The following is a 261,458-nucleotide window of genomic DNA, read 5'->3' as shown; positions in this document are numbered from 1 at the left end:
ACCCAGGAAAAGGCCTGATTCAGTGTGTCCTTCTACTTCAGTTTTGTCTACAGAACTGAACTTGCTTGATGCGTACTTCTAGACTATGATTTTGCAAACTGAATTTCCAAAACTGTAGAAGGAAAAACAATGACCCGATCTGTCACAGCCACTTGTCCCTTACTTTTTTTGAAAACTAAGAAGGCTTCAACCTGGTTCCCGCTCAAACCAGCACAGAAGCCCCTCCAGGGGGTTGGCTAATGAAGTTGTCTCTGGCAAAGCTCTGCATTCAGCTCTGCAAGCGGTCCAGTGGCGTGACTGTGTTTAATAGGAGGAGGCTGGAAGTTGGGTGCAATATCACTGCTATGTTCATCCTGCACAATGGGGGAGCCTGAGCTGGGCAGACACCTGCCAGGCCCTGTCTACCATTCCTCTGGCTGCAGCTCAGACACAGCGCCTGCTCCCATCTCTGAGAAAGGCCTAAAACTAGAACACCCACTGGTGGGCAGTTATATTATGTGGAGGCCAGCGCTGTGCCTGGTCTGTCCAGGTTGCATGACAGAGAGCTGGGATGCACCAAGTACACTGAATGTCTCAGTTTAAAGAACGTGCTGGAGTTTGGCCTATTTTTGCTTGTGCATAAATGAGTCAGGACTTATGAATGGATTCAGATCGCTGTCAGTCCATCCTGGCAGATGACTCCATGTGATGCATCTCTTGAGCTCTGGCAACAGAAACTGTATGAAACTTTTAAGGTAGAATCAGATACAGTTGAAAGTTACTTACCTTTGACTTAGCTAAACTTGTGTGAATAAGGAATGATCTGGACAAAACAGACCAAGAAACAATTCTGTTGAAATTGGGCACGGAATTTCTTTGCAGTACTTTAGCATCCATGAAAACTCAGAAAGATTTTCATGTCCACTTCTGTTGTTGAGGTCCAAGATGATTTACAGGAACAAGTTATCTGAAACCAATTTATCTATCTCATTTTCTCTATGGGTTTTGCTGCATTTTGGATGTTCTCTGGCTGAGCTGGGAGAGAAAGAAGGAAATAACATTTTTTGGTTTTATTGCTATCTTAGAATGAATTTTCCAAATGTGACAGATTTGCAGTGGATTCTCAGCACTTGTGTAGCTGCTGAGTTCCCCATCAGCCAATGGAGCCAACAAAAACCTCTGCAGAAAGGAATCACTACCTGTACTCTGGAGATCGTTCTTGATTAGTAATGGTAATGCTTTGTGTTCATCAGAGGGCAGAACACATCTATCACATAAATAAACAATCTGTTCTTCTCTAAAACACCACTTGTAGGTGTGAAAGAGATTGTTGAAGATTCTGTGGTTTTGAAAGCTTGGGCAAGCATCTCTAGCTGAAGCATAAGTCTTTGTCCCTCAAATATAAGTTGCTGGTGCCTAACAATGTTTACTGCATAGATATGCAAAAATATATAACACTACCCCCTTGATTGTAATATACAGTGGCAATGTAACTTTTGATAATTCTTTCTAAGCTTTGTAAATTCTTAGATAAACAAAACCGTAAGCTGACTCTTAAACAACTACCATTTATTAGCAAGCAATACTTTGCACAATCATTCCCAAGAGAAATAGTGTTACACTGGTAACAGGAAATCACAAGTCATTTATGTAAAGGTTTGGTCCTTGACTGTAAATTTGCTTTGAGCAAAGATAGTATTCTTTCATCACTCTGTAACAGCACCGTGGGTTTGAATTTGAGACTTTGGGTGTTACAGTAATGTATACCTGTAATAATGCATTGTATGCACATTTATTGGGCAAATTTGTATCTGGGATTTGCATGTTTTTCTGTTTAGTTTACACCCCAGAAGAAGAGAGGAAGCAAATATTATTTGAAGAAGAAATATTTTGTTATCATGCCTGACCAGCCTGCCTGCTCTCTATGATGAGATCACTGGCTGCGCGACGAAATGGAGAACAGTGGGTGTTGTATACTTCGACTTTAGTGAGGCCTTTGACGCCATGTCCTGCAGTATTCTTGCTGCCAAATTGGTGAAATCTGGATTGGATAAGTGGACAATAAGGTGGGTGGAAATTTGGCAGGACTGCTGGGCTCAAAGGATGGTGCAAAGTCCAGCTGGCAGCTGATTACTAGCGGCATGCCTCTGGGATCAATACCACGGCCAAGATTGTTAGTGCCTTTATTTACAATGTGGACTATTCAACTGAGTGCGTGCTCAGCGTGTCCCTTCCAGTGTAAATTATTCTATGGTTATTTTCATTTGGGGATTCACTAAATAGGTAGAGGTTGGGCACAAGCAGATGTAAGGCGCAGCAAATGTGTTAGCTCTCCTTGCTTGTAAGGAGCACTTACTTCAGAATAGTGCTTGACAGAGTGTAAATATGGATTCAAAAACATGCTGACTTCACCCGTACCACAGCACGAAGGAAGTGGTGTAGGATCAGGCTGGAAAATTCCGTCCTAAGTTGGTATTACTCCTGTTAGCTGAGTTACTACTCCTGGGACTGCCTCCTAGGTGTAAAAAGAATCAGGAAATAATGGTATTTTCTCTTTAATCTGAAGTGGTAAGAGCAGACAAGGTGGATAGTCTTGGTGTCTCTTTGGACACTATTTTCCTGTGGTTCAGCATTGCCCCCAGAGCTCTGCCTACTCTTTCACTGGCCAGTGCATGTTTCTGTAGGACCTGCCCCAAAACCTAGATCTGCCATTCTTTCTCAGGACAAAAGTGGTATAAATACCACTGTTGTAGGCATCTGTATGAGAAAAAAAATACTGCCTTGTGGTAGACATGCAGTTTAGTACTTGCCTGGAGAAAACTTTCTATGTCCAGGAGAAAGGTGGCAGCCAGTTTATGTTTTTAATGGTTTGAGGTTTGAAAGTTTTTATTGGTGGTTTTTGTGGACCTCTGTACCAAAATAGCTGTATTTTATTCTTGAAGCAATATATGATTTTTGGTGGGAAAAAAAAAATCCCTTGGCATTTTATCCATTGGCTGGTTATTTCTAGATACCTATTCCCACCTGCTGTTTTATAAACTACAGATTTAAAGCACTTCAAATAGACCACAAGACACTCATCCTCCTATTTTGCTGTTCCTATCTTCTGTTTTCGGTGTGCTGATGTAGGTGATGTGAGTCATCCCTGTCACTTTTACACTTCCTGACTACCAGCAGTTTGGGATGACACTTTTTTTTCCTCTCAGCTGACATTTTCTTTGGGAGTAAGGGGCAGGGAAATACTTTAAAGTAGATTTAGTGTTTAAAAAGGTTGCCAAAATAGTGTGGGAACTTCTCTCCTCAGTGAAATCTGAAGAGGCACAAATTTCATCCATTTCCTGCTGGGGTTTTTCTATCGTGACCTGAAAAGAAAGCCTTAAGGAGTAAGAGGGCTTTTCATTTTCTATACCATCTGGGTTTCTCCACGCTACCTTTTCCTTGTCTTTGCCCTTCCAGGTTTTATCCCTGCTGTTTCTATTATTTTATTTCTTACTAATTTCCTCCAACCTATTCTGCCTCCCTCACGTACCTTTTCCCCATCTGCATTCCGTGCTCCATCTCAAATTCTCAACTTCCTTCTGATTTCAACCTTCTACCCACTCCTAATTCTTTTCTATCTTTCTTGGGTACCAAGGATCTAAATGATATGCCAAGAGAAAGCAAACATCTCATCGTATTGTAGAACCATTTTGTCCTTGATAGCTACTGGCAAAACCCCGCAATACTCAAGTGTTCTTCTCTTCCAGTTGGAATATTTTTTTCCCCCTAGATGTCTTCTACATTTTTAGTTACATTTTTGGATGGAGGTAAGAAAAAGCAAACAAATATAATCTACAATATAAAAAAAAATGTTACCACTAATGTAAAAATGCTACTACCCCAAACATACAAATCAACAGGGTCAAAATCTTGACTTCTTGTTCAGTTTTTTATGCTCATTTTCAAGCACAGCTGCTACTGAGATGAGACAGGAACACAAAACCCACAGCAAAGAACAGACACAACTCATCTTAAACCACAGCAAGGCTGCTGTATTTGTAAATACTCATGACAGACAGTAAAATACAAATTTTATCACCCCATACTTAGTCAGCCATTTTGTTTCATTTCCAAAGACACAGTCCACAGCAAAGATGATTATCACTTGTGCGATGTCAGAGACAGAGAGAGTGCATTAAGCACAAACACATAGCATCCATCTAAAGAAAATGATATCATAAGAAGCTTTGGTTTGCCACATCTCATAACATCCAAGTCTTCTACAAGCCGGTTAAGGAATGAATGGTGTTATTTCAGAGCAACACTTCTTTCTGTAAAAAAGTACTTGCATTATTATTTCCTTCCCTCTTCCTGTTTTAACATATATACATTTTTAAAAAGAGCAAGATTGGGGTTTTCTTTTTTTCCTTAAGCCATGTTTTATATTCTCACGTTGGGGGTGTGTGTGTGTGTGTGTGTGTGTGAGTCTTTTCCTCTTGTAGAGGCAGAAAATCAACAATCACCTTCAAAAAGAATGCATGTCAGAACCTGACAGAGTAAAATGTATCTCTACCATGCATACACCTCTGATAGACTCCACAACTCTACTACTGTCCCTTGTAATCTTAAAAAAAAAAAAAAAAAGGAGAAAGATTGAATTCCAGAGATTCTCACTCTGAATATTGGACTTCTGATGTACTTTGAAGTCAGCAATTCATTAAGTGTGCCGCTCCGGTACTGGAACAACCTATGAAACATTTACATTCTCTAGAAGCATTTATCACGTACTGACAGGAACAATGAAATGTGCCCATTTTTAGAATGCTCTAAAAGATCAGTTTCCACTTCAACACTCAACCACAGCAAAGTTCTATGGTACAGATGGTGCTGCCTCAAATAAGGACTTGCCAAATCAACAAAGATCTATGACCGGACTGGATAAAGAACCTTCCACTCACAACTTCCATTTGCCAGGATAGGAACTTCAGGTTTTCAGCTGGACTTTGCAACTGATGCTAAACACTCTGCAGGGTGATTTCAGTCATGCCACTGATCTAAATAAATTCAATAACTAGATCAGCTATGCAACTTAATTGTATTTTTTATCAGGAGAGAGTTCTTTATAAAAATTTCCAAAATGTTACATCTATTTTATTAACTGCAGAAGCTTAGGGGGACTTTTACAAAAACCGTTGTACTTTTACAAGCTTGAGGAGGGGAAGGGGGATTTAACTGCCTCTCCTCCAACATGGAGTCTTAGTGAGCCCAGCAAAGCGCCTTGTTTCATTGTTCAGATATAGGTAATTACTTGTGAGCTGATGCTGTTCTTTTCAGTGGGTTTATTCAAATGGTTGGAGTTGTTCATTTCCTTAAATGCTTTCCCAAATCAAAACTCTGAGATGATATTCTTTTGGTTGACTCAGTCATTTCCTATTTGGCTGCACTCCTCACAAAAATGATTTGGTTTGCTCTCCAATGTCTCAGCAAGCAGTCAGAAAGGGCCTCACAAATCTTTGGATGACAATACAAATGCCAAAAGTGGCAAAACAAACCCACTCCATAGCACTTTAGATTAGTATTTTCACTTCTATTGACAAAACCTCATTCTTTTCATCAATTGCATTTCTCCATTTTGATTAATTTTTATACGCACAACTTTTAGCGCCACAGCAAAAAATGATTTTCAAAGTTAGATCCAACTAACTCTAGATGGGGATATCTAAAAAGCAGGAGCACTCTTCAAAGCACTGATTTTAAAAGATTAATTAGTTGTGAAATACATTAATTCTTCATGGCTTGTTTCTGTTCTTACCATTCATTCTGTTATTTAGCTCAACACAGCACATGCTTCAGTGTGAACTCAGTCTGCCCTAAAGTAAAAAAAATCTGATCGCTCTAAATTATAATATCTCAGTAAGAGATAATATCTTCAGTTTGTTATGTCTGCAAAAATATCTGGGCCAACAGGACTGCCAAGGCTTATAAAACTCTTGCGTCACTACCAATTTATTGGCATGAATCTATTGTATCTTCCTTTGATGTTCACTGGCTCATGCCAACATTAACTTCCTTTGATTTTAACTCTCTGTGTGTGCTTGGGCATCTTTTTGTAAGGGATGGTTTGTTACATTTATGTCTTCTTTTTTTCAAGGAAATTGATGTACAAGATTGTCTTCAAATTTGGTGTTCTGAGACAGGGAGGGTCTGCTCAGGTTGATAATCTCTTTTCTTTTTTGAATATTGAGATTAATGTGGACTCGAGCCTAAAAAGATATGCTCCAATATTTTCTTACTTGACAAATAATGTTTAAATGTCATTACTTCAGACAATCTTTTTTTTTTTTTTCTTAAAAGGCAATGAATCTCCTTCTATGATGAGACCCAGCTCTTTGTAGTACAAAATGTAATCAGCCGCTTTCCATTATTATGTTGTATGATAGCATGACTTCATTCCTAACACAATTTACTTAAATTGAACATTTTAGCAGACGTGTTCATGAGACTAGAGAAGCAGAACTTCTATTAAATCACATCCTGAAACAATAACAGATTGTGTTGTAGATCTAACTATGGAGAAGTTTCCAGCTCTGCTCATAACTTACTGCACATTACAGGAGACATTAGGAAAGAAACCTCAGCAAGATACTGAAAAACACTCCACGATATGGCCAGAAATGACATGCATAGGTACACAATTTGATTTGTGATGAAGAGGTTTACATAGCACTGCTACCTAGTCAACAGAGGTCAGTAAACACGTCCACTTGTAGTGATTCCAGTGACACCAATGAGAGAAAATGAACAATTCTTTCATGAAAGACGCCTTTTTCTTCTGCTCATATACTGTTTTACTTAGAATCAGTGACAAATACAAAATATGATTCTTTCTGCAGGCTGCAAACTGTGCAGGCACTGTGGGGGTTTTAGGAATGATTTGTGTGTGTGAATGTATTACTGGTTGCTATATAGTAATGAAGACAGGTAATAGAAATTCTCCTAGCACTTGGAATAAAGTCTTATGAGCATCTGAGGAATCTCCGTTAACAAATTCAGAGCAGCGTCTGAGATCTGTGTCTCCTGCCTAAACACAAGGGTATTTACACGGCAGAACGCTGCTGAGGATGAAGCAAGATTGTCAACCACAGACTTCAACTCCAGTCCCAAGGAGCACTGGGCTAACTTTTAAGACATGCTGGATTGAGGGACAAGTTCTAGACCTTGAGAAAAACATTCTGTGGAAAGCCAGAGTGACTAAAATCTGCATCAATATTCATATTTCCCCCATGTACTTTCTTTTGCACCTTCTCATTGGGGTTGTCTTTTCTAGATCTAGAAGCTTTGACTAGGACAGTTTCAACTTGAATTAAGTCAACTTTAGACTGATCACAGGGCAGAAATATTCCAAGTGAAGCATTAGATGTGAGGCTTCCTGCATTTTGATGGTAGAGATCAATTATTAGCACTAATGTAAAAGCGTTATTGGTTCTCTACATCATCTAAAAAACAAAGCAAAAAATCCCTATGACAAAACCAATTCCCTTCTGCAGACCTTGATTTTAGAATGAGCTTCACAATTTCTGAGATCACAAATACAATCCAATATGCTTAAAACAGGGAAACATCAATCTCTGAGTGCTATGGGAAGATGAGTTTATCTCATTTTCAGTACTACTTCCTCTTTTCTTGAGTTCCTGATTTCTTTTAAAAGACCTATTCAAAGAAAAGAAGAAAAAAAACCCTAAAATGTAACACTGGAGGTGCCACCTGGGTCAGCAAATCAGTAAAGGACATACCTAAATCTGAATTAGGTAGTATAACAAAGTACGCCAAAGATTTCAAACCTCTGACCAGAAAAAAAAACAACCTCTTAAAACATGACAGACATTAATAAATTTTAATAGCTTTGTGTTTAAATGCATGTTTGAATACTCAGGAAGTCAGAGATTGCACAGGGCAAAAAACAACCCCAAGTAAAATCAGGAAATGTCTTACCAAAATTGGAATAGTAATTTGCATTCCAAATATAAACAGAAAATATGACTTTTCTAAGTAGGTAATTGTTGACCTGCAACAAGTAACAAAATAGCTGCAAAAGCAATGGGCAATAACAATTACCATGCTGCTTTGGGCAGAACACAGACCCAGTTTGACCTCCCATGTGTTGAATATCTCCAAGTAGCTTTGACTTTTTATCTTCCACTATTGAGATCCAATGAAAACTTGAGGATAGACTATGTCTCTGGGCTTCTCTCATTTGCAAAAGACAAACTTCAACAGGCACTTCTTATTGCAAAAACACCATCCAAAAACCACAGCAATACTTAAAATGTATAGTTATGACGTAAAAAAGTAAAGGATAAAGAAAATAAATAGAAAAGGTGTTATTTCCTCTATTGCCCGGTATATTTTAAGCTTAAGAATCAGAAATCAGAGTCTGTGACTGTACTTGGCTTTTGTTATTTAGGTATTACTGAGAAGATTTCCTGGGGCCATCTTGCACTGACTTTTCAGTCTTTGTTTTGGAGTTTATTGTTTCACCTACTCAGAATTTGAAAGCAAGAGAAACCAGCTTTTGTTGCAGAGCTGCAGAAACCAGTCTCACTCCCTAGACAAGAGGGAGATAAAGAACCATCTTCCTTAGACACAGCTGCTTCTTACTCCTTCCCGAGAGCAGTGTCGCGTAGATACTCCCTCCTGCACCACTATTCAGAACTGAGCCTTTAAGATTTCAAGAGCTAAATTTGCAGCTGATAAAGCTCCTGTCAATATACATCAGCTGGGTCTCTAGCCCACTAGATCTCTTGTCCATAGTGGTACCCATTGGACCAAGAACCCAAGTTGACCTCTCAATAAGTAAAGCCCTCTGAAAGCGCGGGGAGGTCAGAAAGACCTAAGGGGACCAAAGTTTAGAGGACCTAAAACACCAAAAAAGCGGTATTACTACATCTTACCATGACCTTTGCTAGCTTCTGCAGTAGTCAGGCCTTGAGCCAACAAAGTGTTCATATAGCTGTTTAACTTCAAGCACACAAGCAGCCATGCCACAGTCAGTAGGATTATTCATACGTTAAATATTGACTACAGTAAATGTTGTGCTGGCTCAAAGCCAACAGACATTTGTTAGTCATGAAGGGCTATTCCTTAAAGAAAGCAACCAGCAAAAGTAAAGAAAAGGGGAAGTAGCAGTCTACCTGAATGTAGAAAAGGGTGGGTTCAACTACCTTGGCTGATACAATAATTTCTTTTAGGGGGGTTGACTACCCAGGAGTAACTTAAGGACAATTCTGTTTGAGTCCTCATCTGTCCACTGGAAGCATGAAATGTGATTACTAAAGAGTCAATGGCATCTAATGACCTCAGAAATCCTGAGGCTGTGTCACCTAGAGCAATGGAGCTGTTTTCCATCCGTTCCTGCCGTAAATGAGAGAAAAAAGTGATAAAGTTCATCTGGGTATTTCTTGTGTTTTAGTTTTCTTGTGTAGTAGCCTATATTTAACTTTAACTTTTAAAATTAAAGCCTGATCTTTTCAGTTCCTATTTCTACTAACAGTCCCTATTCATTTAAATAAATATACAGATGGAAAGCTATTTTCAGAAGTGCTCAGCATTGGCTTATATTCTGTGGCAGTCAGCAGTAAAACTCCTACTGATTTTTACTTGGGTGTAGAACTGTGTCAACTCTGAACGGTTTTGAAAAGTACAACTTAAGCGTTATTTTGACTAAATGCTGCCCAGGTATAATCCTGAAGAAATGAAGTCAAAACATTTAATTAACTATGTCACCATATTTTCAGTCCACTTTTTCTCCTCAACTTCGGTGCCTTGTCTGCACAGGCAGGGACATACCAGAGAATAAGTCAAATACTTCCTACAGATACCACTGCTTAATTCAAGCTGCTGTTACAACATGTAGCTCACAAAGTTTACCTGAAATGTGCTGGAAGTATACTAGCCATTTGCATCCTTGCTGCTACATGTAACTCCTTCCCTTTTTTCTTTTTTGAATGCTGATATCCGAAAGAATTTAGATAATTTATATTTGAGCTTGAGCAGTATACCATTAACATTCAACTAAAGACGGTAGATGATGCAGTTCTGCAAGAACAGAAAAAAAAACATCCTTAATGACGGTAATTCCCATTTATACCTATATATCTCAATTCATAGATGCGTATATGGACACATGTGTTTTGGTAATTTCAGCACACAGACTTTTAATGCCTCTTTTCCACTAGATTCAGGATGTTTCCTGAAGAATGAGGCTGTGGTTCCATGATAATTAAAGCCTACATAGGTTGGGATAACTGCACAAACAAATCTTACCAAAAAAACATGTGCTGTAGCCAAATCAGTTCTGAGTGGACTCATTACCTACGTACTGGTGCCGGAGCAAGATAGAAGGTGGAAAAGCCTGGCTGAAGGCAGAGGCACGGGCCACCCTCACACAGGTTGGTTTAAATGGCTGTGGAATAGCACCAGAATATTTTCAGTATTCCTTGGCATGGACTGGAGACTGTAGGATTGCTTCCTTCAGATTCTGTCTGGTATCTGCTAGTTAATAGAAAGGCTTTTCTTGATCACAATGAGATCTGGATCAGCCCGCGAGCATGTAATAAAAACAGTAAATGTGCTGCTTTCTTTATAATTTTTCATAAGATTAAGTGATCAGTGATGGTTCAGTCAGTTTTGAATATTGCCAATGCTGCTGCAATGCTAATATGTTGCTTCCACCAGCCTACATGATTAATGGGGTCAGGGCTGTTTTTCTCATCTAGATATAAGTTGTATCAATAAATACCTTAACAGAGATATACCTATAAAATACACCATAATGAGTGTATCATATTTTTATATGTATATATTTATATAAGCGGATATGATATATATTTAATACAGTTATATAGTATACAAATAATTTCTAGGTACAGATATGATGTTTAAGTACCAAGAAGGAACAGATACTTTCACAGTGTGACAGTAAGAGGTGTACTACATTTGGTGTAAAAGGCATAAGAAACCAAATGAAACGACTTAGAAATTAGACCCACTAATGTTGGATTTATCTCCTTAATTTTCTGCATTTTTTTTTTATTTGAAACGTTAGAGGCTGAACATCACTATTTATATCTGGTTATTATTTTCGATATATTCAGGTAATAGCCACTGTTTAGTAGATATACTGTACAGCTATTCTGATAGAAATATTTGCCCATTATGTTTTGAGACACTGCTAATTCCTGTAGAACTTTTCATTAATTTTCTCCGCCACAAGAATTTCTCCTTCTGTCTCTGAAAACTGAATTTGTATGAGGTTCCCTGAATGTATTATGTTCCAAACTCAGATCAAATGACAGATATATTTGCCACCTCATCTGTGCTGTACAACCCCCTGCCACCTTTTCAAAAATATGGTTTTGTTTTTTTAATTTGAAAAACAAGTGAGTCTCCATTTGGGGCAATGAATATGTAAGTAGAATATGCCAGGTGATGTATTTGAAATAACCTCAGTGATTTCAGAGTCATTTCTCACATTTTCAAAAGGGACTTTAAATGAAATTAAGTCAACTTCAAACGAATCATTTATGAAAATAGAACTTAGTGAACTTTAACTGGATATTAGCTTTTACAGTTACGATCTGATTCCCTCTATGATTATGTAGCGCAGTAGCTCACAATAAACTGAACTGAGAGTTCGTTCCCGGGGAGGTCTTTCTTTTGTGTACAAAGATAGGCTTTCATAAGCAGGTGTCAGAATCTGTTCTCTCTACTGCGCTGTGTTGATGTTTTGAAAAAAAATAGATGGTTCTTCAAATGTCTAACATGACACTGATCCTCTTTAACTCTGCGTATTTCCATGCTGTTATAAAAGCAGCCACATCACTTTCAACGCTTTGCTAGTAGCTCATTAAAAAAAATGCAAAGAATAATGTCAGCATCTCTGTTACGAGGAATATTTTGACGTTCACACCTCTGCCAACGGGTGCCCGAACGAACACGCTGCGTGAGCCACACGGGTGCTGGGTGCCTGGGACCCATCCCCAGCCCGAAGGCAGGGAAGGGGCAGCCTGGCAGCCCTCCAGCCCTGTTGGGTGTTGAGGTGGAAGGCACAGCGTGTACGTGCCCTCCGCACCCGCTGTGAGAGGGTTATGACGCTGGAACTGTGTGGTAAGCGCTGATGAGAGGAGCCTTGCTTTAACTTGCCAGTGTGCAAAGTCTCGTTTTATAGCCTGTTCCAATGGAACCTGCGTTGTCTGTACCAGTGGGCGCCTTTCACAAATCCTGTGATGGGGGAAGGAAATTTCACCCACTCGCAATATGTTTTTGTGTCTCTGCTATAAGACAGGGAAAGATATGTCCATTTTTTGTGTGTGTGTATGTAAAGGAGTAAGGCAGCTGTATGCCAAATCAACTTGAACAAATATTTTAAAATCCTTCTGCTGAGAGAAATTGCAGGGTGATTACAAAACACGGAGGATCTAAGGATGGCATTTTTCTTGTATACAGAACAGTCTGCAGTTCTTCATTGCAATCCCCCACCCCCACCCCCTTCTTCAGCACAAACCCATCCGTTACAGAGCTCCTGCAGTCACTGATTTATGTGCTTGTGATCAAACTTTCCTGCTTCTAATACTGTGAGCGTTTTATAAAAGATGGTTGCAATTCCTGGATGGACTGAGCGTGTCTGTTCCTGTGCTGTTGTGCAGCTGCTTTACTATGTTCCTGGCCTCTCATCAGTGATTTGAGTCTTACTGTGAGACTCTACAGAAATTAATCTCTTGGAAGAGTTCATTTATATTTTCATGATCACCTAATCTGCATAGCTGCACTGTGTACTATGCTTTGTGATAACAGTTTGTGATACCAAAATCCTGATAGCTACCCTGCCACCAATTTCTGAGGCCACATGAGATGATACTGTTCCTTGTCCCGGAACAATATCAACTGTCTCACCAAGCAGTCTGATCAGTACTTTCTCATGCGTGCATATTAGCCTAGACACATTATTTTGAGCACCAGCTAATATATGAGAAAATGCCTCACGTTCCACAGCTGCGTGCAAATTTCTGAGGAGGATACCGAGTCAGCTCGCCAGGCGAATGTGAATTAGAGCTGCGTGGAGATTTCATAATGGGACTCAGCAAAGGATGTAATATTTTGATGCTTCCCCCTCTTCCACTTTTTTACATTTTATTCTGTAAAATGAATTTACATCTGGATGATAACCATAGGAGACATTAGCAATCTCTGCAGCATGTAAAAATATAGGAAGCCAACAAGAAGCAGTACTTTTAACTTAAAACAAATATGTTTCCTTTATTTTCAGGTCTACCACTCGGCTTGAACTGCAGATCTTGAGGGGAAAAGTACCAGATTTTGGTAATAGGAATGAAGGGAGATAGATTGCTTTTTTTCTTTCCACTTTGTTTCCACTTTAATAACAACCTCGCACACATGGACACTGCACAGGCTACTCCATGACACTCTTTCACAGTCTCCTAATATGAATTTACAAACGGCAAGCTAAGAGAGGCACACTTTAGCCTCTGCCTCCCACTCCTCCAACCACAAACATTGCTGCAGCGTGGCACTGGGAATGCAAACGTACTGGCGTTGTGGAGGGTGACGGCAATTGTCAGAGCGAAAGTCCCAGTCACTTACAGAGAGAGCGTCCGGGGCTACAGCAGCGTCACCATTGTTTATAGCTCCCATTTCTGCCTCTGCAGCTGAAGCCACAGTTTTTCAGGTAATGCTTTTGGTCATTCAAATGGCTGTATAGGGAGTGAAGAAACAGAAACCTGTGGCACCTACACAGCCAGCTGCTGCTGAAATCACTACACATGTGTAACAGTTTCTTGGATTGGGTGCTTTTTGTCCCCATTTGAAGTGCAGGCTTATGGCTCGAGAGACTTCCTTGTCACCTGCTGAATATTGGTGGAGTTGGGTTCCAGCTGAATTTGTCATTTTATAACATGAAGTCCCCAGACTTCACTTCCTCTGAACAGTCCCTGTTGACTGTTTCAGATTTTCACAGCCTTCAGAAAAGCTGCTATATTTTTTCTCCAGGGACAGTTGAGGAAAGGCTAAATTATGTGGTGAGTTAAGCCCCTTATAAGCAAGTTGAGGAATGGGGATGCTTTTGTTAAAAGTTTCTTGACAAACTGTTCCGTAACAAGTTGGGACTGCTACTGTTCTTAAATATATTGGTTCTAATTTCAGTATTGCAAACTAGCTGGGACTTTCAAAATCTAGCCGAGCATTTTATTTCTAGCAACAGGTGGTAGGATCGGTCTTTGAGCATCCAACCTGCTGTGTTAGCAATTAAGCAGATATTTTAAGATCTGAGACACTATGCTGAAAAAATCAAAATAACAATATATTTTCTCATTCTGTACAAAAGGCTTCAGTTAACTGAACTCAGAATCTAAGATATATTTTATGTGTGTATATATATATACACCCCATCTGCTAAATTTCCTTTTTCTATTTTTTATTTCAGTTCCAAGACAGTGTTAAAACAAAGCACCATGCATAACTTTGTACAGAAAGCTCCTCTTGTCCAGCTAGCAACCTCTTCTTTATCTTGGGTTCTATTCAGACACTCATGGAAGGCTCATATGGCCTGGAAAAAGTGGAAGCTGATTCAAAAATACCAAGATTTTTGTTTAACAACTTCACTACCTCCAAGTACAGTTGATTTATCAGCAGCACCCTTCTCTCAGGGAAGGGAAATGAGGCATGTACTAATATGTTCCATCTCATACTATGGAAGAGGAGGTAACAAGACCCCAAAACCTGAGAGGACTGTTGGGTGATTCCTGGTGTTTGGGGTGGGCTGGACAGATGACAGACAGCAGGACAGCTCTCGGCAAAGCTACAGAAGAGCTACATCCTATTGAGGGGAACCTGATGTGGACAAAGCTCCAGAGCTGCGTCTGTGGAGAGATGAGCAAAGCACCAGGGAAACACAGGAGGGGATAAAAAAAGGAGTAAATCTTTGACAGCAAAAAAAATTACTTAATGTCTTTTGAATAGTGCCAGAAAGCTTACTAGTGCACTCGGAGACTGAGAGAAATCAAAGACATCCTCTTAGTTGCCTCTACTTTTGTTAAATATTAATGATCTGGGATACTCACACCACAAACTGCAATGTTGTTTTATCTGGGAGGACAAATCATAGTAGAACAAGCTGCTGAAAAGAGACCAAGAGGACCATAACCATCTCATCCGGTGGCCTTCAGAACATGCAAAAAGCACATCATAACTTTCAGTTACAGGGGTGCAAATAGCTAAGTGTCATTTGCATAGTTGCTTTGGAGTTCCTGTGGAGTTAGACGCTCACAAGGGTTTGCTTTAATCATTTGGAAATGCTGATTGTTCTCTGACTAATGCCAAACATGACTTGCCTGAAAAGAAATGTGCCTGTTGTACCTTGGGTGACATTTTTATTTGTTGCGAGAAGCATGTTGGTATTGAGATGTTTGCATATAGGAGAGTGAGGAAAAACACCACCAAAAAGCCTGCACCTGCAATACTTTACTAGTAAATTGACCTCACGAGGCATGAGGCCAAAAATATCTTGGAAGATTCAATGCATGCAGTGGAAGAAAAAAAGAATAAATGTTAAACCCTGATTCTGCTAGGAATATTTGCATTATGTAGTAGTTGGGTAAACAAAATTAGGGCTGCAAAATCAAATGAAGAAGGAGCCATCCTGAAGATCTCCTCTCTACTGACATCATCAGCAAGCAACGACAGCTTCTGTCAACAAAGGGAGAAGCCATAATAACACTGTATTTTTTTGGTACTGAGTGATGTCCATGTATATTCACATCCTAATCACTGGAGCAATTACTGGTGTTTGCATCTCCATTTCATTTCCTTGGCTGAGCACTCCTGGGATTTTGGACTGTGATTTCATTATTCATTTGGCTCTGCCATTTGTATTGTGTACCTGTTCCAGTAGATATCATCAACTCTTAATACTCCTGTGCTATGCAGAAGAAATCATTTGCATTTGAGTAGGTCGCTATGGCTACTGGCTACCTAACTGTGTACTGCATCTGTAAAAGCCAAAAACTGAAGGTGCTTTCCAGAATTCAGACAAGGATCAACTGTTCACTATTTGAAATCATATCCGCACCCATTGTTGTTGCTAAAAGCACGTACTTGTGTAGGGTTGATTAGGTACAATCTCTCTCTTCCTATTTTGGATTAATATTTAGAGATCCTCTTTCTCAGGGCTGCAGACTGACTCCAAAGGAAAAAACGGTCTCTAGAGGACACTTGTATGACAGTGAGCAGATTAATTATACCTGCAGTGGTTCAAGGTGTAGCATAAAACCTAAAGGTTTTCCATTAAAATTAATTCTGTGCTATTCAAAAATACAAATTCCTGCTGGAGCTGTCTGAAAAAAATCTGGTAATTTACGCTGCAGTAGTTTTCAGAGTACAGAAAAAACCCTTAACTGGGACTAACACAGAAGGTACCAGCTCAGTAGGCTCCAAGTCTTTAACTTGCAGAGGGTCACTCAGAAATACTAACCCTTGTGCTTTGTTCTGTTCCCTACATGAATCACAAAGGCAGGGAAACAGTATTATCCCCAGTAAAGAAAATTATGAACACTGGAAGTGAAGCGACACCAGAAGGAGACAGTGAGTCAGCATCAAAGTCTGGACCAAAACTCAAGTTTGCCAACTTGGAGCCTTCTCCTCAGAGTTGAGAACAAATGGAGAAATCATCTCCATGAAATCATGGGCTGTAGCATTGCACTGAAAGAATCTGCCTGAGGAATCATCCCTGATATGAATAAAATACAGTCGAGAATTGCACTAAGAACACTAATTTTGTTGGTGTGAATGAAATAAGCCTCCACGATCAGAAATTCAGTGAACATCAGTAAATTGCACATATTCGGGAAAACCACTTGTGCATATCTGGAGATATTTGGCAATGCCATCATTGTGTCCATGCCACAGGCTGTCTGTCCCCACCTTGCTATCCCACATAAGAGTCCTCCCGTTACAACTCTCTGCTGAGAGATCCATGGGAGCATCAAAGGGAATTTTATTGCTTAAAAGTAACGGAACAATGTCTCAATGGTTGCATTACTGCTTTTGTTTCCCCCACCAAATACCTTCCATTAGCTATCATTTTGGGAGGGAGGCTGGAGAATGTAAAAATTTCTCTCTCTCCTCTTCACCAAAAGAACAGGCTCGTTTCCAGGACAAAATATACATCTGACCTGACAACATGCTGCTTTGGTAAGTGTGGCAACAGAACACAGGTGGAGTGAAATATCCATTCGCTTATTTACGACTAAAATTCATTAGGTTATGAGGCAGGCTAAGGTGTTCTATTGCCTAGCGTGGAGTAATATCAGCATTTGTGGATAAGGTCCACTTGTTTCATGAGCATTCAATAAGAAACTGAATGACTGAACGATGTTTCTATATACATAATATATTAAAATGAAAAGGATGTAAAATAATATTAGACATCATTTGCACACAAAGATACACAGGCAGAGCACAGAAGTGACCAAAAAAATGAAACTTGACATGCATGCTTGGTCATCACTTTGAAAGTTATCACATTAAGACTGAATAACAAAGCTCAGCAATTAAAGGGAAAATCACATCTGAACATAGTTTGGGATTATTTCCTTAAAGCATTTTATTAGATTCTAATGTAAGTTGCGATCCAACCTTCTTCCTTGGGAAGACAATTTCCATTGTTTGCCCTGTTGTGAGGTGGTAGTGGGCTTTTGTTGTATTCCAGCTCTGGTAAGACTGAATTTCTATACTAAGACAACAGGTAGAGAAAGCAAGGAAAAAAATACATCTGACCTTCTATACTGAACCTGAAAGAAGACAGAGAGTGGAAAATAGGACACAATCTCTCTCTTTTTTTTTTCCTATCAGCAGGTCATCTCCAAATTTTGTAGACCTTACAAGCAGCTTTCAAAAAGAGTTTTTAGTTATGACCATTCAAGCGTGGCTAACTTCATGAGTTCTTAGCAAATATTGTCACTGTTTTTTGGATATTGTCGCTGGTTTTTACTAGCTGTAAATGGAAACACTTATTTCATAGAGGTCTTCCAGTACCTTTGACTTTTCCCTACCTTTTCACTTGAGCCTTCCCTGCTCTTCCCCAAGGTGTACAATCCCACAGATCTGCCCCACTCCTAGCCACAGGCAAAAGAGGCCTCCAGCCTGCCTGCCCGCCCGCCTGCCCACCCACCGAGGAAGGAAGCCAGCTTGGCTCATCCAGAGAAGCAGCAGTTGAAACACTGTTTGATTTTAGCACTAGGAAGAAGTGATTACAAAGAACTACCAAGCCAACTTATAATAAAAGGGCTGCATGAGTCTATTTTGGTCTTCCATCCATCCCATCTGGAAGCCTAATTTTTTTTTTTTTTTTTCAGAACTTGCAAAGAGCTTCCTTCTGATTGCCTCCATTGTTTCTGCAAAGAATTGTTTTTGAATGACCTCCATCAACTTTAGCAGGATGTTGCTTATTTGCAGCCATGGCGCTGCCTTTCCAATGGCTGAGTTTAGAAGCCAACCAGTTAGAAACACGTTTGCACAGCAAATCCTTCCCTAACCCCGCAAAGCCATGTGATTGTTATCCCAACAAGCAGATGACAGTATTAAATTATTATATCTAAGCCTGCCATTCTTACTGTTTAACTCGTTTTAATTTACAGGTTGTGTTGTGTCATGGGTGCGGGTTTCTTCAAAGCACCTACTAATTACCCTTGTTGGATATACCTCACATCTGTATGTTCCGGGGGGGAGGGAGGAGCCTCATCTGTTCATCTCATCATGAGAGCGGCAGTGAGGACAACGCAGCCCTGGCTTCTGTACCGAGCCATGCACCAGGGAGATGTCCACCACCTCGCCCTTACGTGGCCTTGCTGTGGGTCCCTGTTACAGGGTGGGTCTATTAGCTGCTGGCCTGGGAGCCGTGGTGGGAGCAGAGATGCTGCCATGGAGTCCACAGGTCAGAGGCAAAATGGGTCAGGCTGTGTCATGCTGAATTTTGGCTACAATAGCAGCTTTTTCAACATGAAACTCTCCTAATACTCATTTTCAGCTCACCTTACAGGTTTACTATACCAATTATTACAATGCTGTTGAGAAGGTGAGAAAGTCACTTCGTTTTGGCCTTACAAGCTACTTGAGAAACGCCTACATTTTAATTTCTTCCTCGTTCAACTGCCGTAAGCCTCAGCTCTGCTGATGTTCCCGTGCGCCTTTGTTATCGATAGCGCTCCCACAAATTCCGCCATGATCTCGCAATTAGCAGCAGGCAAAGGAATACTGTGGGGACCATGGCTGTCTCCCCAGTCTGATCCATGGGAGGATTAGGCTTCGCCTGTGCGCACCGGTGGGTCAAGTACAGCCCTTGGGTGAAATGGCTGTCCTTACTCATCACCTCCATCCAGACAGTAACAGAAGATGCCAGGCTGGTGTGCAGCCTTGCCAGAAAAGGCAGAATTTTTAAAATAGCCTCTAAATCGCATATATGTTTGGGGTTTGGATTTTTTTTTGTGAACGCCTAGCAGCGATGGGGGTGGCAGTGGTGCACACAACGCTTCAGAATGGTGATGGCGTGACGAGGCCTCAGGGCTCCCGTGGGCGCGGGGGCCTCCTGAAGCGGCGGGCAGCGCCGGGCAGGGCAGGGCAGGGCGGTGTGGTGGCTTCAGAAACGGTTATCGGTGGTGCTCGAGCGGCCGAGGCGGCAGCAGGTGCAACCCCCTCACCGGTATAAGGCTGGCCTGGGAGCCGGCCCGAGGCTGCACCGAGCCGCCGGACCCCGGGCCTGATCGAGCCGTCTCACTGCTCGGGCCTAACCCCGCGGTGGCCGGGCCTGGGGGAGAGGGGGGGAGGAGGTGCTGCGGTGCGATGGGGACAGAGGAGCACAGGTGGTGCAGGCCGCCGCCACCACCCCCCCCGTGGCAAGCGGAGAGCCGCGCCCGGGCCGCCGGTGCCGAGGGCCGCCCGCCGGCGCTGCACCGCCCGGGCGCGGCCGCTAGGGGTCTCCGCCGGGCGGGGAGGGCCGGGCCGGGCCGGGCCGGGCCGCGCTGCACCGCCCGCTCGGGGGCGGGCCGGGGCCATCAGCTGACCGGCCCCGCCGCGGCGCTCGGCTGGTGCCGCCGCAGCTCAGTTGCTCTTCCCGGCAGCGGCGCAGCCCCGCGGATTTACAGCCGGACCCCGCCGCCTCTCGCCGGCTTCCCTCCTTCCCTTCCTCCCTCCCCCCCCCGTCCCGGCCGCCGCGATGCTGCCCCATTTAGCCCTCCTGCTGCTGGCCTCCGGCGTCGCTCGGGCTCTCGAGGTAAGCGGGGCAGGGGGCGGCCGGGCGGGGGCTTCCCCGCCGTCCTCCTCCGCTTCCCCGAGGCTTTGTCTGCCCGCAGCCGCCCCCGCGACGTGGGCTCGGCTGCGGCGGAGCGGACGGGGGTCGCCGGCGCCCGTCACGCAGCAGGGCGGCTGGAGGGGGATGGGGTGGGGGGGCTCCTTCCCCGGTTGCCGGCGCTCTCCCGCCGCCGAACAATAGGGCCGCTCCCGCCGAACGGGGCGGTGAGCCGGGGGGTGGCGGAGGCAGCGAGGAGGAAGCGGCCTGGGAGCTGCTGGGGCGGGCATCCCCTCCTCCGCCCCCGCCACGCGTGTCCGCGGCGGGCGGGCGGCTGGGGCCGTCGCCACCGGGGTCGGTTCCCTTCTCTGATCCGACTGCCGCACGCCGGGGCGCTTCCCCCGTTAACTTCGTCCGCCGCCGGCGGAGCCGCCTGGCACGGCGGGGGTCCGCGGGGAGGGGCGGCGGCCGGCGGGCAGGGCGGGGGAGGGCCGAGCGCGTCCCGCGGGGGGCGCGCCGGCTCCGCCGCCGCCGCGGGGGGGTTCTCCGCTGGGGTCTGGGGGAAGGGAAACTTTCCCGGTGGGGGAGCGGAGTGGGTCCGGCGGCATCCCCCTGCGAGGCGGGGGCTAGGGGCGCGGAGCCGGGCTCCGGGGGAAGAGCAGGGCAGCGCCTCCCCCACGGCGCACATACACACACAGAGGCAGGTGTGTGGGGCGGCGGCGGGGCGCTCCCCACGGGCTGGCGCAGCAGCCCGGCGGGGGCGAGTAGGCGGCGCCCGCGGCGTTGCGGGGGGAGGGGGGCGGCGGCCGGGGCCATGGCGAGCAGTGTCCCGTCGCCCCCCGCACCCCCAACCTCCCCCCGCCCTCCCCCCGGCGGGCGGGCCGGTACCGAGCGGCGCGGAGGCGCGAGAAGATGGCGCCTCTGCAGTGCAGCAGAGAGGCGCCGCCGTGCGCGCTGCGGCCGCCGGCAGCCCGCGCCCCTCCGCGGCCGCCCCTGCCCTCCCCTCCCCTGCCCTCCCTCCCCCGACCCGGGGGCGGCTCCGACCCGGCTTGGCGGCACCCTCCGCGGGCCGTTCACCCACCCCCCGGGGGTGGGCTGGGAGGGGTCCGGTGTACCCCTCCGACCCGGGGGTGTGAGCGCACCGCGGCTGCTGGCGGGGTCGGGGGGAGCCGGGGGAAGCCCGGCGGCGCTGCGCAAGCCCGGACCTCAGAGGAGAGCCGATAAGGCTGGGTGTCGGTGCTCCCCCTCGAAAAAGAATAAAAAGCTGTGGGAGGGGGGAGAGTTAGCTCCTGGTCTCCTTCGGTCCTGGGCTGGCAGACCTCCGCCTGGACACATCAGCTTCTGTCCTCCCCCTCGTTCACCCCCGAGGGGCTCGGGGGTGGGCGGGGGTGAGGTGAACGCCAACGCGGAGCCTGTGGCTTGGCGCTGCCCCTGGGGCGGGGGGGATGCAGGCCCGCGGCTCAGGTGCCCCTCCCGGTGAGGGGCCCCGGTTGCCGGGGTGGGGGCGAGGGGAGGCAGCTGTGCGTGCCGGCTCTCCGGCACCGCCGCCGGGGCTGCCGGCCACGGGCGCTGCCGGCCAGGCGTGATCCTGCCGGCTTTGAGCAGGGTGGATTTGTCAAGCCCAGCGTTTGTGGAGATGCTGAGAGGTTTAAGGCTTCCAGTTACAAAACTCGGTTGGGTTTTGATCGGCTTGATGCAACCGTTTGTTGTCTGAATGCAACGGAAGGAAATCTCTGCCTTGGGTGCATAGCTGAAGTGAAAAAATGAGGTTTTACGATTGAGACCTGGGCTTTGGGGTAGAACACGGAGGGATGGGCGTTTCTGTAGGTCCCTGTAGCCCTGGCCTTACAGATGGGGACGTAGGCAGTGCCGCTGTAAAGGTGCTTGCAAGAAACGGCTTCATTTTGCACCAAAACCGTTCGAGGCAGAGTCTGTGTTCAGAGACCTCTGCAATGGTGTCTGCCTTAGTGATATCCAGAATTTTCAGAGGCATCCTTTGCCTTGAAACACTTGCTGAAATGGGCACTGATGTTTCTGCAGAAGCTTTTGATCTTGTTCTGTCATTTCATATGAACGTTTGAGGTGTTGCATTTATCCTTTTTTTTTTTTTTTAATGTTTCATAGTGGGGTAGGTTTTTAACATCTGGTCCTCTTGTGATCAGGCATTTTTCAGTCTTGATACTCTCAGCTTAATGTTTTGAACAAGCGACTGCTTTTATAATACTAAAATATTTCATAATAGGAATTGCATGCGTGCATTTGCCACACTTGAACTGTCTTCATATGCTAAAGTGTGAGATTTTGATGTTTGAATTAGATTCTCTTCAGACCTCTTTTCTGAAATGAAACATTTTTCCTGCCGTTTTAACAAATTATTTCTGGAAAGCAGCAAAGAACCTGTACTTTGCTTTCATAGGGAATGGTATAAGGAAGAGGGAAAGCAGGAACAAAACAAATTCTTTCTATATTACACATGAAGAATTCCTTTCTAAAATTACACATAGATTAATATTTATTTATGCAGCTTTAAAGGAAATATTCCTTAGTGATGCTCCAGTGATTTTGTGGTTGCTTAGCATGTTGCTTCTGCCACTCATGTGAATCATACTGGGGTTAGGAAATCGGTTGGCCAAGGGCTCTTGTAATTTGCGAAACTGTCATATTCTTCAGTGGCTATTTTTACATTTAATCTCTTTCCATTAATTGTCTTATTTCAGTAGGTAAAAGCAACAGACAGTAACTATCCTCGTGAGTTTGAGTGAGTGATCCCGGTTTGTAAATCAAGATTTTTTTTCTACTTGGCACACTGATGATATCAGGATTTCTGTCATGCCTGTTCGGCTTGCTGCTCTAGCTCCCTGTTTATAAGCAAGAGGCTTGTAGCAGCCAACTGAAATCAAGTTGTTACAACATCGATATCATACAAGCTGACCCTCAGAAAGTTAGATGACATAAAAGTGTATTGCCTGACAGCTTTCTGTGAAGCTGTGTAATGTAGTGCTTGGTTATTGTGTTTGTGTTTGGTTTTTTTTTTTAAATGGAAGACATGAAGTATTTGTTTCTTCACTGTTTAGTTTTCAAACAGACCTTTAGAAATGACTTTGCAATGTGGGGAGGGGAAGGAAGCCTCTCCTTTGCTTTCATTACAGACTTTCGGTTCCTTTTCCTTTTGGTTCTGTTCCTGAATTCCCTTGGCAAAGGTTTTGCATTTGTTGAACGATCCCTTTTGCACTTCCTATGTAAAATGCTGCCGTGTTGGGGTGGGCGGCTGTGTGGGTAAGTGGGGCAGGGCAGGTGCTGTGGGTTCTGGTGTGCCGTCAGCATCTTTGGCAGTCAGGTAGACAAGTTACAGGAGTAAAAAAGGAGCTGCTCCCTCCCTCCCCTGTTTCTTTTGTTTGATTAATGAGCAACAGACAATTTTGAGACTTGCTTTCTCTTCAAATGCCTTTTTGGGGGGGGAGTGATCAGCTGCTGTGCTTCTTCACAAAACAAGTACGAAAACATGAGGGAATTGACAAGATTTTGATATTTAATATTTTTTTTATGAGCTGTTTGTGTGACAGGTGCAAGTCGTCTTTCTTAATCAGTTTTAATTGATCAGTGTTGAATTGTATGGCAAACCTACAAGAAATATAGATCGTCTCTGATGGCTTTTCATGACTTTCTCTTTGCAGGTGTTTAATAAACTGTAAAGGATAATAAACAGTTTGGTTTGTAAGTTGTATGAAGAAAAGGTATGATTATTTCTTTTAATTGGCAGTCCTTTTCCAATACAAAGCTTAGCAAAATAGCTTAAGAGCATGGTAGCTTCATTTAACAGCCTGATGAATTGGCAGGTGTTTTTCTGGGCAGAATCTTTTTTTTTTTTTTTTTTTTTTTTTTTTTTTTTTTTGTGACTCAGTAAAATAATTAACGCAAGGTGCTGGGTGTGGAGACTTCATCAAGGATCCCTCAGAAGGTCTCTGGTCTACCCCCCTGCCCAAAGTAGGGCCAGCTTTGGGATCAGACGAGGCTGCTCAGGGTTTTCTGCAGTTGAGTTGAAAATGGAGCTCCAAGGACAGAGCCTGTGCAACCTCTCTGGGCAACCTACTCCATCCCCGGTTTGGTTGGTTCACCTCTGGCTTGGAGCATGTCTCCAAGCTGTTGCTTGATATTTTTAAGTTAGTATCTCTAGGCTTAATTTACATCCTTAATTCTGAATACTCTGAATAAGTGGCTCTTTGACATCTGTCACCTCTTCAAAAAAATGTATGTAATAGGAGTTGAAAAAATTGTATTTGGGTTTAATAAAAAAATAATATTAATGTCTGTCAAATGTCCATGTATATGTATACACAGGTATGCATACACACAATGTATTAAAATAACCTAATGTGTCAATATAATGTATGCAAATATATTTTGAAATCCCCAATATACTTGTGTATTTAATGTATGACATTGAAAACACAGTGTGTGTACATCTTTGTATATATATTAGTATATAGGCTTTATAAAACCAGTAGTCAACTACATACCTCCTTGTATTGGGGCAATGAAGAGACAGAGTTCTAGACTACTACTGATAAAAATATAATTGGTTTTATATATGGTAATAGGTTCATTGAAGTTGTTAGGTGAGCTGTCTGTGTGGTTTTAACATGTAAGTCTAGGGCTGTGTGTTATTGGATTTAAATTCGGAGGATTTTGAAAAAATCCCGTGGTGTAAGAAGATTAAAAGTAAAGCAAATTGAAAAAATACCGAATTACTTTCTGTAAGCTTGGTTAACTGTTAGAGCATGCTCTTGTGATCAGAGTTTACAACAGTTGCTGCCAGGCTGAGGATTGCCAAGAGCGATGTTGATAACGAGCTAGAGCCTGGAATAATTTGGAGACAAAGAACTCACTCTTAACAGAAGTCAAAACTTTCACTCTGACCTGCTTTTTTTTTTGTTTTGTTTAAAACTGAATGCAGTTGGTCTGATGGGCCCTTGTTCACACAACTTGGTCTGCAATCTGCCCTCTTTCCCTGACTCTACTTCATAAGTACCTACAGCTGAGGTATTGAAAACACATTTTCCGTCCCTTTTTGTGATACCAAACCAGCTGAGAATGTCAGCCAGTAATGGCTGGTATGTGGGTTTGAGTCTTCAGCCCTAAATAAGTCATTTTTCTGTCCTTGACTGTAATGGGACATTGGTTGTGAAACCTGAGTGTTTGTTGTCTTTTTTTTTTTTAATTTTGATGAAAAAAAAAACCTTTAGAGAGCTACCTGATTATTAAGTCTTCTTGTGCTCTGCTGTAGATTCCAAAAGCTCTGGAGATGCCTCCAGTTACTAAAAATACCTACTTTTGCTTGTGAGAATTGAGTCATGTAACAAAAGAGAAACAAAATAAATGGGGATAATGGCTCTGTTCAAGAGGATCAATTTGAATGACAGCCAGTTAGTATGTTTGTATGTATAGGAGCATTAAAAAAAACCTACTACACCTCAAGCTCCGTGCTATTTGGAGGATATAGGATTGTTTTGGTACTGTACTTCATGGCAGAATAAATACTTGACAATGATTCACGTAATTACAAAACAAAATTACACGTGATGGAAATGTGGGTAAGGGGCAATACACTCTACAGTGTGTAACTAATGCCAGTATCTTGCAGTGGCTCACAAAACATGCTTTCCAGATGACAAGCACATCTTAGTGTGTGAGCGTAAAGATATTAAAATAAGTGATGCTTTTTAGCAGGCTGGAAAACTTTAAACCAGCTGCTGATGGTAAGGACGCTGCTGTTCCACAGTTGTGTGTCGCAGGTTTCTTGCCCTGCATCGGTTAATAGAAACATGAGAAAGGATATAGATATGGATATACCTGGTTTACTTTACTTTCCGGTGGAGCAACTTTGTAAGTGCTGTGACTTCTTCAGCTGGGAAGCCGGACTTCTGGTTTGCTGTGTTTTCTTGATGGTCCTCCCAGCAAGTTCAGGAGAACTTGAATTTTCTCTTGAGGACTTAATGTTAAAGGTTAAGTGTAGACTGCAGTGATTTCCAAGGCTTTCCAAAAGAAGCAAACCTTCTGGTCAACTGGTGCCATTTCATGGATTGTGGGACAGCTGAGCATTAAGCAGAGGAGTGCATGAGCCACTGTCCTTTGTAATCCGGCTGCTCTTTTTGGGCTGTAGTTCAACATTGCTGTTTGGTTGGCAACCTCCCTAGCTCAGGAGCTGCCTGCTGAAAGCTGCTCTTCCTCCTTCCGCCAGTGGCCACCACTCTGTCAGCTCAGCCTTTCCAGCTCTCTTTGCCCCTTCTCTAGGCTAGTTTTATGATCCTGTGCCATGTTGAAAGAAATGAGCTGTGCCTTCTTTGGTAGGTGTCAGCTTCTGGTGGATGCTTCAGAGACCTGAGTCAGAAAATGGCCACAAGCAGTCGAACTGGACCAGCTAAAAGAGCAGGCAGCTTCTTTGGGGAAAGAGCCCCAACCTCTAAAACTGCATTTGCTACAAGTTGATGCAATAGTATTTAATTAAGGTGTTAGTCCCTTTACTTCCCTCTGGTGACCTGCAGCAGGGCATGGACAGTCTTTTCACACCTGCCCCCCCCCCCCCCCCTTTGGTTCCTGGTTGTTAAAAGTCACTGCGAAAGGCAAAAATCCCCAAGGAGCTGTGTTCAGGGGTGGATAACTCCATTCAGTTCCCACTGACCCATTTTGAGCTAATCCAGATAGCAATTCCCTGTTCGTCCCTGTCTTCCCCTAGAGTAGAGCTTATCTATTCAACCGCAGTAGATAACATATGACAGGAATGGGGCAAAACTGGTTGTACCTGTTCGTAAAAGCATTTTAAAATTGCTTCTTTTCAGAGCAGGCTACCAATGGGATCCAGTATGGCAGTTTGTATGATTTACGTAATTTCTGTTTGGAATGGCAATGAGTAAAACAAAGTACATGTCTAATAGGAGTTCAAGATAGGGGCAGGAGGGAGGGTGAGCAAAACCGTATATTGTTTGGGAACTGTATAAATACTGGACTTCAAGTTTTTTGTAACTATGAAACAGGAGTTTACGCAAACACAACTCAAATTTAGGTAATACAGTTATTTGGTGCTATTAGATTAGAAGTGATACCATTATTTTTTTTTTTATGGTGAAGGTGAAAATTGCCTCCTTATCCACCTCCAAAATTTAGAAATAGTATCCAATGGACACACAGAGGAAAAATTAGAGATGGAGAAGGATTTTGGAGTTAGTTCCCATTTCTCTGTCATGGTATCGCGTCGTCTTTGTGCCTGCAGCAAATGTTCTCTTACTTTTATCAGCACATTTTTAAAGTAGAGATTGCTCATTCTGAAGTTCTGACCCTGTAAAATTGATTTTTCTCTAAATTATGGGCTCTGCAAAGGGCTGATTTTCTCCCCCCCCCCCCCCGCCCCCCCCCATACTATGATAAGGTTTTGAGACAAACAGCTAACTTGAGTTCTTCTTTGCTTAGTTATGTAAATCTACTTGTAACTGAAGTTTTGGATGTGGAATATGGAGTACTGAGCTGATACAGTAGTTTTATTGCATTCTGCTTTCTCATCATTTGAAAAGTAACTCGAAAAACTGCATTTGTTCCCTATGTATCACCTGAAAACATGGGGAGGTATATTGTTGTTGTATTAGTTTTACAGATTTGATTCTGTTGTAGTTAATCTTTGAATCTCTTCATCAACTAGTCATGGCTTCTAGGCTTTTTTTTCCTTGAAGAAAAGATCATTTTAATACACATCACGTATAATGCCTGTATATTTGTTTATGTAAACAGTGAAGAATACATTATTGTCTAGGGGAACGTAAACTGAGGAAAAGAAGAAAACTGTTAGTGTAAGAAAAAGGCAGTGGCCTTAAAAAGGGCATCTGTTAATTTGGGTATTTTCCTTTTTTGCTTTATAGGTGCTGTAAATTTAAATGTACAAAATGTTGATTGATTGTAGTTTAATTGTTGAGTACTTACAGTATGTAAATTAAGAGGTTTTGTACATGCATAGCATTAGTAAGCATCTGGACCTGTAGCAGGTGTTAAGCTGTTGGGTTGTTTTGGAGCTTGTTTCATAGTCTTCTGCAGCTCTCTTACATGTGCCTTGTCTGTCCTCTGCCCAGTTCTCTTAACTATGAAGTGGCATAAAATTGCTTTTAATGACATGTCTTTCAGCATCCTAATTTCATCGCTGTTTCCTTTTGCTAGTTCTATCTTCAGTTCTATTAAGTCTTAGAAAGATAATATTGGTCTGAAGTTGCTTAATAGCAAACTTTTTAAACTGAGAATTTTTGAACTCCACCTTGTCCTTCTTTCAGTCTTGCTTAGTTCCCAGAACTTAATTGCAAGCAATTTGCAGATGAGAACTTGTCCCAGAGTCCAGAAGAATATGACTTATCATGAGAATGTCAGCTTTACATCATTAAAAAAAAAAAAAAAAAAAAAGGCAAAACACCACCATCCCCCTTAGAATTTATACGTGAAGGGGAGTTGGAAAGCCTAAAAAGTCAAAGAGCAAATAAAGGACCCAGAGTACATATGAATGGTTAAGGGAGTTCTGAGGACTTCTGAAGGTCCCCAAGGGGACCTGGACCCTGGCGGTCTTTCTCTTCTGTTTAGATTACTTTCTACTTTGGTGTTGTCTTCTTTCATTTCTCATAGTGGTAATATAAGTTGTGGGGACTTTTTTTCTTTTTCCTACCAGCCTTAAGGCCTGAAAATCCAGTTTCTTCTTTTTACATGTGTAGAATGTTCTTCAAAATTGTGATGCAATCTCTGAGCTGTTGAGGTGAAGTCTTTCACCTTTCACTGCTAGCCTGTTGTGCCTGTCCATATCCAGGCTGAGGCGACATCTCTGGTAAAAATCAGCACTTTCCTGGTTGTGCCACAAACTCTGTTATTTTGGGGAATGGCCAAGATGAGATGGGTCAACAGGAGAGGGGGTGGATGCCTGCGATGGGCAGTTTGCACTGTGCAGTCAGGGAGGGAGGGTTATGGCAATGATCTATGTTGATAGTGAGCATTGGCACCACGCACTGAGCTGCTGGCTTGCCATGGCCGACAGGCTTCGTTAAGTCCCTGCTTTGATTACAGGGAGGCTTTCCTTTGTGCAGAGGATCTTATGCCTTTCTGAAGGTGTTTGCAATAAAATCCCATGAACAGCTCAGCTTGGAGTGAAAACGTAATCTCTGATAAACAGCAGGGTAAAATTAAATCAAAACATTCTACTTTGAAATCGCAGTCTGAACTATTTCTGACAACATATTCAAATGATACTTAGGATTTGTCAAATGGTTTTAGATTAATTTATAGCTACAATACAAAGTCTAAACTACTAAGTTCCTGTTTGAATCTAACAAAGCTTCTGTGGGCAATGAGCAAAACTACTGAAGGTCAATACCCAGGCTCTGAAAATTGAGGCTGACATAAGTTTTTTGGCTTATCTGAAGCATCCCCTTTCATTTGAGTGGGGCTGCGCATGCTTGAATATAAATGCGTGCATAGATGTTTGTAATGTGTTTTAAGGAAATTGTATCTCTTAACTGATAAGAGGAAGAAAGCTTTAATTAATCTGTCAATTAAAAGAAAACTTCTGGGTAACAAAAGGCTCCTTTCTCAGCAGAAAGACAAAATGTGATCTATGTGGTGCTGTTGACTTGTGAGACTCAACAGCAGCAGGCAGGAGGCTGAGTTTTCTGGTGTTGCTGTAAAACTGGTGTTTGACACTGAGGCTAGTAATGAAGTGGCCTCCTTCTTTTAAAGAGGGATGTTGAGGCCTGGAGCCCGTATGGAAAGTGGGCCGTGGGAAAGGTTAGCATTGGGTGAAGCCACCTTGTGTTCCCCAGGGTTTTCCTCCTGCCCCATGGTCCTCCTCTGCCTGGACCTCCTGCCCCCACATCACTGTGCCTCTGAGCAGCCTGGCTTTGCTGTGCAGTGCGTTTAGGTGAATTTTGCATGGATTTGAGGTTACCTTGTTGTGTGTCTGCTGTGGTTTTGGGGAGCTGAGTCCATCCTGTCGGAGAAGGGCTCAGGGAAGAGAGGGCCAGGACAGGAATTAGTGGCTCTGATGGATAGAGGTAATTAAAAAGAGAGAAGTTTTTTAATTCCAGTTCAGGAGGTAAAACCAGATGAGAAGACAATCTGTAATTTATCAAAAGGGTGACTGAACAACACCTTAGTTGCCTCCAGAAAGAGGAAATACTGGGCAAGGAAAGGAATGCCAAGTACCGCTGTCTGGAAGGTGTTCAGATAGGAAACTGGGGACATGTTTTTGTGACAGTACAGGCTTGGGGAAAGCTGTGAAGGGAAGTATATTTTTTGCCTCTTGATGTGAGGACTGCGTAACTAATTTTCCAAAGAGGTAAATAAAAGATGTTGGGCTTCATCATGGTAAACAGGAGAAATGTAATAGCCTGTGATGTGCAGGAGGTCGGATCAGATGTTCTCTGTTCAAATTGTGGGGTTTAAATTCTGTACCCGTGGGGAACCGCCAGTGCCTTTAAACACACACCCCAAGGGGAATACAGTGCTGTGTAGTCACACAAGGTTTTATAGACAATAACACTGTTTGCAAATACAGCATAAGTTAGTTGTTTGTTGATTTTAGGATATGAGTTTGGGTGTTACCAAAACATAATTATGCCTTAAACTTGTTTGACTTATTTTTTTTAAACCTGTTGTGAGTTAGCGTTTTCTCTGACAAACTGCTTAGTATGGTTTGGGATTTCACAGATAAAATTGTATTATTTTGTAGAACTACTCAAGGAAACAGTTGGAAAGTGTCTGTTCTTAGTGTTAAATTGCAATAAAAAGTGAGTGATAAGTTTTCTGAACCCACTAAAAGGTTGTGTGTGGTTTTGTGTTTGTGTTGTGTTTTTTTTTTTTTTTTTTTTTTTTTTTAATCAGTCCTGCTAAAACAAAAGACCCTGGAGCTAGAGCTAAACACCCTCAGGCTGAGCTGGGTGGGATTGTTTCCCATGCTGGGTAGTGCCAAGCAAGTTTTGATTCTGTCTGCTCGTGATCATCTTTGCTCTATGCATTCAACCCTGCTCTGGCTTTCCACAACAGAAATTTTAAAGAAAGGAAGCAAGAGTATTTAAGGAATTGGCTGGAGTTGTAAATGGCCTTAACAGATAAGGAGTACTTATGAATTTTCAAGTCTTCTCATTTTTCAAATGGCTGAGCCTGCAAAAGAAAAAAATTCTTGAGAGGATGATCACTAAATAATGTATCTTAGGAGCGATAGCTCCCCAGCGTTTCTGTAACAGCTGAGGTGGGTGTAAAAGGCCGTGTGAGCCTTTGGGGAATGCTGTGTTTGTTTAAGCTTGAGCACAGGCTTTGTTTATGTCCATTACTTACTGCTTTTTAATTGCAGAGAATAATTCGGGTAAGGAAAATATTTAACATTAGAGGAATTGGGCACATCAGAAATCTGCAAGTTAAATTTCAGTCGGCACCCTTGCCTTGGCTGCCAGCAGCTCTCCTTCTGGCAAGGTATGAGCTTTTCCAGGGAGATGAAAGAAAACTGAAGTAATTGTGGGTCCCTTTGCTTATCTCACCACTCACTCCATTGGAGTATCATTTGTTTCGTCTGTACTGTGCTTGTCTGAAGTCTTAAGATTCGCTTTGAATTCTTGCCTTTACTTTGCCCTCTGCAAAAGACTGGGTGGGGAAACCTCTTGGGTTCTCCTTCCCCTTGCCCAGCACTGCCGTGCTGCTGCTGTTCCTCTGCAGCTTTCCTGCCTGTCTTGGCCGATGGGTGTTGTCAGGAGCCGTCCCTCCAGGGCTTGAGGGGCTTTTGGGTGTCTTCCACACAAATGAAAGTTCCCGTTCTTATTTACTGTGCGGTCAATAAACTCCTTTGTAATTTGTTAGATTCTGTGCTGTCTCTGTCAGGTCTTTTGTGGTATTCAGCTGCTTTTGTCTTGCTCTACCAGTTTTAGTTCTTGTTTCAGGAGAAACAATGCAGTCTAAGGTTCACCTAGGAAAAAATAATCAACAAACCCCAGCGAAAACCACCCCAAAGAAACACCACCCCCAATTCTCACTCTGGCTATCTTACTTTGAGAAACATATGGTGTCACTGTCTTCCTAATTCAAAGGCTGCTTTTAATCAGCAGCCAAATTGTTGGTCTGCCTGAAGGTGATCTGCAAGGGAAGAGAAAAACGGTAAGACCTTATATGCTGCTTTGTGGTGTATGTTGTAAAAACTAGACTGAATGGTTCTCCCGAGTTGACAGGAAGAGGCAATAAACAACTTCCCAAATGTTTTTTGCAAAACTGGTGAGTCTCTTGCAAGAATCAAGTGGAAAAGTAGGGAGGAACCCTTACAATTACTAATTAATCTTTAGGTGGCTTAACACTTCGTAATTAAAATGCCTATAGATTTTGGTAATGCATACCTTGCAGATTCAACCTTCTACTGGTTTGTTGGATTAACAGTATATGTTGCAGGATACCAAGTTTTCTTGCTAAACCAGGTGGTACAAAAATCGAGAACTGATGGGGTTTTGAGTCAAAATGTTCAGAAAAGAAAGGGGAATATTTTTAGCCAACTGTTCCCATGACTTCAATTACATGTCATAAAAAAGCACATAAAAATTCCTTTGTGAAGTGTCTCCACGATTTCAGTCCTATGTAGTCAAATCATTTGTGGCATCTAAATTGGTAAAATGTCAAGAACATCTCAGGTTTCGAATTGTGTGTGCCACATCCCCCTTGTTGTTCTGCTTGTGCTTTGAAAGGAGAAAATGCATCTGGGGCAAGAAGGGCATGAAGGCTGTGGGTAGCCTGCCTGCCCTGTTGGGATGTGGCTCAAGTCTGTAAGGGACGCTTTGCTATGTATGATTTTTACCTTTTCCTTTAGGCAAGCAGGGAGTGCAGAGCTTTCTGAACTTCCTTTAAAATAATGTTTATTGTTTCTCAAAATGTTACTTTGGAGACTTTGTTTAAATTGGAGATGGGGAGGGGGTGGGTGTCACTAATTGCATGTTTGGTATTCTGGACACTCCCTTATGTCTTTCAGAGAGGGTTTATCTCTGTAGTCAGTAATGCTGAGTATCAAGAACAGAAGATACAAAGAGTGTAGAAGTAAAATAGGGGTTGAGCACCTCCAGAGTTAAACTGAAACTCTGTATGTCTTTTTAAATATATTTGTACAAATCTGTGCTAGTAGTTTCTTTTAGTCTGCTTAGAAACTTCACTCCCACCTTTTCCTCTCAGACCTGAAATGATACTTAAAGTTTCTTAATTAAAACAAACAAACCAACCAAACCATGAATTTTTGGTTTTGTGGGGTTCCTTTTGGATGTTTTTTCTTTGTTTGGTTTGTTTGTTTGTTTTGTTTTTTTTTTAACCCAACCCTTGGTAGCTCCCTCTCTGATATACTTTAAAAATATTCTTGGAATTTCCCAGACTGATTCTCCCATCTTTGTCAGATCATGTATATTATATTAAAAAGTGTTTCTGGTGCTCAGAATAGTAACTGTTGTTAGTCTTTTGTTTTTGGTCTCAGCCAGTACATGTACAGTATGTGGTAGTAGTTATGTGCAATGTCTGGATTTGGTTTAAGCATGCAAGCTAGATTCCCTTATAAGTAACAATAATGGCCAAGTGGCTTGTAAACCAGCAGCTGACAAGTTAATTGCATATGTTTCAATATGCCTTTAAAAAAAAAAAAAAAACAAAAAACCCAAAACCCAAAAAACAAACCAAACCAAACAAAAACAACCCACCCAAGAAATGGAAAGGATATAATGGCTTTGTTTTCAAAAGCAGCATACTGGTTATGAATTTGTGTTTGCAGAACAGAGTAAATAATGCAGTTCTACAGCTTGCATTGTTTTGATTAGGTGTTCAGAAATGCTTATCATAATTGCTGGATTGTTGGCATTTTCAACAGGCAGCTGGGTTTTTTGAGAAATTGCTCACTTACAGCATACCACAGGAGCATTAGAAAAATGAAATTTTGTTTAGACATAGATAAAAATGCAATATTAATAAAGGACAGCTTGTCATTTGGAATAAGAGTGCTTCATCTCAGTAAGGCTCTACTGTCCCCTCAATCTTCAGTAAATTTTTAATTTTGTAGTTGTGCTAATGCAAGGGATGTTATGACTTGTGTGTAGAAATAGGCTGGCTTAATTTTGTAGACATGGGTATAGATATTGCATTTGTTATACACACAGGCTTATTTCTTTTTAATAAAAATGAACGCTTTTATCTAATGGTGGTTGTTCTTGCTTTGGGCTTTTTGTTGTTGCTGTTTCTCCCCTCCCCCCCTCCCCCCCCCGCGGTGGGATGTTAAGTCCACCTAAATAAATCCTTAACACCTTCCCCCCTCTGACATATTTAGTAGCTGGAGTTATCTGCAGAACTAATTCTGAATTAGAGAATGGATTTAGTTGCCTGAAACTGTTTGAAATATGTAGCCTAGTTGTACTTGAAGGTACACATACAGCAAATATTTTGTTAATGTTGGGTTAGTGGACACACCCATGTCTCAGGGTGGATTTATCTCTCTTCCCTGTTCTTAATGATGGGAGGATGTGGGAAAGATGCATTAAAATTACATACTTTGCTTGCAATAATTATTGCTAGGAAAGGTGCCTGTGTTGGCTTTGGTGCTGGAAAGTCTTACTAACTTGTGTTTGGTCTGCTTGGTGTGTCCTCTGCTCTGTCACTGCTATGCCTGCCACCTCCGCTTCTTGGTCTCTCTCTTCCTTCTTCAGTCCTTGTCCTCAAAGCTGCAGTGCAAGCCACGGGCTTCTGCTACATGCCATGACTGTCTTCCAGAAGCGGCTCTCTTGAGCCCTCTGCAGGGATGGCATTTCTGCCATCCTGCTTTAATTTTTGGTTTGTGATAGTGTGTGGGTGCACTTGACTCGGATTGTTGTTTTCCCTTCCCCGTATGTGAGCACATACAGTTCCCACACAGATAACTTTTCTGAGGTGTCAGAAGGAAACAATTTTCTCTCAATGAACCTAAGTTCTAAAGGTGATGTTCTTCTGAAGTGGGGGTGAGCAAGTGTCTACTGATTCCCTTCTCCTGGGGAAGTGGTGCTGGACCAAAGAGTAGGCTCTGACAAGGTACTATGGTTCTGTCACTAACCCCATTCTTTTGTCATCTTTGCGCATGCCATTAGGTGACAAGACACAGTTTGTTTGGAACAGATTTTATGGCTTTGAGGGAGACATTTTTCATAACAGATACCAGTTCTGTATGAGTTTATACTACAAGGCAGTGGTTGTAGGTTTGCCAGCAGGTCAGATAGGTCTGTGGACTATTTCTAATAACTTCACAAAAGTAATCAAAGAAGAAAGACCAGCTTCCATAAACCTAGCTCTTTTGGACTAGGTTGTGTATTTCATGCATATTGTGGAAGCAATCGTGCTGAGCCTTGTCTGGTTATGTGACATGTGCTGCTATCAGGTGATAAACCCCATTGAAAAGGTGTGTTAAGCCTTGAAGAGGAAAATGTTATAACAGTGAGTGTAGAGGATGAAGTAGGTCTGTGTTGTGGTACGGGGTGGGTTTGTGCAGTGCTTTGGTTTCAAGAAACTCAGTGAGTCTGATGATTTTGGTGTTCCCATTTGATTAAAGTTAGTGGCTTTATACTATACCTATATTAGCGTTTATGGTCAAATCACCAGCGTGGGCGAGGAGAAGGTGCTGATGGGCTGACTTGCTGGGCTCAGTGCTGTACTGCAGAGTGTCCTTGAAGGGCATGGACTGGCTTCTTCCACAGTGGAACCCAACCAGAAGATGTTCTCCAGGAACACACCTGAAACGTGCTTGCCCTTCATGGTTACCCACGCTGCATAACTGGTCTAGGTGTGATTGGAAGTGAAATGCACTGAGGACTGGTAGAAACAGCTGTTCTCTTCAGGTCCTCTCCATGTCTAATGTAGTTGTAGCTGCAGAAGTGGTGGGAGGGACAACGTCTTCCAGCTGTGACAGCTTGTAGGGACACTTAGTTTGTCTAAGGCAGGGTAGTCACTGAACTGTAGTCAGAAATGTAACAGTGCATGCTAAAAAGAAAAATGTGAGTATCAAACTACTTTGGAAATGACCTCATGATTCGTTGGTGTAATGTAAAGAGTTGCTGCCTCTCTTGTCTCCCAGTGTCACCTGTCTAATAAAGGCACTGGGGCTGCCGTGTCGGTGACCAGAAACTCTGGTTATGCACCACTGTCCTGGTGAGCCTTCAGATGAGGGGAATGGGGAATATGGTCTTAAATAGTGCTTGCAAAAAGAAAAGTTCAGCTTGAAGATAATGGTTTTTTGCACCTCTGCCTTTTTTATAGGGGCAAAAAATGGTATGGGGCCGTTTGGGAAAGACGGATAAAAGCAATCCATATCTCTTCCAAAGCACTTAGTGACTCCTTGGTGTAATGTACAAGCGCATTCCTTCGAGGGCACGGTCACATCCGCTGCTGCGAATGGGTCAGCACTGAGGCAATGTGCTGAGCGGGCAGGTGGCTGGGACCCAGGCTCCCCAGGCATCCCTGCCTCACCTCAAGGGGTTTGCTGTTGTGTTCATCGTTTAAAGGAGCAGTGCAAGATCGAGAAACGGTTTTCTGCCTCTTTTTGGGGTAGCTGCTGCTTTCTCTTTTGGCTGTGAAGGGGACGCCTTAAGAATATTTTGATGTGGTTTGTATGTTGTGTTTGGATGTAGGCTAAAGCTGGCAAAGCTGGATGCCGAAGCTGTACACGTGCCTGTGTGGTTGTTTGTGTTTTCCTATGTGCTGACTATTTGAAGTCTCTAATGAAATTGAGAGAAATTATAACTCACTTAAAAGATAGAGGTTCTCTTGCCTTTTTTTTTTTTTTTTTTTTAATCCTTGCCAGGTTATCCCTTGTGTTGTTATCTATTTGGTGAAGATGTTAACAGCTTCATAGCTGTGAAAATAAGATGACCCTTGCTAAAAGAGGTAATGATCATAGGGTGGAAATATAAAAATGTAGGTGAAATCCAGTCTGAAATGGCACTGCAGGCTGTTGGGCTTGCAAACAGTATTTGTGCTTGTATGTTGATGTGTATGCATACTAAAGATAACTAATGCTAATTATGGCTAGCTGTAGAGCGCCTGTCTGAGGAGAGGGTCAGATGGACAGGGCTCATTAGTATCTCTGAATTTGTATTTGCTTGCTTGAGTGGAAGATATAAGGTTGGGGTTATCTTGCACACACTTCCTCCCCCCCCCCCCCCGCCCCAAATAAATAGTACATTAAATTAATCCTGCTAATATTATCCTAAAGTTTGCCTCTGGAATAATAAAGTCAAAGGTGGAGTGTAGCAGCTCAGATATACATTTTTGCTTTGATAGTTTGTGTCTGCACAAGCAAATGTGATGTCAGCTCCATGGCATCGAGCAAAATCTTAAGAAGAGTGGCTACGCATGTGTAGGGTTGAATGCTCCATCTCTCAATGGGAAACTCAACAAACAAAAATGTCTCTGGAAAATGAAAGTGTTACCCAATTGGAAAACTGGAAAAATAAATAAAACCCACCCTGACTTTTTTTTTTTTGTAATAGGTCTGTAAGGGTTTCCAAGAGTATGTCTGTATTTCGTGCTCTTTTGCTGAAAGTTGTGAAGCTGGTAAATACTTTACTATCCAGTACCATGCTGTTATATCTTCTTTACTGAGCACCTGATTTTTTTTCAGCTTTTATCTTTTACTTCTTCCGAAGAACAGCATGTTAGGTTCAGCAGCACAGCTCAGATGTTATATTTGAGTTGAGGTAGTTCTTAATCATCTCTTAATAAAATTGCCCATTTATAATTTAATTTATGGTCACATACTCAAATGGCTTGCAGAGAAGTTGATGATAATGCTCTAGCATCGTGTATTTTACAGAATTTATAGCAAACTAGTTAAAATGGTACTTTTCCATTCTTGTGTTTTTCTTAAACTAACAAATCTGTTAAGAGTTTCCAGCCGTCATCTAAATTTTGTTTAGATTTGCTTAATACATTAAATTAAGAAGGACTATAGCTATCATAGTTTTTGTAATTTCAAAAACTTATCATGAACAACTTGCTCGTGCTCCTTTATGGGAGTGTTCTGTAGTATTGCATAAAAATTTTACAATCAAAGGCCTTGAAAGAAGTTTGGACAGAACTGCAGTGTTCTCCTTCAGCAGCTGCTGTAAGTGTTTCTCAACATGACTCATGGAAGTGCGAAAATGATTGAGGTATGCAATGCAAGATGACTGAACCATGGTCAGTTATTGTCATCTAGGTGATAATCCCAGTGTGATGTTTTACTGGTAGATATGCTATTTTTTTCTTAATCACCTAGAGAGCTTCACTTTTTCATCTGCTAGGAATAAGGTATAAATGTGCATTGTGTGGGATCTGTTCTCTTGATTCAGAATATTTCTCTGCTAATCATGTATCAGGTGTGCAAATGGTAGATACTTAAAACAGTGAAGTTAAATGGTTGCCAGTTGCAAATCTGGTCTTGCAGATTGTATAATATATACTTGCAGAAGTATAATTGAGGAATATGCTGTGCTGACTATGCATTGCATATCTTGAAGCTGAACATACTGTAAATGCGTACAGGCTGCACGTGTGTCTAGCCACTGTAGCACTGATTTCCAGTGTGTCTTCCTCGGTCATTGTTATTGCTGGAAGAGATGTTCTGTCTTACCTGTAATTGCAAGTAAATCAGGCTGGCAGAGATGCTGCTCGGCTGTGCTCTGCTGCATGTCGTGGCCTTAGGAATGAGAAAAGATTGGAGCTGTAAGAGTATGAAGAGGAACAGCTGGATATGGCAGCTCACATCTGAGTGGCGGGCTTTTCTCTTGCAGAAAGCAAGCAGTGTTTTCAGAAGTGTAATAAACCTTAACGGATGCAGTTAATGTTCTCATCAAAGCATTACTTGTACTCATGGTTTTCGGATGTTTGATGGAGTCATGGTTGCAGTGTGTTAGGTTGGCAGTGGAAGGGAAATGCATGGAGGGGGCTGACAAAAAGCAAATGTTTAGTTGCCATTCTTGAATGAGGATGAGATGAAAAGTCAAATGTTCTGCCTGTCTTAGAGGGAGATTTCTTCATGCTTTAACTCTGAAAGCAAGGCTACTGGCTTTGGTCAGAAGTTGGTTCTTTAGAGGGTGATCTTTGGTCTCTGAACTCGTGGGAGCAGAAATTTTGCAAACCAAGTTCATGTAGTTGCTGCTACATGAATAGCATGAAGTTATTAAGGTTTGATACCAACAGGCAGTGATGCACTATTGCAGGGATGAAAAGACCGAGGTGAAGGCTTTATGATCAGTTTACACATAAGTTTGTGCCACTGTCCATCTTCCCCAATTAGATTTGAATAGCCTAGTAAAACCTCAACTGAGGTTGTTTGTGATTCAGGATACAGAAAAAACAGATGTGAAATTTGATGACATAGGGGAAATGTTTGACTTGATGGCTGGACTCCTAAAGCTAAATATACTGGAATCTCAGCACTCTGTCAGAAATGAAAACACTTCCTATTTATATTTCATTTTAGGCTTTAGTGCATCACATGAGACTATTTGCTTGCAACTTCAGCACTTATGATTTATTGAGGGTATTGCTCCATCTTTTATGATGATGTCAGGTGAGGCAAATAGCATCAATCACGTGCTCTGAAGGAGACAGGCCTGGTGGCAGAGCAGGGTGTGCGGGTCTGAGGCGGTCCTGGCCTGTCTGGTGTGGATGTGCTCCTTTGGAGCGCTCTGCTGCTCAAGGAGTGGAGAGCACCATACACAAGCCATCTGGGAGAGTAGTGATCACAGGTGTCTAGTTTTGGGAGTGTGGGATAAATAAGCATGTCAGTTTTGAAGGCAAGGGCACGTCCTGCCAGCCTGGGAGTCATCCTTCTTTTCTGCACTTCTATTGTTCCAAGTTCATCCTGAACTGGGAGGAAAGAAAGAAACACACAGCATCGTTGCGTGTAAGGTTATATGCTGTGCTTAAGCTTGGGAGTTTTGGAGTCCTGTGGGATGCAGTAATTGTGCAAGAAGTACTCAAGGTGGTTTAAGTCTTGAGGTTTTAACTAGCCAACACTTGTAGAGTAGGCATTAATAGTTTTTATTCCTCTGCCATAGCTTAAGCTAAAATGAGTGTAAACGAGAAGTACTAGGAGCCTCTTGCAGCTTTCTATCTGCTGGGTGCTTAAAATGATTCTGTTCCTAGAGGTGTATGGTATTCTGTACTGCCTGGCACTTAGGATTGTCCTTCTCAGAAGAACATTTCTTATTGCTGCTGTACCCTTACATTTTCCGTTGAGTTGGGATAAAAATAAAAAGTTGGAATCGTGTTTATAGTCAGAAGTAGTAATGAAAAGAGCATCCAAAATCAGGCTTTTTTCTGTTGCTGACTTCACTTTCAATTCTGTAGCTATAAAAAAACTCTTGAAATAATTGTTTCCTGTTGTCATTTTTAGGGCAGTCAACAGTGTTGCATCTGGACAAGAGGGCGAAAAGGTTTCTTGTTTACTGTACTGTGAATTGCCATGTGTGCCTGCTAATAGTTCCCACAGAAATGCCTATTAGTGTCACCATTGTACGTTCCCTTGTATTCAGGGAAGAAAGATTGGAAAAATGTCTGGGTTAGAAGTGAGCCCTAAGTAAATGTGAGAGACTGGGTTGCTTTAGTCACTGTTTCCTTGCTGTAAGAGGATCGTATTTTACAGGCACTTATAGTTCTTACCAGCGTGTTAAGGGATGATGCCACAGCCAGTTAGTTGTATCACTGTCCTGAAACCTGTCCTTAGATTAATGTGGTGGATTTAATTGATTTCTCATATATTCCCTCTTCCATAACATTATAAACTTAGAGCCTGCATACTAATCAACACTGTAAAACATTCCATTTTTTTAAACGCCTTGTGTGTTTGCTGAAACATGTGGAAACCTCAGGTGGTAACACACGGGATTACTGCCAAAAGAATTTCTGGTGCAAATGGAAATTTCAGGATGGGAAACTTCATTCCGGTGGCTGCTTGGAAATGGGCCCAGGCTCCTTTTCATGCTGTTGTGGGGTGGCCAGGCAAGCCGGAGTTTGATGCCGGGGTGCCGTCTGTGCAGTTAGCGGCTGATGCAGCCTGCAGCTTGCCCAGTGGCACACTCGCAGTGTGGCAACCCTCGGGCGAGCTGCTGGCTGGACCCCGGGGGGCCAGGAAGGGTGGTACAGTATTAGAAAGGGGCACAGAGGTTTGCTTGCTTCATTGCTTTGTGTTTTGCTTCAGTTTTCAGACTCCTAATTATTTCAAGGTTGAATTTTCACTGTGTGAGACATACTTTTTTTTTTTCTTCTGCGTATTGTCCTTGCTGCAAGTTGATGTTAATTAGGCCACCACTATGTGTAATTTTTGCTGACAGGCAGGTTTTGCACACTCTTCCAGTGTGTTGCTGTGCTTTGGCTGCTCCGTCTCATGTGCTGCCAGCTCGAGCTTGAGTGCTTGTGGATGCCTCTTAATCAATTTGGCCTCGGTGCGACCAGATCAAATGTTGCTCTGCGTGATCTTGTTACATTCACATCCTGTAGCTTACTCCCGGTGTTTTGATGCCTGCCTGACCGCAGACAAGTTTATTTTCTGCTTTTTGTAGTTTGTTTGTGATAAACTGAATGGAGAATTAGAAAACAGGATAACATTTCTGAAAAAAAAAAAAAAAAATCTGTGTGATCTGTATGTATGTGTACTTCAGTTAGATTTGTGCGGTAATTCAAAATCAGTTGTCTCAGCCCTGCTGGTGGAAGAAGAGCAGGCTTCTTGGCTGGATTGGTGGCCAAGTTCATCACTGTCCTGACTTAAAGAAGCTAGCAGTCCCTGGGATTGTCTAATGGTCAAGGTTGTTCTTCAAAACAAGAAGTCAACAGAAAATCTGCTTGGAGTTGGTCTGCCTTGAGATGAGTGTTTTGGTTCATAAGTGGTTTCTGTAGCTTCAGTGGCAGCTGGTTTTGTAGGGAAGCATCGTTCCACTCTGGGGAAGCGGGGGATGCTCCTCACTGGTGTGTTGATACGATCAGGCATTCACCTGTGGGTTTGTGTGGGACAGTGTCCTGAGGTTACAGTTTTAAAATGATTTTATCTTTTACCCTTTGTGTCCTTGGCAAAATGGCTAGAGGTGTGTATTCCCCAGTGGATTTAGCCTGGTGTGTGAGATGGAGTTGTCATTGCTGTACCAGTGTGTATGTTATAGCAGTCTTGTTTGTGCAGGAAAAACAAAAGGTGGTATTTTCAGTTCTTTTTCGTCTACACCATCTCTCCTCCTCCTCTCTTCTTTGACAGCTGAGAGATGGGTATTCTAGACAGCATATGCAGTGATTTTTATAAGGAGTGATATTGCCTTTGATTATTCAAGTTTGTTATTATTAAAAATAACTGACTTTCTTAGATGAGCTAAGGGGGATGTGGAAGGAGACTACAGATCCAAGAAAGCAAATGAATATTTTGAATAAAATCTTTTCTGTGGGTATTTTGTAGAGCTGTTATATGTGTGATGTACTTTTCTTCAAAATCTAAAGCAAGGATTTAATTGCTGGTAATTTCAAACTAGGTCTGGTTTCATGTCCTCAATGAGTTTATGATAATGAGATGCTCTATTTGGGAAGGAAATTATTTTGGGTAATTGTATTAAGGTCAGGTTTGATAGTTGAATTAATGCAGAAACATGTCAATATTGACGAAAATGTGATGTTACTTTCTGATCTCTTGACTGTGAAGGTTGATTTTTTTTTGGGGGGGGGGGGGGGGGGGGGGGGGGGAAGAATGAAACATAAAGGAACCATTTTTTGCAATGGAGTCCAGTTACAGTTCCTGCAACTGGTTCTTGACAGCACACTTCATGCTTGGTCTTGCATTTATTTTTTTATTCTGTGAAGCTTGGTAGACATTTAAAGTGGTACCGTCTTTGTGTTTGCTATTCCTCAATATGTTTGTCCGTAACAAGTGGTTTCCAAAACCGAATTCAGTATGTCAGATTGACTAGTAGCAAATGCTTTCTGTGATGCTTTAGTCTTGACTTCTGAAAGGTGGAAATCTAACAGAACTGCCTGGGTAAGGCTTGAAGGTGGAGTGGGCTAAAAGGCGGGAAAAAATGGGAGTCTTGTCCCTTCCATTTCCCTTCCTCTCCTCTGGTGTACCCTCAGTCTTGTCCCCCTCTTCCTTATTGTGTTTGTTCTCCAAGAAGAGCCTGAATTGGTTTCTTTTGAAGAGAACTATTGTAGGGAGCATTTTTATTTCAGCTGGTTTGATATTACTAATGGCAAGAAAAGAAATCTCCTGTTGTGGTAGAAGGCTCTGCTTTCCATCCATTGTAAACTGTCCTTTGCAAAGAGAGGAAGAACTTCTTACCTTTCCTTCAAACACATGCATTTTTTATATGATGATATGGTAAACAAGTGATCCCTTCCAAGAGTAAAAGCTGGGTTTTATTTGTATTGTGCTGGGATTCATGAAAGACTGAATGGCAGCTGGGACAATGCAAGCTTCGTAACCATGTACTGTTTTCAATAGAATAAAGAATGGGTAAGAAGTGCTCGAATGGTGGTCTGAAGAAGCGATTTTGTAAACAAAATTGATTTGGGGTGTTTACTCTTACAAGGGTTTGCTGTTAACTGTCAAGTGCACTTCACATCAAATTTTAGCAATAGTAAATTGCATCACTACTTTAATTTTTTTTTTTTTCCTGGCAGACTTCACAAACTGTTTAATATAATATACAGATAGTACAGTATAAATAGCTCCATATCCCCAAATCTATATTTACAGAAATAGTTTTGTAAGATTTTTCAAACCCTCTGGTTAAAAGTTTCTTCCTTCCCAAGTGGTGCGTTTTGAGTGAAATCATACCAACATTGGGCAAATCGCGATGGGGTGAAGGCACTGATTGTTTGTAACAAGCTTGCTGCAATAATGTAGGAAGCAGAGTAATGTACTTACTGTACTGCAAAATAGTGTTTGAGAATTAATGCAGTCTGTCTGCATAGCTGCATCCCCGAGGGATGCCCCTCCTGGGGTGGGAGGGCGGGGTGAGCCCTGCATGGCTGTGCTCCCTGCACACTGCAGGCACCGTGTCCTGCCAGCCTCTGTGATGACCTGACACTCTGTGCTATTTGGACTTTTTAAAATGACTACTTAATTTTTCTAGTAAAATATAATGCTGTTCTAGGGGAGCAGGGAAGACATCCTTTTGGGGAATCTTACTGTAGGAACATTTCTAGGTCCGTCCACCTTACCGCTCTAACCCATTTTTTCAGCATATTTTGGTAATACTCAAGCACAGAAAGTATGATCTAAACTCTTGGAGGTCTTGAATTCAGTCTCCTCTTCAGTTGCAGTGGTGACTTTTCAATGGTTCAGAATGTTGTTTGGACATCTCTTATTAAAACAACTTCTGTTTCCCTTGATGCAGAAGTACTTTGCGAGTGATCTGAATGGTCCTGAACCTAGAATAGAAACAGAGTGGTGGTTTTGTCCGTCCCTTGTAGCGCTCTCTGAAAACAACTTCATACTGCTCTTCCTGTACCTTACTTCACGCAAACCCTAGTGCAGGAGATCAGTTATTTAGTGCTTCAGGTGTTACTGTACGTATAATCATACCCATACACTGTATGATCATTGAAATGTCCTTATGGTGTCTGCTTATTCAGACTAATTGTTTTTGACAGATTGTAATAAAAAGTTTTGACTCAAGAGTGGGTAGATGCATGTTTGAACAGCTTGTATCTTAGAAATGAGAAAGTTGCCTGAGTGAGGCAGAATGCAGTATCTGTCTGAAGAAGAGAGTTTTTCAAGTCCTGTGAAAACAGGCCAAAAAGGTCTGGTGATAGGATCACCCTGAAACCTTGTAAACTTCAGAAAAAATGGTATAAAATCCCCCAGTTGTTTGAAAAGGCTACAAACTGATGGCTTGACGTTTAAAACAAACCTGCATTTCATTTATTCTGCTGTACAGTGTGGGAAGAAATGTGTGTTGTAGACTCTAAACTTGTCAGGCAAATATGTTCTGAAGATTTACTGAGATGCTAAAAGGCATGGATATGTAATCCAATTCACTATGAATGTGTAAGGACACACCTGGTGAAAACAATAACTCTGTTTTTCCTATTAAAATCTGAGAAATTATTGTAGAAGAACTACAATTGTCACAGTAGTTCACATTTGGAAACCAGTAAGGTGAATGGGTGTTTGCCGAGGTCAAGAGATGGTGAGGGCAGGAAAAATCCCTATGTGATAATTTACCAATACTTAATGCTCTTTGGAGCCTGGGATGAGCTCACTGCTGTACTTTACTTCTGAAATGCAATAGATGTTTTCTATTGTGATTTGACACAACTGAGTTCACTTCTTGAAAACTTTTTATTATGTTGATCTGAATTAAAACGCTTGAGTAATGTCTATATCATGTGATGAATTACTTTGTATGCTTTTCACGTTTGAGAATAATAGGATGTTTTATATAAAAGTATATATATATATATTTTTTTAAGGGAAGTAAGCAAGACTTTGCAGGTGCCCACGGTAGGTGCTGAGCTTTCCCTCGGGAAGTCTGTCTATTCAGAGGTCGGTACGTGAGACCAAATGACTGCCCGCTTGAGCTCTGTGCTAAAGGCTCTGTGATCTGCAGTGAGCGCATCTAGAGCAAAGAAAGAACATCAGGTGATCATTCTTACAGCTTGTCTGAAATATTAGTAGTCCTTGACTGTTATTATACTGTCTCTTAACCTTATTTTGTTAGTTTAGATTTGATACGTATTTTCTTCCTTTATGTAACAAAAGAAAATAAAATGTATATCTGAAACTAAGTATGTGTTCTTCTGACGATACTTTTGGTTACCTTGACACAACTTCAGCTCTCCTCATGGTTGTAAAGTGCAAGTAAAAAACAATGCTGGTGTCAATGGATGATATTTTCTATGACGTTAGCAGAGGGAAGAACCATGTAATGTACACTGGCTGACCCCAGAGAGTGGGGATGAAAGATAACGTGACCATGTTAGCAAAAAGGAAAAATGTACTGTTGTTTGAGGGACTCTTAAAAATTATTCAATTCTCAAAGTAATGTGGCTGTGGGTGACTTGCCGCTACAGAGCTATACCATCAATAAAGGCCCATTGGTATGCATGTACATACTGGGAATGTAATACCAAGAATCACTTTATTTTCAATAAATCCTCAGTTTCAGGTCCTGCATTGTGTGGAGCACCTCATCACTGGAGGCTAAACGTGATGATGAACACTTAGCTTGGCTAAGACTAGTCTGGGCACAAGTAAGGGAGCTGCTGTGTCCTCTCCTGAGTGTTGCCAGGGTTTCTGGAGCCGAACGTGCTGCTGCGCTGTTTTAAGCTGACCCTGCTGACATCTTGGCAAACTCTGGGAAGCCATGCCTGCCTTCCTGAGCTCATGGGCAGGAAGGGGAGAGCTGGGGGAAGGCGGCTTGCTCATAGCTCACAATCAAGCTTATCTCTTGCTGGAAGGTGGTGATTACCACCTGGAAGGAAAAGGACACTGAGCTCCAGTGCAACTCTCTGACCTTTCCAGCTAGCTCGGATTGAAAGCACTAAGCACTTCTCGGTGACTTTCTGTATGCAGGTGGTGCTTGAGATGGTCCCAAGGCTAACGTGAAGCTGAAGCCTTCCCTACTCTGACATTTTAGCTCTGTGATACAATTTCAGGTCTTCTTTTTACTCTTTTCTTACTTTCCCCTTGGCATTTTCAAGGATTTCTGCCAAAGTTACTGCAGCTGGCATTCTGAGCTGCTGCTTCTTTCAGCAGCTGAACAGGGCTGGAAAGGGGAAGGAGAACATGGAAGGGAGTCTTCTCAAGGTGGGAAATAGCAGAGCAGCTGTAGGCCGCTGTAGAATATCTTAGCGTGTACATGGAATAAGGGCAGAGTTTTAAGGTAATACCTGATGTCAGCTGTATTTTGTGCTTTATTTTTAGTTGTACAGTTTCTTTCAATCTCTCAGCATAACAAGTGAAGTGAAACCTAGTTGTAAAGACATGTCAAATTTAAAGGTTTCTTGCCCCGAGATTGAGCGTGTGCAACTTTCGGAGAGCACATTCTGCAGAAGGGGAAAAACCATCCAGAGAAGAGGCTGTGTTGCAGCTTAGAGCGACTGTTTTGTCAATGTAGGCCATAAGCAATTTTTAATATCTGCAAATCTGTGAGGAGAATTGGAGGAGAAATAATCATCTGGTTTGTGCTCTGCTCTGTAGTGTTTGGATCATGGATAGCTTTTGTAGAGCTTGTGTTTTACATCTAGTACTCTGGTCAAATTCCCGATGAGGGGTCAGCTCCCCTGCATAGAATCCTTAGGCATTGCATCAAATGAAACAAAATAAACAATATTTCTGCTTTCACTGCACGTTGTGACCTAGCTAGTCTTAAATAAAAGTTGACAGTCATTGTGCTTGTTTCTCTATTAGTGAGTAGAAATAAGGTTTCCTGTACTCGCCTTACGAGGCATCGTTAGTGTTCAGTGGGAATTTCTGTGGTAGAGCTCCAGGCTCAGTAACCAAATACAGATTTTTCTTCCCCTCCATGGTTGGAGAGTGTGTGACATTTTTCATGGTATAACTCGTTCTTATTACATCTCAATAAAACAACAAATGGGAAGTGGGAAAGCATAGGTTTTTTTGTTTATGATGATGGCTATCAGGATGCTACAGCTGATGAGCTTTAAAAAGCAAGATGTTGTATTACTCTTCCAGATTAATCATTTGAAAGACAAATAAAAGATCCCCACAAGTAAGCCACTGTTTGAAGGTTTTGTGTGTTCAAAATAGCAATAATATAATGGAGGTATTGAAAAATGAGCGTGTTTTTTGTCTTGAAGCATGTGGTGCCAACATGATTAAAGAAACTGGAGATTTTTTTTTTCCCCGTTAGGAGAGAGTTAATTCTTTGTTTTTTTTTATACTTAATGATCTGTGGTGATTTTTGTCTACTTATTGGTAAGGAAACAGTGCTTCTTCTCTATTATGTCGTCTTATTTGGATCTGTTCTCTCATATCTGATAACAATAGCAATGAATAATCTCATTTATCTGCATCACTTGAGGATCTGAAAGTGCCTCAAAGTTCATCTTAACCTCTTTCATAAAAGTCTATTAAATTCAATTAGTATGAATTTGAAATAGTCTTTAAGGATGCTCCTTTTGAATGCAATACTTCTCATGAGTCCTCAAATCAAATGCATGTGAGCATCTCTGGTTCTCACTGTTATCAAGATACAGCAGCTGCTGTTAGTGAGTGGATGTAGCAGAGGACTCTTGGAGTCCTTAGTATAGTTTAAAAACCAGAAACTCCCATTCTGAATTTTGGCTTTCAGTTCACTTCTTCAATCACTTACTTTCTCTATCCTTGTCTGAATGAGAGAGGTTTGTCCAAGCTTCTGTGAACCATAATAATGGTATGTCTTCTTAAGGAAGAGCAAGAGCTGTCTGGCACAATTTTTCTCATGTTTCAAAGTTTTGCGTAACTAAACTTGCATGAGATACCTACTGCTGCATTATTAGAAAGTTGTTATAAGAATACCATGCTGGAAGAAAGTCCTTGCATTTACAGGATCTAGTCTGCCCTCCAGACCTAAGCAACAGTCCAGGTACCGCCAAGTGCTGCAGGTCATGGTACTCCATAGTGCTCAATACAATCAGAATCCAGACCTCATCTGTTTGTTCTTTTTCCTTCCTCCTGTTTCCTGCTTGCAGGTTCTGAGAAGGAAGAGGTGGTTTATTTTGAGTGTTAGTACGATTACATGAAGTCCATGTGTATGGTGTGCATAGTACAGTAGCATTTAGTGAGTAAAAGATCATATAAAGTGCAAATTGTAGAGGGGAAACCTGAAATGTGCCCAGTTGAGAGAATGATGGAATATTTTAATTCTTCCCCAAACTGTAGAATCCTCTGCCTTTTTCTGTTAAGCACTTCTGAAGGTCTGTTTCTATATACTTAAGTTTTTATCACTAATATTTTATGTATGCAATAATGATGGACTTGGTTTTGGTGTGGTGGATGACATTAAATAAGCTGTCTCTGTCTACTGGAGCTGGAAAGCAGAGATGAAGAAATGGCTTCACCTTGGAGACCATGAGAGTTGGGCATAGCATCAAGGCCAGACTTTCTTTCTAAAACATGACATGATTATTACGAAAAAGATCATAATACGTACAATTTTTATTGCAAAAACCTGTACTGAAAATGGAGTATCTGCTCAAAAAAGAGCAGCTTGGGTGCACAGTGATGTAGAAAAAGCTTGTGTCTAGTGGGACAGTAGGATTTGGGTAGGGTTTTTTTTTTTTTTTTTGTTTTTTTTTTTTTTTTTTAACTGGTGACTCAAGTGCTCTAAAAACAGATCCAGGGCAGGATCTGTTTCAGCATGGGGCGTCTAGTAATGCTGTATTAATTCACTTAGGTTATTGCTGTTGTGGAGAGGTAAAATTTCATAGATTTTTATGGAGGAAAGATTGAAGGACTGGACCTTCAATTCAACTGAAAATGAATCAAAATCTGTCAACCATCTATTTGATGTCATGTGGCAACTAGTATCACGCTTCTGTACATGCCTTGAAAGTAATCCAGGTAATTTTCTATGTTGTTTAATCCTAGTGTTGATAGATTAGTTCCTCCTGGCTTGCTCATATTGGTGTGTTTGTGAGCTAAAAAAAGGTTTGTCTAATTAGAGACGTGTTGGCATCTCGGGTAGCATAAATAATATCTCAGGAAGTATCTTATGGACGTGCTCTTCCTTGTAGCAGTCAGTGAGTCCTCACCTTGCAAACACTAATGGTTAAAGTCAGCAAATGCCAGAAATATCTTGTTAATTCATCTCCACGTTGTTTGTGGAATGAAATTGGGAAATTGCTGTTTTTATTAATAATAATAATTTTAGTAAGCCAACCAGTCAGACAGCTTGCAGAGGAAGACTGTGAGTCACAAGCTTGCTGCCTGGGCAGAGCATAGTTCTGCATCAAATGAAGATGAGAGGGACCTTTGGCATATGTATGGAGTGCTGTAAGAGTGCAAAATAGCTGAAACACTTAATGTTAAAAGTAGTGAGTTACATCAGACTTCTCACATGTTCTGATGTTTGTGGTTCATCCAAATGGCAGCAGAGGAGGATACCGTTCTGCATCGTTTGAAGAATAACATAAGCAACGTAGTCTGTGGAGCAGTTAATTTAGCAGTGTACATTGTGCCTCTGTGTTGAGGGTAGATAATGAACCGTATGTAAAAGAAATAATAATGAGAACAAAATACCAACTTCAGAGCTTCCTTTGAAATTCAGTTCACGCAGGGTGCAGGTCCTGTTTCACAAGCAAAATTTCAGCTCTTCTGGCCGTGGTGAATTTCTGCTCAAGCAGATAAGAGTTTGTTCAGTCGGACTGTAACACGAGGAAAATCTGCTGCGCAGATGGGTTGCAGCTTCTGTTCTTTCTTGGAGGAGCTTGCGAAGTGCACTGTATATTTCATCTACTGCAGTAACAATTCTGTAGATTTAGAGTAATTAGTTCAGTAGTTTAGCGTTGTCTTTCTATGATAGGAAAACAACGTAAGCTTACAGAACTTTCTAAATCTGGAAAATTTCGTATCTTTCAAGGAAGCTTGTTTCAAGAAAACTCAGGTGCTTGGTATACTTTAACTGTCTTTATCTAATATATTGGAAAAAATATAAGATGTTAGCTCTGTGGAATGTATTGGTCATGAGAGTATCATGTGTGGAAGTGCAACTTGAGTATTTGTGTTTTTCATACTGTTTGTTTTTAAAGTTTTTATTATTATTTATTTAAAGAAGGTTGTTTGAAATTGTATTGTCATCTGTTCTGGGACCGTACTGTAAATGAAGTCTGCTAATTTGCCCATATGCGCATCCTACTATATAGGGTCTAAAAAGAATAAAAACACTGCTGAAGAGGTTCTTTAAATAACTTATTTCCTTCCTTTCTTCCTTCTTCAAAATGCTTCTAATTTAAAGATACGATTCTGTGAGAGGTTGAGTATAATTAATTTTATGGAGGGGAGGTAAGATGTAAGCATCCCTCAAATGGGATAGCATCCTCTTATAAACTATCCTTTTGCAACTCAATTTTAGCAGGAAAAGTTGAGAAAATAAATAGCATAAAAAAGGACTGAAGATTTTATACAGAAGAATTCTTCTTCCATGAGATGCTTAAGCGAATGGGGTGCTGGAAGTGTGATGAATGAGATGTGAAGCTATCTTAAAGTCAACAGCTACTTCAAATGAATTCCTGAAAACTGAAGACTGTTTAAAAATAAGTCAATAAATTAGAGAGCACTGACATTTGAGTGATACAGTTTGAGAAACTGACATTGCTCAAATGTTAACTTGTTTATCAAATCTGTTGAACCTAGGATTGTTCCTCAATTTTTGACCTGACAGATAAAATTTAAATTTTGCTTCATGGTGTGGAGTCTGGCTCTGCATATAGTAATTTTCCTTTTCATGTCCTACCTAGGTAAACATGCATTGAAGTAGGTTTAAAATGTATCTTACACCAACTTAGGGTACCCTTTTGCAAGAAAAAGGTGCTTTAATATAAATGAAAACTAGATCTTGTTTAGGGATTTTTTTTGTATGCTTGCTCTTACCTTGTAGTTTAAATTTTATGGAAATGACTTTCAGGTTTATAATAGGAACCTAAAAGTTATTACTGAGTTTGGAATAGTTCTGTAGTCTGTTGTGTTGCTGAAGAATATACTCTTTCTTATACTTCATGTATTTAAGATTTAAGATAAAAGAAGTGATGGTGGCCCTGAGCATGGGAATAGAAGATACAGGGCTGGAATTAGATGGTTTGCAGTGATTCTATTTCAGTTCAAAACCTTAATTCACTTCCGTAAAACGGTCTTATGTTTGTTTTCTTTCAGGTGATGAGATTTAAATGCAGTATCATAGCATTTCTGCAGGTGTAGACATACCAAAAGAAATCATAACACTTATGTTTATTGGTATCATTAAACGCTACTTTTGTCAAACTTGCACACCTGCTGGATTGCATCTTTTTTTCCTCTTCTTTTTTTCCAAATGAGATAGAGGATATTTAATTCTGGCAGGAACTGAGTTTTTTTGTTTCTTGTTTACCCTGCTGCTGTTAATCAACACATTATGTAGCCACGTAAATGACCAAAGACTGTTTCAAAATCTAAATGAACAGCTTGGGAACAAGACTGGCTTTTTGTTTTTCCACTTCCACCTTCTTAATGCACTCTTTATTCGGCTTGTAAAATCTTGATTTTTTTAATTTTTTTTTTTTTTTTCTGTGTTAACTGTTAGTTGGTGCTGCACTAGATTTAATGCTTCCTGAAAGTCATTCCAGTCTTAGATAATTTTGGTCAACCCACTTGTTGACTGAAGCATGCACGGGTATCTGGGCTGGAGAGACGTGGCAGGCGTGAGGGTTTTCAGTTCCTGTTGTATTGATGCCAAACACAAAATCTATAAATTTGACTATGGACTCTTAAGATAACTCCAAAAGAGACCTAGTTGGATGTGTGTTGTGCTCTTTCCCCTGTTGTCCCCCCGACTTTGGCAACGCATGTTGGTGCGCGTATCAAACTGCTTGCGCTGCTGGTCTGGTTTTGACCAAAGTTACATAGAGGTTAGAAGAGAATAGAATATTTCAGTTGGAGGGGACCTACAATGACCACCTAGTCCAACTGCCTGACCACTTCAGGGCTGAACAAAAGTTAAAGCATGTTATTAAGGGCATTGTCCAAGTTCCTTTTAAACACTGACAGGCTTGGGGCATTGACCACCTCTCCAGGAAGCCCGTCCCAGTGTTTGACCACCATCTCAGTAAAGAAGTGCTTCCTAATGTCCAGTCTAAACCTCCCCTGATGCAGCTTTGAACCATTCCCATGTGTCCTTTCACTGGATCCCAGGAAGAAGAGGTCAGCTCCTCCCTGTCCTCTTCCCCTCCTCAGGAAGCTGCAGAGAGCAATGAGATAGCCCCTCAGCCTCCTTTTCTCCAAACTACACAAGCCCAAAGTCCTCAGCTGCTCCTCATGGGACATTCCTTCCAACCCTTTCACCACCTTTGTTGCCATCCTCTGGAAACATTCAAGGACCTTCACATCCTTCTTTAATTGAGGTACTCAACCTGAATGTTGAGGGAGAGTGGGTTTTGGGGTTGTTTTTTTTTTTTGGAAGCAGCCATGTTGCTGCTCTGTAGTGTTGGCAGTGGGGGAGTAGCTCTTGACACTGCACTTGTTGTAGACAAGTGTCTTTTTATTATGTAGCTGACACAAAAATCTACCTTATCTGACTTGTGAGGAATACTGTGGCTCCCTGATACTTTCCTCACATTTATGACAGTGTTCAGAGATGTTGATTTTTGTAGCTAAATTATAGTTTTTAGTCTCTCTTGCAGGAGCATGGAGATGTTTGTGTGGTGAAGCTGGACAGGCTGTTCACATGAGCTAGGCTTTTGCTGCTCGTATGGGCATCTTCATTGCTTGTTAGCAGTCCCAGGGCCCCTAGCTGGGGAAATCCCTCTTCTTTTGGGCGTGTGTTTGCATGTGCGTAGACAGGTCTGTTCTTCATTACAGATATGATAACAAAATTTCTGTTGAAGGCTTGCAAGTATCTCTTGTAAGCACTTGGCTGCTGGGTTGCTCAGCTCTTTGGAGAGGGGAGTGCTTATCTCACAGAACAGTTCTGTGAGATGGCCTTGTAAACTCAGCGCTTAGTCCTGGCATATTTTTGGTTTGGTTTTGGTACTTATTTTGATTTCAGGATAGACAGATGTCTGGGCCTCGGTTTGGGTAGCATCCTACTGGTACTTGGAATGTGACCTGAGGGAACTCTTAAAACCTAAGACCAGCATATGGAATGAATACAGTATATGCCTCAGGACCTTGTGAAGGGTATGGGTGAGGAGAATGGTTGTCTGCCAGATAGTTTTGAGGAAATTGTCGCTTCCTTTGCGGCAGCCTTGGAGACAGACTTGCTTTTAATGTATTTTTGGAGCAGGCGATCCTTGAGCTGCTGTGGAGAAGTAGGCAGTGTGCTGTTGTGATGCCTTTTTGGCATTGCTATTAATGAAGCAGGCCAGGAGGACTGCACACAAGTATTTATACTTGGGCTAAGTAGGTTATAGGCAGGGCAAATAAACATCTCTGATTTTCCAGGAGCTTTTCAATGGAGTCTGTTTCTCAACCAAATCTCAGGTGTCTCTTAGTTCACAGAGTGCTGGAGCTTCTCCAAATCTGATGACTTTTTGTAAAGGAGATGTGGGTCTTCCCAGAATTGTATGTAGGTTAGAGAAGTGGCCCTTTTGGTAACTGCCAGAAACATTTTTCTTCCAGGAGGGAGCAACTGTATTGAGCAACTTCACTGAGCGATCAGGATAATGTTTTTTGACCTGTTTCTGTAGGCTGTTGGCAATAATAATTGCTGCTGCTGTTTCTATATTAACATTATACAATAAAACACTCTTTCTAAATTATTCATGTTGGTTTTGACAACCTATTACTTTTGTGACACTGTTCGTCTCTAAGGAGAAGGTAGGAGATGGAAAATTTTCCCTGGTTTTGGCAAACAGCCATCTTAAAGTTGTGAGGAGACAATAATTTGATGTTTCCCCATTTTCTAATTTGGGTGCTTTATTTTTTTTTTTTGTTCTGATTGCATTTATTAAGAAAGGAAGATTTCTTTTTTTTCATTACTTATCTACCTGAACAGGTTTTTAAATACAAATAGTCTCTAAAGCATTTGTATTCTGTGTAGATACTAATAAAACTAGATGAGAACTAGTATCTTATGGCTTAAATAGTAAGTCTGGCCGTCTGTATTCTGTTACAGTCTCTGTAAAGTTGATGGTTAACCAATGGGCAAGAAGTTATGGATTTGTGTCTGATGACATGAGCCTATATTAGCATGGCATTTGCCCGGTTTGAACCCTAGACTTCTGGAATTGAGCAGTGATCTTCACTTGTAGGGTGCGGCAGACTAGACATAGTTCAGTAGAAGAAACTTAACCTTGTTATCCCCTGCGGAAAGATCATCTCATGTTTTGCTCACTAAATGTGTAGGGCCAATAGAAAGTCATTTTACACTTATTTTATTTTTACCTCTGTTCTTTTTAGGAAAAAATACCTCTGAGCAGCCCCACTTGAAAGGTAGAAATTACTTTATTTCTGTAACAGTCATAGAGAAAGCAAACTGCTTTGCATGGAAATTGGTGTCACTGTAGTTAGCAAGAAACCTCAAATTTCAACCTGAATGTGGTATAAAAGTTTGGAGGAAGCACAGGCATGGGTTGGAAGGGTGGCGTGTTACCTGGGTACGCTTTATTCTTCACAATATTTGAACCCCCTTTTGATTTTTGTTGTCAGCAGAAGTTGTTAAATGTTAAAACTGTACTCATTGACTTCTTGGCTGAAGGACTGGAACTGGTGTTAGCATTAAAAACGGAAAGCAGGGAGGAATTATTTTAATCATCTCCTAAAATAAGGAGGGTGTTTGCAGTTCTTGAGTAAGTTGTAGATATGGAGGTTGTCAAATGTCCTCTCCTTGAAAGTAACTGTAAATGAAGCAATTAATACAAATTAAATACACTTTGAAGGCTTATGAAAGCGGCTTCAGGTTAGTGTTGTCAGAATGAAACAACTTAAATCATAGAAGCTGTCTTAGAGACCTGGGGAATGTTTTTTGATATTTAATAATAGCATGTACAAGGTCTGATTCTTATTTTCATATGATATTGTAGTCCTTAATTACAAGCTAATACCAGAGCAATCAGTAGTGAAGTTGTGTTACTTTGGTCCCTTGATGGCAAAACCTCTTTGGGGTAAAACCTTCTAACCTACGTTTTCTGAGTATAACCCTAGTTGTGAACAAAGCCAACAAGTGTTGTTGAAATAGGAATTATGAAGAACTAGTAGCAAATACACTAATTACTTTTGTAACTGCAGGAAGCAATGACAAAGTGGTTGGGGAGAGGGCTACACATTCTGCCTTAAATAATAGTGTTTGATAAGAAAAGGTCTTTTGATGTTCAGATGAAATGGTAATGAGCTAAAAAACTCCAAACACTTTTTTTTGTTATTTTTTTTTTTAATTTTGTAATTATATAAACTTCTTTCAGTCCTTTGTACTCTGCTACCAAAATCCTTCTTGAGTGTCTCAGAAATCATATGAATGGCATCCAGCATGCTGGGTGGATGTGGAATGCACAGATGCACTAAAGACCCCTTGTACCTCTCCTCAAATAGATGTGTTAAATAACCAGGTCTGGAAGAAGGGAAAGCAAAAGATGTACTGCATCTTCACATGGGAAGGAAACACATTCCCTACATCTTAGTCTTTTATTGCTTGTGTGATGTCTTGGTTTATTTTCTGTATCATTGATATTTTGACATCAAATGAATACTTGGAATGAATGTTTTTCCTCTGAAAACAAACAGAAAAATACAATGAAACACCCATTTTCTAAGACAGGCTCCAGTAATTAAACAAAGTCATTCAGGTGGCTTTGCCGAGACTTGCCTTGTTTTGTCCTAATTTGACCAGGTTTGTAAATACTTCTTTGACACAATCTGATGGGAAAACAGCAGGATTATGTTCCTCTTCTTTCCTTATCCAAAGCATTCAAAACTGATAAGCGGTTCTATACCTGATGGAGTTTCTCTTACAGAGTTGTTTTCTGATCCCAGTCTTTAGTGTTGATTGGATTTTCTTTTTTTTTTTTTTTAATATCTGCACCTAAAGACAGAGTTCTTACTATGCTTTCTCTTTGAGAGTAGGCAAAATACTGAAAACCTATACTTGAAAGGTATTTTAAATTTCTTTGCTGTCAAATAATATTTTAAGCGCTTCAGCATTTAGCTGCTCATAAGAAGGAAGTGTAGCAGAGGAGCACGCAGGAAGATGCACACGATGGTGAAATGAGTCTTGTGGCTGGAAGACAGGTCTCTGAAGTGCTGAAACCCTTTAAGGGAGAACCTGCTGTCAGCATTGAGTGTTACCACGGCCACACATCCCTTCTTTCAGAACTTGTACCCTTACTACGCTTTTGAAAGTTAGTAATTAAAAAATGTCTATCAACTTAATAAATTTTTTTCTGTATCAAAAATGTCAGGCTGGTGCTTGAATGTCTTATGACATAATAGGCTAATGTATTTACAGAGAGCTCTAAATAGTGTGTGATCGATTGAGGTAATTTTTTTCAGAATCCTGTAGTTGCCATTTTTCAAATTTAGATAGTTCCCATTCTAGGAATTGATCTCTAATCCATTGGTCTTGTAAAAGTGATGAGTAGTGTTTTATTTGGTCTTTGAAAACTGCGTATACTGTGAAAATCCGAGCATAACTTTTGGAGTTAGCTTGAGATGGCATGCTAATTGGTCTAACTGTTATTTAATGATTTGCCAAGAGGCAGGAAAAAAAGCACATGCTACTTCTTCGAGGTCATATGCAAAGTAGACAAAATAATATGTGATTACAGTTTCATTAATACGCTTGGAGTTTTTACTTTTGCAGAATACTAATAAAGCAAATAGTTGCTGTTAATGTAATTTGTGTCGCATGAGTTGTTCTTTGGGAGACTAATCTGCCCGAGAGCTTTAGGATTAGTCAAGGAGTGATTTGCCACTACAGGCATTATTGTAACAAACTGGACTGTAGCTTTATGTTATTCAGCACTACTGTATAGAAGCTGCTTATCTATGTAGATCAGTGCTCTAGATTATTTAATTGCATTGTAATTCAGATAATTTTTCTTGGCAGGGCATGAATGTAAACGAATTAAACCATTGGCTGTGAAGAAAACTTAAATAATACATAAAATTCTTCACCCACTCACTTATTTTAGCTGGATGTACTTTTGATGTGACCAGTGATTCATGAATTTATGTATTTAAAATGTTATGACAGCATGTATAGGACAAATTGCATATCACCACCTCTAGTTTTACACGCTCCTGCCTTGGGTTGTGTTTCATCTTTCTAAGTGCATGTGTTTTTAAAAGAAGTGCTCCTTTTTCCCCTGTGACATACTGTTGTTCACTCCCCTTAGTGATGAAACTGCTGTTGGATGTGTCTGTTAAAAACAATAATAGGTCATTAGGTTTTACGTTATCAGTAACTTGCGCAGACTGGAGACCTCTCTTGAAATTAGTTGTTGGCTAAATTTAATCTTATTTTTGGCTTTGCTGTGATAGTGAAGCATCATCACAATGCTTTTCCCTGGGGAGAAAACCAAACTGCATTTCTTCCCAAAGTGCTGTGATGCTCGAGGTCTTCAAGACAAACTTGATGGGGAGGGAGAGGGCTGAAGAGAAAGTTGGCTTTCTCTTGGTGTGACATGCAATACATAAGTGCTTTTAGTCACTTACCTGGAGATCTCAGTCAGGGTAGACTCACCAGCAGTTTCTAGCACACCTTTCATTCCCTGAGAAAGGTTTTCTAGCACTGTCCTAGCGAAAATGTAGTTGCAGTGTTGCATAAAGCTTATTTTTCAAATGGCAGCATAGCCTCGAGGTACTTTTAAGTACATCAGCTGGAAAAGTTTTCAATGTATAGTTTTCCGAGCTGTTGACTCTGAGGTGTAAAAGTCTGTGGCAGAGGCCACTGTAAGAGCTGGAGGTGGAAGATATGTGTAAACCCAGAAGACAGGCAGGTGAGCATGTTGGAGGTGAAAGTTTCTGAATGTTTGCATGAGAGATGAAATGGTATGCAGTAATTTTGTTAGACTGTCCCTTGCTTTCTGGGTTTTGTGCTTCTTCCTACTAATAGGTGCCGCACTGAACACGTGAGCAGAATTACCATGTGAGGTTGGAAATTGGCATGCAGGCCTTATCAGCTCAGGATTACTTGTCATAATGAGTTTTTTAGAACATAAGGAACTACTGAAGTGTTTATAAAACTGGGATTTGTGTAGGTGGGAGAGATCCCCAGGTTAGAGAGGAGGCGGAGGCAGCAAGTGTCGGAGACCCCCACCGGTGCCAGTCCAGACCAGAAATGCCCGAGAGGTTTCACGTGTCTCATTTTTCTCCTCTTGTATCCATCAACCTTATAAAACTAAACAGCAACAATGCTTTCTTGAATTAATTGCTTAAACTTACTGTTTTTAATTTAGGAATGTGTCCTGGATTAAAATAGATCCCATAAAACCAAGGCTATGAGAACTGATCTCTTCCAGGCACCCTTTTCAGTGGGTGCCTTGGGAATGCTCTTGTGTTCAGTGGTGAGGCTCTGGCAAGAGGGGCAGCACAGTGCATCTTGCTAACAAGTTTTCACTTGCTTCTTCAGTCTGTTCAGTAAAATTAACAAAAGTCTGTGTGTTATATAGGCTTGCCATGGAGGGCTGCATAGAGAAATGGGAAGAAACCAGAAAATGCTGCAACAGAAGTATTCCTTATTATTTAGCATAATTATTTTGGACCAAGAATGGATTTTTTGGCTTTATGGATTTAAAGTTTTTTGGGGAATTTTGTTGTGGTCCAAACGATTGCAGAGGAAAACAATATGGAAAAGAGTGCAATATATAGCTTAATGCGGTAGCTGCAGGTTTTTGGCCAATGATGTGAAAAATTTACATGTTTTCCTTTTTTTAATGTTAGAATCGCTGTCAGTCACTGTGTTTGTGACATGTTCGCTCTTGGGAAAGTGGAAGTAACAATGCTGTGAAGCATATGCTTGCAAAATGGCGTGAAGGGAAATCTTTAGTCATACGCTTTTAATAGGAGCATCTCACTCAGGTGTCATCAAAAGTCCCAGCAGAAGCTCTAAATCTAGGATAGGTGAGGCCAAGGTCAGATCTGGTAATGATCCCCTCCTTTGCCCTTATGCTCAAAATATGCTTGACTGTTGTGTTTTGACGATTATCTCTACAGAAAAGCTTCTGTCAACATCATCTGTTTCTGTGAATTGTACAGCAAGAGTAATTTCTTGACAGGCAGGAAGCCGCCAATTTTCAATAAGAAAAAGCGCCATAACAGATCAACTTCTTATTTTTCCTTCCAAAATGGAATATAAGATGGCAAAAATCTTGGATTAGAGGCATATTTTATAGAAAGAGCAGGGAGATAGCACAAAGACTATCTGAACGAGTCTGTTCTCCTGTTAAAACTTTGCAACAGTGCTGCAAGTTTCATAGGTATGGTGCTGAAAATGCAATGTATAAAATTCCTGCTTATTACTAAAGGTGAGAGGCTTTGAGTTTAAACACCAGGGCTACACAATGGTAGCAAGCACTTACCTTCAGCTATTAAATAATTTAATGTGTCTCCCCCCACCCCTGATCTGAAAGGTTTAAAAAGGTGTTATTTCCACTCTGGTTGTTTACAACAAGTTAATTTGAAAGCTCAGTGTTACATCTTAGCCGGAGACATAGCAGACAAATCCATTAACCTACTATCCTTGCTTTAAGGACACTCCAACAGAGTTCGACTTGGGAAGTTGAGTATCTGAATTATTCATGATCATCATCTAAATGCTTTAGTTCTGTTTACAGTGTCTGTTAATTGCTCTGGTATTTCTTTATGATTAGAAACATTTAGCTGTCCTAATCAATAAGATGAAGTGCTGTGCTGAGCAGTTCGTTAGTATGGCCCTGTCAGCTCAAAGTAGAGAAAGCTAAATGTGATCACTACTTGCTCTGGTAATTTCATTAAGCTGGGAGATGTCATGTCTTTGCTGAAGGGAATGAGATTTTAAGTAGGCAGTCATAGGTTGTCATGTTGTTAGAGTTAAATTGATAGCACTCCAAGTAAGCAGCCACATTTGTTTTTCCCCAACTTTAGCTGTCTTCCTAGCTAAGGCAAAAGATAGCAAAACGTTCTGTATTATAAAGCCACAAGACAAAGTCTCCATAAATTTACAACTTATGATTTAAAAAAAAAACATTTAAACTGCCACAGCGTGATTGCTGTGTGCTTTCTTAATTTAATAGAGATCTCGGTTAAAGGAGCTGACTGTGAATAGAGTTCACATTCACATGCCACCTGTGAAATGACTCACTTCTATTTTTATTGAAATCTTGATAGGGTTGTGTTACATCTATAAAGAGAAAAAATCATTAATTTGGAGGATTTTTTTGCAAGTGTTTGTTATAGATGTGTCACGTTTGAGATGCTCTCTGGAGTTTCTGAAGATGTTAGAAGGAGGAAGCATGCGATAGTTTTACTGATCAAGGCAAGCCAGACAAGGTGTCATCCCAGTTATTGGAAAATTCTCTAATTACCCAGGGGAAGGACAGCGATGAGTGACTGTTAAATTGCACAGAGCTTACTAGTTCCACAGAAGAGAAATTGAGATAGTAAAGGGAAATCTCTGCCAGTAGAAGTGTTCCTGCTTTATTTTTTTGAAGCTAAACTGTGCTAACATGTTAACACCTTAAGGCAAGAAAATAAATGGTCTCTCCTTTTCAAAAAAGAAAGAAAAACAAACTTGTTTTAATTGTGGCATTTTAACTTAAAATGCTAAGCAAATGTGTTAGGGTAGTTGGATGTTGACTCCTGCAATGTTTCATGGTGTGATACCTTTTTATTACTGTAGGGATGCAAAATTAATGAAGTTTTTTTGTTGTTGTTTAAACAAAGAGTGGGGGAACCAAGATATGGGGTTTGCATACCTCTTGTAAGGCAGTAATTCTGTTTCTTCAGTTCTTCATGAATTTTTAAAATGTTTTTAATTTTCCCTTTGAGAAGCCTTCTAGCTAGAAGATTAAAAATAGATATTTAAATGTAATTGCATGCTCTGCTGTACCTCAAATGTGATGAGCTCACCTTTGGAGCGTGAGGGGCAGTGGAGGGCCATTGACTTTTCTTGAGGAACCAAACCTGAAGGGGAGACTTATCTTTCCATTTTGTTTCTCAGGTGGTAAAACTGGAGCACGTACTTCCAGCTCACACCTCCTACATTGGAGGGCAGAGGGCTGAAAGGGAGAGCTGTTAATTTGCCTTCATGGTGGGGTCCCATAGGAGGGATTTAAACCAATGTTGAGGTTTGCGGGGGGAGGAGGGTTAAATTGGGCTATGAATGCAGGTAGGAAGTTCACAGGTGTTCCAGAATTGCATTTAATTGGGAAATTGCTGAGGGCAGCTCTGATGTTTGGCTCCATACCTGGGTGGCAATTGGGTGTTCCAAGGAGGGAGGTGGCGGGCAGGCACCGGCCTTCTGGGAACTACCAGGAGCCCTTCGGGTAGCCTGCAGTAAGCCTTTTAATACTTGTTTGGGTAGGTGGTTTTCTGTAATGCTTTGCTGTGAGCAATCCCATTTACGTAGCACCCCAGGCACTACGTTTTAAGGTTCAGTAGAAAGCTTAGGTGGGAGCCATTGCTTTTATCCCCACCACCTTTACAAGTCACTACAAAATACAGACTGTGTGTGCTTGACATCTCGATGAGCTAGAGAGGGTCTTGAAAAAAGAGACATTGTGAGGGGTTTGGGGTTTTTTTGTTTTGTTGTTTGGGGTTTTGTGGTTGGTTTTGTTTTTCAGGTTTTTGTGTGGTTGTTTTTTTTTTGGTTTTTTTTTGTTTTTTTTTAAACTTGAGAAAAATTTGGTAATTTTGCTAATTGTTAGTGATACCCTCCTCCCTGCCTCCCCCGGGTATAGCAAGTATGTTTGGAAAACTAAATTGCTGTTGTTGTGCTCCACCTATGCATGTTGTTCTGTTTAGCCCAAGTCGGTAAGGTGATCATTTGGTGCCCCAGCAGAGCTTGTTCACAGCTTTAAGCTCTGTGCTACACTGTTGTGTTCTGGATTTCTATTAGGACCTTATTTACACTTCTTATATCTGCTTGAATCAAACAACTTCAGCTTTTGCTGCCATGGGTGGATAAGCCTAGAGTTTGGTTCAGGCTTGCTTGAGCTGTTCCTGTTTCAGATGGACTCATCTGTCGGACATGAGATTAAAACTTTTATTTTTTCTCCTCCCAGGTGCCTGCTGATGGAAACGCTGGGTTGTTGGCGGAGCCTCAAATCGCCATGTTCTGTGGGAAACTCAACATGCACATGAATGTGCAGAACGGAAAGTGGGAATCGGACCCCTCTGGCGCCAAGACCTGCATCGGGACAAAGGAAGGGATTCTCCAATACTGCCAGGAAGTAAGTACTGTCCTCAGGAACAACTGTGGTGGTTCTTCTGAAGCACCAAGGTGCAAGCGCATGCTGATGAGCTGTGTCTGTAGAGGCCTTATCTTTTTTTTTTTCTTCTTTTCTGCTCCATTGCCCTTTTGTCCTTTTTAAAGAGCTTCTCCCCAGATCCTGTTAAAACAGCTTCAAAACCTGGTTGCTGGGGGTCACGGAGGCTGTTGGACAACGTTGTCCCTCTGCCTTCTGCCCTTGGGGATAATTTCATGTAGTATATGCACAATGAACTTCTTGCTAATAAAGTATTTTGAATAAAGCTGAGATGACAGTTTATTATGTAAAATGCCCTTGTTCTTTCCGGCTTGATCTTGAAAGAGTCAGCTGTAACATGTCTTCTGTCATCCTACCACGATGCTGAAATACACTGGGTCAGTCTGGAGTTACTGGTCTCCGCTGCACACTGAACCATTCAGAGTTTCTTAATAGAAAAAGCTTGCCTTACAGATGAAGTCACAATGACTGATTTCATATTTGAGAGCAGAAACTTATTGCCCACTCACTTATATCCTAAAAACAGATTGTGGATCTAATTTTGTTTTGTCTCCATGCTGTGATAGTGTGATAACCTTGTAACAGTGTGTGACAATGCGAGACGAAAATGCGGATTTCATGCGATGAAACAAAAGGGCATGGCTTGAGTCGCTTTAGTCCTTAGTCTTTCTATACCAACTCTGCCTTTTTTTTTTTTTCTTAAAAACTGGGACTATTGCTTATTGCCATAGCAGTAACTGTCGTGCTTCCTAAATGTCAAACAAATTCCTGTGAAAATGCCTCTTTAGAAAGCAAGATAATTCACTTTTCAGATCTCCATTCTCTTAGTGCCTTCATTCCTGTCCTTTCACCCATTGATTGTTCCGTTTCTTGCAGTGTTCTGTTCAGTTTTTTTTTAATTTGGGCTTTATAGTCTAGAATATTAATTTTTAAAGATGATACTGTAATGGCTAATAAAATTAATTCATCAGTAGCTTTGTCTTTTCACTAAGAGTATTAATTAGTTTGTGAAATTCATAATACTTTTGTTTACCACTAACAAAAATACCAAACCTAACCTACTAGTAAGCTTTTGGAGGTTTCTTCTGGTTTTCTGTTCTCTCCTTTGATTATCTAAATAAAGTTGACTTACGCATAGGGAGATTTTTGAGGGTGAGGAATCACGGAGTTTCAGAGTTGGAAGGGACCTCTAGAGATCATCTAGTCCAACTCCCCTGCTAAAGCAGGATTGCCCAGAGCACATTACTCAGGACTGCATCCAGGCGGGTCTTGAAAATCTCCAGAGAAGGGACTCCACAACCTCCCTGGGCAGCCTGTGCCAGTGCTCTGTCACCCTCACCGTAAAGAAGTTTCTCCGTGTATTTGAACGGAACTTCCTGTGTTCTAACTTGTGCCCATTACCCCTCGTCCTGTCACTTGGAACCAATGAAAAGAGCCTGGCTCCATCCTCCTTCAACCCACCCTTTAGATACTTGTATGCCATAATAAGGTCTCCCCTCAGCCTTCTCTTCTCCAGGCTAAAGAGTCCCAGCTCTCTCAGCTTTTCCTCATAAGGCAGATGCTCCAAGCCCTTAATCATCTTAGTTGCCCTTCGCTGGACTCGCTCCAGCAGTTGCCTGTCCCTCTTGAACTGGGGAGCCCCAAACTGGACACAGTATTCCAGTTGTGGCCTCACCAGTGCAGAGTAGAGGGGGAGAATGACCTCCTTCGACCTACTGGAAAGGAATAAGAAGATGGAATTAGAGAACTGGTGATTAAAAGTCTACAAGGTAGTAAGTATTTATCTAAAGCTACAGAAAGAAATGCGTGAATTTACAGGAAGTAAGAGCAGAAGTTTTGGGGCGTTTTAAGGCATGAATAGCTCAGTAGTTCGGCAATACACTTGCAAATGCTGCAGGTAGGGAAGGATTCCAGAACAAGGACTCAAAGCTGTAAATCTCAGCTGATTGTCAGGTGACTTTGAAATTTTGGGTGGCATTAAAAAAAAAAAAAAACTCTTAAAAATAAAGTGAAGAGGAAAGTAAAATGGCTTCTCAGCTTTGGGGAGCCCATTGTTGCTTGATGCTCCAAATATGCTTAATGTCCTGGGGGTAATAAGTGAGGTGGTTTTCCTCTTGCTTTGTGCTGTTTACATTGGCTTTGAGACAGCGCTTGCTATCAGGCCCAGGGAACAGGGTAAATTTACATTTTCCCATTAGCAGGAAGCAGTAGGGATCAAGGCTGAGATACGGTACATCTTGCATTGGAATAGCATGCGGGTAAAAATCTCCCTTCTGGTTAGTTTTGCCAAATATTACCTTTTCCTTCCTTCTCATGCTGCTTTTTTCCCCCCAAAAGGAGGACTGCTACTTCTTGGGGTGCGCTTTTTCTCAGTATAAGCAGAGGCTGGGCATATCTGCTCTGCTAATCAAGCAGACAGCCCGTGTCTATGTTCTTCATGCTCCCTGGCACTATGGTAGCCTCCTTGGTTCTTCGGTCCTGCTGCAGCAGCAGCTGTTAGTACTACTCTGCTAAGGTACTGGGGTTTTTCCTCAGCTCTGAGCAGACCCCTGAAATGTCAGGGAGCAAGGGAAGGTAAGATTTTATTCTATTTTTTCCACTGCATCTCCAATGAGAAATCTGTCCGTCCTGGTTTTTATTGCAGATACCTTGTGTGACCCTTTAACGCAACACTGCAATAGGCTTTGTAATTGTGGCTGTAGTGCAAGAGATGATGCTCTACTGCAGTAGATCCTGTATAGTTAGTTTATGCACCCAGTTCCTCCTGCACCAGGGGCATATCAAAAGGAGCCAACTGGGCACAAATTCAATAAGCAAATACAGTGGAGATCTTGCTCTGTGACTCCTTGGCTCTAAAATAATAAAAGTTAGTAACTTTTATCAGGAACCCTCGGTTAATCAAAATGATGCTCTGTGTCACCTTTGGCTTTGTTTTCTTCCATGGGAGGTTTCTTACAAAAAAATAAAATCTCTTCAGCAGAACTTAAAAGTAGATGTGTTCCTGTTTTAGAAGAGCTTTTCCTGATGACAGCAGGCCAGATGCCTGGGTGGTGGGCAGAGCACTGGGCTGGAAGGTGTGTAAAGTACAGAAGGGCTAACATTTATTGGGAGCCTTGTATCTTTTCCTTGAGATTGTCATCGTTGCCTCTCCTTGTCCACTGCCAGTGTAGGTGGATTTTGAATTCTTGATGCAGGAAGTAGCAGTAGGGGAGCATCGCAGGGGCAGAAAGGGAGGAACAGGGAATAAGCAGAACCGCCTACGTGTTTTAAAGATATATGTCACTTGCTGTTGCTTTGCTTCTTTTGAGTGGGAGCTCAGTGCAGCACAGGAACTGTCTGAATTTATATTTGGACAACACATCACCCAGTTTAAAGATGACAACGCTCAGACTGTACATTACTTATTTGAAGGGAAATGAAAGATGCTTGAATGCCACCTTCTAACTTCCTTGAGGTCAGTTAGACACTGCTACTGAAGTCACAAGAAGTGGTTCTGGAAGTAGAGCACATCCATCTCTTCTGCCTTCAAATCAGCACATTCTCCCATGTTCAACCTAAGCTGGGTGCTTTTCATTTTTTTTAAATATGGCAAAATCAAGCTTTCTTGGGTGGAATGAGATGCTGGTTAGAGAATTACAATTTACTAGTGGTTTCTTTTGATCTCAAACTAGCTAGCGTGCTGCTATATTGATTGTACCTGTTATTGAAAATTAAAACAGCGTGGGCCTCAACCACAAACAGCTGTCAAATGCAAGTGCTGGAGGTGCTAGAACAATGTTGTGTTAATGTAAGTGGAGTGGTTACACCTGTGTATGTGCTAAAACCATTAATGTGTTGCGAGTGTAGCTGACCCTTCAAATCAAGCCACCGGTCAGTCTAGTCCTGCTGCTGACACTGCAGTACCAGCTGTTGTGGAGGGATGTTGGAATAACCCTGCCATACGCAATTACTGGATAACTAGCCCCCTGGGGGAAGTTTCTTCCTAACAGCCCCTGATGGGAGGTTAGCTGATGTTCTAAAACAGGTGGGGACTGCTGCTCCTGGATTTTGCTTTTTGTTTCGTGGAAGAAACCGGGTACCCCCACCCACACATGGTCAAGTGGAAGCCAGGAGCAGCCCCAAGGCGGCACAATACTGTTGAAGGAACACACATTTTAGAAGCCAGTCAGCTCCTTGTCTTGCTAAACAGTTTTCAATATAACCAGTCTTCACCCTGCCCTTTGGAAAAGTACGTGTTTTCAGAATCACGTGAATATGCAGAGTAGGAAGTTAGTTTAGGTGTGCTCAGTTCCCTGTTTAAATGGAATGAGTGTTCAGGTGAAAGATATTGGGGTATGTTTTATTATATTAGCAATTTTGAACAGTTACTGTGTGCTGAATTTTATGGCTAGTAATTAGGATACATTAAACGAGTTCATTGAAGGACTGAAATTATTTTGCGGTCTGTGCTGAACTCATCCAAAATGAATTGTAAAAACAACACTCACGGCTGGCAAAAAATTCATTTTGTCTAATGCATATTTTTTTCCCCCCACTTAGTTTAATTTGAAGGTGCTCGTTTCCATTTTAAGTATGCATGGAGTTGAACAGAATGGAAAGGAACGGTTCTGAAGATTGTTGTTGGTTTTTTTTTTTCAAGATCAAAGTAAAACTAGTTTGGGTCTGGATATTGCATGCATGGTTGAGCAGATGGAGTGTAAACCTGAGAGCCTGGAGATCTAGATGTGCCTTGTAATCAGTAGCTGTCTTGCTGCGAGATCTTTGGCTAGTTGCTTAGAATAACTTTCAGACGTAGAGTATATGCTGGCTTTGGCAGGTGTTATACCTGGCATCTCTGAAACCACATTATGACTGTTTTGATTTCTTTTGTAAAGTCATAACTCTCCACTTTCTTTCTAAACATCATTGAGATCAATGAGCGTCTTGCAGCGAATGTGTATTTCTTACAGAAGTCCTCCCCAGAAATAAAAACATTAATTATAAATGCATGTTACTATGCTCTTAACTATATCTGTGTTTCATGAAGCAGAAAACAGTAGGGTAAATTCAGATAACAGCTAATTCATTATAACTGTTGACAGAACAGCGTTTACATTTCTAATCCCTAATCATAATACTTCCAAAAATGATGATAATGTCATTTGCTCAAATCTTGTGTGTTTATGCCACGTGTTTCAGTAAGTAGCTGGTGAAACCCAAAGCAACTTTTAAACCAGATCCTGTAGAAGCTGGAATGTGACTGTACTAAGGTTTTGACATTAATTCACCTCACAGCCTCCTGCTTCAAAGTAGTCCTCAAGCCCTCTGTTTTGTCGGTGGGCCAAAAGGGCCATCGAACAAGTGCCCCATCTTAATTTTACTTAACTGCTTGGCTCCCTACTGCTGCTGTCTCAATAATCCTCCTGTGCTTGTTGCCCTGTGGCCCGTGCCAGACAGAATTGAGCAGGCAGGACTGGTGGCAGTGGTTCCCTCCCTCTCTAATTTTTGTACTTGTTGAGAGCTTCTAGAGGTTTGTTACAGGGTGTGTTGAACGGCAGGGATGCTGAAGATTTTAAAAAGGAAAAAAAAAAAAGTTTGGCCTTTTCTTCTGAGAAGGCAATTTGAAATGCAATGAAAATGGTCTTTGCTTTGATATGGTTTCTCTCCACATTCCCGTGTCATTTTCATTCTAATATGAATTGTTGTTTTTATCTAGGCTGCGTAATGTGCTCTTTCTAGTTTCTCAAACCAAATAGCCACTGTATTGAAGAAGAAAATGAATTTTAAATCTGCACTGCTCTAAATTCAGCAGTTTAAAAAGCCATACATTTTGCTCAGAGGAAAATGATCCATTTAATGAAACATCATGGAAAACATACAGATTTTTGGCAGCACAGACTGTCTTTAAAAACAAATGACATTTTCCAGGCAAATATATGTTGGTGTATTCTAAGATTTGCACAGTCATGCTTAAAAGTTTGGGTGAATGTTATCTTAGTGCTCACATTGTGTATTGAGGTCCTTTGTTTTACATAGCTTTCGATCCACAGTAAAAGTTGAATTAGTTCACTCTGCCAGTGATTACATCTCATTTGCTTCAATGAAGGCTTAGATTTTGGAAATGCAGAGTCTGCTACTTGATAGTATATTTATCCTGCAGTTAAGCCTTAGTATGCTCACCACATAATCTTGAGAAAGAAGGCTGGGCTTTTTAGCTGAGATTGTAGACTACCATTTCAATATATTTGAAATCAAGTGACTAATAAAACTTGGAGCATATGTTGCAAGGTAATGCCTGCCTTTCTTTTGTTGATAATAAAAAAAGTTCCCTCTCATTTTTTCCCTATGCAAACCTTTTTTTGATTGTCTCAAAAAGATATGAAATGAAAACCATGAGGATCTCAGTATGTTGTTGCACTTATGATAAAATTTCCAACCCCTTTTGAAGGAACGTGTTTTTGTCGTGGGGTAGGAGGGTGTTTCTACTTTGAGGCTGAGGGAGGAAAAAGGATGAAAATGGAAGAGGATTGTCTGCATAAATATATATTTAGGTAAATGTGCACTGCAGTGTTTAATGAAGCTGCAATGCTGCATTTTCCCCTAGATTAATTTTGAATTTCACAGATATGATAGACTAGATGAATGGCTCAACTTTAATTGCCAGGTTCTACCAGCCTCGCATTTGTGCCAGGAATACAATTGTTTCTTCTGTCCTCTGAAATGCATGAATGCAACGGCTGTATGCAGGATGTGGTCTGTAGAGGTGTCGCCTCTCCTGCATATGTGATTTTGCATGGAAGATGTCCTGCTGGGGACAACATGGGGGACCTCTACTGCTGCGTCTCGCCATTCTTTTTTCTGTCTTACATACAGAGCTATCATATTGAGTTGTCTGCTATTTTCCTTACAGATACACGTCCCAAACATCTTATATTGTGTTTCTCTGAGATGGACTGGTAGCAGCTGTTCCTTTAATAAATAATATTACAAGCCTAAGAGATACTAGGCCTAAAGTGTGATGATTACCTTAAGTAAATAAAAGTCTATTATAAATACGCAGCTGTTACATTTCAATCCTTTTGAGGAAATGTCCATGCTAATCTACTCTTTTTTTTTTTTTTTTTTTTTTTCCCCTCTGCCTTTTCAGACCATGCTTGCATGGACATTTCAGTCTGGCACAGATCTATCCCACTTTTGCTAAAGGTCATCCTGGGTCCTCTTTAACTCCTGGCATTTTCCACTGTGATGTAGTTTTTATTCTTAGGGGGGATGTTTTCAGAAGTAGGTCAGTTCCTTGATCCAGCTTTTGCGTTAGCGCTGGCTTGTTGGAGAGGTCTTAGCAGTAAAAGGACAAGAGATGGAATAAGGCAGGAATTATGCCTTGGCAACGTCAAGAGTTGTGTCCAACTAAAGACACTGAAACCATGGCCCTAGCATCTGCCAGTGTACCTCTGCAGATGGATCGGTGCAAGTGCGACTCCTCCTTGTGACAGGTGCTCCCGAGACCTGAGAGGCTACCTGCAGGATTTGGGTGGTTTGAGCGTTTAGGGGCTTCATCTTTTTCTGGTTGTCATCAGGTCCGTGTGCATGACTAGGTGTATGTGTGAACAGGTAGTACGCTTTGTGGCGCTCTATTTTTTGGGTCATCCACATCTCTTATGGACTGCTCTGTAGATCTTCTGTGCTATCCTGGAATCATAGAATGGTTGAGGTTGGAAGGGGACCTTGAAGGTCATCTATTTCCACCCCCCCTGCCATAGGCAGGGACACCTCCCACTAGACCAGGTTGCTCAAAGCCCCATCCAGCCTGGCCTTGAACACCTCCAGGGATGGAGCTTCCACAGCTTCTCTAGGCAGCCTGTTCCAGTGCCTCACCACCCTCACAGTAAAGACTTTCTTCCTAATATCTAATCTAAATCTACCTTCTTCCAGTTTGAAGCCGTTCCCCCTCATCCTATCACTGCATGCCCTAGTAAAAAGTCCTTCCCCAGCTATATTTTACCACTTTTTCTTGTGGTGGTAGTGCTACTGTCTTGAGGGTTTTCTTTCTTTTTCTTTTTTTTTGGGGGGTTGGGGGCAGGCTTCTCTTTTTTCTTTTGTTCCCCCCCCAGCCTGTTTCACCCTTATCTATCTACGTCGAAATATATGGAAATCAGAAACACCGACTACAGCTGTGTTTATTTCACTATAACAGTGCATATGAAGCTTATTAGTAGCAGACAGTGGGCTGATCTGTCTAGATTGGTAGCACAGAATAGGTTTGCGTTCAGAAATCTGTCTTTGCAAGTAAAAAGGCAGTATGTGCATATTTTCAGTTGTCAGTTCTGCAGGCAAAAAAGGGAAAGACAGTTTCTCTCGCTTTGTAGCTTTGAAGCTGTCAGGAAGGTGATGCTTGCTTGAATTCATAGCAGGGCAATGCCCCAAGGTTGGAAGGGAGAAATATTTCTTGATTTCTCGGACATTGCATTTTTTTCCCAAGCAGTTTATTACCACTGCTTGCTAATTCATTCTGTGATATAATCATCTGGTTAGCCTTTATTCAATCAAAATTATTATGTAGTACTGTACTGAGTGCCTGCCACTCTGTGTCACAGACTGAGTGTCTTCCAAATACTGTATACTTCTGACTAATAAAAACATCCCACTGATAATCTGTTTTTAGAGATGTGTACTCCTTACAGAATATTGTTCTAGGTGGTTGTGGGTTAATTATAATTCATAATCACGGAGAGGTTTCTGAATATCTGGCCAATTATTGATGGCTTTATCCACCTTTTTCCTTTGTATACATTCGGGTTTTTTAATAGTTTAAACACAATTTCAGCTGTTAATTTTTTATTTTTTTTTACTTGAGTGGGGCGAGAATTTCACTCAAGGACTGTTATTGCATAGTGCTAACGAAAAATTTTGAAAGATGGGGATTGTAGGTTTTTACATTTTTTTCAGAGCTCCTGAGGTGTCTGACTTAATGTTGTGACTGAAAACAGAGCATTGGATTAAGGTCCCTAAGACTATTCCGAATTGTTTTGAGGACTTAGGGTGAACCCTTGCTAGGGAAAGGGTAGGTGTCTTTCACTTTAGCTAAGATAGGAGCATCTACTAGAAAGATACTGTGTAGTGTTATAGCTGTTAAAACATCAGCTTTGTATGTTGCAGGTGTCAATAGCTGTTGCATATATTAACACAAAGAAAAAAGGAAAATTACTTGTACAGTAATGACAGTATCTTGTTTAAATTTTTTTCTTCTGTTTGGGTATTGAAACATGTATACTGTTAATCTGGATATGAAGAAATACGTTTTGATACAAAATTTTTTCTTGCCAGCATAGTTTCTCTTTCTATAAATAATTATTATAGGTCAGAAAAGCACTAAGCCCATGGAAATTTAATGATGTCCAATTCCAGCTGTTTCCAAGAAACCTCACAGTGTTTCCATTAGAATGTAAACCAATGCAATTTAATTTATATGGTTCTTGTCCGAAGTCATATGTCTCCTTGAAGAACAGTGATAATTAAGGATGTATAAAACACCTAATTTCCTCCATTCATTACTCATTTTTTCCCCTTGGCCTGGGAAGACAGCTCTGCCAAAGCGTTGTGGTCAGTAAGTGTCATCTTTGTAAACTCAGCTTCTGAGTTGCACATGGGAAGCTGTTGTATTTTGAGGCAGTATCAAGACTGTTTAGTATTTTTTTTGTTTGTTTGAGCCAATTACAGACTTTTTAAAAAAATGCTAAATTTGATTTTGATGAGTATTCCTTTGAACATCTGTGAAGTGTTGCAGCTAACGTTTCTTGTCTAAGTTCCCGCACAGTTTGGCAAGTCTGTACACTCCATCTGAGAGGAAAAAAAAAAATCAGAAGGGATCATCTAAGAAGCAGGAGTTACATTTATGCTTCTAAACAAGGAACCGAAGGGGATTTGATAAGACTGATCTTATTAAAACTAAACTTGTGATACCATATAAGTTTATATGTGTCCACTTTTTAGTATTTTAGAGGAGAAGCAGCTCTCATTTTGAGCTATTCCTGAGAATGTATTGGTGGATATGCTAATAGGCAGTTACTTGCTGAAGTCTGGAAGATGGCTTTTAAGATTCCGGTGCCTGTACGGATCAGAGCCGCTCCATTGAGCAGCAGTGTGATGTCTTCCTATTACTGTTTCATTACTCGTACAAAACGCCTACAGTTTTGTAAAGAGCACTGCTCTGGTTCGGAGTTTGGAGTGACACAGTGAACCGGGAAATCTCCAATATTCAGCCAGGTTCAGAGTTCCTGAACATCCCCACTTTTGCACGCTTTAAATGTTAGCATCTTGAGCTGTTGTAGCTTAAGATCTGTTGCAAGAACAAACAGTCTCTCCTATGAGAAGGTCAGATTGCACAAGCTAATTTTAGAGTTTCTTACCAAACTAACAGGAGTGCTGCTACGGAGCGGTTTAGCAGAAGTGCTAAGCTTAAGCATGTACTGCTGTTGCAGAAAGAGTCAGTGTTCTTCCTCTCCTCCTCCTCATTTCTGCCCTGCCAGATTTTAGCATATGTCTGATCTTGCGATGAGGAAATTTCGGGAGCCGAACGGGAGCAAAGCTATCCCCTGCAAACAAACAGAAAAAGGATGAGTTTCTCTCTCTGACAGGGCTCACCGAGGGTCAGATGGGCTGGAGTGCTAACACAGGAGAGGTGGAAGGGGAGGGCAGACTTTCCCTGCTTACGGCAGCTGACCAAAGGATGGCTTTGGCATGGTGGTTGAACAGCCTGTGAAGGACAAGGTTTTTCTGAAGGACAAGCTATTTCTGAAGACGCTACATCCTTCTGCCTCTCAGTCCTGTGTGTTTTCAGGAGAACATAGGCAGTTAATACCTGAATTTCCCCAGCAAGTTTTTTCTGGTGGTAGACACCATGGACAGTTTAAATGGGAAAAAAATGGATTTTGTGAGGTCTAGAAGACAGATGTCAAATCAGGCCTATAATGAAGAGCAGGCCACATGTTAACCAGAGATGCAAATGTGGCTCCATAATTTAATTTTGGGCAGCAGTCAGAACATAAGTAGAGAGCAAATAAATACAAAATACCAGAATCTGTGTAGAAAAGAAGGCAGGTGAAAATAAAGAAATGTGAACAAGGCTGGTATTGTTAGGCAGGATCATGGCAGCAGGAAGGACAGACGAGAATTGACAGATAAATGAAAGACTGAGAAATTTGATGTAATGCAGTATCCTTGTAGTGGTTATCCGATCTGAAATTTAGTTTTCTTGGGTCATTTGCTAAACTCTTGTTCTGCAGGCCTGCCATAAGTATTTTGAGGAAAAGGGGGTGGACTCCATCTCGGGTGTGGACTCCATCTCAGATGTAGAGTCCCAACTGCTGCTGGTTTTGCTGTTGCTTTTGGTTTCTCCAGTGTTTTGCAGCTGGAGGTGGAGGAGCGGCTGCGCTCGGGAGCATCAGTGTCACATGCTGTTTTCTAAGATTAGGGTTCTTCGCTGCTGCTGTTTAGCAAACTAAAATCCTGTCTTAAGCATAATGCAGAAGTGGATTTGATATTTTCAAATTAACAGTATGTATCAATTTATCACGTTGTGTAGCCATGTCATCAATTTTCTTGTGGGAGAAGCTCTGGGCTGTCTTATGGGATGTTAGAGTGTCAGCCTGGTGGTGTCACGGGGCTGCACCAACAGATCAATGCAAAACTGCTCACAGGGCGCTACAAGTTTGATATAGAGTTATTTGAAGTCTGTGCAAATCCTTACATTGACTTTGCTTAGTTTAGTCTTTGGAGAAGGAATTTCAGTCTAGTTTAATGTCTCACTTTCATGAGTACTAAAGAAATAAAAGCTTATCTCTGAAACGGTTACACTGCTAAACAACAGAAACTGCTAAGCCACAGAGCGTGGTAATAAAGTAGATTGCATCATAACATAATCTCGAAGATAAGAGCATTTAAAGCTTTGATCTGCTTTTTTCATTTCCAAAAGTTTCAACAGAAGCGTAGGTGTGGCTCTGCGAGGTGAGAAGTAATCTCTCTCCCAGGAGGAGCCAAGGCAGTATGGAGCGTTAGGGATTTTTTTCTTTCTTCTTTCTTCATCAGTTTGAAAATCCTTGCCATCTGGAAGTACTTGATTGGAGTGGTCAAACTTGATTTATTTATTTTTCTCTTCAGTCCAATTCAGTAAACTTAGTTCCTGTTGGAGAAAGGGTGCCAAAGATCGTTTGAAGTTAAATGTATTGTTTGCCAGTCTTAGGTGAAACAAAAGCAAAAGAGGAGACATAAGATAAATTATCATACTTACTTTTAATATTAAATTATTTCTGGAGTTTGAGTAATTGGTGAATTGGAGGATCATGCAAGAACAAAACTATTTGATTATGTTACTGACACCTGAGTTGCGATTACCAAAATGACTCCAAATGTACTTGTCTGTATAGCAATTAATAAAAAAAGGTTTTGTTCCTAGCTATTATTTATGGTGCCAATCTATTAAATACTGTTGAAGTAAACATTTTTGATGATGAAGGGCAAGTTGGTTTGATGCCAAAGGTTGAGTTTGATAGTACTTGTAAAATAGTACTTGAAGCCCCTTTCTTGTTATTCTTTCCTTGATGTCTTTGCTGGGCTTTCCTATGCAGAATTTGTGTTCCAGAGGTTCTTTGACCTTGTTTGTTTGGATGCAGCCATAACAATTTTGTTAATTAGTTGCTTCCAGCAACTGGTTAATTGGGGAATTGTGAACAAGGAGATATGATAGTAGACCCTAGTAGACTCCATCAACAGCTTTTGTCGGTTGGTGTGCTCACCATGTGATGTCATTTTCTGGGAATTTGTAGTTTCTGTTTTTTGTAGCTTTGGAAATGTTAATCTGCATCATGCTAAAACTTTTTTCTTTTTTTTTTTTTTTTGTTTCCTACCAGCAGTAAGCATAAAGTAACTGAGGGTTTTCATATACTGTTTCCTCTGTGAAAGGTATTTGTGTATCTACCTGGTAGGGCTCTGTTAGGGGAACCCACTCTTTATCTGTGCAAAGGGCACCCATGTCCAGCACGGGAATAACTGTATGCTCAGGCAGGAAGACGACTGATGCCACACATCAGACCTGCTCTCTCAATTGGCTTTTTTCAACCACTTTCTTTCCTGATTTTTAATGTTACCATGCTATTAGCCCAGCATATCTTAAAAATGACAATCAGCAAGACAGGAAACCAGCTTGGGAGTGCCACCAGTCAGGAATAGCTGAATTTGCAGTCTGAAGCCTAAGTCTTGCAACACAGTAGACCATTTTCTGTGGTCATATCTTCGTATTTCTTTGGAGATCGTGTCTCAGTGAGAACGGGATGCAAGGTTCAACAGAAATGAAATCCTATTGCAAACCTCATTGCTTTCCTCTTCAAGAGCAAAATATACTACAAGCTTAAGGTGTGTGAAGTTCAGAAATGTCTGTGGAGTGGAGTTGGTGCTAAGCTCTTAATGATAGAATTATTCACCTATTCCCTGCCCCATACTTGGAGATGGTAGAAGCCAGTTCTGTATTGTGTTTTGAGATCACCTTACTGAGCTAGCATGGTTCAGATTTCAAGTAGCAGAGCACTTCACGCAGGGTAGGAGTCAGAGCTTGGCAAGTGACCATCTTTCTTTGGTCAACTTTGTGTCCAGAGGAGGTCCACGAAGATGGTCAGAGGGCTGGAGCACCTGTCCTATGAAGACAGGCTGAGAGAGTTGGGGCTGTTCAGCCTAGAGAAGAGAAGGCTCTGGGGAGACCTTATTATAGCAGCCTTCCAGCATCTCAAGGGAGCCTACAAGAAAGCTGGAGAGGGACTCTTCATCAGGGAGTGTAGTGATAGGATGAGGGGTAATGGGTTTAAACTGCAAGAGGGTAGATTTAGATGAGATATTAGGAAGAAATTCTTTACCGTGAGGGTGGTGAGACAGGAACAGGTTGCCCAGGGAAGTTGTGGCTGCCCCATCCCTGGAAGTGTTCAAGGCCAGGCTGGATGGGGCTTTGAGCAACCTGGTCTAGTGGGAGGTGTCCCTGTCCATAGCAGGGGGGGTAGAACCAGATGATCTTTAAGGTACTTTCCAACTCTAACCATTCTATGATTCTCTGAAGTAGCTGTGTCACGCTGTCAGCAACCTGTTAATGCTGTTACTCATTTTAAGTAAACATTTTTTGTTTGTTTGTTTGTTTCATGTTAAAAGCCTGATTCATACAGTATGTGGACTGAGAATGTGTGGCACTATTTGCCCCTTTTGACCCTGTGACAGTATCTGGCTGAGATGGGTGCTCTTTGGTCTTGGCCTGGGTGTTCTCCTGTTGTATGAGCAATTAGGAGATCTGCTGGCAAGATGCATGGTGCAGAGGGGCAGGTGCATGGGCATGTTCCAGCTGTGCAGTGTTTTGGATTGGAAAGGAGATGCAGGATTACAGTCCTTCTTACTCTGTCCTTTAAAATTCAGGATTGACACATCTTGGAAGATTCATAATTGACTTGGACTTTTTAAGTTTATTCTAACACTCCCTTTACTCAGCATGCCTTTGAGGACTTGGAAATGCACATCCTGTTTCTGCTTAAGAATAAGGTCTTAAATATATTGGTGTGGAAGTTTTGTTGGATATGATCGGACTTAATGTTATGCCACAACAGTATTGTCCTCTAGGGATTAACATCACTGTGGTCAGTTGAGTCATTGGGAGCAATTTGAAGTGCTTCTGGTTTCTCCATTTGGCAGCCGTCCTAATCCTCTTGAGATTGTCCTTTTGTAGGAGAAGGAAAACAAAAAAGCTTTTCATTTTTCTGGCTTTCTTTGAGTTGGTGGATTCAATCTTTCTGTTAGAGAAGTCGGTGTCAGGGTTCCCATTGACTTCAGTGGAGCGTGCAGGACAAGGCCTCAAAAAAAACGTTTTGCCATCTGTGTGGGAACAGACTGCGGGAGGAAGAAGGCTGGCAAGAAAATGTTTAGCTTCTTTTTTGGTGGGGGATGGAGCGCTAAGACAGTTTGAAGACAGTTTGTTTTTTGATTTGCGTGCTTCTGAGCTGCTTCTGTTAAATGTACAGATGCTTATAGACAGCCCAATGACTGGTAACTTTATGTACAGCTAGTTTTGGTGCTTCTATACCAATTTATGAGCAGCTTCTGTTAGAACCTTTCTCCTCCTCATGTCTACAAGGTTCAGTAGCCAGCTCTGGAGCGATGTTCGTTAGCTGCAAGAGAAGAAAATTGCTCAAAAGCTTTGGCCCCTAACTTCTCCTGTGCTGTGTGGACAACTTGGAGCCCATGGAGCTTGCTGCAAAGGTGCAATGGTGGAGCATGGGTCTGAGGGGCTGTGAGCTCTACCTCATGTGTTATCACTGCCGGGAGATGCAGCAAGCCAGGTGGGTCTGTTGCGGTAACGAAGCAACAGAGGGGGATTTTCTGCTACATGGGTTTCACTCTGAAAAAAAACAATGACAAGATATTATGATTTTATTTTAAAAAAGTGCAAACCAAGTGTTAGATGACTGAATTGCCCTGGGAGGCACTGCATGTTTCAGACCCGTGGCTAACTCAATCTGCTGCTACAGATGTGTGTGTGTACAGTCTGGCAGACCGTACTTGAAAGTCTGTTGTAGAAAAGGATGGTAGGGCTTCACTTTATGGTAAAGCACAGATGATGATGCCTACTTCATTCCTTGCTTTGCTTTCAAACTGGCAGTTGCCCGTGGACTCTAGGGCACAGCTTCATCCAAAGGATCGTTGGCTGAAAGCCCTTGTTCTCAAAAGGGGGGGGATGGCTGGGAGGTACTCCTGTTACCCACATGAGCATCATTCATGAGCTCAGGGTGATGGCTTATTTCTTTAGCAGCTGCATATTAAGCAGAAAAATGGGATTAGTTGGGTTTTCAGTCCAATTTAGCAACTGGAAATGAAGGTGCCAACCAGTTTACTAAAATAAGCCTGAATTTTTACATCTTTCTTGGATAAATTTCCAAGCTTTGCAAAGACATCTGCAAGGGACAGTCATTGCAGACTTCTCCATACCCTTCTTCTCCTCTCCCATCACCGTGGGGATTTGAAATGTCATGAAGCAGAATTAGAGAAACAGTAAGTGCAATTCATGAGTAAAAGTGAATTCTAAGAGATCTGGGAGCCATAATACTTGTAATGGTTAATGAAGATTTCTTAATACCCTATTGGACATTAGCTTTCAGTAATGCTTTGAGTCTTATCAAAGACATCAGCAGTAGATCCTGTTCCATATAAAGCAGAATTTGCACCATGTATGTACAAGCTGCTTCCTCAGCAGATTTCCTTCTTCATGTGACTTGCTGAGGCCTCCATTGCCTGGCACTCACACTGCCCTTTACTGACTCTTATTCCCCCCTCTTTTTTCCCAGCATGGAAATGTAAAGCAAATTTCTGCAGAAGCCTCAGCAGTGTTTATAATGCATGATGTTGTTGTTCTTTTACAAAGCTCTCCATTACTTTGGAAAATAATTGTGAAAATACATTCAGCTTTTTAATGCAGTTTCTTATTTTAGAAACTAAGCATTTCCTTGGGTTATTGGTTTGGGTTTGTTTTTCTGTTTTCCCTGACCCAAAAGAAGTTGGTTATGTGGGAGTTCACAAAAGACAGCCATAATTAAGAGGGGGAGGCGACACAAAAAAAAAAAAAAAAAAAAAAGAATGCCTGATTTATCTTCAGTCATGTCTTCTCCAGGTTACTGTCCCGAGAGAGCAGTTTGCAGGCAGAATAACTATGTGTAAGAGTGGCGAGGCAGTTCTGATTACTCTGGACCAAATGTTATGAGAATGACTTAACAACTTGGAGAAAAATACAAATTTATAAATATTTGTGAAGAAAGATGTGATTTCTTTAGGAAGGAAACTTTTATCCTGTTTTGTACTGACACTAAATATTCTGTGTTTGTATTTTAAAGGTATAGTCTGTACAATCTATATCTCAGGCACAAGAACAAGAATTACTAAAAAACGCCACTGCTTGATTGAAAAGAAAAAAAAAAATGCAGTGTCATCTTAGAGCTACTCAAGTAATTACCATAGGTATCCTGTTTCAAAGGATCAACATGGAAATATAGAACACTGAATGCACATTCCTGAGCTATTCACTAACAAGAAATGCTACTGATCTGAATGTTTTCTGCAGATATGCTCCCTGTAGCTTTGTTCCTCATGTTCAGCTTTTTTTTTTTTTTTTATTTTTAAGGTCAAGTTGTATTTTAGAACATCAGGTATTCTGTTTCTAACTTGTAGATTTCCCAAACTTTTTCTGTGTTCCTTTCACTACAGGAATAAACCAGGTGTGGTTTTCTTGTATTCTGTATGATGGAGTACGACCAGTGTTTCAGAATATGGCCTTATATTATCACTTTGCATTCTTGGTACTAGAGCCTGAAGTTGATTTCATGAAAAGGGAAATCACAGCCATGTTTGTCTCTTGGGGCATTCATACAACTGAATCTAGGCTCTTAGATTAATAAATTACCCTTTGGCTAGTTCTGCAGTAAACTCAAGAATGCATAAATTAATTAGATTATTAAAAATGAGTTCCCAGGCCTGTTACTTTGTGACAGTTCTTGCATGGCCCCGAGGACAACTGTCACATAAAGTAGGTCATTTTGTAAGCAGTGGAACTTGGAAATAGTTGAATAGAGAACAATTATATTTTTGTAGATTTTATGCTACTGCTTAGGTAGGTTTTGTATTGTTATCTATTCAACAAATACAACTAACAGCTCACTTATAGTCCCATGTGTTCCCGTTTGACAGAAAGGTGGGAGAGTTCTTTAGGTGAAGCTTGTGAAACTTCAGATAGGTAATTTGATGATTTAAAACTTGTATTACAGCCCATTTATAGTGATGATTTCTTTCAAAATCTGGGGAAAAGGAATTTGTAACTTTCTACAGGTAGTGATTTTCACAAAGCCTTTAAATTGCTTGATTTCATGCCTTCAGAATGGTACCCCATCTTTGGACAGAAATTGCTGGCACAAGATCTGGTTCTTTCCCTGATGGCCCTTTTTGAAGCATATCATGCTTGAGATGAAATACAATGTTTCACCATCATGTTAATACAACTTAAAAGAAAGGTCAGACTTTGTTGTTTGGTTGTTTGGGTTTTGTTTCGTTTTGTTTCTTTTAATATTTGCTTTTTTAAAAGAATAGTCCTACTAAGGACTGCTCCTGAAGACCCAGGTCAGATAGCTGAGCCTTTACTGCCATCCCCATTGGATGCTGGTTCTGTAGCCAACACAATTTCACTTAAACACCCTCCTTGTGTATTAGTTGTCTTACACAGAAGACTGACATTTCGTATATTGATGTGATAGGGAAGGAGCCGCAGTCAGGAGAGCACTATGCCTTGCCTTCCTCCCACTGGCATGTGCTGCCGGAGGGATGGCGGCCTGCAGGAGAATCTGGCAAACCAGGCCCAGGCTCTAACTGCTTACACTGTCCCACCTTCCTTGATACAGTGACACAGTGCTTCAGGCAGCCGCTAAAGAGGGAATGGGACGGATGAAATCATCGTGCCTAATGGAGATTTTTTATTTTTTTTTTTCTTTTGAAACTACTTCTGGCTGCTTGTTTTTTCCCTGTTGGGAGGATAGCAGTCCTTGTCCTTTATACGTGATATGTTACTTTGAGATAAAAATACCCTGTTAACTTGATTAGGGAGTTATTCCGTCTCACTGCTCTAGTACTTAACCTTATTCCTGCAGAAGTTCAATTAAAATGAACCAAACACACAAACAAACAAACAAAAAAATCCACCGAAAAACCAACCCTAAAACCAAAACTGCTTTTAGTGATGCTGTGGAGTAACAGGCAGATGTAGTCTCATCTTCTGAGTTTGTACTTGAGCAGAGTAAAACTGTGAACAGGCTTATGGTGGCATGGCAAAGTGGACTTTGCTGTCACTCTGTGAATAAAAAATTCTGCCGACAGCAAAACATAAGTGGTTGTTGCATTTAAGCTGGTAAGTACTTAAGGCGGACAAGGAAGCAGCTTAGAAGAGACCGTAAGTCCAACCCTGTTTACTCTGAGGTTTTACAGTATGAACAGCTATATATCTGCTGTAATTAGACAAGAGAGACTTTAGAGAGCTGATGTGGTAAGCAGAATTTGCCCGGCAGGCCTAAGATTTTTGGTTTGGTTTTCTTATTGCGTGCAAGCATATTTGTGTTATAAAATCAAGGACTTGAAAGGCAGTGAGGAGAATGTGGTTGACCATGCAGCCTTATTTCTGTTTACATAGGCTTCTGCCTTCCCTGTGTGCAGAGGAAAGCACACAGAGAAAGCCAGTGTGTGAGTGCTCAATTAAGTCTGTGTTTATGCACGGAGCCCTGTGTGTGAATTAGGGTCGAGCAGGCTACCTCATGTCTGGCACTTTTTCTGATTGCTTTAATTACAAGGTAAATGGCAGTCTTCCGTGAAATTCCAGATAAAAAGCACATTAGGAACTTTTTGAGAGAAGAGATCGTGTACATATGAAGCTTCTTGTGAGTGAACCAACCCAACTGGCCACTGTAATAAAACCAGCTCATGTTTCTACCGCTCTCAATATCAAAAGCACTTGGGATCCTATAGCAGGATTTTTGTATATACCCTGCTCACACAGAAAAGCAGCGAGTGATTGTCTTGATCTCTTCTCCCTCTCTTCAGCAACATCTTGATCTCTTTTCCCTCTCTGCCCCTGTCTCCTCCCCCATCTGTGGACAATGCTTAGAATGTTCATCATCTCCTCACACACATGCCTGTTCTGGGTTTTTGTTTTGATTTTTTTTTTCTTCTTTTCCATAGGACAGGATCGGTAATGAAAGAAACTATTTGAGTGTTGAAATGTATTCTGGCTTTGCATGCTTGGGGGAAAAATGAAGAGGTGTAAAAGACACTTAGGAGAAGAGGACAGAGCATTTGCCTCTTACCATGGGACGTAAGAGTTGCAGGGTGGGCAGACAGTTTGAAAACGAGAACTAACAGGATGCCAGGGTTAATGGATCGGAGAGGCAAGAGTTGGGGTGAAGGAGTGGGAATAGTGGGTGAGTTTCGCGGCAGGAAACTCTTGAACAGCAGCTCTTTGTGTAGTAGTGAAGCAGCTGAGGTGTTGGAAGGGCAGAGGATAATTTGTCAGATGGGCCCTAAGAAACAGTTTTAAGAGCAGTATGTGAAACTCATAGATGAGGCTGAGGGTTGATGCAGACAGCTAGTGAGGCTGCAGCCGTTAAAAACTGAAGGGTGTTATTGATGGCTGCTAGGTGATGTGGCTGAAGATAAGAAGTATTATGTCTTTGGAAACTTGTCCTCAGGGGTTAATTAAAAGAAATAATTCTCTGGCTAGGCTGGAAGACACTCAGCCTGGGATTATTTATTTATTCTAAGTAATAGGGTGTGGTTTTGCTTTTAAGGATTGATTACTTCTCTTGTCTTTTAAACTGTAGGGTTAAAAGGGTTCTCTCTTCCCAAGTGGCATCTGGAAAGGAGTGCAAATACCCGAGATGTTATGCTGATAAGTTGCAGAAACAGATACCTGGGACTTGTGGTACAGGACAGAACTGTTCTTTCTTGGTCACTTTGCTCTTTCTCAGGTTGGCCCATTACACTGAATTTGGAAACTGCTCCAATGCAACTAGTGCTGGGTTTGACTTTCTCTTCATAAGTCTTTTTGAGCGAGTGAAGGAGTTGCTTCAGTTACACAGAATGGCAGGAAAAGTTGGGATGCCAACTAGTCCTGTGCCTTCACTTCTGTGTGTAGAAGTGCCTGTGTGGTTGAGAAAGCCAGGGGTAAGTGGCTGGCTTGGTCAGGCATCGCAGGGTATGGCTGAAGCAGCAGAGACATGGCAGAGAAGGACAGGCGCTTCTGTTCACTGGGGAAGGGACTGGACTGGACTGGACTGGACTGGAGGGGTTCCCGGCCAGCAGGCTGCCGTGGGAAGAGCTGCAGGCCTGCGTTAGGCAACACTGTGTAAACACACAAGGACCCTGACATTTGCAATGCTAGGTGAAGCGCAACTGTGTTTTTCATTTACTTGGTAACGAGGAGAGCCCAGTTCATATTTCATAACTTTCTCTGAGGATAGCTTAGCTGGAAGAACAGCGCTATTCCTGCATAATGACTAGGATGTGGTGACTGGGAGGTGTGCCAGCGTGGCAATATATGGTTCATCTCTTGTGAAACACAGCAGCTGCTGACTGCAGATTTTGGACCTCAGGGGCTCTCCAGAGTAGTCAACTTGACCACATATAGTGTGGTTTTTGTGTTGGTGTGTTAAAATCTTTCTAAAGCTTGCACAGCTTCTGTTCTCCGCCTCGCTTGTCCATTCGGTACAGGGGTTATGCCCATGCCTCTAGTAACTGTGTCCGTGCAAGAGGACTGCAGAGCTGACGTACCAGAGGTTTACTGTGCTTTATGGTGACAGTGAGTATTGTTTCACCTGGTAAGCCTATGTGTCTAGTCAAGAGTCACGGCTAGAGCAGATGCACACAAAGAAAAGCTTAAAAATCATAACTTGGGCCAGCAGTTGCTGAAGAAACGGGGAAAAAAAATTAGGACAGCTGGTTGAAATGAGTGGGAGTTTAAAGGCAGTAAGCATCCATAGTTGCATGTCTTAAGTGCGTGCAAGTTAATGTCTTCCCCCCCACCCCCTTTATTTGTAAATAAGAGAGTTTAAGGGACAGTCTTTCCCCAAGAGTTTGAGGCTCGTGTTCTTTTTTCATGGAGGTTTTTAATTTGACATCAATTTTAGCCTTTAAGTTACCTGACTTTGCGGCAGAAAGTAAAACAAATAACCTGACTCTTAAAAATTCATGCTTCCCAAGTCCCACTTCTGAGTTTACATATTAATTGATGAAGAGTCAAAATTACCTTATACGAAGATCCTCTATAATAATGTAGAAAAGTACTTGTAAAAAGCATTAATAAACTAGAATGTTTTGACATGAGACGTGTAATAACTTGAATCTGTGTATAGCTGTCTGCTTTGCAGATCCAGATTGCAAGATTGAGAATGGGGTATTTCATTCAGGGCGGGCTGTGCTTGTGTCATTGCTGCTCTTGTGATGCTGCTGCTGCAGCTGATCTGTGACAGCTGTGACTCTGCAGCATCACTGCTTCCGAAGTCATGGGTTGGAAAGCTTGCAGAGATACTGTTACATGGACACACAGAAATAATGATTGTATACTTCCTCTGCACGGGCATACCAAACTCTTGAAAAATGAGTGTAGTGTGTCTGCTTGTTACTGCTCTTCAGTAACATATCTACAGGAAATACTGGGAAGCACCTGGTCTTTTGACTTTCTGTGGTTTTAACATGTAGGTTACCTTCTGCCCCCTGACAGAAAAACCCCAAAAGGATTTTATTTATTTATTTAAAGATATACTCTAGGAAGGAATGGAAGTAGTTTTGATCCAACTATGATTTGTTAATCTGGAACTGAGTGCTTCATAGTTGAAGCATTGTTTAGCTATTCTTCAGATACGCTTGCTGTCAAAGGATGTTTTCCACAAGCAATTTTAAGACCACATTCTTCCTAAACACTGTTTACCAAATGTGCATATTCTTTTGTGCTTGCAGTAACTGTTTGCAGACTACTTCACTGATGAGTTTCATTTGTGATTTTTGTTTACAATTTTAAAAAGCAAATTGTCTGATAATTTCTGTGAAAAGTTCTCAATGCTATAATAACAGGAAGTACAGAATATTCAAAGTACAAAGTTGCATGGTCCAGTTGGAAAGAAACTTCTTCACAGACCAACTTGTTTGGTTTTTTTTTTTTGCTTTTTTGGGGGAAGGCAGTGGAGGAGAGCAGACAGGGAGTCTGGATGTAATCAAACTGTATCCTAGTTTCGCATATCTTCCCCTTTCTTTAAGTGTAAATCAAAGCATTCAAATGATTCAAGTTGCTAAAGATGCAACTGCTGAAACCATCCTAATTTTTGTTCTGACTGTTTACAGCAGTGATTTCTGAAACCATCCTAATTTTTGTTCTGACTGTTTACAGCAGTGATTTCTGAAACCATCCTAATTTTTGTTCTGACTGTTTACAGCAGTGATTTCTGAAACCATCCTAATTTTTGTTCTGACTGTTTACAGCAGTGATTTCTTCATTTCTTTTATCTGTATGATTATTCCTTTCTAGCATTTCTATGGTCAGTCTTTTGTTAGTTTTTAAAATATATACTGTCACTGACTGCCTGAGACAGATTTCAAGCAGAATGCCAGCTCATAAATAGTTGTCAGATCTGGGGTGCATTAGTACCAGTTCTTCAGTGGCACATTGCAGGGAGACTGGACAGTGTGGTTTTGGAGAGACTGGGCAGCCTTTTCTCATTGTGAGAGTAGAGTTGAGCCTTACATTTTAATTCAAGCTGGCTTCGAAGTCTTACCATGCCAGATGCTGAAGCTTCGGGTAAAAGGAAGATCTAGAAACCAGATGTGCGATCTAATTTAAGCCAAGATATCGTGAGTAGGTATAGCAAACAACTGAAGGATTAAGGAAAAAGGTTAAAAGGAAATGATAATAAGAAGTGGACACATTTTCAGGCTGATACAGCGTTTGGTGGCAGTTAAACTAATACATATCTCTGATTTGGAACAGTCAGAATTCAAACTGATGTGGGATGCACTTTGGAGAAAAAATACTAAGGTGTTTAAATAAAAATGGCAATTGATTACACGTTAAGGTGCAAAATTAATTTTAAACAATATTTTTTTTTCTGCCTCTTGCCCAGGTTCTCTGCCATTCCACATTGTTAGTGAAGATGGATGCTGATTATGATTTACATTCTTTAGTCCAAGATACTGTTTCTTTTTCCTTTTTTTTTAAATGTATGTTAAAATGTAACACCACGCTGTGTTTTACAAGGGGTACATGTACATCTGTGCATGTGCAAGTGTGTGCATGTGTGTTCCATTTAATGGTTTCCATGGATGGAGCATATTCTATTAGTAACTCAGACCATTTGTTACTCTGCAAAGGTCTTGTTCTCTTCTCTATGGTGATTCTTCTTTTGGAATATACAGGGAGAGATCCTCAAGTTCAAGCAGAAGTTAGCATACACTGTACCACTAATTCCAATCATGATAGTACTTCAAGATTTATATATACTTATTTCTATTGTTATTGTTATTTTAATTGTGTAATAAAAAAATGGAGAAGGAAATTGAAATAGCTCCACTAACCTAATCATCAGCTAACCTTGTAAACCTTTCAAAAATTTATTTGAAAATATGATAAAAGAAGCAATATTCTGAATGGCCCGAGTTACTTTAGAAGATGAAGGGCATAATGAATAATATCAAGAGGTGACATACAATGCTTTTGAATCTAAATGTCTTATAGTATCAGAGATGACTGTCTCACATGATTATGCTCAAGTTTCACTTCAAGATTGCACCAAGATGTACAGAGTTCATTTGCTTCTGCTGAGCATGTGTGACTGGGTGAAGAAACCTATTTATATAATCATATATCGGGGATTGAGTTTAAAAGAAAAGAAAGAAAGAAAAAAAAGTATCTCTCAGAGATTTCAGTTGCATTTAATATTGGTATTTGAGTGCTGGCAGAGGTTACCCAGAGAGGCTGTAGAGTCACCATCTTTGAGATATTCAGAAGCTGTCTGGACACAGTCCTGGGCAACCAGCTGTGGGTGATCCAGCTTGAGCAGGGGAGTGGGGCCAGATGACCTCCAGAGGTCTGTTCCAACCTCAACCACTCTGGGATTCTGCATGCATCAGGGCGATCATGAAAGATGACTAGCATCGTTCATAGGACATGTTTTCAAGTATCATTGCAGTGGCTGAGTAGGAGTATCCTTTTTAAATCCTTGTTTTAACAGAGAAACCTCTAGTAGTGGGTAGGCTACTTGGAGAAGCACCCTCGGGGTCACAGTTGTTCAGTCTCAACACCTTTGCAACTCGCTCTTGTTAACTATGTATGTGATAAATTAAGACGTTTGCAAATTTTAAATTTCTGAAGGTGGTTGTACACTGCAGCCAGGCTTGGCCGTACTAACCGGACTTTTCCTAGAGTTGAGTACTTCCTCTGCGCAGGATACACATTCTCGTCATTACTCTGACTCTTCTTTGAATCTCTTCCAATTTATCCACGTCCTCCCGAATTGCTGCCCCTGCCGCTGGGCCTGCTAATTGCATGAAGGGCCTCACCTCCCCATGTGCTCAGAAGCTGTGCCTTCCTCTTGCCCGCAGGGTACTGCGAGGAGCTTGTGTTGGCTAGTGGCTGTCATCTGCTGCCCTTCCTCAAACGGTCTTGTCGCCCCATGTAAGCAGCCCCAGCCCAGTGCTCCCTGTGCGCGAGGGGTCTGGGGACCTATCCGCCTGCACCAGCCATGCCCAAAGGCCTCTCTGCTGGTCTCCTTCCTTCTCACGGGCATCGGGGCAGCTGCGATGGTGGTGGTGGCCCAGCCACTTCATTGCTTCACTTTTTTTCTCTGTCTCCCAACTCTGTATCTGTTTGGTTTTCCCAGATTTGTTTCAAAATAATCCCGAATCTCCTGTTAGGTAACACATATTCGAGGAGGTGGTTGTAACACTGTCACTGTTTTATCATCAACACCTTTGTATGTAGACAGATCAAAATACCCTTTGTTTCATTAAGAACATCTACATTTTAATCCTAAATCCATGTGTCATCAGACTTGGTAATGGTAAACACGAATGTAAACAAGATTGCATTAAATTGTGAGTAGCCTGAGTGCAGAGGCTTTTTAGACTTTTTGTTTCTGAAGTCAGTATATAAAGAAACTTAGTCGTGAAAATGGAATTTAATGAAAATCTAGCAGTAACTTTTGATTGCCACTTAAAATTTTTTAGGTTACGTTGACCTCCGTTTCTTCCACCACCAGTTCTTTTAAAATACATTGAAGGAATTGCTCTGCAACAAGTTGTGACAGCATTGGAAGTTTGGATCTCCTGTAACTTTCTAGAGATGCTTGCTCTGACTCTCTAGAAGGAGCAGTGGCTCATTAGGGACACTATAAATAAATAGGAGGCTCATTTTTCAGTACCATCGAGTAGGTCCCACTTCAATTCAGAGTAAATGCCTTATGTAAGTCTAGCGAGGGGCACCTCCCTCAGCGTGTATGTGTTGCTGCCTTTAACCTATTGATAATGAAATTCAAAGCCTGTTTTCTCTTGTGAAGGGTGGACGAAGCTTTGTGTGAGTTGTCGAAGGAAATTAGGAGTTTAGTAACTGATGTAGACACAGAAGAGGAGGCTTCTTTGTATTTCTTCATCCTTGTGTGCTTCTGACAAATACTGTTAACTACTTAGAATTTGGTACACTGTACTAACCAGAAGTTAAAATGATGGGTTTGGGAAATAGCAAAAATAAAAATATGTTATTTTTTTCCCCCACCAATCTTTTATTGTTTCAGTAAGGTTCTATAGTAATAGTTCACTCTTACTCATTAGAAATTCACCTCAGTAAAGCCACCAAGTGTGTCTTTGTTCTCATGGATCAGAATCCTATTTTCTATCATTTTAAAGCTATGTACATATTCCTGTGGATGCATAAATTGCTTTGAGTTTTTTTTTTCTTAATTTCCTTTTTCAACGTTCTAGTCCAACCATTGTGAATGTTTTTTTTATTTGTCTTCATTTAAAGCATTTACTTCCTCTGTACGTGACAAGTGACACTTAACCTTGAGGAATGTTAAAATGTCCCTGACGAGAACATGTCGGTGACACTGTGATATATCAAGCGCGTGGTTTGTGATGGTCATCCAGTATTATGTAACCATGGGCTGTAATTATTCAGATGTGGTGTCTGCAGACATATGAACTTGGAAGAGTGCAGCATGATGATGCTAAAGGCCCTGTCCAAAGAAAGATTTTATTTTCTCTTGCATCTTGCTTCTTAGCTCTTGAGGCAGCTGTGGTGCCTTGCAGTGTAAGATTTACACAGCAGCCGAAGTGTGAAATTTCCCACCGCGGTGACATCCTAATTCATTTTGGCAGTGCTGTGACAAGAGTCAAGAGCATGTGCAGACCTGTTTGGTGGAGCTGAGGGGACCCAAGGGAAAAGATAAAGAGATTGAAGAGGAAAGGGGAGCTTTCCTTGAATTTGCAACCTTGCTGTTTCGGTTCAGAGTTCAGTATTTGAAGCACTGATGGAGCAGGGGGAGCAGCAAGTTCCTCTGAAGCCGCTTTCAGTGAGTAGTGTAAAAACGGTGGTATATTTGTAACATGGATGATGACCATCGGCCCTGGTCACCTTCTGACAAAAAGAATAAAGCAAAGCTACAATCTTCTGAGTGCAGGAAACATTCACTCTTAAGATTTCAGTTCTGCTTTGTGGGCTTGAATTGAACTGTATCTCACGTGCTGGGTTAACGTAGAAGGTTGCATGTGAAGCCTCCACACACGCTTTAACCATCTGTTGTAGTGAGCTAAGGGTGCTCCTGAAGTTGGCAAAAACATACCAAAGGGCTTTTGTGGAGTGCTTATGCAAAGCAAGAGGTATCTCATTAAAGAATGCTGTTTTGTAATAAAAGGCAAGGTTGATGTTCAATCCCTTTAGCATAAAGAGCATTGTGTAAGTAGTGTTTCTCTCTGTAGTCATTTCCTTGGCATGGTTATTGTAACTGGCCTTGTTTTGTGCATTAAGCTGTTAATATAGTTCCATTTTACAATTATACTAGCTCCTTCCTGTATCTTAATGGAAGTATGAAGTTGTTACCATGCCTGTGGACCAGGCCACACTTATTCAAAGACTACTGGTCTCAAATCTGAAAAGTCTGTACAGTTGTTTGGTAGTGTCTTTTGAAGTTTGAAACTTTCACTTGAGCTGCAGTTAGATGAAGCTGTTTGCTTCATTTTTGCCACGGTTACATTTTAAACTTTGGGTCAGGGGAGTGCCAGGAAGCACCAGCCCACTGGGATGCTGTGGGCTTGGGGGAAATATGGGATTGAGATGAATCCGCTTCCTCAGGGCAGGGCTGGTGTGAGAATCTTTTACAGTGGTTTTCCAAGCATCAGTTTTGGACTCCCAGAATTCACCCGGTCTCGACCCAGCTCTCTTTAGTTGGGATTATGTTCCTTTTCTGGATGGTTACTATTTCTGTTTGCCTTTTCCACAGGTAGGTATGAGTAGACTGTAGTTTTCAGTTCACCTAAATAGTCAGATCTGATGTACTTGGAGATTGGTAAGGATTGCTTGAGGAAAAGCAAAGGAAAACTTTGAGATTGATATTAGGGCTGATAGATTGCCGATTTGAAAAATCACAAGCGAGAGCCATAGGCTGAGCTAGCAACTGGTGTGGTGCGATGAGAGTTGGGAGTGTGGAATGAAGCAGCTGGGGCCATGAAGGGCTCCGAAGATGAGTAGGGGATTGGAACATCCCTCTTATGACCAAAAGCTGAGGAACCTGGGTCATCTTAGTCTAGAGAAAAGAAGACTGAGGGGGGATCTTATTAATGCTTATAAATACTTAAAGGGAGGGTGCCAGGGGGGTGTGAACAGTCTTTTTTCAGTGGTGCCCAGAACCTGCCTGGACGCCATCCTGTGCAACCTGCCGTAGGTGACTCTGCTTGGGCAGGGGGTTTGGACTAGATGATCTCCAGAGGTCCCTTCCAACCCTGACCATTCTGTGATTCTGTGAGCATCTATGTTGGGTGTGCTTTGCAGGTTTTGCTTTGTTTAGCTCTAGCCTGGTGGCATGGACTAACCCTCCGTTAGGTGTGCTCCAGGAGCACCATATTCTTGTTAAGTATTATCCATAAGGAATGCGGTTTACAGGCTCTCAAATCCCTCCGCAGCTGAACTGCAGCATAGCATGAGGTAATGTGCTCCCAATGAACTGAAATGCGCATGTAGATGAACTCATAGCAAGCTGACTGTGAAGTGGGTCCACACAAAAGATCACGGAATCACAGAGTTTTCAGAGTTGGAATGGACCTCTAGAGATCATCTAGTCCAACTCCCCTGCTAAGGCAGGATTGCCCAGAGCACATTACTCAGGACTGCATCCAGGCGGGTCTTGAAAATCTCCAGGGAAGGGGACTCCACAACCTCCCTGGGCAGCCTGTGCCAGTGCTCTGTCACCCTCACCGTAAAGAAGTGTTTCCGTGTATTTGAACGGAACTTCCTGTGTTCCAACTTGTGCCCATTACCCCTTGTCCTGTCACTGGGAACCATTGAAAAGAGCCTGGCTCCATCCTCCTTCAACCCACCCTTTAGATACTTGTAAGCATTAATAAGGTCTCCCCTCAGCCTTCTCTTCTCCAGGCTAAAGAGTCCCAGCTCTCTCAGCCTTTCCTCATAAGGGAGATGCTCCAAGCCCTTAATCATCTTAGTTGCCCTTTGCTGGACTCGCTCCAGCAGTTGCCTGTCCCTCTTGAACTGGGGAGCCCCAAACTGGACACAGTATTCCAGTTGTGGCCTCACCAGTGCAGAGTAGAGGGGGAGAATGACCTCCTTCAACCTGCTGGCCACACTCTTCCCTATGCAGCCCAGGATTCCATTGGCCTTTTTGGTGACAAGGGCACATTGCTGGGCCATGGATAATTTACTGTCTACAGATCAGTGGCTAAGACTTGCCCTTGGCAAAAGAGACCAGATGAGCCATTACTGACAGTAAAATTAAAAAAGAGGGGTGGGATAAAGGGACGGAGGGAGATAAAAAGCCAAATATGTAGCTTGATCGAAGTTGTGGCTTGCTGATAAATTAGTCATCCAGTTTGCTGGTGGCAATACACTTCTACACCTACAACAATGCAGTATTAAAAGCAGATAGTATTTTGATCTCGGCAATTTAGGGAAGTTGGAAATAGGTTTATATAGGTGATGTAAACCTAAATATGAATAACTGATTCAACAGACTTGAATACAGACTGCAGTGGGAAAGAGTTACGATGTTTGTTAAAATGACTGAGAAACGTAAAGGCATGCTGTTAATTTTAGACATATGGAGATTAGGCTCAATATATAGAGTTTTGCAAGGACAGCGATAGCCTAGACATGGAGGAGAGGATATTTTAGTCAACCACAAAATACCTGTTTAGGTGATCTTTAGCTTAAGCAGGTGCGACTGGACAAATTATATTTTGGCAGCCAGCTGTTACCACCATCATATTCTGAGCTGGCAGCTGCATGCTACATGTTTTTACTGATGAACAAACACACCAGCTTTCCAGGTAAGTGCACATATTCATACAATGAGGTAAATTGAAATACTTTATACAGCAGAAGATGGAGAAGATAGGAAAATTAGTTTTGTATTGTGATATCCACATTACAAACATGTGTAACTATATTGCATGACCCAGAGTGCATACTTGTGATAACATTTGTCCTGTTTATATTTTCCATGATAGGTTTACCCTGAATTGCAAATTACCAATGTTGTCGAAGCCAACCAGCCAGTTACGATCCAGAACTGGTGCAAGAGGGGATGGAAGCAGTGCAACGGTCACCCGCATATTGTGGTTCCCTATAGGTGTTTGGGTGAGTGATAGATTTTTCAGTCTGTTTTTTACTGCTCTTTGTTTTTTCAGTCTCTTAATGAAAAAGATACACTACTACACTATTATCCTTTATGTCTCTGTATTATTATCTTCTGTGAGGTTGGTTTTGTGCAATGGTTCAGTCCTTTGGAACTACATTTACTGGAGTGAAAATAGTCTTGTTCTTCCTGATGCTGTTTTAATGAGTGACTGAAAACCAGGCTTCCGCTTAATCCCCTGACTTTTGTCCTCTCTCCTCTTTTCCTCCCATATAGACTTGCATGTGTGTGCCCAGTTTACAGTTTTTTTGCTATAAGCAAAATAAATATTTTTCCCCTGAATAACTATTTTTCCCCATTATTTTTTTAGTATCTAATATTTGGTCTCTTACTGTGAAAGGCAATGTGAATCTGGTTTTATTGAAAGCAAGTAAAAGCTAGATTATAAAGTCCCGTGTTTCTTCCTGCAACTTTATTTCTGTAGCCATTGTCTGCTATTCCCTCCTGTGTCCTTGGTGCTTTGAATTGATTCACAAATTTAAACGTGAGGTTCAGTCCTTCATTTTTTTCTTAAGCTTTACTTCTCTGTTAGCTTTCTGTCAGCATTCAAAAAACAGAATCAGTTTAATTTGTTGTTTTCATTAACATTCTAGGAACAACATTTTCTTGAGATTATTCCATGAGCTATTTAAATATGTTGCTTTACCACTGCCATTTGAATTGTGGTAAATTGGCTGTCTAGTTTCATGTTTAAATGCTGGAGTTCAGAGTTGGAACTTGCTTTTCTACTAAGCCAGGGCAGCTAAAATGTTGTGTGGAAAGCAACTCAGGCAGTTATTCCATGAAATAAATAATGAAAGAAATCCAGAAAATATGCAATCTTTCTAGAATTTTTGTTCATTTGTATAGAATAGGTAAAACACATGGCACGCTCTGCCTATGCCCAGGCAGTGAGCGTGCCAACTCACAACAAAGATACGACTACAGACTAAGCATGTTACCACTATGGTCAAAGGTGCCAAAACAGCAGATGTGCAAAATCTATGCTAAGAAGTATCAGGGAAATGTTATTGCTTAGTAGTTTCTAGATCTGATGTTTGTTTGTATGGATATGAAACAGGTGTTTCTAGACCTCTGCAGTATATGGTTGTTGATGCTACCGCAGGTAAGAATGACTAGTTTCTTCTGAGCAAAAGTGTTCTAGGAGAACCCAAATTCAAGACTTTTGGTGGGGGGAAGGACCTGCCTCTAATAATGATTCCTTACTGCAGGAAGGAGCCTACTGTGTGTTTCCTAGACTTCTACATGAGTTGAGTTGGTCACTTCCACCAAAAGCTTTTGTTCTAGAAAGGACATGCTCTTCTTAGTTCTCTCTACTAAAGAGAACATGTTGCTGTGTTCTCTCTAGTTTTCCACATTCAAGATAAAAACTTCAGCTTGTAGTGTTTATATACTTGCAGAGACAGATAAGCAGCTTGTTAGAGGTGGGGCAGAACTGTGGTCTCACCTAGCTTCATCACGATATCAGATTCCATGTCAGTGCACTTGCACTAATTAGAGATGTGGCAGAAGATCAGACTAGTGGAACTATAAGAACTAATTTTTATTATTTATTGTATTATTATCATAAGCAAAGCTCTGAATTATAATCAGGGAACTATTATGCTCAGGACTCTCTGTACTTGTGTAGATTTGGTCAGTGCCCTGGAGAACTTACAACCTAATTTAAGATAAAAGACAATGTCATCACAAAAGCAAATGAATATAAATTGGCTATGAATAAATTTAATCTAGAAATTATAAGGAAGTTTCTGCAAGAGTGAGGAGCTCCAACAGTCTTCTGGTAAAAGGAATATGAAGTCTAGTAATTTAGAAGGAAGTTCATAAATTTATGAGCAGGATTATGTGCAGTTCCCTGCAGGAGTGAGGAACTGGACTTGGACTTTTAAGGTGTCTTTCCTGAGTTGCTGTTTTGAATGAAAAATTATCAGGAGTTTTATGTCTGCTATCTTGGGTAGCAAGGTATGCTTTGCTTGCTGGAGGCAAAAATTTTAAAGACATTTAAGCACCTCATGCCCATTAATGCTTTGCCCTTAGCTCCTATTTTATATTTTAAAATCTCCCCCGTGTGTTATTTTTTTTTTTTTGGTCTGATTTCCTTGTAATTGAGGCATATGCAATTGTGTCTGCCTGTGTTTGTTTTGTCATCTTTCTATGCTGCTATTCATCTTTTGACCCTGACTAGAATAAAAATAATAGAAACAAAAGCCTTAGATACTGATGTTCCCAAGAGTTTACTGTGAGAACAGTGGCCACATAATTACTTCCGCTGGAGGAAAAATGGTGAACATAGCCATTATCTGTCATTTCTCCATCAACCAGCCTTCTGCTTGTGTGTAGTTAAAGTTGGACTTTCTTGCATGTGGTGAAAGTGCATTAAAGGAGGCTGGAGGATTGGGTCTTTTTCCCACGTGTGAGGCTGGGAGTACAGCCCATCGTGGTAGGTCAGGCTTGCTATTACTCAGCAGCTTGGTGTTCATCTAGTGCAGTCCACATCGTCCTCTCCTTTTGGCTTGCTGCCTTCACAGTGGTGAAGTTGGTCATAAGATCAACAGATCCTCTGAAAGGAGAGGAAGTCTTGAAGGAAAAAATAAAAGTGTAGTTTGGGTTTTTTAAGGAAGACTTTGTTTACTTTTCTGGTTGGACAGTTACACTCTTAATTTATTACTTTGATTTGTCTGTAGTCTAAAAGTTGTGGTCAAATACCTTGAATACTCTTGGTGCCTTGTATGTCAAGGCAGTAGACTGGAGGCAGGGAGGTGATTGAATTCAGTCTGTCAGTGTCTCAATAGTTTTGACAGATTATCTTCTTTAAATAATTTTATGCAATAGCATGTTATTTTTTTGTTGTGTTTTTTTTTTTTTTTTTCTTCATTTTGGTAACTAATCTTGTAGCCTACACAGACAGGTCAGTATTGGGATACTGACTTTATTAACTATCACTATAAGCAGTACTATGTCTATCTTTGAATACTTTCTTCTAAATCTTATTTGTTACAGAGTTAAGGAGTCCTGAGAGCTTTATTTATTTATTTATTTTCTTTATCTCCTGCTAATAGTACTTCAAGATTAAAATATAATTTTTTTAGGAGTTGGATCTTGCCTGGCTGCTCTGCATGTGCCTCTACTATCCATGGTATGTTAGCTGCTAGTGGGCAATTTCAGAATTTGGGCACTGGCAGTGCCAATTCCTCAGTAATTTTAGTGCAAGTAGACCCTTGATGTAGACCACCATTAAATCCATTGACTCTGGTAAGAATTAAGATGCCAAAAGAAAGTTTGGTGGTTGGCAGCTGATAGCAGGGTTGAGTATTATAAATTTTACTTTGCTTTGAGAATCACTGTCAGTATCTAGAGTCAGCTCATAGTTTCTTCCATCTTGACATTTGTTTTCTACAGAGGTGAGAAGCAGTGAGTGACAGAAATGTGTCTGCTTTCAGGCCAGAGCATCTTCACAGTCCATTTGGGTCCCAGTCTTCAGGCGGGGCTTTCTGAGACGTGTAGAGAGCATATTGCTACAGCACTTGGCTGCTCCATTAGTTTTTTCTCTGAGACTCGTGCATGATGGTATTTACTGCAGCTATTTGTAGCAATATACTTTAGTAATATTGATCAGATTTATTAGATTATACAGCTTCATATTTTCTTTTCTTAGGTGGATGCAACTAAAGCATAAAAGCAATAATTTAAATAAGACAAAATGAAAGCCCCTTATTTGAGTGAGCTGTATCTTTGCAGTGACCTCATAAATATGCCCCTTAAAAATGTTCTAATTGAACCCAAAGAAGAAAGCATTCCTGGTTTAATTGAAGGTACAATTTTATGCCTGCGTATAGGACATGGCAGTGTTCTTAAAACTGCAAGCTTTGAGAAAATCTTCGCATGCAGTAAATCTGATTTACTGATGTATTCAGTGCATGCTTCTAGGGACACGGGGAATCGCTGCACAGTTTCAGTTCATTGAAGGGGGGAAGCTTCTTGTGAAAAGCAAATTGTTGAGTAAATTTTAGTTACTTTTCTGAACACACTGAAGGCATTTGCCTTAAAACTATCTTTAACTTCCAGGTTTTAGAAAATCACATCTTCCAGCGGTGCTTATTATGGCTCGAAGCTCTGTTATGACAGAAATAGGAATCTAGGTGATTATTTAGGTCTCTTGAATGATGCTGTCAGACTGCTGTCTTCAAGGGAAAAAAAATATGGGTTTGGAGGTGTGCTGTGTTTTTGGTTTTGGTTTTGTTTTTTTTTTTTAAGTAATACAAAGATTAAAGAGTTAATTTATGCTATTTGAGTGAGGAGTATGCTGATTGACATAGAGCCACGAATGTGTTTTCGGGGCTCAGGCAAAGGTGATGAGCCATAAGATGTGCTGGAAGAAGAGCAAAGATCTGCAGTGCTTTCTTGGCACGGTGTCGGCTGTGCGTGCTGGCATCTTCACACCTGCAGCACGCAAAAAGCAGGTGCTTTTAAGACCAAGCCCTGCAAAATGGTGACAGTAAGCTTGCTGTGGGGCATGGGCTGCACGGTTCCATCAGGCAGTGCCAAGAAGCCCATGATTTCCACTTCATTTTATGGAAACTGTTCTTGAAAAATACCGTGGCTGCAAACCTGCCCTTGTTAACGTTGGAGGGACATCTGCCACTGGCTCAGCAGGAGGGCAGGATTCCTGCCTGTGTTGGGGCAGCGTGGGCAATAAGCAGTTCTGGTTTGCGCTTTCCTCTCTTCATGTCTTGCCTGAGGAAAAGCAGCTGGCGAATTTGTGCAGTGTGGGCTGTGAAATGAAGTAATTCACTCTGTGTTCCTGGCTGGCGGCAGGAGCGGGCATCCTTGTCTCAGTGCCGTGGTTCTTTGAATACCTTGGTTAAATGTGTGCCTCTACTTTGCTGAATAGATGACATACAATTTACTGTTGGTGAAATACATCCCAGCCTAGCTGCTCATTGTGCACTGTAGCCCTAGAGAGAGAGGAGAGGCTAAATTATGCAGATGTTCGTGGGTTGATCTGTAGGCATGGCAGACAAAACAACTGCGAGGTGGGATAAAGGGGAATTACCAGAGCATTGATTAACTGCGCTGCATGAAGTGCTTGCTTGCATACTCACCTGTGACTCCGTTATGTTATCCCGTTAGTGTATACTGCTAAGCACTCTAGTCAGGCAGTGTTTGTAGGATCCAGATGTATTGGAATATCATTATGTATGTAGCCTCTGTCAATCAAAACGTGATAACTTGCAATTGTTTGTTCATAAACAAGTGGATTAGGTTATATGACAAATATATCTTGCTGTTTGGTTATGTAGTGAAAAGCTGGCTTCTGTTTCTGGTTTTAACAAAAAAGTCTTTGAAAATATTTATTAACTTGTCATGCTTTATTACTCTAACAGCTTGCAAAGTTAACCAGTTGTTGATGTCAGAAGAAAAGGCGCACTCAAGTTTTGGTATGCATGCCTAGCCAATTATACCAAAGAAAACACCAAGGTTATGCCTGGAATGAATCATTTAACTAGAGATATATGTAACTGATAGTTCTTTTGGTTCATCTTGTAGTTTGCTTGCAATTTTAACTGTGAGATTTTTTTGCACAAGTGTGTGAACTGACTATTTACTTCTGCTACACGGCAGTACTTGCTTTTTTTTTTTTTTTTTTTTCTTCTTGTCTCACTGTCTAGTGCACCTATTTCTGACTGCAATGGCAAAGTTTCTCTTCCAGATACTTTGGAAGCACTTTCCACTGGCTTTTCCATGCAGTGCCTAGTCAACAGAATGACATTAAATAATTGTCTTGGAGTTTTCCTGTCCTTGCTAGTTTAGCTATCTGCCTCCAGCTTGCCTCAGTCTCCACTCAGCCATGTGAGTGATGCAGACAAGCCTCACACCACACTCTTTTCCTGAAATAAAAATATGCACTTCATTTCAGCCTACACGACTACATCATGTCTAGTTTTTCTGACAGCACTAGCTGACAGGAAGAAGAGGATCTCCAAAAAGACTAACAATCTGAATTGCTTAGTGGGGAGACCACAGGGTAGAGAAATCCTAGGCACAGTGAAAGGCGCAGCTATTCATTGGGAGAAATATTTTATCTCTCTTCTTTCCTCTCTCACAGACAATATTCCTGCCTACTAGTGGTATTTTTGGTATAGTGCTGGGTGGGCTGATGAGAAATCCCTGCCTGCACAGCCTAGGCACGTATTTTTTGTGAAACTGCAAGCACTGCAGGGATAACAAGGTGTCCTGACACACTGGCTTGCTTCCACTGCAGCAGAGCCTTGGCAGGTGCTCCCTAGCCAGGGACCTGCTCAGGTCCAAAACCGCATTTGGCTGCACGCAGGCAGCTCTTTGGTGTTGTGCTGGCGGTCAGAGTTTTCTCCTGTTTCTGTATCCTCGTGGCTGAGCTAATTGCAGCAAGCTTGTAGGACCTCAGTTCATCACGTGTGTTCTTAAATGTGCTTCTGTGCAGCGGTGTAATTAAGAGCATGCCCTGAAATGCTTCATTTAAAATAAATGGGTTTCTGTATGTACCTGAACTCTGTTGGCCTGAATTTTATGGTCAGCTTCTATAATAGAGAAGAAAGCAGCTATTAAACATCAGTTGGGTTACTGATCATTTGTACAAACAATAACAAGTTTATCTTTTTATTAAAGATAAAGCAGCTGAATTGGCTTGTGGTTTATAACTGTGTCTTTCCAAGTATTTTCTTTGAAGAGCAGGACTGTATAAACCATTAGAGTGGCCTTTGGCGTGTTTCAGGGGACAAAATACCATCAGCTGGAGGAAGTGGTGGGGAGTGGGCAAAGAAATCCTGAATGAGATTGCTCACCAGTAGCACAAAAGCTTCCTCAGGCAGTCACAGATCTGTTTCTAGAGGCTTCCACCTCCTCACTTGAGCCAAACATCGATTCAGCTGTTGGTTTAGCCAAATCCTTGCTGAAGGTGTGGAAACCTTGAAGTAAAGAGATAAAACAAACTTAGCATTCTGGTGGTGACCGAAATGTGCCTTTATGTGTGGCTAAGAGTAAATACAAAACAACTTAATATTTTTGCATAATAAGCCCAGAAGAAATAAATCTGAACTTGTGTATTTCATTGCATTTTTAGAGTGTACATACTTGTTTGGTGACTGCGTTAAGGCTTTAATAAGAAGAGAATTTGTGGAAAAGGTCAAAACACAAAACCTTCTTGAGATCTTGAACGTAACAGCTCTGCAGGTTTACTCCTAAAGCAGTAAAATAATTCCCTATATGTAAATATTGAAAATGAAGAGCTTATTTGTCCTTACAGAACCAGAACAGGTGGTGTATACAATTCAGGAACAGCTCACACGGAGCATAGCGGTCACTGACATGTGAAGGTCTTTCTTCATAGCTATCTATTAAAGACAGCATTACAAATTGTAGTAAATATTGGGTTTTGGTTTTTGTGGCTTTTTTAAATGTTTAGGAGCCAGAAAAGAGAAATCTGTTTCTGCTTGAATGACCAATGCTAGCTGGTCTAAGTTTTCTGTCTCTCTTATAACTCTGTCCAGGCTATCTGAGTGTGTCGGATTAAAAGCAGAATGTTCCTGCTTCTTCTGCAGTGCTTTTATATAAAATGAGTTGACCACAAAAAGTAGTGCTGAAAGAGTATTAGTGAGGTTAAGAAGAACTCAAAAATTAGGAAAGGGGGAAGCTAAGGTGGCCTCCTGACTGTAGTTCAACCCTTCCTGTGCAAGGATTGCCAGGGAGGCAGCAATTGCGGGGTGGCCCCCTCTGCCTGACCTGCCATGATGTGTAAGCCTGAATGAGCTATTCAGTGTGTTCCTCTGACCTCCTGGCTCAGCCTCTCCCACAGCCTTCATTACTGCTTGCCACTCACATCCTGCCTGAAGACAAAAATTATTTTCAACTCGAAGTTTCTCTAACCTTACCCGAGCACTTCGGAGGCACAGGTTTAGTTTCATAAATGTCATGAGGTGAGGAGTGTCATACCTAGTTTGTAGTTGGAAGGCTGGAGAAAGGCTGGGGGGAAGCTTCAAAACCAAAAGTATCTGTTGATAGTCGGGCTCCAAACGGTAAAGCATTTGAAACAGCATGTATGTCTATGTGTGCGTACGTACATGTGCACACAGAGATTCTTTATGAAGAAGGACCTGGACAGGCTTGAGAAGTGGGCCCGTGTAAACCTCGTGAGGTTCAACAAGGCCAAGTGCAGGGTCCTGCACCTGGGTGGAGAGACCCCCTGTATCAATACAGGCTGAGGGATGAAGTGAGCAGCCCTGCCAAGAAGGACTTGGGGGTACTGGTGGATGAAAATCTGGACGTGAGCCGACAATGTGCGGTCACAGCCTAGAAAGCCAACCATATCTGGGGCTGTGTCAAAATAATCATGGCCAGCAGGTATGAGAGTGGTGGAACACTGGAACAGGTTGCCCAGAGAGGTGGTAGATGCCCCATCCCTGGAAACGTTCAAGGTCAGGTTGGACTAGGCTCTGAGCAACCTGATCTAGTTGCAGGGCTGTTACACTAGAAGACCTTTAAAGGTCCTTTCCAGCCCAAAGTATTCTGTGATTTGATTTTGATGTGTGCATTCACACATAAACACAACCTGTGAGCATGAAGCCACTGCATAAGTTTCACAGCTTGATCATTGTACACATCCAGCCTTTGGAACAGAGAAACCAGGAACTTCTGAGCATTTTTGTAGTGCCGCAGAGCTGACTCATCCTTGGTTGTTTTTTTTTCCCCGGTGTTTCCTTCAACATATAGTAGTTAATTTTGTAATGGCAGAATTCTGCTAATTAATTAAAGTTTGTTGTTTCCTTAGCCTTTTAGGAAGGAAAGATGGGGAGAGGGAGAGAAAGGAAATGTACATCTTGCCACATGTCATTAAATTGATTTGCATGTGGAGCATCTTCCCACAGATTTCTAACACCTGACTGAAAGCAGTGGTAAGATCTCATGCTAAATACATCCTGGTCTCAGAGGAGGATTGAATGTTGCCAACAGATTTGATGGAGTTGTTAACTGTGAAAGAAGAGTCAGTGATGGGAATCACTGGATATTTCTAAGAGGTGCTAGGGAGATCCTGGAAATGCATTCCAGTAAGCCTGTTTCGGGGTAGTGATGCTTTTTTGAAGTGCCGAACATCTAGGAATATTGGACTTGTCAGTGAGTATGATATTGAGAAAGAGGCTCTTACAGGTTTTTCTTTAAAGGAGTAGGTAGGCAAATGGATAGTGTGTCTACTTTGATTTTTCAAAAGAAATTTAACAAGGTCCATTACCAGAAGCTATTAAAGAAATTAATCTACCATGGAATAGAAGAGAAAACTCTTTATGTGGCTAAATAGGAAGAAAGATAAAAAAGGCAGGAGTTAATGGTCCATTTTCAAGGTGGAGAAAGGTCACCAGTAGAATCTCAAGGGATCAGTTCTTGTACTCCTGACACTAAAAATATTTGTGATTTTGGGAAGAGGGTAAATCGTGAGGTGACCCGTTTGATGATGACACTTAAGTTATTCAGGGTAGAATTAATAAAGGCAAACTATGAAGAATTTCGGATGTCTTTGATATTGATTGACTGAAGGTAAAATGGCAGGCAAAAACTAATGTAGTAAAGGCAGTGTACATGGGGGAAGCATAAAATAAATTAATCTTATCTTAATGTATATGGTGATACTGTGAGCAGCCTCTGGCTTCTCAGGACTGAAACTTCGGGTATTAGTAACTCTGTGAAAACATAGGTACATTAGTGCTAAAAAAGCAGTGTTAGGGATTATTAGGAAAGGAATGGGGAACAAGACATAGAACATAACTGACCACTGTGGACCACTTATGGACTTAACTGTATTTGTGAACACTGTGTGCAGTTCTGGTCTTCCTCATAAGATACATATATAGTAGAAATTGAAAAGTTTAAAGAGTGATGGTGAGTGCTTGAAGTATGACATGGCTCCTGTAGAAGAAATGACGTGCTAGATAAGAACTTTCCAGCATAGAAAGATGTCTGGAAGCTCTGACAGTGCTCTGCAGTCATGAGTAGCTTGGAGAGGATGGATGGAATGGTCATTCACCCTTTCTTTCACAATGAGACCTTGGGTTATCAAATGAAGCTAGCAGGCTTCAGGCTCCAATCAAACTGAAGTAATTGTGTATTTTGTTCCAGTGTGCATATGAGCTCCTCATCCCTCTGTCACAGACTCTTGTGGATGTTGAGAGCCTACAAAGGTTCAAAGCCCAACTGGACAGTTTGCTACAGGATGACTCATCAGGTGTTAGGGACTTTAGTCTTGTGTCTGTGGAGGTGTTGGTGAAATGTTGCCTTGGGGAAGCACTGCCACATGTTCTACACTTTATACCCTTTTTTGATGTTATGTTGTAGATACCTGCTGTTGACCACCTGATCTGAAAGGTTTTTTTGGACCAAGAGTTGGATTAGATGATCTCTAGAGCTCCCTTCCAACTCTCAAAATTCTGTGATTCTGTGAAGAGAGGCATTCTTGTGCTTATGTGGGTTCCTTTCCCATGTCAAAGAGTGCTTATCTACAGACTTCTTAGCCTCATCTCCTCTAACCTGCTCCTCTCCTGCTTTTCTGTATCTCTGAGGGCTGCTGCCCCTGTCCTGTTGTTCTTACTGAGTCTCTCTCTCTCTCTCCAGGTTTTCCAGCCTCGCTCCCTTCTTTGGCTCACTGTCTTGTCCATCACCCTTCCATTCAAGTCTCCTTGCCCTTGATGTTTCTTCACCTCGCCTTTCCTTCTGAGTATTCCTCTTCCTAGCTTGTCATCCATCTCCTCTCAGCATGTCCTCTTCTGCTTCCTCTCAGCATCTGCTATGCAAACCAGTCTTGCGTCCACCCCTCAGCTCTTCATCAGCTCTGCCATGTCTCCTATCATCTCATTTCACATCTCACTTGATGCTATCTGAGCCAGGCAGATAGAGAGAGACCCTGTGATCCTTCCTGGGGGCAATGACATCAATCTGTTCTAGCACAAAGACGAGGTAGCACTTAAGGGGGGGGGGGCGGGGGGAAATACCCTTCTGTCACAGTAAAATCATCCTCTGGGTTCTAAGCAGTAAGGTGTACACACCTGTCAGTGCTTCATCAAATGTAAAGAAAGGCGTAATTGCCTCAACTTAGCTTCTATTTTATATTTTATTTTTCAACAAATTGCAATAAAATTTGCTTTATTAAAGCATTTTCAGTTATGACTGTTACAGACAGGCTGATGGTTGTTCCTGATGATGCTTCATTTATGTTGAAGGAAGATCCTGTTGGTCTGTTTGTCAGATGACCTCACTGCTGTGAGATGTTCTACTTAAAGCTCAGCTAAACCAAGATGACTTTGTGTTGTATGACAAAAATCATCATTGGTTTCCCCATTGGTAGTATCTGATGAATATTTTTTTTAATGGTCTTTAATTTCCCTTTTTCAGTGAAAAATGCAGATCTATGATTCCATGTTTCCTTACGCTGCATTTAATTTTTCTTTAAAAAAAAAAAAAAACAACCAAACAAAACCCTTAAATCCTTAAGATTACACACACACTCTCTATTTCTATCCCATATGTGGCTGAAGATTTTTTAGTCTTTATTTGAAGTCCATTATCTTGTAAGCAGGATGGAAGAACATTATTGTATCTATTTTAAGTGCTGGTGGTGGTGTTCTTCCTGTGCATCAAATCCAACATTGCAACTGAATAAAACAGGGAAATTCAGAATAATAATATTTCAAGTTTTGAAATCCAGAGGAAAAAGCCATGGTCGTGGGAAGGAGCCTCTTTGTTATGAGTGATGCTATTGAAACTGCATTTCCAGAGTCTTGTGGGAGAGTGGCTTAGGCTTGTGACATGCTTTGTAAGTACCTATTTCTTGACTGAGGCTGCACTGTCCTCTGTCCCATGTATGCAGGAAATAGCGAGCACGGTGGTGATTCCACTTCATGATTACTTTGTGCAGAAGCAAATGGGTAAATTCTTTGGGAGCGCTTGGTGTGGTTCCTTGGGTTTTGTCCTTGTATATGTCTGTTACTGCTTCTGGAGTTCCCTTGGGTCTGGAAACAGCTGAACCACCTCTCATTGCACGAAACACAAATTAGCAATGCTTCCAGGGTATCAGCAGCATCTAGACAAAAGCTGCTATTGTGCACCTTGAGTTCTATGTTATGTCCATATTGTTTTTTTCGTTACTTTCAACATCATTATTGTGCCCATGCAATTTAGAGGTGGCCTTGTGTTTCAGCTCTATCGCTTTTAATTGAAGTACTAAAGTGGTTTCTACACTTTTTTTTTTTTGTCACAATACTTTCACCAAGATATCAGAATTATTTTTCATTAAAAATGTTTGTTTTTTTTAAATATCACAGTAAAATGGTTCTTAGTTTGTTAACCATAGCAACAAAATAAGAAAAAAGTATATGTACTATAGCCAACAGTATATGTATTAGTTTTTTGTTTTAAGAGTGCTGGTATGAATTAATCTCCATATTTGCCTTTTTAATGTGGTGTCGTGGTTTAGGCCGAACTGGCCATTGAGCAAGTGACAGATGCTCCTCCCTACCCCTCTTCAAAGAGAGAGGCAGAGGAGGCAAAAAGAAACTTACAAGTTTAGAAGGAACTAAGCTACTTTAATGAAATATTAATAATAAAATAAAAAGACAATAATGAAATCTATTCAAAACCATATCAAGCTCCCAGGATGACACTCATGACACCGGCTGGCACTGGGGCAGTCCCAGGCTGGACTCGGTGACAGATGGGAACTGGATTCCAGATCTGGATTCAGGATTGGGGTCACAGGCAGACAGAGTCCTCCTCAGACGTTGGCCATTGAAGGAAGAGCCCGTGACCCTTTGATCCCTCAGCTTTTATACTGAGCATGAGGCAGATGGGATGGAATACCCTGTTGGTCAGATTTGGGTCACCTGTCCTGTCCGCTCCTCCCTCCAGGTGGGACCCCACTATGCTTTTCTGCTTCCGACCCTCCAACGGGGCAAATAACAAAGTTGGTTGGCCTTGGCTGTTATAGCAATATAAGTATAAGCAGGAGCCTCTCTGCATCCCATGCCTGGGCATCAGCTGTAAACATAGGTCTTACCACTCTGAGAGCGAACAGTGTCTGCACAATATGCAGTTAATTTCAGTAGTTAGAAGAGGCCCAGCTAAGAAGCAAAGTTACTGAACAAAATTGGTCCTGTTTTACCTCAAACCAGGACATGTAGGCAGGCAAAACCCCATATGTAATGATTTAAGTGGCTTTCTGTGAAAAATATTTTGTCCTTCGTTAAGAGACTTTCGACATTTGTTTATAAATATGCCCTTACATTCTCATTCTTAGTGGATAGCCTGGCTTTTGGGGAAAGTTTGTGTCAGAGAGTTCATCTGTAACCTTGGAAAAGTGTTTGCGAAATGACTTTCAGTAAGCGTAGGAAAGAACTTGGTTAATTTTTAGTAAAGTATTTCTCATTTAGGGCACATTGCCCTTCAGGCAAAGAGGACTGATAAAGCTAGTACTTGCGATGTGACAGCGCAGCGCCTCGGCGTTTATCTGCCCTCAAAGGATAAATGGGCCCTAACTGGCAAGGGGAGGCACGGCAGCGGTACGGGGCTGTGCTCAAAGTGCTCGAAGTCACTCAGGTCAAGCACATGTTCCTTTATCAGACCTCGTTGCTGACAGCCTCGGGACAAAGGAGGAGGTACAGCATCGTGTCAGCCAGGCTCACACCCAGCAGCGTTCCCATGAAATGGCAAGCCGGGATTGAAGGGCTGTGGGGCAGCGGCTGCGGAGCTGTGCAGGGATGACACCAGCCGTCTTCCCGCTGGACGTATGGCTGGGCTCGGAGTGTGTCTCTAGGGAAAGAGTTACAGCACTTCATGCTTGTGTAAACATCCGCAATCCCTGCAAGATGAACATGCTGATATTTGAAGGTCAAACATGCTTCAACACTTCCAGTCCCTTGCCCACAAGCGCAGGCATCTTTATCGTGAAAGCAGAAATGCCCTTCAGGTTCCTTCCTCTTTCACATGAAAGCTTATACTAGCGGTCGATGCTAAAAACTACTGTGTAACAGCGGACATTTTGTGTTCAAATGTGGGGGTTTATTTTCTTGGTGAAAACTTCTGCAATGGAAAATATAAGTTGAGAATGATTTTACACAATTCATTAAAATGAAGCATCCATTAACTGTCTAGGAATTCAGGTTTTGATGACTCTGTGTAGATACTAGAATCTCTTTGAAATGGGAAAAGCAAGGTGTTCTTAGTATGCTTGTCATGGGATCAGTGGCAACAGAAACCCAAGAACATTCTCATGCAGTTGCATTTGATGTGTTTTATTTTTTGTTTTGTTTTTAATATAACTGTCCCAAATTCAATTCTTACTTTTGGTGACTTGGGGGGGGGTGGGGAGGTGGGTGTGTGTCTAGAAAACAGTTTGCTTCTCTTGGAGCTCTTCAAATTTGGACACATGTTTTGTCAACAGATCTGAAAACTGAGAGCCAAGTAGACTACAACTGGCAGCCCTCCATCCAACCCCTCTTCTTAGACGTGGCACAGTAGTATTTTCGTTTTTTTAAGGAGCCATTTTGACTGTGTGAGAGTGTTGTTCTCAGAAAGCTGCATGGAGGCCAGGATGGGGGCGGATGGTCCAAGGAGCTGCCGGCTTGGTCCCAGGAGGCCCGGGAACCACTGATGGGGGGGCCTCTCTGTCCCCTCCGGATCGAGCTGTTACTTACCTCCTACCATCATCTGCCTGCCTGCCAGTCTTGTCTGGCCTGTCAGCGTAGGGGGCATCACGAGTTTCTGTAGCTTACCCATCCTTGTTGTTATAGGAAGCTAAAGGAAGAACAGCTACAGTACCCAGGGGTAGAAATGCACTGGCATTTATTTAGCAAACAACACATCTGGTGAGTTTGGGTGGTGGTGTTTTTTTTTTAATCCTATGCTTGCATTTGTGGAAGTGAAAAATCTGATTCTGCAGAGTGGTTGTGCATGGCCAGTGTGGTTTTAAACTTCCTAGACTTGATGTATTTATGCATAGATCGTACCAGCATAATACTTAATAATACCCCCAGCCTGCTTGTTAACAAAAATAAAGCTAATAGCTTTACTACTTCATTAGCTTGAAGAATTGCTGCTGATTTACCGATTACAGTATAGTCTTTCCTCATGAGTTGTTTCATCTGTATTAGTGAATGTATGAGCAGTTCTGCATTTTGCTTTCACTGTGGATTTAAACTTTACTCAGACATTTTGAACTTCCTTACTGACCTCCAGATTGAGAAATAATAGTAAGATTTTTTAGTATATTTGGAATCACATGGAAACTTTTTGTAATGATCACTGAGGGAACTTAAAGGGGAATTTGTTCCAGTTAAATATGTGAACCTGAAGCTAATACAAAGTACTTTAGTTTTAGTAGAACATATGAATGGGCTTTTGAAACAAAAAAACCCTATTGTAATAACCTTTCTTCTTAACCTGCCAAATTTTTGTTCTTGTTTTCCACTCAGGGATTTTTTTGTGTGTACCAAAAAAAATGCAAAATTGATAGGTAAGAATTGTATCTTAGTTCCATACTCAAGCTGATGTATTTAACCTGGCCATTGTAAATGGCCTAATTGTTCAGTTTGAAATGCTGAAAGACAGCAAAAACCTGTGCTAGGGATGATAAATGAGGATCATGAGTATTGGAAATTATTTACTTTCTGCATTAATATGTTTGATCTTTAACTCCCGGTGGCTTTGTCAGTAAGTTCTTGATGTGTAGAATATTTAAATTACCCATTTTTTTCTATTAGATCATTCCAACTAGGTCAACAGAAAATTGAATCATAACAACTTGATATCAAAGTTAATTTTGGTAACACAAATTAATTTTGGCTCTGTAGTAATACCAGCTTCTACTTGTTCCAGAAGGTACTTGGGTGAATACATAAGTAGTGTCTGCTTCTAAGGAAGTCTGATCCTCAGTGCTTCGAAGGAGACTGCTTTTTTTTAGTATTTCCCTTAGCTGCTCTTGATTGAGCTCATCTTACCTATGGAGTGTTTTCATACCTTTTTATTATAGTTTAACCTAGGACACGTTTTCTGAATACCTATTGTTTTGTCAGGTTATTCTCTTCCCCTCGTGGCTGTTCTTTATCTGTTACAAGATTATTTATGATCAGCTCCCTGTGACTACAGCTGCTTGGAACCAGTCCACCCAACAGAGATTACAAACCCTTTGGGAAAAGCACTGTCTTACTGTTTTTGTGATACTTAGCACAGGAGCATCCTGCCCTATGACTAAAAAGCCTATATTTCACCTTACAGTACAAAAGAGAAATCATCATCAACATGCACGAGTCTACATCTGGAGCTTTTTCCTTTTACCTGTTTTCTGAGATTTGTTTATTCAGTCTATAACTTGTGTACCATGGATTTTTTTGTGTGTATGTGTGTAGTTTTCTTTTTGGAGATATGTCCTCCTTACAGTGAAATCCCTTAAGTTCTATAATTGACCTCAAATTCAGCTCCCTGTGTACCAGGAAGTTTTTGTTACATCTGTTTCATAACCTGGCTAAGCTTGAATTGAATTATGTAATTTTTCTTCAGTCTGGGAAGAAATTAACTCTTTGGGTCAGGGTTTTCATCTGATGATGCCTGCACTGCCATAGGGAGGCCAGTAGGCATCTATGAACGCTTTGCTGGAGCAGAGCTGGAGGAAGCATATAGAGGTTGATTGATCTGGGTTTGTCTTTCTGCTGCCTGTCCTCCAGCCTTCCTCTTGCAGCTCATGTCAGTTCAGCAAAGATCAGTTGGCAAATAGTTCTGGTGAAACCTGAGCCGAGCTGACTAAATAAATAATCCCAAAGTTGCCTTTCAATAAGGGGTGTTTCAAAACCCAGGTCTCTGATCTTGCCGATGGCGTGGTCTCAGATGTGGTAATGCTGACCGGAGACCAGCTGGTGGGTGCATCTGAGGAAAAGGAAAGTGTGCAGCCACCCTTTGTTGAGAGAAACATTGACTGGGATTTGCCTAAACTAATCTAAAATGTTCACAGTATTCACAGTTTTTCGAAAATGCAAGCTCCCATGCTCATCAGCGGCCCACGAAACACTGGCTACCCAGAGTATTTTTTCCTAGTTGTCTTGGGTTTTATACTCTTAAATACTGGGTTGACTTTGAAAATAGAAAACCTAGCATCTGTCGGTCCCATCTTTGGTCCCCCAGGTCCCCAGTAGCTGATTTGGCCTAAACCACGACACGTGTAAATCACAGTCATTGTTGTATTGTTGTTGTAGAGCACTGAAGTGGTAAATCTTTCATGTTTCTTTTTCTGTTTCAGATTTTGGAAAGAAGTTTGGAAAAAAAAATATTAACCTTCAGTCTAGTTACAGTGTGAGCTTCCCTTCCACATGCCCTTTTGCTCTGTTCTGTAAATCATAAATATTTTGATATGTCACTTTGTTCTAGTGTGGAAAACAAGGGGTTTGGATTAAAACTTGATTGAATCTTAATCAAACATTTTTTTTATGTAGCCTGCCCAGAACCTTTTTTGTACTTAATTTGTTCTCCTTTATTAACTAATAATGATGCCCCAAGTTAATTTATCATATCATGAAGGAGTAATGCTGAAATGCCTTTCCTTTTTGTTAAACTCTCTGAAGTGATAGACAGCTGTAAAGTTTTATTTCATTTTTCAGTTATGTAACTGCTCTCATAATTTACAAGATGGCTCCTAAGTCAAGGTGTTTCAAGAATAACTTTTAAATTCTAACTAAAATGGAAGGTGTAACTTCAAGTTAAACTCTAATGCCATTTTTATTAATATGAGCAGTTGGCTGTGTACAATTGCTGTTATCTGGTCTGTTACAACAGAATCATTTTACAGCAGTTTGTACATTATCAGAGGTAAAGCTCTTAAGAAAAATGTACTCTAAAATAGCATGTGCTCTGCTGAGGCAAACTAGTTTAATTAAGGGCAGTGGAGGAGTAGGAGGGTGCCTTTCTGAACCTCCTGGGTGCTTTGAGGTGCCGCCTCTTTCCCTTTGTCCCCCTCCCCTCTTGCAGCGATGTGGCTTGCATATGGTGTCTCTGAGGTTGCTCAATGCCCCAAAATCCTGTTGTTGTCCACTGCATGTCCACAGGAGAAAGTATGAACGATGTCTTCAATATGTTTTGGCCTATGTGTCACACCAGGATATGTGCGCTAACTCATACCCAAGCATTCAAGCGTTCCTCTTTGAAATTGGTTATCTGTAGATGATACCTTTTTTTTTTTTTTAAAGTAGAATTTCCCATTATTCTCTGCACCTTTGGGGAAAACCTGCTGAAGAACTCATTGATGTTGCTTTTCATTTGGCAAGGCTGATATTTTTGAAGTACTACTTAAAGCAAAGTGCTTGTTTTGCCGAACTGTGGTGTCAGCTCACCTGACCCTTTTATTTGACGTGGCAGGTTCAGATTTCTGAGCGAGAACGGCCATGCTGCAAGAAGTGCTTGAGCACCTTCCTTGCTTCAGCAGACCCCTCTGAGAGGGGCCCACCTTGAACCTCTTCTGCATATGTGGCAGATGTCTAACCAAGGCTTCAGACCACAATAGAGTCCAAGCAATATATCTAAGAAAAAGGTTTTAATTATGAGAGTCTGTACAAAATTCTTATCTGAATAATGAAATCCTATTTAGGTGAAACTTTTCTTGTTAGTGATTTTAGTTCAAAAGCAAGCAAGGAGGCAGTTGCTGTCCTGCTTGGTCTTTCCTTGGCCTGAGTATGTCAGGAGTTTATTGACAAGGTGTCTCCTCTGCGGGACTTGAAGAGAATGATTTGAGAGGCAGGTTCGGCTTTCTGGGCAGTTAGAGCAGAGGCACTTGTGTGGAAGCGGCAGTACCACCAGCAGATGTTGTGCTGGTGCACCCTTTTGTGTATATTCTCCATTTTTAGTTACCAACACAGCTATTGAGCTGTCAGGAATGCTGCCTTACTGCCAGCATTGGAGGAACTACACAGAGTAACATCAGTTTTCACCTGCTGCTTTGAAAATTTTCTTTTCTGACTGATTACTAACCTCTCCTTTAAGTTGTCTCCTTTCTGGTGTCATGTTTAACTCCATCCTAAAGGAATTTGGGTTCTCCTGAGCACTGCCCATGAAATGCTTTGGCCAGTTTAGCATTCTGTCTGTGTGGGAACTGGTAAGATGTTCTCTTCTTTCAGTTCATATATTTATATAAGTGTTGTCAGACATGTAGGTAAAAATACATAATACACTGACTGATTTCTTTAATATAATTCTTGTGTTGTCTTACACACTTGGGACAGATGCTTTTCTCTTACCTTATTTTTTTTTTTCAGGAATGGTTCAGCTAGACACTTTGACTAGGGGCAAAAATCTGCGAAGGATTTAATATTAAAAAATAAGCTCTTATAGACCCTTCAGATGCACTACAAAATGTTCCATTCCAGTGCTTGATCTTGATTTATTCAATCTAATTTGGTCATCCTTGCTGTAGGCCTACAGTGTGATATATTTACTGGTCTTGACTTTAATGTCTTCCTTACTGTTGCTCATCTTAGTCTAAAATCCACTTACGCTCTCAACTTTTTTATATCTATTGATGGTGATTCAAGGTACTTGAATAAAAAATCCTCATTATGATACTGTGAATTAGACTTAGACACTAGGCAGTGTTTCTGAGCATAAAGTCTGTGCAAATAGCACATACTATCTTATCATATTGCCCTCAGTATTTGCATATAACATACTGTTTATATTAATCCTTAAGGACAGGATTCAGTTCTCAATAGAACATGATCTTGCATGTTAATCCTGACTTGGTTTCTGTCCACAATGACTTATATGTACAAGGAAGAGAAAATAAATAAAACGGATTGGAATTAATTACTTGGTAAAAGATGACCATCTTCTACCAGCTCTTGGTTACTACTGCTGTGTTCGCTGAGTAATTCTTGCAATGAGAAGGAAGGGGAACAGTTTTGTTAGAAAGTAAGGTTTTTTGGGTTTTTTTTTGAGGTAGTAATATTTACATTAAATTTTTACGTGGCATTGCACATTCACAGAAATCATTGACTTTCACTGAATGCTGAAAGCATGCTACACTGCCTTCTGGGCTATCAGGTGATCTCATGGGAGGGTTCGTGACAATACAGAGCTTTTGCCTTTTAGTTAATCAGAACAACTCAGCCCCATTAGTTAGCAGCAGTCATTACTTTCACATCCTATCCTTCAAATGACGCGTGAAGAGTTGGATCTTGGTGAATAGGATCACATGCCCTTTCTCTTGTCAGTGTGTTTAATATTAAAAACCAGAAATTGCATTTGCATTGATTTTTATAAAAACTATTTTCTAATATGTGGAGTGAGTCAAAAAAATTTATATACCTAGTATGGCAGGTGATCTGTCTAATCTAATGTACTGTCTTCCTCATTAGCCAGCAGAAGGTGGTGCGAGAAACCTGTTCGGTAAACAGGAGACTCCAGTGTGTGATACAGAGAGTGTGCCTCTCATTTTGTCTGTCTGTAAAGTTGACTCGGCTATCACCCTTGTTTGGGCTAGATAACAGAAAAACAAGCTATTCAGTTAATCTTCTGTGATCATACAGAATATGTGAAGGTGCCTGTGAACTAGACAAGGCACTGCTTTCTTGATGATACTGTAATTTGCAACAACTTCAAAAACCTGAACAGTAGGTCGCATGAAGGGTACAGAATAATGATGTTTTGAAGGCCACTGTGACTGAAATGACTTCAAGCATTGGTGCAACTTTGTTTTTGTTTGCTAGCATATGGGGAGGTGGAGAAGACTTAAGGGATGGATAGAATCGTGGGGTCACTCATGTTGAAAGGGACCTGTGGAGTTCCAGTGTCCAATTTGCGACTCAAGGCAGGGCTGATACTGTGTTTTGACTGGCTACTCAGGGCTTTGTCTGACGTGGTCTTGAAAACCTACAAGGTCAAGAGATTCTACAACCTCTTTGCCTCTTGGCAGCTTTTTCCCCTATACTTATCCTTGTGATTCCCCTCCCACCCATACCTGGTAGGAACCTCTCCTGTATCAGACTATGGCCACTCTTTCTCCTTGCAGCGCAGCTCTTGTGAAGCTGCTCACTTTGTTGTCTTGATGATGCCTCCATAGGGATGAGCAGGCAGGTATTAGCTCCCTTGAAGCCTTTTGTCCTTCAGGCTGAACAAGCCCTACTCCCTCAGTCTCTCCTCATAGGCCAAGTTCTCCAGCCCCTTCGACCATCCTCTGCTGAACTCATTCCAGTTCAATATGTTTCTTGTACTGGGATGCCCAAAACTGGATGCAGTATTCTAGATGCAATCTAATGAGTGCCAAGTAAAAGGTGTTAATCACTTCCCTCAACCTACTGTATGTGCTTCTGTTTGTACAGCCCAGGACATAACACCGTTGGCCATCTTTGCTGTCAGGACACACAGCTGGCTTGTGCCCAGCTTGCTGTTGGCCCCAGCTGAGCCTTTTTTGCAGAGCTACTCCCCAGTTTGTATGTCCCAAGCCTGTATCATTCCCAGGGCTTATTCCTTCCCAGGGGTAGGACTTGGCATTTGTTCCTGTTGGCTCACACCTCCAGCCTGTCTAGGTTGCTCTGAATGGCAGCTCTGCCTGCAATTGTGTTGATTGCCCCCTCCTCCCCCCCAGTTTGGGGTCATCTGCAGACTTTTTGAGGGTATGTTCTGTTGTCTCCTCCATATCATCGATAGATACATTAAACAAAACAAGTGCCAAAATGAAGCCCTGGGGTATTCTACTCATTAGTTCCTTCCAGGGGGAGTACAACCATGAGCCGCTACCCATTGAGCTTGACCGCATAGTCAGTTTTTCGCCCAACTGGCAGTCCACCTACCCAAACCATAACATCCCAGCTTGGATACAAGATTTTGCAAGAGGGAGGATTTGTTGAATTGCTTGCTAAAATTGAGGTAGATGGTATCTGTTGCTTTATTCTTACTTGCTGATCTTGCCGTTTCATCCTAGAAGAGAGGTCAAGTTGATCAAGCATGATATATCTTTGTTAAATCTGGTTTGGCTATTGCAAATCATCATCGTCTCCATGTGCCCGGAAGTGGCTTTCAATAGGACTCCATCCATGATTTTCCCAGAAACTGAAGTGAGGCAGACTGGCCTGTAATTCCCCAAAGCATTTTTCTTGCAAAGCTTCTGCCTTTTTCCAGACGCCAGGAACCTTCCTCAGACTCAGATTTTGCTTTGAACCTTTTATTGGAATCTATCTTATAAATCAAACAACTTGAGGCTGCTGACCTTGAAGGCTTTCTTTGGAGAACCGGTATGTAATAGCTGTAGACAAGTTTCAGGGAGTTCTCTGTTGCGGTAATACTTAAAAAAATGGCTTACTAGCCATTCAGAACTGTCTTTACATGAAGAAATAATGGTGTTTCAGTCCCTTGCTTATAATTTGTATTTTATTTCTAAAGTGGTGCTTGCTGAATGCAGAATGTAATGTTGCATTTAGTTTACCTGACTGCTTATCACAGAATCACAGAATGGTCAGGGTTGGAAGGTACCTCTGGAGATCATTTAGTCCAACCCCCCCGCCAGAGCAAGGTCACCTACAGCAGGTTGCACAGGACGGCGTCCAGGTGGCTTTTGAATGTTTCCAGAGTGGGAGACTCCACCACCTCTCTGGGCAGCCTGTTCCAGCGCTCTGCCACCCTCAAAGGAAAGAAGTTCTTCCTCACGTTCAGATGAAACTTCCTGTGTTCAAGTTTGTGCCCGTTACCTCTTGTCCTATCACTGGGCACCACTGAAAAAAGACTGTTCCCATCTACCTGGCACCCTCCCTTTTTCATAATTATAAGCATTGATAAGATTCCCTCTCAGTCTTCTCTTCTCCAGGCTAAATAGACCCAGGTCTTTTAGCCTTTCCTCATAAGAAAGATGCTCCAGTCCCTTGATCATCTTCGTAGCCCTTTGCTGGACCCTCTCTAGCAGCTCCCTGTCCTTCTTGAACTGGGGGGCCCAGAACTGGACACAGTACTCTGGATGTGGCCTCACCAAGGCAGAAGGGGAGGATGACCTCCTTTGACCTGCTGTCCATGCTCTTTATGGTACACCCCAGGATGCCATTGGCCTTTTTGGCCACCAGGGTCAACTTGTTGTGCACAAAGACTCCCAGGTCCCTTTCCACAGAGCTGCTCTCCAGCAGGTCAGCCCCCAACCTGTACTGAAGCATGGGGTTATTCCTCCCCGGGTGCAGTACCCTATCTTTTAGCTTCCTTGAATTACTATCCCCGACTCGGCTCTTTTCTTTTTCCCAAGCTGTCCCATCCCAGCTGCCTTGTAGCTGAGCTGCCAGATGACGCTGCCATCCTTCCTGCAAAATGAGTAGAGGCTTTAGTCTGTGTAGAGCAAAACCACTTTTTGTCGGGTAGTTGTTAATCCGGTTACCTGTAAACTTTGCAAAGCCTGAAAGTGGTTTCTTATTTTCCCACATCTCTGGTAATACAGTGAAGTCCTTTGCCCACAGACGGTAGCAATTTGAGAAGAAGTTATGTCTTGGCACATAGAGTATTCAGGGCTCGGTGGTGTTATGGGAAGTGATTGCTTAGGTGGTTAATAATCAGCAAGGTATTTCTGCTAAGTTGATCTTCAACTGCTGCTTGTGGAGTTATTTATTCACTCATCAGAGCCTTTGCACAAGATGGTATTGCAGAAACAATTACTTCCTGAACCTGATTTCATAGTGATTTCTGTTCTTTGCCAGAAGAGAGAGAGAGAGAGCAACAACTGAATTAAATTACTGCTGAAGTAAAAAGAATCCAAATTTTTAGAGAGAAACATGCAGTATGAAGGTGCTTAGGAATGGTGAAAAAAACAAAACAAAAAAAAAAAAAAAACAACCCAAAGCTGAAGTCTTACTGAAGTGAACGTTTATTTGTTTAAAATGGTATATTCCTCATTGGAATCCTGGTATTTGAAATGGCTTTTGATGGCCAAACCTTAGAGGCGTCTAACATTTTCATTCTTTCCACTTATCTGTGGGCTTATGGTCCTTACTCCCTCTAGACATCAGTGACTATTAGGGCCTTCTCTAGCCTTACTCCTAATGCCAGATGCTTTACCTCAATTACTAAGAATTGTGTATGAGAAACATCTCATCGTATAATAATGCAAAGCACAGTGGGATTTCTGGTCCCAGTTGTGCTGAATTATTTCCAAGCGTCCTATCTTTGTGCCATCTTACTGTTTGATTGGTGTCTTTAGCAAGTCACTAGTACAAATACATAGGTCAATAATGAATTAATTAATCCAATTACTTCTTACTGTACGCTGTTTCCATTTCAGAGCCCGTTTTCCAAGTGCATCTTGCATAATGAAGTGCATTAAGTGTCACTTCAGGCGGAAGGGAGGATATTTGCACTTGCAGATCTTGCTGCAAAACATGTCTGCTGCCTGCTGTGAGAGAGGGAGCACAAACACTAACAACCAACGTGCAGCTTGTCGTGCATCCCGGCAGCAGCAGAACGTGATATTAATAGCTAGAGTGTTAAAATTCTTGCATTTGGTAGCATTTATGAAGCAGAATCTGTTTTGAAATTCAGCCATATGATACCTTTTAAAAATCTGAAGGTAGTGGGGAGAAAAATAAGATTCACAAAGACGCAATTCCTTAAGATTTGGAATGTATCCGCTTTTGAGAAATACAATTAAGTTATAGTTGATATTTAAATATAAGGAAGAGCATTAAAATTGATCCTGCAGTATCAGACATCTTTATTTATAAAATCAGTGTGCAATTGTGTTAATAACTTCTGAAAAGCGTTTTGGAAAGCTTTTTATTTTTTAAAAGCTGCTAGCTTTTGTTCTCTTCTGACAATTTTGGAAAACTAACTTTATGTCCTGGTTTGGCATCCCATGCCTGGGCATCACCTATAAACAATTGGTCTTATCACTCTGAGAGAGTGAACACTGTCTGCACAATATGCAGTTAATTTCAGTAGTTAGAAGAGGCCCAGCTAAGAAGCGAAGTTACTGAACAAAATTGGTTCTGTTTTACCTCAAACTGGGACACTTTATTAAAATCTAACGGAGTACAGAGAAGAGTGAATGTTACCTTGAGTAAGCCTGGGTATGGTTAACGACTTTCCTATTTTAGATAAACTGTTTCACATACAGATTGAAAACAGTTAAAACTGAACAAGGTGGATTTACTTTATTTGTTGTCTAACTGGTGTTTGTTGATGGGGAAGCTCCTTTGTGTTGCAAGAGATAGCCCTGAAGACATCCAGCACTCACACCTGAAACTCAAAAGCTCCTGTAAATTAAAAAGCACTTTGTCTGGGGAAAGATGTGTTGATCCTGTATCATAAAATGAGGAAACCACACCTCCTCAACTTTTCCTTACCGTTCTTCTTTCCATGTTGTGATTGCTGAATACAAACCTTGGCACACGTGTCTCCATCTCTCCTCATGAACATAGAGCATGGGAGAGGCAGGCAGTTCCCCCACCAGTGGCAGGGGCAGGAGGTGGAGGACCAGTTGATGGAAGACGTGACCAAGTGGTATCCAGTGCAGCTCTGCCGGTTTCTGTTACTTGCCAAGAGCACTTGTTCTGCGAGCGACCTGTGCTGGCTTTCACAAGCAACTTCTCCCTCTACAGACTTTTTTGGTATTTGTTTGGTGCTTGACTCATGCCATGCTCTATCTACTATTGAATGTCCCACCTGGCACTGATGTGAGCAGAACTGTAAAGGAGCTCATCAGTCATGAAAGAGATGCATAATTGGGAGAGGACTTAAGTACGTGAATGCAAGGAATAAAGGGATTCTCAGAAAAGTCAGAAGATTACAAGGCAGGAAGCAATGAATATTTTGAAATGCACACGAAAAAATCAAAACATCCTTTATATAAAAAAAAAAAGAGCCTGAATATGATGAAAAGAATGTATTTCAGTAAAATAATTCTCCCCATCTGAGGCTTTTTCTTAGTATCCCTGATTTTTTTTCCATTAACGGTGTCTCAACACTGAACTGGTGATTCTGGTATAAAGACTGTTTCGGCTGTGTACCAACACCCTCTTACTGTCCTGAATGAAATAGGTCCTTTCTTGAAGTAAAGGCACTCCTTTACCAAGAACATGTGCAGCACCGGTATGTATGATGAGGCCAAGGTTTGTGTTTGCTCCTCTTGAGACTTCCTGGGCTAGTGAGTCCAGATGTTGTTTTTTTGACCTCTAGTGAAAGGGTTCTTGGAAAAAGTGCCTCCTTAAGAAGAAAACCTTTGTTCAGCCAGTTCCCCAAATACTTTTTGGTCTCTGTGGTTGTATACTTTGTATTTTACCTGTTGACTCAGCAGCTAATGACTTTGAGGTCCTGGGGCATGCCTGATGATGGCTTTTATTAGCTAAGCATTGTGAAAAGAATTGGATGTAGAAAACAAAAAGCCTTTGGTGGATTTAAACACTGGGTGATGGAGAATTGCTCTGTATTACAGCACTGTCACAAAAAGGGGCGTGGGACCAGGGGAATCTTATCTTGCTAAAAGAAGGAATCCCAAATACCCAGAGTCTTTTCTGCAGCATCATCCTGGTAGTAGGAGGTCCTAACCATACAAGGTGGGGTTCAGAAATCTTTTGATTTTCTCTTTCATTTACCATTCCTTGCACCCCTACACCTCACACATCACTCTAAGTACTTGACAGAGATGTGTGCACTTAAGTGTGGAAGAGAAAGAATTCAACTGTTTTGAAGGAGAAGAGTATTTATGAAGAAAACATTTCAGGTTTCGTTTCCACAACAACTTTTGGGGGCATGGATGGTCAAGATACTCTGATCTCTTGTCCCTTGCATTTTCTTTCCAGACTGAGGTAGTCGGTGATTTGAGGAACAATATTTCTGTGCTTCTTTTACTGTAGCTTGCTGTAAAAAGCTAAACAGGGACAGGATGCTTCCCAAACAGAAAGGCAGCTGGCGTGTAATGGCAGGCATATAACTGCATCTTCCAGACAGTGCTGTGTAAACAGCCTGCGTGCACATACATTTTTGTGGAGTACAAGTGCTGTTATCTTTGAAGGTACCGCTGTCCTATTTCCCTCCTAATTTTTTTTTTTTCTCTCGTTACTTGGCTGTGGCCCAGGATGCTTGAAATAATTTTCACTGTCCCAGGATTCTGCTTGGGGAATCTTGACAAAATCTTACTAAATCTTCACAAAATGGTCTCATTAAGCCTTTCACATTTAAAACCTATTCCGTAGAGTTTTCTAGTACTAGTCTTTCTTCAAGATTATTCCTTTCTATGAATATTACTGATTTCTGGAGATCAAGCAACTTCCAACAAATTATTGGGTTATTCTGTCCTCCCATTTGAGGAACGCAATAATTCCCTCTGCTACTCTGTATGCAGAATCAAGCAGTCTTTTCTAACTTGCCTTGGCTTCCAGCACCTTCCAGCTTTTCACTCCCTGCTCTATTTATAGCACTGTAGAAGATCTGGTTTAGCTAGACATATTGCTGTCAGTTTAGGATGGGACCTGGAATCCCCAAAATACACCACCCCACCCAGCTGGAAAAAAAAAAAAAAAACACTAAAAAAAAACCCCACCAAATGACCCTGTGGCAAGCACCCACAGGTGGCATCCTTAACTTCATAATCTTTTTTCCACTGTAAGCATCTGGGCTTCAGTCCCTAACCTGTTAACCAGCCCTTAAAGCAGGTGACCGTGTCTTGTTACAGATTTATTAAACAGGATTACTGCAATGATGGAGTGAAAAATAAAAAGTGGATCTGAAAAATCTGTTGGGGGTGCAGAGAAGAGAGAGGAAAGAAGCAATAAACAAATAAGCCTGATGTGGGAGGAGGGGAAAAGATTTTTGCTTGGGCAGCGTCATGTCAGAGCTCTGTGACTGAGGCAGGACGGACTCAAGCTATCCAGAGTGACATCTCTAGACTTTATTAGTCCTGCTGTTTCCTAACTCACCATTTCCAAGAAATTAGGCAGGATTATATAATTGGGAGGGAGGGGGCTGTGTCTGCAAGAAATACTCTCTCATTTGTGGCAGAAGTTTTGCAGAAGTAATTGGTGTACTTCAGGGATTGGAAGTGAGAGCAACTCAATCCTGAAACTCAATCCTTACTTCCCGAGTGGGCTTGGCTTCCTGCTTTTGGGCCTGTTTCTTGGTAAATCATGTTTGAGAGGCTGCATTTTGATAGGTGGTGCAGGGCAAGAAAGTTTGCTAGTGTGAGTGGTTGGTGCCTAGGGAAAGCAAACTAAAAGGGAAGCCCTTCAGATAGCCTTTTTGTTATGACCTTTGCTGCTGGTCACGCTGATAACAAGTTCTGGGAGGATCTTTTTTTTACTTCATGAGCCTGTTAGGAAGATGAGGTAGGAGGAGGAATTCCAGCACACAACATAACCCATGATGTTGAGGTAATGGGCATTAGCACAGTTCTGTTTTATTGTATTAATGCATAAGAGAGAAACAGAAGAGGCATCTTACGGTACTCCCAGCAAGATTTTTCCTTGAAGATGGGGGAGACATTTGATAAAAAGGAGAGAAGTAGATGAACTTAATGCTTCAATGAACCGTTGAAGTGTTGCAGACTTTTAAGGAATGCTTATATGCTTTGTCTATAAAGATGCCAGTGTGTGATGATGTGTATTTGAATCTTTTTGCATGTAAACAGGTGTATCCGTTATTGGCATAATGCATCAAATCTGAATGGTGTTTGCGTTCTGTCTGGAAAGTAAGACAATTTTATCAGAAAATGCATACAAGCAAAAAAGTGGCAAAGTGAGCAGAAATTCCATTTATGTCTGTGATCAAAGAGCTACAGAGGAAGGAGGAAGAAGGTTTGAGAATAATCCTTTTTTATGTATAGTATCTTACAAAAATGCAGACATAATAAACACTGTGAATTACAGGTATAGTTCTCAGTATATACTTCATTATTTCATCTGGACAATGTACTTTGATGGATTGTACCTAAAGGATGTTAGCCCTTTGACTCGAGTTTTGTGTGAGGTATTTGGACTTTCCAAAAGTTGCAGTAGTACAGGTAATAGATCAAGACTGGGGCCCTTTGTTGTGGTACTTATATGGATATTTAGCATTACAGTGGATTTTCTTTTACCTTGGTCCCTGGTATGGTCACACATTGCGTGCAAACGCAGTGTTTGTGAAAAGTACATTAGTTGTTAGGATTTTTCAAAATCGTTGTAAGATCATCAGGATGCTAAGGTGTAGTGCAGCTAGAATTACCAGTTAGTTTTTAATCTAATAGGAGAGCTTTGTTCATCTGCAATTATTGTCTTTTGTAGTCTAATAAACAGATAAATGTTGCAAATAGTGAAGACGTTTACTTGAGAGTTGTTGCGTCAGGGTGTATTTGTTGCTAAATAACAGAACAATAAAACACTTTACTGGGTGTATTCTCTACCCTTTCAAGTTTGGTTGAAAGCAGGAATACAGAAGCATTCAAGGACTTTGAAGCAGAAGAAATACTAAAGCGGTAGGCATTTGCTTTGATGCTGTGAAAACATCTGTTGGAGAATCACTGGCCTTACTTTTAGATGCTTAAAACATAGTGGGTGGCTTTTCTCAAAAAATAATAATAGAAAAAAGCTATAGTTATGGGAAGTAACTTCTCGGAACTTTATTAAGATGAAAGGGGCAATACAGAGACATGTTAATGGGGTCAGTGTTGGTTTTGGCTGAGCCCCTAGAAGACTGAAGCTGTTCCCACCTCATGCGCCAGAGATGGCTGCACAGGTCATGCTTTCACTTGTGATCGTGCCTTTCAAATTTGGGTCTGCATTGCTGTCCATCTGCCGTGCCATGGGTCTCTTACTGAAATTTGTGCCAGAGGTTACAGATAGATAAAATGGTGGAGTGAGGGCGGTTTTCTTACAGAGCTGTTTTGGGGGCAGTTTTATGGGCAGTTTTATGGGCAGGAGTTCAGCCTGTTGCTGCTCATCAGAAAAATACAGATGGTCCAAGCTGCTGGGACACAGGTGTCATGTCTCATCAGCACCACCTTGCCTTTCTCTTGGCTGGTGACTGGGTTTCAGGAAGAGGTGTGTCTAACTTTGGGTTGTTAAAATCCTTTAAACTAGATTGAAGATACTTAGCAGTCTGGCCAAACATGACTTGTTCCCGAGTTCAGAGGAGAGCCACTCCTCTGGGGCAGGAATCCCTCCCCAGGGGCTGGGCATGGCAGCGAACCCTCCTTCAAACCACGTCTGACAGGCACAGCCTCACCCTCTTAATCTGTAGATACCGAGTCTAAAATCTTGAAGTACTCTGGGACTGGTTCAGCATATTGCTAGATAATTGTACTTACTAACTCATTTTGCTGAAAAATGAAATGTATTTTTAAAGTATGGAGCTCGTTTGCATCTTCTCTGCTTTTCTGGACTTATGAAGAAAGATTTTCAGTAAAGAAGTTTCTTCTTATGAAGAAACATTTTCAGTAAAGTGTTATTTCTCTGCACATCAATTGATGCCAGTGAGTTTGGCTTGCACCCTGATGCAGATTGCAGCTAACCTTTAATTGCCAAGCTACAAATAAGAGAAGACTTCACACATGAAGACTTTAGGTGCTTTTATTAACGGTGATGTTTATATAAAGTTGCATGGCTGCTCAAATAAATGTAATAATGTATGTGTAATGGCATCTGTAATAAATAAACGTGCCTGGGTAGGCACAAGGGCTAGCAGAGGTGTTGCGGGGAGCTGAGCCGAGCAAAGCCCTGTGGCAGCGGGATGGGGAAAGGCACAGGGTCGCTCTACTCCTTGCTGCGCTGTGCTGAGGGTGTGGGGGCTCAGGATAATCTATGCAAAGTCACAGAGAAGAGACACGTTTTTCTGAATGTTCTCAAATCTGTGTGGCGCAAACACTTGAGCTTGTAAATTCATTTTAGCCAGGCCTTGTTCTCGCCAGTGACATGGAAAATGAAGCCTTGAGTCCTAGAGCCTCAGTATGTGTGGTGCCTCCTCATGCAAAATTTAGCACTGGCTTTGTTTGAAAGTACTTCTCTGAACATAATTTGAACATGCTTATTTTTTGGTTGGGATCCTAACCATCTGCAGCCATCTGCTAGCAGGTGTTTGGTTTTGTCACGGATTTCGTTTTATTACCTTTATCGTCTTATCTTTGCTCTGTTTTTGTGAAATGCTGGATGGATCCTCAGCTCCCATCTGTTTTATGCAGTGGATGGAAAATCTGCTGATCAGGACTTTGTTTCACACGGGGTGTAATATTTTTATTTTGAATTACTTTGCCCTGATATCATATCTGCCATTTAAACAGATAAGGCAGTCATCTTCTTACACGTGTGCCCACTTGCTGAGCCTTTTTCTTCCTAGAGAAGATTTAAAAAAGTGTGTGATCAGATGCCTTCACTATAATCCTAATTCTTTTATTAGAGGTTGAGTCTTAACGCTCTTTTTAGTTTTTGCTGGGTTGAAAAATGAATTTTCTGAATGAGAACTTCTGGTCTTACAGCACAAAATCTGTTGCTCCAAAAGTATTTTTCAGAGGATGTGTTTGAGTGAAGTAAGATTATTTAATAGTAAAATGTGGCATCATAATCTTGGGCAAAACTGTCTTTGAAAAATGTGAACTGCCACTCTGTTGTGATACACCAGGATAGGGCAGTATGAGGAAGTCCGCTACAAATGTAATTGGGCATCAGAAAAGGGATTATTGTCATTAGGAAAATAGATGAGATTTGTAAAATGAAATGAAAATGGGACTTACTACATTGATACAATTGGTGTGTCAATGATGTGTAGAGAATCGATACAGCAACTTAAATGTTGCTTTTAAAGAACATAGATTTGAGTTATAAACAAGCAACTTATTTTCAAAAGGGCGAGCAGTGGATTGTTGGCCTTCAGGTCATTGGCTTTCAAGAATTGTACTCACAGGGTGGGTTTTTCTAACATGGTAACATGATCTCTGCCCAGAATTCCTGTTCCAGACATGTCAAAAACCCACAAACGAGAGGGATCTGATTTTATCTAGTACTTCCCTGCAAGAGTTAGGTAAGCAGCTACTGGAAAAAGAGGAACTGTTATAATTGTGTGTTGAATTGCTTGAGGGAGTTCAGTGATTTATGAGCTTACCAAAAGGCAAATTGTGCCATCGTGATCCATTATTAGAGTACTTCAGCAGAGCACAGATGTACAACTGTAATCAAAATACAAGAGATGCTGAAGAAGGCAGTCCTCTTGAATATCTTTATCAACGACCTGGACAAGGGGACTGACTGCACCCTCAGTAAGTTCACAGACAACACCAAGTTGGGTGGGAGTATTGAGGGTAGGATGGCTCTACAGAGGGATCTGAACAGGCTGGATCAATGGGCCGAGGCCAATGGTATGAGGTTCAACAAGGTGAAGTGCCAGGTCCTGCACTTGGGTCATAACAACCCTGTGCAGTGCTACAGACTTGGGGAAGAGTGGCTCGAAAGCTGCCTGGCAGAAAGAGACCTGGGGGTGTTGGTGGACAGCCGGCTGAATATGAGCCAGCAGTGTGCCCAGGTGGCCGAGGCAGCCAACAGCATCCTGGCCTGTATCAGGAATAGTGTGGCCAGCAGGACTACGGAAGTGATCGTCCCCCTGTACTTGGCACTGATTAGGCTGCACCTTGAGCACTGTGTTCAGTTTTGGGCCCCTCACTACAAGAAGGACACAGAGGTGTTGGAGTTTGTCCAGAGAAGGGCAACAAAGCTGGTGAGGGGTCTGGAGAACAGGTCTTACGAGGAGTGGCTGAGGGAACTGGGGTTGTTTAGCCTGGAGAAGAGGAGGTTGAGGGGAGACCTTATCGCTGTCTACAACTACCTGAAAGGAGGTTGTAGTGATGTGGGGGTCGGTCTCTTCTCTCAAGTAACAAGCAATAGGATGAGAGGAAATGTCCTCAAGTTGCACCAGGGGAAGTTTAGGATTGGGTATTAGGAAAAATTTCTTCACAGAAAGGGTTATCAAGCATCGGAACAGGCTGCCCAGGGAAGTGGTTGAGTCACCATCCCTGGAGGTATTTAAAAGACATGTAAATATGGCGCTTAGGGAGATGGTTTGGTCATGGACTTAGCAGTGCCAGGTTAACAGTTGGACTTGATCTTTTTTCCTAACCTAAATGATGCTGTAATTGTAAAATAAAAGAGAAAGTGATAAATAGAAGCCTGACAGAGGTAATGTTGTTGGTGGTAATAATATCAACGTTTCGTGGTGTGGATTTGGTATAAAGTTTGCAAGCTTGTCTGTCCATGACACGGTTGTGGTTTAGCCATGGCTTGCCCCTGGCATGGGAGCAGCATGCTGGTAGGGATGAGGGGACAGTGTGGGGCCAGGGAGGCTTTTTAAGGCAGTGCTGCTGCCTGGGCAAATGCTTGTCCAACTTGACCCTCGCAGGCAGGGTGTTGAGGGCAGCCCGGAGCGGTGCCAGTTGTTGTGTTGCTGTATTGGAAGGAAAAATAATCTTGGAGTTGAATTGTGTGTTGCAATCCCAGCACCTGAGAGTGGAAATTACAACCAGGGCTGGGCTGGGATGCTCCATCGGTCCAAAAAACGCACTAATGCATAACTACCTCAGTCACAGCTTGTACTGGCAAACAGAAGTATTAGTTTTTCCTTATTTTTAGAGCCCATACACATTGGCCCTCTCTCTGAGGAGACACAAGATTGCTCTCCCTTCACACATACTTGTTTTCACTGTGTAGTCTGTAGGTTACTTGTTCAAAAAAGCAAAGAATCCCTAAAGGCTTATGATCCAGCAGCACTGAAAGTTAAATGTGTACTGGAGTGATACAGGTAGAAGCTTGTCTGCGAGTCAGAAGTGTTTGAAGCGCTTCTTTCTGATGGACTTGTGTTTCTATTAGACTAGCCCAGGCAAAATAAATGTTGCAGTTGTCAAATGAACTCAGTTTAGTTCATCAAACTGCCACTTGAATGTTAAATTTATTTTTAACAACAACAAAAAAAGAAAAAAAGTTCAAAGCTTTGCATTTAAACTTCATTAATCGTGGTAAAGAAATGAATGAAAAAACTTTCCAGGGCCTGAGCTCTGTGTGTGTGTAAATAATGAGCAGAATTAAATTTAATTTGTAATAACAAATGTAATTGAAGGCAATAGGAAATACATGCAAAGCTGCGAGTGATTACTATTGCCCAGATTTTCACAACCCTAAATATTTCATTTTAATACTGTAAAATGAAGAACTGTTACATTAAACAACCACCCTTCTCCCCAGCTCCTTCTTTCCTTCTGAAAACCAGAGGGGAACTTGTTCCAATGAATTGTTTATTTCTGTGAAACTCAGCAATTGGTTGCAAAATGGAGCCTCTTTTGAAATGAGAAGTTGGGTTACCAGGAGGATGCTGTTACTGTGTTTTCAAGGAATATGATTTTATAAAGGAGATACACATTTTGTATATAAAAGTCAAATCTAATACCATACTTTTGATTATATAAAAATGTCTAGTATTTCTTTAGTGTATTGACACGAGTTGATTGATATAATCGGACACTCAATAAAATTATATACTCACATATACTGTTAATGGTACTGCAGCCCAGGCTGCATTGCCTAGAACTTTTGGCCTATAGCTTTCCATTTTATATTTGGTGGCTGTAACTCAGGGGTACATCAGTATTTGTTACTTTTGCAGAAATTTTGTAGGCTAATTTTTTTGAGCAACGAAGTATACCATTAATTGTCTTCTACATTCACGCACACAATACTCTGACGATATTACAGGCTGTTAAGGTGAATGGAGTAGCTTCATGCAGGGGTTATCAGAGAAGTCAGATAGATGACACAGAGGCGCACGCATTATTGTCTGCATATTGTGCGCATCGGATCTAGTTCGCTGGAGTAAGATGCACTCCAGGATTGTATTTTTTCCAGTTTTATAGAAATACTTGCCATAAACACTGCTTTGAATGTTTTACGTGCTTGAACAGCCAACAAATTAAAACTGCAGCTCTCTCTGAAGTCGTATGTCCTAGGAGAGCCAAGTCGACATACTCTGTAAGTCTTCAGCAAAACACCTGTGTGTTTGCATCGTGCTCAGGTACTTAGCTAAATTGAAGCATTAGCAATTACTTCTGTACTGAGCGACTGTGGGTATGTGGCAGAATGGTCCCCTACAAAGATAAGTACAGCTAAAAACAAGGTGCAAATTTATTCAAATTTCAGTGCAAGATTTGGGTGTGATACCACTGGGAGCAGAGATTTTGTCAACAGAAGCTGCAGATTTTGTATTTTGGGTTACCAGAAAGTATTTTAACTCATTACTCTTGCAATGTTATTTTGGACACCTCTAGAAGGCATGTATGTTAATAATTTGCAGGCATTAGAGTATGTCACTGTCACATGTATATCACATGTGCTTTCACAGTCCAGTCTGTTCAGCGTATCAACTTCTTGAAAGTACTCTGTAATTTTTCCTTCAAAAAATATCTTTGAGGGGTGTTGGGGTTATATAATTTCAATGCCAGAATTGTACAGAATTAGAGTGATTTTAGTCTAATCAATCATGTTTCTTGTCAGCTGAGTTTCTTCTTATTCTTTAGTACTGAAGCTGTGACCATTGTTTATTTCATTAGCATCTAAATTTTTATCTTACTGCTGAAGACAGCACAATCTCTTTGGTCAGTTATGTCCTTGATAAAGAGTCGTCCCCCTTCCCCCCCCACCCCCCCATCTGACCAAGGTACTCAGGTGATCCATGATGATCCATGAATCATCTTGTTCCCTGGCTGATGAGCTCCAGTTGCTCATCAGCCTTCTGGGCTAACCAGTCTGGCTGATGAAATAAGACTGCATCAATAAAAATAACTGAGTGGACTGTGTTGCTGTTAGTGCTGTAATTCAGTAGAAATACTCTCAAATTGTTTGAAACAATGTGTTGGTGTCAGATTTGTTTTGTGTGAAAAACTTAAGTATTTCAAAACACTTCAAAATGACTCCTTGCTGCTATGTCGATGCAAAATGTGATTGTCCCTCCACATCCCTGCATTCCCCTTCCAGGAGCTGAATCCACCAACTCCTGACTTCATGTTGTACCACACACACCTTCAGTGGGTCCTGCAAGTTTCACGCTCAGTATGTGGAAGTCAGCGTATTATGCTAAAGTTTTCATGATCTAATACAGCTTTGAGATCAAAGAGAAAAATGGAAAGTTTGAAGAAGGTGATAATGGAAGCACCATTTAGAAACTGTTCCATTCTCTGTGGAGAGACCCTGCTACTCATTAATGAAAGTTGCCCTATGTCTGGCTAAAGGTTTAAAAGGATTGAGGTAGTGGAAGCAAAATTAATGTTTATGGTTTTGTTTTGTTGTTTTTTGGTTTTTTTTTTTTTTCCCCCTTTCAGTGGGCGAGTTTGTGAGTGATGCTCTTCTGGTACCAGACAAGTGCAAGTTCCTTCACCAGGAAAGGATGGATGTGTGTGAAACTCACCTGCACTGGCATACTGTTGCTAAAGAGGTATATTCATCTGTTTTAAAATTTCCTGCCTTCCTTCTTTAGAGCTATATCACTCTTCTGCGGATGAGTTTAAATATAGGAGCGACAAGGAAAACAGAGCAGTACTTATGAATGCTTGAGTGAATAGCTTTTTGTTCTGCTTTAGCAGGTAGGAAGTAGGAGTCACTCTGCTAAGCATGTCAGAGTCCGCTATTAGATACTTAACGTTGACCTTTGAACACGGGCACTGTTTCATAGCACTGTTTTTTACCCCATGTCCGCTCACCACCATGTTTTCTGCTGCCTCCAGTTTCCTGTACTGCTCTGGAACTAAAGATTGATCACTAATGCCTAGGCTTTGCCTTTATCATTGTCCTCAATAGGGATATTGGTATGCCAGCTGCTTCAGAGAGATCAAACAGGCATTAAAGAATGCAGTATGTGAAATTCAGCATAAAAGGGTAGGAGAGCTGATAAGACATAGGACTAGCCAAAGACATTTTGCAGGCACGCACAGAGTTTTTACAGTTTACTAGTGCTTTACTGAGAACAGAAATAAACCTAATGTTATAATCACTAATGCATTCTGGACATTTTTGTCCTTACATAGAAAGGTTGTAGGAATAAAAAGTGAGATGAGTTTCAGGAAGATTTCTGGCTGCTATTTTGTTGGGAACCTCTTAGTTTGTATGTTATCCCACCTTCTGGAGATCAAAATTGAAACGTGCTTAGTAGCTGCAAATTTTCAGTTCTTGCTTATTAGCTGCAAATTTTCAGTTCTTGCTTGAATCATACCGTTGCCCCTCAAATGAAGCGTTTAAAGCACCAAGCTTCATGCAGGCAAATTCTAGTCTAAGTACTTGCCATTCCAGGTTTCCTAGGAGAATACCATCACTGTACCAATGAACTATTTTCCTTTTTTCACCTGTCCTACATCACTGTATCTTTCTGTCCTACGTCGCTGTATTTTTAAGGTATAATTATGCACATCTGACTGTTTTCCAAACAAGGCTAGAAGGTACTGTATTAGCAGAGGTGTCAGACAAGATACAGTGTGTTTCCAGTATATTAGATATTTCAAATGTTAATCTATCTTGCAATGAACTTTTTAATAGCATTAATACATCAGGATCAGGACTAATACTTCAAATTATCACTCTGCCTTTGAGTTTTCTGCTTATGAGGCAGACCCTGTAAGGATTTTAGGCAAGAGGATACGGAGTCGTCAAATATATGGGAGAAGACAAGTCTTTCTCTTCTGGCAAAGACTAAAGGGCAGGGGAAGGGAGAGCTTGTTGCTTACAGTGGTCATGCAGACACAGGTAGGGAGCTACCTACAGTGCAGGTAGTGAATGCACAGGTGATGACTCTAAATCGTGTTTCAAAATTTGGAGATCATGCAGTTCACCAGTTTCGACCTCCTAAGTCAGTACACAGCCCCTTATGTTTTCTCGGGGCCTGTGACATTTTTTTTCTGGCTTCCTCCATGAAAATATGTTTGCTTTTTATTTTCTGTAGTCCTGTAGTGAGAAGAGTATGAATCTGCACGACTATGGCATGCTGCTGCCCTGTGGAATTGACAAGTTTCGTGGTGTGGAGTTTGTTTGCTGCCCGTTAGCAGAGGAAAGCGACAATCTTGATTCAGCTGATGCTGAAGATGATGATTCAGATGTCTGGTGGGGAGGCGCAGATGCAGACTATGCAGATGGAAGGTAAGAGTGACTTTCTACCCTTCAACTTGTTATTATCGTCTTATTAAAGATGCCAAAAATCTGCCTAAAAGGCCTCAGTGTGGAAGAGTCACTGCTCCTTATAAGTGAATTTGCAGCTACAATGGTTGAAAACATCAGTGTTCTATGCATTTATTTTTAACTTTCTACAGAAAAGCTTATTATTAATATAGTTATTGTACTTTTAATGCCTTCTTTTCTGCAATGAGAAGTATTGCCGTATTTATAACAAAAATGCTTAAATACATACTTTTTGACAACTAGATGATAAATACTGTACTCTTAAGGTACTTTGTGTGCAGTCTGGAGTACTGCAGCAGATAGTCAGCCAACATAACCGTTGGAGGTTTTGAAATGTCTTCATTCATAATAGGCATTAGCTGTGTGCCATTATTACCGTAAGAATATTTTTCTGCTGATAATTACTTTCTAAATATGATCTAAAAGAAAATCTGTTTTAATATATAGCCTTTGAGAGATTCATTAATATGCTACTGTTAAGTCAGAGTATGGAGGTTTCCTTTGCAAGACAGCAGTGGATGGGAAAATGCCATGCTTGTCTTTACCCTTTAACATCCCCTGTGCACATAGGCTGATTTTGAGCCAAATATGGGTTATGACTCTGTTGTAACTGAGTGGTTCAGTGCTGTCAAAGCCCTTTCGTGTCTCTCTCTTGACTGCGTTAGACAGCAGTTGTGAGAACACAGAGTACAATATTATGTCCTCACAACGAATTCAAAAGATGGCTTTCTTCATAAAACTAACATGCAAATTCTGTTTCTGGTGCCTAGGCTTTCTTCACTTCATAATCTGCTAATGCAGTGTTTCTACTTCTTAGGTGGTGATATGCATCTTTTGCAAATAATATACAAAATCAAAAACTTGGGGCAGATTACAAATGGTTTCAAGGAGAACCCTGAAAATAAATGGGAACCGAATGAAGTGAATATTGTGGAAAGTTAATAGTTCTGAATTGCGTTAAGTTTGGGGTTTTTAATAATCCAGATGAAAACAAGTTCAGGAACAGCATAGAGATGAAGGAAAGAGATTGAATTGCTGTAATTTGGTGCAAAGAGATGGAATTAAGACAATGAAAAATTGCAAAGTGTCATGGTGGGCATCTAAATCTTTCCTGACAAAGCATTAGTAAGTGTTGCAGGGAAGAGTTCTTCGTGATAGTGGAGTAAGTTTAATTAAAATGAGTATTTCCCCATTGTAATTTCCAGTTGTGTCTCATAAGTGGGAGTTGAATGGTCAGGGCTGTTTGCAAGAAACCTGCGTCAAGTAACATTGCACCTTGATACCTTCAGGCTTTTTTCTGACTTGTACTTCCAACAACTGTCAAAGCGTCACAATTTATAACCCTTTCAGTGGGATTTGTAAACCAGCCTTTGGATTGTTGCTGTGTCACTTCTGTATATTCGTTTAGATTTTGATTGGCATATGTTCTCTTAGAATAATACATGAGTACAGACCTTGTTCTAATTGAGACAAATTTGCTTTTATTTTCATCATATGTATATATATATACACACACAAAAGATAGATACATAGATCTGTCTTATATACCTACTGCCTGTCTTACCTATAGATCTTATATTTATTACGTATCCCAATATATAAAATACATAGATATAAAATTTTTCTTTCATATATCTGATCAAAGTTGCCTAAAATATTTTAAGTAAAAGTGCTCACAGGGGCTTATATACAGTAGTTTTGTTTTTAAGTCAGATATTCTTTTTATTTCAGTCTTTTTCATGTTTGTCACTGAACATTTAATTTACTATTCTAGTCTGTTTTGTTCCTCATAAAGCAGTTTAATATCTGCAGAGATGAGTTCAAGAATAACTTCATAAATTTTGTATCCTTAAGGAATAGGAGCTGTAATTGCATTTGAATCCATTTCTGAAGTCCCAGGCAAATACTGATTTATTTATTTATTTATTTTATTTTGCTCCCCGCCCATAGAAGTGGATGCAAAAGGATCATTTTATGGGGCAGTTGTACTTCAGCTGCAGGTGAAGAGGCAAGCAGTTCTTTTACACTGACTCACTCATACTTCTTGCTGCCTCTTCAGCTTCCCTACTGCATTTAAACTGTGTGCACTGGAGCCAGAAATACTCTTGAAATTTAGTTGAATTAAAAAAAAAAAATTACTCATTTCTCATGCAGCAGTAGGTGGTAGTTCAAATTTTGTGTGTATATTCATACATATATGAGCATATGTTTGTGTGTATATAAATATATATATGCCTTAATCCTAAGATGATTGGGAGGGAGGAAGAAGGAGAAAGAAAGTGTAAAGTAGGGGGACACTCTCCTAATGCTAAATTCCCAATATTCTTTGCTATTAAAGCACCCCTATTTGAAGTGCTTACTTAAAGTCTATGTTTTTTCACCTTATGTGGGTGAACTGACACTGACAATGTTTGCTTTGTCTTGGAGCCTTCCAAGGAGTTTAGAATCCCTTTGTGTGTGAGCATATCCTTGGCGTGATGCTGCACGAAGGGGAGAGAAGGGGCTGGTAGCTCATGCACCGGCTAATGCCGATCCTGCTGCTCAGCCGCTCTGAAGCAAAGGCCTCTGTCAGAGGAGCTCTGGGTTCTTCATGGAGCCCCATTCTGGGCAGGGAGGGGGAATACTATTAACAAATCAGTTGGGCAAAGTATCCATCAAAGTATTTTCCTCGCTCAGGAATCACAATAGTTTTTACTTGGGTCAGATCAATCAAGTCCAAGTTGTTGGTGTCTTCCAGTTGATGTCTTTTAACGCACGCAGGGCGCACTCCAAATCATGAGGGACATGCTCTGCCTTCCAAGGAGGGGCACTCAGTCATTCTTTGCTTTGCCGGTCTTTTTGTGGCTGCTGCTACAAGTACTTTGTTCATGCAAAGATATGAAAATTAGAAGATAGGAGCTGGTCCTTTAGGACAAGGATTTTGTGCCATTACTCTGTCGCGGGTTTGTGGGGGCAATTCCACAGCATTCCTGTTGCAGCAGTTAGTGTTGACTTTTTTTTACCCATTTCTACCCAGAAGTCATGATTTCTGGCTAAAATTAGTTGTCAATACCACATAAGTACTTCAGTAATTGCTCTTTCTTTTATTTTTTGTTTTATTAAGATCTGGGTTTGGTTCTGTTGTACAAATAAGACCTTTTAGATGCTTTTGCCATGCATATCTCAAGGTCTTTGTTATTGAGTCGTCGGGTGGTCTGTGTAGAACATAACTCACTTTTCTCACCTAAGCCAAAACCAGTCTGCTGTAAATGACACCAGCTGCAAGATCTCATATTCCTTGTTCCTCATGTCTAGCTGTGGAGTCCTCTGCTCAATAGCTGTTGGGTTTTCTCTCGCCCAGCCCATGCCCAGTACCACTCCTGGGGAGCAAAACTTCCAGTCTGGCTGCTTCACACTCCCGTCTCTGTAGAACAACAGTGGAAAATGTTGGGCACAAATCCCCCCGTCAGTGAATGGTGGCATGGTGACTGCCACGTGCTTCAGCACATGAGCCTTCGGAAAGGTTGTGCCTGTTCTAAGAGGCCCAAGTCACAGTGAAGGGGATGTTTGAGGTAGAGGTGCCAACCTGAAAAGCAAATGACTATATCCTTATTTCTCAAAACCCTTGTTGTGACAAAGCAGAATCCAGCAAGTGAAGGTGATGTATTTTGAAGTAACTTCATACCTCAAACTATTTGGATCTAAATTTTAAAATATTTGCACTTATGATTCTGAATATTTAGAGGAATATTTAGCCATTCATTCTGTCCTGTGTTTTTTACCTCCAGCAGTTGTCCCTGGAGCACTGCATTTTCTTTTTTGTTTTGTTATGGGTGTTTTCCTCTGCACAGGAGGAAGCAAAGCGCAGTAGCACATTGTATCTGCACCATTGGAGGGCACGCAAGGGCAGCTTGGGCTGCGGTGCCATCACAGAAGGACGTTCTTCCTACCCAGCATCTGACCACCACCTGGGGCTGGGCGTAAGAGGATGTGGCTTGTTGGCAGTACTTGGGAAAGGAGGGAGGATGTATTTTGGTGACGGGTGTGATATATTCCCTCTTTGTTCGTGAGGCCAAGAGTCAGGATCCACCCGTGCTGTTGTAATTGCGTCAAGTCATGCTCGTCCTGAAATAGTGCATAACTCTGACGAAGAGGTCACGAGCATTTTTCAGCAGTGGCGTTCCTTGCTGTTATCCACACCTTTAATTAAAAGTTACCTTGAAGACTGCCTGAGGTACAGCCAGATGCAGGTGCTGGCTTTCAGTATAGCTGCAGAGTTCTCCCTGCATAGCTACAACTCGGTCGAGTGACCTGCGAGCTCTGGCTGCCCTTGAGACGCAGTACAGCCTCGTGGCCCTCCTGCCTGTACCCGGGCACTTCCTGGAAGCTTTGGTGTCCTTGATGTCCAAGGTTGAATGTCTTTAGGAGTGATGGCCAAGCTGGAAACTTCCAGGTTTTCTCTGTCTACATCTGTCTCATAGGTGCCTCTCCTCATCTTCCTGTCACTGTGAGTGAGGCCTCCCAGGCTTTCTTTCCCACCAGGGAAACAGGCGGCTGTCATTTTCCTTCTTTCACAGCAGGGATACTGAGGCACGATAAGCCTCACTGTCGAGGGCTATATAGAAAGCTTTTCTTTGAGTCGCATGGCTCAGGAGCAGAAGATAGTCCCTTAAGTTCAGCCGAGTCTCATTTTTCTAGACAATCTGAATAAGTTTTCAAGCTGCAAAATAGGAGCTTTTATTTCCCGTTAGTTTTCCGTCGGCGGGGCAGGCCAAATTAGTTTTGTCTGTCTGGTGTACAAAATGTATGTTCAGGCTGATGTAATCAATGGGTAGTGTTATAAATGTCACATTGCAGGGAGTAGTGTATTTTATAAGGGTTTGGTTTACAGTTTCTCATAAACTTCTGCCAAGTGAAGTTTTATGGTTTGTGCATACTTGCCATTAAGATAGTTAATAGGGTAGGGGGGTTACTGCAATAAATAATCCAAAAGAGTGCAGTCCACTTTGTACTGGTAATTAGGCATCTGTGAAGTAAAACTCAAATTTGTGCTATATAGCATGGTAATCATGTTTTCTGGTTTTTCAACCCTATACCAAACTGAGCTTAAGGATGAGTGCTCATCTCCTAGATGCTGAAAAAAAAAAGTAGTTAGTGCTATATCCTTTTTGACTCAATAGTTGTTTGTTGTTGTGGTGGTGGTTTGTTTTTTTTTTTTTTTTTTAGTGGTATCTGGAGAAACTGGCTTTTGTCATAATTGTCTCCTCCAACTCTAATCTAAGAAATCCTGAAAGGTTTTTAAAACTTGTCAATTTTTTTCTAATGGTGAAAGCAGTGCTGTATATGTGCCTGTTGTGCTGAATTGTTTCCAAGTGAGACCCTATGCTTTTAATTATCAGTCTTGCAGCATTTGGGGAAGAGGAGTCACAAGGGCCCAACAGAATCGCTTTGCTGAGTAATTTGTTAAAGATCCGCACTTGACACGGAGGAAATGAACTTTTTATTTCTTTTGCTTTCTAGCTCTTTTTATGCCTTTATCTATGAATTAAGTGGTACAAAGATGTCAACACACGTTTTTACCTAGTGCCTTTCGTTCAGAAATGTCTACGGCTTACCCTCAATGTCAAATTAGTTACAATTGAAATTCCCCAGAGTGCTGTCATTAAATCAGGCTGTCACAAGGTGTGTTTAAATTGGCCACAGTCATATAATGCCCTGACCTAATATAACAACACACTGTCCTCATGGTGTGTCACCCTGCTGCCTTGACACAGAGTAGGCAGGCAGGCAGGCGCTTGGGATGTCTGCCTGTGGCACATGTTTATGAAAAATACCCAAGTCTAAACACTGATGCATAAGCAAGTATCTTTAGTAGTATGCAAGAGTCAGTATAAGAATTTTAAAAGTCAGACTTATTGTGGTTTAGTCATTTCTATACTTAAGAAATTCTCTTTCCTTTTGCAAGGGTAGCTTTGACTAGCTACCACTTAATTCCCTTTGTTTGAGTCTGCATGCCAGAGCAGTGGGAGATTTAATGCAGGCAAGGGTCAGGAAGTTGTTGATGTTTTAATTGCGAATGCAGGTGAAAGCAGGTAAATGCTACAGCTGGCGTGGCTGTTCTTTAGTGTTCCCTATGCTCATGGTGTTCATCAACAAGGAGTATCCAAAACATTAAATCCTCTTGCCCTGTTTCTCCCCATTACATCTCCCTGTGTCCCTCTCATCCTTCTTTTTCCCCTGCTCCTCTCTTCATCTGCCCCTCAAAAATGCGTTTGGAAATACAGAATGAAAGAAGAGCCTTTAGGGTATTGTGTGATCCAGGTGTATTTCTGGACATCACGCGTATTAACTGATCAGGGGGATTAAGAAAAAGTAAACAAAATGCTCTAATCTTCCTTATCTATTTCTGTGACGGGTACTATAATCTCTTTGGCCTTTGAACTACAGCTGGAAGAAACAAACACGGCGTGAACATGGAGGGGGAAAAAAATTGGCAATACTAGGACGATTAAGGTGGTGGTGTTGATATTAATTGCCTCCTCTCATTTCAAAGAGAGGTTTCTGTATTGTATCCCCAGAGAGCCTTAACGGACAGGCTTTCCAACCATATGTTTTGTGTTGGCGATCGGCAGGTAGGTGTCCTTTGTTTAAGTACACCTGCAGGGATGCCAGCTTCTGATGCCTGGAGTGAACCCCTGCTGTGGCCCTGTGGACCCTGGGGTGTCAGAGTCCCCATGCTGTGGGAAGTGCTGGGTGGCTGAGGAAGAGTCAGGCCCTGAACCCTGTCTGGATATGGGGCACTGTTGATGAGGAATCATGGGGAGGAGAGCCCAGATATTCCCAAAATTCTTTACTACTTCTTGAATCCTTCGATTTCTACCTGTTTCTTCATACTTGTATCTAGTATGTAGTGACATTGTGTTTCTTGACCATTCTTCCCTCCTCCTCCTCCTCTCTTGTTGTTCTTGCTGTTAATATTGTCTTGTATTGAGTCAAAAATCTGAGGCTTAATTGGAAGTCCAGCTCTGAGCCCAAGAGATTTGTCTGAAGAATGTAGAAAAGGGATATCTGGAGTCCTTTTGAAGCTTCTGCTATTCTAAAGCTGAAAAAGTGTTACTGATCAAGAAAACGGAAGGTGCTGAGGCTAAATTCTTTATTGGAAAACTTGCTCACTGGAGGAAAAAAGAAAATTAACGTTTTGTCTCTGTTGAGTATTCATCTGTTTTCGAGCCATCTTGTCACTCATGTTAAAACAAACAAGTTCTCATTGATGTAGGCTTTTCATTAAACCGGAAAGTCAATTTCTAAAATTTCAATGAGAAATGCTCCAGTGGGAATCTTCTAAATGATTCTTTAAAAAACCAAAACATTAAAAGAAAATCCACCCCCTACTCCCCAAGCACTTGAGCTAGTAAAGCTGAACCAGATGCAAAGCCGGACAAAGGGTCTGTCCTGCAGGTTCTGACTTAGAAGCAGGAAATGACTTGCATTTGGATGGATAAAAAGATTTCCCTTTTTCCGTACTGTGCGGATTGAGCTGCAGGCTGTTCATACCCTTCAAATTTAAGGAAAACAGAACCTTGTGCCAGCAGTGGTATGCCTATTGCAGTGGGTCACGGTCTGCTTGGTGGGGAGCCCAGTCGTCTGTGACACAGGAGCAGGGAGAGGTGAAGCCAGAGGCAGCGTTCTCATCAGCTGTCCTAATACAAATTGTTCCTAATTGGGAGTCAGTGCCTTAAAATGAGTACTAGGAATTACAAACCTGCTTCGTTTCTCTTGATATTTTTTTTTTTTCCCCCTCCTGTGAATTTTGCCATCGGTATAGGTTAATGCCAGTTATTGAAATAGGTGAATTTTGCACTGCATGAATTGTCCATCTCTAAATTGGTGTTTCAGAGAAACTGAATTAATTTGGGGACATAGTGTGGAAGGTGTTCTGATTTTTGCAGTATAATATTTCAGGTAATTGGTTGGAAGTTCATATGTTCTTGATTTTTGTAGTAGAACTGTTAGGAACTGAAATAGAAAAAGTGCTTTATAGCTGCTCTAAAACATTGTTAATGGTACAGCTTATCTAAGAACTTCCATGTTTTTATAACTATTTTAATGATAAAACCTAATTCCTTTTCTTTATAAATTAAGCTAAGGCATCACTAAATTGTAGGCATAATGTTACCGCTTATGTTGAGTAACTCTATTTTGTTTGATTTGCATATTTTATATGCCATTAGCATATTCTGTGTCTAACATTCTTACATTAATTGTGTTCCTCTCTCATGTTGGCTGTTACTTAATATTCGGGTAGATCATGATGTATTTTTAATAACAATTTTTCCTTTTTAACATGGAGATTGGTAAAATAAAATTCAGAAAGCATAGAAACACCGGGGCATTAATGACTCTAGAAAGACTAATAAGTGTTGGATTTCTTCTTAGGACAAGTAAAGTTAGAATGGAGTTGATGAAACAGCGCATTGCTTTGAGAGGCAATTACAGCGATGCTGAGCTGGCAAATCCAATCACCGTTTGAGTATAAAGCATTAACGGAAGTGATGGATGAGGCTATGGGTGGAGACAATTAATCTAATTGAGGAAATGATGAGTAGAAGGTAGCCAGGCTTTCATGACCCCTGATGAAAGCAGTTTGCTAGCTGTGCAGGCTGCCTATATGACTTAAGTGAACGTTGAGCTTGTTTCAGGAGGTTAATGGCATTAAACTTGCACAGTTATTAGAAGGTTGACTTGGAGAGAAATTTTTTGACCTCACAAAACGGAGCCATCGGCTGCCATGTTTTCCTTAAGTAATAGGCAAAGATTTTACAAGCAAAAATTTTAAGTTGTCACTTGCAATGACTGAAACGTGGGAGAGAAAGGTTCCTTGTATATGTTCATGTAGTCATCAACTCAAGAAACCCTTCTCATATGTCTGCGAGATGTTCTGAGAAGTTCTTATGACATCATGATATATACTACCCCATTTCAAACACTGAATGCGTGAAAACTTTTATAATGCATGAAAAAAATGGGAAGTGAGAAATTTACAGCTGGGTTTTTCAACACATACTGTCACACCAGCATGAGTATGTTCCGGTGGATATCCCTCCGTATCCAGCAGTTCCTGCTCTGTTTTACCTTTCAGTGGTATTTCTGGTACTAGAAATAAGAGCTCAGCATTGGGGTGGTTTGTGGAAATTTAAGAATTCCACCTCTTGTGAGGTTGTGCTATTAATAGCACAGTGTAGTAAAGCATTTTCTGTAGTAAGTACTTTTTTCCCTTTGCCTCTAACAAAGGCTACACACTTTGAATACATGGATGAAACAGCAAAAGCATACAGGGTTTTGTTTTTTTTCCTGACAGAATAGGGTTCTAATCTTGAATGTAAATGTTTTGGCTTTGATTACATGATGACAAGCTGTTTCTTCACATCGGATCTCTATTTTGATCACTGTTGAAGTAAAAAATAACACTCAAATTGTGATGTGAGTGAAGAAGAAAAGGTTAAAACAGTAAAATGTTGACCTGGAAAATTGGACCTATGCTTGTTTCTGTCATGAAAGTCTTCTGCTAGGCTTGGCACACAGTGACCACCATAAAAAGCTTGGTACAAAAGGTGCCCCTTTTTCTTCCGTCTGCATCAGTAGAGATAATCTGCTCTGAAGAAGTCCTGGCCTCTTGCAGCTGCTGCTGCTGGCAGCTGTATTTAAAAGGTTTAAGATGGCACATTCTCTGAAGAATGTTATTCAATGTCTTAAGTTGAACGTCCAAAGTTATTATATGTTTTGCTTTTTTTGTTTGTTTGTTTGCTTTCCCAATTGTAAAACAAAGTTATTCTTCCCAGTTTTACTATGTTGTCATTATTGTGTGAGGGTACCAAGACAATGAATTCCACAAACAGAGCATGGACTTGGGTTGGTACGAAGTTCACACTGTCCGCCTCAGATAAGCTGTAGGATAGCAGGTCAGACAAAGAGATGCTGAATAGTCCATTCTGAGTACGACAGAAGTTTTGTGGAAACAAACGTGTTGTAACAGATTCACATTTTTCGGCTGATTCTCCAGCTGGCTGAAATAAGGCTGCGCAGGTGACCTCCGCTCTGCCTTCTTTCATCGCATTCAGTCTTAATGCATTTCTGATGTCAGGATTTTGAATATAATATTTATTCGGTGTGATCAGGTTCACAGAGCCTGATTTTCTGTGTTTGCAGATATGTTTAGTTTTCTAGTTTTTAAGCTTCTCTTTAGCAAAAATAATCAAAGTGAAAAAGAATATGGGTTAAATATATTGTTACTCTGACCTTCTCTAAAAATGACAGACTTCTTGCTGAATCCTCCCTCTTCCAAAGAAAACTGTCAGAACAGTAACACCAGCAAAGGCTTTGTTCCAGCGAGAAAACTAGGTCAATTTTGAAAAAGTATTCTTGCATATCAGTCAACAGGTACCTTCTGTGAATGCATGAGATCAAATGTTAGATGCTACCTCATACACCTGACTTTTTAAGTAGATCAGCTGTGGAAAGAAATGTCTAAAGGTATAAAGTATACCTTCTTGTTTAATTATGGGGAAAAAGATAAATGTATCTGTCAGAGGCATTAGGGCAAGGAATGCGTGTTTGGTTTTTATAAATGTTCTATTCAAAAAATAGATTAAAAAGTGTTAGTGCAACTTCTCTTGTTTTCTGCCAAAGTTAATAAAACCAGGCACATTTTTGGTATTGTTTTGTATAAAAGGTTAAAAAAAAAATACTGTAAAAGGAGAGAGATGGTCTGAAGCACATAATTCAGTTGTTTGCTAAGGTCTAAGAACTCAAAAGCAACCTATGTGACAATTCTTGAAATAGCTTATTTCAAATTTTTTTTCTGTTGGGAACGGTGAAAATAAACATGATTGCAACCTCTTCAGTAAAGGAAAACAAAAAGGAATATAATCAGAAGTGACGAAATGAATGTCTGAAAAACACTAGGCAGTATGAATTGCTCATCCTGACTTGCTGTGCAATGGAAGGTGCTTATCTGAGTTCTTAAAAGGTTAATTGCCTCTTAATAGGTGTTTATATGTGTCCAGCTATCACATTATTTCTTGCTGTTGTGAGGTACCTGATTTACTAACCTAGTATAATCCAACCCTAATGAAAATAACCAAGGTAGTTTTTAAGCAGTTTGTGCTTTTGTGGTCACTAAACAGACAGACCAGAAACATTATTGCTGAGGTACCTTGTGGGTCAGACTTTCAGTTCTGTAAATCGCTGTAATTTTCCGGACTTCGATGCCAATAAGCCATTTAAAAGATCAGTTACATAGACTGGAGGTCTGGCATAACCCTTTTCTTTCCTGGCTCTGTGTCTAATCTCACAACTGCAGTGCAGTTTCATTCTTGCCCTATTGTCTGTTCCCACCTCCTGCATATTTCAGGAATATAGACCTTTTTGGTATAACTCCCTACTCCTGGACTTTCAAGGTGAATGCTGAAATCTTCATTTCACACGTGGTTTTGACTTCCTTTCCTCTCTTCTACCCCATGCAAAATGACTTCGGTAGTTCTTGTTTAAATTTATTACCTGGATACTCAGTTTCACTTAGTGGGTATACTCAATTTAGTCTTGAAGTCAGGTAGTGTACCAAAGTTAAATAACAGAAGGTACAGTGAGGTGAGTGCTTATGTGCCAAAGTGCAGTGTTGGCTTAGTTTTTAGCTTTAAGTAGTTCCTGTTTTGACTCATACGTTTAATTAGCAACATCATTCAGAGGAGTGCGGTGGTGAGATCAAACCCAGTTCCTGAGAAATCTCATCCTTTCGTCAGAAAAGCTTTTTCTGGCATGCAAGGTTTGGGAAAATGTTAGGTGGAAAATACCCAGGCCTCTGATGTGGAGGTTTGTTTAGGGAGAATTTAGTTCCTCGCCTATTAGCTTTCTGATTTGCTTTTAACCAAAAGCCTGGTAATTAGGGCATCTCAAATGCACTCATCTTGTTGTTTGGATTCCAAGTACGTATCCTTCACTTGTAATTTGCATTGTGTTTCTGTTTTGCGTTTTCTTTGAAGGCATTAACTCCTAAGGCGTGTAGAGGTTCACAGTTGGATCTGTGAACCATTTCCACTCTCCCAGTTAAAGAACTTTGTGCTCTGGAGTTTTCCTGTGCATGGGGATTAACATGTATTTGTGCTCATCATTAATCTTTTGCTGGAAGCAAAGCTAGACCCAGGCTGAATACTTGACAGTCCAGTCCCATCACATGTTTCCTGGAGTTCGTTTTGGGGGAGCTGTAGAGGTTATAGAAGGGTGGTGGGTTTTGTGCTTTTTGGGAACCTGAAGCACAAGATGCTGGAAGCCGGGATGATGGCACCTGCAGTAGTAAAGGTTATGTACGGTTGCATAAACTGCCATCAGCTTGGCCTCTTGAGCTGAAAGAGCATGGGCTGCAAGTCACATGCAGCAATTGCTTCTCCGGTCTAAAGCCAACATGCATGACCTTGCTCTCTGTAGGCAGACGGTGGCTTGTTGCTACCGCTGATTTGGTTCCTCTGCTAGAATTAGCTTTCCCCTAGCTATTTGCACAGGCTTGGTTGCTGGTAAAAACCACAGTCCAGGTGGAATGTATTTGCAATAAAATATAGTTGCAAAGTGTAGTGAATGCTAGTTTTTCCAGATATTAAAACATCTGTCTTGAACATATTTTCATTCTTTTTCACCCACTGATGGAGTATATGGGTTTGTTCAAAGTTTCTTGGCAAAGTCATGGTTTAAATGCATTATTGCAGACACATGAGCCGCTTACCAAAACCAGTAATTAGTCCATAGTTATTTGTTATCCTAAATTGAAAGTTTTGCTGGGTTTTTGTCTGAAATTATAGTTGCAGACAGAAACCTCTTTGTAAAATGTAGCTTGCGCTACATAGGGCTACTTATGCCCCATGAGTTCTCTAATACCGTTAGAAAGCAAAGTCATTGTTCTTGTCATCTGTGTTCTGCCATGTCCCTGTTGCAGGTTCTTGGAATACAGAAAGGAAATTTTCATTTACTAACACTTTCTTATTTTTTGAACAGCAAGAGGTAGCATAGTTCCCCTTCCCCTGTAACAGACTGATGCACTCTTCTGAGCAAAGTGAATAAATAATACATTGGTGGCAGCTCTTGCTGCAGTTGATGGATTGAGAAAAGGAAATTAGGTATACGTTACAGGTCCATGGCTTAAACATTGCTGGTAACAATGTGCTTAGGTACATACTAGCAGGAGCTATGCAGTGGTACGTGTTTTAAAACCAGAAATATGCCCGTTGGAGTGGTCAATATGTTTCTGTTGGATTCAATGGAACCGATTACCTCTTTAAGGCTGCCTGGAACCCCAGTGTGTCTGCAGCATCAGAAATAGAGCTGAAACCACCAAACTTCAAATACCCCATTTCACCACGCAGGAGCGTAATTGATTTCCATTAATGACCCAGTGTGCTACTTGGACGCTCAAGGGAAGCATCATTTCCATGTTCGGGGAAATGGATTTTAATATCTCCATATGTGCAGAGGTTGAAGCAGAAGGTTCAAAGCCATGTTGACCTCTCTGTCCACCATGAAACGAAAATGCCAGCCCTCCTTACCAAAAGTCTCCACTGAGAGGAGATTGAGATATACTAATGGGGGGAGGGGGAGGTGTGAAAGTGTTTTCATGGCTGCATTCAAGCCTAACAACTTACATCCATTGCTTACTGCTGAACTGTTAAATTCAGATGATGATAATACGGCTTTACAAATCTGTGAACTTAGCAGTGTATCAAGTAATTTTTTTGAGCAGCCTTTGAAAAATCCCGTCACAGGCACCACTAAACTAAAGCGACGTGTCAACAATTTCTTGTAAATGAGACACTGTAGTGTGTGGTGCTAATAAAACCCTGACTGGGACAGCATCAAGGGAGTATACAGAAAAAGCTGTCAAGGTATCATGGTTCCAGGAGAAGCAAGACTGAGTCATACTTGTTTACTGAAGAAGGAAAATGTAATAATAATGCTAGGAAGTAAGCACACCTGGTATTATTATTAAATGAAACTCCCAGACTTTTGAGAAAAAAAATCAGTATCTGCATTCATTTGGTAGTAAACCTGTGTTTAAAAATGATGGATTTAAACTGATTACTGTGATGAAAGGTGCGCAAAAGTTAGTCACGCTGTCTGGGAAACAGCACTGTGGTGGTGCTAATTGAGGCGTGTGAATGGTACCAGAGCATTTAGCGTGGCAGGGAGAAACAGCTCTACACACTGTAGAGGGTTTTGTCCCTGTTTGAAAAATTGATGCTTTATTCCAAGTGTTGAAGTACAACACTCTATTGTTTATAGTCCCTCTCGCATGCATGCTCTTTGAAGAAGGGCCAGGATGATAACAGTGGTTAAATCCAAGGAAACAAAACTAAGCATAATTTTTCATGTTTCTTACATGACATAGTACCTTTTCTAATACTAAGAGTACGTGAAGTCCACCTACTGGCTTTGTTTGCAACAGAAGCCATCAAGGTGTAGCATTGTTTATATTAAACCTGTGTCTTCAAGCATGAGGCTCCAAATCCCCTGATTACTGACAAATACTGGAGGACCCCCTCCTTCCCTGTGGCCCCTGGCTCCTGAGGAGTGCTGCTAAGGGGCTGCATGGTATTGTTTTTTCTCATGTCTTTCATAACTGTGGCCTCTGAGAAAGCGTGGTCATCTCCTGTTTGCACTGCTCAGCATGGTTACTGTGATTGACTCTCAGGAGCACAGGACTTCGCTTCACTAATGTGAAGCTGTTGCTGCTGCTGTTCCTTTCAGGGCTTGCTGGGGTACCTCTCTGCCTGTCGTGTATTTGTGCTGTTTGGTCTGTGATACTGTGCAGTATAGCTGAGCACGATTAAACCATCAGAATAATGCCAGTCCGGTTAGTTTCTGGTATTTGGCTTCATTCAAGGAGAAACTTGTTAAGAGAGCGTAAAGCACTTCATCTCCCCATCCTCTTCTCTTTGGAAGACAGCACTAAGAGGGGAAGAGAATAATTCATTTTTGTATAATAAAAAAACATAGTCGTCGGTTGGGAAAATACTTACTTCTAGAGAAAGCCTGGAGTGCTTCTTTAGAACCTGTGTAGCTTCACACTTCTGTACCATTAGAGGTTTTAAAACTTGTTAAATAGGGAAATGACCTTCTAAAGCACAATTTCAGGCATCTTAATTTTTTTAAGTACATAGTAAGGCTCTTCCATTTAAGTATCTAAATCTGAGGTAAACCCACTTCTATTTTCAGTGTTCCTTTTTCTTGGAACTTACAATACAATTTTTAAAAAAAAAAAAAAGGTTGGCCTTGATGCTGAAAATTTCCCAGCAAAATGCTGTGGACTGACATAGCTCAGTTGATTGCTTTTGTGTCGCTAAAAACAGATGGCTATTAGATGCCCGCATACAAATTATTTTTGAAGTGGCTTTCCATGTGACTAATTGCCTTTCCTTTGTTTCAATAGGTTGTTTTTGTTGTCCTTTTTTAACTTTATGAGCTTGCCAGTGTCTGATCATTCATATGAAAGGAAGAGGAAAAATAATTGCACTTTTTTAAAAGCATGCTGTGTTTGTAGCTTAGGTGGAGAGAAAGACAGAGCAGCTGTCTTTAATGTTGAAAGGCATATGGTGTCTGATGCTTTTGATCAAAATCTGCACGTCTTATACTCAGCATGCCTAGTTTAAATGTCTGTAGCTAGCCCGTACTAGAAGCACCTTAACCTGGAGATCAGAAACAGATACTGGACTTATCCACCCCAATCTTGCAGTTGAAAGGTGATAGTGTTCACATAGCATTTATTTCATGCTCATAAAAAGGTGAAATACTTGGTCAGAAAAATAAAAACAGAATAAATATATTGCTCAGAAAGGAGTTACCGAAAACAAAGTAGAAAATTTTGAACATACTAAAATTAGAATGGCAGAGGAAAACTACACAGTGGAGGTGGTGAAATTTCTAAGCCAGTTCTTTGAAATCAAGAAATTAAGACAAGAACCCAGTGGTTTTGTGCCCCTTTTTCGGTCTTTCTCCCATGTAAATGGAAACAGGTCATCCCTTATTCAGACTCCGCTGCAAGTTATCTGTTACCACATCCATTTGTATAACCCACCTGGGCTTGAAAGCTTCATTATTACTGGAAGTCTCTCTTGTGTTTCTGAAGGCCAAATATTTTAGGGAGAAAGGAACAGGAGATTCATTCTTGTTTGTGTAGAGACTTAACTTTCTTCTAGTAGAGTCAGGCTTGTGGCATACAAGATTTTTATCCGTAATTTTTTAAAATTTCTTAATACCCTATTAATAAAGATCGTACTCTTCTCCTGTTTGCTCTGAGTTCACTCTCAAAGTTGTAGTAGGCAGCCTATTATAAAATGAAATATTACAGGCTTGGTCTCTGGAGGTGAAGGAGAAAAGTTGCTAATTTCACATAAAAAGGCTGTTCAAGCATATGCGATGCCATCAAAAAGATGCAAACCCACTTGAGTATGAAGATGACAAAAAGTCACTGCATGTTTGAATATTTAAAGATCGTTTACTCATTAGTTATGAATTTCAAGTGGCAGATCAGATTAACAAACCTGAGACCTTGCCATAGCTGGGCATTGAGCTAGGAAGCCTTCCAAAAGCAACAGTAGCAGTAGCTGAATGTACTCTTTTTAGGCTATTGCCTGTGTATCATTCAGAGTGATCCCAGAAAATTTTTGACATATTAAGCCACCAAATGCATTTGATAGTCAACTGCAGTATTCCCTGCTATCATCCGAGACTGATTAAATCCTGAGGATTTTAGGCAGCTATATGAATTTAAAGCACTATGATGGATAACCACATTTAGCCCAATAGCTTGGAGTTTCTTTGTGAGCATAGGGATGCTTGTGTTGCCATCCAAGTAAACATTCGTACCACGGGTCTTTTGTGGATGCTTTACGCATCAGCTGTACAGTGCTGTCAGTACTGCAGAGCATCTGAGCTCGGCTGCACGCATTGGCCGAGACGGCACCTCATCAGCAAAGCCATGTCGTCTTCATGTCTCCATCAGTGCTGCTGTCACACAGAAGAGTAAAATTGGCTCCTCTCCTTCTCTGGGTGTTAGATCCTAAGAGGCAATGCCGTGGCCGATGTCTGCTTTGAGGTGCCAGAAGGAGATAAAACCTCAAAGGTGAAAGCTAGCAACAGTCACCTGAAGCACGAGTTGCAGCATCGTGTGCTGACTGTGTCTGTCCAGTCCTTTGTGAAAACAGACAGCTCTGTGCACTGTTCTTGTAGAAGTGACCTCTCCGTTCACACAACACTACTTTAACAACAGAACAAAAAACTGAGCAGTCAGTGTAAACAATTTCAGGTCAGTTCAACACTTGGTAGGTAGTCCTCTGTGAACAGCATGCAAGGTAGTCCATCATGAGCCTCTGGGTAAGATGTCGCCTGAGTGAGAAAATCCCAAGGAACTCTCTCGTTTCCATGTCCATGTGAAGTGAATGCATTTTGAGCTCATTTGAACTTCTTTCAAAATAAAAATTGATTTGTTGACGGCAGCATGGAGCAAGCAATTTTGGAGTGTTACTCAGCTTTCAAAATACAGTATTGCTGATGGGGTTTCTTTTCCCATCCCTGTGCAAAAGGAGGAGCTCCAGTCTGGCATCTTGCTAGTTCTCTCACTGCATTGCTGATGTTGACTTTTGGGGTTTGGTTTTTTTTTAGCATTTCTGATTTCTTACTTGTTGGGACATTCCAGGGACCCTGATTCTTTCTTTTTTATTTAAAGGGGAGGGAGAGAAATGGAGAAACAGGTAACTTCTTGTGCTTATAGAGTTTCTGAATAAAATATTCTCTCATGTTATCCTGAAATCATTTCACGGCTGACACATTCTTAAAATTTTCTTCATTTAGTGATGATAAGGTAGTAGAAGAACAAGCAGAGGAAGATGAGGAGCTAACTGTTGTGGAAGATGAAGATGCTGACGACGACGATGATGATGGTGATGAAATTGAAGAAGAGACAGAGGAAGAGTATGAGGAAGCAACTGAAAGAACTACCAGTATTGCAACTACTACCACCACAACTACAGAGTCTGTGGAAGAGGTTGTCAGAGGTAAATTCATGGGCGTTTAGCTTGGGGCTGGAAAACTGATCCTGCTGCTTTGCATGTTTGCCCTTTACGACAAAAAAATGTTCCAAACAGCAAAATATCCTAAGTTGCAGCATTGTTATGTTTTGGCTTCTGTAATTTGCACGTTGAATCCCCTCCCCTTTCCCATTACAAATACTCGTTGGAGGTATCTGTCAATGAAGTGTGGTCATTGTGTATGATGTGGATGGAAGCAGAAAGGTTGGTTTTATTTTAAAGTAACATCAAATAAAATCTGACTGCCATATGTAGCAAATAACACAGGAGAGGTATGTGTGTGGGTTGTGATGCGCATGTGTTGCAGAAGGATAGGGAGTGTCAATTCCAAGCAGGAGCTAACACTAGCTGGTTTGGTCTCTTACATTAGCAGCAGTGATTAGTCATTGTGTGATTTCTGTTAGATACCTGTTTCAAATATTTCTCCATGAACTAGTAATTCAGTAAAAACAGGTGAATTTAGAAATAACTGTGCAGAAAAGCAAACCGAACTAATGAGGATTGGGGTGGGGGGAATAGGAATGCATTGCCCAAAAAAGAAAACATGGAGTGAGAAAGAACTCCTCACTTCTAAAATTTGGTTTTATGATTCTTTGTAGTTATTACCATAACTGCATTTTAAGCTTTAAATTTTACCCTAATCTATGGACAACATAGCAACATAAAAACTTCAAATGCCACATTTCTCCTATTATACATATTTGAATGAATTATCCTTATATTTCTTTTTTTAATAAATACAATTCCATATGCTGTAAATATCTTAAAGATAGATGCCGATTTTTCTGCAGTGCTTACGTCTTTACCAGTAAGTGCTGGAGATGGTGGCAGAAAATGAGATTAAAGGCTACAGTTGAAAAGAAAGGAGGTGGGACTTGCAGTAGGCAGAGGCAAAATGGCAGTGATTGGGGCGGTTGTGAAATGAGGCAGAAGACATCTGGCCTGGTTCCTTTCCCGTCTCCTTGGTCTCCCGCTCTGTGCCCCTACGCATGCTTGGGACTGAAGTGCCAGCAGAGTCCCCCGTTTTGCATGTGACAGCATCCTTTCCTCCTGAACCGCGGTGCTGCTGTTTGGCAGAACAGGTAGGGAGCAGAGGGCTTTTCGGGAAAGGAAAGCAGAGTTACTTCTTTTAGGTTTTTCTGTTTGGTCTACGTCCAGGTAAGCTCGCTAATCAAAAGTGCTAATGCTTCGCTGAAATCACTTACTTGCAAATGTTTCTTTCTAAGGCTGGCAACGCAATCTGGTGCGTTTCTGTCTTATATAACTGCATTGAGTGTTTTGCTCAGTTATTGGAGAGCCAGTTCAGCGAGGAGGGGGCGGGAGGAGATTATGTTTAAATCTTTAAACCAATTAAATGTATTTCCATATGTGAGCTTTCACCACCTGGGGATAAAACACCCTGTTCTCACTGGTAAATGAATACTGAGAGAGAAAAGGGGAGAGAAAAAAAAAAAAAAGTACACTTGACTTTAATGGGATTTTGGATGATTAGAAATGAGGACAAATTAGGTAGAACGTGCTTTACTGAGGTTGACATTTCAAAGCGGTTAAGATGTTTAGCCTTCAGGAAAGTAGCGTGTAATAACATGAATGTAAAATACAAAAGAGATGAGGCGAACTATTGAAGCCACCTTTTAAAAATCCTTTAGAAATGTATACACTTGCTAGCCAATAATGAAACGCTATCGTCCTGTTTTTCTCAGGTCTAAAATTTGCCACCTTGGGTGACTGTGAGTGAAATATGTGTTGCTGCAGGTGAGGTGGGAGCAATCTGTTACCAATACAAGTTTAAGCGCAGTTCTCCCAAAGCCCTTTGGGCTTTCTGACCTCCAGCCCTCCTGGGGCACGGAAGGTGCAGAGACTGTCCCTGACTGTGCATACCTGGTATCTGACAGAGCTGTACTATGCAAAATGCTTGGTAGAAATGTAAATGTAGAAGTGTACAAGAACTTATAGCCTTGGCCCTTGCTTCTGCTTGCCTTGCTTCACTCGAGAGAAAGCTTCCTGCAGGGCCCCTGTCCTCCTTGATGCAGCCAGAAGATCCAGCATAGGACCTTCTGTGGTGAGCATCTCCTGCTGTCTTACTGTTGCAAACAGAAAAGTTTGTTGCTGTCAGTGCAAATGAAAGAGGCAGAGGTACCTTGTAGACAATGTATGCGTTAAGAAGCGGTCCATCCTGCGGAGGTACCTTGAAAGTCTTTCCAGGTGGGGTTAAGTGTCAGAGCTTTGTTCTCATGGGTGTGAGCTTTGTTCAAGCTACTTCTCCCAAGAGTTACTCAGTGCAGTTCATAAAGCATATCCTAGGATGCTCTTCACAGAAACTTTACAGCCAGTTTTATGTGTGCTCTATGAAGCTATAACTAATATTATGTCATTAGCATAGAGAGCAGAGAGTGGGTTTGTCCAATTTGAGAGGAGTTGCTTTTCATATGTGAAATCAACAAAGAGCAACTGTTCTAAAACCATAAATTAGGATCTAATTGTGGGCTGGTACTGAGCCCTTTCTACCCCAAATCAATAGAATGATTGCCGTCAACCATAAATAATTGAAAAGCAAAAATGTAATGTCATACTTTAAAGACATTTGAGCTATTGTAGAATCAATTTGTCAGGCAATTTTATTTCTATGCATATTTTAATGAATCGTGATCAAAATAGCAATAGCAGAACTACTTGCAAACTTATTTCCAGTGAAAAGCAAGTTAGTCTTGCCTGGAGAATGGGAGAGATCATTAGCAGGAGAACAGTCTTTTCAGCAAGTTTCTACAGCAACCATATTTTTATAAGCTATAGTGTTTATTCAGAAATGTGAATCAATTTTTACTAGCACGATATGCGCCAATATTCACTTTCCTGCCCTTTGTGAAGGACCATCTCTACTCTCAGTTCATATGGGGTAGGGAAGCAGACCCAGTTTAAACTTTCAAATATGCTCTTGCTGGAGTTCAGATGTTGAATCCAGCCGATTGTGGGTCTGAGGTTGCAGGGATCCAAAGAGTGAAATTAATGTCATGTCAACATTTTTCACCTTCGATCACTGGGAGATGCTATCACTGAATTGGTGCTGGAAGAAAGCGTGGCTCATTTGTGAAGCCCTGCAGGAAAACTGTGGCTCTTGACTTTTGTCTCTATATGGAGCAGGGGAGGTGACTCTCTGCTGGCCAGGATTTAAGGTAGGGAGCAGTTTGTTTTCTGCTGTCATTATCACAGCATCACGGGTGTTGCAGAGCTGCTCCCGAGGCATCCGTGCTCCAGGTGATTCTTCCAGCATGTGACCAAAGCAAGCAGGAGCACTGCTCTCCCGGTCATGTGCAATTGTTTGTGACTTCGTTTCTGCTGTCCTTCAGCACAGTAGGTGACAAGAAAGAGCAGTCTCTCTTGGCGTACAACAAAGAATAAGCAATTTCGGCTTAGTGATTCCTGTCAACATAGCAGTCAATCAGGTCTCGTTTAAAGGAGAGCAGCTGGGTCAGCACAGCAGCCTGGCAGAAAACACTTGGCAGCTTCTTCGCATACCTATCAGCAGATGCGAGGGATTCAGCAGCATAAGCTTGACCTGCCTCATCTAGCGTATAATGTTGCCCTTTAGCAATTGGTTTTGCTTTCCCTAATTCAGCTGGATTTCTTTAAACAGTTAGGAAAGAATTTAAGCAGTGCTGCCTGACGTGACATTTTAACTATGTTTACAATCTGGAGTTGCAAGCGAGAGACCATATGCTGGTTTCCTAGTAAGAGAAAAGTAGCTTGATGTTTATATGGTAGCTCTTAGCTTTATCGATCGAGCATGGTTTTTTTTTTTTTGTTTTCTGAAGACTTACGTCTAAAAGACTTTAAATTCATGCAGTGACAGCTGCCATCTATTCTAAGAAAAAGGTAGGCTATGCCTGATTACTAGACCTACCAGCTGTAAATTTTGGAATGATGTTAGTAGCATATATTAAATTAATTGGTCTTTTTTCACCCTCAATATCTTTGTCCCACTTTCTTCTTTGAAAGTTTATTATTTTTCTTTTAAAGTAGTAGTTCCTTGTTCTTCTTCATTTGCTTCAAGACTATACAGTATGCTTTAGTTGGAAAGTGATAATGTGTAGTTGTATTCCCTACTACGGAAACATCGATACATTGCAATATGAATAGTACACGTTATGATAACTCTACTGTTTTTTTTATTACGAGATCTTCATTAAGAATGACAATATCTAGCATATGGGCAAGAGCTGATAAAATTAACCTAATAGATTTGCATTAAAATAACTGATAGCTTTTAATTAGACATTAAAATTTAAAGCACAGCTATTCCACCATCATATAATACTTCAAGATATGTCACAATTAGAAGAAGTCTTTCTCATGATCTAGTAATCTTGTTGACAGAAAAGCAATATACTATTGCCATTTGGGGTCAAGGGCAAAAGTACTGAAATAGTAAACACAGTGATAGTTTTGTTTCACATAAAGTTGCAGGGTGGAGAGTGGTTTCATTTGAAATATATCCTGCCAGAAGAAATCCCCCAAGAATCTGTTTCCCTAGAGAAAATGTGATTTTACTATATTGAAGCAATAATGAATTGAATATTTATGTAAAAAAAAAAAAAACTGCAGTGCACTTTGGGGCTAATCCTTATATTCACTGTCTTGCCATGTTAGCATAATCATGATGTTATTTGGCAACTATACCTTTTTTTTGAATATACATAAATTAATGACATTTTATTGACCTACATTTAAAATCAAGCTGGGGTTTTTGTTTCGGTTCTGGCCATCTGTAGTTAACTATATGGTACCTTCGTTCAAAATGTAATTGTGTTGTGCGTAAGTAAACAGAAAAAGTGTTTTCACATATTTGTTCCACTTCAGAATTGTAAGGCTTTGTATTCTAGCCAAGTATACAATTACTTTTTTTTTTTTGTATTCCAAATATCCCCCTCCAGTAGTTTAAGAATAAACATTAAAGATAGAAATTCAATCTTAATTGCGCAGGATGGAAATTACAATTTTAGGGTATTTAACAGTTTTAGAAGAGCTATTCTTCAGTATTGCATTTAGAGCTCATCATTTTGCTTTATTCTTTTAACTTTCTCTGTAGAAAGTGTTTTAGCAATTGTGTAGTTTGTACACCAGCTTTATTCCTACAGTATGTGCCAGCTTCACAGCTGTCTCCTCCTAATTCCAAAAAATCTCTTCTGAAATTAGCTTTTGTCTTTGAATAACCAAGCTAAAATTTGGCCGGCTTTTCTAACCATATATTCAGAATGAGGAAGTTTCATTTCAATGAAATTATCTTTAAATATCCCCTTTTGATTAATTCATTGAGCAAAACAGTATTGTGCCTTTTGGGGACGCAAACGGTGTTACTAAAAGACAAACAGAGTGCATTTACTTTTTAACTTGTCTAATTTTTCTCAGCTAGTTAAAAAATGGAGGCTAATATAGATACACGTGCGTTAATATCCTCAAACTGCAGCTGTCAGTTCCTGAAAACCCAGAAGCCAAAATTACACCAGCTGTATTATTATATATACTAGCACATAACTAAGAGGAACATATACCTCATGATATGTATTTGAGAGGTTTATTCCTTTGGCCTCTCTTGCATTAATGGATTGCTCTGTTCTTTAATGAAATACAAATGGTAAAATACAAGATTGTCATCCCGTATATTTAGGCAGCTAAATGCAGTACTTGTTAGAGTCCAGCATGATTATGATACCCAGTTTGAACTGACAGCAACATAGACAAAGCAAACACATACTAGTGCTAGCGAGTTGGTTCATAATGCCGGTAAGATTTATTTGTATATGCGTGACAATATCAACTTCAAACTTGAAGGGCTGATAGTATAGAAAGAATCATAAATACATTATGTTTTCCATTACCAGCGCTAAATTAAAGAACTTGTGATATTTGTAAGACAACATGATGGTATCTTTATAATAATTAAGGTAAAGAAGTTTTTCAGAGGTGTAAACTAAACATAGGACCTAACTTCCAAGACAGGTTGGAAACGGTAGTGTAAATCCTCCTGTTTGTCCTTTTGCTTTTTTTCTTAAATTCTCTTCAAATGTAATTTCTGGTTTAACGTTTGGAACTGACTGTGCCAGCATTTCAGTGACCTTAGTTCTTATGATCATGTAAATAAATTCAAATCCAGAAGAAAATCCTGAGTAACCTTGATGTTTACAGCGATAGAAGTATGTAAATGTAGCTTTAATCATCCCCCTCAGCCCCCCAAATTTAAATTTTATTTTGGATTCCTCAATTGAAAATGTTGGTTTTCATAAAGTAACTGTTAGTCCCATGTGGAAAAAAAAGCATGGAGTTGAGATTTTGAAATAAAGCAATTATAATTTCACTTTGGTTTAAAATCAGTTTTCTTCAAGGAACAGAAACAATTTATATGGTAATGAAAAATTTTAAAATGTCATTCAGAACTACATTCTATATTTCTCTCTCTAAAAACTGATCATCAAAAGTATCTAAAATGTTTGCACATAAATTCTAATTAGCTATGCTAAGAGCATTTTGGTAATTGAGTTTTTGTGGAAGTACCTTGTGTAAATCCACTATAAATCAATGTCCACATACTTGAAAATTGTATGTTTCCTAGGATGCTGAAGCCTGTGCTTTTCAAAGGAAAAATAACATAGTCGGTACCGATGTTAGTGTAACTAATTTGTTTTCAGTATACTTTAACTATTAATTTAGAAGCAAATCAAAAAACTTTGCCACAGCACTGTCCTTCAAGGAATGACTTACCTCCTTGGTTAGAAACAAGTCTTTTTGCATCAAGAGCCTGGAATAACTGTAAGAAGGTTCTGATGAAGAAAGTTGAATTATATTTTACTGATTATCTCAGAAATAATTTGCTAAATATAATGTTTCAGAGAAGGAAGGTATTGGCAACTGTAATCTTTGGTTTAAGGCACAGAGAAGATGAGAGAAATTTTACTATTGAAGGATGGTGTGAAAACTCTAAGCATCTGAAAACTGTGTTAGAATTTAGACCACTTGTGGCAAAGGCTTGTCCTCTTTAATTTTATCCAGTGTCGTGGAGCCAAAGGCAAAAAAACATCTTTGGTGGAAGAAGACTGAGCAAGGTCTTAAACAAAGCAAAGCTCACTGACAATACTGTATTTGATACAAATTATTTGTGATATCAAATAAAATTGAATTATACAGTGGCAAAAAGTAGCTCATCTTCTAATCAGTTTTCAGCAACAAGATTAATATATGAAGCAAAGACAGCTCTTAATTTTTTGATAAATCATTTAGCAGTGTATGCTGCCTGCCTGCTGCTAATATCTGTGAAAATACCATGGCTCATCCATCATAGGCATTAATTGCTACACTGGGTAGCAGCAGAAGGGGAAACAGTATTTGGATTAATAGCCCAAGGGAAACCTCTTGAATTTCCCACTTCTGTACTTCATTTCGCCACCTTCTCAGTTGTGGCGGTACAGCTCAGGATCAAATGTTGTGGCTTCTTTATATGAAGACAAATGATTGGAATATGGAGAGGCATGAGAGGAGCAACTGGCCCACCAATAGGAGCAATGGGACCATTTTCCAGGCATTGAAGCTGGTTTAAAAATGTACATTTGCCCCAAAGTAGGGGTGAAGGAATGCTACTCTGAGCCCTCCACAGAGAACAGGTGGTGGTGGATCACAGAATCGCAGAATGGTCAGGATTGGAAGGGACCTCTGGAGATTATCTAGTCCAACCCCCCTGCCAGAGCAGGGTCGCCTACAGCAGGTTGCACAGGACGGTGTCCAGGCAGGTTTTGAAAGTCTCCAGATTGGGAGGCTCCACAGCCTCTCTGGGCAGCTTGTTCCAGTGCTCTGCCACCCTCAAAGGAAAGAAGTTCCTCCTCAGGTTAAGATGGAACTTCCTATATTCAAGTTTGTGCCTGTTACCTCTTGTCCTATCACTGGGCTCTACTGAAGAAAGACTGTTCCCATCCCCCTGGCACCCTCTCTTTAAGTATTTGTAAGCATTGATAAGATCCCCCCCTCAATCTTCTTTTCTCTAGACTAAAAAGACCCAAGTCCCTCAGTGGCATCACTGGGAAAGGGTTGACAGCAGCAAGAAGTTTCCTAGACTGCACCATCAAGAGGCTTCCCTCAAACAGAGCAATCATAAGACAGTAACCCAGAGCACTTTTCCCCTCTCTTGTTTATCTTCATTTAGGTCATAAACTGTTTGCACAACAGACCGTTTCTCTCTGCAATGAAATAATTACCATTTAGGTCTCACCACAGAATCACAAAACGGTCAGGGTTGGAAGGGACCTCTGGAGATCATCTAGTCCAAACCCCTGCCAGAGCAGGGTCACCTACAGCAGGTTGCACAGGACGGCGTCCAGGTGGGTTCTGAATGTCTCCAGAGTGGAATACTCCACCGCCTCTCTGGGCAGCCTGTGCCAGTGCCAGCAGCAGTACAGTCAGCTGTGCCGGCGGGAGGGAAGGATGCCCCTCCAGTGCCCAGCAGTGTCACCACCAGCCTAGCGGGAGATGACAGGTCAGGCAGGAGGCAGGTCCCTGGCCACAACACTGGGCTGCAGTGCTTTTAATGCCCAGCCCTTTTTAACGTGAGGTTTCCTGAATGCTTGTCCAAGCACATCTTCATGTGTATGAATGGCTTTCGTTTCCAAAGAGCCAATTCCTTGTTATCATTGGCATTAGTTATTTGATGGACAATTACTGTCACTTTTACATGTTATTTGCACATGCAAAAATGTCTCTGCTGCTGTTTCTGTGAAAGAGGTACCCACAGGAAATTTCAGATTAGATCTGTGAACTGTTCCTATCCTGATAACAACATTTAACAGTGCCGAATGAAATAAATCAGACTTTGTAGCAAAACTAGTATTTTGAGGGGAACCTAGAAGGCACTTATTGTGTGGGTTAGCCCGTCGTCAGCATTGACTAAGAAAGACTGAGTTGTTGAGACCTTTGTGGTTTTTGAAATGACATTTCCTGTCAGCAAAAATTCTCTTGATTATACCTGTCTCTTTAATGTCAAGAGTCACTATTCATTTTTAATTGACATGTGGCAGCTCTTTCAAGGCTGTGCAAAGTTAGCTTTGTGTGAAGATTTGACTGTATAATTGGATGGTGGGGCTAGATTTTATTTTAAAGTAGATCAGAAGAATCACTTGTATACTAAATGTGCTATATAATTAATCATGTGGTAGTATCCAATTAATTGTAATTAATGTGTTTTACAATTAAATACACTTTGTTTTTTCTTTGAGTAAAAAAACCTCATATTCCTTCACCCCCTGTTATTCCTTTCCCCCTAATTGCTTGGTACAGAGCTGCGACATTTGTAGCACATTCCTTGATTGCCTAAGTGGATCTGTTTCTCTTAGACCAAAGGGATGCTCCCTAAAATTGATTCCTGACGTTATTTACAGGTACTATATGTGAATATATTAAACACATGTAAAATTATGCCTAAATTATATCTTTAAGGCAATGTAGATAGACACTGACTACCAAGGACAATTGAATATAAAATCTATTTATAAGTAGCGGTGCTGCCGGGGAGAGTGAAGCGATGGGTCGGGACAGAGTCTGAAAGGCGGGATTCTTCGTAGGCAGCATCTAAGAGGTGATGAGCGTAAGGGGGATTTTCAGTGCTAACGCACAGATATTTCTTCATACCTTTCAACCCTTAGGGATGTGCCTGCCACAAAATTCAAATATATGCAGAGAATTTAGAAGCCTCTAGTTGAATGTACCAGTTTGTCTGCCGATGCAGTGTGTGGGATGAAAGCAAATGAGGGGGCGTATTGGTGTTTAATGTTATGTAGATTGGAAACGACTTATGCAGCACATTGAAAGATAAACCTGGTTTTGTCTGTTTGGAACATTATTGGTAAAGGGCTATACGTTGACATGTGTAATTGGCTGAATTCCAAATTGCGGGCAGGATTTGCTGTGTTTTCCTTTAATTTGTGCGGTTTGGTTCTTCCCTCAGGTTTTCATGTGTTGCAGGATGTAGGCAGAGACTGTGTCAGCTCACAGTGAACACAAACACAAACTGTTTTAATTTTTTCCTGTATATATTCACTGGGGATGAGATTTCCTCCCATGGATGGGATAAAGCTATGGCAGTAATTTTATATATGTGAGCCCTCGAACTATGAATTATAAACCCTGTGCCAGGCAGCTTGCAGGAGGGAGTTTCTTTGGCAGTGACTATATATAAATAGGCGTCCAAAGAGAATTTGTTTTCCCCTGTAACTCATAAATATTTTTATTGTTTTTTCTTTTGTATAACCTAGGAAACCTTCTTAGTTGAGGGGGATGTATAGCTAAAAAACAGCCAGAAAAAAAGTGGCACCTTCTGCTTTCCAGATGTTCCCCTTTCACACAGGTGCCGAGAAGCTGCTCGGGCAGGAGTCTTCTGGGGACCATCAGCAGGTCCCGCGAGCAGGAGCTTGGCGGGGGTGGTGTAGTTGTACCCGTCTGGCCTGGAAGCAGACAAAACTTCACGCTTGTACCATTGCCACCATGCTGGAGCTTGTTTCAGAGCAACACCTCTCGGTGTGTGTGGATAAATTAGCTGCAGAAATAAAAGTATAGGCAGGCTAAGGAGACTTAGTGGCACGAATCTGAGTCAGTTCAAAATTTACCTTCATCTTCTATGGGGTGGTTTTCCTGGGAGGGGTTTCCCGTTCCTCGAAACGCCTCCTTGGTGCGTCTCCTTCCTCGCTTGCGTGCGTGGACATTGAGAGGCACCTAGTTAAGAAACCAAGACGGTACCATTTACATGCTAAATGTGGTTCCTCCGGGTCTCCTGTGACTAGAGGTGTGCTCTGAGCAAGCCGAGACTGGTCCCTGCCGCGCGATGATCTCCCGCTGGTACTTTGACGTGGCCGAAGGAAAGTGCGCGCCCTTCTTTTACGGCGGCTGCGGCGGGAACCGGAACAACTTTGACTCGGAGGAGTACTGCATGGCGGTCTGTGGCAGCGTCAGTAAGTGCCCCTCCACGCCTCCCTCGCTCCCGCCGCTCGGCAGCGGGCCTGGACTCACACTAACCCCCGGCCGCGGTCTGTCCAACGCCTCTGCTCACCGCTAGATCCTCACTAGCCCCTCGCTAACCCGGCATGGTAGTGGGTGACTTCTTGGTGCTGTAGGTGGGGGGGTCTGCAAGTAGGTAGCCGGAAGTCTAACCCTTCTTTAGGCCACGCCTTCGCGCTCACCTTCTCTTAATTTTCTGTCAAAGCGTACTGACATTTTGGGTGTCTCTGTGTGTGCGCGTGCAGTGCACGTGCAGGGAAAAAACACAAACTTTAGGGAAGCCTCAGGTAAGTTTGAAAATAGCTCATTGTTTGTTTGTACAGTGTATCTTCATGTATTATTGCTGACCTTTTTAAATCAAAGCAATGGAAGCTTCTTAATATTGGAATATTTATTTTCAGCCTCAGAAGAACTGATTCTGTTTGTTTGTTTGGTTTTAGTTTGATTGAACACTTTGTGTGTGTGTTTGCAATGAAAGGGGGAGAAACGGCAATTGATTTTTTGGTTTCCCTGAGGGCTGCGATGCACATGGATGCGAATCACCTCTTACTTTGTTTAACACAGTGGTTATTTTAATGATCATTTTCCATGAAGAAAGAGTGTTCACACTGTGATTTTAGTTTGAGAAGGATGTCCTTTTCCATCACAAGGTATTGACTCAGATGCTGGATTTATCAGCTGTGTTATGGTTGAGGAACTGGTGATACGCTCACCTCCCATCTGCCTTGCCTCCACGTACTCTGCGGAGAGTATTGGTTGCCATTTACGTCTGAAACATTATGGAGTGAGTATGTATCTCGCTGTCCCGCCTGCTTACAGGGCATGGAGGAGCAGAACAGAAGCAGCACATTCAGGCTGCTTTTAGTAATAGATTTTCTAAACTGCATCTCAGAATATTTGCAATAAGTAGAAGGCTTAAAAATGCACACAGATGTCAAGGTGTACTATGTGTGTCATGGAGCAGAAGAGCTGTCCTGTATTTTATTGAAGCGGGAGCAAGAGCAGTTGTGGAGCAGGATTGCTGCTCTGGTGCTCCAGCTGCATTTCATCTGAGCATCTCCTAGAGCTGTTCTTGGCAAAACTCCATGGAGGGATGTGGAGAAGACTACCGCAAGGCCAGTGAGAAGGACACCTCTTGGACAGCAGTCAGCTTCTGCAACAAGACAGTTGTTCTCTCTCTTCACTACATCTTCTATGCAGTAGATTGGAGTGAGGTCTATAATATATTTGCTGAAAGAATGACATTTTGAACCATTAAGTTCTGTCTTAGGTAAGATGTTTCTAGAGATGCACAACATGGTTTGTCTCTGATTGCATGCCCTATGACAGCCAAGAGAAACTGGGACTTTGTAATCAGTTAAATTAGAAGAGTAGTAGGAAAAAAAAGAGAATTTTAAAGAAGAGATTTATGCAATGAAAAATGCAGGGTATGTGATATTGAAGTGCAGTTCATATTGTAGACATGCGAAACGGAAAGAAAATTAAACTTGAAGATAGCTGGCTCATGCAGATTAGAGGCATAGGGGAAAAAAAAACCAACTCTGCAGTGAGAGAGATGTTGAACAATAACCTTAAAAAGCCACTTGAGCTTTTCTCAATTTAGTTTCAAGTAGCTGAGATGAGGCTATGTTTATTCTTTACTGTTATGGCCAACAGAGAATTTGTAAAGGGTGATTACCTTTTTCAGTCACACTTCGGTGAGTATCATACTTAAGTGGTGATTGGATCCCAGACAAGATGATGGCCATCAAAACTAATAGTGGAAAATACCTGAGAAACTGAATCTTCTGCTGCTTTGCATCTGGAAGTAATCCCAGTTCACAAGGGAAGAATGACAGGACTGAACATGATTTACCTGCACAGAGCTTTGGATACTTCAGGCTTTTGCCTTGGTGTATAAGAGGCAAGGGAAAGTCACTGACCTCTGATATTACACCTCTTGTGACAGTACCTGTTCCTTTCCTCAGAAATTGAAATAAAAAGGGCGGGGTGGGCTTCATCTTTCCCCTTCATGTCTGACAGTGACTGAATAGAAACTGTCTCTTGGCTTTTTGTGCTGTGCCATTTTATTTTTGAGGTCAGTAGAAGAGTTTCTGAAAGCTGCATACGCTGGTCCTTGTTGGAAAAAGTCATCTTTTTCACATATCTGATAGGGATTAAGAATTATTACTGCCTTTGTCAGCATTACTAAAAAATCTAGAATATTTCTGTGAACGCTGGAAAACAGCATAAATGAGGTCTTGTGGTAGGTCTTGACTCTTGCAAGATTGCAGTTTTGTTAAACATCCAGATTTACAGATTTGTTTTGGCTCCTGCCCTTCAAGTTGAGGCATATGGATGCATTTATTTCTCTGTCCAAATTCTGCAGTGGGACTGTGCAGACTCAGATATCTCCTGACATTGTGCATCTTGCGTACAGAGCTGTAGTTACTCACCCAGCACTTCGTATGTGAGAGTTTCATTTCTGGCTTTCATGGTGCTGCAAAATTATTACGCAGAGGGAATGGTGTTGCTGACTAAAAGAGCAGTCACATGACAAAAACAGACTTCACCAGAATTACTCTTACAGAGTAAAACTTGGAGCGATGAGACTCTGATTAGTCACATTGATAATGCAGTGGTGTTACTTTGCATATACAGGTTGTAGGTGAAATTATAGGACCGACTGCTTGTAATAGCAAGCCAGCAGTTTACTGTATTACACTTCCCAACAGTCTAGTGATCTTTTTGTGGGAAATGTTCTGCTACAAGGGGTGACCTCGACCACAATCTTAAAAAGAATATTATAGATTGAATTAAACTTGGAAATTAGATGGTCTTCCTTCTTCAAACTTGGCAGCAAAAGTTGTTCAGTCTGTGCTTGTGCTGTTTGGGAGGATAAATCATCTCTTCTAAAACTGGCATTTCTTACGCAGCATGTGAAATCAGAAACAACTTCTAAATTTGCTATATAGCATATCCATTGGGATATTCAGGTGAGGCCTGGCAATTCCTCTCTATCTTGTCAAAGTTAGTTATGGGTTTTTTTTTTCCCTAGGTTCAATTCAATAAAACAATGCCAGGACCATTACCATTTGTGTTCTTTTCATAGGTATCTCGCTATACTTTCGCATTCCCAATTTTGGGTTATTTTGTCTTTAAGGAAAATGGATTTAGGTTGAGTACTTGAACCGCATGGCTTCATTTGCACAACTGGCAGTGAGGAAAAATAGACCAGGTCTTGTCTTTTAAAGTTGATCTCACAGAGTACTTCTTCCTGATTCTCAAACAACATTTGAGTCTATGGGGTACACTTTCCAAGCTACTTGAGATGTCTTTTTGTTCGTGTATTTTCACGTTATGTCAAAGTGTTCCATACTCTGTTCCTTATACTTCTCATTTCCATTCCTAAAATACTTGGTATTCCTCTGGTTTTGTCTGCTGTTTCAGTATTGCCATACTGCTTCTCCTTATTCTTCATCATTTTGCTGAATAGAAATGGTCATGAAAATTATTACAAGTACTAAATACCATACATTTCAGCACCTAACTGAGATCTTGTCTTTGGAACTGTTCCAGTGTTGCTGAAAGAGGGTTTTTACGTGGTTATAGCAAACTTTGGATCAGACAAATGCCATCTCCACTCCAATCTCATGAAATAAAAGAAAAAAAACCCAACCCAAACAGTGGAGATTAGTTCCCATCTAGGCCACCCCTCTTCTGCCCTGCTTGGGTTTGGTTTTCCTCCCTGTGATCCTTAATCTTTCTGTTTGTTCTTTGCCCGTCCATGTCTCCCCCCATTCATGCTTATTTATTTATTCCATTCCATTCTTTATTCCTTTTCTCTCCAATGGTCACACTTTTGTTGCTTCCTTGTGTCCTACAAAAATCCAGTGAGCCTCTCTTGGCTGGGACACAAGATGGACACTAAAAGCATGGCTGTCCTTTGTGTAGGTGTAGTCTGTTTTGCAGGATAAACTAGGCTGATTTTACAGAGAAGAATATGAAACAGTGGTTTCTCTTGAATAGTGGGCAAAGGATGAAAGGGGGGGACGTGAGTTTATTTTTCTCATAACATGTTGAAATTGGACTGAACCAAAAGCTGAGGATGTTCTGTTGTCACAAATACTCATATGCTATGAATACTGAAAGTAGGAATACTGAACCCTAATATCCCACATATTGTCTACAGAAAAAAAATAATCGTGTTTTGTTCTGCTTCCTTGTTGAAGTCTCTTCACCTTGATCTGAAAAGGTAGGTCTGTCCTGTCGTGCAAGGCCTAAGACTCTGCACTGTCAACAAATTTGACTGATGCTCTGAGGCCTGACAAAAATGATTTGTCTGTTGGGTAGGAGCTACTGCTGTCAAATTTTTTCATTCATCACCCAGCTGCATGGGAATTGATATATAATTGCCCTAGAAGTAGAAGGCTTTAAGGAGCTTGTTACCAATTCCTTCAGCCTGTCAGACCACATCCTCACTCTCTATTGATTTTTAATAAGGATGTTCAACACTGTCTGCAGTTTCTATTCAATATAAGGACTCAAACTTCTGTGTGACTGGCCATAATGGCTCCTTTGAAGTCATTAGGATCTATCAGGCAGTTAATTCAGATTTAATGACCTCCGAATGGGTATGTATTGACAAGAATAAGCAGAAGATGATAAATTGCTGTTATCGAAGGAATTATTTCTGTCTTACTGTCGTACTAAAGAGTAATCTATTGTATGAATTTTTTCACTTCTCTTAATTGTTGCTTGTTAAGCATACTTAAAGCTATAGGAAATATATTTTTTAATAAGTACTATTTTGAAATTATGTTACTATTCAAGTCTTAGCTTGGGGACCAAAGGCGCTTCAAAGCTGGAAAAATTCTTTCTCTTAAATGTGCTTCATTTGTCAGCCAGTGCACAGGAGACAGCTCTCCCAGCAGCTCCTGCAGCCGCAGCGAGGCACGTTTAGAGCGGAGTGGAATTTGTGCCGCTGTGTTTTCAGTTGTTCTGCATCTAAAGCAGGAGTGAACTGTACTCTGGTGGCACAGTCAGACTTTGACAATTTTGACATATCGTTAAAATTACCTTTTGTAAAACGGGGGGGTGGTTTGTCATCGTACTGAATTCCTATGGCTAATGTCAGAGGGAACCAACAGGGTTCAGTGTTGTCAGTTGCCTCCTTCCTTGCATAAACCCTGAAAGGTAGTAATAAGTTTAAATGTCAACACACACGGTTTTATTTTTTATTGTTTTAGAGCACGATCACAGGTTTTAGGTGAATTTAGGTAGAATAGTATTTATTCTCTAGGCTAAATTTTGTAAACTTACAAGCTTGCTAAATCTTTTCCTGATTTTTAAGTGAGATACTTTATTTCAATTTCAAGTGGAGTATAAGAAAAGGGGCTCTGAAAGCTACCACTTCATAATATACACGGAATTTTACACCATCTTAAATATAGATTAAAATATCGTACACAAGACTAAATACAGAGGATCCATTTTTACTGCTTTTCATATAGGCTAGCTTCAGCTTGCTTGAGTTTTAGTATCAGTTTGTCCCTGTTAATTGATGGGATCAATCTTACCGTGTTCCCGGTTTCCCCTCTTAAGTGAGGGAAAAAATCGTGACCTCTAGCATTTTGCAGTGTCTAGTTTAATTTCTCTGCAGAGGTACTGAGAATAACAGTCGGTACAGCAAAGGACCATAAGATGATACTCCTGGTATCAGGAATTTGCTCTATCCCTGTGTTACGTTTGGGATCTTGACATCTCCCTAGTTAGCAGGAAGTAAAATGTTTTGGAAGCAAAACTTGCATGCCAACTTCCAGAGCGTGCCCAAGGTATTAAAGAAGCTGCAGTGCATTCCCATAAGCAGAATGGTAAAATATACGCCATTTTTAGTTAGGTAGCAGATTTTAATCCTTTGTCTTATTTCATTTGTACAGCTTCAGAGACTGCTTGAGCTTGAGTTCAGGCAGGAGGCTCAAAGATAGAAAGCAGACCACGTCTAGAGCACGTTCGTCTGGACTAGGGGATACTGCCCTTCTGCTGCTTGTAAGGTTTACAGGAGAGTTGCCAGGCCTCTATCTCTAAAAGCAGCAGAGCTTTCAAGTTGCTTCATGTCAGGATCAGGAATGCTTGCTTTTTTTTTGTTTGGGTTTTTTGTTGGTTTTTTTTTTTTTTTTTTTTTGACAATGCACTTAGTGCTGGAAAATATTCATCGCAGCAACTAGCTATAATACTGATTTGTCACAGCACTACAGGAGGTGTAATTTAAAACACAGAAGTCTAACGCTAACATTTCAAATCTAAAAATCTGCCTTTATAAGTAGTGATATTGCAAGGAAGCATTTCACATAAGTCCAAAGTCTCTTATTTGAATAAATAAAAACCACCAAGTTATTACAGATACACTAAGCCGGTCTCACTAGGCCAACCTTTTGCTTCATCACAAAGGCTCTTTATATTCAGTTGTCTTATTGCTTCCCAAATTAGCAGTAAAGGGGACATTATCTCTCAAAACTTTACTTAAAATGTGTCCCTCTTCCACCATCTCCAGCATGAATTGCCTGTACCTGCTGGGTTTTATTTTCTCTGGCATGAAAACTCAGCTAAATCATGTTTCTTGGTGAAGTTGAGGCCGATTTCGAATAGTGTAGATGAAATCTTAAGAAAAACATACTTTTGCCGTTATTCATTCATTGTGAGTGCTTGATACTTCTCATTCAGTGCCTAGGAGCTGTAAAGGGATGAATTCTAATATAATCTATTTAAATTAATTTTGACTACCACCTTTAGTGGATGCAAGTGCCTAATTTCTGTTTCTACAGTTTCTTCATCTATATAAATTTGCACTGTATTTCACCCTTGAACCACACGTGGAGCCAGCGTTGGACTGGGCCTTTTTAAAAAGCTATTGGGTAAAGTTTAGTATTCAAAAGGGAAATTATGCAAATGTTTTCATATACAAGAGTTAGACTACTGATAATTTCAAGCACTAAGAATTTTATTAATGTAGTGTATTATTGTAGACACTGGTTTTGCTGCAATTTGTTTTGTTGGGTCTAACCACAGTTGGGTTTTTTTACACTGTGAAACTTGATGACTCTCGTTTACAACCTTGGCAGAAGGCATGTTCAGGAGAATACTTCTGCTTGTATTTGTTCACAGCAAACTCATTTGATGTAGCAGGTGAAGAATTTAATAGTTTTTTTCTCCCTAATAAATATTTTAATTTATGGTGACAAATCAAAAGAGACTGACCTTGCAACAGAGTGTTGCAAAGACGGTTGAGGAAAGTTTGCTTTGAGGGACCTCCTCTCAAGCACGAAATGAATCGGAAAAACTCAGAGGGGGGTGATTGAGCAATTAATGGCCGAGATGAGCGTCGAATGGTTACGAGCAAGGCAAAAATTGAATTTATCAGGGCTGGTGAAAAAGAAGTTGCATTCATGAAGATGCAATGAAAGCATGGTTGCAGAGTTCTGGCTTTGCATGGATAGGAAATGTATCTTGAAGTTGTTACACAGAAAGATTCTATGAGGAAATTTAACTTAAACCTAGTTTAGGTGGCAGGTATCAACTTTAGATAAGGCAATAGATGAGGTTTAATATGGATACGTGTGGTGTTTGGTTTTTTTTTCTTGTCTCTCCAAAAAGTCTCTGTGAGGGATTTCACTAAACTCTCGTTCAAGCTGCCTATTGTTTTGATGCCATACCAACTCTTTAAATTATAACATATCAAAGGAAGATAGGATCAGTCTTTGCAGAGTGAAGTTCTAGAAGGAATGTAACTTTTAAACATGTGATTTCTCTATTGCAATACACTTAATTACATTTTCAGGCCAAGGTTGCTACATTGACCTGTAATTATTCTTTGAATACTAATGCAAGTTATGGAATATTACATAAACTATGCACAGGCTTTTATGACAAAGTAATTTAGCCTTGATGGGTCATAAAAGCAATGAGATAACCAAACTATTAAAAAAAGGAAAGCGCATCCCTCTGGAACACTGTGTTCCCTTTCATGTGTTAACTCTCTTCCGGTCACCTGTGCCTGGAATCTCTTTCAATTAAACTAGTAGACGTTTTTAAACCATGTGGTTTCTAATCGGCTTTAGGAACATTAATCTAATTTAACCAAATTTTGGAAGTGAAGAGGCATCTTGAAATGGAAGGTGGAGAAGTCAAGTCTCAGAACTGATGATTCTTTTTACTGCTTCAGATGTGATCCCTGAGCATACAACCACTACTGTTACAGGGGGCTTTTTTCTTAATTTGGTACCAACTTGCACGTATTTTTTCCTGACAGAATATATTTCTTTTTATCTAGTCTGCTGGACCATGTTTTGTGCTTTCTGAGTCTCTTTTACTTTCTCTCTTTTACTTTCTCTCTTTTACTTTCTCTCTTTTACTTTCTCTCTTTTACTTTCTCTCTTTTACTTTCTCTCTTTTACTTTCTCTCTTTTACTTTCTCTCTTTTACTTTCTCTCTTTTACTTTCTCTCTTTTACTTTCTCTCTTTTACTTTCTCTCTTTTACTTTCTCTCTTTTACTTTCTCTCTTTTACTTTCTCTCTTTTACTTTCTCTCTTTTACTTTCTCTCTTTTACTTTCTCTCTTTTACTTTCTCTCTTTTACTTTCTCTCTTTTACTTTCTCTCTTTTACTTTCTCTCTTTTACTTTCTCTCTTTTACTTTCTCTCTTTTACTTTCTCTCTTTTACTTTCTCTCTTTTACTTTCTCTCTTTTACTTTCTCTCTTTTACTTTCTCTCTTTTACTTTCTCTCTTTTACTTTCTCTCTTTTACTTTCTCTCTTTTACTTTCTCTCTTTTACTTTCTCTCTTTTACTTTCTCTCTTTTACTTTCTCTCTTTTACTTTCTCTCTTTTACTTTCTCTCTTTTACTTTCTCTCTTTTACTTTCTCTCTTTTACTTTCTCTCTTTTACTTTCTCTCTTTTACTTTCTCTCTTTTACTTTCTCTCTTTTACTTTCTCTCTTTTACTTTCTCTCTTTTACTTTCTCTCTTTTACTTTCTCTCTTTTACTTTCTCTCTTTTACTTTCTCTCTTTTACTTTCTCTCTTTTACTTTCTCTCTTTTACTTTCTCTCTTTTACTTTCTCTCTTTTACTTTCTCTCTTTTACTTTCTCTCTTTTACTTTCTCTCTTTTACTTTCTCTCTTTTACTTTCTCTCTTTTACTTTCTCTCTTTTACTTTCTCTCTTTTACTTTCTCTCTTTTACTTTCTCTCTTTTACTTTCTCTCTTTTACTTTCTCTCTTTTACTTTCTCTCTTTTACTTTCTCTCTTTCTCCGGTGTCAAAGATAGTTGTTAAAACATGAGGATAAAGCAAATGTGCAAGATAAATAAAACCCAGCTGAATGGTTATGTGAGGAGGCTGAGTGATAACTATGTAGTTGAAGTGGATGAGCCTTAACATCAATGAGTAAGTAACTCAATGGGAGTTCGCATTATTGAGCGCCTTTGCTGAAAATTAAAAAGCGGGGGGGGGGGGGGGGGGGGCTGGAGTTGAGCAGCCTGAAGGACAGGAGTACCAGGCTCTGACCGTGGTCAGCAGAGTTCACTGCTCTGCAGTTAGGTTCCAGGCAGGGAGATGTGCTGATGAGACATGAGGTGAGAGATCTGGCTCCTAGAACTCCTGCCAGTCCAGGGGTAACGCCAACCCTGGGAGCACTGCAGTGCTGTCTTTTTGCCCCCTAAGCCCCTTAAAAGAAACCAGCAGCAGCAGCAGCAACCTGCCACTTATGGGTAAAATACTAAAACTGGCAATATGTCTGGTTTTCATTCTCACAAGGTCTCCACTCCATTGTGCTGTTGACTGTGGGAGGAACTCTGCGCTCCCCGTTATTCTTCAGTTTTAGACAGGATTCAGAAAGTGGTTGTGGTGAAAGCGTGTATGAAGAGAAAGTAATTAAAAGTGAAAAGGAGTGGCACTTTGCCTGCTGGTCCTCCAGCTTACAGTGCTCAGAACGAGACTAGTTGTCTCTATAATGCAGTAGGTTATGATTTATATAGTGTGTGTAAATATACTTACTGTTTTGTGCCCCAGTATTGATCTCTAATAGAAAGCACACTATTTGGGCACACGCTTTTCTCCAAGTAAGAAGTTGTTAAGTTAAATATAATTTAATTATGTAAAAACTCATCCTGGTACATTGTTTTCCCTATGTTTAAGATAATGGTAATTTGCTGCAATCTTAGATAAACCTTTCCCAGCCTTCATTTGTCTTGTATCATTCAGTCAGTAATTTCTGTTTTGTAATAAAACGGTAATCATTATTTTCCTTCCCTGTTTAGATTCTGTTCATTGGTTTTGCCACCCTGCTGTAAGCGGAGTAGCTTATTCACAAAAGAATGGGGATACCATCTTATAAAAACAGCTCATTTCACAAGGTAGCAGTAGCAATAATAGAAACCCTTCTTGCTAAAGATATTCCATACGCGCTTGTGATTGTCAGAAGCGCTATAATTAGTTGTGATCTTAGTCAACAACTGAAAGCTTTGATCTTAATCCTTCATTAATGAGGCAGTTACGTATGTGGAATTCAGAGGCAATGAATGCATCCACTGAAAACTACATTGTAGTTGGGTAATGCTCTCATTTCACACGGTTTACCATCTTATATGCAACAACCGATGTCATTCAGAGAAGGGCCATCTACTAATCCTTTCACTTCACGAGGATGGTGAGTGTGACTGTTCTTTCTTTCACTGGAGAGGCTGATATGGATTACTTATTTTTATGCGAGATGCTAAAACAGGATCTGGGGGCATGTTGTTGAATTTTTCTTGCCTTCCCCTCCGCCCCAGTCTTCTGATATGTAAGGATTGTTGTTAAGTAGCAAAATGTGTAGGGCATAATTTGGCTGTATTATTGAACCTGTCTCTCCAGGAAGATTAGGATTTTAAAGTCTAATAAAAAAAAAAAAAAAGGACTGTTTGGGAATTGACAGGTAAAATGAGTGCAAATGTGAAGGAAATGTCATCTGATACTGTATTTCTTCCACACCTGCCAACATACACTTTTTGATCAGTCTTCATGCAGTAGTAGAACGAGTTACCTTATAAAACAAGCAATGCATAGAAAATTAAACTTTCTAAGAGCAGATGTGGTCAAAAAAATGAGATCGGGCTGCAGATATTTAAAGAATCCTCACATTACTGTTGTCTCACCAAATGTTCCCAATTTAGTATGAGAAAACATGCAATACATCTTTAGAAACAAAGATCCCAAATGTACTGGAGCGCAAAGGATAAGTTTAGTGTCAACCGCCATGAAGAAATTTTAGAATGTTTCTACTTCATGCAGGAGAAAGGAGGCTCAGTGTTTTTGTGACTCGCGTTTTTCTTGGGGGCGGGGGTTGGCTGTCGGTTATTGTTATGTTGGAATCACAAGGGGGTTTTAACATGGGGATCTTACGAATGCTTATAAATACTTAAAGGGAGAGTGCCAGGGGGATGGGAACAGTCTTTTTTCAGTGGTGCCCAGTGATAGGACAAGAGGTAACGGGCACAAACTTGAACATAGGAAGTTCCATCTTGACATGAGGAGGAACTTCTTTCCTTTGAGGGTGGCAGAGCACTGGCACAGGCTGCCCAGAGAGGCTGTGGAGCCTCCCAATCTGGAGACATTCAAAACCTGCCTGGATGCTGTCCTGTGCAACCTGCTGTAGGTGACCCTGCTCTGGCAGGGGGGTTGGACTAGATGATCTCCAGAGGTCCCTTCCAACCCTGACCATTCTGTTATTCTGTACCATACTGTTGATAATTACGATTTATTTTTTTTAATACCAGATGGAGAAGTCATGTAATCATTTGCAGGCTTTGTAAATACAGGAAGCAAAATCTTGTATGGTTATTTGTTTTTAAGCAGACTGGTTATTTTTGTCAGAAATAGTTCTGATTCTATATTACCTGAATAGCTAACCACTCACAAAAAGACTGCTTCTGAATCACAGTTGGGACAGAAAACAGAAATGTGTATGACCATTTCATCTCACCTTTTAGTATTTTCCTAGACATATGCGCTGAACTTCTTTTTAATAAAAATTATCCCTGCTCTTTAAGAGTTTAAACAGCGTCTCTGTTTGCAGAGTGAGATGTCGTTGATGTTGACAGATTGGTTGGTCTCTGCGGCCACCAGCAGCTGAGTAAGGGTTCCAGGAGCAGTAGGCAGGAGTCCTTACGGCTCTGGATGTGCTCTGGGCATGGACGGGTGCCAGCAGCAATCAGGGAGGGAGAAAACACCTGTTTTACCCCTTGCTCCTCGCGCCTGTTCACTGGCCAGGTTTCGGCAGGAGATACTGAAGCAGCATGTTTTCCAAGGACACTTTTGGCTGAATCAGCATATCTTTGCATAACTTGTTCAAATACTTAATTGCACTTGACTACTGGAAGTGGGTGGCTTATTTCTGGTCTGGATTTCCAGCCTTATTTCTGCCTAGCTTTGGTTTCCAACCATCAGACCCCAGTCGCTTCTCTCAGATAAAGCTGGTCAGAAATCTTTTCTCAGTAGATATTTCCTAAACCAAATTAGTAGTCTGCTCCCTAGTGGTTGAATGTAACTGAGCTTCTTACCATGAGACAGGTTCCCCCAAGCTCCTGTCAACCCACATGCCTGTTTCCGAGCCCTCTTTCTTTTTGGGAGCATGTGGCGGAGAGCCGCATGTGCCATGACACCAGCCTTTTGCACAAGGTCAGGGGTAGCGGCTTTCTCCTCCTACGCAGTATTGCTCTTCGTTAGCATTACCCCCTTTAGGATTAGTATGAGAAAGCAGGTTGCGGTTAGATATGAATGCACTGCCCATGCTCCTGGGCACAGCCTGGCTGTCTCGGGCATCCCGTGGTGTTTAATGCTGAGTCTTTGTTCAATTTGGTTTTGTGCAGCTTTTGGAGAGGTCTGGGTGCTCTGACATCCTCGGCACCAGGCACTGACATCAGGTTTTCCAGTTCTCAGCACGCACTACTCTCCCCTCTTCAGAAGCGCACCAGCAGGCATCCCGGTGGGAAGCGTATCATCGGAAAATCTGGGCCGTAATGGCTGTGTGTGTGAGACGGGAGCTTTTGAAAATCAGACCTTGAATGTGCAGGTGGCTTAACTGATCTCGGTGCAAATGCCGGTGACCTTTTTTCCTGTTCAATAAATTAAAGGTTAAATTTACATAATTTATTGGACAGTTATTTAGATCGTCACTTCTTTCCACTCACGTTTGTAAAGACTTAAGTTCAGTCAAAAAAAGAAAAAAACCCAAACCTGTAAAAGAAGGAGAAGGACAACGAATGCACCGGAGTTCTCCCCCATTCGATCTTCAGGTGATAAACCCTGCTGTGTCCTGCAGAGGCAGCAACAGAGGGTGCAGGCAGAGGGGAATCCTCTTCACACAGAACCTGGTTAAACTGTGGAACTCGTTGCCACACCATATTCTGAATGTTAAGTCTTGTGCAAGTTTTGGGGGTAAAAAAAAAAAAAAAAAATAAGAATCATGGAAGGAAAGATCCAGCAAAGTTAAACACTGCAAAAGAGTATTTACTGCTTTTGCCTGGGGGTGTTTGCTGAACCCCTGGCAGGAAACGGGAGGATGGAAGGGATGGCCTTTGCTCGCTCAGACACTCTTACATTTCTTCTTGTTTTGAAATAATTCCATTTAGAAAATGAAAAGAAAATTTTAAAATGTACTATACTTAACAGCAGCTTCAGGAAAGATTAAATTAATTTGGTGCTTGAGGGGTTAAAAGGCAAAGATATTTAGAAATACTTCTGAGCATTACAGAAATGTTTTCACTCAGTCTGAGCTTTGGGTGATTTGGTTTTGGAATTTGCTTACGCTGGTTGTAGCCTTTCCAGCAGGCAGCACTGCACCCCAGCACAAACCACGTTATCATTGAAGATGGGTTGTTAAGCATTTAAAAAGGTAGAAAATTTTTGTGCTTTTATAATGGTATTAGAGACTAAATTCTCTGAAGTTGTGAGAGTATCCACTGAAAATTTAAAGAGTTGCATTCTATTTTTGTATTTTTCGTGGCTTGTTAGGAAGCTTATTTGTTCATGTTTGGTTGTTACAGTACTTCAGTAACAAAATTTACAACTTTACAAAATGTAAACTTGTAAGAAAATATTTATGAAACAAATCTAAAAACGGTGGGAGGAGTTATCAATTGCACTGCCTATGACTTCTCAGTTGGATTTTTTTTGGTTGTTTGTAAATATTTTTTTTGTTTGTTTTGAGACAAGCAAGGCCTTTCCTTTGATCCAGTGAGTAACTTAAAAATCTGTTGTGCAACTTACACCAACAGCAGCCAAAACCATTCATGCCTATTGCAGAGAACATGTAGAGATACCTCAAATGCAGTCACATCCAAAGGCTTTCTGTTCATTTTTGGGGGTTTTGTTTGTTTTGCTTTTGCGTCTATACATCTACGGTAAAACTGGAGGAAAAGATTGAATTTTTGTTTAAGGTTTTCTTGAAATTTGAGGATGTATTTCATTGGGATTAACACATACTTCTAACTGATATTTTGTGGGTTTTTTTAATGATTTAACATAGATGTGTTTAGATTTCAACTTGTTTTGGGGAAAGTAGTCATAAATATTGGTTGTTATTACTCAGTCTGATCTTCAGATTAAAGTTTGATTTTGTTGAAGACATTGAGAAATGTTTGGGGTGTGGGAGGATCCTGAGTTTTTCCCACCTGTATTAGTCTGTTTACTAAAATGCATGGCCGCTGTAAGTGAAGTTAATTATAGTACATGTAGTCAAATGCATTTTTAAAAAAGTCCTGCACAACTATGTATACGGTCTGTCTTGGTCAGAATTTTTAAAGTAACTGCAATTATTGAACTAAATGTGACCAGGGTAATGAAACTATATATAATAAAATATTTAGGGACAATGTAGTTGAAATGAAATAGTTGATTGTCATTGGAGGTGATTTTTTTAAAATTGCTGTTATGGCCCTAGCACTGAGATGTTACTCTAGTTAATGTAGAGGTTGTTGGGTGTCATTGCATAGGGAAGGAACTCTTGCTCACTTTGCTTGAATTACCCCAAGCACAAATCTTTCCAATACCGGTGTGATAGGTATTGCCTCATTATCTGCCGGGAATGGCTAGGAATTAGTGCAAGCTTGCTGATTATTTCTAGCATCCATGAGGGGTTTTCTTAATCAAAGTTTTTACAAATGAAGTAAATATCTGTGAGGCAAAACTGTCACTAAGGGAAGGATTTGAGGTATTTCATTAGGGTACTGTGGAGTCCATAGGTACTTTAAAACATATTTGCATTGGCACTCGTGTGTTATAATTTACCTTTTAAAAATAAACTAATATACAAAGCATGTAACTTTGCAGAGGCTTTTTGCTGGCTTATGTACTTCAGTCCTTGCCAGGCTTTCTTTCTCCTTGGAATTTTTCCTTTGGCAGCAGTTTCTAACCTGTTTGAATAACATTGCTTTGCTCACTCTGAAGAGCTTCTCCTCATTTACAAAATGGGACAGGGGGGAAATCCTTGTATATTTTTATATATTTGCTGTGTGTAACATAAACCCACATTTTTGTATCTTCCTGAGGTTAAGTGAATAGCATTATTCCAATGGAAATTAGAACAGATGTTTCTTGCTTGGTCCAACTAAATTTTACCTGTATTAAAGTAGAAATTCTGCTTTTCTTCCCCTCCCTTCCCTGTCCCCACCTCAAAATTTTACCTCAGTCCCTACCACAGCCGCTAGCACTCCTGATGCTGTTGACAAATATTTGGAGACACCCGGAGATGAGAATGAACATGCCCATTTCCAGAAAGCCAAGGAGAGACTTGAAGCTAAGCATCGTGAAAGGATGTCTCAGGTAAGGAGAGATTTCTTTATTCCTAAACATGGGAGTTTTGTCTGTCAAGTCACGAGATGCTTGGGATCCTTCATCTTCCCATTTCAGCCAACTGCCCTGCCTATTCGCAATGCTGTAAATATACCATTTACTGTCTTTCTGCCTCTGTCTAAAAATTCAGCTGGCTGGGGCGTACATTTGTGGTTGGGTCGCAGCGGCAGTCATAAGTTGCTACAGTTACTTATGGTGGTGAAAAGAAAAAAAAAAAAGTGTTAAAAATGCTTTAATCTGTGTGGAAGAATGGTTTGTGAGATTATTCTTGTTTCTGAGTAAGCTTGGCCACTGTATTAGTCGTCTTCCCTTTGAAGCAGCTGAGGGAGATTGCTCGTTATTAGCTTCTGTCTCTGTGTCTATGCATACAAGGCCATGCCCTGGGGTAACATAAGATGGCATATGTTCATCTAATGGTCTTAAGCCTCAAGGCAACATGAAATGTATCTAAAGCCAAAGAAAAGAGGGAAAATTTGTGCTTTTGAATGGAACCAAAATCCAACTGAATCAACTCTTTTCTTTCCTTTAACCGAAAAGATTTGCGTCGCCTGAAACTGTACGCTGTTTTTAATCCCATTGAACACTAAGAGATGAGCTATCCGCTCTCTCAGAAATAGGGTTTATAATAGCAGTGCCAATAAAAAATTGTCACAGTTCTGCTCAAATAACAATAAAGTAAAAAATATAAGAGGTTTAAAGGAAAGCCTGTGGTGCATATTTTTTTTTTTAGGAAAGAACAACCATTGAAATGAATGTAGTAAAATTCAGATGCACTGCATATATCAGTGTAGTGATTTTACTATAATTTTTCATTGGAACTTTGTTCCCCTGTTGCATTTTTAGTCTTCCTGAGTTTACTGGCACATTAACCTTTAGCTCTGTGCTAACATGTTTGAGTAAGCCTGAATTTAAGCTCTTAGAGTAAGTCCCCTTCTACTGGCACTTTTGTAATAAACAGGGTAGGGCATCTTACCTGAAGCAGTCTTTTGATGGGTGCAAACCACGTGCCGAGAATATGACCCTTAATAGACAGGAAGATATGTGTTCCCCATCTGCCTCCACGTGGGAAGCATTGTAGCACAAACAAGCTGTCTCCTCCTTAAATAGAGAAAGTAGTCCCAATTTAATAATGCTTTTTAAAGTGTTATTGTTTGCTTTCGTCTGGAAGATGAACAACTTCATTAGAACAACCAGTGGCCGAGGCGCGAGTGTTGCTGAGCAGGGGTGAGTGCAGTGCCCAGTTTGGGGCCGGCCTGAAGCCATGGGGTGACTGGGGAGGGAGGCGAGCGAGGCACTTGCGTGCTGCGCTGCCACTGAGGAGCAGCTCATCCCGGTCCTCTTTGTAACAAGCTTCAGTGTGCCTGTTAGACCCAGTTTGGGAAGGACAGGCTGGGAATCGGGAGACTAAAATAGGTTGTGCAGGCAGCCTGCCCGTCAGAGGAGAGGTGTCCTGCCCCAGCCAGGCATGTGGAGGGTCGGTGGGTAATGCTGTTGTTGCCCCGTTATTACCTCCCCTTTCTTGAAACAGCCCTGTTTGACAAACACCGTAGGGGCGGGTGTCCTGAAAGCAAAAAACAGTCAGTGCGAAAGGCAGATTTTCCTGGAACAGTCCTCAGATTTTCACCATGGCTTCAGGTTTGTCTCCAAAACCTCATATGCAGTGTCAAGGTTCAGCTGAGTAACGAAGGGCAGTATTTAGGTGAACTGTGTATTTTCTATTTTCTACAAAGCTGAGGGTTTGTGGAAACGAGCTATCGAATGCACAGGCACCCAGAAAACATCATACAGAGAGACTGTGCAACGTCAGTGTTTGAGAGCTGCAAAATTAACTGGGAAAAGCACTGAACTGTAGCATCAGAAAACTTCTGGGTAAATGTACCACACGTTTTACCATGTGCATTTGGGGCAACCTCATAAATGAAGGCTGTGGTTCAAGGGTCTGACTGAAGATCACGCTGGTGCTGCGCGTGCTCTGCCCTCGTTAGCACATTCCCAGCCATCCTTTCTGTCAGTGCTAATGAGCGTACAGCTGCGGGGTCAGCTCCCGCGTCTCACTGCAAAGTCACTCTTCCAAAAACAAGTAAAATAACGAACTCCGGCCAGTTCGGCAAGCTAAATCAGACCTGGGAAACAGAAGCACAATAGTACATCAAGAAAGAAGGATCTTTGATCTTTAATTTGCTTAAGCTGCTTGTGAAATCACATCTTAAAGTACATATGTCTTGAAGTACACAGAACCCCTGCAGAGCTTTCAAGAAGAGAGTTAACTTACTTAAGTTTTTTAAAATTAGTTTTCCCTTCTGTGAGTAATGTCTTGCCCAGCATTGAGCTAGGCGCTCTCAATTAATATTTCAAATATTTAAAAAATATAAGATCTTATGGAGAGGTAGAAAAGCCAGCTGGTATGCCGTTCCATGTTTTGTTCCTCATGTGAACTGTGATATGTCTGTGTCCCATGCTACTGGTGTGTTTTCCTGGCAACTTATTTATAAATTGCTTTTTACATTTTCTTTAAAACCAGGCAGGTTTTTAATATGCATTTAACTAAAAATTAATTTGAAGCTGTTAGTTGTTAAAAACAATGCTTAGTAAATTGTTAGTAAACTTTTACTGTCAATGTTTTTCTCTTAAAAAAAAAAATAAAAAGGTTAGTGAATGAGAGTCACTAGCCAGGTTCTTCCGCAGCACCGAATATATTTATTAATTTTTATTTACGTAAACAGTAGCTCAAAGTCCACTTCTTTCAAAACTGAGAAATGTGGTCTTATATAGTAGCAGAAATGCCCATTTTATTCTTTTTAAAAGAGAGGAAATGATCAGTGGTTTTGGAACATGATCAAGTCATTCCTTAATCTTGATAAATGTGATAATCTGAAATAAATTAGCTTGTTCACTAAAACCAGATATTTCTTGTATTTAATAAAGCAGCTAGTTGTAAAACAGTACTTCATATGATGCATACTTTGCAGCAGCCAATTAACTAATAAAAAAATTCATATGCCTTCTAGTTCACATATAAAATGTAATCATCTAAGGAGTAGGGAAGTTTATCATTAAAAAAATAAATTGACGTTAAATATTTTAATCAAAACATGTTATCTGGGCAAATGCAGATAATATGTATATCCTCTCTCTGAGATTCCCCTTTGTTTACCATGATATTCTGACACCTCATGTTTCTTTTTCTCTTGTATAAAGATATTCACATAGGCAGAGCCCCAGCTTCTGTTGATGGTTGTGTCAGTTCATAGCTCCTAAAAGGCACTCTTGCTAGGGGACTCTGCTCTTTTCGTACGATGACCTGATGCACCCCTGGTTCAGACTGGTTTAATACCGTCTGCTCTTAAGTGTCCATCCCCTTAGACTACAGACCATCGAAGGTTTTCTGCCTTTACGTCTTGCGTGGCGCCTGGAGCAACTAGGCTTGTAAACATTCCTAGGTAGTACTGTAAAGAGAATTACATTAGCATACAATTTTAAGCTTTTCCCAAGAATTATTAATGCAGCTCCAAATAACAGCAAAGTTTCGTTCCCATGCAAACAGGATAGCCATTCAGCGATGTATGTGTAACCTTTAAATGTTTGCTATTCTCTGACATATAACAGGGAGAGGTTATGCTAACTGATTGCAGGATGCCATGGTTCTTGCCTCCTGCTTTTGTACAATTCTGCTTTTCCTCTTTGTCTTTCCAGTTTGTTAACTCCTGTACAGCTCCCTCACTTAAATAGTTGCTGCTAAATAGCCTGGTGGAACCAGATACTGAGCCTTGCTCAAGGGAGAAGTATATTTATGCATTTCTTTCCTCAAACATCTCATGACATCCTCACGTCTTAAATTTACTCTTCCTCTGGCTATTTACAGTATTATAGGAATCGTAGCATGTATAGTGCTTCTGACAGGAAGGTAATGATACCTTGTCTCCTAGAATAGTCTTGCTTCTTGGAAGTTCATTTCCAAAGCAAGCATCTGAAAATACTGCAGTCCTCAACCAGCATGAACAGGGCTGGTGTTACTTTCGATATTGGGGTTTTTTTAATCATTGCATGCCAACAGTTCCAACATCCCAGAGAGGTCTTCAGCTGATTTTTGGTGCCACTGGCACCACAGAGTCATAGAATGTTTTGGGTTGGAAGGGACCTTAAAGATCATCTAGTTCCAAACCCTGCCATGGCCACAGGCACCTTCCAATAAACCAGGTTGCTCAAAGCCCCATCCAGCCTGGCCTTGAACACCTCCAGGGATGGGGCAGCCAGAACTTCTCTGGGCAACCTGTTCCAGTGTCTCACCACCCTCACAGTAAAGAATTTCTTCCTAATATCTAATCTAAATCTACCCTCTTCCAGTTTAAACTGTTACCCCTCATCCTATCACTGCACTCCCTGGTAGAGTCCCTCCCCAGCTTTCCTGTAGGCCTCCTTTAAGTACTGGAAGGCTGCTATAAGGTCTCTCCAGAGCTTTCTCTTCTCCAGGCTGAACAACCCCAACTCTCTCAGCCTGTCTTCATAAGAGAGGTTCTCCAGCCCTCGGATCATCTCCATGGCCCTCCTCTGGACTCCCTCCAACAGGTCCATGTCCTCCTTATTCTGGGGGCTCCAGAGCTGGATGCAGTACCCCAGGTAGGGTCTCATGAGAGCAGAATAGAGGGGCAGAATCACCTCCCTTGACCTGCTGGCTACACTGCTTTTGATGCAGCTGAGGATGCAGTTGGCTTTCTGGGCTGCAAGCACACACTGTTGGTTCATACTCAGTTTTTCATCCACCAGTACCTACAAGTCCTTCTCTGCATGGCTGCTATTAATCCACTCGTTGTCCGGCCTGTATTGATGTTTGGGATTGCCCTGGCCCACATGCAGGACCTTGCACTTGGCCTTGTTGAACTTCATGAGGTTCACACAGGCCTACCTCTCAAGCCTGTCGAGGTCCCTGTAGATGCCATTTCTTCCCTCTAGAGTATCAACCACACCACTCAGCTTGGTGTCATCTGCAAACATGCTAAGAATGCACTCAATCTCACTGTCCATGTCCCCAACAAAGATGTTAAATAATACTGGTCCTGCTATTCCCTAGATTCCCACCATCTCTATTATTGTGTGTGGGAGGGCACTTTCCTTCCTTAAAACTGTCAATTTAGTAGGAGTACCCTCCTCGGTTACAGTCAGGGCTCTTTGGAGAGGTTTAATGATGTTATTACCAGAAAAATGGTCAGGCCTTAAGTGTGGAACAAAAGCCCTTGACAGAGGTACGCATCTTATTGGCATGACTTTGACCTTCTAACTAAGCAAACCTTCAGGCAGGCACCTCTGCTGATCTGAATGCTGTAACCCAAATGTCTGTCATAAATTCTTCTCTTGCAGATATGTTTCTGTGCTCCAGTGTAAAAAAATAAAAATGAGAGTAAATTCTGCTGTTTTCAAAACGAGGTTTTTGTGCTTAGCATCAATCTTAATAATGAATTACACTTTCCATACTTTTTTTTTCCCCTCTTGCTGTCCCCTCCAGCCCAATTTCAAAAGGAGTCTGCTAGGCTCTAAGTCCTGAGTTCTGAAGAAGTTTGACTTTGAAATAGCTTGCTTCTTCAGTCTCAACCAGAGGTTGTCATTTTCCCTGCACAAAGCTGCCCAGCCTTGATGAGCCGTAAATCTGTGTGGCTTTGATAGGTCTATGCTTTCAATGAAGGAAAATAGGTTTATAAGTGCGGAGAGGCTAAATTCAGCCTTTTTCTGCACATGCGTATCTGGGGAACTTTTTTTCTTTTCTTGCTCTTTGGTTTCCTACGGAGTGCTATGTCATATTTCTTAGTCACTCAATTCTCTAAAGCGACGACCTTCCGTGAGAGCAGAAGTTTTCTCTGGGTGGTAGCGTGACTGCCCTGTAGGGCAGCTGTATCTTCAGTTGGTTAACATACACACAGAGGTGCTTTCAACCATTGAAGTCTTCTCAGTTGCAAAAATTGACACTCAAAGCACAACTTCTGCAATCTTTACGCTGAATATTGTTTCTGCAAACAGCCATGTCATCCTGTTTTTCATCACAAGCCATTCACTCTCGCTGCACCAGCGCTGAACTCTGAAGCCTGTAATTTACATCGTTCCCAACTAGCTGTGTAGGCTGTCAGTTTATCATCCTGCCTTCCGTGCCTTAAAAGGCTTACAGAAATAAAACAGGCAGATAGACCTGGTCTAGCCAAAGGTCTCTATCACATTACCCACAATACTTGTTTTCATCATATGGATTAGCAGAGGGTTAGTTTGGGGGATAAAGATGGCAAGGGAACTGTTGTTCTGAAAACCCATCAACCGTTCATTCAGAGTGAAAAAAAGTATTAAGCAGATGTCAGAGATGTGATTTAAAAACATAAAAGGAGAGGAGGGAGAAGAAAATCGTAAAATTGCTAACCTTGGCCAGTGCTCAAGCTTGAGCACATAATTGTAGTCTATGACTTGAATTAACGCCATAATTTCTCAATCTTCTGTAACATTCACATCCTGGCACCAGTGACACTTCAGGTCTGTAGAAAGGTGCTGCCTGTATACATGAATTAAGTTTTCTCCACCACCACATTCATGTGGCCTAAGTATACAATTAAGAGATGAATGTACACTTAATACACAGCAGCACTCTGAGCATTAATATTTTTTTTTCCAGAACGCATCACGGTGCTCTAAATTGTGGTGTCAATTCGTCTCTTCTGGTCCTGCTTTGTCAGAGAAGCGATAAAATCTCCTGTGCCCAAATACTGGGAAAGTAACTGATGGTGGGGCAACCTGTAACTTCAGTGCACTGCGCAGCATGTTCTCTGTCATCAACTGCTTACTACAACCCCTTGCAAATGAGTTTTCATGTCTCCTTGTAAATTTTGATTTCCTACCTCCCTAGAGCTTGGCTGCAATTTGCACATCAATGTATATTTGTCTGATAAGAAGATAATGTAAATTGAAGAGGTGCTTTTACGCTGCCAGTCTATGTAGGTTGTAGAGCAATTCTTGAGGCTTAAGTTTCAGCTTACAGTTTCCAGTAAAAGAGCGGAGTGAAGTTAAGTCTGTGATTTCTAAGTACTTGTCTTCAGATCTTTGTGCTTACAACTGCTGTTTAACCATGCCCCTGCTGAAGCCCAGAAGCAGACAAAACAGTTTCCCACTATAAAGTTTTCAGCATCAGATTAGCTGTTATTGAGGCCAATATCTCTTATGGATGAATAATTTCACTGGTAGTGAGTTAATCTGTTTTTACTGTGACTGATTTACTGCTGTCTTGAAATACTTTCCCAGGCTTTAGGTCAAAAGGAAGATGAAAACTTGACAGCAAAATCCTGTATGTTGAGTCAGTCTTGAGTGCAGGTGTCTGTATGCTGGCTAATTTTAGGGTCTACAACCCTGACTGAGAAGGGATTATATTTCAAGGACTGGGACTTGTAGATGTCTCTGTTGAGTGCAGGTTTGGTTGTGTTGCGTTTTTTGTGTTTTTTTTTTTTTTTAAGGCACGGTCTCAACCAGATAGCCTGGGACACCACCAGTACTTTCCAGTCAAGGAGCCTGATTAGCAATGTCCAGCATGTGGGAAAACTGGGGAGCCTGGGACAGGAGCTGAGTGGTGGAGGTTCAAGTTGCAGACATGAGATACAGCAGGTCTGAAATGTCCTGCCTTTGGTATTGGTCTTGGTAAATTTTCAGTCATGCATGTAGACTCCAAGCTTTTTGAAAATCCTCTTTACAGAGGGTACGTCTGGCTGTTTCTATTAAATGGTACAGAAATGTGGTTTTTGGTGAGAAAGGAAGGAAAGGAAACACACATTTTGAGTAATTGCTTCTAGGTTTCTTCGGTCGTCTTCTCACATCCTGCTAATCCTGCAAACAAACAAGTCACTTGTGTGCACTGCATTCGGTGAGAGCAATTGTTCCTGCATAAAATGTGTTATCTGACAAGATTGCTGTCTAGGTATGAAATGAGTAAAGTCCCTAAGTAAGACCCCCAGAAGGTTTCAGATGTCATGGACAGCAAGTTAAGAGTAACTCATTCCCTGACTGTTGAAAGATTGCCCTGTGTTACAGGAGGAGGTGGCCTCTCACATTGCTGAAAGAATTGTACTGAAAGTTCTCCTACATAATTTTTCTGTCAGCATTGTACTTGAGATATAAATATATTCAGTTCTTGAAGTATTGGACACCTATTTCTGGACAGAGTAGCAGAAATTGCATGTAATTCTTGATCTGTGCTGCTCAAAGGCCAGCGACATAGTCCAAATGAATCTAAAAACCTCTGTGATACCAAAAAAAGTATCACTTAGAACGAGTTGAAATTCACTCATTTTTATGAAGGACATTAAATGGATGGAAGCAGTTTTCTTTTCGTCTGAGTTGAAAAGGGGTTGGTGCGTTCACCCAGAGACCTGCACTTCCCTCGCTTGAGGGCTGGTTAACGGCTGTGTTGCTTCGCAGCGGAGTTGTGAGAGCTTGGCATGATGTTCAGGCACAGAAGTATCGTCTTTGTTTAATTTCATAACAGGATCCGACCTTCGTTAAATGTTGCAACTGCTTTTTTAATAGAGATAAAAGGAGGAGAGGAATATGAAAAGATGACTGTCGGAGCTGCAGTGCTTGGCTGTTGCTAAGCCCTGAGACAAGAGAGGAAAATATGAAACTCTTGCTCTTTGTTTTGTTTGCTAGGTCATGAGAGAGTGGGAAGAGGCAGAACGCCAAGCAAAGAACTTGCCAAAGGCCGACAAGAAAGCCGTCATCCAGGTAAAGGAAAACATAACCACAACTTTACCAACTGGGGCTGCAGTTAAAATACAAGGGGTGCTGGGTGTGATAGAATTTTAAAACCTACTGCCGTGGGGTTTTAATGTTACTCTCTGCTCTTGCTATTGCTGGTTTTGTTTCCAGCCGTTTGTGGCTGCTGGGTGTCTCTGTACTTTGCAGCCAGTCTCTGGAACAGCAGTGCAGAACACTGCTCGTGACTGCGTGGAGGGGTAGAATTTTGCTTGAATTTAGATTTGCCTTCAGTGAGAATTGAAAACTCAGTTCCCATGGGCCCCTTTCAAAATTTAGGCCATGATAAACTAATATAATCTGCAGGACCTCATCTCAAACCAGAGATGGAAAATGTGATTTAAGGAAGGAATCACCATCAGTTTTATCTGAAAGGAACCCTTAGCCGAAAATTATTTTATCTGATATTGTACTATAATTCAAAAATTCTGACAAGCCAGGTCCTCCTTGAATCCCTCTTTGGCTACGTCAGGTATTATTCAGTACTGCTGGAATGATTTTGATGGAAAACTATAAAAAGGTAATGTTCAGAACCAGACTACATCGCGCATTAGATCCCACAGCTTTGCTCTCTGTTCATTTTACCCAGCCAATCTTTTCCTTTATTGGAATAAGTTTGGGCTCAATTTTTCTTCCTGGTGGCCAGTTTATAAGAAATTATAAATCTGACTCTGTTCAGATTGGAATTTCACCCCCCTCGTGTAGATTTTCTTGTGAAGTCATGTTGATACATGGAAAGCCCTGGTGATGGCAGGGAGCGTAGGATTGCCAAACTCCACCCTCCTCTAGGCACAATTCTCTAGTGCTGAACCACTGTCTCGGGGGGGGGGGCAAATGAAAGATTCACTGATGGCTGTGCTGAACATGTCAGGAATACTTGTTTAGTTAATTTTAATATATGGCCAGATGTTCAGGAGTACAGAGCATCAGCAATTCCCACTGAAATCAGTAAAAGGTGCACTCGGTGCAGAGTTCTTGGGAGCTAAGCCAGGCTGACATGGGGAAAGATTTTGGTGATCTGCAGCTGGGGGTGTTCACATCCGCTGGTGTCTGCGGATGTCTTCACTGTTCCTGTTGTGATGGATGTTTTTTTCAGCATTTCCAGGAGAAAGTGGAGTCACTGGAACAAGAAGCAGCGAATGAAAGACAACAGCTGGTGGAGACTCATATGGCACGGGTGGAAGCCATGCTGAATGACCGTCGCCGCATTGCTCTGGAGAACTATATCACAGCCCTGCAGACTGTCCCGCCCAGGGTAAGTGCAGTATCAGAAGCTCTGTCGGCTGTGTCAAAATCACTGTAGTCATCCAGGGGAAAAAGGAGGTGTACTCGGGTACAGAGCAGTGAGTGTGTGTTCCCCGTGCGAGAACTAATCCAGCAGTCAGCGTGAAAATTAAAAGTTTAGACTTCATGTGTACATAAATGTGGGCACAAGCACACACCCCCTGTACATATCTGCAGATAGAGAGAGATACATACATAAAGATAGTTAAGCAAATAACAGGGAAGTGAACTGGTTGTCAGAAATTGTAGCTGTTCGCAGATTCTGCAGGATGATTAAATGTCCCTCCTAGTGATGCACAATAGGATCATGTCAAGATGGAGCTTGAGGATGAGAGTGGTTGTGATTTTCTGTTTTGTTTGTTGAATTGTTAGGTGAAGGATCTTGTGGGGATTGTTGGATGGCATGAAGGTAGCACACTAGCAATTCAAATTTGTCTGTGTTGGATGTGGTGGCTATTGTTGGGTGCAAACACTAAGTTCAGGATGTGGATTGAATGGAATTTCTATGACTCCATATCTGTGATGTTTCTATTCAATACCAAAATAACAGGTCTGTGACCTCCAGAAGAAAAGAAGCTGCACAAACGCTGTGGGAAAACAGTCAAATGTTTTATATACTTCTTGCCTCTTGAACACTTCCTAGCTGGAAAAAACATTGTTACCAAAAGACTTTTGGGTCAGCAGTGTAAGATGGAGCCATTAGATCCTGAATTAGGCCTCACAGGGAATTACATGAATATGGCTAACCTGGTAAAATTACGTTTTAAATGGATTTCCTTCTGCAGAGAAACCCGCATATTCAGTGAGCATGGAAAAGTGATCATTGTCTTCGTTCTTTATCATCATCAAACCTTTTTCTGCACCCCATGGTGCAAAACTGTCTTGTTTTTACTGTGTGCCGAGTAAAAGATAAATCTTTCACTTAGGTAAAAATGTCATGGGGGGACTTCAGAGTAGTTGTGTGAGGAGTTAATCTGTATTTTGCAACACAGTAATTTGTGGAAAATGAAACTAGTCTGTATTAAATTGGTAGAGGATGTTGTTTGGTTCCAGTGTGGTGCATATTGTAACCTCTGACTGTGAGGGTAGCAAGGGCTTGGGCTCCAGGGTCTCGTTAACAGATGAGCGACTTACAGGCTGGGATGCAGCTTCCTTTAGGAAACTGGAGTCTGCAACTCGGAACTGAGAGTGAGATGAGGTGAGCACTTAGACTGGCTGCAGGTCATGTTTGCTCTCTTGCGGTGTGGTTTTGGGTAGTTCACCTAAGATGTGATTTCACATTTGGCTTTAGCCGGTCAGCTGTTGCTGTAAAGTTGAGCCTTGTGCAAATGTAATCCTCTCTGAAAACTATCCCAGAAAAATTACATGATTTCAAGTTGTGTGTGGATCAGGCTGACAGCTTGGCTCTGCAAGTATCTGAGATTGTGGAGGGGGAAGGTAGGGACCACACGTAACAGCAGAATGTTATGTATGCGAGCTGCAAAAATGTGCACCTTCATTCCTAGCACAAGGGAACTCAACCTTTTTTGTTTGTAGAACGCAGATGACATCTCCACTGGAAAAAAAAAAAGTCAACTTCAGCTGCAGAACACTAAGGGACGAAAATGTTAACACCAACTTTGGGACCAGAAAAACCTGCATGTTATGCTTGGGTTGCTTGTAGTCAGCTCCCAGGACATTTAAATTAGTAATAAGGTTACTGTGTCAGTGAGAGAGCATCAGGGCTGAAAGGCTGCATCAGTGAACACTGTTTGATACATAACTCCAGTATAAGTAAATTTTGAAGGTACTGTAAAAAGACTGAGGTACGTCCTATATTGTGTCCCTACAAAAGCTGATCGTTCTGAAAGGAGCAGGCAGCAAGCATGGAGGTAACATCAGCTGAAGGTGCTACCAAACGGGGACTCATCTCAAAACTAATGGGGGTGAACAGTTTAAAAACTAAGTTCTTTAAACAGTTCCTTTGCCAGTCTGGGTGGTGGTAGTGTCCTTGCCTCAGCATTTTTTGGTTGTGTGCTCTGTAGTTACGGACAGTTCAGGCGTGTACCTCTGAACTGCTGGTTCAGATGTGTGCCAAAGCGCTTGAAGAAAACTGACCTTGAATTCAGTAGGAGGATTTGTGTGGTTTTATTATGGGGCAGAGGGTGAAACCTGAGGAGTGATGGATGATAGCTGAGTGGCCTAATGAATTAATCCAGTCTGCTAACTGCTTTGCAGAATATGGAGCCAGAAATCCGACTATACTGTGAATCCAAACTTCGGCTGCCTGGCCAAAGAGAAAATGGGATTAATGGAAAATTCAGCTCGGCTACCCTAGCTATATTTCTCTCTGGCAGTTCCCTAGTAAACTAAAAGTACATTTGATGCAATTATGTTGTCTTTCAGTGTAAGTCATAACCTTACTGGTGACTTGTTCAGTAATCTTACAAAACGGAGGTTTTTCTGGAGTTCTCCAAGAATATTTTAAGAACCCCCTTCCACAGCCTGCTTCAAATTACGTGGTTTGCTATTAGTATGTTTACTACAAAAGTAGATTCTGAATATTTAAAGGGATGGAGTCTCTTTCTCTAAAGTTATAAGGACAGAATTTGTGTTTAAATTGGAAAGTAAGTTAGGCTTTTTTATTGATGTGCATGTCTTCTGCACAGAGCTGGGGGGGTTACTGTAAGTCTGATGTGTATGTATAATGTATATAGATGTGCGTGTGTGCAAAAAGTATTTTCCATGTGCAGTTTAATCACTTGGACATATTGCCTTGTATTTGAATTTGAACATTTCCCAAGATTTTTTGACTGCTGGCAGACCACTTGAAGCAGCAGGATTTCATTTTGCTTTTGGATGTCTAGAAATCCATGATGGCTCTTTGCCTGCAGATCAGTTAGGATCATAGGAACACAGTGAGTCTGGCACTGCTGGTGCCATCACACTGATCATGCATGTGGTGCACGGTGCTCCATGAGTGATGAAATGCTGATCCAACAGGAATTTCTGTTTTCTATATGTGTACAGACTGTGGTGCTTGCGTACAATGGGTAGCCTCTTCAGGGGAGCTGAAGATAAACTTCCTCTGGCTTGGAAAATGTTTGCACTATGGACAGGGGAAAGCTGGAAAGCTACACGAGGAGAAATATCGTCATTTTTCTGGCTCCTTTGGAGGAGCCTTTCCTTGTACGATAGCAAGATATGATCCTAGGGGAACCTTTGGTCTGTTCCAGTGGTGTAGTCATTTTGTTCTTATAGATGCCTAGAAAACTGGTGATTTTTAGTGCCATTCTACGTAAAACTGAAAAATTCTGGAATCCTCTATGAAAAACTTCTGTACAAGACCAAAAACTTTAACTGCAGTTTTTTTTCAGGTGTTATGCAGATGTTTGCCCAATGCCAGTGTCAAAGGAGCGCCTCAGGGTACCACTCTGAGCAGCAAGGGAGCGTACAGAGATGAAATTGCATAATTTCAAGGTCTACTATAAAACAAATTTGAGCAAAACCAAATATTTCTACTGTTGTTCTGTTCTCAGAAGCACTGTCATGCAGGCTGCCCAGAAACTTAAAATTTGATCCTCATCCCTGATTCCTGATGCAGCTTAGCTATGCTGCTATACTTTGTTGCCTTTGAAAATGGGGTGCAGCTGCTCAATATCCAGTGTCAAAATACTGTATTGTTTCATCCTGCTTGATGGCCTTAGTACAGAAAAGGAGGATTAGTGGCAGCTGGAACCAATATGCCTCTAGTTTTTAAAACAGTTGGAAATTTTCCCCTTCATTTTGCAAGTTAAGTGGAGGAATTCAAATCCATCATTCTCTGTGAGCAGGTTGATTCTATAATTTGTTTATATTCCTGCTTTCATGTGTATGTCAAATTTTGCTGGATTTATGTCTCCCTGTTTAATCTCTGTGGGTAAGAGATACACATTCTCTGTGGGAAGCCAGTAGCAGGGGGCAAAGAGAAGCAGAAAAGAAATCCAGCTCCTAGTGGCGAAATGAAAGGGTTTCAGAGCAAGAAAACATACAGGAAAACTTTGAAAGTTAATTAATTAACCTCCTTACTTTGCACATAAAGTGAGCACATAATGATTAAAATCAGTTTTAAATGCTTCTCTTCTAATTCGGCACTATTTTACTGCCAGTTATTGCAAAACAGCAGGATCATTAGGATCAACCCTCGCATGTACCTTAATCCATTTGAAATTTTTTGCCTTGTTTTTTTCTCGTTGCCCTCAGAATTTGCTCTGGTATCTTTCGTGCTGTGGGAGCAGTGTCTGTTCATACAGAGAGAGAGCACAGTTGTGGAATTTGACTACTTGGATGTGAAAGAGGGATCTGCAGAGAGGGGCCCTTACTGAGTGCCTCTGTGTTCGGGAAGCTCGAGGCCTTTCCTGAGTCCAACAAAGTTGCTGTGGAAATATGCAGTTGGAGACAGGCCAAGGCATTACCGCTGATATAGCGATAAAAATCCTCCTGTGCAGCAGGAAAGAGCAGTCCAGCTCTGATACTCCACCCTTCAGCTCCACTCCTCTAAACCCATAAACTTACAGCTGTGGAATTTCTCACGTACGCTTAATTTGGTAGGATTTTGTGAAATAGAAGGCATGGATTTCAGCTCTGCTCTTAAACCAGGTCAGACTTCGAGAAATGTGGTCACCTAACTGTGTTTTCGAGCAGCTTCTGAGGCTTTTATGTGAATAAAAACAGACCGTCTTGTTTTTCCCCCAGTCTGTGGGCTTGAGCATATGGTATAGTCATACACCTAGGCTTGCCAGTAGGTTTTTGGTAGAAGCGAACTAAAGACAGAAGAGGCAATTCGAGATGGGTATTAAGCTCTGTAAAACCACGGCAGGTTCATTATATCTAAAATGCTAAGTTTTAAAAGAGTGAGCAGAAAGAAAATTTGTCTTAATTTGTCAAAGTTGTGGTAAGTTCAAATCCTGAAAAGCAAATACTGAGATTGAATCAAATACTGTTTTCATTTTATTCTGCCCCAGAAAAAGTCCTTGGTAGGGTAGGCAAGGGGAAGCTTTGAGTACCATTACAGCCATCTATTTGTGATGTGTGTGGTAACATGTTTTCGTATAAATTAGCAGAAATTACGAGAAGGCATCTCTACCTCCACGTGAAAGGTAGCTGGATGGGGCTTTAGTTGTGTCTCACCCATAAGCGAAAAGTCTTGCATTCATCCTAGCCAGCCTTTCTTGAATGTTCCTAAAATGAACTACTATACTTGTGTCAAACATGACCCACAAGTTAATAACCTGGCAGGTAAAATATATACCTAATATGGTATACAAGATATTCCTAATAAGTGAATGAAAAAGGGCAATTGTTACACATTTCAAGAGCAGTAATCAGAAAGGACTGGTGATTAAATAGCACAATACAGCATTGTGAAACTTTCCTCTCTGATTTGCAGAGAATTTTGATCAAAATGACAAGCCAGCTCAGAATTTCCCATGGAAGTTCCATGGCACAGAGCTGGGAAGTTGTATTTTAAATACACAGAAGTGCTTTGATGTGATTTTTTTTTGTGTTGTTTCTCTGCAGTAAGTATTTTGGATTTCTATGGGGAGAGCATAAGCGTTATTTGTAGCAATCCAAACTACATTTGATGTCTCCATTTTCCAAGCTCAATGAAATTGCGCTATTTCATCACTCCCTTAAAATCTGAAATAGTAGACTGGAATCAATGTAGAGTTCATGGGGGAGGCATCTGCATGCATATATATTCATATTTTTATTTATGTGTATGTATTTCGTTTACTAGAAACTGTTTTTCAGGCATTTTAGATCTTGCATAAGATTCCCTTATGGGAGTGACCTCATCTCAATGCTGATGCCACCTGAAATAAAGGCACTGGATTACAGAGTCAGTGGGGTGGGAACTCACCACCAGGTAGCCAAGGAATTGTCAGCAGCTTCTACTTCATTTAGGCTTCTGTCTTGTACCACTGGAAACCTGTAAACCAGCTGTCAGCACTACCAAGTTAAATTTTCAAACCAGCGTGTTGCAGTATAGTCCTTAACTCTGCCCTGGTGCATATTTATGTTCACAGAAAGAGCTGCCTTCCAAATAAGAGAGTAGGCATACTCCCTACAGTTTGGGTAGGAAGCCTAGATAGTCTGCGTAGACCACATACACGGTCTGTGGATCTCTCTACTGTGTACCAAATGAATACATGCAAGTCCCAACATACTCACAGAAACTAAATATAAAATAATACTTTGACAACATTCTCTACCATAAACAGGATTTTAGACGGACAACTAAAATACCCACAGACATCAAGACGTCTGTTGGCCTGTCACAATAGCTGGTGAAAGGGCTACGATTGATCCGTGCTTAGTCTTAGATAAAAAGTAGGTGTTTGAATCTGCTGAAAAGGGGGGGACTTTGGAATTGTTTCATGGGAGCAAATGGCTTTGACAGCGTGTGCTTGAAATAGTTGGAAGCGGCGTGTAACAGCAGCGTTCACACTGCTTCCCCCTGCATTGACCTCCATGTGCCTTGTTAGATGCGTTCTGGGGGTTTTTCCTGCATTTGCCTAAATAGTGAGTGTGTGCCATGAGACTGAGGACTCATGAAATAATATGCATTCTGAATTTGGTGCTGGATCCTGTTGGTTAGGAAGTCAGTGGCCGTTCTTGTCACTGGATAAATGACAATCGCCAGCGGTGTCGGTCGGGGTGACTAAAAACACGGGAATAACGGAAGTCATGTTGGGAGTATCCTGGTCGCTTTCAGAGGAAAGCTGAAAAAACTGAGCCAACAAAACAAGTACAGACAACTGAAAATAGTGGAAATATTTCATGAGGCTTAGGTAGCCCCTGGTGGCTGATACAAGTTAGTTATTCTGCAAAATGTTTTTTATTAGATGACGACAGATGTGAATACATCATCTTTTCGCTGGCAAAACACAAAGCAGAATTTCAAGTGCTAAACCCAGAATTTTTTAATGAAGTTTAGTGGTTGGTACATTAGTTATGAAGAGCAAGAGGTGCCAAGCTGGCCCTGGGGTGTGTCAGCCATTTGTTCTTCTGCAGTAGACAGTGTCAGAGCTCAGGCCTCGGGAACTTAATTTAGCTGATAATAGCACCACTTTCATTTACAATTTAATCTGAAGGTTCCTGCCTAGGGTCAAAGTAATAGGCGCCCATGGATATAATAGCTTCAGACGCAGGGTCTGACTGCATCTCCTCCGCCTGTGGAGCCTCCCCTCACCTCTGTGCTTGACTGTTCATTGTGGCCCCACCACTCTACCATCACAAGAGTTCACATCACTGCTCGGTGTTACTAGATTTGGGGACGAATCCTACTGAAAGTACCTCTGCAAAAAGTGCTCGTATGGAAGGGATTTTTAAGCAGAACCGTTTCAGTCCATAGTGACATTTAAAGGAAAATGTGTGTGTAATACGTTACAGAGGTGGGACTGTAAAACTTGGTCCTCATTTACAGTAACTGCCACACTCGGGAGTGGAGAGCTGTCATTGCCCATCACTAGTTTTGGCAGTTTAGGCCATCAGCCACGGCCCCGAAGCTATGAGGCAGTAGCATTGCAAAGTTGTTGGGAAGGTTGGAGGTCTGACCTGATCCACTGTGACTGGGACTTCAGGCATTTATGTTTACCTACATACAGCGAGTTTCTAGTGACTTTTCTTTGCTTGAGAAAAAGCAAAGTCACTTCCCCTGTAAGGAAACACCTTGCATTTAATATTCTTTCTGCCTTGTCCTATACTTGAATTACGGTTTTCTGCTTCCATCACAGGAAGGTTTCTTGGCCAGACATGCTAGAGGCATGCATTTCCATTTCTTCTTTATAGGGATAAGTTTGGGGCATTTCACAATGTTATAAAAGGTGCTAAAGGTGGGCCAGTTTACCCAAGTGACTACTACTGTTAGTGGTATTTGACAGGTATTTTCAAGATTGTTGTCCTATTAACAAATCTGCTTGTGACTCTTAATGTAGAAGTTTCATTGACTTATTGCAGTAAATACAAATGTACTGAGGGAAAGCAAAAAATATACCCTTCTGCTGTTAGATGTGACACTTAAATTAGACTATCTCTTGAAGAAATAGAAATTAATCCTTTTCTCTCTAATCTGCTTGAACCTGCTATCTTAATGTGTCTTGGAGGCAAGGAAAGCTGAAGTGTCAGGAAAAGTAATAACATTTTGTCTTCAAAATTTTCTTGTTAAGCTTTCTGGTCTTCTAACCTTTGTTCCTACAAAGCTTTGCAATTGGCATTTCAGTTTGTTTTGCCATAATGTTGTGAGGATTACTTACTTTCCAACATTTGTCCACATTTTCTTGCAACTGGATCCCAGGGTGCTTGGCTTTGGGGGCTTGGGGTTATTTGCCTCGTGAATGAATTTTCAGTTACAGAGCCACTAAGTTTAATCCTTTGGCGGGCAATGGCTTCACATCTCTCTCTTTCCGTCCAACAAATGTTCTTCACAAAACCTTTAGTTTACTTTGTGCAGACATTTTTAAATCTGTTGCTTCTCTTAAGCTGAAGAGATTCTTAAATCTTTGAGCTTCATAGCTTAGTATTCATCTCTTGTGTAAATGTTAAATGCGTTTAGGCTCTATATTTGTCTGTGAGTCTAAGTCTTCTTAAAGCTTCAACTTCGCCTACGGTTCTTCCTGCTTCGGAAAGCTGTGAATGAAGCCTCTGATGCTTATTTTGTCACCTCCCCACCCTCTTTCCTGTATCCTTGCCAGTGCCCAGACCAGCTGTTCACCACTTCTGCTCATTCTTTAATCTACCGCATTGTAAGGTCACCTTTCCTTTTCTTCTCACCTTCGTCAGCTTCATGCTTTTCACTGCTCGGCGGCTTCAGGTAGGCTGGATAAGCACAGAAGCACAAGCAGAGCTGGAGGGGGTGAGGGGTGAATTTTTAGAAACCATCATAAACCCTGAGTTAAAAATAAGTGTTCTAGCAGAATGCTAGAGAACACTTCCCTGTTTTGGCACTGTATTATTGTATAGTGTAGGAAAGTACATAGGAATATGCGTTTCTTAGTCTTTACTGCTCTACCCTCAATCTGTATATTTTCATGGTCTCTTCAGCTACAGACCTTTCTTTTGTTCACATGCAATTATATGTAATTAATAGTTTTTACTGATTAAAATCACCTACAATATATATATAGGCTAAGATTTTTACAAAATCTGGCACCCAAGCTTGAGTACCTTCAGAAGAACCAAGTAGGTGGCCCTCTTTTCTTACGGCTTTTCAGTCAGTTGTATGTTCTGCATGTGTACTTTCCATACCTCAGCTCAGTGGTTCCTTTCCTCTTTCTTTCTGCCTGGTGGCAAGCAGTAGTGACAGAACAGGAGCGTCTTCAATTACTTTTTTTCTTTTTTTTTAAAGTGTTGCAGTGAAGTCTGATGATTATTTCTTGGTTTAGATAGAGTAATGCTTTCGCATGTTTTTCTGTGCAGCTGTTGGGCAGGTTACCTTCTGATTTGAATCTGAATGTGTGCATTCAGTTTAAAGTTGATAAAACTTACCAATTGTAATCTTTTTTGTTGCTAAAGTTTGACTGTAGTTGACAGATGTTGATACAGGTTGAGTATTCAGCATAGTAGAGTGTATATGGGTAATCTTTGAAATGTTTCCAGTGGAGTCCAGGTTTCAGGGAGTCTTCAGGGAGGGATTTGGCTGGTGGTGGTGAAGGTTGCAAAACTGTGAGAGTGGATCATGGGGGCTTCCTGAGTTGGGGGAGCGGAGAAGTAGATTCTGATAGAATGGAAGCAAAGCCCAAAGTAAGTTGGTGATGGGTGTACTTTAACTGGCACTTGCTTAGGCACCTTAACTAAGGCGGCACTTGCTGTCTTGTTGGGGCAGTAGTATAAGTTAGACAAGGAAATGCAACAGCCAAACTTACCCTTATGGTCAGGGAGGAAATCTGAATGCCCTCCCCGCGGACTGTATCTACTACCTGCAACTACTGTTCCAATGGCGCATGCCACTGAACAGATTGAACGAGTGGATGTTCCTTATAGTAGTCAGACCTCCTTTCAGAAGATACCTGCAGGCACCAGCTGGCCAAAGTGCTTTTTTCCAGTGCAAGGAACTAAAACATGTGTTGTTCTAAACTACGCTAATTTTTTTTTCCTTATTTCTTCCCTGTAGCCTCGTCACGTATTCAACATGTTGAAGAAGTATGTGCGTGCTGAGCAGAAAGACAGACAACATACTCTCAAACACTTTGAACATGTCCGCATGGTAGACCCAAAGAAAGCTGCCCAAATCAGATCTCAGGTAATCTCCACTGAGGGTTAATGGGGGTCGTGTGTGTTTGTAACCACTGTGAAGTTTGTTAACCTTTTTTTTTTTTTTAAAAAAAAAGAAACAACTGGCACCTTTCTGTGGACAGCTTTACATGCAATGAAAAATATCTGCTTTCCAACAGAAGAGTAAGGCAAAGTGATGTAGGAGTAGGGTGGGTATAATTTGTCTTCTGAGACAATCTTCAAAACAGGTTTTCTGTCTATCCAGGCAGTGAGTTGATCGTGGACATTTCCTGAGGAGCCGTCCATACCATTAATGCCCAGAGCCTTTATTAGTGCTTTGGTAAATAATACCTCTGGGAAGATGTCAGTAATAGATTTAGCAACCACACACGTTGTACTTCCCTCAGCTGAAGTGGCAGAACCAGAAGTGGTGTAGCCATCTGACTGCAACCAACCTTTCTATAGTCATTGCAGAGGTACTTGTGGTGTCTATAAATGTGATTACTGCAATGCACTCAAGTTTAACACGTTCTTTTAAAATAGGCACTGTAGTTCGTGGCATTTTAACTGCTGAATGTTACTGCAGTCCTCAACGTGTATGTTTGGAACAGCTTTTATGTTGCCTTCGTAAATCATGGAGGGTGGGAAAGCAAAAAAAAAAAAAAAAAAAAAAAAAAAACCACAAAAAACCAGACTGAAAGATGTAGCTAGCTTTCAAAACAGCAATTCAAACTGTAGGCACAATGGATAAGCTCTAAAAAGAAGTGTGCCCTAATCTGCAGAATCTGCTACTGTTCCATCTGCAGAATGTAATGGGAAGCTCTGTTCCAGCCACAGTTTTTGAACTGACTGGCATCGCTAAAAGCCAGATAAAAACCGTACACCTCCCTGAATGGCACGACTTGCACATTAGACTTCTCAAACATCTCTTCTAGCCAGACTTGTACATTGAGATCATGCTGTCTTGGAATTGCTAGAGTTAGAAATGCACACTTCTAACAGTCCACTGGAGTGGTGGTTGTCTTTGCCTTGTCTTAAACATTAAAACATGTGCTTTTGCATATAAACATGAGGTTTTAGTTTCTAAAACATCGGATTATTTAATAACAGAAACCAGTGAAATTTTGCAGACTACGGATTGTGTGGCAGCACAGGTGAAGAATGGAAACTGACATTTAGCTGCAAGAAGTGCAGTGTATTGCTTAGTGTATCATCATGGGAATGAGTATTTCTACAGTACCTTTGCTTTTTGACTTGGTCAGAAGGTTGGGGGAATGTAAGCTGGAGGACGTGATGGGGAATTTTTTTCAGTGAAAAATGGAAACCAAAGTTTTTTGTTCAAAAGCATAAATACTGTGTTTCAAATTGAAGTAATAATACCCTTTTTTTCATTGAAATAGCTCTCTGCAAGCCATTTTCCTATTTAGGCCTAATTGCCCTGTCAGTCTTCTAAGATGCACCTCAATTTCACTTTCTGCTGAAGAGAGGTGATACTTGTGGAGAGTACCCTGGGGGAGCATATATCCTGGGGTGTCGTGACTCAGCCTATAGCAGCGTGCGGGAACCTGAGGCAACAGACTTGTAATCCCATGAGACAATGCAGTAATGCCTCTGGGTGGAAATATTTTTGGTTTCAGCTGAGAATGTTTGCAGATGTTTTTACCAAGAAAGCTGGAGCTTTTTTCAGAGAGCTGTTTCTTTTTGCAATATTAGTATAAAGGAAAAAAAAAAAAAAAACAACAAAACAAACAAACAAAAAACCCAAACAGCTGAAACATTTTGATGCAGCAGTCATTGCACCTCACTTTGCGTGTTATGTGGAAACTTATGGGTATGGGCAAATGCAGATGTCATTGAAGGGTAAATGAGACTGTGGATTTCTGCCACAATAGCTGCTTGTGTACATGCTCTACCCCACAGCAAATATAAACCCCTACTTTAAATGATTGCATTCCCATGGAATTTCAGGTAGTTGCTATGGAAGAGCATCTAGAACACTATTTTTGTAGCAGCTGTAGGAGAGAGGTGAATTTTGCAATAGATTTGACAGTTTCAGTACATAGAGCATACAGGAATCTTATACCTAGCACAAGTGAAAACTGTCTTGCTCTCTATAACCTATAAAATTTGTGATAATGTCAAATTAACACTAGTATTTCCCTCCTTAAAATACTTTTATTTCCATAGGTTATGACACATCTACGTGTGATATATGAACGCATGAACCAGTCTCTCTCCTTCCTCTACAATGTGCCTGCTGTGGCAGAGGAGATCCAGGACGAAGTCGGTATGCAAACTGTTAATGTAGAAAGAGGGAAATATTTCTGTGATGAGAAATTACCACCAAAAGCTAAAATACAGCAACTTCTTCTATTGATATACTGTGCTAGCTGAAAAATAGAATAAACTTGCCAATGTTCTTAGATTATAAATTAAATTATAATGAATACTTGGAAGACAAATCCTGTATAACCTGTGCAGTGGCATCATCATATTGTTGTAAATGTTTTCACTGAAATATGTTAATTTACATTTGGAGCCTCCATGCTATATGGAAGCAGCTATTGACAATGAGATTTAGCAAATCCTTCCTGGGTTTAGATATTTGATTTATGTGGTAAGTATTTACATTATGTGATGCAGACATTTTGAAAATCCCCCAGCTAAAAAATTAGTTGCATATCCAAGCATCTGAGAAAAGTGTAAGTATTGACTGGAAGTTGCTGAATGGAAGTTGCTGAGTGCAACTTGGCAGTGTCTTACTGGCCGTGCCTTTAGTTCTTGATTAGTTGGCCAAGTGGGTATCTCTTCTCCCATTCTTTCCAGCAAACAGGCTGGGCTGTGACTAGTAAGGTAGCAACAGTCCCATGTTCGCATCTTCCTTGGGTGCTGTCACAGCAGATAGCCGTGAAGGAGACTGGTATTTCTTCCCATTCAGGTTCCTCCTCTTGGCTGTGGCATTGCTGCAACAGAGAGATCTCCATCACAGCAGTTGGACTGCTGTGCGCTGCTGTTGCGGCAAGGCAACTTCATTTAGCCTCTGTTAATTTCAGATATAGCCACAGCTCTGGACATCATGTTGCTAATCTGCTTCTTTAAGAAAAATAATACACGTTTGAATGCAAAGGCCGGAGGTGGGATGGTCATTGTCTTTGGAACAGCTTTTTTTCCTCAAGATGTAATAATCTGCCAAATGGCAGTTAATGGTTTAGTCTCACAAATAACCAGCTTCAGCTGACTAAATAAGTTACTGATTTCTTTAAAACACAAGGGAGGGAGACGTGCCACTGCGGTAAGGATTAGGATGCATTTAGGACACAGGGAGGGGATGGACAGGGAATAGCCGTTGGTTTCATTTGCCCAAAGCATAGGTTAGGAAGGAGATGTGTTTCTACTTGTGAGGTAGCTTGAGGGGGCTGGGGATAAGGTCAGGAAGTTGGTGAAGGGGTTGGGAGGATACAAAAAGATAGTTGAACTAGTAATTAGCTTTCACCATGTATTTCTGAGCTCCACAATTATAAGGCACAATCAACAATCTCAGAGTGTAGTTGTAGACAGGGATAAACACCCCACCTTATTGATCACTTGAAAGTATCATTTCTGTAGCAGAGAAGATGCTGATACTGTTAGGTCTTTGAGATGCTCAGTTTGTTTTCTCTCTGCACCGGTGTCATTCCCTTGGGTCTTTTGCTTGAAGTTTCAATTCCTTCTGTTCTTGGTAATGTTAATGCTTGTTGGTGAGGACATTCTTCTAGATTCTCTTCTCCCTCCTAAATACTGAAATGGAGTGGGAATTTCAGAGGCTTTGAAGTAACATGGGAGCAAAAGTCTATTAACTGCTAAGTGGTTTACAAAAATCTGACTCCTAATCTCCAATGTAATACTAATTTTCAGGGAAAAAAAAAGAGCCTAAAATTAGTAGGATATTATTTCCTAATAAAATGAGAGAAGCTAAGATATCTCAAAGAAAAAGTCTATCACAGTCTCTTGAGTACTTTTTCCCTACCTTGACTTTTGGGTGATTTTGGGTATACTAAAAATTCTTCAAAACATTGCAACATTTAAAGCAATGAAAAGTACATCTCATACTGGGAGTTACCAGCAGCAAAAATTAAAGAAGGCACTATCAGATCTGGGCTGCACTAGATGAAATAGTTTTCAGTAATGGGAAGAAAGCCTGTTCTCTTTCAGTATCAACATGCTTCTTGTTGATAACATTGGCTGTATACTTGGTTTTCCATATTGGTTTTAATGAAAGTTTGTTGAGGTCATTCCCATCTGTTAAAGGGGACAGCATCCTTCTAGCTTTGAGCACTGATCAATCTATTTCAAATTCTGTTCTGAAATTACTGAATTTCTTAGTCTCTGTACTCTTCCTAAACCCATGGAAAAGGAAATCTATTACAGCTGCAGATCTGTGGAGAAGTAAAATACTAATAAAATTGCACTTTGTAACATTCCCAAGAAATACTACAACTCTCATTAAAAAGACAAATGTTTCGTTAAATACCTTTTGTTAGAACCATTGACTTAGAAAGTCTGAGTCAGTGGAAAAGTAGAAATATAACCTAGGTATGAATATCTCACGCACACTGTGTCTGAATAATAAATTGCATGTGAGGAAGCATAGTTGGAAATAGTTCTTCTCTTAGGCTGGGATGCAGGTTGGATGGCTGATGGTTTAGTTCAGGGTTTTTTTGTTTATTATGCTTTTGATTTCTAGTTCCCACGCTTTACTGCAGAGTTCTTCATGAACAGTTTTCACCTTGAGGGATGAATAAACTTTGCTTTAGAAGGCACAGCTCTGACAAAGGTAGTTTTTTTCCATAAATTGAACAAATACTTCTGTGAGCAGCAAAATAAATGAGATTGAGTTTCCTGTGAATTTGTACCATGGTTTTAATTCCTCTGATATCTAATAAGGTGCTGGTTTTTACTAGGTCTTCTCGTTGCTAGAAATTTTATGGCCTATTTCGTAGTTTCTCCATTATTAGCTGTTGATAAATTTGAATCTCAGGTCTTGGGATTTAATTTTATTTTAGTTTAGAAGCTAAACTAGAAATACATTAAAGTTTTCCTTATGTCTTCCTGACAGTCTGCTAACAAAGGGTCATCTGTGAGAAATAAGTGGTGTTCTGTCATTGCAAAGTATATGTACCTGAAAATGAGGCACACACTTGTAATTTCTGCCTGTTATTTTTGAAGTCTTTATGCTGAGCAATGAATTTGAATTACATGAAATAGGATCCAGAGTTATTCCTGGAGCATAGCAGCTGCATAGACAACATTTTCTTCAACTATCTGAAGATTTTTTTAATTAATGCTTGGTGATCAGATTAAACGCAATCCAGCAGTTGGAAATTTGAAGTTCCTTTAAAATACAGGATATGTTTGAAGTTCCTACCTCAAAAGGAGGGTTTACAGCCATAGGTGCAGAATCCAAAATATGAAATCCAGCTTCTATGCTAAAATCAGCCTTTAAAAGTTTAGAAGTTTTAAAACCTTCTGGTTATTTTTAGAATTCCAGCAGAGATGGCAGCAGGAAGTTAGGGTAAAATTTAAGAGGGTTGTAGTTCTTATCTGCAGGTGTTCATCACCAGTTGATGTGTGTTGTCTTAAACAGAAGATGTCTTGATTTGAGGATATAGATATGTAGGAAGACCCATGGCACTCTGAAGGATAGAAAGCAGCACTTACATGAAGTGAGGATTTTTTTGCTAAGCAATTGACCAGTGTGTAATGTGCAAACACCCCATTAGGGTGTCAGGCACATATTTTAGCAGCAAATTCCAGATGTGTAAGGAATAATACTGCTGGCTGTCTTTTGTTCATGTTGGGGTGGGGGAAGAAGGATCGGTGTAAGAGGTGCAGAAGGAGGTCTGTCTCACCGTGACTGTTGCAACAAAGCTTGGAAAGCACAAGCAGGTCATTCGTGTAGGAGACCATTTGGCATTCTGGCTGCAAATGATTTCTCAAGGGGCAGTGATGCAAATGTGCTACAAACCAGGTCACACCCGGCAACTGATGCAGTTCTTGGTGTTAAGTGGTGTTTCTTATTAACATGCCCCATGAATAGGAGAGTGGCACAAAAAAATCTGAGAAGCGATATTTATTTGCACACTGTAGGTAGGCAGATTATTTGGTTACCTTGGTATTTGTACTCACCTTTTCCCTCTGATAAATCTCCTATACTATTTAATATGAACAAAAGCTCCGAGAGGGCAATGGCAGGCTTCAAGAGAAATCAGAAGTTCTTTGAGCACATCCTGCTTTAAATCCTTATTTGATTAGACTGCTTATCCATGTATGTAAAAGGCAATTTATTGCTGGGAGTGGCACAGCAGGCACAGCTTCTGAATCAGAAGCTACGTCAGAGCTTTGTGCATCAGTCAAATGGGCAGGCGATGAGCTGAATTTTTAATTCTGTCTTTGCTGCTCTGTTTCCAAACTGGTGTACTCAGCTCCATGTCTTCTAGCCCACCACTGATGAAATATTCAGCACCGCCTACTGCAGCAGTATCATAACTAAGCTCTGAAACATTCAGTTATGAGCAATAAGCAAAAGAATATGATTTCATCTCTCCCTTGACAAATAAAATCAAACTATTGTTATTTTATTATTTCGTTCCATTGTGCCTATCCCTTTCTTCTGCAGCATGTTCCGGATGCCACACTCAAATTATATAGCTGGGAGATAGGACAAACACAAGCAGACCCCAGATCACTGCTTGCATTCAAATGCATACAGTGTGCTGCGGATCATGTGCTATTTAAAGTATTTGTGTGCTCCAGCTTAGCGTGACAAAATTTGAGCAAGAGTGATTTGCCTTTTGACATTTGGTTCACAACTTTCCGTGAATATTTTTTGAAGTATTTCTAGAAAAAACTCTAAATATAGGACAAGCTGCAGACTGAAGATGTCTGAAGTCTTCCTTTTTTTTAACGCTTCATCTAAGCATTAGGTTCCTATATTTGTTAGTATGTATCTGTGGAGGGCAAAGTTAGTGCTACCTCAGCTGGTTCTGATCTTTCAGCATTTATAAGACTGATGGTTGATTTCTTGTTTCTAGCTGCTGATTTTGACCTGTAGTGAATCCATAGCCTGGCTGCATTTCTTGCCATGAGTTGAATTAGGATGCTGTTCTCCATTCAGTCTGTGGTATCCTTCTTAAGGAGTTTTGATGGCATTAGCTGCTTGCTGCAGGGTGGCAGTCCAAAACGACAACCCGTGTGGTTTGGGGACTTATATTGCAAAACCAAAACACATCCTTGGGGGCTTTGCAAAAGCGAATTCTGTGTCTGTCCTGATTGGTGCCATTGCTTTTGTGATGGATTTCTTCATCCGCTCCCTTAAAATGTTGTGGTTTGAATATGTAATTAGTAATGTCTTTCAGACTGCAGTGGGACTTCTCAGTGTCTTGTCTTTCTGTAACTCTTCCTTGTACTTTCTGTCTTAAGATTTAGCTGAAGGGAAGAGTTCTACCTTCAAAAAAAATACTTAAAATCATGAAGCGATGATTAGGATTTCTGCACCTTTATTTGAAGTTGGGTTGCCATATTAAGGTATCAGAATAATAAATGGAAGTTGACATGCATTAAATGTGTCAATAGCTTGTTAAAAGGATGTTGTAAGGTTACCAAGGGTATTAGAATGGGGTCAGACACTAGAGTTCATATCAAGTAAGAGGAGTAATTACCTCATGACTCATTTTCAGTACATTACACTAGAAAATTCTTGAAATTGCTTGTTGGTCATGGAGGTGGCAGTTCTAGTCTCCTTTACGGGAAGCAGTTCTAGTCTTCCTCTTACAACGGAAGCAGAAGTACTGGGAGCAATTGCTTGATGCAATTGAGATCATATGTCAGAGTGGTTATAATGCCATAAGTTTTTTTTGTTTTTTTTTTTTTTTTCTGGGTGAAGGAAAACGGGGATGTTGAAGCATGGATAAATGAATAAGCGCTCTAGGATTTATCTGTACTGGGACAGACCAAGTTCAGTGAACTGACATGGAGAAAGATGAGGACTTGTCATCAGTGGTGCTTATCCTCGGGACAGTTGGATTTTGAACCAATTGACAAACCTGCTTAATCCAGTCAATGTAAATCCTCCAGGGTCTGTCTACAGTAGCATTTTAGCTCACACAAGAGTACATTTTGGTAACAAATGTCTCAGTCGTTCCTATTTACTGTGGTTTTCTACTTCATGACTTGCTAGAGTAAGCATGGGCTCAGACTGTTCTTGAAAACAGACACTGGAGATGTCCATTTGATTCTTAAGTACAGGCACTTTCTAGCAGTAGATGGAGGTGCAGAGAAGCACACAGGACTGGGAAACCTAGAGATGTTCTTTCTGAAGAAAAGCAATTCCTATGTCTGCGTTATCCCTACTTTCCAGTTAGTATTTCTTTTTTTAAAGCAGTCAAATGGAGTTGAACTTTTTACTCAGGGTAGATTAAACAGCCACAAATCCAGTATGCAGCTGCAGTAGTTCTAAAAATCTGTAGCTGAGGAAGGTTGGACAATTCCTGTTAATTTTATACTTTGCCATTCTGGAGGTCAATGGAATTGACATTTCTATATTGGCCCAGGCACTTGGCTAGTGCTTGAGAGGAAGCGTCTTCAAATTTGGACACAAGGGAATGTCATCTTTGCCAAACCGTAAGTGTTGAATTTCCACCCTCGTCTCTTTAATACCAGCACGTTTTTCCCTGGCAGCAATTCTTCTATTCAGATTTGATGGGTATATCTGCACCATACGGAAATTTCTCAGTAAACTTTAAACAGATTTTCTGGAAGTAGTACGATTATGTGCAGGTATTACCTTAAGGTACTATAAAAACTACCTTCTAGTTTTCAAGAGACCATTTGGTGCGTCTGTGCTGTATCATACAGGTTTACTATTCTTCCTGTTCTGCTCTGCTCTCCTTTCCCAGAAGGGTAACGCAACTGGAGCAAGCACTTGAAAGCAGCCTTCAGAGAATACACATTTGCACAGGTCCCCTGGAGTGACTTCCAGCAATAACGATGTCTGTGCTTTCTCGCCATAATTGACTTTACATATTTGTGCATATCCAGTAACCTTAGCTTTCTAAAGAAAAATTTGAATTTTCTGTAGAGTGGTTATTTACCTTTAATCTTCTCCCTTGAAGCCCTATAGCATTCAGTTGAATAGGTGATTTGTTAGAACTCTAGCAAAAAGTACATTGCTGGGTCAGTGGTTAAAAATAGTAGAGTTCTCCCACAAAAGCAAATTAATTCTGTGTTAAGCTTTACACAGCAGCATTTAGATAGTTTTTGTATGCTTAAATACTGACATGATGTGGCTCAAGTGGACTGCCTGATAAGCAATTGAGACCTCTTGCATCCAAGGACATTGGGTTTTAAAGCATTTGACTAGTTTTTTTTTATATATATATACACACACGCTTCAGGATTTCTTTTTTTTCAGGTGGGTTTTTTTTTTGTTTTACCATCACAAGCTTATGGTCTTTACTAAGCCACTAGTTTTACAACTTTGTTACCACTGTAAAATATTTTGATAATTATTTGAGTGCCATGAATAGCTCAGTAAGATACCATTGAGCTATTTGTTGCAGCAAGGTGATGTATTCTGTTTATGTGGGGAATCAACCCGTGTCACAGAATTACAGAATGTCTGAGGCTAGAAGGGACCTCTGGAGGTCATCTGGTTCAAGATCCCTGCTCAAGCAGGGCCACCCAGAGCCAGTTGCCAGTGTTAGTCACCCTCAGAGTAAAAGAGAGTTTCTTGATGTTCAGAGGGAACCTCCTGTGTTTCAGTTTGTGCCCATTGCCTCTGGTCCTGTCACTGGGCACCACTGAAAAGAGCCTGACTCTGTCCTCTTTGCACCCTCCCTTCAGGTGTGTATACGCACTGATGAGATCCCCCACAAGCCTTCTCTTCTCCAGGCTGAACAGTCACAGCTTTCTTGGCCTTTCCTCATAGGAGAGATGCTCCAGTCCTTTCATCATCTTTGTGGCCCTCCACTGGGCTCTCTCCAGTAGCTCCATGTCTCTCTTTTACTGGGGAGCCCACAACTGGACGCAGCACTCCAAGTGTGGCCTCACCAGTGCTGAGTAGAGGGAAAGGATCACCTCCCCTCACCTGCTGGCAGTGCTTTGCCTAATGCAACCCAGGATACCATTAGCCGCCTTTGCAGCAAGGGCGCATTTATGGCTCATGCTTAACTTCGTGTCCACCAGGAGCCCCAGGTTCTTTTCTGCCAAGCTGCTTTCCAGCTGCTCAGCCCCCAGCATATATTGGTGTATGGGGTTGTTCTTCTCCAGGTGCAGAACTTTGTACTTCTTGTTGAACTAACTAACTGTCCTCCCTTAGTGTGTTATATTTTAATAGGCAAAGGCAGTTGCCAGCTGGAATGACAGTTCTGTGTTGCTGAGGCTTTGCAGGCATGTGGGAATGTGGAAGAGCTGAAGAACCTCAGTTACTTCTCCAGGTTGGAGACTCAGCTCTGTCTGCTAGTAAAATATGTCCTTTGCTGCAGCTTAGGAGAGAAGGAAAAAAAATCCTGGAAATAGATCCAACATTTTCCTCTTCTAAGCATCTCTTATTCTCTGTCCAGATTATTTAACTGTCATAGAAAATTAGGCGAAGAATAGTAGATGATTAAAATAGATATAAATGCACTTCACTGACATTGGTGTTCTCAAATGCTTTCATTAGGAGTATACTATATCCTCCCCATCTTTTGTAGCTAAATGATCTATTGTGTCTTGTCATCGGCACTAATGTTCTTCAGAAAAGATATGAATCCTGATTTTTGTGTGCACAAGCCCTCTTTTAATCTCATAAATATTGTGAACATGACTTTAGTCAGTAAAAGAGCCAGCTTCCTCCAGATCTTACAGATATTGTGAAAAGGATAAATGGCTTCACATGACTTTGGATTGGAGTGGCTTTTTCATCAGGGAAAGATATCAGACATCTTGCTTTACATCTGCTTTCCAGAAATTTCATCAAAATAAAAAGGTTTTATGAATTTTAGTAAAAGAATATTTTTTTTCTCTGATTTGAAAAACACTTCTGTTTCACTTGCACCTTTAAGGAAATCTGGTCTCATGAGGCAAGTGTTAGAACTGAAAAACAGGAACTTCTGATAATTATCATGGACTTGTAGATTACAAAAAAAAAAAAGTAATTTTTTAATTTTCTGGGCATCTGCTATTTCAGTGGGTATTTAAATCTTTCATTCTAAATAATCTGTCTTTTGGGGGGGGTGTTTAAAGGCGTCGCCTTGATTTTCTTCAGGAGCTGATGGCTGGAGCACTCTGTCCTGCATTGGTAAATCCTTCTTGAAGTCTCTATTCTGTATCCTTTCTGTTACACTAGCCTGAAGTATTTTTTTCATAGGCGCTTTTCTTTAAATAGCAAGTTATCATCCCCACCACAGGTCCCACAGGAAGTTTATGACCAAGAAACCAGTCTGGGCTCACAGTGGCAGCAGGTTGAGGCTGGTACTGTGTCCATTTCACAGCTTTTTTTAAATGCATCTCTGGAGGATTCTAAAGGTGACTTTGTGCACGAAGGATTTTCATCCTAGAATTAAGAAAAAATGCACTAAACTTTGAATGGTTGGTTGTATTCTCTCTATTTTTTCTTGCCCGATTGGGTATATGGAAATGTGTGGATTTGATGAGGAATTTCTTCTAACTCTCTGGTCATTTCAGATGTCACTTTCTGGTGCTGTGGAGACAACAGGCTGAAAAATTCTGTCTTGGAGGGCATTGTTTCTGCTGGTAGCGGGGCTACAGTTATATGAAAATGTTGAATATACAGGAGTATGGGTACTGCTTTAAATTAGTATACTGGATATGCTTTATTTTAAAATGCATAGTAGGTCAGGATTACCTCGTAGTTACAGATTTGTTCATGAACATCTATTTCACAGAATGGTCAGGGTTGGAAAGGACCTTCAGAGATCATCTTGTCCAACCCTCCTGACAGAGCAGGTTGCCTACAGCAGGTTGTACTGGAACGCATCCAGGTGGGTGTTGAATATCTCCGGAGAAAGAGACTCCACCACCTCTCTGGGCAGCCTGTTCCAGTGCTCTGCCACCTTCAAAGTAAAGAAGTTCCTCCTCATGTTTAAATGGAATTTCCTATGTTCCTCGTATTGAGACGGAATTTCCTGTGTTCCAGTTTTTCCCCGTTGTCCCGGTGCTGGGCACCACTGAAAAGAGTCTGGCTCCAATCTCTTGACACCCGCCCTTTAGATAATTACAAGCATTGATGAAATCCCTTCCCAGTCTTCTCTTCTCCAGGCTAAACAGACCCGGGTGGTCTCAGTCTTTCCTCATACGAGAGGTGCTCCAGTCCCTTGGTCATCTTTCTCTCCAGTAGTTCCTTGTCCTCCTTGAACCAGGGAGCCCAGAACTGGACACAGTACTCCAGATGTGACCTCACCAGGGTGGAGCAGAGGGGGAGGATGACCTCCCTCGACCTGCTGGCCACGCTCTTTATGATGCGCTTCCAGAGACCATTGTCCTTCTTGGCCACAAGGGTACATTGCTGCCTCTTGGTCAACTTGTTGTCTACAGGGACTCCCAGGTCCCTCTCTTCAGAGCTGCTTTCCAGCAGGTCAACCCCAAACCTGTACCACTGCATGGGGTTATTGCTCCCTAGGTGCAAACCCTACACTTGCCCTTGTTGAACTTCAGCTTCCTCTCTGCCCAACACTCGCCTGTCCAGGTCTCGCTGTATGGCAGCACAGCCTTCTGGTGTGTCAGCCACTCTTCCCAGTTTTGTGTCATCAGCAACCTTGCTGAGGGTAAACTCTGTCCCCTCATCCACATCCTTGATGATATGTTGAACAAGACCAGACCTGACAGTGACCCCTGGGGAACACTGCTAGTTAATGGCCTCCAGCTGGACTCTGTGCAACGATCACAACCCTCTGAGCTCTGCCATTCAGCCAGTTCTCAATCCACCTCACTGTCTGCTCATCTAACCCACACTTCCTAAGCTTACCTATGAGAATGTTATGGGAAATAGTGTCAAAAGCCTTGCTGAAGTCGAGGTAGACAATGTCCACTGCTCTGGCTTCATCCACCCAGCTAGTTATGCCATCACAGAAGGCTATCAGATTGGTTAAGCAGGATTTCCCCTTAGTGAATCCATGGTGACCAGCCCAAAGTCATGGGAGCACAGACACTCCTACAACAGCTTCCACTTCATACTTGCTGCTGAATGATGGATTCTCTTTTCGCAGTTACTTGGTTTGGAAACACAATTGTGTCGTTCTGTGTGATTCGCTCAAAGATCAGGTTCCTAATAGGGAGTGTTAGATTGTGAAAGAAGCAAATTAATCATCTTAATTCTTATGTGCCAGCAAATTGCAAGTGTCCAGTGAGAACCAGCTACAGACTGTCTACACAAGCTATATGTTATAGCTTTATATATTCTATATTACAGAGCTAGCATGTCGGTCGTTGTTCCTAGAGCAGTTTCTGGAATTGTTACCTGGGGATGAAGTCTGAAATACTTAACTATGGGCAGGTATCCTGAGGGGGAGGGCTAAATATTGTCTCTAATGCCAATGATGTACTAATTTTTGCTTTCCTCAAGCATAACTTTGTCTTCAGATGTGCAGAGAGAAAATTCACAGGCGCTTATTATGGCCAAGAGTATCTGACATATTCTCGCTGGGCAAGCTCTTACTATCGGGAATAAAAGGGAAGAGATTTACTGAGGATATGTGATCTTACAGAACGGCTGGATTGATGGAAACGTTTCGGTAATCTCCTAACAGTCAATTCCCATGCACGTGGGATTACAAATGAAGCAATCTTTCATCAGCGCGACTTTCTCCTGCTGTGTGATTCTCATATGCCCATTTAATTGAAAGATGCATTCTGAATAGTGCTACCTAGGCGGGTTTCCAGTCCTTTCACTGTTCTGCTTCCTGCTATTAGGTCATTCATGTGAAAAATGGCATAAAAGCCATCAGAATAGGCCATATCCCACTTAATGGATATATTCGTTAAATTTAATAAGTGCATCTCTTCAGAATACTCGGACAACCCAGGATACATTTGGCCTATCAAATGCTAAAACTGCAGTTAATAAATAGGCAAAATATATTTTATCTGGAGCAGACGCACAATTCAGTTTTGGTGAATTCTGATTTAAACTATTACAAGTGAGTCAAATCGAAAATGTTCTCTTTTGACCAATGGAATCAGATGCAACAAATTAATGTTCAGACTTATACATTTTTATGGATTATTTAGTGATTCCAAGCTGCCTCCGAGTTCAGTACACATCAAAAACTGTTGTGGGATTCCTATTCTGACCTTTAGAAGTATTTATAGAAAATGATGGGTAACTGACTTTTCTCGGGTGTTAGAGAGTGGCAGAATTTTAGGTTCTACTGCAGTTTTTCATTTTATTGTGTATTATAAAGTTGGCAAATAAATCTGGTCATTTTTATCAGTAAATAAGACTGATAAATAATTTATAAATAAGTAAAAGTAAGTAAATAATTCTTTTCAGAAAATAAGATAATAAAACTCCATAGCAGTTTTTCATATAAATGCTTTTTTGCAGGGCAGTTTCACTTATAAGACGTCTAACCTACTTATTTGGGATGGAAATGTACTTGGCTTTTTCTACTTCACACCAGACTGAGGGGGAATAATGAATGCTGATTCATCTGGCAGAAATGTCAGTGATGACTGGGGGGGGCTGTTTATTTGTTTTAATTTAGACTGTTAAGCCTATTTTAAGGCACTTAACTCTATGTTAATTTGGAGTTAAATGTGGAGTGAAATTTAAACCTGGTGAATTTGTCAGAGTGCCTCATGTAGATCAGGATGATGACATGCGAGGTATGTTCTTGATTACAGTATAGAGTTTCAATGAAATTTTTTCTCGAAGCATTTTTTTAATATTTCCTTGTATACCTTGATATTAGGTTGCTATTGTCTTACTGGAGAGGAACTTTTACATGCTAGTACAGAAAGCTATGTTTCATTCCAAATTTTTACCCAAAAGAGTGCCGTCACGTGGAAGTAGGATTTTTCTGCGTTTTAATCCAGAGCTTTTGAGGCTACAAATGGAGAATTATTTTTCCAAGACAATATTATTAATTTAACGAAATTGAATAAGAAGGGGGTGAGAGGAAGGGAAGGAGACCACAGAAATGGACAAAAAGGCTTGAAGTTGTGAAAGGGAGCAGCAGAATCTTTAATTTCCAGTTAGTAACTCTTTTTCAGAGATAACACAAGCTTCTGGTTTCGGACTGACTTTATCCCACAAACTTCCTTTAATACTCCCTGCTTTAAACTCAAGGGGACATGCAGTCATTAATCACAAGACTGGATGTTAAATATTAAAAAAATTATAAATGTGTACATATCTGTAGCCATATATTGATATTTAATTTTAGTTAATAACTAATTTATGTAGCTGTCATGTAGCTAAGGGTCTGTAGTAATTATAATATTCTTTCACTAAAGGTTAAAGAGTGTCATAGCAGCCTTCTTACAAAAGTAGACAAAATTTCAAGACCTTGAGTTTCATAGCAGGCTGCAAAAACGGGAGAGGATGACTCCGGTTCTTCCTTGATGAAGTGGTGTGGAATTTCTCATGACCCTTTGCTCAAAGCTCTGTGCAATTGCATAGCCATGTACAAAACTACATTTGTGTTGAAGTCCATCCCTAATGAAAAAGACACCTAGGTCATATTGAAATTAATCATTATGTGATAATAAATGTTTTCCCGGGTTGGATCTTCCAAGCTTTCTCATGCTTTGAAGACTGTTCACTACCAGAAAGCTTGTTACAACATGATCTACCTGCAAAAGGACAATTGCTCTGTATCTAATCTTTGGGTTTTTTTTTTATAACTCAAGTCATATAGTCTGCAAGGTAAATCTAACTGAGACATTATTACATGTACCTGTTTACAGGAGGAGACTTGCTTGGGTTGGTTTTATGATGTGATTTGGGAAACACAGAAGTCCACATATGCTGAAAGAGCAGAAGCAGCAAAAAATGGAAGAGAAATAAAAGTGATAAAATTGTGATTATTTTTTTTTCCTAAATATATTAGAAACGTGTTCTTTTTAGTATGGTTCTAAATATTGCAGCTATTCTTAAGTTCAGAGGTGTATGTATTCTAAAGCTTGGTTCTTGGGCAACAGGGTATTTTCTAAGACTATGGAGTGGTTATTTTCTTACTAACTTCTAGGGAAAATGTCTTAAGTCAGCTGTTTCATAATATCTTAAATGTTCATTCTCTGAGAACTTGAAAGAGGAATAGACTTTTCACCTTACTGACCAAGATTTTCATACACATAAGAAATTTCTGAAATCTGAAAAACTACTGCTGCTACTTACTCTTGCCCTACTGGTGATGTCTCTAAAGGACAGAAAAGAAGAACTATGAAATACTCTTTTCCATGGTTCTTGCTCTTTCAGTCTCAGTTTAACCCTGAGAGAGAGACATACTGCACTGTAAAAGTTTCCAGATTAGAAGACCCATGGTGTAATTTCACAGGCTAGCCAGGAGAAGAGAAGAAACTTAACTGTGGTAGGGTGGTCACGTTTCTCTGTCAATATGGATCACAGCATTGCAGGTTGGGCTCATTCCCAGTATTTCACAGTAATGATCTAGCATATCGCTCTTTTATCATCATCTTCAAAGCATGCACGCAGTAAAGCAACTCTCACACCTTCCAGCAGGCAGGTCACTTCCAATAAAGTTCTCATCATAGTTGCCCTCTAAATAGTATTTGACTTGTACTAAACAAATGAATTAGTTCAACACCAAATACCACATAATTTTGTTTTGCAGCTTGCTAATGTTACAGTTATGACACCTAGTAGTATGTAACATTGTAATCTTGAAATGCTTGATTCAGCAAAATACCTTAAAATAACAATATGCTTGAAATTCAGTGGAGCTTAACTCTCGGTGGTTAGGCACAGATTTCAGTGTGATTAAGTTTAAGGACTTGCCTGAAATTTCCTCTGACTTGGGCAGAGGCTGGAGGAAATACCCATGGTATTTTCTGGTATATTCTCTCTCCTTTCACCTCAGAGGACGAACTCCTACTTGATGCAGTAAGTTACATATATGAAACCCACAGGATATACAACTGACTTAACGATTTTTCTGACTGTAGAATTGCATTTATTGCAGGTACAGAAAGCCCTTTGAACCATAAATGTTACCTCTTGTGCTACTGATGCTTTGTATTTTGGAGTTTCCTACATAAACTCGTATTTACAACATGTCTCAGTAGAAATGACTGGTGGAGAAATATATGTACTTTCTGAATGTGAAATACATCTGCTCGTTTGCATCAAGTTTGTGGAAGTGCTACTAGCCTAATGGCGGGTTACAAGTAAGCTGCTAGTTTAGGTAAGAGCTCTAATATAAATGCAGATATACAGGTAAATAATGTTTTGGGTTTGCTTTGTTTTAAAGTATTCACCAAAGCAGAGACTTTAAGGAGGTTTTGTTTTCGTGTTTTACCAGTCTGGGGGAGTTTTGATTCATACAGCTGACAAGATGCAGGCATTCAAATGTAGTTAAAACCTGCATTACATCAGCATAACTCCTTTGGGCACGTGCTCATGTTGAAGACTATGAACTATGACATATTGAATTAGCCCATAAAGTAGGCGTACGACAGAAAGCTGCATCTAAACATGTTACCCCTTATCATGTGCACTGTAATAAATGGTTGTGTAAATGTTCTTAGTGAATCCTAATTGTGGCATATAACATTTGCATGATTTAACCTGCCTTCAAGCTGGTGTAAGGTAATATGCGTGTACATGCAAATGAAGCAATTGCTATGACTCGAGCACTCTAATTTCTGCCGTTAAGAAGAATAAGGAGGTTTCTGACACTTTTTAATTTTGTCATTTTGAAAGCACGTGCTCAAAAACAACCATAACTTTAGGAAAAACTTACGTTCAGTTCAGACTGAATGGTAACTAATAAAGTGACGAATATGAGGCAGTAGGGCTCTGCATTTGTACCAATTTATTTGAGCTGGTTCCCAAACCTGTATTTGTTGAATTAATATATATCCTATCATGTAGATGTCATTTTACAAAGAAGGTTTGGTGTTGGGTCAAAACTGTGGCATGTGATTTGATGGTGTCTTAATTACTATTTAAAGAGGCGTTGTGGGTCCACTTTGTTTCTAATCTGGTTTAAGACCTTAAGTTGCTTTACAGAACTTTCAAAATTGCAATTGCCAATTTTAAAGCTGCTTTTCAAGTGAATTCAAGTCTTGCACATGATAGTGATAGCAGAGCTTTTCGTCTGGTAGATAGGCTCCTTGAAAAGAAAACACGACAAATAAATATTATAACTACATTTGGAAATTTTAAACAATGAACTGAATAAAAATAATGGTTTGAAAGATAACTTATGGATTGCTGGCATTCCAGGGCAGCAAGTGGAGCTTGCTTGAAATTTCTGTCATTATAGCTATGCCAGTCAAGGGCTGGGGTAAGTGTGCCCCAGATTCCAACATTGGAAACAATGTTAGATGCCAATAACAAGTAGATGAAGTTACAAAACAGCATGGGTTTTGCCACTCTAAGACTCCATGACCTCTGTTGGGGTTTGTCAAGGTAGCTTTGCTAGGGCAATGCTCTTTTCAAAGCCTTACAAGTTGAAGTGTGGTCTGAGGCCATTGTGGACGAAGGGCTTCTAACAATCCAGCATCCACCAGAAGATTTTGTAATAACTTTTATTTCTTTTCCCCTGCTCCTTCTTTGCTTTTGGGTACATGTGTCTCTTTGCAGGATGAGAGAATAGTCTTGAAAGTCGGTTGCAGTGATACTACCCTTTTATCTAGCTCCCCAAACATAGTTCACTTCAGTTTTTCAAGATGCTGTTTTTGAGTAGTAGTGACCCATGGGGAAATACCTGCAGTGAGCCCAAGAATGAGTGAAACTTCCTCAAAGATGATAAGTCTGAGAAGCGTTTTACTGAAGTACCAGAAGTGAGCCTGTCTCTCATCCTGAGAAAGAAAGAGTTTTGGTGTCTGAAGGAGAAGCAGTGATTGTGCACCCTCACACCAGATCCAGAGGCACTGGGAGGTTTGAGGTCCCAGCTGAGCGTGGGTTTTTCCCAAGGTCATGGTTGCTTTTGAGCACGTGCTCTCAGAGGGACAAAAAGGTTCAACACCCTCCGTAGTCTTCTCGATGGAAGGACTTAGCGAATGCTACAAGGAGATAATGAGCCAAGCAATAACAGCAACAAGAAAGTTTATTATAGGAAGATCGTCATGGGTCTTTTGTCCTGTTGGTTTGACAGGAGGTGAAATTTTGAAGAGCAGCCTAGACTCTCTATTTTCAGCACCTAATAATGAAGATATTCAGCACACAAAGAAAATCCCTGAAACAGTCTTGAATGCTCATCTTAGCCTCCAGCTGTGTCTGTACTCACTGCTTATTTAGGGAATTGTCTTTTGCAGGGTGGGGGAATTGAGTTGGTAACTGTGAAAAAGGGAGGGAATACTCTATTGATGGGTAACAGTGAGGCTATATGGCTTTCCATTAGTGTAACTGGTGATTCAACTAGCCATCGATACTCGGAACAAAATCAACACTGAAAAATTGATCTTGGACTTTGCCAGCTAGTGTCGATAACTGGAAATCCTAGGGCAAACTTTTTAGCAGTTCAGAGAATGAAACAATTTTTTGCAAATAATTTACTCAATGCAGACGCAGCTGCCTCAGCCTGATGGACTGCAGCACAGTTTCTAAGCCAGGCACTTCCAATTCCTCACTATGGTTCAGCATCTGATTCATCATGTCAGATGGGCTTGATTCATTTTGGCCATTGTTTCCCTGCTTGTAAAATGGATGCGATCATAATCTGCTGGTTGTAATATCTGTCTGCCTCACTAGAGGTATTGTGCGGGTCAGTTAATGTCCATGCTGCGTGCTGCAGCTGAATGGGAGACAATGGAGCCTGCAAGCGCCAGCAACGACGTGCTCCCAGTTGGGTAGCGCTGAGAGAGAGACTTTGTGTACACTTCCCTCCCATCCTCTGGGGGTTTGGATATAATCACAGTATTGTGATGGCAGTCAGGTGCTCCTTGCTGTCAGCCTGGGGGCCCAACTATGCCTGCACCATGGCCTTCCCCTGGGGCCAGTGCCAGCCCCAGTGCCACTCTGCCACTACCATAGGCCATGTCCTTCTCCCTCTGCTCCTTCCCCTCTGTGCACTGTTTGTGCCTTTCCAAGGGCAGGAGCTGTCTGCAGGTAACACAGAGTGCATTGGCGCTGAGGAACAGAATCGCAGAATGGTCAGGGTTGGAAGGGACCTCTGGAGATCTAGTCCAACCCCCCTGCCAGAGCAGGGTCATCTACGGCAGGTGAATAGGCAGGAGTTGTGGACAGTTGGCACCACCTGGAGAAAAGGGGTGGCTGGAGCACAGCACCACAGTGCCGCTCACTGCTGCTGTCGCGTGGGCTGCAGCTCTCTGCAGCTGCCCCATGTGATCCTCTGGGGACGGGGAGGACAGCGGGAGTGATGGGAGCCACACCCCAAAACCCTTCCGGTTCCTGGCACCACCTGCTGTAGGTGACCCTGCTCTGGCAGGGAGGTTGGACTTGATGATCTCCAGAGGTCCCTTCCAACCCTGACCATTCTGTGACTCTGAAAGGCTGCATTGGCTAAGGTGCTCAGCGGTCCTGTAGTACTCACTTTTCCTGTGATCCCTGATGACTTGATATCATAACATGCTCAACTGGTATCATCCGTGGCTGCCTGCAAGGCACTTGGGCACTAGACTTCTCACTCAGGCCACTAACATCCAGCTCCATTTATTGTAAAGTGTCTTTGTCCCTAGCTAATGAAAATTAACATCTGTCATGCGATACAATGTCTGCTGAGAATATCAAGGTGCTTCACCTGTCTCTCCTCTGATACAAGGAGATGCTTTAATTTGATAAAGGATTAATGGAAGTGCAGTGGGGAAACAAAAATTGGACTTGCCTTCCACACTGAAGATTTATTAGGTGTCTTATAATACTGCTTTCAGTAAAATGAACATGAATGGAAAAGCAATTTAGTGTTATGTAGGCTTTCTATACTGTCTTAGTAAGTCATTCTAATAAACAAATTAAATCAGAATTAAATTTTGTATACACATTAGGCTTACTGTCTACTAAAGCAATTGCTGCTTAAACATTAAAATTTGTTTAAACCATCATTTTATAAGATTCAAGACCCATGTTCGCCCTAGGGCTGGGCTTACAACTTTTTGTTTAGTTTTGATGTTCTAAATTTGGTGTAGTAATAGGGTGGCAAGACAGTTGCGTCAACTATCTTTAGGTGGTCTTTAAGAGACGTATTGCAGAGCAGAGCCCTACTACATCATCGTTGATAAAGGCATTGAAGCAATGCCAGCTCTAATGCTCGTGACTTGGTGGGGATCCTTACTGAGAGCTGCTGCATGGGTGCAGTGTACTTCTGTGGTGGTACGGCGTGATGTGTGGTTGGGGGGAAATAACGTTCAAAGGATTTGATTTTACTGTGAGGGGTCTAAAGCTCTGGTGTGTATAGAATTTTAGATGTCCTTTCTTACTGATGATGCTGGGAAACAAGTGAGCCCCTACAGAGTGACATAAAGGCTCTAGCGGTAGAGTGGTGATTACTATCCCTGAATTGCTACAGGTTGCAGGTGTGGGTGTGAAGCAGTGACAGTAAGGAGGTCTTTAACGAAGTGAAAAGAGAAGCCAGTCTTAATAAAAGCTCTTGTGTCATCAGCTGTCATGTGTGTGCTCATGTGTGCGAGCACTTGCACTCGAGTAATGTAACCTTTACAGTCTTCAGTTCTGATCTCTTTAGCTCTGTAATACCTGCTTACGAATTACATTGGTGCGTTCTTAGCAATTACTTATCTCATTCATTGCAATTGCACGCTTACTTGAACGTGCTCTTGTTCACCAAGTTCCCTCAAAGTACTTGCAAGTAATGCGTTGCTCGCACAAAAAAATGGCAGTGAAGGGGAAGATCAAGAGTAGGTGAACTTTGGTGTGAGAAGGGAGTTGAAACAATGAAGCACACACAATCTCTGAGCTTATTTTTAACAATGAGTTGGACAGTCTGTCCTGTACACCTGATGGAGCTGAAAAGTGCTTTGATTGTTCTCACCTTGCTTAAATAAATAAATAAATAAAAAACTAGATAATATTGCACAGCTTTAAGTCCTGGTTGCCTGTAAAATAATTTGCCTACAGACACCTATTACTACTTAATATTTTTAACAAAGGACTACTTCAGTATTTTGGCAAAGTTATATGTGTTAAAAGACTAAATGCTTCTTCAGATTTAATGTGTTATAGTAAAGCCCAATTTAATGCAGTAACTGTTGTGCTCATTTAGGATTTAAGAGTTGTGATGAGCTTTGATAGTGAGCATCTAAGAGGAAGGGGAAATAACAAAGACATTCCTTTCTGTGGACCTCTTGCGTGTTGACTTACGGCAACATGTTGAGTTGAAAGAAATTGATTTGTGCTTCCTTTAAAAGTGGTGGAGAAGAGTCCAGCGGCCTGTAAAGCACAGACCTTTGATCTGTTATGTGGTGAACGTGTGTAGGAAACAGTATTGAACAATTCCAGTTGATGTTTCAAAAAAATGCCTTACGTAGCTGCACTGCATATCACAAAGTTGTGATTATTCCAAGCCTTTGTTTTCCTTTATCATAAGAAAACAGAATATCACAACAGTAAATTATTACTTTAATAGCATTGGAAATAGGTCCTCAGAAACACAGGCTCTTTCAGATAATTTCTGTGTTGAAATTTCCTTGCAGATGAATTACTTCAGAAAGAGCAAAACTATTCTGATGATGTTTTGGCCAACATGATCAGCGAACCCAGAATCAGCTATGGAAATGACGCTCTCATGCCTTCATTGACGGAAACGAAGACCACAGTTGAACTTCTTCCAGTGGATGGAGAGTTCAGCCTAGATGACCTTCAGCCGTGGCATCCCTTTGGTGTTGATTCTGTTCCAGCCAATACTGAAAATGAAGGTATGTACATTAGGGGGAAAAAAACACAGAATGTTCTGAGTTGAGCTTTGTGGTTTCTCTTCACGTTGTTTCCTGAAAATTGATGTCTTTCTGATGTAAGCAGGCTAGAGGTTCTCAACAGTAAGTTTAGAACCAATCTGCTGTGTCTCTTTGATGGAACAGAAAATCCTGACTAAAAATGGGAATTAAGACGCTCAATAAATGTCAGTGTTGAGCTTACTTTCCTTTAAAAACAAATCAAAATAAATTCCAGTAAATTATGAATGACAGTCTTATAAAATATGACAATGAGCTAAGGGAGATAGATAATTTGTTAGATTTTTGCCATGATGAAATGAGTGTTTTCGTTAGGAAAGATCTTTTTATTTGCTGGCATGAAAATGATTACAGATCCAGTACAATCCTAGCATGAGAGTTGATTTTATTTCCCCCTCACCACTGGTTGTCTGGAATGTACTGCAGAAATGTTCCTGCATACTCAGCAATGCAACTGGCTAGTGAAAACTTATTTCCTGGGGAGTACTTTATGTTGCTCATTGACTAATTTATTGAAGTGCCTGCGTAATACTTTAATAATTTATGTATAATCTGGAATTGGTAGTTTACTTAGGTGCCAGAGCCAATTAATCAGGAACCCGAGGGACTTTGATCATGTTCAAGTTCATCCTATTGCGTTTGTTTTACTTTATCAGTTCAACTCCACTGCCGTTAATGCTAAGTTAATCACATTAGTGAAAGTTTGTTACTGCAAAGCAACAGTAGATTCACAGAGGCTGGGGGTACAGAAGGCTTTTTTCAGGCAAATTTGTGATTTATAGCTGAACTGCACAGACTTCAACATCCTCTACAAGTCTTTTGAAACTGCTGGCTTAGGCTATACCAGCTCTCATTCTGAGTTTTGAGATCAACCGTATACAGTTAGTCTCACTCGCGCACGATGTGTTGAGTGACTGTGTGCAGCTGCGTGCTTGGGAGATGAAACACGGGACATGGACATGGATTTACCAGGTCTGATGTTGGTGCCAGGTGAAATCAATGGAGTCAGAACCAGTTTTGTGGGCAAAGTGAGTCATCCCCAGGACTCGGAGAAGCATTAGATCAGGCAAAAGAAAAGACATGGCTAGAATCTGAGCGAAGGTCAACAAATAATTGAGACATAAGTATAGTAGATTTGAGAGGAAGAGGAGAGGCTGGTCAGGAGTAGGGCTAAAATCAGACCACCATGGAGTCAGCACTACAGGAAGGGACCAAGAAAAAGAGCAGAGAGAGCTGTGACTCTCAACGGACTGGCCAGCGGCAAGGACCGGAAGACAGGAGATGGTGACAAGGACTTCAGATGTGTCTGGAAGGCACTTGCAGCCAAGTGACGTGCTGAACGGCTGAGAGCAGCTGGCTGGACTGCGTCAGGTGCTGGCAAGTGGTACAAAGGGCTGACCAGCCTGGCAGGCTAAACTTCCAGTGTCCTGGGGAATCAGCTGCAGCTCGCTGTAGCACCCGTGTCAAGGCTGTCTGCCAGGAGCAGGCCACAGTCCGGCTGGTGCTGTCTGTCCTGCAGGAATTTTCTGATAGAGCTCTCGCTGTGGTTTTTCATATAGCTGAGGCATATAGGGCATCAATTTCTATACCCACTGCCTGCTTTCATGAAACTGGAAGGGGGATTAATTACTGTTGAAGTCTGTCCTCCCAGCTTTCAAAATGTACTGATTTCAGTCACCAAGTTCAGAAGTTATTAGGAAGACAGGTGGACCCAGACATAACCACAGTTGAATCACACAAGCCTTTTTTTTTTTTTTCTTCCAAAACCTGGCTAAGCCCAGAATTTAATAACAAAGGGTACATACTTCAATGTGACACTGAATTCCCATAGGCAAGTATACTGAGCATGGTTCTCCTCTTAAAATGTATGACAGCAAATAAGAAACAAAACCTCTCCTGCCTTGAGTAACATATTGTTTAATTATGAGTCCTCTGTATTCTAATGCACTACAGGGGTTGTTGCAGCACTTCTTAATGTTTGCTGTGGGAACATCTTTCTTTAAGTTGTTGGGCTTTGGGGCTTTTTTTGATATCAGAATTATATCTGTCAGGAAGTTACTGCAGCAAACAATTCTGTTAGGCCAACCATTATTAGTGTTTAAGCCTGGACATTTAGAAATAGAAATTATTTGATGGCTTAAACCTTTTCAAGTCCTTTTTGTTTCCCATTATACTTCTCTGTCATCTACCCAAACCACAATGTTGTTAATGTGATCATGCTAACAATACCTTTTTTTCTCTCTTTGGATACCCTGTCTATACCTTTTCCCATAGTATCAAAGGGGAATTTCACAGCCTTTGTGTTTTTTCCTTTGTGTTTGTCTCCCACCTCTTTGTTCCAGAAACTCAGGACTAACTGTGCCACTTGTCCTCTCTTCCCATGCCTGTTTTCTTCTGTGACCATGGTTTAATCCCAGGCTTTGTCTAAATTGCTTCCAAAAACGTGCCTGTTATAATATGCTTTGGAGGTAGCAAGAAGTAAATAACAATTGACACAATTTTCTCCTCTTTTTTCCTCTCCGTCTCCACTGAAGGTCTATTTGAATAGTCTGTTTTTCACACAGTAAGTTCCCCTTAGGCAGGGAGGTTTTTGTATTTTATGCAGTACTGAACAAGTCATTGCTGTTTCTTAACATTGATCAAACCATTGATCAAAAAAGGTTCAAAAATCATGTGCTAGAGAAACCTCAAACACTGTAGAGTGACTAACCATTGCAGTTTTAGTGACTGTCAGCATCTCTTGCTGCTGGGAGACAGTGAGCATGCCAGCAAAGGTCAGAGAACTGAGCATCTCAACTCCCACGTGCTTGGATGAGGGATGAGAGTACTCAGCACCATGAAGAAAATCACAGCACGTTCCGTGTGAACGGCCTGCTGCCTGGGAAATCTGCTGAGCCTTGGGTCCAGCAGGTTTAACAGAGAGTACCAGAGGAGTTTCAGAGGGCAAGCAAGTTACAAGTTCAGTTGTTGATACTGTTTTGGTCTATTTTGAAACCTGAAGTCAACTTTTTTAAAACTCTGATGAACACAAATCCAGCGTGCCATCAGCTCAGCCTGTGCAGGTGGGTTTTTAGGTAGAATGAGAGTCTCGACTTCCTCACTGCCAAGAGCTGTTGTACTGTATAAGCAATAGTTTTCTTCAGTCCTGTGCAGGCTCACCAAGTAAATCACTTACCTCATTGCAAATTTGCATTACTGTCAAAACAGATTTCTAATGGGATCATTGATGTCTGAGAGGTAACTGAACAGATCCCGGGTCAGGACCTGGGATCCCACCCCCTCCAGCACAGTCACAGCAACAGGATTTGTTTTTAACGAACCATTTGGGGGAATGCTTAAACCAAAATGTGATTGTGGGAAAAGTGGAAGGAAATGTAGCCATTAAGTCTTTGTTTTAAAGTATCCAGTATTCTGCATACAAACGAAGAAGTTAAAATACTACAAAAAATACCTTCAATTTGTCATTAGTTCCCATGCCTGTTTTCTTCCATGGCCATGATCTAATCCCAGGTTTCACCCAGTGATATTAATAATGTATTGGATTGGTACGTTGCCATGTAATCTCAAGGTTTCATAACTCCATTTGAAAATTTCCCAATCTAAACTGCATGTTTAGATAAAAGGATAAGTTTTATGCAAAGAGTTTATTTTACTAAAATTGCTTTTTCTTATCAATGAGTGAAAAAATAGCCTAAAACCAAAAAGACCTTGAAAGTCTAGAATAGCTCAGTAGTTTCTGAAAGTATTTTCTTCCTTGTTGTTTCCCTGAGGTAGTTTCCTAGTAAATGTCCCCAAAAATTAATCCAAAGCACCAGGTAATACACTGCACAACTTGCATGGCTGACCGTATGTCTAATGTGTTGAGATACAAATCAGGTTAATGAAAAATACCCTCTGAGGACACTGCCAAAGGCAACACCAAACTCTCAGGAAATTGTACTTTAACAAAGAAAACCACATCTTCTGAAGTGAGGGCAAAACCCCAACAGCTGTGGAGCTCTGACACTGCCACGGTCCCTGGGCATTTTGCCAATGGCTAACTGGGTTTAGTGTTTTACCCTTTGTATTTTACCATGCAGTTACAGTTAGCCTTAGTGATAAAGTGTTTATCTAAAGTGAGATTTTTGTGAATGTACTCTGTTATCCTTATGACTCAGCCAGTTCCTCCTGCCAATGCTGTTCTTGATAGATGGGCATCACATAGCTTTCCTCGCCTGCTGGTTTGTACCAATTTTTGAGCTTTTTGATTATTTTTTCTTTTCTTTTGAAAAGAGAGGCAACCATGTTCTCTCTTGCTCTTATGAGATCATAGAATCATAGAATGGTTTAGGTTGAAAAGGACGGTGAAGATCATCTAATTCCAACCCTCCTGCCATAGGCAGGGACACCTCCCACTAGACCAGGTTGCTCAAAGCCCCATCCAGCCTGGCTTTGAACACCTCCAGGGTTGGAGTTTCCACAACTTCTCTGGACAACCTTTTCCAGTGCCTTACCAGCCTCAAAGTGAAAAATTTCTTCCTAATACCTAATCTAAATCTACCCTCTTCCAGTTTGAAGCCAGTACCCCTCATCCTATCACTACATGCCCTAGTAAAAAGTCCTCCCCCAGCTTTCCTGTAGGCCCCCTTTAGGTACTGGAAGGCCACAATAAGGTGTCCCCAGAGCCTTCTCTTCTCCAGGCTGAACAACAACTCTCTCAGCCTGTCCTCATAGGAGAGGTGCTCCAGCCCTCACATCATCCTTGTGGCTCTCCTCTGGACCTGCTCCAACAGGTTCATGTCTTTCTTATGTTGGGGGCTCCAGAGCTGGATGCAGTACTGCAGGTGGGGTCTCACGAGAGTGCAGTAGAGGGGCAGAGTGACCTCCCTCGACCTGCTGGCCACACTTCTTCTGATGCAGCCCAGGGTACAGTTGGCCTTCTGGGCTGCGATCGCACACTGCTGGCTCATGTTGAGCTTCTCGTCAATCAGCACCCCCAGGTCCTTCTCCTCAGGGCTGCTCTCGATGTATTAGCGTTATGTATGAGGTGGGATGTGTACTCTGTATGAAGCCTGCATAGTCAGCGTAAGCAGTTGTCTACCAATTTAGTTTCATGAGGCTATTTGGAAAATAAATTTGCAGTTGTAGTTCTGTGTACTTCTGTGCATGTGGAAGTGTGTTCAAGAGAAGATTGTGGAGCATCTAAATGAATGCAATTTTTATAATAATATAATACACAGTACATATCAGAGTTTTGATTATTGATAAATGCTGTAATAGGTTTAAACTTCTTCTCTCTATATCAATGGTTGTGAGGTGGTGTTGTCCAGCAGCGCAGGCAGTGAGGAAGCCCACAGACAAAATTTTTCAGAGTTAACTGCTGTATGTGCATACATCAATACCGGGGCAGGAGCAAGCAGGTTTTAAAATGCAACTGAAATTCAAAAGGTGGCAGCTCAGGGCTCTCCAGAAACCGGCCTTTCCTTGTATTGTGTTGCCCGGGGCGTGCTGCACTTAGGCACCCAGAATCATGGTCTGCCCTGGAAGACCCTTGGCTCTGAGCTTTTGCCTCCAGTTTTTGCCCTGCAACTGGTTTGTGACCTTAAGCAGGTTGGTTTGCTTTTGTGTCAGTTATGAAATGTGCTGGCGATATTTACCTTTTCCCCCATAAAGTGCTTCCAAAACTATAAATTACAAGAATAATTATTCATTATTAATACTTCCACCTTTCTCCACAAATGCTGCATTACCCTGAGGTCAGGTCTGTGCTACTGTGTAACAGAAGCTTCACCCATCCTTTTTTCCCTTCACCTACTCCCATTTTTATTGCTACCCACAGCCTGCTCACTCAGTTTTCCATTGCTGTGGGCATGTAGGGTTATAGAGTGCTGAGCGAGAGGGAAATAAAACCCTTCAGCCTTCTAGGGAGGAGGTGGGGGCCAGGGTGACAGAGGGTACTGCAGGGGCAGTTTGGGTGATGTCAGTCATTGGTTGTTTCGTCCCTTCAGTCCATTCCACTGAAAATTACTGCTGACCTACCTAAGGGTTGGTGCAGACAGTATTGGAAAACCTGGCAGAAGACTTAAATAGGAAAATACTCAAAATAGTAGTTTTTAGTTAAGGATGGAAACTGTTTTTTATATACCGCTATGTAAGGAAAGCAATTACATGGTCTGCTAGTGCCACTCTGAACTGCTGAGAAGGAAAGTGGTTTGATGGCTTGTCTCTGCAGCACCAGACCAGCAAGCTCTGTGACAATTTTGCCCTTCTGGAAACACAAGCAAGTCAGATGTGCAGATGCGCTTTTAGTCTGTGGATCCTATAAAGCTGACTTACTGCTTTGTTCCAGAGGCAGGAGCTATTGCAGTCATCTCCTGCATACAAAGGACATGGGTGCCACAGAGGCTCTCACTTACAAGCGTGGTAGGTTGTTTGTCAAACCCACAGGAACACTTAGCAAGTGACACAGACGTCCTATGAAGATGGACAGTCCCCTTGCTTAAGTTAGCAGTATTGTCAGGTTAGCGTGATTTTCTCATGCCAAATACAGTGAGCGGTTCATGATTGAAAACTGTGCTTTTTTTCAGGTTTCCTATGTTACTGTGGTTACCTTACTGCTGATTAGAAGGTTCACGCTTGAATCCTGAAATTCAAACGAATGAGAATACCTCATTTAAAAAAACTTGAATTCCAAGCTACAATGTAAAATTTGATCTTTTAATTTAATTTCTTTGACACTGGCACTTGGGTAGATAAGGAAGGCAGCAGTATTGCAGTAAAAGAGAGAAGAAAAAAAAAGGGGGGGGGGGATCTGAATGTTTTAATGAACTTCTCCAGTATGTTCAGTTTGGACTTAACTGAGGCATTAGGTAATGACTCAAACTGCTTTAAAAGTTTTGCAGATCCTTTTTTCTATTAATGCCGGTGAGCTCCATCAACCTCAGGTTTCAGCTGGTAAAGCCTTAGTATGGTAATACAAGCATTTTAAAACTGTGTATGATGCACATTGAGTAGAAAGTGATGTTTCTCTTTAGCTTCCTCTTCAAAAATCAGAAAGTAAATTTACTGTCTATAAATCAGAACATATCAGAACAAAGTATTGATTGTATTTTCAAAATGTGTTCTACTTTTTTCAAGCCTTAGCTAGTGCTAGCTACTGCTGTAAAAAATCCCTACTGAAAGGAAAAAGGAGTCAGGATTCAGTGGGTTTGTAAGTCAGCATTGATCGAGACTGGCTGGAAGAACTCACTGATCATGTCTGTTCTTGCTGCCAGTTCTGATCGGACAACTGGAAAAAGTTTACACATCATGAATATAGTTTCACTCTATAGACAGAAATTCTTTGGTCTTGATGGTTTCTCACTTTAAGCAGTAACCAGAAGATGATGTAAAATTGACACATCATCTGTGAAGCTTTCCTTTTGAAGTCATGCCCATCCCTTCCTTTTATTTCCAGGATTAACTGAAGGCAGATCTTTTCTAGCTGTTGCTTTGGTAACTTTGTTTATGCAGTATGTCTCTCCTGCACTGTCCCAACAGAAAACCAGTTGACTGTCATTTGGGGGATTTTGTTTATTTTTTGTTTGCTTTTTTGTTTCTTTTCTGCACATGCCCAGTTGAGCCAGTTGATGCCCGCCCAGCTGCAGACAGAGGACTCACCACACGACCAGGTATATAACTTGCATGGCTTTTACCTAACCTATGTTTTCCCTGCGTGCATGTGGTCTGCTTGAGCTGAAATGATCACCTTTTCTTTGGTATAACCCTCTCTTAAAGTGTAATGCTGTGCTATGAACCACGGAGGCATTCCCACACAAACGCCCATCCGCCTGAGTGAGTGCTCTCTGTGCCAAGTTTCAGAAGTGTTCGGAATGGGTTCTTGCAGAAGGAGTGGGACCCAGAGACCCAGAACTGATACTCATATCAAGTCATCATCTCTTCTAGCAATAATGCTTTGGCGGGTACAGGATGCGGTAGACACTGTACCCCGTAGTGCAGAGAGTACTTTAATTTTGGAAGGTATGATAGAAGTGTCGAATCCTCTATGTAGAGTATACAGTTTCTTGTAAGTTGAGGCTAATAAAGAATTTGTGTACTATTTTAGAATTGCAGGGGACATCAAGATATTTTTGCTGTGATATTTATCTTAGCTAACTCCAGGTATCTAAAAATTGGTACGTATGTTCTCCATCTGGATTCACTGAGGGCAGCTCTATACGTTTATTCATTCCATTCTAGGGTAGAGAGGGGTGACTATTTGCCTTCTGTAGGTACCTGTGTCTTCCTATTGATTTCAGAGTAATAGCAGCAGATGACTGGCTTGAGTCAGGCTGCAAATGTTTGGAAAAGTTTAATGGGACAAATACAATTTTGAAAAGTAAAAGACTGCTTTTCATACTAACTTTTTTTCCCTTTTAGCATGTTTTTCCTCTTGGTTTTATTTAGGATTATCTAGAAATGACTGATTCCATTGAGAGCAAACAGCCTTTTATTTCAGAAGAGGTTACTCTCTGACACATAGTGAGATTAGATCGGTATATTTTAGGGTCAGAATTATTTCACTGTCACATTGTCATTGTGTTTTTCTTCAGATCAGATCGAACTGATTAATCTGTCTTCTTTTTCCCTTCATCTTTTCCTCCAAATGTCCATTAGATAGCATTATGGGCAGCACCCTCCTAGTGTGTTTAAATCTCTCTGGTAACTCCCCAGCGTTTACCGACTGCAGAAGTTGATACAATGGGAAGTAAATAAGCTCATACGTTACAGTAATTGGGATACATGTCAAGGATGACCAGGTGATGTGCTCCTAGAGCTGTTTTAGGAGTCTGACATCTTTTCTTGTGTTTAGAGTCTTAATTAATTCCATGAAGAGAGCCTGGAAACAGGTACAGAGTACTGTACAAAACAGGTATGGGTACTGTACAACAGTGCCAAAAATCATGAGACCAGGGTACATGCCCCCAGTACTGGGTTATCTCTGCCTTCTGGATCAGATTTCTTCCCCAAGAGCAGCAGAAATAGCATCACAAATGAAACACGAATGAGTTGAATCTGAATTTTGTAATGTTAGTTCATCTAGCAATTTTCTTGTAATACTAAAGTTTATGATTGTTAACTATTTTAATTTCAGTCGTCTTGAAAAATCTCCTATTGCGAGGCTCGTATTTATTACTAAAGATGATTCCTTCCTCCCTTCTATTCCCCCCCACACGTGACAGAGATCTTTGGTGTCCCTTCGCTAGAGAAAGGATTTTCTCTCACTGCTGCACTCTAGTTTCAGAGTGAAATGACGTGTTCTAGTCCACTGTATCAGAGTGCTTTGTTGGTTGGGGTGATACAAATAGTACTAAAAGTATGGCTAGCATAGGTCATGACTCATCTTTGTGAATGTGCACGATGGGCTACTAAGGAAATGTAAAAAAAAATTCAGCATGTGACCATAATGGCTTGAAATTCCCAGTGGATGCAGTAACTTTTGCACTATGAAAATCACATGGGTTATTTCCTCAGTCTTCTGCTCAAGTGCAAAAGTAGTACTGTCCAGGGGCCTGTGCCTTTGTCGCTTTTAGCGCAGAGTTTAAGTGCTGCAAAGGCCCATGCTCGGCTTTTGGCACAGAGAGTGAACCCCTCTGGCCTGGCAAGGATGCACGCTGCATTCCTCCAGGCAGAGGGATGGTTGCTTCCCTGGAGAGGTTGAAATCTCTCTCTCATTCCAAATTTCACAGCATAAAGTGTCTCACATGTGCATGTGAAATAGGGATTTTAGCCCTTTACAGAAGTGCTAAATGTGTTGTAACAGTAAGCAAAACGTATTCTCTTCACCATTCCTGGTAGGCCTTCAGTTCCTTATGTCTTTAATCTCCAGGTCCAGACTTCTGCAAGTTTGTCCTTACTGATGCAAATTCTGCCAATAAACATCTACATGATTTTTCATCATGCTTTAAAAACAATTTATCTGTGATAAAATTTCAATTTAACAGAGAACTGATACCAGTCCAAGTAGCTTCATAAACTAGGAATAGAGGAAAGCAAATGGATGCTTAAGTAAACTGTGAAACAAAAGAAATTCTGACGGTTTAGAAATGCGTGCTTTAAAATTGTTTTAGTTGCTAATCATAAATAGAAATTTCTATGTTAGCGGTTAAAAAAGGAAAAAATATACTTTTTTTTCCAGTCACTATCCTTTTTGGGATGGTCAGTTTTTACAGTTTGGGGCTATTCTTTATGGAAAAAAAAATCAAAAATGAGGATGTTATTCTAGAATGAAAAAGTATTAACAAGGGACCTGGAGGCAGATTAATACATGCAGCTGCTTGTAACGTTTTGTTTTAATTGCCCAGATTCTTCTTGATTTCCTGAAAGGTTTGCCCTTTTCATAGTCCCGACTTTCCAGTTTGTGTTCTACTTCGTTTGCTCAAGCCTGCTGGGTCAGGGTGAAAATACAGGTGTCATTTCAACCTGCAGCAGTCCAAGCCTGGGAATAAGAACAAGTGAATATTTTGTAGATGTTCAAAATCTTTGAAGAAAATCAGCTCTGGAAGGACTAAGACAAACACACAAACACGTGCCCTTTTTTCCCTTTTCCTTTTTCTTCTTACTGCTTTTTGCCCACACAACATTCTTGTAATGATCGCTATTTTTTTTCTTAAAAGTAGATCAAAATCATGCAGATCATCTTTGTCCCTTCCCACAAGAGATAGAATTTGGTCACAGTATGGAAAAGAAGATCAAGTACTTAGTTGTTAGTAGTATTTGTGATAACTGGAAACTTGTTACTTCACCACATCATGCTCGCTATTTCAAAAAATAAAGATATTGAAGTCTATGAGTGAAGTCAGGAAATGTGAAGAGTTGTCCGATCCATAGAGCAGAAAAGCTTGTGAGTAAGGACCAAGTTTAAAGCATTTACTAAAATTTAAGCCATTTGTCCAAATCGCTACCTCTGTTTCACTCCACCTTGGCTGTCAGTGGTTGAAGCTTGAATTTGAATCTGATTTACATCAGTCCCAGGAGGGGAGTAATGTTCGGGGGGACCACCATTCCCTAGTATAGATGTAACATCTGTGTGATTCACAATGGTATTTGAAAAGGAGAAGAGTGCTTCCACACACTGTCCTTCCCCTTTTTGATTCACAAATGGGGGAACAAAAACAAGAATTACGCGCTTTCTTGTCATCTCTTTCCTGAAAACGAAGCTGAGATAATAAAAAGTCAAATAGAAGAAAATACCTAGATGTACTAAGCAGTCATCAGTGAGCTATTTTTTAATACAGCACAAAATGATAAGAGATTGACATGTTTCTGGCTATGAATTGCTTCATACAGGGAGATGTTGTAAGGCTTCAATCCAGCCTGACAACTTTCATAGGAAGAGTGTCAAATAGAAAGAATACCTCTTCACTTGATAGCCTCACTGTAACAGCTTTTTCAATCATATTTCTTTCTCGCCTGTGCGCCAGAGGTCATGTTTTCATTACAAACATTTAATTTCTTGCAGCTGAATTTTGGGTATGTGTTTATTAGTAATTTTGTTTTTCTTTGTGTGTTTGTGTATATATATATAGATATATATAGAGAGAGATATACACACATAAAAACATCTTTAGATACTCATAAGCAAGCTTCTTTTCACTCATGTTAATTCAGCAGATCTGGTCAGTGGAAATTGAGTGAAGATTAGAAAACCTGTCATCAGAATGGATGTTGATTAGTATCAGCAGATTTTCTGAAGTTCAAGGTGATAAAGAAAATAACCAGTGCTTTGTTCAGGGTAGATCATATTCTCATCTGTTGGACAGTTGCACTGTAATTATACCTCTAACAGTTGTAATTATATCACTCGTAGGATGCCCGTAATTCACAATGCAAGGATTTTATGATATTAACGGTGTTACTTACTTCCATGTAGGTGTGGTTTGGGGTTTTTTTTGCATTATCCCAACCCTTTGTCAATTGATTGTTTTTGCAAACAGTCAATAATTTTGAGGAGACATTGCACATTGAGCTGCTTCTGTGTCTCTGGCCGTTCCGCTGATAAATCATGACATGTCTGTCTTTATTGCGTTATATAGAAAGCTGTGGGATTCTTTTTTTTTTTAATACATGGTTACAGAGGCTCTGTAAGCCTAATGGCTGTTCTACAGAGTCATTAGCACATATGCTGCAATCTGTATGAGGTGAGGGCATAGAGCAGCTTAGTGAATTATTTATGATTTTCATGCCAGAAATTGCCAGGTTGTTTTTTTTTTTTTTTCCTGTCTTAGTGAGGTTAGTTCAATACAGTTGTCTTAAACCAACTGTCTGCAGCTACCAAACAAAAATCATTAGCAGATTTTTTTCCATTAGATTGTTTTGTTTTGCTGTATAAATCATATAGTTAGTAACTGAGAATGCAATTTATATGTACGTATGCACGGCATCTGCATTGACATGCCAGAAAGATTACCAAATTTTACTTGTTCTGATTATTCATTTTTACAGACATGTAAAATAATCTCTACTATTTTGAGAAATAATTATTTCATACTAAGTTCCAATTACATTATTTTTTTAAAAAGTAACATTCTTTTTTGCACTTACTTTCTGCGTTCTCGAGCCCTGTAGTTATCCATGAACCACCATTTTACTAACTTCCAAGGAGAGACCAGACAGTTTTAGTTCCATGCAGTCTTAAAGGTACTTACTCCTCAAAGATATTTGATTTGTCCTTACAAAAGTTAGTACATCATCTTCATTTTAATCTTTGTAAGTGAGTATATAATCTTCATTACTACTCTTTCATTTCAAAGTGAAATGATATGCACAAAGTCATAGACTCATATGGAAGTAATAGTTGAACTTCTAGTGTGAACGTGCAGCTGTCTACCCAGGTAATTGTTCAAATGCTGCATTCCTTCCATCCTCCCTTTTTATTTTAGATGAAGCTTTACCCAGATAAAGCTGTTTACTACACTTGTAACGGGCCTTGATTCAACAAACCTTATCTTGTGCTTGCCATTACTCACGTGTAGTTCATGGACATGGAGTTACATGTTTTCCTGAATGCAGTCATTACATCTGTTGCTTAAACATACTACTTTTGGGTTTCTCTGTGTAGACACCACCCAGGTCTGGTAGTTTCAACTGTGCTTCACTCGGAGGTTTGATTTTTAACTCGAAGTGACTGGAAGACCTCTGGCACAGCTAATACTGTTTCAGGTCCTTGCAAAACAAAATCACAAAATCTTGCTAGGCTGCTGTTTAACTGGTAGATGAAGCAATTACAAGCAGTGTAGCAGGTAATGTACACCTAATTGCGTCCTTGGTGGGATTCATTGTATCCTTTTTCTTACTCTTCTTAAAGCCTAAATATATATTTACAGAAATGCAAAAGCTCATCTGTGTGAGAATAAAGTGTTCCCCAAAACAGCTACTTGGGTTTTATTTCATATGAGTAGCTTTTAACTCCTTGGGATTCCCCCCTCCCTCCCCTTTAAAAGCAAGGAACAATAAGGTTTGCATACGCTGCTTTTTTTGATGTTTGGGTATGTGTGTGTGTGCACGTGCATGTGTACACATATATGTATAAAAGCAGTTAACATTACTAATTAACAGCAGTGCAATTAAAAGTCCATCATAGCTCATTTTGGATTTTACTAGATGCTTTTAAGCCCGTGTGTTTGGCTGAATAATTTTGTCAGGTTTTCTAAGGAGTTGCAAATTAATATATTTGCCAGCTGAATTGTAGCATTTTTAAACTGAAGTAATTAGGAATGCAACTCCCTAAAGGTAGTATGCAATTCAGAAGAAAAAGCACTAATAATTATCATTATTTGTGAATTTGCAGTGAGGCTGTTGCTCTCACTTTCCTTCTCTTACATTGGCTTATGTGTTTGGGTTGTGTATTTTAGACTTGGTAGTGAAAAAAGAAAAATAATTTTGTGTCAGAATTAAAGGTCTTGTCACGTGTTTAACTTTTCTTCGTATGCTTGTCTTCAGTACAAGAGTAGAGTGGTATTAGGCAGCCCTTGGCTGTTTGCATCTTACCTGATTCACACACCTCTGATAAAACTTTTGGAAAGACCCTTTTTTCCTCACCAGTGAGTTTTTCCTCCTTCGGTTTTTCCTTCTTCAGTTACTTCCTTTGAAAAATAAATGTTTGATTTTAGCATGTAGGTCTAAGTATGTAGTTCCCAGGACAGGAAAGTGAATGAACTGAAAATAAAGAGAAGTCTGTTAAATAGAAAATCTAGATTCTATAATGTAACGTGGTAGAAAGGCATATGTAACCCCATATATATTTTTGTCTCATACCAGGTGTTTAATAGATTCTAGTGCAGAGTTGTACTTCTCTTACTATATAATCAATTATTTGCAGAAGTCTGCCAGTTTACCCTAGTTGTACTTTTAAAAGACTTTTTCCTCACTTTTCCTCTCTTTTAAGGGAGATAGGAGGTAGGAAAAAATTGCTATCAGGTCTGTTAGTGCAACAGAAGATTTTTCTGTCTGACCTTTTTCCTGCACTAGCTGCCAAAGACAAGTTTTAGTGAGTCTAACAGCAATAACTTCCTAATATCAGGTCCTACTTTGTGCTCAGATCCCATGGCATTTTTGTGGATTGGTAAGTAAGGCCAAGTAGACCACCAGACCTTCATCACGTGGCCCAAAGCAAAACATTTCTGCCTGATCTCAAGGCAAAAGATTGTTTAACCTGCTGCACGCTGGAAGTATGGCTCCAGTGTTGCTGTTTGATGGGAATGGGAGGAGGGAAGGGAACCCTCAAAGAAATGCAGCTTTAGGGAAGCCTGCGTTTTTCCAGCAGCTGAGGCTATTGATGAACTTGCCACCCTCTGTCACTCATTGATGTGAAGGCTCCTGACCTGTTGTGCCCCATGAAATGCTGTGTAACTTCTGCCTGCGGCGTTTGGCTCTGTTTAACTGAAGCTAACAAAGACTCACAGCCTAAGCTATCGTAGCTTGCTTTCACTGAGAGTGGTCAGAGCCCAAGAGCAGAAGTACCCAAGCCCATTATCCTGCCTCTAGCAATGGTGCGTACAGGATACTTACAGACTTCACCTCTGCCTTATACCCCTGGCACATCCGCAGAGCTTTTGGCAGCCAGCATTTGATAGACTTCCAGAACTTGAAATTGTATTTTCACCGTTGTATTTAGTAACCCTGGATGAACCTTTCTTCTTTGCATTTGTTCATTTGTATTTTGAACATCCTCATGATTTGTGCCGATGAGTTCCACAGTCCAGTTTTGCATTGTGCCAAATTATACATATACACCCACTTTCTTTTGTGAGTTTTTAATCTGCTGTGTCATAGCCATGTTGGTGTCCTGTACTTTTTTAGGAGAAATAATGAATAACCATTTCCTGTAGACTTTCTTCTTGTCCTTCACAGTCATATAGACCTCTGTAGTGTTTCCCCTCGGTTGTCTCTTCCAGTCTGAATACTCCTGATTTGTCTAGTCCTTCTTGTACAGAAACCATTCCATACCAGTGATAGTCTGTGTCTCCCTGCATTGCATCTTTTCTAGTTCTTCTGCCTTCATTTGAGGTGGAGTTACCAGAATGGATAGCCAGATTTAAAATGAGGATGCATCATTTATACAGTGGTGTAACAATGTTTTCTTTTTTTCTCTATTCCTTCATAATTACTCCTAGCTTTCGCTTTGCCTTTTTGACTGCTACTGAGCCAACTGCCCACAGAGAGTTATCCACAGTGGCTGCAAGGTCTCTGTCCTGGGTGGAACAGAGCTAATTTAGAGCCTATTGTTGTGTATGTATAGTTAGGGCTGCGTTATCCCTGTGAGCACCACTTTACATTGTATTAACATTGAATACCATTTCCCTTTTATTGTGCACTCAGAATTTGCAATATCCTTCTGCAGTTCCTTGCAGCTGGTTTTATTTTGACTATCCCCTTTTCCTTTTAATTTTTGTCAATAAACTTTGTCACGTCACTATTCACTCCCTTATCCAGATCACTTTACAAAAAGCACAGCACAGATCCTTGTGGAACCCTGCTGGTAACCTTCCTCCATTGTGAAAAATGGCTGTGTATCTACAACTTCATTTCCTATCTTTTAATCGGTTATCAAAAGTCGTGTAGGACTTTCCCTCTTAATCCTTGCCATCTTAGCTCCTGCCAGAGCTTCGATCGGGGACCTTCTCAAAGGCTTTTTGGAAATCCAGATTCGCTCCAAGCCAAATCACTGTTTCCCGTGTGCTTCCTAACTCTTCCAGTGTCCTCTACAAGGTTCGGGAGGCAGGACTTCCCTCAACAAAAGACAAGTTGATTCTTCGTGGATGTATCTCATAGATGTATTGGATACGTTCTAATCGATATTTATAGCTTCAGTGAATTTGCCAGCTGCAGCAGCAGGGTCGTGCAGTTCCCCAAGCCCATGCACTGGGGAAGTTTCCACACGGTGCTTTTCCCAGCGTGTCTAGGGGGCAGCAAGTGTGGCCGTGGACAGTGGCAAGCAGCTGGGAGCCAGCCGTCTCTTCAGCCACTACAGCTGTGGGCAGCCAACCCAGGTTCTGGGAAAGCCCCTTCCCCCCAGCTATTTAATCTATGTGAAGCACATAGATTCCGTTGTTGGGTTTTTCGCCCTCTTCTTTTAATCCTAAAAACAAAAAGGTGGGGCAGTTGAAGAAGCATCTCTGTGCCAGATACACATTCTCATTTTCCTCGCTTCCCATTGATGCAGGTATGGGGGCTATTTTGACATGATGCGCAAAGGAGAGTAAATTGTATTCTTATTTTAGTTTGGAAAACTAACCATAGCTGCTTCAAGGATAGAAAGTTAAACCTCTTTTTGGGTACCATGTGGGTTTTATTTCCTTCATCTCCATTTCCTCCTGCATTCCATTGACTGAACATCATGGTTTGTTTTCAGACTGCAATTCCTTAGGTACTTTATAGTTCTTGCATTTAGAAATGATCTCTCATATATAAATGTCATAATATACTTGTGTCAGTACTGTAATGTGGCATCAAAAATGAGATGCTTAATAAAGAAATTTGAGATATTTTATGTGCTTTATTCCTTAAAAAGAAGACACTAAGGTAGAATTCATGGGTCAGTCAGACTGTTCAAGAAAATAACCATAAATACTTTACTGCATGAAGATGATTCTTGTTCTCTCCTTTGCATGATTTACTGTGAAAAGAAAGATCAGAATCTTAGAATGGAATTGTCTGTACAGTCCAGAGAAGTTCTTGGGAAGGTCTGTTCTTGCTGATTCATAATACAAAAATAAATCAGCATTTAAAGAAAAAAGAAATTGCACATTCAATGGCAATAAAAGGGCAATAATTCTTGCATTGAGTGCTACTTTAGACTGTGGAGCTCATTGGCACATGGAAGTCTTCAAAAATTTATTGAGAGTCCAGAGAAACGGTGGAGGACAAGAACAGTCAGTAGCATTGAGACTTATAGAAGAGGTTCTTCCTCTGCATCAGAGCTTGAGGTCAGCCCAAAATACTAAGAATCAGAATGAAGGCTTGGAAAGAGGAGCTGGAGCGATAAAATGCTCGGATAAATATAGACAAGGAATATGAACCAGTTTGTTCTTGTCACATTAGATAGGGTGAGGAAATAACTTCTCGTAAACACCATGCTTCTGCAGTGTTTGTACCTCCAAGAAATATAAAGATCAGTCAGTCAGTGTTGAGACGGAAAATAACCAGCTACATGAATACCCATATGTTCTCTATAAGCCAGAGCCAGCTTTTCAGGACAAAACATTCATAGATACGCATATAGGATGCACTGCTTAGCTGTTGTAAGTCTGGCTCATTGTCCTAAGGCTATTATCTTGGAGGAAATCCTGGCCTTCTTTCCAGTTAGACAAGTGCAACATCTCCACTTTGCACCCAAAAGGGGAGAACAGGACTGCAAACTATCTACAATTAAAATCACCGCAAGCTTTGCTTACTTGCTTTACAGTATGTTTCTAATCAAGGAGGACAGCTGTCATCTCTCAGGCAGAAGTCAAGACTTGAATCATATTAATTCTGAGCACTCTGAAATCTGAAACCAAATAAGAACTTCACAGATATTTTAATTACCCTTATTTGTGCATGTTTGTGCAAAAGGTACAGACTCACAGGAAGCAAGAAAATATAATATCTGGGGTTTCCCACCTCAAACCACAGGTAGGTGTTTTTTCCTCACAGCAGCCTGAGCTTAGGGAGGAGGAAGATTTCAGCCTAAACACCAAATTTTCTTGACATTGCTAAAGAAGCTGTCAGAGCAGATCTGTCTGCATCCTGTGAGCCAATTCAGGAGTCTGCTGTTGGTCCCTCACAGCTTAGTTCTTCTGGCGTTTCATGCTGAAAGCCTTTGAAGCTTGTACCAGCATAGCTGCAGTGGATTAAGGAACGTTTAACAGAGGAGAAATTTTACCAGCTCATTCTGTGTCACCTCAGTGGGACTGAAACATGAGATGAACCTCACATTCTTCCCAGTTCCCATTCCCGTTGCGTCACACCTCCTCCACGTGAATGATACCATTGCCTTCTGCTCTCGTAATGGTGGAGGTAAGCAGAGCACAATTGAGTTGATGACTTTAATGAATTGTCATTGCGGTGCAATGCAGGTTCCGGGTTGACCAATGTTAAAACAGAAGAGATATCTGAAGTGAAGATGGATGCGGAGTTCCGGCATGACTCAGGATATGAAGTTCATCATCAAAAGCTGGTGAGTAAACAAACAATGCTTTCCACAGGAGTGTTTTGAGTTGCTGATTCAGTCTTGAAGTAGTGGGTCAATTATGGCCATGTTTCCCTGAGTGCTGTGGATAGTGAAAGTGCCGACAAAAAGTTTTCACGTGAACAGATTATGATTTTTCTGGTTCTCTCTTAAATAAGAGTAAACCTGGAATAATTTCAGCAGAGAGGATGGAATACCATCAAGTCTCACACAAGAGGAAATTCTGACAGTTCCTGCCCTTGCACTGCCATGTCACTGAATGTGGTCATATGGGCAATACTTGTCCCAGAGTCCATCTGTCATGGTCATATAACTAAAGAAAAGGGATACAGAGGAAGGAAAATGCTAAGTAAGTTTAAAAAATTAAAAAAAAATAAAGTTTGATGGAGACATGCAGCATGGTGCAGCAAGAAATAGAGTGATGCCAGACAGGAGCAGGTTGCCCAGGGATGTTGTGGCTGCCCCATCCCTGGAGGTGTTCAAGGCCAGGCTGGATGGGGCTTTGAGCAACCTGGTCTAGCAAGAGGTGTCCCTGTCCATAGCAGGGGGGTTAGAACCAGATGATCTTTAAGGTCCCTTCCAACTCTAACCATTCTATGATATCAGGAATAGATTCCTTTTCTGTCAAAACAGATGGAGGTAGTGCATTAAGGAGGCTGAACTCCATGGAGCATAATCTTTCGCAAGGTAGCCTGCTTGGGATAAGAGGAGATTCTGTACTGGCCTTAATTTTAATTTGTACTTGGTTGTATCTGTGTTTTGCTCCTTAAGATATATTAAATTATTAACAGGTAAAGGGCAGGTAGGAGCAAAATATTGTTCCCCGCTTGAACTGCTGCTTATGAACACAAAAATAACAACCAAAAGCAGTGTAAGTAAGAACAAGCGTCTTCTAAAAGCTTTTTTCAGTCCCTTAATAAGTAATGAAGAACCCATGCAGCAGTGTTGACTATAAACCTTTTCTGCTTCCTCTTTTGTAAAGGTATATTACATGATGAGATTTCGGTTCCGTGACTTTCAATATCCTGATATTAAACTTGAAAGCTTTTTTCTTAATATATTCTTAAAGCTAAGTAGTGCTGAAAATTAAAATTAACATGGGACTCAAATTTGCATTTGAACTAGGCAATCACTGCATGAAAAGATATTCTGCCATCTCTTTGATGCCGAGAACTGAGAATTCCCAGTTTGATGAGCTAATCCAAAATGCATTAGCACTAATTTGGGAAATTCTGACATGCTTAGCTCAGATGGGTTAAACATCCTGATGGAGTAAACCCGTGCAAGTTTACTGAAGGGAAGGAACTTGCAAGAATGTGTTTTAGACAGGCGTTATTGGTTCCTGTGTCACATGCACTTCCCAGCAGCAATCTTTAATGTTTAAGTGGCTGCTTGGTGCTGGAAACTACCCTTACCGTGGTGGCTGATAGGGAAAGCATTGCAATCTCTGCACAGGAGTAGTCTGTGTGATGCTTAAAATAGAACCTTTCCAGCTTTTTAAAGCATTTTATGCCATACTTCCTACTAATAGGTACAGCCATTATTTAGAAATTAGTAAGCTGTCCTCTAGGTTATCTTTTCAATTGAGACTGAGCAAAGAGTCTGATATTGCTGAGAAGGTGCCGGACTGATGCCTTACAGGGCATTGCTTGTTTACCGCATGCCATATCCTAGCTGATGCCCTTCTCCATTAGCTTTAATTCAAAAGCAGTAAGCAGAAAATACTTTCATCTGTGCGTTTCCTTCTCCTGTGCCCTGGTAGGATTTACTGCAACAGTCTCCGTAGGATATTGCTTTGAGTTCAGCTGTGCGTTGTATTTTACACTCAAACGTCTGAATTGAGCTGAAATTGCAGTTATTTTCCCCTTTATGGGTGTTCACGTTTTAACTGTACCTTAAGTTATGGCTCAGACTGCCTAAGGCCTCCCTCTGTTGCACTTGTATATTAGCTGGGGCATTTCACAGTGCTCTGAAATAGTATGGTAACAGAATTTCAGTCCTGGGCAGGTAAAATTGCCAGAAGAAATTATTACTTCACATGATTTTATGCCGACGCTGTCCATTGTGTGTACTTTCTAGTCAATTCTTAACTTTGTTTAAACACATTTCTTGCTTATGACTAGGAAGAATATAAATATTTATATTGCATGCTTTAATACCTCTCCCAGGAAGACTGTGTTTCTTAAAGAGTGCAAATGTTATACAGCTCATTATAAGTCTCAGCTGGTTTCCCGCTTCCCTCTACATTTTTGTTAAATACTTGTCAAAGTATTTAGTCTTTCAGAGTGAGGTAGTCTTACAATTCTGTGAATGTAATTTATTCTCTAATCCTTTTTGCCCTTTTCGGTTAAAAATAATAATAATAAAAGCCCGCTATTGACAAGCGGACAAAAGGTTTGTAAAATATGCATAGATGTAAAATAATCCAGCGTATTCCTTGAATACAAAGCAGGACAGTGAAAACAATCACCCGCTTTTCATACCTGCTTCTGTTGCTAAAAGCCAATCTTACTAAATGCATAGTAAAGCATCTTGCTGTCCCGGGATTTGCCTTATCGGTACATATAATTCAAGTGGATCTTCTCTGTTTTTTCACAACTGTTACATTTTCTAGGTCACACATGAGTATTGTTGTCATGCAGGTACAACTCGTTCTCCCTTTACCCTGCAAAATCCTGGTCCATCCCTTGGTGGGCACGTAAATCAGCATGTGCCTGTTTTTTGGACTGTTGTCTCTTCGGTGTGAGAATTTTCTCCCAGCTGTTGGTGTGCACGTTTCACTGTTGTCCTACAGATCTTCACCGCTCCTTATCGAAGAGATGCAACAGACGTGGTCCAAACAAACCGCACAGATGTAGATTTATGAACGTTTCCATGATTAGCATTCTAAAAATACAGAAAACTGTATGCTCACTGCTTACTCCTCTACAAGCTTATCAGTCATTTTGCAATTAACTTGAATCACTTACCCAAGAAAAAAAAAAAGCTACTATCCAAGACCCATATGAAGCAGAGACATGGAGATGAGTCTTCCCCTTAGCCACAGCACTGCTGCACCACAGGCAGTACAGATTTCCCAAATTGCTCTTCTCCAATTATGAGAGCTTTGTGGTACAGCGATCTAGTTTTGAATAATTAGGGTGACATGAAATGCTGCTTAATTACTGATACTTCAATAGGCTTTATATTGCTGTGGCAGCTAGACAGGTTAGCCAAATACTCAGTGAACTTTTCATCTTCCTTTATTTTTCTTTTGTAGGTGTTCTTTGCTGAAGATGTGGGTTCAAATAAAGGTGCCATCATTGGACTAATGGTGGGAGGTGTTGTCATAGCAACAGTGATTGTCATTACTTTGGTGATGCTGAAGAAGAAGCAGTACACATCTATTCATCATGGGGTTGTGGAGGTAAGAAAAGACTACTAAGCATAACTGCTGTTACATGTACAACACAGTCAACAGGCTGCTCTATAAATATATTTACAAAGGAAGAAACCATGCTTTTGGCTAGCCTAATGTTCAGAGTTGGAGGGGTTGTATCTGGCAGAGTAGAATCAAATTGCCTTATTTTGTAAATGCAGACACAATATAAACCACGTTAAGTTGGGTGTAAAACCCTAAGAATGTCTTCCGGAACTATCCCAGACCAATCACCTCATAATGTGAAAGTTCATTTTACAGGAAATTTAACAGTAGCCAATAAGCAGATACTGCAAAAGAGGAAAACTCTGGTTTTATTGTTGTTGGGAATGCACATACACGGATTTCTTTCTTTAGCTTGCAAATAAACATTTGAGGCAGGTCTTCTGTGTATTTTGCTGCATGCTGCAAGGATTTTCCCTATACAGATACTTTATTACTTTTTGTTCTCTAAACAAGATTTTCTTTTGCCACCAATGGCCTTTGATTTATGACTAATCTGAAACTTAATAGATTTGAGAAACAAATAATATATGAGACTCTTATATGGGATTTTCAAGATGAAAACCCTTGTCTTTTCCTAATCTACCAAGTAAATTTGTGGTCAGTTTACAGTAATTTAGAATACCTCATCTGTTACTTGGATATACAAAAGAATCTCTGTAAACAGAAAAACTTCATTATGAGAACTGGAAGGGGGTTCATGTAACCTTTTCCCCCCTTGTATATTGATATCTAGTTTGCTGTGTGAGTGCTTTGTGCATAGTGCTTACATTAGCCCGCGCTTGAAACTTTTATATGGTTTTGCCTTCACAAACTGATATTTTAAATTTTTGGTTGAAACTAAGTCTTTTTCAAGTCCACAGTTATGTTGGTTTCGCCTTGAGTCAAATGAACCTTGCTTTGGTCTTGCTGGAGGCATACATGCTTCCTCATGCATGTAATTCCACCATCTAGGGCAGTGAAGGGTCTTAAAAATATTTGAGGAAGCCTTTGTCTTAAGCCTGTGCTTGTGTGTCCCTACGTCTGTGCTGTGGTTGCCCACATGGTTTCCAAAGAGACTTGGTCAGAAAAGCACCAATGGTTTGAGGTGAGATTTGAGCAGACAGCAAGCCATGCCGAATTTGGACTGAGAAGCAGAAAACAGTGAGGAAGAATCTCAGCTTTAGCTTTCCATATGAAGGTTTCCAGCCCATTTTGTAGAAAACTGAAACAGGTTTTAGTTTTAAACCGCCTAGTTGATAGCTGCTGCCAACAGTTGTGCAACCTGAGACCCTCCTTTGTCTGAATTTGGCGATAACAGACTAGTCCAAGGAGGCTTGCTAGGTTAAAGCCCCGAATCAGACATTGATTGTGGACATACTGTTATGGCAGTACAACCTTAAAATTTCAGGTGGGCTTCACCTGATCAAATGCTGTGGCAAAGGTAATCCTGGATTCCTACGAGCTTTCTTCAGTGACAGTGAACTTGGAAACGTTGGACTAGGAAAAAACATGCACAAGCTGAACAAGTAATTTATGTCAAAATGACAGCTTCACTTCGGAAATAAAAAATTTTGCAGATAAAACCGTAAAGCTATAGCATGCGGCTCTACCAAGAATATTAGTCAATTTATAGTACCACACTGTAGATGCTGTCGCCTTGTAGATTGGCTGCACTGTGTCTGGCATTGGCAAGCACGTTTCCTTATGCTGTCAGACTTGCTCTGTGGTCTTGGCAGACTGCATAGCCTCACTGTCTGAGCTTCCTGCAAGAAAGGCATAACATCTATTTTTGTCCTAAGTTGATGAAAATTTTTTAGGATGCGCTTTGGAGAAAAAAAAATGCACCCGAAGATCCATATACGATTGATGTTTAATAATAAAATGTCATCAAAATTAAGCTGTTCCATTCTAAAGAGGATTAATTTATTTAGCAACAGTGTACCTTTAATGTGCTGAGCACAAAATGCATGAAAGAGCAAAATCACTTGATATAAAAATAACTGTGCATCAGCTCTAGGTTGGCTGAGTATATTTGAACAAATCTTGCCACCTGTTTGTTGCGTGTCAGAAGTTACTGTGAGAATTTAATTCTGTGATAATGGATGCGAGATGACAAAAAAGGTCCTGTTCCACCTGTATTCTTATCTTCCAAAAAGTCAACTCTGACTGTAGTACTTTCTCTCATTTCACTATTTCTTTAACAAAAGACATTATTAAAAATCCTGTTAGCCTTTTTTTGAGGCTCTGAGGAGGAATATACTTGTCCCACTTAGAAAAAGTGTCATCATCATTTTCTTCCATGTCTGAGAATAGAAATGTTTCAAAGTGGTTCAGCCTCTCCAGGAGCAGGACTGCCATAGTTAAGTAAGTAACTGACCGAGTGATTGAAAATGATTTATTGTATGTGCACATAGGAGCTCCAGCAAACATTTTGAAAGTGTTTTTTGCTGGTGATGCCACCCCAGCTGTCTGCAGGAGGTTTCTTCCTCCGTGAAAGCAGGTGGCAAAAGAGAGGTTCTCGCCTCTCCTGTGCTCCAGACTGCAGCTGACTGTCTCAACTCCGCCTCTTTCAGGTTCTCCTCATTGAAGCTCATTTGCTTTCTGTTATAGAGGCAGGACCTCCAGCAGGAGCATGTGGGGAGAGGCAACAAGGGGAGGGCTCACAGCAGTAGCAAAGAAGCCATTAAAATTGCTGTAGTACTCTCCGAAGTCCATCTCTCAAAGTCCGATCTGCAGGTGTATGTTAGGCAGCATTCATTTGCCATTCTTTAAACAACAGTGTTGTGTTCGGTGCATCTCTGAGGGCTGCCAGCACCTCCTGTCTGGGCTTTTGATCTGCCCCACATGTCTAGAGGCAGCATATGAATTTTTCTGCAGCATTACCATCTTCCTGAGCCCACATTAGGGTTTTCTGTGTGAAAGATCCATAGGCTGGAGCAGAAGGGGATAGATGGACAGACAGTCTCAAAAGAGGTTATGTACCTGACTGAGCTGTTTTCTCAAGAGACATCACGTCGTAGAAAAGAGAAGCATCTAGACTGCTTCTCAGCAGCACCAGAGTACCCACACCTCTTACATGCTGCGTTCAACTTCTGCCACCTCTGTAACGGGTGAAAAAAGCTTCTTAAAATGGTAAAGGGCTTTAGGGATTTACTGACAAGGAGATAATCGGGTTCAAGGCATGTCGTTTGGCAGAGCAATACCTAGGACAGAGGTTGTAAGGAACGAGAGGAAGAGTTTGGCAGAGTCAAAATGGGTAAAAGTGAGTAGAAGAAAAGACATTCAGGATGAGCGATAGTGCACGTAGGTCGGTGGTGAGATGGATTACCCTGCGGCAGACAGCTACAGGAAGGAGAGGAAGTACCACTAGTCATTTTAAAGGCTGAAGGGGAAATTTAAAAAAAAAAAAAAAAAAATTGACTAAGACTGCAAGTAGGAGCCTCAATAAATCCCTTTCATCTGTAAATACCATATTTCAGAAGTTATTGGACTGTCACTATAAACTAGTTTTATCAAAGTGAGACTTTTTAATATGGAATATTGTGCAAGGTGTTAAAAATTCAGTCTGATTTTACTGTCCTTTCTCATATTTTTTTTCCTAATCTCTTTCTCCTCCCTGATTTTCATCCAAGTTCCTCTGGTTTCTTGTCAATTCTTTAGTCTCTTCTGCCTTACACTTTCTTTGATTCTTTTTTATTTATGTTGTTGTCTTACTCTTTTTCTTTCCCACAAGCAGGTTATGCTGTGTGCTTATCACATCTCCTAGTCCCGAATAAGAAGTGCTGAGTGGGAGGCTTAAGCTAAAACGGGTGACAGAGTTCAATACAGTGTTGTTTGCAGCTTAAATATGAAGAAGTATGGCACAGGTTCTGGTATACCCCTCCTTTGCACCCCAGCCCAGTGTGGGGAGCCTCCTAGAAGATGCCTAGATGCTCTCGGGCATGTACTGGTACATAGAGACCCCCAATTCCTCAACCCGAGAGCTTCATATTGCACTTTAATTTCATGCTAGAAGAGAATCTGTTGGTGGGTTTAGTTGTGAATTGTGAGGCTGTCACTTCTTGATTTAGAGAAGCACCCATATACTCCTGTAGTGTGGTGTTATGGTGCACAAGAACCGGGGCTGACTTGATGCTACAGCAGCGCCCTCAAGAATGAAAGGAAGGGTGGCTTTTCCTCTGCGCTTGCTTTGTATTCCTATTTTCTGTGACTGCTGAAAATGCCAAAGGAACACTCTCCATTTTCCCTACTTTGTTCTTCTCTTCCCTTCCCAGCCACGTTAGCCACCACTTTAGCAGCAGCAGATGGCATACGGCAACATTGTCACAATGGAAGTAGCTGACACTGTTAAATTTGCACGGTCCTCGGGGCGCAGGCATAAGGCCTTTTACGTGTTTGTACAAAACCTATGTGGAGTGGATTTGTTAGGCCCTACTGTTGTTCCACTGATTACATACATCAAAAACAAGCGCTCTGCCGAACGGCAATAGGATCGAGGAACTGTCAAGAGTTGATTCGGTGCATATCCTCCCTGCGGAGGCAGAAGTTGGCAACCCCTGGAGAAAGGACAGGTAAAGCAGCAGGAGGCAACCCAGCCCCTGGAGATACTTGCGGAGATGAGCGCTGTGCGTTGTGGCAGCTCTCGCTGCCTCTCTCTCACCCAGCCCCACCGCTGCCCTCGCTGCTGGCTGTAGGTGAGACTTGGGCCGCAGGCACAGACGAGCCTTTAAAATGCAGGCGCACGGTTGTACGCTGGCTGCTGAGCATGTTGTTGTACAGAAATGTCTCGGGGATTTGGGTGTAGAGGTTGAAGAGGAGACGGGCTGTGAAATTCCCAGAGGTTCTCCTGTCCTTGATGGATCAAAAAGATTGCTGACAGCCGAGCTGGCACTCACCACTCACGTGGGCTGGCCAGGGGAAGCTTGCATCCTTCAGTAGAAAAGAAGTTGTTTCTTTTGTCACTTCTGGAGAGGGAGGAGGGCACAGAAAGAAAAACACTATTTTTTTTCCTGCCCCCTGATTTCTGAAACGAGGGAAATCTGGAAAGAGCAGCTTAAAGCAAGAGCGCCATCACCCTAAACAGGATCTCACTGCCTGAGACCATTTTGCAGGAGGTAAAGAAATTAGATGGATTTGGGGTTTGTTGCGTAAGAGGATTACTCCATTCAAATGCAACTTGGGGGGGCGGGAAACAAACCAAAGAGAGAAAGACAGCCTTTGAATGGCAGTATTTTAACAGCAAAAAGGCCAAGTTATATTGCAGAATCAGAAACACAGGGAGTACCGTGTTAGCTCAGCCCAGGAATCCTTTCTGCGGGGCATCCTCTTCCCTGCCGGCAGGAGTCAAGGCTGGAAGGCTCAGGAATCCCAGCTATGGGAAAGTTTCACAATAGCTTGCGAGCAAAAGCAGTACATGATCCTTAAAGTTGGGTATTTCACAAAAATGTGCAAGTATTGCATAAGAAAAAGATTTGATGGAAGATACAGTTTTGACTGAAAATGCAATTTGAGAGTTGGAACATCAACGAGGAGATTTAGAAGGGGCACAGATATGAAAACAGATCAGAGTTGGGGTTAGCAGTTCATCTAAGCAGTCCAATACACGTGCCACAGAGAGGACTATTTCTTCTCTTAAGTAACGAAAAAAAAAAAGAACATGAAGACCAGAGACGGCTCTGAGAGGAGCTATTTTCCAGTTGGTACCATGGGAAAGGTGGTGCTGTGATATAACCTACCCCAGTAAAAGAACGGCTGCAAAAATAAGCTAAGCTGTGTGCATTTGTCCCAAACGTGGAGGAACATAACTTTAATCTTTCTCCAGGATATCAGGTTAACAACTTAGCGAAGGTCACAGTCTGTCCTCACTAAGCTGAGTTATTTCCAGTATTGTAGAGTAGATTTAAAATGAGTATCAGCCTTAAGTACTTCTCCTTTGCTTTTTTTATTGGCAGGTTAGAGTAAGTTAGCCTGCTATATACGGCTTCTTGAGACAATACACTTTCCGTTATCCAAAAGGCTATTTCTATGCTAAAGGTAAATGGCTGGTTTTCCTAAAGGTCACAACTTAGAGGAAGCCACAGGAAAATGTTCATACCTAATAGCATAGAGTCTTAGGCACCTTCCTGCTTTAAAATTTTTGACAATGTAAATTTCACTTTTTGCTTTCTCTCTTAAGGGCTGTCAAAACACTAGATATATCTGATATCAAATGAAACAGCCGACAAGCCGCCTTTCTTAGCTCTGCTTTCATATGTTGTCACTAAACTGAACAAAATTTGACCTCGTACCCAGAGCAGTTCTGTTTCCGTGAGTGCAATGGGACTTTTTGCTCACCTTGTGCCTTGCTACTCTGGTGTTTCCTTGCTACCCTCATTTGATTTTTTCCAATTAATTTTTCTTGGTTTTGAGACCACAGCATCTGCAACAGATCTGGGAGCATGATATAGAGGGAGGGCAGCCTCAAGCCACTTCCTTTGGCTTTTTAGTCAGCTTTTTGTTTTCTTTTGAGATCCAGTTGATCCCAAGTACAGATACTCATATGTATCCGGGGAGGGGAACCTAATAATGGGGGCCTAGTGGGGATATGCAAAATATATCCCCTTCTTTTTGTTTGTGGAGTTGCATGTTTTCTGAGCCAGGCAACAAAACCCAGGTAGTGCTGAGTTTGATCAGCTGGTTTAGAAGCCCTGCAGCAAAAAAAAAAAAAAAAGAGTTGCAGAATTGTTCCTGTTGCCTCATCTTCTTGTGCATATTACTTTGTCTAAAAAGTGAACCATGAGTGTCCAAGCTGGAAGGGCCATCTCTTGCACGTTGCTCTTTGAAGCTGTTTGCTGCCTTCTGATGTATTGCTGGGTGCAGTGCCGTCTTGTTGATGTTGTTCGTGAGGCCACTTACAGTCCTGCATAACTTGGAGAGAAGAGTGTTCAGAATCAGTTGTCTCTTCGGACAATGTTGTAGCCTCCAGGTACTGGGTTTGATGCTGTGTTTAGTGGAGAAGTATCCCTATTACTTCCCGGCCACCTTTATTTTAGACTTTCTTAGGAGATTTGGACTGAGCTTGGGACCTAACTTGCCTTTCATTAAAAAAAAAAAAAAAAAAGGGGGGGGTAGGGGCAGGGAAGAACCTGTCAAACAAACTCTGTCTTGTGTATCGGAGAATGCTTTCTCCCTGAATGCACAGGAGAGGGTACAAAGTATGTTGGATGGCTGTAAAGTGGGGAAACATGGAGTATGCTGTGAATTAAATGAGAATCTGACCCTGGTTGTTTCTTCTCACGGCAGGTGGACGCTGCAGTGACACCAGAGGAGCGCCACCTTTCCAAGATGCAGCAAAATGGCTACGAAAATCCCACCTACAAGTTCTTTGAACAGATGCAGAACTAGGACACCACAGCAGCCTCATGAGTTGGACAGCAGAATGATTGCTTCACTGCCCATCGGTGTTCAGCTATAGAATAATGTGGAAAGAAAGAAAAACACTCTGTTTTATTATTTACTCATTCTCGCCTTTTGACAGCTGTGCTGTAACACAAGTAGATGCCTGAACTTGAATTAATAAAATCAGTAATGTATTTTCTCTCTCTTTCTCTTTACATTTCAGTCTTTACACTACATTATTAATGAATGTTTTTTGTGTACTGTAAAGAGGTTAGCTGTATTTAACTAGTGCATGGATAGATTCTCTTTCCCAATTATTTATCATGTAGCTCCTTAGCCAGTTGTATATTATTCTTGTGATTTGTGACAAAAATTAAGTCCTAATTGAAATATGCTTTAAGAATTGATGGGGGATGCTTTCTGTGTCTGTGGGGTTTAGCTGCTTCTCTTTGCTGAGCATTTTTTTCTGATCACTATGCATTTTAAAGTAAAACAACATTTTTTAAAAAGTATTCCAGATGACTTATTGAAATTCTTTTCCTCTGCAGCTGCATTTTATTGTACAGATTGTTGCTCCTGCTGTATTAGTGACGTAGAAATCATGGGAATACACATTCGTTTCTTTGTGCCTGTTTTATGTGCACACTTTAGGCATTGAAAGGTAAACTTTATTTTCTTTTCCATGTATCTTTTTGATCTTAAAAAAAAAAATATTAAAAAGAATCCCTGTTAATTGTGAGCACTTCTGGGCGGGAAGAGTGCCTGCTGGTCGAAAATTAACGGGGATCCTCTGCAGGATGATTGTACAGAACCATTGCTTATGAATTGATAGCTTTCTACACTGTGTTACATAAATAAATTAAGAAAAAAACGTTTGGGCAAGAGTTTTCTTTGGAGGCAGAAAACAAATATTTCTGCAAGCCACTTAAACAGAAAACATGGATGTTCACACTGAGAGAGGGTTGGGAAGGGATATTCCTACAAGGATCACGGCACTTGCAGTCGGACCAGAGCGGAAAGAAGGCGGCAGCAAGGCAGGGTGGGAATGAGGGGCGCCAGCTTTGGCACATCTGCCCCTCTAAGACGTCATCTCTTTTTTTTTCTTCTCGCTTTCTTTCTTTCTTTCTTCCTTTCAGTTTGTATAATAGTGTTTTAATGTAAATAAATACATTCCTGGAGGAGCCCTGTTGTGGTGGTGTGTTTCTGTGCCGACCAGCCGCCCTCACTCGTGCAGAGGAGCGCGCCAGCAATGACCAACCTCCTGCCTCCCCGCCTGTCCCCAGGAGCGACTTGCTGGCAAGCTCTTCTCTCGCCACCACTGCTCTTCTGCTGTCCGCTTCCCGGTGAGATCAATGCCCTGCGATGGTGACGTGCCTCCTCGGTGAGAACCAAGAGGAGCCTCCCAGGCTGCAAGACCATCCAGCCCGGTACTGCGGCATGACAGTGGGTGCCCAGGAAGGGTAAAACAGTACCACCAGTAATTTTTTCCCAAAAGCTGATCTTCAGGGTGGCCTCTGTACCCAGCTTATAGCAAGGACCCCTCATGGAGCTTGGAGATCAGTTGATGGAGCTAAAAATGGGGTTATGAAGTAAAACGAGAGGTGCGTGTTGCATGAAAAAGAAAGCTAATCACTGTTCCTTTGTAGCAACCAGATGAAATAAAGCAGGACTGAGGAAGGCGAGCTAGGAGCAGAATAAAGACGGCAAGATAAATGTCTGGGGAAAGCTTCTTGCTAACTCATTGTATCTGCAAGCTGCAGCAGCCTCTTCTCCGGCACTGCCTGTGGCGTTTGCCTCCACAGCAAGATGGAGCGTGGCTGCAGCAGGGCCACACTGCACTGCCCAGGGGAGCAGGGGAGTCATTCCGGACCTCATCTAAGACAAGACTTCAGTTTCCAGCCCTGTTGCTCTGATTTGTCCCTCTTCCCCATCCATGACCTTCCACAAAACCTCACCTGCTCAGCCAATTTGCCTGCTGCCCGGGGCCGCAGCCATGCTGGCCGGCTGAGCAGGAGGTGTGATCATTCCATGAGGGGACAGCAGGGGCAGGTAGTTTCCCAAGCCGCCTGCCAGGATGCTGAAGAGACACCTGCTACTCTGGACCAGTAGCAGGGAAAACTGTGGAGCTTGCCATTGCCTGTCACTAACTGAGTGTTTATTGCCCTTGCTCTCCCATCCTCGCTATATCAAGGGAATTCAGCGCAAGGGACCGGAGCCTCGTAGGTCCTGGAGTGCCAGTCTTTTATAAAGAATTTATAGAACCTCCCTGGAGGATTTACCACCTCTGGTTTTAAAGCTGGACTCTTCAGGCCAGAACGACGGGTGGTGGGCAGAGGCCTTCAGGCCTAAAATTGCTCCACAAGAACCAAAAAGGTTCTGTTTCATAAATATTTGGGGTTAGGCTGGTGTCTGTGTATGTCTTGTTATATAGGTCACACACAACCCCTAGAAAGAAATACATAAGACTCCCTTCTGTGCGCATGTCCAGTATTGTAGAAAAAGATTCAGCTTTTGGGGGAAGGCAGGTTGTAATTCAATGTAGTGCAGTCTCATTAAAGGAGAATTATCAAAATTCCTTTTAGGAGGAGCTGGAGTATTCCATAAAGTATAGAGGGCCACCAGCCTTTAGAGCAAATCCCATTTATAATATCATAATCCCATGCAATCCCAGTTATAGAAAAACACAATTACTTGGAAGAGTAATTCCCAGACAGTCGAACTTCCTGGTGTGGGGTTATTTGTCCAGTGAGACATTGGTGCTGCTCTTGCTACTCATGAACCAACTCTTCATTAATTGCTCGGTTTTGCACACTCATTAAGCGATCATTTTTTTACGATTGCCTCCACATAGGTGCACCCCTGAAAGAAAGGCAGTAACTGCACACCATGACGTGCACGTAAAGCACAGGAGGTGAAGAAAAGTTTCTGAAAGTTCAAGGCAAACACTGCTAAGGCTGCTGCAACCCCAAAAGCTGCCCAGCCATTTATCACAGCTCCCAGGTAACTGTGGCAGCGTCCTGCCCGTCTCTAGCCATGCAAGCTCCTTATTGTGAAAAGATTGTATTAGGAGTGAACAAAAACATGTTGACAGGCTCATAAAATAGCAAAGCTGACAGAGGACAGTTGCTAAGCGCCTCGCTTCCAAGTGCAGGATTGATTGGGCATCAGCCACTTCAGCAATAAACTGAGCGGGGCGGTTACATGCAGCTACGGACTGGAAACAAAATTCCGCTCCCCAGCCTTGAGGAAATTACTCTTAGGGGGAAGAGAAAAATAAAATAAAAGTATCCCTGGCTGTTGAGGTGATACATTTAATGGGAAAAGTTTTCTAGCCTGAGTCATTTTGACAGAATAGTGTTAGGGAGTGCTCACACCGCAGGTCCACCAGCTGAGCTGGTGAGGGTGGTCCCTGGTGAGAGGGAGCAGTGCCAGGCAGGGATGAGGGTCACCCCAACCTCCTCGGCTGTTCGCACACCCACTGGCTTTTGAAGATGCTGGCAGTCCCTCTCTTGGTTTGCACAGACCCACTCAGATTAGCGAGTACCAGGTGCAAGGTGAACGTTATCAGGCACATGCTAGATGAGCCACCCTAAAAAACATGCGTATACATCTCACACTCTGGGTTCAGTACCTGCCTCTTGCTAAATTAGGTTCTCCAGCTACAGGGTGGTCTAGGAAAAGCAAGCCAAGGCCTGGTGTTGCCCTTGTAGAGAACATCTTGCAGTGGCTGTGTTTTCCATTAGGTCTGTCACGAACCTCGCACAGCTCCAAAGTCTCCATCCTCATTATATCTGCACTTACCAAAGCAATTTTAAGGCCATAGCTGTGTGGCCAAATGGCTCATTTTTATTTTTTAAACTAATGGATTTTGTGGGTGGTGGGTAAGCTGCTGTTAAAATGCCTCCAGGCAGCAAGATTGAAAATATCCTAATGACATATGAGAACAGATTACAAATAATGCTGTGTGCAGTGTCCTGGTTGCATTCCTCTGCAATTTTTCCACCACTGGGAAAGTGAGAGTCTCAATTCTGTCAGGCCAGGATGTCTCCTCTCTCTTGCTGCTTTCCAGTAACTCTCTCTCTTCCACCTTCTTCCAAGAAGAAGCAAGCACTAAATCTTCCCTGGAGCCTTCTACAGTCCTGGGAAACTTATTTGGCTGACTATACAGAAAAATCTTTTAAGGTTCCAAATATAAGTATTGGGATTTGTATAGAGGTAATAAAATATTCTGGATTTCATGTGATTCTTAGTTAAAACAGAGTTGAATTTGGACGCTGAAATAGAGAACGAGTCTCTATCTATGCCTCCTGGGTTTGTAACCCAATTTCTCTAGGGTAGCTCAGTGGAGAAAAGCATCCACGCCAACTTCAGACAGGTTATCAACTAGATCAAAAGGTAGACATTCCTCTTTTAAAATGTTGCTAGTAAAAAAAAGAAAGAGAGAGAGAGGGAAAAAAAATAGCTGGCACAGGGCAGACTCCCCTCAGCAGGGGCTGACCAGCACCTGCAGGAAGCAGATCCTTGAAATAGCAGTGACGCTGCTGCTGGTCCAAAACAGGACATGGTAATTACGGCTATTTTGAGTCCCTGATCACCACACCAGGTCCATCTAACTACGCCTAAGCACTGCTTCAGGCTATAGCTCCGGAGAGCATTTCAAGTGCGGGATCTTTTTTCTGTTTCATTAGGGTGAGGGGTCGGGAGAAAGGGACAAAGTCCTATTTATGCCATATACTGCTTCTCTAGAAAGGGTTTACGAAAAAAGCCCTGCACCCCTCCAGCCTTTGCACAGAGGTGGGACCAAACCCAAGCTGTGGCAAGTGGTGCTCCCTGCCAGGCTGGCAGGAGGGAAGCGAGCTCCAGACATGTAGTACAATTTCCAGAGCCCTTTGGAAAGATCTATTTTTATGACATTTTTGCACGCAAAGAAGCCATCTGGACCTTGGGGAGGGGGCTGTACCCGCTGTGGGTGGTGCGGGTTGGCCCTGGGGCAGTGGGCCATGGAGGCCTTCAGCCTGGTGGCTCTGGCATGTGGCTGGTGCAGTCAGTCGCTTGTCGCTGTGTTACAATGGCAGCACAGTGGTAGCTGCTCACCAGGAATGGGCACTGCCTGCCATGAGGCTCCCAGCCCCCATGAAGCCCCTGGAACTGCAGGCCCCGGGCACCCCTCTGAGGGCTGCCTGGAGGGCGGACGCTTAACCCTGTGCTTCCACCTGCCGTGCGGCTGTGCCGGCCCACACCGGCCATGCTGAATACACTGCTCCTTCGCTTGGTTCAGAGTTGCAGCTGCGGGTAGCTGCAATGTCCAGGCAACACAGGGATGCACCGCCATGGCAGGCTAGCTGGGATCCAGACCCGTAATGACAAGTTTGACGTTACGATGCCGTATCAGCAGTAGCAAGGGCTGGAGTCTTGCTCCATGTCTTATATGCGTGCTGCCTGGTGACCACCTGGAGGGACTCTGCTGATTGTCACCATAAGGGCCGGATCTGGAGGGCTGAACCATGGCCAAACTGGCTTTAGCACCTGGGGAGCCATTATGGAGCCCCTGGTCTGCTGCCAGTGCTCTCTGGCACAGGACCACAAAAGGTGATCGTCACCTGCCTTGCAGGTGTGATCATTAGAAACACCTTATTTGCCACGGAATAAAGTCCCCCCAGAGCTGACATAAACAATGAGCAACAGAAGACTAAGCTGCAATTAGCCCAGTCTTTTTTAAAATATCATTTGTACCCATTACCTATACAGAGTGTTGTAATATGGTTTGTCTTTTGTTTTTCTGGCACAGAAAACCTGCACTGCCAAGGCACTTGGCTGATTTTGGCAATAGTGTTGCTAGAAAATCTGCCATGAAAGTCTGTGGGCTGCCAAAATTCAGTAGCCAGAAGAGTTTAAGAGTCAACAGCCTGCGTTTTGCGAAGCCTAAATTTTACATGATTGATTGGTACCAAAAAAAGTATATAAAAGCCAGATATAGAGAATTAAACTCTCTATTCAATGCCCCAGAATAGGTGTTATCCTTAAAAGCCTCCATAAATGAAGGGGACATCAGGAGGAGCAAGCTGATGACAGGCAGCAAAGAAGAGCTGCTTTCCTTCAAGGAGAGCTGGTCAAACCTCCCTCTGCTGCTTGCCAAGCCCTGAAGCCCGGTTTTGGCCTGATCCAGAGAGAGTGTCAGGGCATCCTCTATCAAATCTGTTGACACTGGGGCACAGTAAAGGTTCATGTGCCCACAGAGAGTGGAGCGACTGAGCATCTTCCGAGAGGAGGAAACACCTGGACCCACAAAAAGATATCATCCCAATCCCACTTATGATCTGTAGTTTATCCAGAAAACAACCAACACCCCCACCCCTCTTCAATGCATAATCAGTGCCCTCAGCAGGGACCAGAGGACATCTCCCAAAGGCTTTAGGACCCACCAATGGAGGCTCGAAGTAGAGAGAGAAAAGTCCAATTTGCACTGCATAGCGCTGGCATGACCAAGGCGGTCCTCATCCAACCCAGAGGAGAACAGAAAGAATAAGTAACAGCAGAAAGACACAAATGGATACACAGTGTCAGAACATAGGTCCACCTCAGCCCAGCATCCTGTTTCCCATGGTAACCAAAAACAAAGGCTGGAAAGAAGAGTGTAGGAGCACAGCAAGCTTGTAGTGCTGCTTTCTGTGGATATTCTTCATGCCTTACATAAAATTGTGGCTCTGAGAATCTGCCTGACCCAGAGATAGTGGTTTGGTATTTAACTTCCCTGAGTAAAGGTCTTTTCCACAACCTGCCTAGCCATTCTTAAGCCAACATACATTTTAGCATCCTCTGACAGCCTAAGTATGTGTGAAGAACCACCTCTTTTTGCTTGTTTTCGGCCTTCCACATAGTAATTATATTTGATACTCCCTAGTTCTTGTACTGAAAGAAGCACTGAGGAACTGATCTCTACTTACCCTTTCGGTACTGGTAGAGATTTCTTAGATATCCGCTGTGTTCTTCCCCAGTGGTCTCTTTTTGTCAGGACTCCTTGAAGGGTGCTCGTGACTGAGTGGACGGTAGCTGGTGCAAACCTCGGGGAACGTTTAACGACCACAACACTTGGTCCAGATAGGCACATCTAGAACATGGCAGTGCAAGACGGGACTCCGACGGGATGCAGGCGTATAAGCTCTCTTCATTATAGAGATACCACAGCAGAGTGTGTCTAGCCAAGATAATTGCTACTGCCTTTGGCCTGTGTTGACATTTTAATGCAGAATCACATTTGTGACACAGAATCATTAGAATAAAACCCAGCACTTGTAGGCAAGCGACATGTCTGAGAATAAACTCTCTTTAATTTGGCTGAACATATACCAGTCCCACCAGAGGACTGAATCGTCATTCTGAGCATGACTTTGATCAAATAATATCATGCTTAAACATAATGGTTAAACAACATAATGCAAATAAGAATGATAATTTTGCAGATTCCTCAGAACTCCCACCTTCTCTAGCCTTCTGGCAATATTAAAGAATTGGGATTCAGTATGATTTCAGTTGAAGTTGCTACTGAGCTTGTGGCTAAAGCTAAACCATGTAAATGCAGACTGAAGGTGGCTTCAGCTTTCAGATCTGAACTCCGGGCTCCCTTGAAGTAAAGCCACATAAATCCTGTCCTGGGAAGATGCCTGTGGTTTTACACCACTGCTCCTGGGGCAGAAGAGGTACAATGAAGCAATGAGACCAGGCACTGCCCACCTCTCACCACCACATGCAGGTAGATGTGCTAAGGAAGCAAGGAGTTTCCTTCCCGTCTTTCCTGAAGTGCAGACTCAGCCCCATGCCCACCTACCAACTTGGTCCATCACTATTTTCTAGTGGTAAGCCCAATGGCAGGAGCCTTCCTCAGCATGTAGGACGTAAGAGGGCTCAAGTCCTCAGCTGCAGAGGTTTCAGAAGTATTTTCTCATTTATCCCAGCACAGCAGCCTGCCTACACAGTGAGATGGCTGTTCAGCACTGGGAGGAGTCTCTTGTGCTCAGCTTGTGCCATCTTAAAACGTCAAGTTAACTGAGCCTGGGAGAAAAAAGAGCCTAAGAAAGTTTCCGTAAAGCAGTCATGAAGGGTGGTTCGTTTTTTTTTCCATCCAGGTGGGGGAAGTTGTGGAGTTCTGTGTTAAAAATCAGTTCAATATACAATAAACAAAGGGCAAAAACCTCAACTGTATTTTATGAGCAGAAGATTAAACCTTGCACAGTTTCTGGAAGGAGGAGACATACAAACCCACTTTCTAGGGAGGATTTATTGCCCTACTTTAAGAGGAAGCAGAGACAGAGCTCTGAAGCCCTGAGGACATGGAATAAACACACATCCTCAGTTTTTCTTGCTGGTTTTCTCTAGGGGGCTTTCCAGTCATTAACCTGACTGTAAGACCTCATCTGAGGCTTGGAAATCAAACATGTTAAAAAAAAAAAAACCACAGCTTTTATGTACATCAGTCTTCTATTGATCTGTGTAAAATCATGAGCCCTGGCATATGGTTTTTATAGCCGCATGTGAGAGCAGTAACAAGTTTAGTTGAGAGAAGGAGCATTCTGCAGCATTAGCAGCCCTATGTATTCAAAACATGTGCTTGAGCAATGCACGATCCTGCGACTTCAATATATTATGCATTCTTATCTGCCTCCCGATTTCAGGACCTTGACGGTATCCTCATATCTTACTTCCAAACATTGGGCTGCGGTCGCGTGGACTACAGCCTGCTTGGCATGCTGTGGTCGAAGCGCAAGGTGAGATACTTGTGTGATTAGTCCAGCCCACCTTCAGCCTGAATGAAATCCATAATGCTGCTGAGACTGACACAGAGCAAAAGATCATACTGCCCTTTTGTGATTATAAAAATGCCCTTTAAAAAAAATACCCAGCACTGCCATAGCATGTTTGTGAAAGCAAGCAATTTTGTCAGAAATCTTACCAAGTTAGCATACCTAAAATACATACTTGTACTTGTTCAAAATGCAATGCCTGTATGCAGGCAAGACACTAAGATCAGGGTTTAGACTCAGAAGTGAACACGAAGATTCACTTTTTCCCCAGTAAACTCTTTCTTAGCCCAACAGTATGCAAAACACAAATAACAGCTAATACCTCATCAAACAATCTCTCTTTCAGGCTGGGAAGGAAGACAGAAAATGCTACTATTATTTCTATTTTGAAATAATTGCGAGCTCTTTGAGGTCCGCAGTTCTGTAGCTTTATAACACAAGATTTTCATTAACATAAACTTTTATATTTAAAAGTTTAAATTTAAATACAAAACTCAGGAAATATTTTAAGTCAAAAGCCATAATAAAAATAGGCCTCTATCACAGAATTGACTACATTAAGAATACACACTTGTATATGCATCTCTGTGAACCTGTAATTACAATAAACACTAAATATATACGCACAGTGCAGGCAAGTCAGTGCTAGCTGAATGGCATTTTAAATGCCTCCATATGCTTTTGACTAAACTACTTTGTGCATGTCCACAATGAAGTCCTCAACATTTTGCTACTGCATAATGTTTCCTTCAGTTTTATAGTGCTGCAGACTATTACACAGCTCAAGAACAAGCTCTGACTCCGTTAACACAAACCCATGGATTTGTTTATAAGTCTGCTCTGATTATTTTCTTCCAACCTGGCTGCAGACTGCATAAACTGTAAACTCTTTGAAAGTGTCTTTTTTTAATCTGCTTTAATGGCACTTAGCTGAAGGAAACTCTGGTCCAAAATCTGTGCTTCTTCAGTAATAAATAATTAAACCTCAATAAGCACTGTTAGCCTTTCCTTATCTGTGAGCAAAGGTCTTAATTAGTTTAAAAGCGGGTGAGATATTTTCTCTGTAAACATGCAATATTTCTCATTTTGTACTGCTTCTAGCTTGGGAGCATTCAGCTCAGGGCTTTGTGAAAGTGGGGAACTCATAGGTCTCGATATTGCAAAAGAAATGCGAGTTCTTCTAGGGTTGAATTAAACAGAGCTGTTCAAGCAACTGGAAAAGAGAACAGGGGAACCATGAAATATAAAAGCTGTTCTGCAGGCAGTGAGTGCTGAGATGCATAGGAAACTTCTTGCTGCTGCTGCTTTTGATGAAGAGAAAGCTGGTGTGACATCTGGCTCAGCCTACCTTAGCAATTAATGCAGTGTAATAACTGTGGATCTGCTGATCAAAGCATTTGGTCCTGAGGCGTCTCACGTCCCCATTACGACCCAAATTCAAGGTGTTTATTTCAGAGTATCTATAATCCAGCCTCCAGGGCTAAACAATTCGACTGCATGTACGGTCTGGCACTTTCAGAAGCCCACCAAGCCCTACCTCACTCACTAGAAGGCCACCCCTTCTAGAAAGTACCACGCTGTCCTTTCGTCTGTCTCCTGTTAATGTGTCACTGCCCACATCAGTTTGTACACACATCATCTCCCTTTTAAGACTTAACAACAGAAAAACTCTATTTCTGTCTTTCCTTGTGCTGGTCCTGAGTGGCACCACGAAGTCGGCTTCTCCGTCTGCCTTCCTGCTCGTGTTTGGACAGTGTGACCTGTAAAGTGCTGTGGGCAGAAGGTGGGAGCCTAATCCTGTGGTGGTACTGGGAGGACACCTGATGTCTGTTGTCCTGGGCTGTTTTTTTCCCAAAGGTTGAGGATGGCAGGATTTCCTCCTGAGTGGCCACCGTGCTTGAATTCCTCTGCCCAAGTCTGACCAGGGCCTTGGGGACATATGGGGCTGAATCACCCTTGGGGTACCTGGCAAACATCTAGCTTCTGGATGCAAGTGGCCACAGTCAAGACCATCAGCTGTGAGTGGATGCTGGTGCTCCGTGTCACCCTTTGGGAGCTCACCCCTGGAGTCAGAAGTGGAGCTACTGCCCTGGGTTGTCTCACCATGCAAGTCCTGCCAGTCAGCCATTACCCAGTTTGGGGTGGGCAAGACTGCCAGGGTAAGGTGGTGATCAATGTCTGTGAGATAGTCCTCCAGGCTCACTCCTTTGAGCAGTGCAAGTGGGAGAGGCTGCCAAAATAATGCATCCTCCAGGCCTTCAATCCCTGTGGGAGCCAGCATCATGGGGGCTGCTGGCTGCGCTCACCTTCCCACCCCTAGCTTAGCTCAGGAAAGCTCTGACTGCACCGACCCCCAAGGCTTAGTTGTACATGGGCCTTCGTGGACCTCACTGTATGTTTATGGACAGCTCTGCAGAAGGACTCACGTCACCCACGACATCTGCTTCCAGCCTTGGATTCAGTAACTTTGCTGGTATCTTTCTTTTCACGCCCTACCACGGGCATGGTGGAAGCTGAGTGGCTGTTTCTTGTGGGAAGGAGAGCCCTGTGTGACTGACAGGGTGCCAGTCCTCCCATGGCAATCCAGCATATGGAGCTAATGGCTGTCATTGATGAGGGTCACAAACACACTGGTCACCAGGAGTGGATTGCATGAAGAGGGTGGGGAATGTGTCTCATCAGTGATGCTTTTGTCATTATAGTGAATGTAATGTCAATACAAAAAGATTCCCAATGTTTCTCTCTGTCATCTTTCTCCACT

General features: G+C 41.2%; 1 protein-coding gene across 2 annotated transcripts; it reads left to right on the top strand.

The window, feature by feature from the left end:
• The first annotated feature begins 20,166 nt into the window (after window positions 1-20,166).
• LOC309680852 (amyloid-beta precursor protein) lies at window positions 20,167-251,080 on the top strand. 2 transcript variants are annotated; one of them, XM_082494602.1, is made up of 17 exons: window positions 20,167-20,296; window positions 63,197-63,364; window positions 93,701-93,830; window positions 130,220-130,332; window positions 131,830-132,023; window positions 149,931-150,133; window positions 160,981-161,148; window positions 176,894-177,027; window positions 185,722-185,796; window positions 186,923-187,081; window positions 197,243-197,371; window positions 199,531-199,630; window positions 220,174-220,395; window positions 228,027-228,080; window positions 239,007-239,107; window positions 242,379-242,525; window positions 249,804-251,080. In XM_082494602.1, the coding sequence occupies exons 1-17, from the start codon at window positions 20,240-20,242 to the stop codon at window positions 249,903-249,905; spliced, it is 2,256 nt and encodes a 751-aa protein (XP_082350728.1). In that variant the 5' UTR covers window positions 20,167-20,239; the 3' UTR covers window positions 249,906-251,080. The 2 variants fall into 2 exon arrangements, with proteins under 2 accessions (XP_082350728.1, XP_082350729.1); XM_082494603.1 differs by lacking the exon at window positions 160,981-161,148.
• The last annotated feature ends 10,378 nt before the right edge of the window (window positions 251,081-261,458 follow it).

The sequence above is a fragment of the Vanellus vanellus genome, assembly GCF_965231255.1.
Source record: "Vanellus vanellus genome assembly, chromosome: 1".
In the NCBI taxonomy this organism is placed as follows: Eukaryota; Metazoa; Chordata; class Aves; order Charadriiformes; family Charadriidae; genus Vanellus; species Vanellus vanellus.
Note: the sequence above shows the minus strand (reverse complement) of the source record. Positions and strands in the feature narration are given on the sequence as shown.

Coding starts and splice junctions, on each gene's coding strand:
- LOC309680852 (XM_082494602.1), top strand. CDS start 20,240: ATGCTGCCCCATTTAGCCCTCCTGCTGCTGGCCTCCGGCGTCGCTCGG. Junction 187,082..197,242: donor TGCAGACTGTCCCGCCCAGG/GTAAGTGCAGTA, acceptor TCTTCCCTGTAG/CCTCGTCACGTATTCAACAT. Junction 228,081..239,006: donor AGGACTCACCACACGACCAG/GTATATAACTTG, acceptor GGTGCAATGCAG/GTTCCGGGTTGACCAATGTT.